The sequence below is a fragment of the Pipistrellus kuhlii genome, unplaced genomic scaffold, assembly GCF_014108245.1.
Source record: "Pipistrellus kuhlii isolate mPipKuh1 unplaced genomic scaffold, mPipKuh1.p scaffold_m20_p_3, whole genome shotgun sequence".
Lineage (NCBI taxonomy): Eukaryota > Metazoa > Chordata > Mammalia > Chiroptera > Vespertilionidae > Pipistrellus > Pipistrellus kuhlii.
In genome coordinates, this window is record NW_023425529.1 from 101,903,901 (window position 1) to 102,152,344 (window position 248,444).

Sequence of the window (248,444 nt, forward strand, 5' to 3'; positions counted from 1 at the left end):
GGAGAAGGGGTTTAGAGAGCAACCAAAGACTTGTATGCATGCATATTAGCATATCCAATGGACACAGGCACTGAGGAGGTGGGAGCTTGCCTGGGGTGTTAATGTCTGGGGGGCGGGTCACTTGGGGAAAAAGAAGACAAATGTAATTTAAAAAGTAAAATAAAATAAAAAAAAAAAACACAGAAAAAAATGTTAGCAATAAAATTCATAATGTCTTTATGAAAGATGAAAAGCCCATTTTTATGAAGAAAACAATAAAACTATATTGAAGGGAAAATCTTTTAAAAGATCTATCTTAGTGGGCCTAATCAGTATTATAGAGAAAACAAGAACAGTAAAAAAAAAACAAAAAAACAAGACATTGTTAAAATTAAAACTTAGAGGACATTTTCCAATCAAGTATAAAAACATAATATAGGTTTAACAATTATGTTAGATGTTGGTATATGCATAGACAAATAAATCAATAAAATGAATCCAAAAACAGATCCAGATATATAAAGACATTTAATTCATGATACCTGTGCCATTTTAAACCAATGGAGATAAAGGAAACTATACAAAAAAAAACAACAACAAAAAAACAGTATTAAGAATAGTATACACTTAAGGAAAAATTAAGTTAGAGAACAATTTTATACACAAAATATAAAATTAGTCTCCAGATGAATTGATTTAATGTAAAATAAAAAAGTGTAAGTATTAGAAGAATAAACAGGACAATACTTTGAAAGTCTTATAAAAGACAAAACCCAGAAGTCATAATGGAAAATACTGATAGATCTGAGCTCACAAAGAGAAAAAAATTCTGAATATGATAGAAAATTAAAAAAAAAATTTTAATCCTCACCAGAATTTTAATCCCATTGATTTTCAGAGTGAAAAGGAGCGGGGGAGGGAGTGAAAAGGAGTAATGTGAAGGACACATTGATTGGCCGCCTCTGCACATGCCCTGACCTGGTTCGGGGATCGAATCTACAACCTGGGTCTGTGCCCTTGATTAGAATGGAGCTGGCGACCCTTCAGTGCACAGGTCAGTGTCCTAACCACTGAGAAACACCAGCCAGGGCAAATATACCATTTTTTAAAAATCACTACAAGATATCTTCCACATATTTAACAAGAGAATACTGTGAGAATACTTGGAAGAGCTCAAAAAAATACACTTTTAGCATAGTATATGCCTGCCCAAAACTGCAGTACCTTCTTATAAGAAATAAAATGTATAGTGTGTCTAAAGTATAACTAATTCCTTTGTACCCAGATATAAACAATAAAAAGATTAACAACTAAAGAGAAAAATGGGCAAAGAATATTAATAATTCATAGATTAGAAACAGCAAATCAAAACGGAAACAGACAACAATGCTGTTTCATTTGTAATTGAAGAAATGCAAATGAAAACGAAGTAATTTTGTATTCAATGGGTTGGTAGAAATAAAAAACAGCATTAATTGGTGAAGAGAGCTAGAAACATCGATGAGAGAGAGTCATCGATCAGCTGCCTCTTGCACACCCCCCACTGGGGATATGCCCGCAACCAAGGTACATGCCCTTGACCGGAATCGAACCCGGGACCCTTCAGTCCCCAAGCCTACGCTCTATCCATTGAGTCAAACTGGTTTCGGCTAATTGGTGGACTTTTTAGAAAGCAATTTAGCACCCAAGTATAGGATCCCCAGGGGCTTAATGCAGAAGACTATATAGTGTTAAAGGAACTCCACAATTCTCTGAATAAGAATATGTTTCTGACAGGAAATCTAGCACTCTGGCATGAAGACATATACAAGAGATGATCATTTACCACATTGTTTGTAAAAGTGTAAAATGCAAATAACCCATCCACAGAACAGTGACTAATCAAATAATGGCATATCTATATAATGGATATTATGCAACTGTTAAAAAGGGCAAGATAAACTGATGTGCTGATAGCTCTGTAGGAACATTAAGTAGAGGAAAAACTATGGAAAGGTACAGGATGATCTTTACATAAAAACAAAAGATATATAGGATGTTGCCTATATATATATATATATATATATATATATATATATATATATATGCCCTTTGAATAATTATAACGGCAGTGTTTATTAATATATATTTTTTAAATTGAGCTATCAGCTGTTAAAGTGTATATACTTTTTTTTTTTTTTTTTTACATCCTGTATATATAAGTGAGAAAGTGACAGACTAAAATTCTAATCTACTGCACTGAGGAGTTATTTTCATATTTTGCTCTGAATGTCTGTGTTGTTTCTATCTCCTCCTTTTTAATTTATTCTTTAAAAACCACCATGTTAAAAGTTTTCTTATCTTCTGCAAAAGCTGTTGTCAATAGCACCCTTAGATAGCTAGCTTTGAAATTCAAAGACCTACACAATGTTCTCCTAAACTACTTTTGTAAGGAAATCTCTCCACAATTCAAAAGGTTATCCACTTCAGCCAAATTGTTATCAATTACCAAATGAACCTAATCTGGTATGCACCCAACACCCATTCACATACCATCTAAAAAGTGCTAACAGTATTTCCTCCTGCCACAATTTTATACATGGTAAATATAGGCCCAAGTGGCTCAATGCAGAAGACTATATAGTAAACCCAGTTAAATTTATTAACTCAAGAATTTATATTATGGGGGGGGCAAAAAAATCATTAAAATATGTAAAAAAATTAATTAATTAATTAAAAAAAAGAATTTATATTATGTAACATATTTACATTTTTCCCATCACTTTCTAAGACCTCAGTCTGACACATTTTATGTGCTTTCAATAAATAGAAAGCAGTTTTGATTTAACTAAGTTATTTGAATTCTAGTCCAAATCAATGGTGTATTAAGACCATCAATTCTAATTGGTTCTAATTTGTGACCTTTGGGCAAATCTAGGTTTATTTGTAAAATGTTCTTAATATGTGTTCCTTACAATGGGAAATAATGTAGGGGAACAGGTAGCAGACTATTCAATTAAATGTGCCTAATATTATGTTCACCCTCTTGACTAAAAAATCCCAACACAATATCAGAATTGTTATCACTACTTCTTTAAAAAGTATTAACATTTATTCATTCAATGTTGAATTGTTGATTAGTATTTGAGGTGCATTCAGAAAGAGTATGGCTCTGGAATAAAACATTTGATCAAAATCTCAGCTACCATTTTAGCAATGAGGAACCTTGAATAAACCACAATCTCTGTTCTTTGGGCATGCCATCAATTACCACACAGAGCTATAATACCACATGAGATAGTTATAAACTAATTATCAGTTTCCTTCATAAGGTCTGTTATTTATCTACATTTTAATAACATAATTCATTTGTTTTATCAACATTTTTGAGTACTAGTGTTGAGTACTAGAAATAGACTAGTAAACAAAAACAAATATCTTCTCTGTCTTCATGTAGTTGACCATACTGGAAGCAGTGAGATTGTGCTAAGTGCTTATGGGAGAGGTAAGCTAAGAGGGCACTTAATAGTATGTGTGTATATGTGGGGATGTTCCGTTCATGGACAATCAAGAAAGGCATCCTTAGGGAAAATGAGTAGGAAATAACTAGATGTAGCAGAGGAAGAGTGCTCTAAGCATAGCTTATAGAATATGCTTTATCTTTCTGGTATCTATATACCTTTATATGCACTCTAATACCTCTGGCAACTAGGTATAAGGGACTGAAATAGTGTAGCTGGCACAGGTGAAGAAGAGACTGGCTAGACAGAAGTGACCAAAGATGCAGAGCTTTGTAGAGCACATTATCCTAAATGCTATGGTAAACTGTTACAGGGTTGTGGGGGTTATACTGTTTTTGTTGCTATGCTGTGGAAGAATACATGAGATCAGTATTTCACAATTGTGTAGGTTCACGATGAACTTGAATTTGAGGTCATGCAAGAGTAAATGTCAGCAGATCAGTATAGAGACTGTTGTGGGGTCGAACCCTGGGTTCAGAATAAGTCCACCGGAGGCTGATGATTAATTAAAAAAAGCAGGCAAAGAATTTATTGAAATATCTGGCCAGGACAGACACGAGAGCACCACATGCAGGTGGTCTCCACAGGACTGCCCTGTTTCAGGGGTAGGAAGTCCCTTTTAAAGGTTCAAACCACAGGAATTTTCCTTTGTTCTAAATTCTAAATCCTAAAGACTACATTCTAAAGACTGGGGTCAGCCCAGCAGGGTCATTGCTAGTCACTTCCTGCTGGACATTGGAATGTGGCCCTATCTTGTGATAGCCAATAAGGAGAGCTCAGAGGTTATCTACAGTTTCTATCTCTGAAGGTTACTGAGTTAGTGGGAATTACTCTCCTGTGCTCCTGGTCCCAGGCAAGGGAAAATTGCCTTAGCCTCCAACTCTCCACCTGAAAGCTAAGGTAAATAGCTCCCCCCCCCCTTCTCCCCCCCCCCCCCCCGCCGTGTTTAATCAGGTGCAAGAGCCAATCTAGAAGGGTTAAAATTCAAACAGCAGTTTTTACCAAAGTATGGATGCCACTGTATTTCATTCCCCACTGGTTTTATGTGTATGAGTCAAATCATTGACTCATCCTACTTCCTTTAAGGGCATTTTTTTATTCTGTTCTTTCTCTCCAGTCCTATAGCACATTTAATCTTACTTAGCTCTGGACTTTCTCACTGGCTAGTAAAAAAAAAACAAAAACATTCTTACAGTTACCAAAACCTTTAGTACCACAGTTCCTATTAGTACTGTCCTCACTGAAGTCCAATTCCCTTCCTGCAGGCATCAAGTCTCCTCCTGGCCTGTGTGGAGCCCAGGCTGGGGATCTCACGGTGAGGCCGCTGGCTGCCAGGATCCAGGCCGTTTTCTGTGCAGGAGCTGGGAGTGGTGTAGCTAGGTCTGGGTGCCGTCTACTTCAACAGCCATGGGCGTGCTCAGGGTAACAGTGTAGCGTCCCTTTTAGGTTGGGTGAGTCCTTGGGCAGTGAACTTCTTTACCCACACTGAGTCTCCAGGCTAGAAGGGGTGTCCATGGTCCACGGTGGGCACTGGCAGTGCATCTGGAACAAGCTTATGGGTGGCTCTCTGGGTAAACTGCAGAGGCTGTAAGGACTTGAGCAAGGGAATGGTTATGAATTCCAGCTTTCAGTTTCTCCCTGACCCTGGGAAGGATGGAGAAAGGTCTACCATACATGATCTCAAAAGGGGGGAACCTATCCCAGTAGGGGGTACACTTGGCCCATAAGAGGGCGAAGGGCAGGAGGTTGGTTCACTTTTCACCAGTTTCTAGGATAAATTTAATTAAACTTTTTAGAGTACTGCTCATACCTGTCCTAAGGCTTGAGTTATACTTTGAGATACCTTGCTACAAAGGTGGGGCTGTTATCTGATTCTATGACTACTGGCAGCTCAAATCTAGGTATAATCTCTTGGAGTAATTTCTTGACTACTATAGAGGCAGTTTCTGTCTTATGCTTCAACCTAATCTGAGAAGGTGTCTATAAAAACTATGCATGTACAGTATTTTCCGGTGTATAAGACAACCTTTGAAATGAAAAAAAGTCAACCGAAAATTGGCCAGAGTCAGAGAGGCGGTCTATTAAAAAAAGAACTGGTGTTGCCTCGGAAGTGGGGGGTAGTCTTATACAGCGAATATAGGCCTAAACCTATGTTTTAACTGTAAAATTAGGGGGCCGTCTTATACGCCGGAAAATACGGTACTTGTACCTCAATGCTGGTGGCTTACTCTCTGTGAAATCTACCTCCCAATGCTCTCCTGGGGAATTTCTCTGGGGCCCAAATTCCCAGGGGGACCCTCCTACCTTAGCATTTACTGTATCTGCCTCACAGAAGTTTGAAGTCTTGGTGACACTTAAGAGGGTAACCTGGTATAACTGGGCAACTAACGTCCGACCTAGAGCCGCTGGGACCAGCAGTCTGGTAGGGGCCACCAACCATCTGGTCCTTTGATGGCTTGCTTCTGTTCAATTTCTCCTCTTGTTTGGTGTAGGTAGAGGTCCAGCAGGGTTACTAAGACTTGTAAAGGCCCCACTGGTTTTTGGGCATCTTCCTTAGCAGTTTGGTCTATTTCCTCTGGCTTAAATTGTCTCCCCTTTCTGATGTCCTTTGCAGTATACTATTGCAACTGCCTTTGGGAGTCAGATGGCTTCAAATAAGCTAAGATCTTTTCCTTACTTTTAATGTTCTTTCTGGCTGAAGTTGGTAATCCTCTTTCCTGGGGGATGGCATTGTGTCCCCATTGAAGGGCTGGGATTAAGGACAAAAGTTCAAGAACTGTGCCCAAATGGTGTGGTCGAGGGTGACTACTGCTGTCCCTAAATATCAGATCCCATCCTGAACATAACTGCTCCCATCAGTGTACAATACCTCATCTGGTGATGATGGCAGGACATCTGTCAGTACTGCGTCTGTTACCTCTATGCAGTCATGAATGGGTTCCTCTGGATCATCTGGAAGCAGGCTGGCAGGGTTGATGGCCAGTGTCTTATGGAACTGGATGCAGGGCTGGTCCAGGAGAAGAGCTTGGCACTGGGTGATTTTGGTGTTTGACATCCATTTTTCTGGAGCACTTGAAAGAGGGCCTCAACGGCATGGGGTGTTGTTAGGGCTAGCTCCTGGCCCAGAGTCTGCTTATCTGCCTCCTTCACCAGCAATGCAGTGGTGGCCACTGCCCAGAGGCACACTGGCCACCCTGCTGCCACAGGATCTAGCCTCTTAGAGAGATAGGCAACAGGTCTCTTCCAGGGACCTAGAGTCTGAGTGAGAACCCCTTTGGCAATGCCCCTTACCTCACTCACTTCGTGACATCTGGCAAGGCTAGGGCAGGTGCTGAGACGAGAGCCTTCTTTAGCTCCTCAAAGGCCCATTGTTCCACTTTGGTCCAGTTCAGTGGCTGTGTTCCCCCAGTACGTGTTCCTTCGTAGGTCTACAGTCCTTCTTGATGTCCAAGGAAAATAGGCAGTTTGTCTGGTGGCTCCCTGAACTGATATCTTCTTAAAGGTCCTATCGGCTCTGTCAAGACTGAATAGACTGCCTCAGTGTCCACCAAAAAACTAATAGGTTTGCCTCTCATTTGTAAGGTTACCTGTGGGGGCTTAATGGAAAGGAGCTCCAGTCCTGTCAGTCTTCTTCCTCTAAGTTAAAAAACCCTTGGAGTCTAAGTCTCCCTTTCTTTCAGACCATCTCTGTCTCTTCCAGCCTCACCTTCTGTCTCTCTCCCTCTCTAATCTCTGTCCCTTCCCGTCTCTCTCCCTCCCTTTCTCACATACACACTCACACTTATACAGCCATATCACTTTCTCTCCCAATCTTTGTTTCTGTTTCTGTCTAAATCCTTTCCTCTAGAACTCCCAGAAATCTGTCTCGTTCTTTCCCTCCCTCCCTCCCTTTCTCTCTAGACCTCTACTTCTGCTGTTTCCTTCTCTCCCTGCTTCTCCTTCTCATCACATGTACAACCTTCACAAAAACTTTCACTATTTTACATTAAGCTTTAAACTTTCTTTCTATGCCCTTCAAAAATGTATAACCATGCCTCAAACCTCCCATTATTTTAAAATATTTAGAAAAGGCAGAGGGAGGAGGGAGCAGGTCCACCACTCTGTTTCCAGGCCTCTAGCAGCTTGAAATTTAAACTGCCACATTCTTCCTACAGATAAAGATCTCAGATTCTGATAAGCCTGGAAAAGGGAATAGGAGAATTTCTATTAAAGGGAATAGTGCGCCTTTAAGCCCCCTAACAGAACACTATGAAAAGTGTCCAAGCAGTCATCGGGGTGCAGGGGGTCACAAAGGAATTTCTCTCCTCGCTGCAGCCGCCTCCAACTACTCAAAACAACCTCTTGTGGTGGGCCGAGGCAGGGAGCGCGCGGGTCCCAGGTGGCAAAGGAGGTGGCTTCCACCAGGGCGTTTCCATCTGGCGGTCTGCTGCTTGCCTCTTGCTAGCAAAGGTGCCGGGGAACCTGTGACCCCCTACACTGCAATCAGACTCCCTGAGCTTTCTGAAAAGCTTCTCGGTGTGTGTTTCCATTAATATTACTGATTTTAAAACTTTAACTTAAGAGTTGACATACACACACAAGGACCAAGTTGCCCTCAAAATATTTTCCTTTTCTTTTAAAGATTTTACAATGTACTGTAATCATTAATCACATCAAACTTAAATGGCCAATTGAGACAAATAGTTTTGAGACCTTTCCTCCACCACTGACCAAGACTGAGTGACGGCAGAAATATGATTCATTTAGTTTTTGAGTTTGCTGGGCAGACTTGGTGACTTTGTCAGCTCAAGCTTCCTTCTTGTAAATAGTTAATTTAGAATTTGGTCTCTGCTTTTAACCTTTTGTACCACAATTGTTACAACTTCATACCTTCAAATCAATAAACATAGACATAAATATTGTTAGGTGGGCCGATTCCCCTCTGACAGAAAGCAAAGCACCCCTGGGAAAAAGGAATCCCAGTGGCCACTCGGGGCTGTTTGCTAGCCGTCAGAGCACCCAGCTTTTAACGAATTAAAGGTTTCTTTCTTTCTCTTTTTTTTTTCTTTTTCACAGATTTTCACACTTACATGAACAAATAATTATACCTAAGCAGATAAACAAAATATCAAACAAACATTTGTACTTATACCTTTTCAGTAAACAAGTAACATTACAGTGTTTCAGCAAAACAGAAATGGCACTCATGTTGGACAAAGGAAATAAGACTAATACTCTAGGAACTGTGAGGGGATATAGACCGGCGTTGACCTGGGAAAAAGAGTGGTTAAATCAAAAGCATTAACATCAGAGCCATATTTGTCCGCCTGTTTCTTGAAGTCCTGGAAATTTTTAAAAAACACTGAGAGGGGAACACGGAGACACAGACAAACGTTGACCCATTTTGACGGAGACCAAAACACAAAACACATCACAAATGGCCTGACACAAACATGAAAAAACACAAGACAACCTGTCCGGAAACCTGGGGCAGAGGACACACACCATAGTGTCCTCCTGAGCTGAGGCCACCGTCTTGTCCTCTGGCCAGAGCCTGGAGGTTAAGCTGCATCCAGCTTTCCAAGAACTCTTACCCTTTTGAGATCTCAACTATAACCTGGGCGCCTTACCTCCTGAGACTGGTCTCCCCAATTTCAATAAATCCTTGTGGCTTCTGTCTCAAGCTAAGATCCCTGAAAGGAGGAAGAGCCTCCTGCCCCTCCTGGTGGGTCCCTCTCACCTCCTGTGGGAGGGAGGGCCTCCTGCCCCTACTGGGGGGTACCTCTCTCCTCTCTCTCGGGTATCTCGCTGGGGGCCTCCAAATGTTGTGGGGTCGAACCCTGGGTTCAGAATAAGACCACCGGAGGCTGATGATTAATTAAAAAAAGCAGGCAAAGAATTTATTGAAATATCTGGCCAGGACAGACGCGAGAGCACCACATACAGGTGGTCTCCACACGACTGCACTGTTTCAGAGGTAGGCAATCCCTTTTAAAGGTTCAAACCACAGGAATTTTCCTTTGTTCTAAATTCTAAATCCTAAAGACTACATTCTAAAGACTGGGGTCAGCCCAGCAGGGTCATTGCTAGTCACATCCTGCTGGACATTGGAATGTGGTCCTATCTTGGAATAGCCTATAACATAGAAGCAGAGCTCAGAGGTTATCTGCAGTTTCTATCTCTGAAGGTTACTGAGTTAGTGGGAATTACTCTCCTGTGCTCCTGGTCCCAGGCAAGGGAAAATTGCCTTAGCCTCCAACTCTCCACCTGAAAGCTAAGGTAAATAGCTTTCTCTCCCCCCCCCCTTCCACCCCCCCCATGTTTAATCAGGTGCAAGAGCCAAACTAGAAGGGTTAAAATTCAAACAGCAGTTTTTACCAAAGTATGGTTGCCACTATATTTCAGAGGCAAAGAAATGATGAGAACATAAAGGTGATTACACTAGTGAGAAAAAGTAGAAACTTTCACATCTTCTGTGGTACATATATACTATGAAATATTAGCCATAAGAAAATGTAAAATACTGCTATTTGTGACTACATGGACCTTGAGAATATTATGCTAAGCCAAATAAGTTAGTCAGAAAAAGGTAAGAACCATATGATTTCACTCATATGTGGGATATAAAACTGAAATTCACAGACAGCAATACTGTGGCTATCAGAGGAAAGGTAGGTGGAAAGTAGTAAAGGGAGTCAAATATACAGTGAGGGCACACTATGTACTATTCAGATCATGTATCAGAGAAATATACACTTGAAACCTGTATGACTTTATTTAACCAATGCCATCCCAATCAACTGAATTTTAAGAAAAGTAGAAAAGTTTCAGGAATAACCAGGGGGTAAATTCAATATGACTTGATATGAGGATGAGGAATCAAAGCAACTTCTAAATTTCTCATGTGCATTATTAGTTCTATTTTAAGATATATGAAGATGATCAGATCTGGAAAAGTTATACCTTCAGTTTTGAATATGTTGAATCCAGTATCTTTAAAACTTAAAAAAAAAAAAGTCAGATCTTGCCACTCTTCTACTCAAAACGTTACAATGGATTCCCATCGAACTTTAAGCAAAACTCCCAAGAGGCATATAGGTATATTTTGGCTCTCTGTTTTCTTTTCTTTCCTATCTCTTTATCCCTTGGTCACTTTTACTTGAAACTTTATCCTTTCTAAAAACCCTGATGTACTCAAAAGTTTATTCTTTCTTAAAGACTTTTGTACATGCTCGTCCTTCTGCCTGTGATACTTTCCCCTCAGGTATGCATATGTCTTGATCCTCACTTAAAAGTCCTATGTGGATGTTCTCTTTTCAAAGACCTTTTTTGGCCCTAGCCAGTTTGGCTCAGTGGATAAAGCACCAGCCTGCAGACCAGAGTCCCAGGTTCGATTCCAGTCAGGAGCAAGCACCTCGGTTGCAGGCTCCTCCATGATTGCAGTTCGTGCTGTAGGCTGCCAGTTGATGCCTTTTTCTCATACAGGTATTTCTCTTTCCCTCTCTCTAAAAATCAATGAAAAAAATATCATTGGGTGAGGAATAAAAAAAAAAAATTACAAAAAACTTTTGGCTATTCTATATAAAATAGCTTTCCTACCGAGAGGCAAGGCTGGAATCTCCTGCAGCCTTGCATATTAAAAGTCTGTCTATAATATAACACAAGTCTTACCCTAAAGACTTTTGCAATATGTGGACTAAGTCTAACTAAAACTGAAACCCAAACCTAGTGCCATAGATTGAAGTGATGAATCTCTATAAGGCCTAACAGAAAATAAGACAAATCCCCTTCTGGGAAGTTGGGTGCATTATATTAACTTCATATCTTCGGTTCTTTTGTACACACAGTCCTGCATAAAAGAAAAAAAATTACAAGGAAGAAATAAGTATGACTGGACAAATGTGACTGATAATCAAAAATATAAAAGAATCAGACCACAGGATCAGATCCAGAGATGATTCAGATGTTGGCATTACATAATTCAAATCTTTGTCAACAAATTCTTGTTATAAAAATAAAAGAATCAGAATAAAAAAATGGAGATTTCAATAGAGAAATAAAATCTATACAATATTCTAAAACTAAAAATACAATATTTGAAGTTAACTAACTGTATAGGTTAAATGGAAAACTGGACACAGCAGAAGGTAAAATTGGAAAATCTGAAGATGTATTAATGGAAATATCAAAATGAAGCACAAAGGGGAAGACTGGAAAGAATAGAGAAAATAAAAAGCATATGGGACACAAAGTATAATATATTTATAATGAATTGTAAAAAAGAGAGAAACAATAGAAGTCATGTGAAAAGATAATGGCCCAAAATTTTTCAAAACTAATATGATACATCAATCACAGATTCGAGAGCTCAGTAAACCCTAAGCAAGATAAATAAAATGTTAAGAACCGTAAGTAGATTCATCATGGTCAAACTCTTTATCAAAGATAAAGAGAAAATCTTAAAAGTAGCCAGAAGAAAAAGACACATTATCTATAAATAGTAAAAAGGTTTTTGGTTCACTTTGCAACAGAAAATATGAAAACCAGAAGAACAGAATTATAACTTTTAAATATATTTTATTGATTTTTTACAGAGAGGAAGGGAGAGAGATAGAGAGCTAGAAATGTCGATGAGAGAGAAACATCGACCAGCTGCCTCTTGTACACCCCCCACTGGGGATGCGCCCGCAACCAAGGTACATGCCCTTGACCGGAATCGCACCTGGGACCGACGTTCTACCACTGAGCCAAACCAGCTTCGGCAGAATTATAACTTTTAAATGCCCAATAAATAAAATTACTAATCTAGTAATTGTAGCCAATAAACCAGCAGTCAGACATCCCTTTTGCAATTCAGGACCACTGGCTCCTAACTGCTCACCTGCCTACCTGCCCAATTGTCCTTAATCCCTTTTGCCTGCCAGCCTGATCGCCCCTACCTTGCCCCCTGCCAGCCTGATTGTCCCTACCTTGCCCACCTGCCGGCCAATGGTAAACTTTGTTATTGGAACAAAGTTTTGTAGCCAATAAAAATATCCTTTAAAAATGAAGGTGTGAGTAAGACTTTCAAACAAAATCAGAATAAGTTAATTGCCACCAGACCTGCATTATATGTAATACTAAAAAAAGTTCTTCATGCTGAAGGAAAATTAAGAGGGGAGTAAAAAACTATAATTAAACACACAACACACAAAGAATACTAATTAAATATATAAGTATAGCACAAATGAAATGAACTGTTTTAAAATTATTGGATTGTTCAGGAGGTAATAAAAGCATTACTATAATAGACTATAAGTCAAACATAATAAATCTGTAACCACTAAAAAAGATAGAGTCAGGCATAAATAAAAAGCTAATAGAAGAGATAAAATAGTAAGAAGCAATTTACTGAGCCCAAGGAAAGAAAATTTATGAATAAAAAAAAAGATTGGAAAAAGAAAATAGAAGATGGTAGATAGGCTTAAAACAAATATCAATCTATACTAATAAAAGGGTAATATGCTAATTACACCAGGTCGACTGGACATCTTCCTTCTAGACAGTTAGGGGGCAACCAGGCCAGCAGGGGACCAGTTAGGTGGCAACAAGGGCGACAGGGGACCAGTTAGGGACAATCAGAGGCAGTTAGGGACAATCAGGTAGGCAGACTAGTGGTTAGGGGCACTTAGGCCAGAAGGCAGGGGAGCAGTTAGGGGTGATCAAACAGGCAGGTAGAGTGGTTAGGAGTGATCAGGTAGGCACGCAGGTGAGTGGTTAGGAACCGGCAGTCCCTGATTGTGAGGCAGATGTACGACTTCTGGTTTAGGCCTGAAATTCATGTGTGTGTGTGGGTTCCCCTCAGACCAATCTGCACCCTCTCCAATCTGGGACCCCCTGAGGGATTGGGTCTAAAATAGTAGTCGGGACATCCCTCTTGCAATCCAGGACCACTGGCTCCTAACCGCTCACCTGCCTGCCTGATTACCCTAACCCTACTCTGTCTGCCAGTCTAATCGCCTCTACCTTGCCCCCCTGCCAGCCTGATCACACCTACCTTGCCCCCCTGCTGGCCTGATCACCCTTAGATCAGGGGAAGGCACTGCCCTATTACCCCGCTGCTGCTGCCACTGCGGACCTGAGCCTCAGCCCTTTACAGCGGCTCATGGCTGCCTGAGCCTCAGCCTTCACAGCTGCTGCAGCTTTGAGGAGAAGGATGTCCAGAAGATGTCCACTCTCATTAGCATATTACCCTTTTATTAGTATAGAAGATTTGGGTACCATTACAACCAAGCAGAATTTGAGAAAACACACGATCTTCACTTTGGGCTTTGTTATTTTACAGTATCCTTTGTGCAGTATTTTAACTTCCCTCAACTTTCCTTTACCCACCTTTAAAATGCAATATATTTGGGGGAAGATGATCAGGAAAGTGATTCTAGTGGGTAAAAGTTTTTTGGAAGGGATAGGGTCATGAAAATATTTAAAAATTGAGCATGGTGATGGTTGTACCACTCGGAAAATTTTAAAAAAGCAGTTGGGGGGGGGGGGGCGCAATGGTATATGTACAAAGATAATGTTTTTAATACAGATATTAAAGATAATTTTTAAAAAGTTCATTGCACACTTTAGTTGCTACGTACAGTCTATATCTCAACAAAGCTGTTCTATTTCTTTTTAAATAAAAACCAGTCTTATAATCAATTGCAGATATTTTCAGAGGGGCCCCAGGATTTGCTTACCGTATCCCAAACCAATTCTGGTGAATCTGGATGGTGTGGTTTGCAAAGGAGAAGGTACAAGAGGCTTGTGGAATTTCTGCAGCCCCATTCCTGCAGTCTCCTCTTAGGGCACCAGGGCCATTTCTACTATGCCAGCTCTCTGCTTCCTTTAACCTGTTGAGCAAAAGAATCCTGCATGCTCTTGCCAGAAAGTACATTCTCTCTTAGATGGTCTGAATCTTTTTAAGGTCGTTTTATGGATTCAAAAGAATAAACAGATATGGGGAAACCTTTGGCAAATTCCTTTTACATGGTTCTTCCAGTCTATGGGAAGTGAGATGTGGCTCTGGATTCATCCCAAAGGGTGTCTTTGGGCAAAAGCACCCAGAACAGCACAATCCTGCAGGATGCCCCACACACTTCGCTGTCAGGACTCAGGGGGGCTTGAGGGTGAGCGAGGCAGCATTGCCAGCACAGAACTCAGGAGAAAGTATTACTTTCTATACTGCACAGGCCCCTGTGGACTGCAGCTGCACTCGCCTAGGTGGGCAGGGTGTTCCAGCTGTTTTGTTTTGATCTGGCCTCCACCCCATCTACCACTGACCGGTGCCTGCACCGAGTCTGTGAACGGTTTGATGGTCACACTTTTCAGTGGGTGGTGGACGCACTCCAACCTCCCAGAGACTGGCCAGTTAGACACTGGCGCCTTCCGAGTCACTCATGGGGAAAGCGCGACCCTAGGTCCAGAACAGACTCCAGCGTCCCAGGCTAGGAGGCCTCTCTGGGCTAGGGGCCACCCATGGTCTGAAGGCCAGCCACGCCCCCTCAGCTCCCTACCCTGGTGTTGGCTGAGCCTTCAATTGTTTTGGATGTTACAGACCCTGGATTTTTATATATTAGGAAAATTATTGTTTCCTTTTTTCTCCCACTATCCCTATAGAAAATGTAAGCTCACCAAGGGCAGGGGCTTAATCTATCTTGATCAAACTTTATCCTCCACTACTAGCCCAGCACATAGTAGACACTCAATAATTATTTGCTGAGTAAATAAATAAAACTGTCCTTAATAATTTTTCTTAGTTCTTACTTTTAAAGTTTATATTATACATTTATTTTCTTCAGTTATGCAATCCTTTCACTTAAAGAGTATCTAGTAAATCTGTCAGCCAAGATAATGCATGAGAAGTTTAAATAAAAAGTTTGAAAAAATGTTAGTGGGAAATATTATTTTCTCTTATAAAACAAAGGCTCCAAAATTAAAAATCATAGAAATTTGCCTTTCTCCATTAAGTAAACATATATGTAGGTACATAGGTTGATATAAATAAAATAATACAACTAAATAGTAGCTTTCATGTTTATTCAACTTCACAGAAAATCCAATAATGTGTCTGAAAGTTGGTTATCTAGATACCAATTGTTCATTATGGTGACATAATACTATATGGTAAGGGAGATATACCTAAGTTAAACAAATTCTTAAATTGCTGACATTTTTCAAGTGGGCAAAAAGGAAATCTTAAAAATTATACTTATAAGTTGTAAGATGATACAGAATGTAATTTAACCTATAATACCTGGAACAAGTTTTATAGCCACATTTGTAATTTACATATACAGTGGAGATCACTGAAAAAGCTTCTTGTTGCACTGCAGCAAAAAATTTTATTATAATGTAGATTAAATGGATTTGCCATAGAGAGCAGCAAGATAATCTTACTGAAAAATCACAAGATTTTAATAATGGAACATGTTACAGTGAGTTAAATGTTTTCCCAGTTTCTTACAGTACATATTTCAAAATGAACATTATCACTGAAGAGTTTGCTAACCACTGTTAGCATTTAGTATTTTATACTTTTTACTTTACTTATGGTATGTGGCTCTCCAAATGTTAGTACATGAAATGTTAAGTTTAAACATAATAAGATAATCCCTTAAGATGAAGACACAGGACAAAATTTTGATAATTATTGAACCTATTTTTCTACAGAAAAATGGAAAATATACATCATAATTTTCCCAAAAGGGAATAGATGTGTAAGAAAATCATAGAGTCATTGGCATTAAACAGAATCTACAATGAACACTTTTGTGATCTAATGTACAGAATTAATATACAATGAAATCTGCTTAACTATGATCATGCAAATAAAATTCCTCCACAATTATTTTTTGTTGTTGTTTTATAAAATGGTCTTAAAGATATACTTCCATAAACATTCCTGGTGCAATTTAGTCAATGACAAAAATACAAAGCTATCCCTTATTCTTATTTTATAGATTTATAGCCATGCCTTTGTACTGCTGGAATAGAAACAGCGTGTTTGGGAGAACTGAGCTAAAGAAATGTTAAAAAACCAATGTATCTTGGTCCAACATTAGCTGCTTTGATATATAGCAGCCACCCATAATCACTGGTGTCAGTAATATTGTAAATAAAGAATAGCTAAATATTGAGAGAAAAAGACACAAATAAAAACATTTTTTAAATAAAAGGCAGTTTCATTAACATGAAGAAATCGCTAAAAAAATAATAATCACATTAATTGTGATATGCATTGGAAAATAGTAAAACGTCATTTTCCAAAATAGTTTCTTTATTATATCCCTCGTCTATAATCACCAATCTTGGAAACATATCATAAACATAATAGTGTGTTACATGAAAATGCTCCATTATTCAATGTGATAAATTTAACAAGTTAGAATATGATTTTCTTTCTGATGTTAACCATGAAAAAAGAAAAGGACAGCACCTGAAATACTAAATGAATTTGGCTACACATAATGAAACAACCTCTAAGTTTGGTTCAAAATACAGTTTACAAAACTGTAAAAGTATACTGCCTTATGTAATTTGTTTTTATAATTTTGCAACTTACAATAAAGAAAAGATCATCTCTAAATCCAAGTAAATTTCCACTTTTCCCTATCAGGACAAAGTGGAATTGCATTTAAAAAGTTCGTAAGACTGTAATACCTACTACAGTAGCTCATGTAGTTCGATATATCAATCCCACTTTGTCCTTCCTCCCAAAACAATGTTTTTGGCTCCAAAATAAAAAATAATAAACTCTTAATGAAACTATGTTATGGGGCAATCTATCATATACTATGACTAACTATGAATTTACAGAAAAGAGCACATTCCATTTTTAGCATTTTTTCATAAACATGCAACTCACTATAAAATACAAAACACTTGTTTTCAAGAACAGCCTTATAAAGACACATTGCATCAATAATTTTTTTTTTTCTTTCTGATTACCTTTACATTGTTATGAACTGGAACTTTCCTAATTTGTATATATCAGACTTTATATTATAGTGTATTAATTTGCATTTTCCGAACATGTTCAAGAGGAAATATCTATACACAATAACATTCTAGACTATTAAAAACTAATTCAAATTACAGAATTTTATTGATACAGTAGATTATATGAACTGAAAAGAAATGATAAAATGGGATAAAGATTTCAGTACATTATTTTATAACACATTCTTTAAAATTAAAATATTTTAAATTTCCTTTTCTTAAAATTTTCATTGCCATAGGAGGCTAGAAAATTCTGGGACCAATACTGAGGTGTAAAATAATAAACTTCAGGAGTATTTCACAATTTGTGTGGTTTCCTCCCATCAGAGGCATCGTTCAGGTATAATAGCAGGTGATTTAGCACCTCTGAAGGTTAAGGGTGCCAAGGGGTAAACACTAGGTAAGATACACAAGGGAAAGAGACCATTTATCTCTCCAACCAATAGTGACATCAAGAAAATGACACCATTTGTTGAAAAATAAATTTTTCACAGTAAAACTGCAGATTATACAAACACTGACAGATGACTGCTTAAGATCTATACTAACAAACTCTTTTCAAAGCAATAGATCCAATAAACAGTTAGGTACTGTCAGTTTAAAGCCACAGATAAAAGCTATACAAGCACACTAGAAGTCAGAAACATAAAAAAAAAAAAAAAAAAAAAAAGGAAAAATATATTTACAAGTTTCTTCTTTAGTTTATTTCTACATAGCCATAGCAAATTACACTTTCACAAGTCAATGTTATCACCATGCGTATGGCTAAAGTGTGACCATAAATATATGAGGTCATCAAAGGGAGGTCCAACTGTCCACTCTTCAGCAGTCCCATTTTGTGCATCAAAGGTTTTATTCAGCCTCAAGCTTGATGAAAAATGATTTTTTGAGTGTTCACATAGAAATTATTAATTACATTTGTTCATCGCCTTTCTCTTTTAGAACTTCTCCGCCGTACCTTAAAAGAAAAATAATCAGATGCTTAATTAAAATGGGTACACATTTATTAGACATGGCAATAATAATAATTTTTAACCAATCATTATTCTTACTTGGTCCTGATTTTCTTTGCTTTTCTCTCATTGAAACGTTTCTCCTATTTTAAATTGCTGCCTTGGCATCACTTATTTAGACTTATATAAATTTGAATGTTCATAAATAGCATTACCCAGAATAGCAAGAGAAAAATCATTCCTTTTCTATTTCATAATTTTAAAAACAAATGATCAGAAGTCAATATAGACAGCAAGAAAATCAATTACAAATGTCATCTTTTTACTTATATTTCTGTGATAAGACAAAATTTGATACTTATGAACTTACGCTTACAGCTGTTGTTTGGGGAAAATAGTTACTGAGTTTAGATCCTAACAACTATCAAATACATATAAGTAAGCTAAAATTCAGACATATTCCCATTAACTGGCAATAGGTACTGAAAGCATAAAACTTTAGTTCAAACAAGAGGAATATAAAAAGGATAGTATTTTAATTTAATTCACAGCATAGTTTTTCTTTGATGAAAAATAATTCACACCTTATTTTTACATCTCCCCAAAACTGTTAAGAACCAAGCTCAACTAGCTTGAGACCACAATTCAGAATATTTTTCTGCAGTATTAATTCATTCACATAAATAAATTCTGCTGCAGACTGGAGAGCTAATTATATTTTAAATAGGTTACAGAAGTGGGGATCAACTCTGGGACTTGATCACAGTACACTGATTTTTCAAATAAGAAGGCTGGCTGAGCTGATTCAAAGATTCAGCATTAGCATTATTAAGAGAACAGCTCTTACTTAAATGTTTATTTTTCTTCCACAGTAAAATATCTGAGATGAGTTAACTGGCAAAACAATTCATTATTTAAAAAAATAAAAAAAGTACCTCAGAAGTTCCACATTTCTACTTTTGTAAAAAAAAAAAAAAAAAAGTGTCGATTACCAACGTTATGAATTCCAAAGGCTGATTTTAGTAAAAACTATGATTTTATTCTATATGATTGACTAATTTCTAGTTTTTACTTTGAAATTTAAACAAAAAGTAATGAAACATAAATAACAGTATATTTATCAGATATCTAAAATCAAGGTATAAAATGCCTGAAGTGTATCATACTGGTACTTGTTTTTTCCACGTCAGTTTAAACTTGACATTTGCACTTGCACTAAGCTACATTCATTATTCTCACTTAGTTTTAGATTTCCATAAAAGATTGTCTTCTGCATTATACAAGCTGGTAGATGAAAGAATGCTATGAAGTAATAAAGAAAAAATATATATTTAGAATTATAAGAAACATCAAATGCTAAAAAGATGTGACCAAATATTTACCAATCCTATTTCTATATTCCATACTACTGAGAAGGCTAACTTGAAACACAGGCAGATAGGGCAGGGATATAGTGGAAAACAATGGTAGGTGGACCATAGGCAGGGGTAGACATGGTAGTATGAGCCAGCCTAATCACAGAAACTATCAAAGCAGAAATAATAAAATGTTTCTGGACTCAAAGCCAGAGAGGCATGGGAAAATAAGTGAGGGCCTGCAGCAACAAGGTGTATGAACACATAGAAACAGAAAATTAAGCATAGGAACAGAGAAAGTTCAGCATGGAGACAGAGAAAGAACATATAGAAACAGGGAAAGTTCAGGTCCGTCATTGCTGGGCAAGAACAACTGAGGAAATCAATCAGGTGAAGACACAGGTAGATATGGAGCAGACTTGTAGCAAATATATACTCCTGGACCACAAGGCTTTACAGGGGCAGCCCATTATTAGAGTCCCCCTCTCCATGAGGGGAGTCTGAATCTGCTTGTAATAAAATTTCCACACTTTTGCTTAAATCTGCTGGTCCACACAGCTCAATCTTCAGCATCACGAGACATAGCCCCAGGAAAAATCCTTGGCTCACCTTTCCTGTTATCACTATTACACATGGCATTTTAATAAAAACATACATTTACTGTAGAAACTTCTTCTTCTTCTGTTTCTTCCTGTGGAATATCATCATTGACAGGAGAGCAACCCTGAAACACATCTATTTCTTCACTTGAATCATTTTCTTTAGTGGCTGCTTGTTTGGAGCGTCCTGTGCGTCTAGAGTAAAATACATGTAAGATACAATGAACATATGCTGATCTTTTAAGTAGAATTACATCTCAGTAGAGGGAATGCTTTAAATATTTCATGAATTCTCAGATTTTCATTTTTATCCTCAATATCCTTATAAGAAGAAAAAAAATTTTTTTTAAATTATTTTTTCTGACTTTTAGAGAGAAACATTGATGTGAGAGGGAAACACTGATCAGGCTGCCTACTGCACACCTACTGGGGATTGAGCCACAACCTGGATATGTGCCCTACCAGGAATCAAACTGGCAACTTTTTGGTGCACTGGACAATGTCCAAATAACTGGCCAGGGTGGAAATATTTTTCTTATATCATGAACCCTAAAATAGTGTTTAATCTAGCATTTTCCATACAAACATCTACCAAGTAACAAAAAATAAGTGTGACTGAGGACAACACCATAAAGGAATGAAAAAATATAATGCAGACTCTGTTTTTAAAATCTTTCCTAAATAGTAAAAGGCATTTATATCTACTTAGCTGCTCAAAGCAGAAAATCCAGTCTTCCTTAATAGTACACAACTCTTTATCTGGCCCTGAAGATTTGATTTATAAGAAAATCTCAAATCCATTCACTAATCCATCCACCTCTAATGCTATTGCATTATTTCTAAAACTTTCTCGTCTCTTGGTTCTTAACAAAGTAATCTTTTTTTTTTTTTTTTTTTTCTTTTTTTTTTTATGGTGATGCACTAAAATGAGATTTATTCTTTTAACTTTACCTATCCTTGGGTATGATCCGAAAATGGCTATAATTGGATTTCTGCTATCTATTGTATCTTCCAGTAGGGAGATTTAAGCTATTTACCCTCTGGTTGGAGAAAAGTATAAAGCATTTAGCCTTTTTTGTTGTTAATTCTCACTCAAAGGATATTTTTTTCTATTGATTTTTAGAGAGTGCAAGGGAAGGAGGGAGGGGAGAGAGAGAGGGGGGGAAAGAGAGAAACATCAATGTGATCGGTTGCCTCCGGTTGTGCTGGGAATTGAACCTGCAACCTAGGTATGTGCCCTTGACCGAGAATTGAAACAGACTCTTGGGTGCTGAAGTCTAAACTCTAACTTAAACAACACTGGCCAGGGCTAAACCATTTATTCTTAGGTGTTCGAGGTTTAGAGAAGATAGACAGAATATATTAGATGGTGCAAATTGCTGTGTAACTATTTTTCTCAGTTTCCCTAGTCCTGGCTTACTAGCCTGTCTCAGTAGAAGTCCCTGATTCCAATAACAAATCGCCGACTAGTATGGAATTTTAACCAACAAAGTAATCTTTTTAAAAAAATATACGTTTTATTGATTTTTTACAGAGAGGAAGGGAGAGGGATAGAGTTAGAAACATCGATGAGAGAGAAACATCGACCAGCTGCCTCCTGCACCCCCCCCCCCACCGGGGATGTGCCCACAACCAATGCACATGCCCCTGACCGGAATCGAACCTGGGACCCGACCCTTTAGTCCACAGATTGCTCTATCCACTGAGCCAAACCGGCCTCGGCACCAACAAAGTAATCTTTAAAAAAGGTAAACACAGAACATGTCAACCCCTCCCACCATCGCTCCCATAGCTACCTCTTACCACAGTACTAAGGTCTTGCAGACAATCCTTGCCTAGCTCTCTTCTTTCGAATCTCCTTCCACTCCCCAATTCCCCACAACTACAACCCAGCAAACTCTTGCCATCTTTCAATTCTGAAAATATTTCCCTCACTTCATAAACTTGAAATACAGTGATCCTGCTATCTAAAATGTTCTTTTCCCTGAACTACATCAGTCTAATTACTACTATTCTCAAGGAACCAACTTTATACTTTCTCAAGAGAAAACACCTGATTTCCCAGCTCTCCCATTACATTCTTATAGCAGCCTAAGTTTTTCATGCAGGGCACATATAAAAAATTAGAATTGATATTTAAATGTGACTATTTTACAACTATATGCCCATTTACATGGTTAAGTTGCAGGAGGACAAGAATCAGGTGTTTTGTGCTACTAGAATGCCTAGCAATTAGTATTCTCTAAAACATACAAAGCAATAAATATGTGATCCCATCATTTAATAAAATGTATCCCTATTGACAAATATTTATTTTTTAAAAGGATATTGTTACCACTTCTATAAGCAATCCAAAAGACATATTGTTCAGGCCTGGTTGGGTAGCTCAGTTGGTTAGAGAATCCTCCCAAAACACCAAGGTTATGGGTTCCATCCCAGACAGGGCACATATAATAATCAACCAATGAATGCGTAAGTAAGTGGAACAACAAATCAACGTTTCCCTCTTTCCTTCCTCTCTCTCCCCCTCTCCCTTTCTCTCTCTCTAAAATCAATAAATTAAAAACAAACAAACAAAAACCACCAAAAGACATATTGTTCAATCCATGGTAAAACCAAGCATTTTAAAATATTTTATTTATTTTTAAAAATTTTCCATTCCAGGAACTCCCATTTGACCCACTAATCCCACTCCTAGGAATATATCCCAAGAAACTAGAAACACCAATCAGAAAGGATATATGCACCCCTATGTTCATAGCAGCACAATCTACAATAGCCAGAATTTGGAAACAGCCTAGGTGCCCGTCAGCAGATGACTGGATCCAAAAACTATGGTACATCTACACAATGGAATACTATGCTGCCATAAAAAAGAAGGAATTCTCATCATTTGCAGCAACCTGGATGGAATTGGAGAACATCATGCTGAGTGAAATAAGCCAATCAATGAAAGAGAAACACCACATGACCTCACTCATTTTGTGGATGATAAAGAACATTATAAACTGATGAACCAAAAGATAGATATAGAGACAGTATATCAACAAGTAGACTGTCAAATTACAGCGGGGAGGGGAGGAAGATCTGGGAGAGATAATAGATCAACCGAAGGACTTTTATACGTGCATATAAGTACAACCAATGGACACAAAACTCTGGGGAGGGAGGGATGTGTGGGAGGGAAGAAGGGGGGCAAAAAAAAAAAAAATCAATAAAATATATTTAAAAAAAAAATTTCCATTCCAGTTTAACTTCAGTATTTTATGTTGGTTTCAGGTGTACAGCATAGTGATTAGACAACCCTATACTTTACAAAATTTTCCCCCTAATACATTATTGACTACATTCCCTATGCTATTCTTTACATCTGTGACAGTTCTGAAACTACCAATTTGTACGTCTTAATCTCTTCAACCTTTCCACATCTCCCACTCCCCGACCCCGAAAACCTGTGTCTATGAATCTGTTTCACCTTTTTTCATTTGCTCTTTGGTTTCCACATATAAGTGAAATCATAATAGTATTTCTCTGAATTATACCTTTTAGGTCCATTCATGCTTTCACAAATGGTAAGATTTTGTTCTTTTTCACAACAGAGTAATGTTCCATTGTGTATTTGTATCACACGTTCTTTACCCACTCATCTTTTCACAGACATTTCGGTTGCTTCCATATCCTACATAATGCTACAATGAACTTATGGGTGCATACATTCTTTTGAATTGGTGCTTTGGGTTTCTTTGAACAAAACCCCAGAAGTGGAATTCCTGGGACAGTTTCATATTTAATTTCTGAGTACACTCCATACTGTTTTCAATAGTGGCTGCACAAATCTGCTTTCCCACCAGCAGTGCATGAAGATTTCCTTTTCTCCACATCCTTGCCGACACTTGTTTGTTGACTTACTGATGACAGCCATTCAGACAGGTGTGAGGTGATATTTCTCTAATGATTAGTGACATTGTTCGTATTTTCACATGTCCACTGGCCACCTGTATGTTTACTTTAGAGAACTGTCTATTCAGGTATTTTGACCATTTTTTTAATTGGATTGATTTTTTTGATGTTAACTTTTATAACTTCTTTATTACATTTTGGATATTAACCCCTTAACAGATGTCTTATTGGCAAAAATGACTCTCACTTTGTAGGTTGTCTTTTCATTTTGTTGATGGTTCCTTTGCTATGCAAAACCTTTTTTTTTAGTTTTATGCAGTCCCATTTGTTTCCCTTGCCAATGAGCTATATCAGAAAAAAATTATCCCATCTAATAAAAGAGCAATATGCAAATTAACCATCACTCTACAATACCCACAAGCCACACTCCCCAGCCAATCAGGAGCAAGTATGCAAATTAACCCAACCAAGATGGCTGCAGCCACAAAGAGAGCAGGAGGGAGGCTTGAGTTTCCCCAGCAATGGAGGAAGCCAAGCTTTCAGCAAACCCTGGCCGGCTTAGGCCTCTGCAAAGGCTACAAAGTTTCAATTATAGAAGATAAATAAATCGCATCAGAAATGCTGTCTCCACTGAGTGAGCAGAAGATTTGTCTTCCTTCCAGGCTACAAAGTTTCAATTGTAAAAGATAAATAAATCCCAGATACCAGGGCCTCCCTTGGGTTGCTGGGGGGCGTGTCCAGCTTGCAAACCACCACAGGCCCCTGACTCAGGCCGCCCTACACCCCAAGGGAACCCCCAACCTGATCTGGGACACCCTTCAGGGCAAACTAGCTGGCCCCCACCCATGTACGAGGCCTCTATCCTATGTAATAAAAGAGTAATATGCAGATTGACAATCACTCCAACACACAAGCTTGCTGCCCCCAGATGGACACAAGATGGCCACAAGATGGCCAGCAGGGGAGGGCAATTGGGAGGGACCAGGCCTGCAGGGGAGGGCAGTTAGGGGTGACCAGACTGGCAGAGGAGGGAAGTTAGGGGCAAACAGGCCGGCAGGGGAGCAGTTAGGCATCCATCAGGATGGCAGCAGAGTGGTTAGGGGGTGATCAGGCTGGCAGGCAGGCAAGCAGTTGGGATCCAGCAGTCCCGAATTGTGAGAGGTATGTTTGACTGCAGGTTTAGGTCCGATCTCACAGGGAGCTATTGTGAGGGTGTTGACAACATGAAATGGAATTCATCCCAACAGTGTCTAGTTCCCACTGAGATCCTCCTTTGGATGTGCCACAGGTTGGGTCCTGTCTCTGATGTAGTCTGCAGCATACCAGCAGGTGTGTTGGTTCTGAGGCCTCTTGGGAGGGAATCTGGTGCAGGTCAATGTCAGATACGGCCTTAAGATTGGCTGGGCTACCTGTTTGGAACTACAATGTTATGCAGTTTGTGGCTACCTCTTCTAGGCCTGGAAGTACATTGTGGGGGGCACAGTGTGGACCAAGGCCAGCTTAATCATCATCATACATGATGGCAGGGCAGGAAAAGGCCCAAGGCACCCTAAGACCCAACAGTTGCCCACCTGTTAGGCTCAGTAAACAAAAGAACCTCTGGCCATACTCAAGTTGATTGAGATAGATTCTTAATGAGTGACCAGGTAGGAGTGAGTGGTGTTCACCAGACTGATACAGGTTCAAACCTGGAGTCAGTGCTGGGTCTGAGGCCACTCAGCAAATGTCCTAAAGCATACCGAGTCTAGCTATCCCTTGTCCAGTACATACAGACCTTTTGGTGGGCAGGGTTTCAGGGAGTTGTCAGGGTGAGGCCAGCAGAATTCATCAGGACCAAACAGACCAAGATTTTATTGTGTGAAGGAAGTTTCTGCACTGGTTGGGTATGAGAGGGAAAATGTCCCTTGTCATAAAGCCACACAACTCAAGCCTATCCCACATTCTGCCTGGACCTCCTTGAGAACATGCGTGTTGGGAGGGTGGGCTATTAGATCTTCTATGAGGGGAGGGCACTGGTCAAGCTTGAGGGAAGATAAGGGACCGGCTCTCCTCCAAGAGCCAGATAACTCAGTCTCTGACACCAGTGGCCAGGAAGACGATTTCTCTTCTAGGTATGAGCTCGGGGGTGACAGGGAACAGGAGTTTGGGGGACTTGCTTTCCTCCAGACTGATGCCATGTGGAGGTGATTGCTACACCACAGATGCAATCTGTGGGCTATGTGAGAGAGGGACTGAGCACAGTGTATCTCTTTAGCTCTTTCTGTGGAGCCATAAAACTCAGTCTCTCCTCACTCGCCAGTCATCTCTGAGCTGCCTTACTTCTACCACAACCAAGGGTGAGGACTGGCCCTTTAAAAGGGAGCCTGGATTTCTAACAGAATCATCTCTCCCCGGTAGACAGAATACCCACTGATTTTCACAATCACATTTTATGTGGACCCCTCTACTTGGTTCTGTTGCTCTGAGCTGAGGTGCTTGGCATGTGGCTGAGAACCCTCTTTCCTCAGAGGGACTCACTCCTCCCTTCCCCTACCAGCTGAGATATGCTTCTGGAACCTCAGCTGTCAAATAGTAGGAGCAGAGCCAGCCTTGTTTGTGTCTCCGTCCTTCCTACCGTATTGAAGTGGCTTCTTCTCTAAGTCTTTGGTTATGACCTCTCTTCAGCAGGTTATTTAGGATGATTATTCTGTAATTTAATTGTAATTCCAGTTTGGTCCTGGGAAGAGGTAAGTATTACTTTCACCTACCCTGCCTCCACCTTGGATCTCCCCATGTATTTTTTTTTTTAAACTTTAGTTTTTCAGAGTTAACAGAAGAAAATACAGGGATTACACAGAAAATGTTACAATGGTTCTTAATTCCAGAGGTCAGAAGAAAAACAGGCAAATGTAAATGTTATTTTAACAGCTCTAAAAACAAAGCTTCCCAGAGAAAAGAAGATAGGCTGTTAAAACAGGATAGTCTCTGTCTGTACTGACTTTTTTTTTTAATCCTCACCTGAGGATATGGTCCTTGAATTTTAGAGAGAAGGGAAGAGGGAGAGGGAAACAAAGGGAGACAGTGAGAGAAAGAAAAACATCAATGTGAGAGAAACAGATTGATTATCTCTCACATGCACCCTGACCAGGGCTGGGAATTGAACCCACAACCCAGGTACATATCCCGACCAGGAATAGAGCCTGATACCCTCCGATGTATGGAGCAACACTCCAATCAACTTAGATATACCAACCAGGGCTGTATTGATTTTTTTTTTGAAATTGACATTCTTTTTATTTATTTTTAAAATATATCTTTATTGATTTCAGAGAGGAAAGAAGAGGGAGAAAGAGACAGAATCACTGATTGGTTGCCTTCTGCACACCCTACACGGCACTGAGCCCACTGGGCATGTGCTCTGATCAGGAATCCAACCATCATCTCTTGGTTCATAGGTCAATGCTCAACCACTGAGCCATGCCAACCAGGTTGTATTGATTTTTAAAAATAAATACTTGTCTGTTTTAGAACATTCATGTGAGAACTTATGTAGTTTTATGAGAGAACACGATAATAATTTAAGTCCAAATATAAATAAAGTTATGAGCCACATTTCCTTGTTATAAAATTAATCATGGGAATTTAACATTATTTAAGAATTCTTTGTTAATACCAATGATTTTCCATGGTTGAATCAAAACATAATGAAGCTGCCAAGAACATGTACTTACCTTTACTTTTTACCTGAGGAAAAATTAAATGGAAGAAGTCATAAAGTACTGGCTAGACACTCAGAAAACTTTTCCTCTTTCTGTGGAATACACAGGAATAGGAAAAACTTCTAAGATAACTATTTAACCAAAGTTTAGTGGCAACTCTGAAAAATCAAGCCACTGATGTAGTTATATAATAGAATTACTCCAAAAAAAACTGAGGATTTATTCACTAAAAGAAGACATGCCATTCTATTTCCACTTAAATAACTGAGAAGAAAAAAGTACAAGATTTACAAATTACAGCATTAACTACTCTACCACTTGAAAATTTTGAATACAAATCGGTTATTGTAACTCTCAGATAAATATGTGACTGTGTGACCATCCAAAACTATCTGTGGATATAGATGTATTAAGTTGATTAAAACAAACAAAATCAAAACATCAAAAACTTGAGATCTGCATGTGGTAATTTAAGAAAAACAATGCCTGTTACTTTCTTATACAGTTCAAAGAATAAAAGCAAAAGCATAAAAGCTATTTTTTTTAAAAAGCCACTGAGGAAAGATAGGAAGAAAAATTGTAGTGTGGAATTATAAGGCAACCAGGTGAATATGCTATGATTATTTAAAAATATACCAACACCTCATAAGGTACCTTAAAATCTGAACTGGAAACAAACTATTTGCTATTCATAAAGATTTGCCTAAAACCTGTAAAAATATACAAAAGTTACTAGAGGGTTCATTGGAATATCAATCACCTAGGTAAGTACATAAAAATTTTAGCTTACCTAATGTATTGGAGCTAAATATATTAAAAGCAACTCTATGTATATTTAAAAATTTATAAACTTCTGCAAAATAATTTGAAATTGTTTTGAAATTTAACATTATTTACAACTTACACATTTTTTTTTTGTTGTGATGGTGATGGCGTTTTTGATGGTCTTCCTCGTCCTTTCTGTGGTATGGATTGTGTGGATTCAATTGCACTAGTCTCAGGAGATTCTGCTCTGCTTTGGGGAAGACCCAAATGTGGATAGCATCAAATTATGATTTATAATATAGTAACTAAAAATATGCAGTTTAGAGTTACACATACTTACTTCTGTTGTGCTCTCTTTGAAGTTCGGTGCTGTTTGCTTTTTGACTTTTGTTCTGTGTTTCCACTTTGTCTTTCCTCTTCTTCCTCTTCTTCTACTAATGAAGGTCCAGATTTTTTTTTACTTCCTTTTTTAGAAGTTTTCATTGTTGGCTCTTCTTTTGTTGTACCTCCCCCAACAAGAGGTTTTGGTGGTCGGCCTCTTTTACCTTTTTTTGGTGGACTATTCTGTTCATCCTCATTTTCTAACAAATCATCTTTGAGTCTCTTTTCCTCAGGCCATTGCGGCTCATCTGACTCTGAAGTTGTATGGCCTCTCTTCCGTCCACGCTGACTGCCTTTAGGTTTCTGTTCTTGTACCAATTTAGTCAGGTCATCCATACCTAATTTCTCTTCTGAATCAGTGGCTGGTGTTTTTTTCCGGCTTCTAGGTTTGTCCAATTCAGACTAGGAATAAAAATCACAAGTTCAAATATAAAATTGTTAGTAAGCATATTTTGAATGAAACAAACAAAAAAATCTATTACACACTTTTGTCATAAAAATGTACCTAAATAAAGTATAGAGTTCTTGAATATATCAGAACCATAACTTAACTTGCTTTTATTAATTTTATAATTTAAAACACTATCTGGGATAAGAGGGTACTCGTTTATTTTTACTTAAGCTAGAAAGCCTCAAATGGAAACTTCTCAAGACCACTATTTTATTACATTATAAATTTTAATGAAGGGCACATAAAAAGAACATTCTAATTCAATGCTAGAATACTAGAGGACTATATTAAAATATAATGGATCAGTTTTGATATTCAATTTGAGTAATTCTAATTTTACCACACAGTATATAGTAAGACATAAAATATCTATGTTCTATATCATGCTTTACATATCATAAAAGGACTATTTTTGTTTTATAAACAAAAATGGCAAAATATAAAAGTTAAACATTTATTGAGTTTTAAACACATTTCTGAATCAAAGATACTGTTTTATCCCAGAAACAAAAATAATTTTTAAAATCAGTCACTTTCAAATCTCTCTATTTAAAAGCCTAAGTGACCAAATGACTGGTCACTGTGACGTGCACTGACCACCAGGGGGCAGACTCTCAATGCAGGAGCTGCCCCTGGTGGGTCAGTGCACTCCCACAGCCAACCTCCTGTGGCTGGCCAACTTCCCATGGTCCCCTTCCTTTCCCCTCTGATGGCCGACCCTAATTGGCCTTGATTGGCCCCAATCACCGGCCAGGCTAAGGGACCCTACCCATGCATGAATTTGTGCACTGGGCCTCTAGTTTAAAATAAAATCCTAGTTTACATTTGGAGAATTTATGCATTTACCAGCAGATAGAGACTGAGAAAATTCTCTAATGAAACGAATAACAGTATGTATGAACATGTATAATGCTCTCCATATACACACATACAATATAAAACACACAAATATGTTTATATATTTAATTAACTTCCAAAGTTTGTACCAATTTACATTCTTAAAAATCATTGAAAACAAAAATGATCTGACTACTTATAATTTTTAAATATTTAATTATTGTAGTTGTGCATTCCCTATTTGTGAACTGTCTAATTATGTCATTGGTATTATGCCCTTTTCCATTTGTTTCCTGGAGTTTTAGTGTTTTAATCTATATTCTTTTACATTTCTGCATATTTTAAAACTTTAACTATTTGTTATGGATTAAACTGTCTCTCTACCAGTTTGGCTCAGTGGATAGAGCGTCGGCCTGAGGACTGAAGGGTCCTGGGTTTGATTCCAGTCAGGAGCATGTACCTTGGTTTCAGGTACATCCCCAGTAGTGGGTGTACAGGAGGCAGCTAATCAGTATTTCTCTCTCATTGATATTCCTAACTCTTTATCCTTCTCCCTTTCTCTCTGTAAAAAAATCAATAAAAATTAAAAAAAAAAAAATTGTGTCTCTAGAAATTTCACTAGTTGAAGCCAGAATCTCTAAAGTGATGTATTTGGAGAGAGGGCCTTTAAGAAGTACTTTAGTTGAGATGAGGTCTTGTGGGGTGAGGCCCATATGATGGGATTAGTGACTTTATGAGATTACAGGAGGGAGCTCTTTCTCTCTCGGTATGTCTTCATCATGTAAAGACACAAGAAGAAGGTGGCCATCTGCTAACCAGGAAGAAAGCTGTCATCAGGAACAGAATTGGTTAGAACTTTGATCTTAACTTTTCCAATCTTTAAAAATGTGAGAAAATTAATTTCTATTGTTTTATGTTACCCAGTTTATAGTATTTTGTTATAGCAGCCCAGTCAGACATTATTTTATTATTATTTTTTTAATATATATATATATTTTTTTTTTACAGAGAGGAAGGGAGAGAGATAGAGAGCAAGAAACGTCAATGAGAGAGAAACATCGACCAGCTGCCTCTTGCATACCCCCTACCGGGGATGTGCCTGCAACCAACGTACAGGCCTTTGACCAGAATCGAACCTGGGACCTTTCAGTCCGCAGACCGACGCTCTACCGCTGAGCCAAACTGGTTTCGGCCAGACATTATTTTTACCTTGTTTTAGAATAGGATATGAGATGAGGTTCTAAATTGCTTTTTCCTACTTCCATTCCCAAAGAGATATTTAATTCTTTCAAAGTTACTGATTTGTAATGCCTCCTTTATTCTTTTTAAAAAAATACATTTTTATTGATTTTAGAGAGAAAGGAAGAGTGAGAGAGAGCTAGAAACATCAATGATGAGAGAGAATCATTGTCTGCCTCCTGCATACCTCCCTCTGGGGATCGAGCCCGCAACCCTGGCATGTGCCCTTGACTGGAATCGAACCTGGGACCCTTCAGTATGCAGGCTGATGCTATATCCACCAAGCCAAACTGGCTAGGGCTTCCTTTATTCTTTATTGTGTTTTAAAAAGTAATGTTTTGGGACTATTAAAATAGCACAATATTTTAATAATTATAACTATGTATCTGGTTGGGTTGATCTTATGATTTACTCCTCTTTTTGAATACATTTATTCTTTCACATGGACTTAAAATCACACTGGAATTGTAGTTACATATAAAACATATATTTTTATTGATTTCAGAGAGGAAGGGACAGGGAGAAATAGACAGAAACATCAATGATGAGAGTCATTGGTCAGCTGCCTACTGCAAGCCCCCTACTAGGGATCAAGCTCCCAGCGCAGGCATGTGGCCTGACCAGGAATCAAATTATGACCTCCTGGTTCATAGGTTGATGCTCAACCATTGAGTCCCACAGGCTGGGCCAATTATATAAAAATTTATCATCTTTTTTTTTTTTTTTTTTTAAAGGTAGTTTTCTTATTTTTAGAGAGACCAAAAGGGAGATGGAGAAACATTGATGCGAGAAGATAACATTGATTAACTTTTTCCTGCATACCCCCCACCAGGGATTGGGCCAGCAACCTGGGCATGTATGTGCCTTGGCCAGGAATTAAACTGGCAACCCTTTGGTGCACAGGTGAATGCCCAACCAATGGAGCCATATTGGCTGGAGCAAAACTGTCATCTTTTAAATACATTTTTCCTATGAAGGAACATAGCATGCCTTCTCTCTGTTAAGTCATTTATGTTTCTCAGTTTTGATATTTTCTCCACAAAGGTTCTATTTCTTTTTAAGAACACGTTTAGATCTATCTCTCTGTCATCTCTCTATCTAATTTTGTTGTTGTAGTGGTTATTGTGGTGAAGTCAATCCGCTTTCCCCCAAGTGTATACCTAAAGAAAAGTAAAATCAACAGTGAAGTTAGTTATGTACATACATATATACAGATACGTGGCAACCATGCTAACCCCTTAGTTTTTCAATTACTTCTCTAGTTTTTCTAAGATAACAAAAATAAAAATAAATTTATCTTCTTATTCATGTCATACCTTTGACTTTTATTTCATTGTCTTCTTGAAATGAACATACTAGTACAATTTTAAATAATAGTGGCAACAGCAGGTGCTTGTTTTGTTCCTGACTTTTCATAAGAATGTTTCAAGTATTCTGCCATTAAGAATAATAACTTCAACTATATCATTCACTACTAATTTAAATAGACAAAATTTTTAGCTTGTTAAGGATTTATCCTTTTGGTATTAGTTTATTAAAAGTTCATCTGTGAAAATTTATGTCTTCTTTGGCATGATCTATGATTCCCTTTTTAGTGTTTTTCTTATTCTGTTTATTAATATGATATAACATATTAAGGTTTTTTTTGCATTATAGTATCCTTACATTCCAAGGAAAAAAAAGACCTACAAATGATTGGTTTTAATTTGTTAGCATATATTTACTTTTAATTTTATTTTTTTCCATCACCATCTATCCCCTCTATGCCCTCATTCTCCTCTAACCCCACAATCACCACACTATTGTCTATGTCCCATGAGTTCTCTTTTTTTCTTTTATATAATTAAAAATTAACTGTTGTCACTCAGAGATGGGAAGATAAAATATGCATTAAAACTACATTTACGGGCCCAGAGCAGCTGGATCGGGTGCGGCCAGGCCCGGAGCAGCAGCAGCCAGACTGGGTGCGGCAAGGCCCGGAGCGGCAGGGCCCAGAGCAGCCGGGTCGGGAGCGGCCAGGCCCGGAGCAGCAGCAGCCAGACCGGGTGCGGCAAGGCCCGGAGCAGCAGCAGCCAGACTGGGTGCGGCAAGGCCCGGAGCGGCAGGGCCCAGAGCAGCCGGGTCGGGAGCGGCCAGGCCCGGAGCAGCAGCAGCCAGGCCAGGAGCGGCAGTGGCCAGACCGGGAGCAGCTGGTTGTGGAACGGACCAGAGCAACAGAGGCCAGGCCCAGAACAGCTCGCTCCTTGCCTGCCCCCGCCCGAAGGCTGCCTCTCAGACATGGCTGGAAACTTTTGGGGGAACTTGAGGGTCTGCTGAATCAAGTGATGAAGGCTTAGATCTGGATGTGTTGAGTTAGTACAGCGCTGGGGTGTTGATCTGTGAGTGCCTTGTGTGGGGCCTGGATGAGGTTGGTTGATCTATTTGGAAATGTCTTTTGTGTGAAGTGTATCCTTGGGCAAGTGGAGGTATTATTGATTTGAGAAAATGCTAAGTAACTGATTTACTATCTGAAAAATTTAAAGTTCTGAAAGTTTAAGGTCTCTTGCCAAAAAGAGGTTTTAAAGCTAACACCTTAATTTTAATGGAGAAAGGGGAAGACAAGCCCTTCCCACCCAGAACAGGTAATCCAATTCCAACCAGCAGCTATCTTTAAACAATGTGTCCATTTACACTTAAATGGCTACACCTTTTGATAGCCTAAGGGCAAGTTTACATGTAAACAAGTTTGCTTCTCAATTCCCAGGGCAGAAAAAAAACAAGGTTTAAAATTATTAGGTTTTAAAATTTATTCTTAGAAGTGTAAAAGTTTATTAATTAAAACAACAACAACAACAACAACAACAACAAAGGAGATTGAAAAACCTGATGAACAATAATAGCTGTTCATTTTAGTAGAGTCAGCGATATGGGAGGGGAGTGGACTGACTGTTCTTGGGGAAAGGGGGAGTGGTGGAGAGGGGAAGAGACTGAACATAAACTGTGCACCTATGGATGAGGACAATGGGGGGTGGGGAGGGGGCAGAGAGTGGGGTGGGAACCTGGTGGAGGGGGTAAGAAATGAGGAACCTTTGTAATAATATGAACAATAAAGATTGATTAAAAAAAAAAAGATTCCAAATATAAGTGAAATCATAAAAACAAACAAACAAACAAACAAACAAACAAAAAAACACAACTAAATTTAAAGTGTCATCTCCAATTTTAAATGCTATAATTCATTTCGATGTCCAAAGATCTGAAAGGATGACTTAATTCCTTTACACTCTGAAAAAGGTTGGTAGTAAAAATGAAACCAATGCCTGCTTTCTTGAGAATACCATAAAATTAATCTAGTTTGCTAAGGCACTATATTCTCTAATTTCTTTTTTCATTTTGCACTATATTGTTTTAAGAGCAAAGGGAGTATAAAACTAAGGCAAGGAGCAGAAAAATGTTACTTGCAAAACTATAATTTTGAATATAAATATATAGAGAATTCCTTTTCAATTTATTATCAATATAAAGCTAGGAATAGCAAGGGAGACAGTACTCTTTCACTATGATTTATTGATATTAAAATTAAACTTCTATCTCATAATTCTCACCTCTCTGAGGATATTTTAGTTGAAACTAGATTAATAAGTTTCTAAAACTTTTGAAAATGAATGCAATGTTGCACAAAAGACAGCCAAAGGTCTTCATTATAACTATACAAATAAATTCCAAAAGGACAGAAATTCAAAACTGTTCAATGAAAAATAGAGACTGTATTTCGCATTGCTCCCTAAGGTAAAATTAGATATGGAATTTACAGAATAAAAAAATTTTAAGAATTAATCAAAATCATTTCTCAAATGTGAGGGGATGAGGAGGAGTAGCATGTGGATAAGGACGGCCTACCTGATGTTTCCAATAAATGAGAGATATTATAAGCTTTCTTCTACTAAGGCATTTCCGAGCACATGATGACCACCTCTTATAAATGATAATGAAGGAATTTTTGCACTAAATGAGAAGTAGCATTAGAAGATAAATACCTTTTCCAATTCAAGAGTTTTCTTCTATAAATCCAGGTAACAGCATTCCTTTCTGACTAAGCAATCAACTTTAATTCTGGTTGGCTGAAATTTTTAAACAGCCAATAAAAATCAGAATTTACATATAGATAATAATGATTTAATAAGAATTTTAGAATTCTAACTTTTCAAGCGGAAAGAGAAACAATTTGGCAAAGTAAATTACTAGAGAAACTTGAAAAGAATTGAGAATAAAAGTTCTTGGCTATGTAATGTTGAGACAGTAAAAGACAATTAGGGCAGTACTGCAAGGATGGGCAAAAGTAGGTTTACAGTTATGAGTACACAAAAGAGTGTATTCCTGTATTATTATTTATTTATATATTATTTTGTCTTCTTTTATAAACCTATTTTTGCCCACCTCTATATTTCAAAAAAAGCAAAAGTAATTATTTTACCAATAACCTTCCACTCTATTAACTGAGTAGATTGAAACACATTAACTTTTATGGTAATCATTAATAAAAATATTAATCTTTATAACAACAATTCATTTGGGCTAACTGATTTATTCTGATACACCTTACCAGCTAAGTATCCACGTTACAGATAAAGAAAAGGATTCAGAGAGTTTGTTATTTTAAAAAGTTTAGAGCTAACCTAGAAAATAAAAATGTGCCCAATTATTAAGGCCATCAGTTTGTGTTGAAATATATAACTACTACCTTCTGTATCTGCACCAAAACCACCAACTTTGTCTTCAAATGACATTTATAAATTGTATCTATCATATCAACTATCATTACTATTAAGATTTTAAAACTAGCCGGGACTGGTTTGGCTCAATGGATAGAGCGTCGGCTTGGGGACTGAGAGGTCCCGAGTTCCATTCCGGTCAAGGGCATGTACCTTGGTTGCAGGCATATCCCTGGTGGGGGGTGTGCAAGAGGCAGCTGATCGATGACTCTCTCTCACCGATGTTTCTAGCTCTCTATCTCTCTCCCTTCCTCTCTGTACAAAATCAATAAAAACATATTAAAAAAAAAAGATTTTAAAACTAAACAAGGACTATATGAGAACTGTAGCAATTCCTACCTTTATTAGAAGCTTATCTATAATAATAATAATAGCATAATATGCTAATTAGACCGGAGAGCCAGATGACCTTCTGGACAAAGCCAGTGGCAAGGGCTGAGTCCCTTGCACGAATTTTGTGCATTGGGCCTCTAGTTTAGTAATTAAAGGTTCAAGAAATCAATTAAAATGAGGGAGTCTTTAAATTCCCTCATTCTATTTCTTTTCTCTAAGGCTAATTCTAAACTTATGTTTTTAAAAAGCAAACAAAGAACCCAGCAGTCTTAAGTATAAAACTGGACTAGCATGTTCAAGTCCAAAGACCTAAAGAAAAAGATTACTTAGTAGAATGACAAAAGGCACAAGAAATTCAATATACTTAAGTTACATGGTAGAGGATCATCATAAACTCAAATTTATAATTAAAATCTTTAAAAAAAATCATGCCACCCTGACCAGTGTTGCTCAGTGGTAGAGCCTCAGCTTGTGCACCAAAGGGTCTCAGATTCCATCCTGGCACATACCTGAGGTTGTAGGTTCAATCCCCATCCTGGTCAGGGTGAGTGTGAGAGCCTCACATAGATGACTTTCTCTTTCTCTCTCTCATAAATGTCTCTCTCTCTCCTCACCCTACTGCTTTTTTCTCTCCTCTTTCATTCTCTCTAAAAATCAATGGAAAAAATATCCTCGGGTAAGGATTAATGAACAAACAAAAGAAAATCATGTCAAATTTGAGAGTAATGTTAAGTGGTTTCAGTGTAAAAATTATTTCAGTAAAATGAAAATAATAATAATTATAAATCAGACCAAATAGCTCACCCTTACAAGATCAGAGTCGTCTCTCTTGTCACTTTTTTTCGCCGACAAAGGTGAAGACATTGTGTAATCCTCATTTTCACTGTGGTCCATTTCAGAACTATCAAGCCTTTTAATACAATTTATAATTGTTATTACAATCAAATAACCTTAAAAGCTTTTTCTGTTCTCTAATGCAGCTTTATAAAATAAAGGTTCATTCCATTCAAAAAGTATTGGTTTTATTCTATCATACTTAGCACTAAATCAATAAGCAAAGATGCAAGTTTAATAAAAAAGGAAAATAAAAACATCACAAATTTATTTTTTTCCTAATTTCTTTTAAAACCTAAATTCTATTTGGAATAGGAACATAAAATAAATTGAGATATTTATTAGCAAGTTGGATTGGCCTATATTACAATCTGCCCTGTCCCCTGCCTCTCCCCTTTCCCTAATTCTTTTTCTTCTTACATTATCACCTTGTAATACACTAAAAGCTACTAGGTTTATTATCTACCTGACTACCTTTTCCTGCTAGAATGTAAATGTGGATCTTTTGTCAATTTTACTTACCAACACATACTAATTAATGCATGTGGATCAGTGCTTGGCACAGAGTAGGCACCCGATAAATACTTGTTAAATAAATTAAGAGCACATTTTTTTCATGCATTGGTATAAAGGCTCAGTCTTCTATGCTGGGTGATTTCACCCTTATCTGGATGAAAAAAACCCACTGAAACATTATGAAATCCTGGATTTCAATATCTAGCTAAGATGCTACACTGAGTTCTAGACTCACATATCCAGCTGCCCACTCACTTGAATTTATAATAGGAATCTGAACCTCACCACAGCCAAAATAGCTATTTGGACACCCGCTGCTCCCCACTTCGCCAAAACTCACACACACACACACACACACACACAGCCTATTTCTCCTCAAGGATTCTACAGCTCAGTAAATGGTTTCTCTTTTTCCCAACTCCTCAAAATAAACAAACACACAGGCACAGCCTGTTCCTTCTCAAGGGCTCTGCAGCTCAGTAAAGGGCATCATTATCTCCAGAGGTGATACAAAAATCCAGGATACATCCTTAAATCCCTCTTCTTTCTAACTGTTCACAACTAATCCATAAAGCAAGACCACTTTGATCTTACATCAAAATAAATCCTAAATTTCACTATTTACCATATTTTCCCCTTCCCTAGAAGATTATTAGCTGACTCCACACTGGTTTTTCTATCTCAATCCTAGCTTCTCTATTTTTAATCACAGCACTATTTTAAAGAGCAAACGAGATCACTACACTCCATAACAGTATTTCCCAATTGTACTTAAAAATCAAAACCAAATTTCTTACATTCACAAAGTCCAAACATTATCTGGCTACCTCTCAACTTCATCTCTGACCATTATTATCATTCCTACTCTCCAATCAAACTGTCTCAAACACACTTAGCTTATTCTCATAGAAAGAGTTCTAGCGAAGGGATGGGATTGGATGAAAAAAGGACAAAATAAGGATAATCAAAGAGTGAAAGAAAATTTAACCAAAGTATATTGAAAAAGTATAGCAGGAAACCAGGAGTCACTTGTTTTGAATAACAATGGGAGATGAGGACAGACTAACATATAAATTATCTTAAAAACAAATAAGGGGAGCCAATTAAGATTTCTGAACAATGGAATAACCTTAAACCAGCAGCATTTAAAAAAAGAGAATCTAGCAATGATATGATCTAGATAGCTAGAGGAGTAAGAAAGGGAAATAGCCAAGTATAATAATTAAAGAGAATGAATAAAATAACAGAAAAGAGAAGTATAAAACACTGTAGGGAAAAATAACTGGTTAAACTTAACAAGGGGGAGAGTCAAAGATAGTTTTGATGTTCTTAGTCCAAGTGACTAGGCAGAGTTAGATCATCTATGATTATAACCAGAAATTCAAGGAAAACCCCCCAATAATTTAGAATTAGTTGCTGGTAAAGTTTTGGTCATTTTAAGTTATGAGGATATTCACTAGAAAATATTCAAATGATATGTGTAAAGAGTCACTTAAGTATAAGCCACTAAATACATTAAAATAGAAATCTTGAACAAACAAGAGTTATAGATATTAATTCTGTCCTATTTCTATTATACTATACAGTGGAATCTCCGTTCTCGAACTTAATTTGTTCTGGAAGGCTGTTCAAGAAGTGCTTTGTTCAAGAACAGAACCATTATCCCCCATTAGAAATAATGTAAGTTGAATTATTCTGTTCCAGACCACCAAATGAATTCGTTTTAAACTTTCCTATATCCAGTACATGTCTAATGTACTGTTTAATTTATAAACATATACTTCCTTTTCTTAATTTATAGAACCACCCCTTACTAGCCTTAAATGAATCATTTTCAGCACTCATTCCAGGGGTGTCTTTCAGGTCAGTATGCAGCATCTTTGCTTGCCTCAGAAATGCTGTCACCTGCTAACTACTTTTTTTTTTTTTTTAATCTAAATCAACATCAATTCTGCCTTTACAATTGCCTGTGATCATTGCTTCTTTTACACCCTTAACACATAGCCTCTATGTTTTAAAAATTGTGCTAATTGTTGATTTCCCCAGCAACAAAAGCATTCTTTCCTTTGTTACCTGAGAGACACTTTTCCTCTCATTGAGGTATCAACATGAAAGGGCTGTCAGGTTAAAAATGGAAGTTTGGTTGGACAAGCAAGACATTCTTTTCTGTGAACAACTTGGTCCAGAACCAAATAGTTAAAATGGGAAATGTTCCAGAACTGAGGTTTGACTGTATAACATTTAAGCACTCATTGTAAGGGAGCTGGTAAGATACTTCAGTATGTTTCCTCCTTCCTTTACTAACTGATTGTGAACAATACAAAAGACAGCATTAAGTCTTCAATAATAACAGCAAAATCAATAAACAGTGGCAAGTTAGCCCTGTATAAGGCTCTGCTACTAACAAAGAATGTACTAAGCACTTATGGCTAAAACTAGAGAAAGTGTAAAATATGTTTCCTTTTTGTTTTCTTCAAACAAAATGTTTATACAAGCACATATTAAAAATAAGTTTAAATCTGCCGAAACCGGTTTGGCTCAGTGGATAGAGCGTCGGCCTGTGGACTGAAAGGTCCCAGGTTCGATTCCGGTCAAGGGCATGTACTTTGGTTGCGGGCACATCCCCAGTAGTGGATGTGCAAGAGGCAGCTGATCGACGACTCTCTCTCATCAATGTTTCTAACTCTCTATCGCCCCCTCTTCCTCTCTGTAAAAAATCAATAAAATATATTTTTTTTAAAAAATAAATAAATAAAATAAAAATAAGTTTAAATCATACCAAAGAATGTAAGATGTTCTTCCCGTTTACAATAGATTACATCAACACTATTAAGATGTGATTTATGCCGAAGCCGGTTTGGCTCAGTGGTAGAGCATCGGTCTGTGGACTGAAAGGTCCCAGGATCGATTCCGGTCAAGGGCATGTACATTGGTTGCGGGCACATCCCTGGTAGGGGGTGTGCAAGAGGCAGCTGGTCGATGTTTCTCTCTCATCGACGTTTCTAGCTCTCTATCTCTCTCCCTTCCTCTCTGTAAAAACTCAATAAAATACATTAAAAATAAAAAAGATGTGATTTATTCTTTTAAAAACTTTTCAAGCAAATTTAAATGCAAAACCTTTTTAAAACTCAAAAACACGTAACACTGTTCTTATTCTTTCTCCTTTCATTCAATAATGTATTGTTGAAACTCTTGATATTATCTACTTCATAATTTTTAATGACTGTGTATTTTACTGAATGGGTATACTTTTAACAGTTTTACAATTGCTAGACAATTGGATTACCCCAAAAGCTAGAATATGAAAGGCTAAGATGGAGAACTTGACTTCCAATGTTAAACGGTATGCAGTGATTTCCACTCATTGATATTAAATGTTTTGGGTTACATTATTTTAGTTCTTATAGTTTTGTTGGAATCCTTAAATATAAAGTAGGTATTTCTTATGTACTTACCTCCCTTTTATCCTTCCAGGAGAGCTTGGGTTTGAGCTGCTGCTTGAATTGCTCACAGTTTCCATTCGTGAAGATTTTGTCTGAGATTGTTTGCCTGCTGATGAAAGCGGCTTATTAACAGCTCCTAGAACATTGGTCGCTTTAGGCTGTAATGAAAAATGCATATCTCTATTTGAATAAAGCCAAAAGAAATTTAAAAGACCATAAATAACATCTCTGTCAAAGTATTTATATACAAACTAGAGGCATGGTGCATGAAATTTGTGCATGGGGAGGGGGGGTCCCCTCAGCCCAGCCTGAACCCTCTCGAATCCAGGATCCCTCTCACAATACTGGGCAGCTGGTTCCTCCCATCCAAGTACTAACCAGGCCCGACCCTGCTTAGCTTCCGAGATCAGATGAGATCGGGCGCATTCAGGGTGGTATGGCCGTAGACGGGCAGCTGGTTCCTAATCACACACCTGCCTGCCTGCCTCGTCGCCCCTAACTGCCCCTCCCCCCACCTCTGCTGGCCTGATCACCCTTAACTGCCCCACCTGCTGACCTGGTCACCCGTAACAGCCCCCCACTGCCAGCCAGGTCACCACCAACTGCCTCCTTCCTGCCAGCCTGGTCAGTCCTAACTGCCCCCAACCCCCCCAACCAGCCTGATCACCCCTGTCTTCCCGCTGGCTTGGTCGCCCCCAACTAACCCCCTCTGCTGGTCTGGTCACCCCTGTCTCCATGCTGGCCTGGTTGCCCCCAACTGTCCCCCTGCCAGCTTAATGGCCCCCAAGTGTGCCCCATTGATGGCCTGGTTGCCCCCAAATGCAACCCCCCGCCAGCCTGGTCACCCCCAACAGCCACTCCTGCTGAACTGGTCATCCCCAACTGCCCCCCCCAGCTGGCCTGGTCGCCCCCAAGTGCCCACCCTGCCAGCCTGGTTGCCCCTTATGGAATCTCCACTGACCTGGTCACCCCACACAGCCTGCTGTTCAGTTGTTTGGTTGTCCCACATTAACCCCCCTGCCAGCATGGTTGCCCCACACAGCCTGATTTTTCAGTTGTTTGGTAGTCCCTGGGCAGCTGGAGAGTTGAGGGGACTGGGGAATTCTGGGGGCAGGCAGGGCTGAGGGGACTGGGCGTCACTATCTTGTGGCTGTGGGTGCCACCATCTTTGAGGGTAGGACAGTTAATTAGCATATTCCTAATTATTGGCTGTGGGTGTTGCCATCTTTGAGGGCGGGGCAGTAAATTAGCATATTTCTGCCTTATTGGCCATGGGTGCCACAATATCTGTGATGGCGTGAGGGACAATTAGCATATTCCCTCTTTATTAGATAGGATCATGAAAAAATGTGCCTATTAAGTAAGAATAAATTGGATATCACTTGAACAAATAAAAAACTATACAGGTAGCAGAATAGTCAAGTTTCTTAGTTATTTCAAAGCTTACACAGAAGTGAGAACAAATCAAATGTATAACAATGAGAATAGATTAGACTCTGGCTATGAAAGGACAGATCCTTTTTGACTTTAAAATTTTATCTTGATACTAGAGGCCTGATGCACCAAGATTCATGCAAGAATGTGCCTTCCTTCTCCTGACTGCTGGCACTGCCTTCACTCTGGCTGGAATCGCTTTTCATTTTGCCCTGTAGCTCCCTTTCCGTCTTCCCACACTGCCCAGAGGCCCAGAGTAGCTGGGGCAGGGTGGAATGTCTGCATCGTCACCATGGCAACGATGCAAGCGCTTTGTCCCGCCCCCAGCTGCTCGGCGCCTGTGTATGCAGATTAACCCTCCATCCTTGTTTGGTTAATCTGCATACTCACTCCTGACTGGCATCACCAAGATATGGTCAATTTGCATTTACTCTTTTATTAGTAAAGATTATAGAATAGATATTTAAAGATCAAAGTCTCCAAGAGCTTTATTATAAAGCTAAAAAGTAAGGTCATGTATCTCAGCTTACATCTATGTAATTAATATAACGATTTCTTACTAGCAAATGGAAGATACCTAATAATTAAATTTTCTTATTTAAAAATATACCAATTTTTAAAGAAATACAAAAGACAGCAAAGTTATTTAAATACAAAAATAACATAATTTTACCACTAATGAAACTAAAATAAACTGCCACATAACAATTGAAACGATTCTCAAAACATACTTTTCCAGGAGTGAAAAACGATTTCATTTCAGGAGGCAGATAATTTTTGGTGTTACTGAAGTTCTACAAACAAGAAAAAAAGTTGTAGTTAGTGAACACTAAAACACTGTATCTGTGAGGGTCAAAAAGCTAAGAAAAGCCAATATCAGCTTTTGTTTTGAAAGACATAAAAAGTTTGTACTTATTAAAACTAATCAGTTAAAACACAAAATTTCAGTTATTGTTTTTAAATAATATACTTGCACTAATCTTGTACCACATAAGTCTCTTCATATCTTAATCACACCAAAAGTGAATGCTTCAAAGCGGACAATAATCACTTTTAGCTTCTGGATGAACCTACAAGGCCGTTCTAAATTTCTATACACTATATTAAGACTTTAATTGGTATTTTGATTAAGAAAAAAAAAAAGACATTGGTGCTTTCTATACTCTCAGTTACTCAAGAGTCAAAGATAGCATCTTGAAAACACCTTTTATACTTCATACAATACTTGAGTTTAATGACAGTGGGAACATTCTTGTAGCATTCCAAGGATCTTGGGTCTATTCCAGTATCTGTTCTCCACTAGACTCCTCATACTAAAGTAAACTCTCGCACGAACTCCGAATTTAACTGACAAAACTTCCAGTCCGTATGTCCTTTGTGAAAATTAACATCCTGTTCATTTCAATATGTTTTTAATCAAGACTTGCTTATAATTAACAGGTTATTTTTGTTATTAATTAATTGCTATTTTTAACAAATCTTAGCATTGAAAAAATACTATAATCTCGTAGATATAAATAAGTATTATGTATCTACAACTATAGTCTACAGATTTAAATCCAAGAGTCATCGGTGGCAAACAATATTCGGGAATGATTAGCATGTGATCACACCACATGGCGCACTGTTGTTGAGTGGCGTGAATTTCTGCAGCAGTTTTAACACAGGCCAGCCAACATTCTAATGTGGGATGAACCACCCCCAGCCATTTACTCACGGTGGCTGGTGAATTCACACATTTATTAGACCTATACAGTATAAATTTAAAATTAGAGTAATACATATAGAAAACTTTTCTATAAAATTAAACTTTTCATATGTAATTTTAATAACACAAACCTGTTTACATAAGTAAAAACAGGTAAACTAATTTGTAGATTTTTAACATATGTATTCAGAAAACCTACTTTATTATATAACAGATTTTTGGGTTTAATGGTCATCCTCTTGTCCAAATTAGTCTGTTATATCAAGGTTTTACTATAGTTGTAGATCTCAGTCAAGACTGTATCTCTATCACCATTTAATGGCCATTTACTCATAGATCTACATGCTTTAATCACATTTTGTTGTGCTCTCAAAGTGGCATAAAATTTTGAACACAAACTCTGGATCCTATTAACTAATTTCTGAACTTTATTTGTGCCTCCCGTTAGGCCCATATTCTGGTCTTAAACTACATTATTAAGATCTTTCCATAACATTAGTAGTAGGTCAGCTCTTGATTCTGCTCCTTCTTGATCTCCCTACAACCAAGTACTGATTTTACTCCAACTTACACAAAAAAATTCTAAAATGACTACCTTGTCAGGTTGAGTAAAAAAACGAGCTGGTAGTACTGGGTCTTTAGGAGATTCCAAACTGTACGTGGTGCTCTTTGACATGATGATATTCATGGCGACATCACATACAGTATACAGTTTCTGCAATGGTATTAAAAAAATTAGGTACTTAGGTATCCTAAAAGTCTAAATTGGAAGTAATTCTAGAATATGTACTTAATATTCAGTTTTTAATGCAATAGTTTAAATTTAACATACACTGTTGTTTTCATTAGTTTACTAGTAACAATATTACTACTAATTTTATATTAGTAACTATATTAGTAAGTCTAATTACTATTAATCAAAATACTACTGATTATTTATTACTAATAGAAAAGACTGACATTGTATACAAAATACTACAGGAGGTTCCATACTCTACACTTAAGTGCTTAAATAGATAAGGAATAATTATCTACAAAGAATTACATACTTCATTCATTTTTGCATCATCTGGTCCTTGGGCATCTTTTGTTTGTTTAATATTTTCTACCATCTTTCTGATAAATGCATGACTGTTATTTTCATTTTTAGCCATTAATATTTCTAAAACAAACCAAAGACATCTAGAAAAATAAAAAAATAGAAAAGAATAATTTATTGTTAAATACAGATATAATAATTCTAAATATAATGAATGCCAGCAGTAAAAAAAATTTTTAAAAAAAGAGCTCTAAGCCAAAAAAATTATCTCACACATACATATCACAACGTATCAGTAGTTTAAGTGTGAGTTCATAAGAACCCTTCTCAAAGTCTCACTGATTTTCCCAGGGCAGCAGGTTAAAAAGAAATAAATAATGAAGTGATTTTAGCTATGACAAGAAAGGAAGACTACCTAAGGGAATAACTGGGCCATGAATAAAGTGATGCCTCAAATATTAAATACTGACTGTAGTTCCAATTGGAAGTCTTCAAGAAAATACAACTACCTTAATTTAATAATTGAGAATCTTCATCAGTAAATTAGAGAGAAAAAAGTCATAGGTAACAACTGCACATACTTACTATCTTTGCTTAAACATGAAAAATTAAAAGAAAATTTCAATTTTAAAGTTAGCTCAGTTTAAAGTTAATTACAAAAAAAATTATATTTAAGAAAAAACACACAAAGGGTTTTGTCTGTATATTACTCTGCCAGCATGTGACAGTTTTAGCACAGAGGAGGAAAGCAATGGGAGAAGAGAGAAATGTGAAGCAAGATAACATTCTACAAGAAAAAAAAAAAAAATAACCTTTAAGATCCAGGTACAGAATAAGCTCTTTTGAAGTGGCTTTCTCAAAGACTAGAGATGACAGCATGGCTGTATTGGGGCAATTTAGAGATATAGCCAAAAAAATATAGTAAATTCCAAAGAATATTTTATCTATTTAAAAAACTAATTTTCTCTGAAAAAGAGAAAATGCTAGAAGTTTTAATTAGTTATAATTACTCTAACAGGACTAATTTTGGGAGAACTAACCGCATATTTTCAAAAAACTGAAACTATAGTAAAAGGGTAATAGCTTTTTCCCTTGCCAAGTGATCAGTCATTTGACATTATACTTGTCTTATAAGGACTTCTCTAAACTCCATATTTCTCTATTCCACACATAGATATATTTACTCTTTTGGCCTCTCAATAGTAATCTTTGAAAAAATTACAATTGTAATTAACTTTATTTAGAAATGTCACCAATGAATTAAATGGGAGTGTTGCCTGGTTATCAACTTAGTCTGTTATTAAATTAGATCATTCTTTCTTCCTTATAAAGAAAAATAGTGTCTGGAAAACAAAAGTGCTTACCATGTGAATAAAGGAGAGTACTACTGTATTACTTCACCCCACATGAAAATCTATACAGAATTTCAAAAGAAAGTAGAAAACGATAAGAACTGTAATGGAAACTTTTAAAAAATATATATATTTTATTGAGTTTTTACAGAGAGGAAGAGAGAAGGATGAGAATTAGAAACATCGATGATGAGAATCATCTATCAGCTGCCTCTTACACACCCCCTACTGCGGATGTGCCGGAAACCAAGGCACATGCCCTTGATCGGAATCGAACCGAAAGCCGACGCTCTATCCACTGAGCCAAACCATTTTCAGCTGTAATGAAAACTTTTAATGGATTGCTTCAATAAAAAAAAAATGCTAGATTGGTAAAAAACAAAACAAAACAAAAACAGAGCAGTATACAGTAATTATGCTAAATTAAATATTGGAAAATTATCTCTCTATATATAAAATAGAGAAATATGCTAATTAACTGGGATGCTGTAACGGGTTCACTGGACAGGAGGTTGCACGCACAGCATGGGGGGCGGGGTGGCAGGAGCCTCCGCAAGCCTGCACTGGGGGAGGGCCGGATCAGCAGCAGCTGGGGCTGCTTCAAGGCTCAGAGAGGGAGGCAGGTTTGGACCAGCAGCGGCCATGGCTGCTATGGAGTCCTGTGACTTGAGAGTGGCCGCTGGGCTCCTATTATAAGAAATAAAATATAAAGAGATGGTATGAAAAAAAGAAAAAAAAAAGAGGCCTGCCTGGTGTGGCTCAGTGGTTGAACATCACCCTTAGAACCAGAAGGTCACAGTTTGATTCCCAGTCAGGGCACATGCCTGGGTTATGGGCTTGATCCTCAGCGGGTGAGTGTATAGGAGGGAGCCAATCAATGATTCTCTCTCATCATTGGTGTTTGTATCTCTTTCTCTCTCTTCTTTCCTCTCTGAAATAAATAAAAATGTGTTTTGAAAAAAAAAAAAATGAAAGAATAAAGAAAGAAACCTTAAGTTCCTAAAAAATAAAATAAATCTAATAAACTAATTGTAATTAAGGTTCTAGTATCAACAGGAAAGGGAAAAAACTTTCAGAAAATATGAAAATGGAATGAAAAAAGTCTTACTCTTTAACATCTTTAAGTTGTTCAATATCCTGTACTTTGACATAATCTGGATCATGTGCTAAAAGGTGAATTGTATATGGAACAACATATTCTGGTAGAAGAGATAATAATTTTTCTGAAAAACAAACACACACACACAAAACAAAACATCCAGGTTAGAAAACCAAATCTTATAAACCTTTCTTTTTCTTTACTCTGATTCAGTATTTCCTATATCGCAACAGTACCACATTATAGCTAAAATAAAAACATATGAAATAGCCAGTACTAAGATGTATTATAAATTAAACAATTTATTCATTCATCATATACAATAGTGAAATGCCTATTAAATGCACTATATGCTGTGGTTACAAAGACTACTATTTCACTTTTCAAATGCATATGGGGAAAAGTGACTCAAACAAACTCTTAGACTAAGAAACATAAGATCTCTTTTTCTTATTACGAGCAACACTATGCTCAACAGTGCCTTCTTTATAAGCCTATGAGCAAATTAAAAAGTAGTAAATATTTCAGAGTTAGTGTAACACAAAAGTAGAAAGTAAATTTTCTAGGATATTTTAAATATCAAAGAAACATTTCTTTTAGTTTAAATTAAAATATCTTTATACAGGGTGGGACAAAAGAAGGTTTACATATGTGAGTATATGAAACAGTTTTGTGGTGTTTTTTTTTAGATCTTCACATGAGGATATGTTTTTATTGATTTTTCTGTTCCTAGGGGGCGGAGGGTTAGGGAGAAATAGAGAAGAGGAAGAGGAGAAGGAGAGTGGGGGAGAGGGGAAAAAAAGGAGAGGGAGAGGAGATAGAGAGATTTTGATGAGAGAGATAAAAATTGATCAGTTGTCTCCCATATGTGCCCCAGGAATTGAACCCATAACCTTTTGGTATACAGGACAATGCTTCAATCAACTGATTCACCTGGCCAAACCCAGAGTTTATTCTTGCATTATTATTTTTTAAATTATTGTATTATTTTCCAATATGAACAACTGTAAACCTACTTTTGCCCCACCCTTATTTTAACTTTGATCAGCTATTACATTAGAGGTCAGAATTGTAATCCTAACTAGTTTAATAAGGTTATGATGCAAAAAAACAGGATTCATACTTTATACCATCTTTTCATATTTCCTACTTTTAAAACAAGTTTAAATTATATGTTCAACCTAGAGTATAGTAATATACGTGTCAATAAGGCACCAAGTTCTATTTCTAATCCTGAACTCAAAGAGAACAATTTGTGTGTAATATCTTTCATTTTAAGGAGGAAAAAAGTATCAAAGTTCAAAATTAAGTGACATTCAAATTAAATTTTTATAAAATATTTATTGAGTGCCTATAATTTTTCAGGCTTATTATTTTAAATATAAAGATTATTAAGACTAGACAAAGCCCTCATACTAAGGCATAGAGACAGAAGCTATCCTTCAATGTGGTAGGAGCCCTAAGACAAGAATAGCTAACCACTTCTTTTTTTTTAATCCTCACACAAGGATATCTTTCCCATTGATTTTTAGGGAGAGTGGAAGAAAGAAGGAAAGAAAGGGAGAGAGCCTGCAACCAAGGTACGTGCTCTTGACTAGAACTAAACCCGGGACCCTTTGATCTGTAGGCCAACCCTTTATCCATTGAGCCAAACTGGCTAGGGCCTGACTACTTTAGAGCATGCAGTATGGCAAGTGTTCTATATAGGTTAACTTTTTTTTTTATTTTATTAATCCTCATTTTTCATTGATTTTTAGAAAAAGGGAGGGAGGGAGAGAGGGAAGAGGAAGAGGGAGAGAAAGAAACACTGATGTGAGAGAGAGACATGGACTGGATGTCTCCTGCACAGGAATCACACCTGCAACCCAGGCACATGCCCTTGACCAGAAATCAAACCTTTGACCTTTCAGTTGCAAAGATCAACACTCTAACCACTGAGCATCCCCAGCCAAGGCTATTTACATTTTTTAATATTCATAACAACCATAAGAAATGAGTATAATTAAACCATTTAATTTTTTTTTTTTTTTTTTTTTTTTTTTACAAATAAAGAAATTAAGGCTCAGATTGTTAAAGTAACACACCCAAACACAACCAGTAAATGGCAGAGGTGTGATTTGACTCCAGAGAACTCATTTTTCCCAAGGAGAGGAAGAGAAAAAAATAATTCCAATGATGGTGTAACTCTCAAACTACATTTTAAAGGACGCAAAAGATGCAAACCATGCACCTTGGTTTTGTCTGTCTGGAAGGGGAGGCAACTTACAGGCACTGTTGCAAACAGAGAAAAAGATGGCTACACAAATTTCAAACAATCCAGAGTATAAGAAGCATAGGACTTATAGTAGAGGATGGTTAGAGAAAAGTCTAAAACTCAGTTGAGAGTAAAACTCTAAAGAGCCATGTTAATGAGTTTAAATTTGATTATATCAACAATAAAAAAATCAACACAGATTTCAAACATGATAGTGATATGATCCAATGTGTTTTAGAAAAATAATTTTGATAGCAGTGTGGCACACCTAGAGGTGGATTAGAGGCAGGAGAATTTATAAGAAGGAGGCAGACATGTACACACATGGATTATGTACACACTAATCCAAGAGAAATATAGCAAACAGCTGAGAAGATATGTTCAAGATATCCAGAGTAAGAATTAAGGATTTGGGGAAAGAAGATATGAAGAATGTCTCTGATTTTTAACTTGGATAATTGGATAGATTTTAATTAAATTAAAGTCAGAGAGTCACGAAAGCTAATAACGTGGATGGGGTAAAGTGAGCAGTTTAAAAAGGCACACAGCCCTGGCCAGTGTGGCTCAGTTGGTTGAGCACTGTCCCATTCACTCTGCAATGTTGCCGGTTTGAACCCAGGATGCTGGTCCTGAACATCTAGCTGTGATGAGAATAATCAATAAAGACCAGAGACTGGTACATTTTTAAACTAAAAGATCATACTCTGACATATACATTTTACTGTTCTATTAAAAGTACCTCCATCCAATGTCACTACTTATTTCCCTTGGCCAGCTTATTTTGTCAGTTGCATAGAGATATGAGTTGATATTTAGATACCCACGCACTTCTATTTTAAAAATAAACTTTTTATTATGCAGCCATAAAAAAGAAAAAATTCTCATCGTTTGCAGCAACCTGGATGGAATTGGAGAACATCATGCTGAGTGAAACAAGCCAGTCAATGAAAGAGACATCACATGACCTCACTTATTGATTGATGATAAAGAACATTATAAACTGAAGAACCAAAAGATAGATATAGAGACAGTAAAGCAACAAGCAGACTGTCAAATTACAGCGGGGAGGCTGGGGAGACGTGGGGGAGATAAGAGATCAACTGAAGGACTTGTATACATGCATATAAGTACAACTTATGGACACAAAACTCTAGGGAGGGAGGGTATGTACGGGGGTGGGGTGGGGTGGTGGCATTGGTATATGTACAAAAAATAACAATAAAAATAAATAAATAAATAAATAAAGATGAAGCTATTATTGAAAAACAATAATACTTATTTAATGAGGGCTAATTAGAATATAATAAATAACAGTTACATTACTTGGTGCTCTGAAAAGAAAATTGGCAAGCTGGAAAAACATACTTTTCATTTTCATATGGGCTTACCACTAACAGCTGCATGCTGCTTCAGATACTCGCGTCTCACATTTATATTTTTTACCAGACACTGCCTGGCGTGAGCTCTTCGCTCTTTTACAGGATCTTTTGCACAAAGAGCACAGATTGCCATATACTCAAGTGGAAGTCGTAATCGGGAAAGGCCTTTGTGAAGTTTCTGAGCAAATACTTGTCTTACTTGATAGCATTCATCCTGTGAAGACATCATTATTCTACATATTATCACATGGCAGCAAAGAGTAACAAATTCAGATATAAAATGTACTCTATCAAGTAACCAGACCAGTAAACAGCAGCAAGTTTATCCACAATCATTGTCCAGCTCACAGGACTGATATGTTGTGACAAGTTCATTTCAAGGCAGAAGTATTTACCTGGACTCTAATCACTACCAGTTTAGAGGTGTCAGAAAATATTGAATGTACTCTTAAAACAGATAAAACTCATGAATAGCAATCCATCTCAAGTTAAATAAGGTAGGGGGAAAAATAAAGTTTAAATACTCTCTCATATATAGCTTTTTCATTTACTGAGCAAGATAAAATTTTAATCTATACATTTTATCATTTCAAAATGATTTCAATTAAAATGTACAACTCTGAAGGCAAGAATTTTCAGAAACATCTAATTACTTTTTGTTCTATAAATGAATCAATATGTTCATTATCACAGCTCTGTCCTCCAGAAATCACTGTGATTTTTATCCTGCATCCACCTGTGCTCTCTTAAGCACTCTGGACATCTCCAGCATAGAAGTCAGTGTCTATATATATATATAACAGCCTAAGTGATCAACACAACCAAAACAATTGAATTGACGACCAAACAGGCTGTTTGGGGTGACCAGCAGGGCGTCTAGTGAGGGATGACCAAACAACTGAGCAGCAGGCTGTGTGAGGCAACCAGGCTGGCAAGGGTGGGGGGCAGTGAGGGTGACCAAATGACCGAACAGCAGGTTGCATGGGGCAACCAGGCCAGTGGGGGGGGGGGGGGGAGAGAGTGAGGGGTGTCCAGGCCAGCAGAAGGGGGGCAGTGAGAAGCAACCAGGCTGGTGAGGGGGGACAGTTGGTGGTGACCAGGCCAGCAGGGGAATAGTTAGGGGTTATCAGGCAGGTAGGCAGGTGAGCAGTAGGAGCAAGTGGTCCCAAATTGTGACAGGGATGTCCGACTGCCGGGATTGGGCCTACACTGGCAGTCGGACATCCCTTGAGGGGTCCCGGATTGGAGAGGGTGCAGGCTGGGCTGAGGAGACCCCCCTCCCCCCTGCATGAATTCTGTGCACCAGGCCTCTAGTATAGTATTAAAATGACTGGTTTATATGCCAGTCCTTACTATGTTCCTCATTCCTTGAAGACATCTTTGTGCTTCTAAATCTAGCACAGTATCCAGTACATAGATTATCAGAATTTTTTTTCTAAACTAGAGAAAAGCCCCACATGACTTGTTTGCTTATTTAAAAAATTTTTAAAGTATTAATATTAAAGTATTACAAATGTCCCCTTTTTCGACATTGACCTCTTCGAGCCCGCTTCTGCCCACCACCCAATTGTCTGTGTCCATGGATTATGCATATAAGCATACAAGTTCTTGGATTGATCTTTTCCTACTCATCCACCCTCCCCTGCCTTCCTTCTGAGGTTCGACAGTCTGTTCCAAGTTTCTATGTCTCTGGACCTATTTTGTTCATTAGATTCCATATGTGAGTGAGATCATGTAATACTCATCTTTCTCTGATTTATTTCACTTAGCATAATACTAAGGTCCATCCATGCTGTTGCAAATGGTGGGACTTGTTTCTTTTTTACAGCTGCATAATATCCCATTATGTAAATGCTCCAAGGCTTTTTATTCATTCATCTGCTGATGGGCACTTGGGCTGTTTCCAAATCTTAGCTATTGTACATTGCTCTGCTATGAACATAGGGATGCACATATTTTTTTCTGATCGGTGTTTCTGATTACTTGGGATATATTCCTAGAAGTAGGATCACTGGGTCAAATGGGAGTTCCATTTTTAATTTTTTGAGGAAAATTCCATGCTGTTTTCCACAGTGGCTGCATCAGTCTGCATTTCCACCAGCAGTATACTAGGGTTTTCTTTTCTGCACATCCTTGCCAAAACTTGTTTGTTGATGATAGCCAATCTAACAGGTGTGAGGTGATTCATCATTGTTGTTTTGATTTCTAGCTCATGGATGATTAGTGACTTCGAGTATTTTTTCCATCTCTTGGCCTTCTGTATGACCACTTTGGAGAAGTGTTTATGTAGATTCTTTAGCCATTTTTAAATTGGATTGACTTCCTTTCATTAAGTTGTATGTATGAATTTCTTGTAAATTTTAGAAATTAACCCCTTATCGATGTATCATTGGCAAATATGTTCTCCCATGGAGTGGGCTCTCTTCATTTTGTTGATGGTTTCCTTTGCTGTGCAGAAGTTTTTTATTTTGAGGTAATTCATTTGTTTATTTTCTCCTTAGTTTCCTTTGCCCTAGATGTATTGGTAAACATACTGCTACATGAGTTGTCTGAGATTTTGTTGCCTTTGGTTCCTTCTAAGATTTTTATGGTTTCATGACTTAAGTCTTTTATCCATTTTGAATTTATTCTTGTGTATGGTGTAAGTTGGTGGTTCACTTTCATTTTTTTGCATGTACCTGTCCAATTTTTTCAACACCACTTATTTAAGAGTCTGTCTTTACTCCATTGTATGCTCTTGCCTTCTTGTCAAATACTAATTGAGCATAATGGCTTGGGTCCTTTTCTCAGTTCTTTGTTATGTTCTATTGTTCTAAATCAGTGGTTCTCAACCTTTCTAATGCCGCAATCCTTCAATAAAGTGCCTCATTTTGTGGTGACCTCCAACCGTATTTCATAACTGTAATTTTGCTACTGTTATGAATTGTAATGTAAATATCTGTGCTTTCCGATGGTCTTAGGCTCTACAGCAGCGGTCTCACAGGTTGCAAACAGCTAGCAGGGTCGCCTAACCATCAGAAAACACAGACATTTACATTATAATTCATAACAGTAGCAAAATTAGTTATGAAGTAGCAACAAAAATAATTTTATGGGTGGGGGTTCCACAACATGAGGAACTGTATTAAAGGGTTGTGGCATTAGAAAGGTTGAGAACCACTTCTCTATATGTTTGCTCTTGTGCCAGAACCAGGGACAAAACAGGGTTGCCCACTTTTACTACTCTTATTCAACATAGTACTGGAAGTCCTAGCCATAGTGATCAGACAAGAAGTAGAAATAAAAGGCATCCAGCTGGAAATGAGGAAGTAAAACTCATATTTGCAGATGATATGACACTGTACATAGGAAACCCTAAAAACCTCATAGAAATAGATTTAATAAAGGAATTCAGCAATGTAGCAGAATACAAAATTAACACCCAGAAATCTATGGCATTTTAATACACTAATAATGAATGTTCAGAAAACTAAACTAAATAAATAAGTAAATAAATCCCACTTACCATTGCAACAACAACAAAAATTAAGATACTTAGAAATAAACTTAACCAAGAGGTCAAAGACCTCTTTCAATATTTAAGGACATTGAAAACACAAGACATTGAAAAATGATGGAGGAAAATATAAATAAGTGGAAAAATATACCGTGTTCATAAATTGGTAGAATCAGTATCATTAAGCCGGGACCGACCGGTTTGGCTCAATGGATAGAGCGTCGGCTTGGGGACTGAAGGGTCCTGGATTCGATTCCTGTCAAGGGCATGTACCTTGGTTGAGGGCATATCCACAGTAGGGGGTGTGCAAGAGGCAGCTGATCGATGACTCTCTCTCATCGATGTTTCTAACTCTCTATCTCTCTCTCTTCCTCTCTGTACAAAAGCAATAAAAATATATTTAAAAAAAAATCAGTATCATTAAAATGTCCATACTATCCAAAGCAATCTATAGATTTGACATGATTTTTGTCATATGTGAGATAGAGAGTTTCTTTTTTTTTTTTTTTTAATATATTTTATTGATTTTGTACAGAGAGGAAGGAAGAGAGATAGAGAGTCAGAAACATCGGTGAGAGAGAGTCATCGATCAGCTGCCTCTTGCACACCCACAACTGGGGATGTGCCCGCAACCAAGGTACATGCCCTTGACCGGAATCGAACCCGGGACCCTTTAGTCCCCAAGCCAACGCTCTATCCATTGAGCCAAACCGGTCTCGGCCGAGATAGAGAGTTTCATAATCACACCTCATTCTCCACCAATAACACAAGGGGTGAAGTGTTTCATATTTCTGCAACTTTATATTATTTCTTCTATCTTAGAATAATCATTTGGTTCTTCTTTAAAACCTATGTCACAATCTTGCCTTTATGTTTAAATCCTTATTTTGTGCATCTTATTTCATTTAATTTAAACTTCAGTTTCTTATGCCAAATGCCTACTTTAACAAAAAAAGTCTAACTTCCACAGAAATATTGTGTCTTATCTATTATCTACCATTACATTCAACGAAACAAAGTTAACTCATTCCTTCCTCAGTATCACTACCATAAGGAAGAGGAGTCTTCATTATCAATTATATACTTATGAAGGAATTACATCCTATATAAATCCACCTATCAAAATATATTCACAAGTAAACAGATCACTCATTTAAAAATTAATCTCTAAATATTTCTCCCTTCACCCTCTACTAAGATGCATTTCCTAGCTAGACCTTGTTTTTTGTCACTCTCTCATTCATCATTCAGGATACAATGCAAATGAATAACAAAGTCAAATTGTGAATCCCATGGCAAAGTTTAGGATTCAAAAAAATCATTAAAGTGATGTTAGAGAAGAAATGTCAAATCATATGAAAGGAAACGGACAGAGTTAATGAGAAAAGATGATAAATTTGACATGTCATAAAAAGTAAATCAAAGTAGAATCATCTGAATGAAAATTTAAAAGGAGTGTTCCTAACAACTGAGGTTTTAAATGTTTGTTTTGTTATTTTTTGTTTTTTTTTGCAAAAATAATTATTCTTGTGACTATATTATAAAAGTTAAAGGACAGAAAAATACAATTTTTATGCAGAAAAACACTAAAAAACAAAAGCACCTGATATTTTCATAGTTTTGGTTTTAACAGATTATTAGTTCAATATTTTAAAATAAAGAAGATGGTACCACAAAATATATTCCCCCAAAATAAAATTTGATACAAACTTTTACTCACTATTAAAGTCTTAAGTATTAAGTAGTCTGCATCTTAAGTAAATTCACATTTAGTGACGTTTTCTAGTACAAATTATTTTCATGAATGTAGTACCTAGTATCTTGTAAACAGTTCAATTACTTTGTATATTGCATTGTGTTATTACCATTTATTTTTATTTTCTGTTTTCCTAAGAGGTTATGTTCTTGAGGGTGGCAGCCATGACTTATCTCATTTTTGGATTTACAGAATCTAGAACAATGTACAGCACACAGCAGTACATACATATTTTTCATGAACTGCATTCAAATTCTAAAATAGCTAAATTATTAAAAATGTTAAGATCCACATTATTGAATTTCTCTTCCTTTCTATTCAAATATCATTAACAATGGACTCTGAGGCAAAATACGCCTTTAAAGAGCTCACTGCAAGTAAGAGAAATAAATCACAAGTACGTAAATAACTAATGCACAGGCACGTATATATCAGAGGACTACAGATAAAACCACCAGGGAATCAGAAGGAGACCAGCTACGAAAATGAGGAAGAGTTTTGAGAAGATTGTGTCTTAGTCTTGATTTTTAGGAGTTGATAGTGGATATGTAGAAATGAAGGATGAAAAGAAAATTGGAGGCAGCATCTGACAAACATATAAAAGAAAAAATATGTTAACTTTCACTGAAATGAGGGTAGGTAAAAGGTAATGTGTGCTAAACAAGATTTTTAAGTGTATATTTGGGTCCAAATATTAAAATGTGGTTTTTTTTTTCTTTTTTATGAGTATAAGGCCCTAAATATTTTTTTAAATAGGGAATAACATGATCAGAATCATGACAGGAAATTTAATTAATAACAAAGTCTCACAATACTACCTGAGAGCTAATGATGACTATAAAAGTAAGAATGATTAAGAAGTACATATATTAAGAATGATTAATAGATACAATAGATATGATAGGACAGAATTATCTGTACTTTGCTATGAGGTGCACGGACAAGCAGTCAAATATAAATCATGCTTGTGGATTTGAGAAATGCCATTCAGATTTACTTAAGGCCTACCAAAGCTCTACATGTCATAAATAAATAGATTTAGGAAAATATGAATTTAGTCTGACATTCACAGAACATGAAAGTTTGAAAAATATGTTTAGCAATGGAAGTGGGACCAGAAACTTTAAAAAAAAAAAAAAAAAAAAAGTTAATGCTGGTAGTACAGGAATCATTTACATAGAAAATGAGATGTCTAAAGAAGAATATCCTATATAATAAAAGGTTAATATGCAAATCAATCGAATGTCAGAATGACCGGTTGCTATGATGTACACTGACCACCAGGGGACAGATACTCAATGCAGGAGCTGCCCCCTGGTGGTCAGTGCATTCCCATAGGGGGAGTGCCGCTCAGCCAGAAGTTGGGCTCATAACTGGCAAGTGTAGAGGTGGTGGCGGGATCCTCTCCCCTCTCCGCAGCAGCGCCAAGGATGTCCCACTGATGGCTTAGGCCCCCTAAACCATCAGTCCGACATTCTCAGAGGGCTCACAACTGTATGAGGGCACAGGCCAGGCTGAGGGACGCCCCACCCCCAAGTGCACAAATTCAAGTACCAGGCCTCTACTACAGTATAAGTGGAAAAGTTAGTCATGGACAGATCCTCATTTAAAGAAAAAGAGAATGGCCAGAAAATGTAGTCAGAGAAATACAACAACAACAAAAAAAATCAGGAGATGGAAGTCAAAGAGAGTTTCAAGAATAAAGACACAATAACTTGTGTCAAAAGATGCAGAAAGGAGATATACAATGAGGACCAATATTATTGGATTTGGAACTTCAATAGAGCATTTTTGGAAAACAATGAAGCCAAATGATTAATGAGGAGTGAGAGGATAACAGTGTAAGATAGACAAACATATAGATTACTCTTTCTTGAGGATTAGAGGTTTAAAAAGAAGAGATGTAGCTTAAAGAATTAGGGAAAAGTTTGGTTTAGAAGAAAATAAGGTAACCAACCATAAGTTAATAATTAAATTGAACCATTAACATGTTCTACAGTCTACAAAATTCCAGAGCAATCTTACAACTTTCACCTTAATATATAACAAATATTATGCTAGAAAAGAAAGTCTCTAGAAGTTAATAAGCATGAACAATTCTAATACATAATGGACATTTAACAAATGGTTTGCACTCAGTAAGTTTCAAAGTCCTTCTGTCTACATATTTCCCTATTTTCTTGGTTTTTAAAAATTTTTCTACTTCAATACCGATAGCAACATTACCCTAAGAAATATTAGACCATGCCGAAACCGGTTTGGCTAAGTGGATAGAGCGTAGGACTGTGAACTGAAAGGTCCCAGGTTCGATTCTGATCAAGGGTATGTACCTTGGCTGCGGGCACATCCCCAAAGGGGGTGTGCAGGAGGCAGCTGATTGATGTTTCTCTAATCGATGTGTCTAACTCTCTATCCCTCTCTCTTCTTCTCTGTAAAAAATCAATAAAATATATATTTTTTTTTAAAAGAAAAAAGAAATAACAGACCAACAACCTGATAAATCAACAAAATACAAGTATTGTGAGTTTAAAAAAAAGTTATATAAGTTGTTTTCTCTTAGGAAATTTTACATATACTGTTTAAACAATTTTCACTTTCTTGCAAAACAAGATGATCTCCAAAATTAGGAGAAAACTAAATCAGAAAATTATGGGCTCATCAAAATCTCATTTCTCAAATGGTTTAGTCTAATCTGAACTCCAACACCAAAAGTAAAACAAAATATGTAGGATCTGGAATAACTTTTAAAGACTGAAGTACCAGAAATTGACAACATCATTATAATAATTAAAAAAAAAATGATTGTTTATAAACTGCAATTTAAAAATAAGTAGTTAAAGAGGGGAAGTGGAAAAAAATTACAATAATCCCTGAAGTAATGGCCAAAAAAGAACATATATAACCAAATTAGGAATAAAAAACTCATACTGAAATATCTTTAATATTATGAAAGTCCATTTTCTTTAATTTTCTCAAATGATTCTAAAAATTTCTAAAGTGCCCTGGCCAGTGTGGCTCATTTGGTTGAGTGTCTTACCATGCACCAAAAGGTTGCTGGTTTCATTCCTAGTCAGGGCACATACCCAGATTTCTGGTTTGATTCCCAGTCAGGGTATATCCAGGTGACAACCTATCATTGTTTCTTTCTCATATCACTGCCTGTCTCTCACTCTCTCTAAAAAATCAAAAAAACTTATTAAGAAAAAAACCTCTAAAATGATGTAATTCAAATGTAATGAAGTAATGTATTATGTTATTCTAATTTTTGGAAATTTTTACTCAATGCTGTGAGGGCCAAGCTCCTTGCATGAATTTCGTGCATTGGGCCTCTAGTCTATAACAATAAAAGTATAATATGGTAATTAGACCAGATGACCTTCTGGACAAAGCTGGGGCTGTGAGGTAAGCCCAGGTCCCAGGTGCCAGAGGGAAGCTTATGCCTGAAGCCAGGGAAAAGAAGACCTACTCTTGCAAAAATCCTGTGCATTGGGCTTCTAGTGAAACAATAAATTTCTATACTTTTTTCTTCCTTTAAAAAACTAAATACATTCAAGCCTCATTATTCACACATTCTACATTTGTGAATTTACCAACTCACTAAAATTTAATTGCAACCTCAAAATCAATATTTCCAATGCTTTCGTGGTCATTCCCAAGTTAATGCACTGAGCAGCAAAATATGAGAATTGCCTGACACATGTTCAACTGAGGTTGAACAAGGCAATGCTCCACTTTGTTGTTTCAGCTCTCATATTACAAACAAGTGTTCTTTTGGTGGTCTATAGAGTGCCTCAATTCTCACATTTTTGTTAATGACCTTGTTGTTAAATTAGCTTCTAAGCATAGTGCTGAAATGCACTGATTCTAAGAGCAAGAAGGTTGGGATGTACATTATGGAGAAAATATGTTTGTTAAATAGGCTTCATTCAGGCATGAGTTATAATGCTGTTGGCCATGAGTTTAATAATAAAACAACTAAATATTAAGGTCCCTTTAAATATAAATACATATAAAATAAGGTTAAGGATGATTGACTGATAAAAATGTTGTGATTTGAGATATGCAGGAACTACCCCTGTATTTCCCTTATGAGCAATGGTTCAGTATTTGTTAATTCAGTGCTTGAAGTGACTTTGCAGAACTACTGCAAATAATAAGAGTCAATTGTACTATGTTAGCAACCCCAAATTCAAGTGCTAGTTTTAAAACTCTAAAATGTTTCTCATATAAATTTTTCAAAAAGAGACATAAATGTTCAATATTTTTATCTCTATATCATGGTGGACTTCTTAGGTCAAAGATCATATAAAGTCATGTTCTATGTAGCCTTTTTCCTTACATTGATAGCTAATGCACAGAGCTGATACTGTTCTAATGTGATGATTTCATGGTAACAGGGTTCTTGTGCCAGCTTCACAATAGCACTCCCAGCAGCAAGTCTCAGACGTGACATATCTGGTTTACTGAAAAATAAGCAAGAAAGAATGTAAATTAGATTTCTAACCATGTGCACAAAAACATACCTGCTTTGTATAGCTATTTTACAAAATCCTCTCGCCGGAAAAAAAAAAAAAGTCATAAAACAGTTTAGTGATGCTGAAAACATACTATATTTATTTAACTTTGGATATGATGTCTAATCCTGCAAAATTCTTCTCCTGAACATAAGTGTACTAAAGTCATGTAATTCTCTCCTACAAAACAGCTTGTAGCCAAGCCTATTTTAAAAAAAAAATTTTTAATTAAAAAAACATATATATTTTACTGATTTTTTAGAGAGGAAGAGAGAGGGATAGAGAGTTAGAAACATCGATGAGATAGAATCATCTATCAGCTGCCTCCTGCATACCCCCAACTGGGGATGTGCCCACAACCAAGGTACATGCCCTTGACCGGAACTGAACCCAGGACTTTTCGGTCCACAGGCCGATGTTCTATCCACTTAGCCAAACTGGTCTCGGCTAGCAAAGCCTATTATTCATATGTTTAGTTGTTAGGTCTTAAGTCTTCCATTATGGATTATTTTTAGACCAGAGGCGTGGTTTGTGCACCAGTGGGGTCCCTCTGTCTGCCCTGTGCCCTCTCCCAGTCTGGGACCCCTCAGGGGATGTTGGCCAGCCTGTTTTGGCCCAATCTTGGCAGGACCAATCCAGACAGGAAGGAGCTTGATCCTGCGTGTTGAGTGTCTGTCCCCTGGTGGTCAGTGTGCATCATAGCAACCGATGGACCGGTTGTTCTGTCGCTTAGGCTTTTATATATATAGTAATGTGTTTGTTTACAAATTAGGCATAAAAATGTCCTATCATGCTTATTAGTCAACTAAAACTACTATGTTAAATATAAAAGAAGTAGAATGAAAGCAGGTATAGTGAATAAAACATTACTATTGTCAGCTAGAATCCAACTTTTCAAGTATTACCAAGAAGCTCCTTTTATGTTTAAGAAAACTTATGCTAAATGGGACACATCTCAAAGAATAGTAAATTCTCGACTAGTAAATACATCTAAATAACCCTTCATAATACAGTGATGTACTAGATCAGTGGTTCTCAACCTTACTAATGCCGCGGACCCTTTAATACAGTTCCTCATGTTGTGGTGACCCCCAACTATAAAATTATTTTCGTTGCTACTTAACTATAAATTTGCTACTGTTATTAATCTTAATGTAAATATCTGTGTTTTCCGATCGTCTTAGGCTCTACAGCAGCGGTTCTAAACCTGTGGGTCGTTGAGAACCACTTAAAGGATCGCCTTAGAGCCTAAGACAATTGGAAAAACACAGGTATTTACATTAAGATTCATAACAAGCAAATTTACAGTTAAGAAATAGCAACGAAAATAATTTTATGGTTGGGGGTCAACATGAGGAACAGTATTAAAGGGTCACAGCATTAGAAAGGTTGAGAACCACTGATATAAAAGAAGCAGCAATGTTGGGACCGGTAGGAAGGGCCGAAATCCAGAACAAGTTGGTCCCTCGCCCACCTTTGGCAACTGAAAATTGGGAGAAGTAATTTTGACTGTGGAGGTTCCCACTTAGAAGTCCCAGTTCTATACCAGGCTCCCCAGCTCAGGGTTTCAGTGTGGGGTGACAGTGAGAAGTCCCCATTATATCTGCTTGTGAAAACCAGTGGGGATTATGGCTGAGACAGAAAGCTACTGGAGTCCCACGCCTTCCTCTTAAAGGCTTGAATATATTCAAACTCATTTGCTCTGAGCTCTAGCACTGTGGCAGCACTGGTAAAGTTCTAGGAAAAACAGAAAGGAACTGAATTGTCTGGCACAAGGGGGAGGTCTAGAGGGACAACATTTTCCCAGACAAAAATGCAGGCAGAGGTCTTTGTTCCTTTGCTGAGCCCTCCTAAAAGAGCCCACAAGCAGGGTTGTATCTCAGTGTCCACCAACCTGGCTAACACTGTTTGCTAGCCCTGGTAATCCTGAGTCCCCACCTCACCCAACTTGTGGGCCTACCCAGGTCATTTTCAGTGGCTTTCCCATACAAACGGGCTGTCTTGGCTACTGCTGCAGATTTTCTTAAAATCTCTCAAACAAGCAGCAGCTGGCCTTGGCGTGCCCTCTGCCCCTTCCTAAGTGGCCTGAGGCCTGTCACTATCTGAGTATCACTTTGTAGCTCATGGTTTGGGATAGGGCACAGGCAGTAGATGACCTTGGCTTACAGGCCTCAGAGCCAACAAACCCAGTGGATAACTTTAGACCAGCGATGTTGCCTGGTGTGCCGTAGGTGCAGACAAGACAAGAATTTTATAATTTTTCACTATTTTGTTTACTTAATATTTCATAATAAAGTAATTATAAAATACTTTCTTTGTGTTTATTTGATTCCTATTCAAGAGAATTACTTTATATATAGTCAATATAGGCACAGAGTTAAATTTTTTAACATTTTCTAATGGTGGTGTGCCTCGTGATTTTTTTCATGAAACAAGTGTGCCTTTGCCCAAAAAAGGTTGAAAAACACTGCTTTAGACCATGGCAAACACCACCCATCCCCTAACCACCTAAAATATATACTTTCTTGTTTTAAGCATAACAAGAAAGTATGTATTTTAAATAATTTACATAAAATAACTTTCTTTTCATTTGTATATATTTTTACTTCTGGAATGGATTCAATAAGCTGTCTTCTACCCAGTCTGCTTTTTTTCCTTTAGACATTAATTAACAAGAACATAAAATATCAGGTACTTATTGGTATACTAACATTTTCACATTAGTTTTTTAAAATTTTGAAAAGCCTAATATGAAGATGTTTTGTTTGAAATAATTAGTGTATATAGTAGTAACATGCACAAATAATTACTGTACAAAAGCATATTACAATAAAAATATAGGCATACATACATAGCAATAATTATTTTTTAAAAGAAACTGAACCAAGCAATGATTATAGCAGATTTGAAATACTATGCAATCCAAATAACTTAAAACAATAATTTATACCTAATTTTCCCCTGTTCTGTCAAGTCTCCATCACTATGCAATATTGTTGTTAGTAATCTTAAAGTAGAAGTTCCTGATTTACTGTGATTATTCTTCATTCCAAGTAGCCATCGAACCATCATTTTAATCGCCTGTATCTATTTAAAAGACAAATTGACAAGTAAAACATTGCTACATTTTAAAGAAATTCTGTATCAAGCTTAATTAAAAAAAAAAAAAGCTTTTCACTGATGCCTTTTTGTGGAGAAAAAAGGAAAAGAAAAAGGAATTATTCTTTTCTATATCTATGAAGATAACTCTGAATGTTTAAAATTAAACATGCCTCACCTCCTAGATAATTGACAAATAAATGATTTAACAAAAGACTTGTGTGTGTGTGTGTGTTTGATTTTCCCTAACATACACTCTATACTTTATAACCCTCAATAAAATCATACTAACTATGCTAAGCAAAAAAGTTAAGCTCCAAATTATATTCAATCTTTTGTGTCTAAGAGATGATACCACCTAACATTTGTACTGTTTTTATAATTATGAAGTATCTAGGTTATTTGCAACAACCCTTTTTGAAGGATGCATATTACTTTTTCTTTTCTTCACACATTACCTTAGCTTTTTATAGTTCTAAGGCACAGAGACTGAGTGGATCTTGTCTTCTGCAGTGGCATGGACCAAACACTCTTAAAATGTCTCTCCTGTTCCATTTGGTAATTATGAACTTAAGTGCAGGTGGCCTGCCTTCCAGTCCATTGCTGCTCAACCACACAAAACTGCTGCTTGAGACCAATGCTAAGAAAACAGATTTATACTGGAACTTGAAAGAATCAAGCACCATCTACACTAATAAAAGAGAAACATGCAAATTGACAGTCTCTCCACTACGCCCAGAAGCCAATCAGGAGAAAGTATGCAAATTAACCCAATAAAGATGGCGGCTAATTTGCATACACAGGCTCAGAATGAAGACTGAAGACAGTGTAGAAGGAAGCCTAGCGTTGCAGAAGGGGTCAAAGCAGCGGAGAAGGGAGGGAGGCTGCAGAAAAGGGAAGGAGGCAGCAGAAATGGGTGGGAGCGAGGCAGTGGAGAAGGCAGCAAAGCCCCCTTCTTTCAGGAACAGGTCAAAGGAAGCCCTATTCTTACAGGAATATTCCTGCAACGGGCCTCTAGTTCAATGATAAAGGAAGGAATGCTCTAAAGGTCTATCAGAATCTGAAGCTGGAATAATGTGATAAAGTACTTAATAACATGAAACATAAATCTTCCGAGAAGATTTTTCATCGTCTTCACATCTTGAGCAGTGCATTGAGGTGAGGTTTACAAAAAAATCAAAATAAAAAGTTTTATCAAATCCTTTGGGAAAGATAAACAGTCTTCAAATCCAAATAACCATTTTTACTGAAGAGCAGAAGGTACATAAGAAAACCAGCATTGTCTTTTGCCATTTGATGGCTGATATCTAAAAAGCAGCAATATGGAGGTAGTTTACAAACTCTTTTTTTTTTCTCAAATTAGATTACATGCAACTGCCCTCAAGGACTTGGGTTTCTCATCACTGCCTTATACTCTCACAATATATGGGTTAATGTCATACTATAAATATAAAAACTAGAATGGTTTTAATAGCCAATGTGGTAACAGGAATAGAAATGTTAACACCTATATTAAAAATATATTTTAAATAAAGAAATCTATATATATTACTCACTTTGACCATTGTCTCAGGAGAAACTTCTTCATCTGGAACCCAAAGCTTAGTTGTCTTTTTTCCTGGAAGCTAAACAAAAATTAAGGACTTTACAATGTGAACATGAATTCTCATGTTTAATTAATAGTGAATGAATGAAACCTTTATCTTCTGGTGTTACAGTTATTATATGTAGGGGCGAAAAAACACACCTTTCTAACCCTATTACTCAAAAAGGCTGAAAGGCATAATTCACTAGCACCCACATTCAGCACTTATACATCCTCATCAGTTGGGTCTCTCTGGGTGGAGGTGGATTGACTTTAACATCCTACATACACTCTCATAAAAACCTGTTTGAGACTGAGTCAATTAAGGCAGCTTGGCAAGGTCTAGGATAAAATCAACGAAACCATAAAGTATAGTTCTTAAATAAGAAGAAAGATATAGACAAAGAACCTTGAGCAGGGGAAAAATTGAAAAGGTTTGCAGTTGAAGATAACAGAAAAAAAGCATTAATATTTTCATAGCTAAGTCCCACCAAAATGGCCACACACATACAATTACAAAGAGCTAAAAAATAAGAGGTCCAAAAGGAGACCATATAGAAAAATTTTGAAAAACACAGAATATATAGTAAAAAAATCAACAGGGCTAGGTTAGTCTCCCTACAAGCACAGGAAAGAAACACCCCCTTTCCTACCCCCCAACTCCCCCGCCCAGGCAGCACAATCACAGAATAATCTTGAAATGATAAACTACAGCTAGTGAAAGATGTGAATTTACAGTGGCAGCCAGGAAATCAAGTTAAGGTGACAGAAATGCTGAACCCAACGTTGGAAACCTGCAGATCCCATTTTTACTCCCAGCTGGTGTGTTATTTCCAGAGGCAGCCTAGGAAACAGAAATCAAACCCTTTGACAACAGGATCCAGGAGGTAAGCTCTGCAAACAACATCCACTTTAAAGGTTAGGGTGTTTAACAAAAGTTCTACTCTTTATTGGGCTCATAGTTGTAATTTTTTTCTTCCTTTCAGCTTGATAACAGTGATTAAAGTATTTATTCACCTCTCAGACTTTCATCTTCAACGTCAGCTATCATGTGTATAAGCTATTACATGTGTAAGCAAAACCATCAGAGCACCAACCTCAAATCTCTTTATTTCTCATCTCTTTAGAAACTTTGTCCTGCCAAATCTCATTGCTTTGGTATATTGGTATATCTCTGTTGCCTTCAAACTGATTTTTAAAAATAGTTTCCCATTCTTTTTATTTGTTCCAGTGGGAATATAGGCTAATACTACTTGTATGTGGCTATTGAGCGCTTGAGATATGTGAATATATTTGTAATTATATTTAGTTTATTTAAAATTTAAATGGCTATATGTGAATAGTAGCTAGCATAGAGAATGGGGCAACAGTAGTTCTATAGTTGTTTGCATGGAAAGTACTATCTAATAAAAAAGGAATAAGCTAATTGATCCTCATGCCATCACAAAGATGGCAGTGCTGACAGCCCATAAGGAGGGAATATGCTAACTGACTGTCCTGCCCTCATAGATGGTGGCGCTCCACAGCCAATGAGGAAAGAATATGCTAATTGACTGCCACACCCATTCTGTGCACCTGCCTCCCGAGTCCCCCAGTCCTCTCAGTCCCCAGCCACCCAGGGTCAGACCAAAGTGCAGTTATCAGGGCCGGCCGAGGCTTGTGCTGCTGGCAGTGGCAGCAGCAGAGGTGTGATGGGATGTCGCCTTCTCCTGATAGCTGGGTTGCCTCTCACTCCTGAGGGCTCCTGGACTGTGAGAAGGGGTAGGCTGGGCTGAATGAACCCCCTCTAGTGGATGAATTTTTATGCACTGGGCCTCTTATAATTTAATAGTTATTAATTAATAGATAATATAAACTGTGTTTCAAATACTCAAAACTGTAAACTGTAAACATACTTTTGTCCCATACTAAATTTCTGTTTCTTTCTTTCCTGAACATAATACCCATGATAAAGTTTAATTTATACATCAGGCACTGAAAGATATCAACAACTAATAAAAAGAACAACTGTAACAATATACTGTGACAGAAGATATGTGAATTTGGTTACTTTCTCAACCTCCCAAAATATCTTATTGTTCTGTATGTACCATGTGGAGATGCTGGACAAAAGAATGATTCACATTCTGGGCAGGTCAGAAGACAGCAAGATATTTCATCAGGCTACTCAGAATGATGCAAGATTTAAAACTTATGAATTGTTTATTTCTAGAATTTTCCATTTAATATTTTTAGAATGCAAATGAGTGTGGGTAACTGAAATGGCAAAAAAAAATGCAATTGCAGATGAGGGGGGACAACTGTACTCACAAAAGGAAGAGAGATAAAATCATTTCTCTCCTAATATTTCTTCTCAGACCTCTCTTAATTAATTCACTATTGTATATAGGGAAAGGAACAACTACTGTCATGACAACCACACTGTGAACAAGTTTGTCACTCTTCACATTTTAAAAAAGAGATGTCATAAAAAATTAAACCCCTGTAAAGTTGAAAATAGATAGTATAAGATAAGAAAACCTAAAATAAGGCAGTAAATGGAAATGTTATGTCATTTCACTTCTCTCTTTGCTATGTAAAATTTTAGAAGATAACATGAAGCTCACGACTCTAAAAGATATGACTTACCCGATCATTCATGAGAAGATCTTTCACAATGAAAGTAGCTACCAAAGACTTCAAAGGAGCAGCAAATTGATCAGGTGCAAGGAGAGCAATATGACCAATAGTAACCAATGGGGTTATAAGATGTTCCAGATTGCTTGGATCTAGGCTCTTATGCAGAGGCTGAGAAAATGAGGAAAGGAAAATATATCCAACTCTGTAAATCCTATATAGTAAAAGCCTAATATGCTAACTGTCAGATCGTCTGTTCAACCACTCGCTATGATGTGCACTGACCACCAGGAGGCAGATGCTCCGACCAGTAGGTTAGCTTGCTGCTGGGATCTGTCAGATTGGCATTGAGTGAGACTGGCTAGACATGCCCTGGAGCCCTCCTGCAGTCCCTCTCAGACTGGCCAACCTCCCACATCCCTTCCCAGCCCCAATCGTGCACCAGTGGGGTCCCTTGGCCTGGCCTGTGCCCTCTAGCAAACTGGTCAGAGCATAGATTAATAGTAACCTTATAAAGATCATGTATTTCTACGAAACTTTTTTTCAGAAAGCTAGCCAACCTTGTATGTGATAGGAGGATTATATTATTAATAAAGGTTTCCTAATACTACATGTATTGGTATAAATACAATGTATAAGGTATAAATATTATAATGAATAAATATGTGTCAAAAATATTATACAATTGTTTGATATCTAAATTTTAGTTGGCACAAAGAATTCATTAATAGCTATTATACTGATGCAATTCTAAAAATACACCAGGTCCTCGAATAATGTCATTTTTCTTGAGATGCCATAGGAACTTCACTTTTGTTTATATCAATCAGCCAAAAGTAAAACTGTTTTTGTTATATACCATTTCACTTCACTTAGCAGAATCTATCAATAAAGTTGAAGACTTACTGTATACTATAAAATGATGTAACTCCAAATGCGAACATTCTAAATTCTGCAAAATCATTAGTATCTGTTTTTTAACTATAACGTATGAAACAAAAATTCTTTTTCTCTTTACCTCAAATATCTGTGCAAACTGGGTCTCTTTACTAGAAAATATTGCATGGATACAATGAATAGCATATTTGGCTTGACGAGGAGGTCCTTTTTTAGATTTGTGATGTAAAACAGGAAGCAAAGCTCTAGAAGAAAAAAGAAAAGAAAAATAAAAATCAGAAAAATCAGCATGACTTCCACTAGGCACTGTGATGTTTATATTTTTAAAGTAACATTTTGTAAGGACAAAAAAGTCACAATAGCTACTCAGACTCACTTTCAATCATCTATACTTTTGCTTTATTAATACCTATATTAAAAATATAACCCAGAGGATCCAAGATGGCTGCGCCCAGGTGAACACCTAGCCGCAGCAGCACACAACAATTTCAATAAAATACAACTAAAATATAAAACGGACATTGCCCAGAACTACAGGAAGGTTGACTGACTGGAAATTCTACAGCGAGAAGCAAGGAGAAAACCAGAAGGAGGCGCGGAGGAGCTGGAAAAGCCAAGGTACAGAGACGTGGCACGCGGAGAGGACGGAGCCGGAGAGGAGGGAGGCCGAGTGCCTGGCGGGCATTCCCGAGCGGAAAGGAGAGAAAAGCTCCGACTGTGCTGGGCCCCCGACTGCTCTGAACCCCAGTTCTAGGCCAGACCCCGGGGACTCAGGCTCAGCCATAGGGAGCCGGGCTGTAAGGTGGAACCCCGGGGAGCGGCAAAAGGAGGTCCTGGCAGCGCGCACACTGCGCACAGAGAAGGGACGGTCGGCTATGCCGCGGGATTGCCATGACAGGAAGGAGACTGGGGCTCCAGACTGCTCTGAACGCCACCTCCAACTCCACTTCCAACTGAACTGAACCCCAATACCGGGCTCATTGTGGGAGAGCATAGTCTGTTTGGCAGCAGGCGAAAATCGAGGGCACCTTTCTCTCAGAGGCGCCAGCAGCGAGCACTGAAGGACCCGCATAGGGCGGGGCTGATGGAAGCCAAAGCTGCAGGCTCCACCCTGAAACCCTGTCCCATCTGTAACTGCGAAATGCGACAACAAAATAGATCACAAACGAAAGTAATGGAGGACAAAAAGCGTCTGGATATAGAGTTCAAATCTACGCTTATAAGGTTTTTCAAGAATTTCCTAGAAAAGATGGATAAGACCTATGAGGATATGAAAAGAGATCAACTAGAATTAATAAGGAGTCATCAAGAAATGATAAGGGATCAACAAGAAATAAAGAACACATTGTCTGAAATAAAAAATATTTTACAGAGTCCTAAAAACAGAAGGGAAGATCGCAAGAATCAAGTCAAAGATTTGGAACATAAAGAGCCAGAAGACACTCCTCCACAGAAGCTAGAAGGCAAGAGAATCCAGAAAATTGAAGATAATGTAAGAAACCTCTGGGACAACTTCAAGCGAACCAACATCAGAATTATGGGGGTCCCAGAAGATGAAAGAGAGCAAGATATCGAAAACATACTGAAAGAAATAGTGACAGAAAACTTCCCCCACCTGGTGAAAGAATTAAACTTACAAGTCCAGGAAGCACACAGAACTCCAAACAAAAGGAATCCAAAGAGGACCACACCAAGACACATTATAATTAAAATTCCAAGAGCAAAAGACAAAGAGAGAGTATTAAAAGCAGCAAGAGCAAAGCAGGTAGTTACCTATAAAGGAGCACCTATACGATTGTCAGCTGACTTCTCAACAGAAACCATGCAGGCCAGAAGAGAATGGCAAGAAATATTCAAGGTGATGAATAGTAAGAACCTACAGCCACAGATAATCTATCCAGCAAAGCTATCACTCAGAATCGAAGGCCAGATAAAGAGCTTCACTAATAAAAAAAAGCTAAAGGAGTTCACCACCACCAAACCAGAATTATATGAATTGCTGAAGGGGGTTCTTTCAGAAGAGAAAGTAAACAAAGATAAAAATTATGAACAACAAATACATAACTATCAACAAGTGAATCTAAAAACCAAGGAAATTAAAAAAAAAAATCTGATGAACAATAGTAACTGTTGAATATAATAGAATCAGAGGTATGGAAGGGGAGTGAACTGACGATTCTTGGGGAAAAGGGGAGAGGGGGGAGTGGGAAGAGACTGAACATAAACTGTGCACCTATGGATGAGGACAATGGGGAGTGGGGAAAGGGCAGAGGGCGGGGTGGGAACCTGGTGGAGGAGAGCAATGGTGGGGGGAAAAAAAGGAACATTTGTAATAATATGAACAATAAAAACTTATTTTAAAAAATATATATATAACCCAAATACAAATATTTTCCTTTATATTTAACCATTACAAATAAGAATAATGACTCATTTCTTCTGTTTAATGTGAGTCCCAATATTCTTTTCTCTTTTATCCTCACTGCTTGCTCACTCCAGCTAACCTGCTACCTTACACATAAGAGCAATGTAAAGGGACCTAATTGTTGGACTTAATTGTTCCTTCTTTCTGAAGTTTCTCTTTCTCTTCAGTTCATCTTTCAATTGGTCCCAGAACAATCTATGTAAAGGGAAATTTTATTATTTAACCAATACAAATTGAGTGCCTACTATGTGCCAAGCAGTATTAAAAGTCCAAAATCCTTGCCTTCATGGTACCAGCATATTGGGAACAACACAAATGATAACATATAATTAGCAAAATATGTGTCATGTCAAATTGTGATAACTGCTGTAGAAGAAAATAAAGAAACAGGATAGACATATGGAAGAGTGTTAACATTTCAAATAGGGTGATTACAGAAGACCTTTCTGATAAAGTTAATTGAACAGAGTTCTGAGGGAGTAAGGGAGGGAGTCATGTAGCTACCGGAAAAACATTCATACATTCATATATCATATCATTATAGTACACAAAAACTTAATATAGACCCTGAATAAATCAGAACTTCTTAGCTCAACCATTTTTCAAATAATCACAGTGAGATAAACTTTTGAATCCTCTTCCTTGCCTAATGCCAACCCAATTCTCCAGTATTAAGAAATCAGAGATACAATAATTCATCACAATCATAATAAAAGTCTCAGAAAAGATATCAACAGCAAAGTATGTTAAAAAGACATATAATAAAATGAGGAGAAATTTTGCATTTTATATTAAAGGGATTAATATCCTTAACATGTAAAGTCCTTCCACAAATAGAGAATGAAAAGACCAACAGTATCATGGAAAAATGGGTTGGATATAAAGAGTAGAAAGCTCTTCAAAAAAAGGTAGACAAACTGCCCAATGATATGTGACAGGATGTTTACCTTCACTTATTTTAAAAAAATACAAATTAAACTATTCTGAGAAGACTTCTGCTTTAGATTATGAAAATATATCTGAGACTGAATTTACTCTATCTTAAAAAGTAGAAAACAAGATAAAATATGTTAAAGGTTTCAGACACTGGGCAGGAGGCAGCACTGTACTATAAGCCCTAAAAGATGTGAAACTAGAAGAACCCTAAATCTGTACCCACATATTGCATAGAGGTAGTTTCCAGACTGTAGTGAAAAAACAGAAGTAACCAGAATAGAGCTTAGTGGTCACATGGCCTTGAGGAGAATAGAGACAGAAGGTTCAGGGAGGCCATGGGAGCTATACTTTCCATGGCAGAATACCACAGAGCAGGGAGCTACAAAAAGAGAAAGGAAGCTTGAGTTCTGAGCATCCCCAGAGGGATAGCACCAAGTCTCTGGCTAAATAATGAGCAATGCCATGCATGAGTACCAGGAAAAGAACGTTGAAAACAAGTAGGCAAAACAAACAAAAAAACCTCTTACACATACAGGGCTGGTAATAATTCATGTTTCCACCAGCCACAGTAGAACAACCTTGTCATTTATACCTAGGAGAAAATTAATCAATGGAAACAGGTCCAGAAATGGCATAGGTGATGGAATTAGCTAAGACATCAACAACCCAACTATTATAAATATGCTCCATATACTCAAGAAGGTAAGAAGAAAATATAAACATAGTGAACACAGAAGTGAAATACATAAAAAGACCCAAATGTAATATACAGAGTGAGCAAATGTAGGTTTACAGTTGTTTGTATGGAAAAATGTATAATACAAAAATTGAGACCCAAGATGGCAGCGATAGGAAGCAGTGAGGAAGAGAGCGTGGATGCGTGGGCGTGTGTGTGTGTGTGTGTGTGTGTGTGTGTGTGTGTGTGAATGAGGGACAGCTATTCCGCAGGATCCCCTAGCCGGGCAGCCTGTCCTACGGCTGAAATCTCTCCCAGGGAACCCAGCCTCATCTCCACCCGGGGAGACCTCGGACACCACCTGGGACCCTACAGCCACACCAGCCAGAGACCAGCTGCTTCAGCTGCAAACCCACGAACATTAAGACTCCAGGCTGTGGGGGGAGACAAAAATGGCAGGCAAAAAGGCAGAGCCTTTTCATGAAGCAGACAGAAGAAACAGCTGAACTGAAAAACACACCCGAAATTGGCGAATGAAACAGCTGATAAGACAATCCATGGATGGGAAGGTTAGAGGTTGCCTGGAGCATTGGGGATCTGGGCTGGAGGGAGAAATGCGTGCAGACAGGACTAGAGTGTCAGTGGGAAATGGCACTGCAGCAACTCCAAGTCCCTTGAGGACACGTGTAGCACTCCACAGGGCTGCTGGCAGTGGGGGACTCTGGTTCTAAGCTCACAGCCATGGGAGGCTGTGCCCAGAAAGGCAGCCCGATGTTCTGCAGCGGCCACACAGGGCCGGAGGTGAGAAGATGTATAGCAGCTCGGTTGCTCTGTCTTTATATTTTCCTTGCTAAACCCAATGCACAGGATTTTTCAATTACACTCACTCACCTAGGCTGCAGAATAGGGGAAGGTGGTTTTATAGCAGATGGGGAGCAAAATAGGGGTGGCGATCAGGAAGCCAGCTCAGGGACAGCCTGATCCCCCTAACCCTGAACAGACATTTTTCTCCTAAAGACCAGGGCCCTCCTAGCAATGCAGCCACACTCAACCTTGAGCTCGACAGGGACACAAAGATTCGAAATAAACTCTGTGAGCCCATGGGGACTGGGGTGAGGGGCAATTTGGTTCCAGAAACGAATACAGAAACAACGCCACCTAGAGGCCATGTCAGAAATAGATCCTTGTGTAAATATTGAAAGAAGACAAAAAAACAAAGCTGGCAGATTGATTCTGCCTGTCTAAAACCAAGGCTGTGGCATCTGACACAGAGAAGCACAGGATCACTGGGAACTAAACACAGTGCTGATTACCTAACAGGAAACTGAGATGTGACAGACAGAACAGTAGAGAAGGGTCTTAAGCCAGCCCACATGGGTCATTAAAACTCAGCTGAAGTGAACAAAATTCATTTCACTTTAAAAGAAAAAAAGAAAAAGAAAAAAAATATATATATTACTGATTTTTTACAGAGAGGAAGAGAGAGGGATAGAAAGCTAGAAACATCGATGAGAGAGAATCATCAATCAGCTGCCTCTTGCACCCCCCCCACTGGGGATGTGCCCACAACCAAGGTCCATGCCCTTGACCGGAATCGAACATGGGACCTTTCAGTCTGCAAGCCGACGCTCTATCCACTGAGCCAAACCAATTTCGACACAACTTCACTTTTTAATATATTTTATTGAATTTTTACAGAGAGGAAGAGAGAGGAATAGAGAGTGAGAAACATCGATGAGAGAAAATCATCGATCAGCTGCCTCTTGCACACCCCCTACTGGGGATGTGCCTGCAACCAAGGTACATGCCCTTGACTGGAATCGGACCCGGGACCCTTCAGTCCGCAGGCTGACGCTCTATCCACTGAGCCATACCGGTTTCAGCCAACTTCACTTTTTTAAAAATAGATTTTTATTGATTTCAGAGACGATAGAGATATCGTCTCTGAAGACAGAAATAGAAACATCAATGATGAGAGAGAATCACTGATTGGTTTCCTCCTGCATTCACTCTTCTGGAGATTTAGCCCATAACCCAAGAATGTGTCCTTGAAAAGAATCAAACCTTGGACCCTTTAGTCTGCAGGCCAATGCTCTATCCACTGACCCAAATGGGCTACTGGCACTATACTTTTCTTTTTATCTTTTACTTAAGAAACCAAACTTTTTTCCTTTTATTTTACTTTTTAAAATTACTTTTATTTATTATTATTACTAGAGGCCCAATGTACAAAATTCGTGCATGGGGCGGGGGGGGGAATAGAGGATGGTGGTGTCCCTCAGCTCAGCCTGCACCCTCTCCAATCTGGGACTCCTCGAGAGATGTCCGATTGCCCATTTAGGCCCATTCAGTTGGACATTCCTCTCACATTCCAGGACTGCTGGCTCCCAACTGCTCGGGTGCCTGTCTTCCTGATTCCCCCTAACCACTTCTGCCTGCCAGCCTGATCACCCCCTAGCCACTCCTAAGCCAGCCTGATTGATGTCTAACTGTTCCCCTGTAAGCCTGTTTGCCACCAACTTCCCTCCTCTGCCAGCCTGGTCACGCCTAACTGCTCTCCCCTACAGGGTTGATCACCCCCAACTGCCCTCCCTTGCAGGCCTGGTGCCTCCCAACTGCCCTCCCCTTATGGCCATCCTGTGGTGGCCATCTTGTGTCCACATGGGGGCAGGATCTTTGACCACATGGGGGCAGCAAGCTTGTGTGTTGGAGTGATGGTCAATCTGCATATTACTCTTTTATTAGATAGGATAGAGGCCTGGTGCATGGGTGGGGGCCAGTTGGTTTGCCCTGAAAAGTGTCCAGATCAGGGTGGGGGTTCCCCCGGGGCATAGGGCGGCCTGGGTGAAGGGCCTGTATTAGTTTGCAGACCGGCCACGACCCCCAGCAACCCAAGTGGAGGCCCTGGTATCTGGATTTATTTACCTTCTACAATTGGAAACTTTGTAGCCTGGAGCAGAGCCAAGCCTCCTGCTAGCTCTGTGGCTGCCGCCATTTCTATTTGAATTTGTTTACCTTCTATAATTGAAACTTTGTAGCCTTGAATGGAGGCTTAGGCAGGATAGGGCAGGCAGAAAGCTTGGCTTCCTCCATTGCCAGGGAAACTCAAGCCTCCCTCCTGCTCTCTGTAGCTGTAGCCATTTTGGTTTATTTGCATTCTCACTCTAATTGGCTTGTGGGTGTGGCTTGTGGAGGGGAGTGATGGTTAATTTGCATATTACTCTTTTATTATATAGGATATTACTCTTTTATTAGATAGGATAATAATCAACATAAACTGATATACAAAAAATAAATCTAGAGATAAGGTAGTACTGAGCAGACTGTCCAACCTCAGAGAGAACGCAGGGGAGTGGGGAGAATTAGAGATCAGTCAAAGAATTTGTATGCATGCATATTACCATAACCAATGGACACAGCCAATGGGGCAGTGGGGCTTGCCCTCATTGGTGGGAGTGATGGGGATAGGGTGTCAATCAGAAATAAAGGATTCATATTTAATACTCTAAGCAATAAAAAAAAGAGAAAAATACAAAAATAAACCGTATTTTTACAGAATCACAACTGTAAGCCTACTTTTGCCCACCCCCGTATATTACAGAAGAAAAAGATCACGGAACTTGAGAACAAGGCGATAGAAACTATAAAACTAAACAAGAGAGGGAAAAAAATAAGAAATTAATAACATAACTGTCCTGTAAAACAGTATAAGCAGTCAAAAACACATGTAATCAGTCTCAGAAAACAGGAAGTGAAGAGAGGAAAACAATATATGAAGAAATTTCCAAAAATTTCCCAGAGGATTTGTCATGTAATTAAGAAATAAAATTAAAATTTTGAAAGAGTACCCACTTAAAAAGTAAAATGAAAAAAACAAGCGTGTACCCATTTGGTTGCATAACTGCATTAAGAAGAATCATTCCAAGTAACTTAAAAACAAAGGATCTGACTATATATCCCTAATGTGATGTAGCCTAGGACGAAAGAGAATTAACTAAACAAACAAACAAACAACTGTATTTAGGAATAACATCAGTGGTGCTGCTATTCTGAGACTGTTATGTATTTATTATGGGATAATTCAAATGAATTATTATGTAATTATCATAGTTACCCTCAGCATAGTGAATCAAATGAAAAATTGAAGAGGTTCAATAAAAACCTTGAAGACCTAAATGTGAACTGAAATAATTAATATAAACACTCGAGGCACTTTATCTTCCAAAAAACTAGCTGTGCCCACTTAATAATCCTAGAAAAATGATCCACACATTAATTAGCTATTATTACCTTACAGGACTCATTCTATTAATACTATTCCCATATTCCAGGTCTCAAGCAGGAGATACACAAGATGGGCCTGGAATATCTTGTCATAAAAGATTGCAAAGAAATTACAAAGATTAGTGGACTGTTCAAAAGGATTCAGGGTTCAACCTAAATAGGCTCTCAGATATAGATGGGATAATATGAGTATCAATAAAAAGTAACCAATGCAAATGACTGAAACATAAGTACATGTAAATTCATGGGTTTATAATGATATTTTCAAAAGACAACAATTAGTTGGTCACATTTGGAGTATGCTAGTCAAGTGCCTCTTTGTTTTGAACATCCTATCTAATAAAAGAGTAATAGGCAAACTGACCATCACTCCAACACAAGATGGTTGTGCCCATGTGGACACAAGATGGCCAGCAGGGGAGGGCAGCTAGGGGGGAACCAGGACTTCAGGGGAGGGCAGTTAGGGATGACCAGGCCTGCAGGGGAGGGCAGTAGGACGGGGCCAGGCCTTCAGGGGAAGGCATCAAACCAGTAGGGGAGAGCAATTAGAGGCAATGCGACTGGCAGGATAGGACAATTAGGGGTGACCAGGTTGGCAGGGGAGGGCAGTAGGGGGGCACCAGGCCTGCAGGGGAGGCCAGTTGGGGGGTGGGGGGGGAGAAACCAGGCTGGTATGGGAAGGCAGTTAGGGGTGACCAGGCTGTCAGGGGAGGGAAGTTAGGGGCAATAAGGATAGCATGGGAGCATTTAGGCATCAATCATGCTGGCAGGGTTGTGGTTAGGGGATGATCAGGCAGGCAGACAGAAGTGATTGGGGCAATCAGAAAGGCAGGCAGGCGAGCAGTTGGGAGCCAGCAGTCAAACTGCCTGGTAGGATCAGTTTGGGCAGTCAAACATTCCTTGAGGGGTCCCAGACTGGAGAGGTTGCAGGCTGGGCAGAGGGGCACACACCTCTATGCACGAATTTTGTGCACTGGACCTCTAGTTGTTTAATACATAAAAGAATCAAGCACATACTACCGTGTTTCCCCCAAAATAAGACATCTTCCGAAAATAAGACCTGGCGCATGGAAAGATAAGACATCCCCTGAAAATAAGACCTAGCACAACTTTGGGAGAAAAAATTAATATAAGACCCTGTCTTATTTTCAGGGAAACAGGGTAGTTCTGCCTTTTCTAAATAAATATAACACTGGGGAACCAAAGAACACATGCAAGTTCTCCTTATAAAAGTATTCAGCTAATAAGTGATAAAGGAATGGCTGAATTACCACTGATTACTAAGGATCATCTAACATCATAAAAAGATCATCTAATATCATAAAAAAGAGCAATATTATGTGTCTCCTGGCCGAAGATCATACTAATAACTATAAAGCAGTTCTGCAACAAAAAAAGTGGAAGTGGATTCCAATTAGGCAACCAGATTCAACTATAAATTTACAGAAAATATATAGAACCCTTAAAGTATGCTCAAGACATACAATTTGCAAAATCAGTCTGTGTGAAATAACATAGTTTATTTCTCAAACATAAGGACAGAAAGAGAACTTGAGGAGAAACCTACAAGAGACAAGGCACTTAGGAGTCATTTATACCAATAACAATGTGAACATGTTACTTGGATCTTTCTCAAATAAACCATTTTTAAAAATACTACATTTTTTAGAAAATTGATTCAATATTATTAACATTAAGCAACTACTATTAACTGAATTTGTAATAAATATAGTGTGATTATTATTTTTCTTTCTATATTAAGATATTACATGCATGCCCTTATCCCTCCATTGCCCTCCCCATCCTCCTGCTCATGCCCTCACCCCCCTGGTGTCTGTGTATTATGATTATTTTTTAAGAGTTATCTTTAGCTGGCCCAAGTGACTTAGTTGGTTGAGTGTCCTCCTCTGTACCCAAAGGTTGCCAGCTCAATTCCAGCATGGGCACATACCTGGGTTTTATCCCTGGTTGGGCCAGGGTCAGAGGACAACTATCAATGTTTTTCCTCCTTCCCTCCTTCCCTTCCATGTTTCCTTCCTTCCTTCCTTCCTTCCTTCCTTCCTTCCTTCCTTCCTTCCTTCCTTCCTTCCTTCCTTCCTCCCTTCCTCCCTCCCTCCCTCCCTCCCTCCCTCCCTCCCTTCCCTCCCTTTCCTCCCTTCATCCCTCCCTTCCTCCCTTCCTTCCTTCCTGTCTTCCTGTCTTCCTTCCTGTCTTCCTTGTCTTCCTTCCTTTCTTATATATCTCCCTTCCTCTCTCCCTCCCTTTCTTCCTAATCTCCCTCCCTCCCTTCTTTGTTTACCTTCCTTCCTTCCTTGTATATCTCCCTTCCTCTCTCCCTCCCTTCCTTCCTAGTCTACTTCCCTCCCTCCCTCCCTCCCTCTCTTCCCCCTCCCCCCTCTCTTTCTCTCTCTTTTTAAGTATGTCCTCTGGTGTGAATTAAAAAAAAAAAAAAAAAAAAAAAAAAAAAAGATTCTCTTTTAGAGAGACCCCAATGAATAGATGAAATAACAAGTCCGGGACTGGCTTTCAAATATAAAGGGAACAAAGGGAGTGAGTAGAATTGTAAATTCAACAAAAGTGTATAATATATTATTAATATATAAAACTGGTGAATACATAATAATCCATTATAATGTTCTACCTACTTCAATAATAAAGTATAGAAAACAGAGTCTCAACAAATTGCTATCCTTTTGGACTTATGATTTGTGGCTTGTTTGTGAAATGAAAAATTATTACTGTCTGGTTACTTTGGTAACTAAACTCCCCATATAAGAACTATCTTCTCATAAATCAGATGTTAAAGATGCACACCCATGATCTCTTTTCATAGTAATCAAGAGAAAAACTTCAGGTTACACACAAGGAAGAAGCAACTCTGGCTGGGATTTTTTTTTTTCTTTCATTTTTTTTTTATTAAGGTATTATATGTGTATATATCTTACCATTGCCCGCTCTGGCTGGGATTTTTAAAGATAGTATAAAATAAGGAATTCATATAATTCATTAGCAAAAATAAACAATCTTATAAAAAAAAATGGGCAGAGGACATGAATAGACACATCTCCAAAGATGACATACAGATAGCCATCAGACATATGAAAAGGTGCTCAACATCACTAGTCATCAGGGAAATACGAATCTAAACTACAAGATACCACCTCAAACCAATCAGAATGGCTATTATTGAAAAATTCAACAAATAACAAGTGTTGGTAAGGATATGGAGAAAAGGGAACATTTAGGCACTATTGGTGGAACTGCAAATTAGTGCAGCTGATATGGAAAATAGTAGGGAGTTTCTTTTAAAAAACTAAAAAACAGATCTACCATATGACTCAGCAATTCTATTCTGGGTACCAATCCAAAGAAAACAAGAACACAATTTTCAAACAGACATATGCACCTCTATGTTCAACTAGAGGCCCAGAGCGCAAAATTCATGCATGAGGGGCGGGAGATGTCCCTCTGCTCAGCCTACACAATCCAGAACCCATCAAGGGTTGTCTGACTACCGGTTTAGTCAGACATCCCCCTCACAATCCAGGACCGCTGACTCCTAACCACTCACCTGCTTGCCAGCCTAATGCCCCCAACTACTCTCCCCTGCCAGCCTGTTCACCCCCAACTGCCCTCCTTTGTCGGCCTGGTCGCCACCAACGGCTCTCCCATGATGGCCTGGTAGCCCCCAACTGCCCTCCCCTGCCGACCTGGTCGCCCCTAACTGCCTCTGCCTCAGCCCCCACCACCATGGCTTTGTCTGAAAGTCGGACATTTGGAAGATGGCTGGTCAATCTGTTCTAATTAGCATATTACTCTTTTATTAGCACAGAGATTATATAGGATAGGATTGCTTAAATTTGGGGGGAGGAGCCTTTTTCAGCAGGAGGAGATGCTCTTGGTAGACAAAAATACATAATCCCTATATCTGGAATGATAGCCATATGCACTATACTGCCCAAACTAGTCACTGAAAAATTAAACCACTTTCTTATATCTTATACCAAACAGCTGTTGCCCTCAAAACCCCTCCTCAGCCCCCACCTTAGGTTCTGCCTTCGCAGTTCACCCTGATTTGGCTCTGACTTGTTGGTTTCTGTGCCAGTCAGCGTCAAAAGCTCCGCCTCCTAGGCAGCCATTGGCTCCTGGCAGTTCACCCAAAACTGGTTGACTTGTCAGTTTCTATGCCTGTGAGTATCAAAAGCTCCACCTCCTTGGTAGCCACTGGATCCTCTGGAAAATCCAGAACGGCCCTGCCTTCACATCGGCTCCAGCCCTTCAGTCATGCCTCATTACTTTTTCATATATGACCCTTTCCTCCCTTCCCTTGATGTTTGTGAAGTCACTTCTATAATTCCTATAAGTTTCTTCAACTCTATCCAGATATTTTCCTAGAATGTAAGCTTTCCTTCATCTACAGATTAATTTTTTTTCATTCATTTTAAACCAGTTTACTTTCTGTGTGTGAATATTTCACACTTCCCATTATTCTGCTTTCTTCTCCATGGAAACCAATTCTAGCTTTTCACTATCTGCTATTCATTCTCTTTAACTGCCTTCATTTTTTTGCCTACTATCTCCACATTCTATGCGATTTCTTCATGGTCAATCTATAGCTTACTGGTGACATTTTCTATATTGTTTACCACTTGCTGCTTGCAATAAATTATATTCTTTCTTTTTTCTTTATTAAGATATTGAATGTGTACATATCTTACCATTGCCCCCAACCTACCCCACACCCATACATGCCCTCACCCCCCATGTTTTACGACCACTGGTTATGCTTATATGTATGTATACAATGCCTCTGGTTGATCTCTTATCTCTCCCACATCTCCCTAACCTTCCCACTGTAATTGAAAAGTCTGTCTGATGCTTTATTATCTCTGTATCTATCTTTTTGTTCATCAGTTTATAATGTTATTTATTATCCATAAATGAGGTAATGTGGTATTTTTCTTTCCTGACTGGTTTATTTCACTTAACACGATGTTCTCCAATTCCATCCAGGTTGCTGCAAAAGGTAATAATTTCTTCTTTTTTTATGGCAGCATAGTATTTCATTGTGTAGACGTACAATAGTTTTCTGATCCAGTCATCTGCTGACGGGCACATAGGCTATTTCCAAATCTTACTTATTGTAAATTGTGCTGCTATGAAACATTCTGGCATGTTTCAATGGTCATTTATTTAATGCCTTTGTCTTATTTGCCAATAGTTTCTAAAATTAAGTTCACATAAACAGAAAGAAATTTTTAAAAAATTTACCTGAGACAGTTCACAGTCTCTTTCTGAAGAAAAGGGTTTATGCAATTATTCAACATGAAGAAGCATGCTACCCCAACCACAACTAATTAGACAGTGACTAAGCCAGAAGTAATGAGGTAAATACAAAACCAACCATCAATGACTATGACGATATTAGGACCAACTATCAGATATGATATACTCTCGAGAACAGTGAGGAGAGAGACATATGAAGTAGGCAAGTATCCATATAAAATAAGCAGGGGTCCATAAAGAATACAGACTTACTCTTTTGAGCTATTATAGAACCACTGTTAGAGATCCATAGAGTAACAGTGCAATTTACAATCCTTAGAAATACAGACATAAACATACTGCTGTGAAGATGATTAGTCCATGCTTCCCTAATTCCCTATTTCAAATACAGCATTGCTTCTGAAAATTTCGATCCAATACTCTAAACCACAAAAGAAAGTGGAAAATACGATGGAAAGTCCTACTGAAATTCCTTTGGAATTTCCCACCAGACTTTAAATTCAAGTAATATGTTTATTCTACGCCAAACTATAATAAGGGCCTGCTTCACAATAAAATTATTGTCAATAAAAGTTTTAAGCAAAATTAATGCTTCAGAAAGAAATTACAGGTTTGGGCACATTTTCGTGAATCTTCTAAAATACCAATATGGTCCTAGCAGGTTTGGTTCAGTTGATAGAGCGTCAGCCTGCAGACCGAAGAGTTCTGGGTTCAATTCCAATCAAGGGCATGTACCTCGGATGCAGGATCCTGGCCATGGTCTAGGACATGAGGGAGGCACCCAATCAATGTGTCTCTCTCACATCGGTGTTTTTCCTGGTCTCTCTCTCTCTCCCTTCCACTCTCTCTGAAAATTAATAGAAAAAATACCCTTGGGTGAGGATTAAAATAAAGATATAAATAAAAAAGTAAAATACCAATGAATTCTCTCAAAAAATGAGAATCTAAACAAAACAAGACTTAAAATAATCTAAAAATTATTTCCTAAAAGTATAAATATTACATAATCCAAGGAACAGTAAATTATTTTCCTAATTTCCAGAATATTTATCAGAATAAACTCAACTTACGATCTAATGTGTGGGAAATCCTCTTCAATTTTGCTGCCTGTGTTTTTGAAAATTTGGAGTGCAGCTTCTGCTACTTTTTCATCATCCATTTTCAGACAAGCCAGGAGAGATTCAAATGTTTCAGCAGAATGAAAGGAGATGGGATGTGTAAATGAGAGTACCTAAACAACGAGTCATAAAAATGATTTGTAAACACTTTTCATCTCCACAATATAAATCCAAAATATCACATATTAAAAATACTGATCAAATATAAGACTAATTACACTAACAAGTAAATGAGAGCACTGTAAACAAAATTTGAAACATGATCAAATATATAACAGAAATGTTCCCATGTAAAAAAAAGTTGAATGATCTAAAAAACTCATTTCTTTCCAAATTAAATTATATGCTAATATAATTCTACTTAAAGTAATTTGAGTTTCAGTTCATGTTTGTTTAATTTAATTTGATTTTTAAAGGGAAATAAAGGTAGAAGAAAAGGGCACAAAAATAGAATTTAACAAAATATTTCTATTTTCCTAAATAAAAGTTATTAAAAGAGACTACCTAATAACATTTTTGAGAAATACAGTAACCTAGGGAAGTAAAACACCAGGTAATAAAAGCGTACAATAATCAGTCAACATGGTATTAACAATAGAAGAAATAAAAAAAGGAAAGCAATAAATAGACCCTAGCATATGTAAGAATTTAGATTATATATTGTAGAATGTAATACATTATAGAAAAGGCAACAAAACATAAATGAGAAAGGATGGAATTTTTAAATAAGTAGTCCTGGTAATACTGGAAGAAAACCAAATTAGACCATCCTCCAAAATATACAGCTTCAAAATAAATTTCAGATAGGTTATATTTCAGATTTAAACAACAAAAACAAATAAAATTCTCTTAAAATCATGATTTTTTTTTAAGCTTACTTGGAATCAAATGTGGACTAAAAAAACAAAATAGTAGAAAAATATACATAATGCCATATTTATTTATAAGATTTAGAAACAAACAACATTATTTAGAGATATTTAGGGATAGTAAAACTATATTAAAAAAGAGAATAATAAACCCAAAATTGAGGATAATTATACCTAGGACATATAAGGGGAAAACACACTCACAAAATTTCAATAGTATTATTGATACTGTTTAAATTAGCATTCCATTTACTTTTTACTGGCATTCATTTTACTAATATATTTTATAACTTACTTTATACTTAAATTGAATACATTAAATAGAATATATGTATATTCTATAGACATCAAATATATCTTATGAAACAGCAAAAGAAATAAAAAAGCTCACTTAAATCAGCTAAAAGGAAAAAAAGCCAAAAATCAAAAGATTATAAAATGTCAATAGAAAATGAACAGAGGATAAAAATAATGAATTCACAATAGGGAAAAATACCAATGATTGACATATAAAAGGTGTACTTCACTAGTAATCGTTATGCAAATTAAGGTTATCTTTTTCTTATCAGATTTTTTCTTATCACAATTTAGGAAAATTCTTAATAATTTTTACTATTCCATGTTTGTGAAGACAGGAGATAAACACTTTCATACACTGTTATTGTGTATGAAGAAATTGGGCATGATTTCTCTGTAAAGAAATTTGACCACCTATGTACCTACCCACCTATCAAACTATGAATTTTGAAAATGGTCATTCTCTTTGAACTAGTAATGCCCTTCTAGCATTAAAATCAATCAATCAATCAATCAATCAAACAAAAAAAGCAACATATAAGAGATATTAGATATATTTTAGTAGTGATAATAGGAATAAAATAAAAAATATCTAAATATCTAGCACAGTGGTCCTCAAACTTTTTAAAGTGGGGGCCAGATCACGGTCCCTCAGAGAGCTGGAGGGCCGGACTATATGAACTACTAATTCCTACTGTAACACCTCGGCTGCGCTCACTGCCCAAAAAACCTGGTGGGCCGGATCAGACTCCTCTGCGGGCCGCATGTGGCCCGAGGGCCGTAGTTTGAAGACGCCTGATGGGGAAATAGTTGGAAGCACTATTATATTCCAAAAGTGGAACAATCACCATTTCAAAAAATGTTTATTTACTTATTTATTTTTTAATATATATTTTATTTTATTTTATTCAGAGAGGAAGAGAGAGGGATAGAGCTAGAAACATCAATGAGAGAGAGAGAGTCATTGATCAGCTGCCTCTTGCACACCCCCTATGGGGATGTGCCCACAACCAAGGTACATGCCCTTGACTGGAATCGAACCTGGAACCTTTCAGTCTGCAGGCTGACGTTCTATCCACTGAGCCAAACCGGTTTTGGCTATTGTTTTTACTATGAAGCAGATGTTGCACTAAACAATTTAGATAGATGACTTAATTTAGTTCTCTGTAAGATAAATACTATTATTTTAATCAAGCATTACAGATGAGGAAACCGGGCAAATTTTAACTTCTCCTAAGTGTAATCTACTAAATGAGAGCCAAAAATCAGATGTTCTTTGACACTCTTAAATAAAACAGTCTTGCCCTAGCTGGTTTGGCTCAGTGGACAGAGCATCAGCCTGGGGCCTCATTCCTATCAAGGGCATATTCGGAGTTTCTGGTTGGAGCCCCAGTAGGGGGGCTGGCAGGAGGCAGCCAATCAATGACTCTATTTCATCATTGATATTTCTATCACTCTTTCTCTTCCTTTCTCTCTGAAATCAATAAAAATATATTAATAAACAAAGTAAAAACAAAAGTCTTAAAAATTGCTAATTTAATAAAAGAAAACCAAAATATAAAATTGTATATTGTCAATCTCAACTATATAAAAATCTACATTTTCAAATATTAAAAGGAATAAAAAAAAAACCTTGTTTGATAAGCTTATGAATGTTTTTGTTCTTTATAATTTTGTATTTTCTAAGTTGTCAACACCATTATTTCTGTAATTTTGCTAACAAAATAAAAGATAAAATGGAGATTTAGGGAAAATTGTCTCCTTCTCGGATAGAGATAGTACCTGCTTTGCTCACTAATGAAACCTTTAAATTAGTCTACCAATTCTAGGCTACCATATACAATTGAAAACAAAAAATATGTAGCTCATATAATAGAATACACAATTTATAAATTACCTAGTGATTGATAAAATTTTACTTTAGATTCTATAAATGTAAGAAGACTCAAGAATAAAAATTATAATTATATGTTTAACAGTTAAGTAATTTAAATACTTAAGCAATTTACCTTAAGCAGTTCAAGACCTGCCCTGATGGCTTGATCAGTTGGAACACCCTCATCTTCATCATCTGCTGTCCCATCTATTGATTTGTTCACTTGCTTAATAAGAGCACTAAAGTATGACCAAAATAAACAAGCAAATAAATAAATAAATAAAATTATTAACTGTACTTTATTAGCAATGTCTAAGGAAAATAATCCTAAAATATTTTTTACATAGCCTACATTCCAACCACATACAAATTTGTTTCTCAAATATTACTGCAAAACAAAAACTATAATATTTTGAGATGCTTGTTTTCAAACAGTATTTGCTTTTGTCCATTCAGATGAGGTAAATATATTATTTGATTTGCTATTTATTAAGGCTATCTATATTTTTGTTCTTATATTTTCCATGGAAGGCCTATGCCCAAACACATAAATGATAACTCTCTTCTAATTATCTAAAATTCACTATTGCTCCAGTAAATAGAACAATCTATACTGAGATAATGTACAAATGACAACATTAAACACTTTCAAACCATTTATTAAGTATTACTGTATGTTAGATACTGCTGTAAGAGACAGACATACACAAACCTGCTATTGAAAGGTGTAAAAATACATAGGTAACAGATATACAATAAAGCCTCACTAGAACATTAGAATAGATCAAAAAGGAAACAGTTTTAAAATTTTCTTCTAAAAACAAGTTTAAGTTATTGTTAACATACTCATTTCATAAATGCATATCAATTATGTAAAACAATTAGTCACACTGATAGGTATTAACATAAAATAAACATCAGATTAGAGATATACTATTATCAAAATACAAAAAAATTAGATTATTCAATGTTTGCTAATATGTTTACTAGATCATGGTTTCTTCAAAAATATTAGGTACTAAAAATTTAAGGACAAGCTAGAAGTGAAATTTATTTGTGTCTGTTATGGAATCCTTTTAAATTTACCATCCCTTTAATAATTGGTATCTTTGAGGATGTTTTCTCTCCTTTTCTGACCATTTTCTCTGATCAATCGTCATATCTCCAATTATTCCTAATAAAAATCTTCAGGCTAAATCATGTTCCCACATTTTCAGTAGCCCCAAGGATTTTTACCTAGGTGTACCACAGGAATGAAAAATATCACAGATACAAATTTAAATTAATTATTTTCTTCCATGAATTCTTGCATGCTCTCAGTTTAGTGAGAGGACAAAAATAAACAAATACATAAAATCATAATCAAGAAACAATAAGGAACTAGAAAAAAAGGTCAAGCCAGGACCGGTTTGGCTCAATGGATAGAGCGTCAGCTTGGAGACTAAAGCAGCGTTTTTCAACCGCTGTTCCGCGGCACACTAGTGTGCCGCGAGATGTTGCCTGGTGTGCCATAGGTGCAGACAAGACAAGAATTTTATAATTTTTCACTATTTTGTTTACTTAATATTTCATAATAAAGTAATTATAAAATACTTTCTTTGTGTTTATTTGATTCCTATTCAAGAGAATTACTTTATATATAGTCAATATAGGCACAGAGTTAAATTTTTTAACATTTTCTAATGGTGGTGTGCCTCATGATTTTTTTCATGAAACAAGTGTGCCTTTGCCCAAAAAAGGTTGAAAAACACTGGACTAAAGGGCCCCAGGTTCGATTCCGGTCAAGGGCATGTACCTTGGTTGCAGGCATATCCCCAGTAGGGGGTGTGCAAGAGGCAGCTGATCGATCACTCTCTCTCATTGATGTTTCTAACTCTGTTATCTCTCTCCCTTCCTCTCCGTACAAAAATCAATAAAATATATTAAAAAAAAAAAAAAAAAAAAAAGTCAAGACCAAAAGTGAAGTTATTTCACCAAAAGGTATTTCTGAAGAGGTATAATTGAGCTAACCCGAAGAACAAGAGCTAGACATATAAAAAAATCTGAATAAAACTATAGACCTGGAAAACAAGAGAATTAACTAAAAGATTGAAAAAAATACTAAAAGTCAGTGAGATGACACCAACAAAGCATTCCCTAATCAACAGTGTTTTCTATATTAGTCAAAGTCACCTAAAAAGATATAGAAAAAAAAATCTATTCACAATGGCAAGTCAAATACATAAAACTAGAGGCCCAGAGCACAAATTCGTGCTCTCGTGGGGTCCCTGGGCTTGGCTGGCAATCAGAGCCAATGGGGGCCATGGGAGGCTGGCAGGCCAGCGGGGTGAGGGGCCATGGGAGGTTGGCTGTGGGAGTTCATCGATTACCAGGGGACAGCTCCTGCATTAAGTGTCTTGCCCCTGGTGGTCAGTGCACATCATAGCAACTGGTTGACTCATTCGGTTGCTAAGGCATATATATATATATATATATATATATATATATATATATATATATATATATATTTAGTAGACCTGCACACAATTAAATCTCGCGGGTTCCCTAGGCCTAGCTGCAACCGTGGCCACGTCTGCTACCCAGCATCACTCCTCCATCTCCGTGGTCCCTGCCTTGTGAACCTACATGCTAACAGCCCCCGCCACACTAGGCTCCTCAGCCTCTGCTTCCCATGCCCTGCAACGCTCCTCAGCCTCCGCTACCTCATGATGCACCATGCTAACAGCCCCTGTCGAAGCTCCACACTCGCCACCACAACCCGCGACACTCCTTTACCTTAGTACCCTCTCAAAGCTCCACGTTAATAGCCCCACCCCGTTCCTCTCTCTTGCCTCTGCCACCCCCATCCTGCCCTGCTCCTCCACCGCCCTGCCCATCTGCCTTCACCACCCCATGACTCTCCTCTGCCTCACCGTGAGGTTCCTCAGCCTCCGCAGCCCCAACCATGAGAGCCGAACCGGTCCTTTGGTTGTTTGGGCCCATAGCTCCCACCTTTCAGCCGCTGCCATGGGCGGCTAGAGGCCCACAACTCCAGCTCCCTCAGCTGGTGTTGGGTCGAAACTCCGGTCATTATGGACCCAGGGTTTTTATATATTAGGACTAGTGGCCCGGTGCATGAAATTTGAGCACAGAGGGGAGGTTCCCTCAGTCCAGCCTGCACCCTCTCCAATTGAGGACCCTTTGGGGGATGTCCAACTCGCAATATGGGACCGCTGGATCCTAACTGCTCACCTGCCTGCCTGCCTGATTGCCCCTAACTTCCCTTGCCTGCTGGCCTGATCTCGCCCCCAATAGCCCTCCCCTGCCGGCCTGATGCCCCTAACTGTCTCTGCCTGCCTGATCTCATCCCCTATAGGCCAATTTGGCATCAAAAGCTCTGATTCCTAGGCAGCCGTTGTTTCTATGCCAGTCAGCATGTCTGGGCCTATCTCAGGGGTTAGATTAGAGAGGTGGGACTGAAGAGAAGCTCCAGTGGAGGCCTGGAGAGAAACAGAGGCTTGGCTGATGGCAAAGCCTGGAAAGAGGGAGGCAAGGCTGATCAACAGCTGCCCTGGAGGCTGCAGATAAGACCCTGCCTCTCAATGGGCCTGATCCATAGCCCCATCGGTAGTTAGTGCTGGGTTGGCAGTCAGTGCTGGGTCATCATGGTAACCCAGCACTGACTGCAGGACTGACTTCTCGTGTTTGATCAAGCCTTCAGTCAGTCGTTACGGACTCTGGGTTTTTATATATTAGGATGAGTAGGAATAAAATGGTTTAAATGCATAGAATCTGTATATAAACTCTAAAATTATATTTAAAAAAATAGCATACAGATTCAAATACAGAAACTTAATTTCTGAAGATTGTTCCAGAAACGATTTTTTCTAAATCAGAAATAATGTAAATTGAATTAATCCTTTCAAGACCCCCCACAACGATTCCTTAGTTTTAACTTTCTTATTGACAATACATGTCTAATGTACTGTTTAATCTATAAGGAAACACTTATTTCCTTAAATTTACCAAACCACCCCCAACTAGGCTTAAAGAAATCACTTTTATACTTTTTCCAGGTCAGCCTACAGCATCTTTGCTTATTCATGTCACTGCCTCCAAAGTGCTGTCATGGGCTAACTGCTTTTTGTTTATCCAAATCAACAACAGTTTTTCTACCTCTTCAATAGTCTGTGATCAGGCCGAAGCCGGTTTGGCTCAGTGGTAGAGCGTCAGTCTGCGGACTGAAAGGTCTCAGGTTTGATTCCGGTCAAGGGCATGTACATTGGTTGCGGGCATATCCCCAGTAGGGGGTGTGCAAGAGGCATCTGGTCGATGTTTCTCTCTCATTGACATTTCTAGCTCTCTATCTCTCTCCCTTCCTCTCTGTAAAAACTCAATAAAATAAAAGAAAAAGAAAAAAAAGAATAGTCTGTGATCATTGCTTCTTTCCTTTAGTAACATTAGCACTCTTGATGGCCAGTTTGTTTTTAAATTGTGCTAACAGTTGATTTCCCCCGAAACAAAAGTATTCTCTCCTTTGTTGTTTAAGAGACACATTTTGTCATGCTGAGGTATCAGCTTGAAAGGGTTGTTAGATTGAAAACTCAAGTTTGGTTAGACAACAGACATTTTTTTCAGTGAACTTGTTGAAGAACAAAATTGTTGGAGAAGGGAGACATTCCAGAAAGAAGTTTGACTGTAAATGAAAGCAATTATTTTCCTAAGATGGAAACACAATATTATACAAGTGACATTTTTCACTAAATCCATAAATATCTCAGGGGAACATAATCTGACGTGGGATAAGATTCAACAAACCCATTTTATGGCTCATCTGAAAAAAATTATTATTTAGGAATAGCCAATAAATTTTAAGGGGGAGGAATGAAAGAACTGAGTCAATGAGATAAATATGCATCATAAAAGCCTCAAAACACAAAGACACTGAAGTGAAATGTAGAAGAGTCCAATCATATAGCAATTTATGCTATAATGAAACATTTACAATCAAATGGGGAGGAATACATTTTTTTAATAAATGGAGTTGATACAAGTAGTTATATATTTAAGAGGATGACTCTCTACTTCCACCCTATATTAAAATAAATTATAGAGCAATTAAAGATTTATTGTCAAAAAACATAATCACTTAATATAATACCAAAGGCAGAAAGAAATATAAAGACAATTGATAGATTTAATTATATAATTTAATGTTATTAATGTCAAATTTTAATGTCAATCAAACTGAGTTAATAGCCTTATTTTATAAAGCATTCTTATAATTAATAAGAAAAAAAGACAATTCTAAGTTCCTCATAGAAAAATAAAAAGTGCAAATGTAAAGCAGAGATGTACAACTTTATTAGTAATATATTTTATTATAAAAGAGCACTTACATAATACTTATAAAATGGCAGACTGAAAGGTTAAAAGCCACCATTTGGAAGAGTTAGGTGATCTGGCCACTCACTGAGTATTGGTGGGGACTAAAGGTGGAAGCTTTTAGGAGCCTATTTGTAATGGATTGGTTAACCAAGAGGGCTCTGGAGCCAGACTTCCTGGATTTAAATGCCATTCACCACTTCCAAGCAATGGGAAAGTTATTCAACATCTGTTTAACTCACTGTTCCTTATCTGAAAAATGAGAATAATAATATTTCTTGTCTTATAAGTTAAGAATTAAATGAGGCAAAACATGTAAGACATTCAGAATGATCCCAGGCACATTACAAGCACTCACTGTTATTTTTATTTATGTTTTAACTATGGGCTATTGATTGCTAAAGCTAAAGATGTATTTTTGTCTTTCTCACTATTTGTGGTATATATTATTTCTGAAAACTTCCTTCATCTTAATTTTCAACATATTGCAATACCCCAGAGATTTTCAACAGGTGTGCCATAATACGCAATACTTGACTAATTAGTCAGGGACACTGACCTCTTTTCCTTTAGACTGTTAAATAAAAAGAAATGACAATAGCCAACACAATAGCCATCCCATGTGAATGAATCAAAATTATACCTATTTTTTTGACTGTTAGATTGACAAAAACTAAATTTTTTGGTGTGTTACAGAATTTTAGTAATTAGTTTATGTGTGCCATTGGATGAAAGGGTTGAAAGTTGTTGCAATAACCTAACTTTCTTACATTTCTCTAATTTTTCTACTGTTATAAAACCACAAGATTCAGTCCATGATCTTTGGATCCTTTTCTTTCTACAAAATTCCTTGCTCAGAGAAGCAATCCAGTCAGTTTCACATTAAACTCAAATTACCTTGTTTTTGCCACGTCCAAATAAGAAGCAAAAACCTTCCTTACACCTCCTTGAAAACCAGCTCCCTTTCATTTTATTTTTAAAGTTATTACTATTCTCTTTATCACTTGGACCTGAATCCTATACCTCTGACTCTTCCTCGTCTTTACTGATGACCCATTTTTTAGATTGTTCTTTTCAAATCTTTCTCAAATATGACTCTTCCTTTCCATCTACTACCACCACTCACAGACAAGTGTAAAACAATGGTTTAGCAGTCTATCTCTTCTCCTGTCCTCCTATCTATCAACAATCCATGGTTCTCAACAGAACATAGAGAAAAGTAAGAGCTTTAAAAGTGGATTTTAAGTGCTTTCCACAGTCTAATTCCAGTGATTTTCGGATCATTAGAAGCACTTTAATAATTCTCTAAACTGTAGTTTACATAGATGGTAATCATTTTCTAAATAGCCTTGTTTTTCCCAATCCAGTTAGCTTGGTTTACATTAATCTCAATGCTTAGAATATTTCATTTCCTATCTCTATAGCAAAAAAATCATAATCATTCTTCCTCTTTGGTCAAATACTATCTCTTTAGAGAAATCCTCTTTTAATTATCTGATGTTATTTGCACTAATTTTATGGATCTATAATATAATCTCCTGATTAAAACTCTTTATTAGTTTAGTAGACAGAGGCCGATAAAAAGCAGATAGTATGCTTTGACAATAGCTAACTGGAATTGTTTTGAATACAAAAGGAACAGAATTATTTAACTAATGCAATTCAGTCTGATTCAGATTGTTTTTCACACTAATAAAGAAGGTTCTAGTATTTTGTTTTCTTTTTCAACCACAGAACCCCATCTTCAAATGAAAATTGATACAATAGAAGTTCAAAATAACTAATGGATAGCCAAAGTAGGACCTCCCTTCTTTCGGGGGGGCGGGGGGGGGGCGGCAGGGGAGAGCATGGGCCAAGTTATACCCTGTTCCCTTCACCCCCAACTAGAAGGTCCCCAAAGGGGACCATTAGTATTATTTCTTTTAGATTCTAATATAGTTCTGAAAGTTTTTACTGATGACTAATAAAGCAGTATGCTAACATATATTATAATTAGCTTATTTTTTTAACTAGTTGAAACATTTTACAATACTTTAGGAACAGTTTTTTGTTTTTTTTTAAAGCTATTCTCATATTTTACAAAAGGGAATTAAAGACATAAAAATAAAAATAAAGTATTTTCCAAGATCACAGTGACATCAAAGCTGAAACTTTATAAGAAGGTTGGTTTAAAATTAACATCTCCAGTTCTCAAATATCTGTGAAAATGTACCATATGTTTTTTATAATATGCTCACCTAGTTTTCTTTTCCTGAAGATATACTTGTATTACCTAATCTATGAGAGCTAACAAAAAATGGGAATTCTTGGTACACTGATAACAGATAAAAAATAGGCTTGGATTAATAATTCATCACATAAATTAAAGCAATTTATTGTATTACCTAATCTAAGCAAGCCAACAAAAAATAGGAATTTCTGGTACACTAGAAACAGATAAAAACTAGGCTTGGATTGGTAATTTCTCACACAAATTAAAGCAATATTTAAAATTAAAATAATTAAAAACTAAATATGCACAAATGACCATGTATATACACATATATGAATAGATATGTTATACAAAGATATATACAGATGACTTTAAAGACATTATGTTTATACATACCTATATAAAATAAGTGCCTCGGTATAGCAGGTAATCATCAGTGACTTACTAAAGCATGAATGAATGTACAGAAATAAAAATGTAATATTTTTATAGTCAAATACCTGATAGATTCAGTATCTATGTGCACAGGTGCTATCCTCTCCAAAAGAAACTTGATCATTTCCAGAAAAGGATTTGTAGGCTGTTTGGGGTTGCCCAACTTCTTAGTTATTTCACGCTGTAATGTAGATTTGTTAAAAATGTTACAAAAGTATGTTTCAATTATTAAATTAAAATGTTAAGCACCTACCATAATTAAAACCATGTATTACTGGTACTAGAGAAATTAAATTTAAAAAAAATGAATACGTCCAATAAAAACTAAATTAAGAATTTAGCATATGAGAACGGTAGCATTTCAAGTAGAAAAAAGAAAGATTATTCAGTATATTATATTGAAATAACTGAACAGACATTTAAATAAAAACAGAGTTAGACCCTTATCTCATACCTTACAGCAAAAATATTCTAATAGGATAAAAACAATGTGAAAGAATAAAAACAGTGTCAGTAGACATACAAACTTTAGCAAACACAATCATCAGGGGAGCTTTTGGAGCTACAGATTCCTGAGCCTCATTGTGGAGATTTCCATTTAGTCAATCTGGGATGGAGCCAAGAATTATTTTTTTTAAAAGCCTCTTGAAAGAAACATGGGCAACAAATTAAAAAAACAAAACAAACTGACAATATATTTTCATTGACTTGTAATAGAATGAGATTTCACAAGCAGTGATCGAAAGGAAAAATTCTTGAGGAGGCTATTGATTCACTCAGCTAGATAAAAAAAATTATAGCTATATACATTAAAATAATGCAAAATAACACAAAATTTAAACTTTAATTGAAAATAAAATTTAAATTAAAAAATAAAGTTATAGTATGTAAGGCACAACATAAAATAAAAGGACAAACTACAACTGACAGAAAATTATTTGTGGCTCAATTTACACAAAATGCCATGAAAAACAAATCAATAAGATATATATTCTAGATAAATAGGCAAAGATTAAAAACACAAAAGAAAAATGTATAAAAGAACTATAAAATAGCTAATACACAGGATAAAAAATAGTCAGATGACTAGCAGTCAAGAATTACAAATCCTATCAAAATAACTGCTTTTAAGTTTTACTTACTTCTAACCACAAAATTGACCAATACAGAATTTATCCTAAGAAAATAATGAGGACTATGTAAAATTATGTAGCCATAAAGATCTGAATTAAATTGTTCTTTAATCAATAACTGGGAGAAAAGTCTACATATGTAATACAGAGGACTGTTCAATAAATTACAGTAAATATTGTATATTCAATGTATGCTCTATTGCTATTAAATATCATACTGTAAAAGACTATTAATGAAAGTAAAACGAATAAAGCATTTATTTTAGAGGGATATACACCATATTATAAACAGCAATAGTCTCTATAAGAAAATTATAGTTTATTTATATTGTTATATTTGTGACATTTTCTATATTTTATATGAAGAATATAAATTTTATAAAAGGAAACCAAAAGAAAGGTTTGAGGGTTTCTTGAAACATTAGCTCTTTTACATTTTTCTTCTTACCACACAACCTTCAGCCTGTTTGCAGGAACATGTTGGACTAACAAGTACTTCCAACTGTTTTCTTATTTTCTCATCATCTTCCAACACCTGCGTGAATTTCTTCATGAAATCCTGAGCCTTACCAGGATCTGGCAAATTTCCTAAAATTCAATTAATATAGAATTTAGAAATTTCTCAAAATTTTGGCTCAAAATTAAATTAGCTTCAGATAGAATCACATCCGAGCAAGTAATACCAAAGCACAGATTCACTTTTAATAGTCAGCTTATGTCATAGATTGAATTGATTCTGATTAATAATCCTAATTTGCATCTATACTGGGAAAGACTGAACTGGCTATCATATATAATAAAAACCTAATATGCAAAAACAAAACAAAACACCCCTAATATGCAAATTGTCGCCTCAACTGGGAGTTCAACCACTAGTCATGATGTGTGCTGACCACGAGGGGGCAGCACAAAACATGGTGGGCATCGGCAACTCAGCGCTGGCAGCAGGCAGCAGTGGAGGCCCTGCCAGCCCTGATGGGCCCCATGAGAGTGGGAAGTGGGACCATAGTGGAATGGTAGAGCAGGGAGCAGGTTGCGCCAGGCCAAGGCGGGTTTGAGCTGGGCCTGATCAGCCCACAGACAGTGACCAGTGTCCATTACAGAGAAAGGGCAAATAGCAAAATTAAAATATTTCTTCTAATTATTTTCCTTTCAATGTGCATGAATCTGAGCACCAGGGCACTAGTTTCTAAATAATTCCTTGTAATATTTAAGGGCATTAAATGGCAATCTGAATAATTCCATTATCTCCTTGAGCTTCCTGCATACATTGTTCTTTTGTAATTCACAGCAAGAGATCAGTAAGTTTATCCTTAAGAAATGATTTCCTGCCGAAACTGGTTTGGCTCAGTGGATAGAGCGTCAGCCTGCGGACTGAAGGGTCCTGGGTTCGATTCCGGTCAAGGGCATGTACCTTCGTTGCGGCACATCCTCAGTGGGGGGTGTGCAGGAGGCAGCTGATCGATGATTCTCTCTCATCGATGTTTCTTACTCTCTATCCCTCTCTCTTCCTCTCTGTGAAAAATCAATAAAATATATTAAAAAAAGAAAAAGAAATGATTTCCTCGTACTCCATTGTTTATTATTAAACCATCCAGATAATCCATATGTACACACATGCTATCTGACACCAACACATAAGCAATATGTTGCAGGTGTTACTGCCAGACATGCCATTATTGTATAAGAAAGAATGAGTTTTTGTAGAACCAATAATTTTTATACTATTCTCCTAATGTGTGCCATGTATCAAAAACACTTATGATAGCTAATAAAATATTGATCCTAGAATCTTTTTTTCTGGCAACTTACAATTGCTACAGAGAACCAGATAGGATACTTGAACAGAAATTATAATATAGAAGTACAAACTTTAATAAAAGTAGAAATTCAACTGAATCTTAAAATGTAAGTAGAGTAAATGTGTCTTCAAGTTCACATACAACTCTGAAATTCCATTTTAATTCTTGGCTAAATCACTGAATGTGTTAAGAAGAAATTTCCCTCCTAAATAATTCAGTGATAACCTTTTTTATGGTTCTCACAAAAGACCTACTTTATTGTTTTCAAATGATTTTAGAAAATGTCCCTTTATAGCTCCTCCACAGTGGATAAGCATCCTATTAAAGGTTACAGAAAGGCCTACCATTTTAACAAACAAAGCAAAAAGAGAGATGGGAGTGTGGAGGCAGGAGAGGAAAGAAGGGAGACAGGAAAGGGTGGGGGGGGAGAGGGGAAAAGACAAAAGGAACAAAAACCCTTTAATTCCGTATTCTACAAATGTACTTGACCAGAGAGTCCCCTTTTCTAACAATACAATTAACTCCTGCAGGATACTAGCATTCCCCAGAACAGAATTATGGAAATACTAAAATTGTTTGAAGAAATGGATGGAGGTAAGGAGAGGAAGAGAGAAAGAATATAGATGATATCCTTTTTAGGGGTAGTGTCACCATACCCAAACTGCAGAGGAGATAGTTATAATAAAACAAACAAACAAACAAAAAAAGCAATAGTACAATTCACTTGCTGTAAGTTATCCAAAAGAACTGAAAATGTATTTATGTATAACTGACTATGATTAAAATATACTTTGGGCTTAAAGCCCTACTTATGGAAAAATTCTTTTCACTTAGTCTAAAATCCAGGAGTTAGGTCTTCAGTGTGTTAACACTACTTCCATACACATCTTGAAATATTTGTTAACATCTCAAAAATCCATCTAACCTCTCGTCATTATTACTCAGTGGAAGCTCAGCATCCAGGTGTTTATTTTCCCTGTCCCTTTGTGATCCATAGTGGTAGAAAGAAAAAAGCAAATGTCCTGCAAAAACAACTGCTATTATCTCTCCCTGCACTGAACCAGGGATATGCTATATAATCCTTTTGTCTTTACTGTTCAGTGCAATTAAGTAACGCTTTATTTTAAATCACTGTAAGTAAAAAGGCTAATTAATAATTGTTTTCAAAGAAACTCTTTTATAATCATTATAAATTTTAGCTCAAAATGAAATTAGCTTCAGATAGATTTGGTGTTACAACAAGCAACAAATTCACTTTTAGAATCAGTTTATGTAATAAATTGAACTAATACTCAAAAATAAATTTATGTAAATTCTTTATCAAGATCTTGCATGTATTAACAAACAAAACATTTCCATCTGGTATGCAAAATAAATAAAAAATCTGAAAAAAAGGGGAAGCTGAGCTGTCAAAAAAAAAATCAAAACCTTTTTAGTTTTTCCTATTTATTATATTCTAAAATGGAACTCCATGAAAAACTTGAAGTTATCAGAAATGTTTCAACTAAAACTTAAATTTTACATATAATATTTAAAATAACTTACTTGTAATGACCATCACTTTTGAAAATATGGCCTTGACACTGGTATCTGTCTGAAAAATCACAGAAAAAATGGAAAATTAAAATTTCCTAATAATAATCTTCATCATATTCTTCAGAACATTAGATGAGCATAATCTACAAATGCTCCAGCCTTACCACAACTCTATGCTCCTTTTTTACCTACGAGAGGCCCAATGCATGATATTCGTGCATAGATGGGGTTTCTAGGCCTGGCCGACGATCAGGGCCGGGCCAATCAGGGCCCAAAGGCCCTGGTGGGGTCGGAAGAGAAGGTGATGGTTGCTGGGACAGGTGAGGAAGGAATGGACGCCAGATGCTGATGCAGCCACCACGCGGTTCCCCATCGCCTCCCTCCCCTACCTCATTTCCTCACCATCAGACTGCCACCACGGTGGGCAGGTGGTGGGGCAAAAGGGAGAGGGCACAAAAGGCTGGCTGCTGGCCACGAGGAGGGAGTCGGCCCCCGGGAAAGTGGCCGCGCCCGCTGCCGCCCAATTTAAAAAGCTGCTATTAGCATGAACGATTCTCCCAAGAGTGCTAGTTACTTGCTCTATCAGAGTATTATTCCAATGCATGAACATGTTCACCACATTGTACTGCATGTGATAATACACTCTGTAAAATCAAATGTATAAAAGAAGTTTCAAAAAATGCTACTTATTGGTTGGATCAGGTGTTTTGTTTTTTTTCAAAATGTCAATGAACAACTCAACTCTAAAATACAGAGCTCAAAAGACATTGGGGTGAAAAAAACAAATCAAATAAACACACTATCCTATTAAAATGGCACTTGCTGAGAGAAACTGAAAAACAAACAAAATCCTATATAACAAAGAGGTAATATGCAAACTGACCATCACTCCAACACATAAGATGTCTGCCACAAGATAGCCAACATGGGAGGGCATTTGGGAGCAACCAGGCCTGCAGGGGAGGACATTTAGGGGCGACCAGGTTAGCAGGTTAGGCAGTTAAGAGTGACCAGGGAAGCAGGGAAGGGCAGTTAGGGGCAATGGGGCAGGCAGGAGAGCATTTAGGTGGCAATCAGGCTGGCAGGGGAGTGGTTAGGGGGTGATCAGGCTGGCAGGGCAGAAGTGGTTAGGAGCAATAAGGCAGGCAGGCAGGTGAGTTGTTGGGAGCTAGCAGTCCTGGATTATAAGAGGGATGTCCCAGACTGGAGAGGGTGCAGGCTGGGCTGAGAGACATTCTCCCCCTCATCCAGTGCACAAATTTCGTGCACCAGGCCCCTAGTAGAGTATGAGAGAGTTAACTCCCAAATATTTGGAATTTAAAATACTTTGAATAAGATTTCTGTTTAATTTGGGAGAAAAGAGATGGTGTGCTGGGCTTTCAAGAAATTGATCCACATGAGCCGGGACCGGTTTGGCTCAGTGGTAGAACGTCGGCCTGCGGACTGAGGGGTCCCAGGTTCGATTCCGGTCAAGGGCATGTACCGTGGTTGCAGGCACATCCCCAGTAGGGGGTGTGCAAGAGGCAGCTAACCGATGATTCTCTCTCATTGATGTTTCTAACTCTCTATCCCTCTCTCCTCCTCTCTGTAAAAAATCAATAAAATATATTTAAAAAAAAAAAAAAAAGAAATTGATCTGCATGAAAAAATGTTATCAACAAACTTATAATCCTGAAAATTACCAAGTCACTTTGAATGACACTAAGCAAATCAATTTAGTTAATAAACCAGAAGGACTCCAATGCTGAGCTAAGTAAGAAAAAAATACTATCTTACCAGGCTAAATAATGAAGAAGACAAAAAACATATATATCGATTATTAAGCATCTAAGAGTCTTCCCAGTATAATAGGAAGAAATATAAACACCCACTAGTTAAATAAAACTTTGTATTTTTTTCTAACTTTATAATGTATATTATAATTCTTGATAGAAGTGAATATTAAGTAATTCCTCATTTATAAGAAAGGGTTACTATAAGCCACTCAAGCAAACAGTGCAAACTCATTAATTTTTATAGCAAATGGACAAATTTACACCTAGGAAAACAGTAAACAACTTTGCTCTATTGATCTCTGTTCTATGAACATTAGGCATACCTTATGAAGGATGGGAGAATTTCTAAACTATGGACTAAAAAAATAAATGTAAAATAACACTATATTGTGTTTCCCAGGTTCAATTTAAAATGGCCAGACACACTGCTTTTCATGATTTATACTTTTTTAGGCTTACAATCACCATTCTAGGAAAAAACACCTAGAATGTTTAAAAAAAAGAAAAGAAAAAAGACCATCCAAAAATCATTCTAAACGTCCAAAAAATAAAATATGATACATCAACTGTATGAATACCCCTATTACCTTATAATCATGAAGAACAAGAACAACATTAATGTTAGCATAATATTAATTGTAAATAAAAATATCAAGATACTTAATTCTATATACTAAAACTTTCTAAAACCACAAGGCTATACAATCACAGAGGGGAAATTTTAGTGTGGCAAGATAAAAGTATATAATTTTACTCTGTTACCTATGCTTTTAATGATGTACAGTTACTCTTTTGGTGTGTATGTTTTTCAAATTTAAAACTACAAAAACAAAACAAAACACACACACACACACACAGAGAAAAAAAATCGAAACCCCTTAATTCTGAGTCCTCAGAAGCATTTTTTTTCCTGTTGGGTATCACCTTTTACAGATATAAGAAATTTCAATTTTCCATACAGTAAGTTTCTTCAAAATTTCATGTCTTAAATTAGAAACCATAGCTTCTAGAGTCAGAACTGTCCCACTCAGAAATATCTATTTAACATACAGCAGTAATGGTTAAAGATAAAAAGTAACATCAAAGGAAAAGTTTTCATTAAATTTAACTTACTTTGGGTTGTTTAATTAAGTCAAGCAAATCCTTTACTTGATGTCTGAGCAGATTTTGACATTTCCACATTTCATTTAATGCTCTGAAAAAGACAGACACATATATTTAAGTAACAAAGAGTAAAAATCCTTCCAGAACATTAACTATACTAAATTTTTTTTGTCAAGTTCAAATCACAAAAGGAAATGACAGAGATGAGATAAAATTAATAAGACTAAACCAAATGATGATGTATAGAGAAAAAGTAAAGCATCAAATAGAACAGACAATAACATTTAAGAAGATACCTGCATCAAAAGAAAGGGATGTGTGGTATCATTAACAAAAATATGTTTGTAGGCTAGGGTGTAGAAATTAGCTACAGAGATTATAAACTTGAGAAATAAAGGAATATAAGGAATACTTGGTGAAGTAAGGTCCTATGGAGGCAGACAGGACCAAAAAAAAAAATAAAATAAAGACACATTCTCTAAGAGAATAGGAATAATTTTTCCTAAAACAGAAATATTGTATTTGTTGCATCATATATGTATACAACACTTTATTTGACATACATGATGTAATATATTATGTATTACATATATTTAAATAATACTCTATATAGTGAATGATTTTTTTACATGGCAAAAATTTTGATTCCTCTTAATACTTTAATTGTTCTCAGGCAAAAATGTAAAAGAAATCATACAGGTGATCAAGAAAATATATGTAAATCACAGAAAAAAGTTAATGTTGTTGAAATTAAGTTATATAAGAGCAGAACCAAACAAAAAGGATAATTTTCATATCCAAATAATACTCTTCATTATTGTTTTCAATTATCTGCACTTTTATTAACCTCCATTATTCCACATATGAAGCACTGCCATAAAACAATATAGAAACATACAAAATTACTTTTTAAAAATAAATAAAACAATTGTAAATTGTTTCATATTTTCATTCTCCTCCTTTAACAGTATGTTTTAAAAATACATTTGGCTCATCTAGCATGGCTCAGTGATTGAGCATTGATCTATGAATCAGGTCACAGTTTGATTCCTGGTCAGGGTACATGCCCGGGTTGTGGAGTCGATCCCTAGTGTAGGGACTGCAGGAGGCAGCTAATCAATGATTCTCTCTCATCATTGATATTTCTCTCTCTCTCTCCATTTCCTTTCCTCTTTGAAATCAATAAAAATATGTTTTAAAAAATAGAGCAAGCAATCATCAGATTTGTATGGAACCACAAAATATCCAAATAGCCAAAGAAATCCTCTCTGAAGTCAATAAAAAGATATCTATATTTTTTAAAAATAGCTTTTTCCCTAACCGGTTTGGCTCAGTGGATAGAGCGTCGGCTTGCTGATTGAAAGGTTCCAGGTTTGATTCCAGTCAAAGGCATGTACCTTGGTTGCGGGCACATCTCCGGTAGGAGGTGTGCAGGAGGCAGCTGATCGATGTTTCTCTCTCATCGATGTTTCTAACTCTCCATCCCTCTCCCTCTCTATAAAAAAAAAATCAATAAAATATATTTTTTAAAAACTTTAAAAAATAGCTTTTGGAATTTTTAAATAAATTAGTATAGATTTGGATATTTAAATTCCTCCTAGTAGTCAGTCACCTTAAAATGGTAAAATGCAGTATTGGAGCATTTTCACCTAATAAGTGAAATTTGAGTTATGTAATTAAAATATTAATTTTCAAAGAAATAATAGTCATCTGTGAAATACTTTTGAGCTTCAAAGTCAGTTATTCTCTTTCTATACACCTTATCATTACTTACATCTTCTGAAAGACATGCATTTTAAAACATGCGTTAAAACAAATCATTGCCTGTTATAGTTATTTATTAATTTAAAGATGAAATCTCATGCAATTCTAAAGCTCATTACAAACTACTAGAGGACTGGTGCACAAAATTCGTGTTCTCGGGGGAGGAGGTATTTCTCAGCCCAGCCTGTGCCCTCTCACAATCTGGGAAACCTCGGGGGATGTCCGACTGACGGCTTAGGATTGCTCTCTAGGAAATTGACCTAAGCAATGAGTCAGACACTGTTAGTGCTACCGCAGAGGCAGGAGAAGCTCCTACCACCACCAATGCACTCAACAGCCAGGAGTCTGGCTTCAGGCACACTGACCACCAGGGGGCAGCTCCTATGTTTAGCATCTGCCCCTTGGTGGTCAGTGCGCATTACAGCGATGGGTCATTCTGCCGTTCGGCCGATTTGCAAAATATCCTTTTATTATATAGGACTAGAGGCCCAGCACAAGAAATCGTGCAAGACCCAGACCACCACACTGCCGCGGGGCAGCGGGACACCAGACACTCGACCTGCCACGCTGCCACGAGACTCTAGACCTGCTGTGCTGTGAGACCATCAATATACCTCCTGGTGACCAGCTGTTTGGTCATTATGGCGTTATGGCCACAGGTCTTTTATAATATGGATTATTGTTATGGCTTAAATAAAAAAGCAATCATCACTGACTCAGATTTTCTATTCCAACGTATTTAGGGAGCCCATCCTCTCAAAAACTTTAAGTTATAATTAAGCAGCCAAGACAATTGTCCTGTGTCTTTGTCTTTCTAAATAGTCTTTTTAAAAACAAACAAAATTATACCCTACAAGCAATACTACTATAACAGGGAGACAAATACCTATTTTTAAAATATGTTTTTATTCATTTCAGAGAGGAAGGGAGAGTAATATCAATGATGAGAGAGATCATTGACTTACTGCCTCCTTGCACACACTCTACTATTTATTTAACGTTAATCTTAATTCCAGTTCTATAATGTAAAAAAACCTATTAAAAATTGTTTATTCTCACATATGCTACCTAACATTTCAAGCAGACAACTAATTCCCTCACTGGGGCTTCTCCTTGTTTGCACCAACATAGTTAATGCTACCTCAAAGAAAAAGGCAGGTACCTTTGGCTGAGGTCAGAAACCTGTGCAAATGATGAAGAAAACCTTTCTCCAACCTTCTACTCTATGTTGGCCCATCAGATTCAACAGTACAAAAACAGTCTGGATAAGAGTCTGGCCAATGAAGATCACAACAAGGACACCTGATACCTGCACTTATTCTTGTCCCTAACAGTTGTTCTGGGAAATTTGGGGAAGGGGGACATACACATCCTGAACTCAAGTCTGCCTCAACTCTCTTTTTCCTAAGTTGAGACTCCCTCTCTGGGGAGATTGCGAGCCCTCTGACTCCTGACCAATCACATCGCACCCGTCTTGGCTGGCCTGGCACAAGTGCATGTCATAGTGTGGTTGTCCGGAAGGTCACCTGCAGGTCGTTCTGTTTGGTTATCCAGCTGTTCAGTCGTTCAGTATATTGTGCTTTTATTATTATAGATAAGATGAACTGAATCTCACAAGGGTAAGTTTACTTCACAGTGTCACAAATATCTTAGTAAGAGACACAGACAGGATTTGAACTCAGTTCTATCTGGTTCCACAGCTCACTCTTTTTTCACTGCATATATTAAAATTTCCTAACCTTCAGTATGATTCAATTAGCAATGTCTCTTCTATGTCCAAAATGCCAATTCTATACAAAGATACCCAAAAATATTTTTTGAATAAAATATGGTTATAAAAACTTGCTTGAGCTAGCCCTCATGCCAAACTATACCACTATGTTGAGGCATGCAGCAAAAAAATATGTACTCTACTGCCCTATACCATAATGCAGATCAGCATCAGATGAAAAAAAAGGTAGTATTTTCATAGTATGGACCTTTCTAATGTCTTAAGAAAAAAAAGGCACCAAAAAGAAGGTACATCAATATTTCTCAAGACTATAATATGAAAAAGGGAACAGAGAAAAATCAAATCCTAAAAAGGGTTCACCCAGCCAGCTCTATTTTTTAATTACCTACAAAAACCCTTGTTAATCTCATGTCAATAGTAGTACTTTATGAGAAAAATAGTTGTGTATTTTACTTCTGAGCATTTAAACAATGTTTAGGTTTTATATTACATAAATTGTTTACATTTAAAAATACCATTGTTATTCGCCCCCCCACCACAACCAAAAATCCAGTATATTATAGAAGATGGAAAGAACAATTTGACTTCTGAAACATACTTCACAGCATTTAAATCCAGTGTGGCATACAAGTAATATAAGCACTTCATCCGTTCTGTAGTTTCCAAATTATGGGGAACCATGTATTGAGCAAAGATCCGTTCAACAAGCAATCTAGGAAAGAACATAAAGAAGGCATTGTCTTAATTTTTTTAAATGTATTAAATTTGTATATAAAATTTCAAAACACATAAGGAACACATATAATAGAAATTTCTCCTAAGTGGAGATGAGAGTTCCAAATAAAAAATTTATGTAGGTGAAAATAGGAATCAATCAAAAATATGTAATGACTAGGGTGATGCCAGGTGGGTATCTGAAATAGCAGAGGACTACTCTGTAAAGTACATGACTATCTAACCACTTTGCTGCACATCTGAAACAAATACAAAATAATGTCAAATGTAAACTATAATTTAATTTAAAAAAAGATACAAGAATAGGTGCCAAAAAAGATTTTAGGTGGATACTACTTTTGCATGAGCCTAGGCAAGTATCAAGAACTCTATCTAAATAATAAAGGATTAGAAAAAACTACATCAAGTTCTTCTAAACATCTCTTAAAGTTATAAAGAAAAATTTTAAAGATTCTTTGAATTTTCTAGTAATCGTGATGAAAAAAGTCCTGATTAAATGTATGGAAAGTGCTATCAAATTGTATTGCAAATCCTTATATACTAATGGCTATGCACTCAGTCCATAAACTTCAATTTATAAAATAATAACTATGGGATTTCTCATATAATGTTAGCCTAAGATACACAGATTCTACTAACTATTCAATTTAAATACATACAAAAATCTGAACTTACAATGGAATAGAAAAATACAAGGATTATATTCAGATGTGTTTTAAATATATACCTATAAACTGTTTTTTATCTCTGAGTAGGAATGTTTTTTTAAATGTCTATAATACAAGGGATTTATTTTCATTTATATTTTATTTGAAAAAAAATAATTGTGATCCCTATAATACAATTACTTAAGAAACAAAATCTGTATCTATAAAAGGCTAAGTGATCAACTTGTACAGATGATCTCTGGCCCAGCAGCTGGTACATATGATGCACACTGGAAATTTAAAAATAAATGTTGACTGGCACATATGTGATACAGATAAAGCTCTCACTGGTACCAATTGCACACATGTGTTCCAATCTGTCATTATCAATCTTGAATTTGGTTGTTTTTGTTGAGATCCAACATGAACCACATCATGATTTATTCATTGACCACCTGACCAATCAACTGGCCAGTACATATGATGTGCATGGCAATTTAAAAATAAACACTGACTCACAAATGAGTGATACATATAAAGCTCTCACTGGCGCCAATCACAAATGTGTTTTAATTTTAAAACACTGTATTATATAAACTATTTTGACATGTAATTTTTTGCAGTAATGTAATTACCGGACGAATTTTTCTTCTAATTGATTTCATTTCAATGTGCACAAATCCATGCACCAGGCCACTAAGTATAAATTACAATTACACACACTGTTACTTTCAAAAATTATTCTGTCCTAAGATAATATACAAATGAACATAAAATTGTATCTATTCCTAAAGTTATACGCATATTACTGCTTCATTTACGGCTTTAAAGGAAGGAAAATAGTTACTCAGTACCTTTAATTTGCAGTTAAAACTGAAGAGGGAGTTTAAAATGATAAAGAAAATAGTTTTGTCCAAAACAACAGATCAACAGTTATATAACCACCAAAAATTTTACTTACCGATCATCAATACTATTTTGATAATATATATGTAACAATTTGTCTTTAATCCATGAAATCTGTTTTGCAGCATCTTTTCCAGCAGCTGACTGTAAAGCATATTTCTTATAAATCTGGGCAAGTCCCATCATGGCTTCTTTTCGCACTCTCCACTTAAAATAAAAACAAAGGTGTTCACTTATAATATAAAAATGTTTTCATTATATTAATTCAAAATTCTAGGTATCTAGTTTCTAGTGTACTTGATACAATTTATTTTCCAAGTTACTGAATATCAATTTATAATAAGTAGATAAAAAAATGCAATGTATCATTTTAATATACCTATTATAGAAATAACAGATATATCAACATGCATAAAAAATTTTAATGCTTTAGTGTCTTAAACCATCATCTATACATAAAAGCAAAAGCTAATCACAATCTATGTAAAGTATGCTTGAAAATATGCTACCAAGATTTAAAAGGCAAAGAAAAAGCTTGATTGGATAAATTATGACTTACTTCTTATAATTTTTTCCAGATTCCTTAAATATAAGTATGCTAGTACATTAAGCATACATATATTAAAGATATGCATATAATATTGGCTTTATCAACTGCTAAATGTAAAGACACATCATAGCTTTATTTTATATATCTGGGAATTATATTCAAGTATAAGAGAACTGTACTCAACTATCTATAATAAAAGTGTAATATGCTAATTAGACCGGACAGGCAGGCAAGAGAGGGGTTAGGGGCAATCAGGCAGGATCAGGCCTAAATCGGCAGTCGGACATCCATGAGGGGTCCCGAATTGCAAGAGGATGCAGGCTGGGCTGAGGAAGTCTGCTGCCACATACATGAATTTCGAGCACTGGGCTTCTAGTTTTTTTTAAATAAATACAATTGGCTATAGCATGTTTAACACTGCTTAATTATTATGGGATGAGTTTATTCTTTAATTTTATGTCAACACGGCACTATAATCAGTGGGATGTTTCTAATAATTAGAACTTCATTAATATGCAGATTATTCATTTATCCTTTGCAGACTCTCATTTATAACAATATTCTTCCTTTTATCTTTAAATTAATTATAGTAGATTAAGAATAGGCCTTATCCATCTACCACATACACATTGAAATAAAAGACTTCAGAAGTCTTATTCATAAAATAAGTTCAATTTGTAAAAATTTTATCACTAATTCCATCTTATCTCTACCTCTAATTCTCCAAACTCCTGCTTGAAGGAGAATTTAAAGATAGAGTATATTCTAAGACTACCAAAAACATAAATATATTCAATTATATTTTGGTATTTAATATTTATATGAATGAACCAAGCAACCCTAAAATGAACAGAAGTATAGATGAGCCGAAGCCGGTTTGGCTCAGTGGTAGAGCGTCGGTCTGTGGACTGAAAGGTCCCGGGTTCGATTCCGGTCAAGGGCATGTACAATACATTGGTTGCGGGCACATCCCCAGTGGGGGGGTGTGCAGGAGGCAGCTGGTCGATGTTTCTCATCGACGTTTCTGGCTATCTCTCTCCCTTCCTCTCTGTAAAAAAATCAATAAAATATATTTTTTTAAAAAAAGTATAGATGAATTATGATCCCAAAATACACACCTCAAATTCCAAGTCACTTAGAAGGCTGTTTTCCTACTATTATGCAAATCTCATTGTTTCATACCCCAGTGAAATAGTCAATGAAAACAAGTCTAAATTAATCAGTTTAAATAAGTTGTTCTTAATAGCCATAGACTTGGAGGGGAAAACCACGCAATTTCTGCCCATCTACCACAACCAGCATTATCAAAGATAATTAAATTATGAGGATAGCATAATCAGCCTTATTAGCAATTATTAAAATATAGTTTACACAAATATAAACAAGGCAAGGGTCTCTTCAGAAGCTACTGATTAATGAGTGGAGCTAGAGGATGCACACTAAAAAAGGAAGGTTTGGACCTAGTTGGTTTGGGTCAGTGGATAGAGCCTGTGGGCTGAAGGGTCCTGGGTTTGATTCTGGTCAAGGGCACATGCCCGGGTTGTAGGCTCAATTCCCTGTAGGGGGCATGCAGGAGACAGGCGGTCAATAATTCTCTCACCATCGACGTTTCAATCTCTATCTCCCTCCTTAAAATTAATAAAAATATTTTTTAAAAGAAAAAAGAAAAAAAAAGGAAGAGAAAGGAAGGTGTGGCCCTGCATAGGTGGCTCAGTTGGCTGGAACATCATCCCATACACTAAAAAAGGTTGCGGGTTTGATTCACACACCCGAACACACACCAGTTATGAAGAATATGACAGGCAATGGATAAATGTTTCTTTCTCAAATACATACATACATACATACATACATACATACATATATACATATATTTCCTTGGGTGAGGATTAAAAAAAAAATGGAGGAAAGTTGGGGTCACAGGACATAGACTAGAAGAAGCATGTCAAGTTTAGTTTTGTCAAACTGAAGACATCTTTTCTTTTTCTATTCCATGGAAAGGAGAAAACAACCAGCAAGAGGAGTAAGAACCAATACTCATATGAAAGGAAAAAAGAAAAGAGAGCCAACTATATGAGAGAAGCTGTCTCAAAGGCCTTTTATATATGTCACTTATTAAAACTAGTATACAAGCTGACTATGTGACTACCACTGAAAGCCACCTCATTTTTAATCAGCTTAACAATAACCCACAACCTTCGGACCAACTGAAAGCCACCTCATTTTTAAAATGAGAACAATCTTAATAAAGAAAAATAAAATTTAATGTAACAAAAAATAAATCCTTTCATAAACACTATTTTAAATATTAAAATGCTTATTCCCCCAAAAGGGCTAATTACATTTAATTCTTTTTTTTAAATATCTTATTAATTTTTTTTTACAGAAAGGAAGGGAGAAGAATAGAGAGTTAGAAACATCATTGAGAGCAAAACATCCACCAGCTGCCTCGTGCACACTCCCTACTAGGTATGTGTCCACAACCAAGGTACATGCCCTCGATCAGAATCAAACCCGGGACCCTTGAGTCCACAGTCCGACGCTCTATCCACTGAGCCAAACCTCTCAGGGCGGGCTAATTACATTTAAATCTCAATATTTTTAAATGAAATACTATGAAACTTCAAGTATTCAAAATGACAAGCTATAATAATTATTACTCCTACTTACCCGTTTGTCTAAAGTTCTCTCTCTGACAAAATTAAGTAAGTGATCATTGACCAGAAGAATATCCTTTTTAGCAGCTGTAACTATAGACACAATAACATCATGTCTAATAGCTTCCTCAGGGTCATGTGACCTCACTTTAAGATACTCTGAAAGATAAAGTTTTAATTGATTGAAATAGAGCTTTAACAATTGAAATGTCTTTAAAACTTGTGTAAGACCTTTGAAAGTAAACCACAACAAAAACAAAACCTAAGTAAAAGGTTCAATGTTTTGAGTAAACTGGGAGCAACAGGGAGGAAGAGAGGAAGGAAAGGAAAAAAAGGTCAGTCCTTGAGTCAAAACAAAGTTTACATACAACTGAGTAGTAAATCCCTTTCCCATTTGCAGGGCAGGGTAGTTTTTCAAAGAGTTCCTAACCTCATTAAACAAAGCAACCATATAAATGAACCGCAAAGTATACCAACATTAAATATTTCACCTTTGCTTTTTATTTAAATTTAAAACATTCATGTCAAGTAGTTCTACTAGGAAAGGAAAGTATGCTCAAGTTTCTATTCCTTAACTAGGGAAACTTTGAGTGAGGTTATTGACAGTATAAAATTTAGATATGATCATCAGGGAACAGGATTTCAGAAAACACCATGGGCAATTCCATTTAACTGAAGGAAGAAAGGCCAAAGGGAAGACAGAAGAAATAAAACATTTAAAAATTATGAGTGCATAGGAGTTCAGATCTTGCACTGAGAATGCTGAAAGAAAAATTAACCATCTTCAGTAATCATATATTAGGCTTAAGGAAAATGTCACACAATTAAATATAAATTTTAAAAAGAAAATATTCAGCTTTTTTTATAAGAGCAGTAAGATAAAATTTTGTTGTTTAGATTTGGAATAATAAATATTGCTAGGCCTATACACAATAAATGGTGCTATGAAGGTGAATTTACTTCTCTCTCTCTCTCTCTCTCTCTCATATATATATAAATATATAAATATATATATAAAATACTAATAATATGCAGTGTCCCCAGGCAAGTTCAACTGGACGTGTGCTGACCACCAGGGAGTGGCGTAGAACAAAGGAAGGCCCTGGCCAGCAAACAGCAGCTGGGGAAAGGAAGCCCCAGCCAGAAGGTGGAAGGCCCAATTGGCCTTGATCACCAACCAGGCCTAGGGACCCTAACCATGCATGAATTTCGTGCACTGGGCCTCTAGTAAAATATAATTTAACAAATACTTATAATGTAAACACTCATAAAAAAAACAATGTTCAGGTCTGAAGCCCATCCACTTTGAGTATTCTCTACTAATAGAAATTATTCAAAAAAAATGAGAAAGACCATATGCTGCTAAAGAAATGGAAAGATTATTTTACCTAACTCAGTAAAGAAAGTTATTTTTAGCATATCTCAAATTCCCCACCAAGATAAATATAGGAGTTTTATCTTTCACTGTACTTGTTTTGAACACAATACATACTATTTTAGGTACCCTCAAAAAAGAAAAATGTAATAACCATCAATTTTGAAATGCATACCAATTTCTCAAAAACAATCCTTCATAAAACAGGTATACTCAAGAGCTATTAATTTATATTTACTGTGCAGTAAAAAGGAAAACAGGAGAAAGAAGAAATTATCAATAGTTACTTAGCATGAGAAAGTATCTAGTACTCTTCACAATATGACTATGTCCCTTAGACGTAACTGAAGACACAAACATGAATCTCACAAAAACACTTTATAATAATAAAGTCAACCAACCACCAACAGAAAATAACTGGGGGAGGTGGAGGACTGCATGTAACATTGTTGATGTGTACTATGTAGTTAGGCTTACACTGGCTGTATCTGTACTGAACATGTACAGGTGTTTTCCCCTGTCATTATTCCCTAAACAATAGCTAACAACAGGGTGATCTGATCATAAATTTCTTAACAGGGCAGGGTCATGGTGGGCAATCATGCTACAGGCCTATAACGCTTTTAATGAAATGTTTTAAGCCAGCCCTGTCTATTATTTTTGTGCACCTAGGTTAACACACATTTGAAATATTAACCATCAGGAAAGCACATACTGGGAGAACAAAGATGGCAGCATAAGTAAACACACCTAATCTGCTGCCATGCCCAACAATTCAAATATACAACTATAAACTCAAGCCTTAAACCCAAGGGAAATCTGGCTGAAAGGAAGCTCTACAACTAGACTGAAAGAGAAAGAGGAGAATTGAGGACACAGTGCTGAAAAACTGAGGTAGGGGGGCGCAGAGGCTATAAGGGCTGGCGGTGGATCCCATATGGCGGAGAGCGTTGCTTTCTTCAACCCGAAGAGATACAAGCTCCGAATCTCTCTGAAATCCAGTTTCTGGGGAGAGGCTAGACTGTCTGCCATCGGTCGGAAAGTGAGGGTAACTGGCTTGCAGAGCTTAGCGCAAGAATATTTGTTTGCTGTGCTGTGGTGTTAGACTTGGGGAGACGGGGGGGGGGGGGGGGGGGGGGGGGGGGACGGGGACGGACGATGACGACACGGGGACACAGATTGGAGAGGCGGCTGATTGGCAGCCATCGCTGTTGGCCACGCCCGAGCCTAGTGACACCCTGAGACTCTGCCTTGAGACTCCGCCCCTCACAACACATCCAAGCTCCAAGCACCGGCTTTTGCATATGAATGGCCCTCTCAGTTGCAGTTTAACCTAGTAAAGGAGGAGAGAACTGTGAGTCAGGCTGTAGCTCCTGCAGGGTGCAGTAGCTGAACCGAGGGCATTGGAGATCCAGAAGCCAGTGTTCCTAGTGCTCAGTTTTAACCCCTCACACCCATGAGTAACACATTCGGGAGGCGGCCTCTGTGAACACCAAAGCCCCACTGAAATAAGGTGTGTATCCAGAGCAGCAGTTCTTCCTTTATAGACACAGCGGGTCCTCACAGCCAATTGGCCTGGAGATCAATTTCTCCCCGTGTACCAACAGCAATCAAAGCTTAATTACACCAAGACTTTGCACTCAGCCCACAAAGGGATATAGCAAAAGCGACCACCTCAGGTGATTGGGGAAGCTGAGCTACTGACCCCTATAGGTCACCTACCACACAAAGCCACTCCATCAACAAAGGGAGGCAGCCAAAATGAGGAGACCCAGAAGCATGTCACGAATGGGTGAGATTGAGGAAAGTAAACTACTGGACGACACAGAGTTCAGAATCACATTTATAAGGTTACTCAAGAATCTTCTAAAAACTGCTGAGAAACTTGATGAGACCTCCAAGAAGCTTGGTGAGACCTTCAAAGACCTTAATGAGAATACCAAAAATATGGAAATGAACCAGCCAGAAATTAACCATACACAGTCTGAAATAAAGAATATACAGAAACTCAACAATAGATCAATGTGCCCCAAGAATCAAACCAAAGATCTGGAATATAAGGAAGCAAAAATCACCCAACCAGAGAGGCAAAAAGAAAGAAGAATCCAAAAGTGTAAGGATAGCATAAGGAGCCTCCGGGATGGCTTAAAGTGTACCAGCATCCAGATTTTTGGGGTGCCAGAAGAAGAGAGCAAGCAGGATATTGAAGGCCTTCTGGAAGAAATAATGACAAAACTTTTCCCTACCTGGTGAAAGAAATAGACCTGCAAGTTCAGGAAGCGCACAGAACCCCAAACAAGAGGAATCCAAAGAGGACCACACCAAGACACATCATAATTAAAATGCCAAGGGCAAAAGACAAAGAGAAAATCTTACAAGCAGCAAGAGAAAAACAGCTAGTTACCTACAAAGGAATACCCATACGACTCTAGGCTGATTTCTCAACAGAAACTATGCAGGCCAGATGGGAATGGCAAGAAATATTAAAAATGATGAACAACGAGAACCTACAACCAAGATTACTCTACCCAGCAAAGCTATCATTTAGAATTGAAGGTCAGATAAAGAGCTTCAGAGAAGAAAAAGGAGTTTATCAACACCAAACCAGGATTAAATGAAATGTTGAAGGGCACTCTTTAAGAAGAGGAAGAAGAAAAAGGTAAAGGTAAAAAATTATGAACAAAAAGACATCAAATGCATACCTACCAACAAGTGAGTCTAAAAATCAAATGAATAAAAAATCTGAAGAACAAAATTGACTGGTAAATACAATAGAATCAGGGACATAGAAAGGGATTGGACTAACAATTCTCAAGGGTAAGGGGGTCTGAGGGGTGCGGGAAGAGATTGGACAAAAATCTTACACCTATGGATGAAGACAGTGGTGAGGGTAAGGGCATGGGGTGGGGTTGGGAACCAGGTGGAGGGGAGCTATTGAGGGGTGGGGGAAGAGGAACAACTAATAATCTGAACAATAAAGACTTATATTAAAAAATATATTTAAATATTTATAAAAGTAAAAAGAAAAAGAAAGCACATACTCTAAACTAGGGGTGTCGAACTCAATCAGAGAAGGGGCCAAAATCTAAAATCCAGGCTAAATCGCGGGCAGAATGGTTTACTGAACAGTCATAAACTGTCATTGTGATGGAAACGCAGCGGAGTGCAGTGATGACAGCGCGGTGCAGGCCACATTGCAAGGCCTGGCGGGACAGATTTGGCCCGCGGGCCTTGTGTTTGACACATGTGCTCTAAACTATCCTGTAATCCAATCCCCAAATTGCTTCCTCACACCTTCATATAATCTTCCTTACTTTTCCTTTTTAATTTTATATGCATAAAAGAAAGTGCAAAACTGTTATTCTCAGGAGCATCTGAGATCTTGCTCCCTGCTTATATTGTCAAATTTGGCTAAAATAATCTCATAAAAATTCTCTATAAATTTGGATGTTTCTTAATTCAACAAAAATCTTCAAAATAACCTAAGGACTAAAATGATTTTTGATGAAATAACTCACAGCTAAAGTATTTAAGTAGCTATTAAAGAAGAAATCACTGTCCAGCCCGTGTGGCTTGAGTATTGATCTACAAACCAGAGATCTCAGTTCTGTTCTGGTCAAGGCACATAGCTAGGTTACAGGCTCAATCACTGGTAGGGGACAAGCAGGAGGCTGCAAATCAATGATCCCTCTCATCACTGATATTTCTCTCTCTTCCATTCTCCTTTGAAATCAATAAAAATATCTTTTAATCAACACATCTACCTATTATTTAGTCAATAATAACCTTTGCTTTGAAGTTCTGATTATGGAAAAAGCTGCTTAATTTTTTTATACTTAAAAAAAATCCAGAATATCTACAGAATTACGACAAATCAACAACAACAAAAATAATAAGTCAATTAAAAAAAAGATAGGTTTAAATTTTAAACATTCACTTCATACAATATGCAGATAAAAATGATGCTCAATCTCATTAGTCAATAGAAAATGGCAAATTAAAACCACAAAAAAACAAGACCTATGAGAATTGCTAAAATTAGAAAAAGACTAATAAAACAAAATGACAGCAAAGATACTTTACAAGTAGAACTCTCAAATATTTCTCTTGTAAGTAGAATATTTGTTATGAAGTTAAATATGTATTTACCCCATGACCAGCAAATTCACTCCTAAGTGGTTCCAAAAAGAAAAACATAAAATCCACAGAAATACTTGTATAAGAATATTCACAGTGATCTCAGTTATAATAACCCCAAACCATAACAAACCAGATATCCATCAAAAGAAAAAAAAAGAATAAATTCATTATGGTGTATTCACAACAATGAAATATTGCTAAAAATAAATAAAAAATATAAAAATACCAAACACTAGCAACTAGAATTTTAAACTCTTGATAGGATACCCTTCTCTGGAGAATCTGACTAGTTCAAGAGGCATTACCAAGACACAACCCTTCAAATTCACACTTGAGTAAAGGTCAGAGTCATATAGTCAGGGCTTTCTAATCAGCTTTTCATTTAGCTCCCACTCTTTAATTATGAGCAAATAGCCATGGATCACATGTGTCAAACACAAGGCCCGCGGGCCAAATCCGTCCCGCCAGGCCTTGCAATGTGGCCCGCACCGCGCTGTCATCACTGCACTCCGCTGCGTTTCCATCACAATGACAGTTTATGACTGTTCAGTAAACCATTCAGCCCGCAATTTAGGCTGGATTTTAGATTTTGGCCCCTTCTCTGATTGAGTTCGACACCCCTACCATGGATGGTCAAGCACTTAAGGAAAACCTGACATGGAAAATAGAGAGAAAAGCAAATGAAAAGTTAGCTGAACAGACATTTTGTAGGAAAAAAAGAAAACCTGCCCAAAACACTGATTAGTTTTCTGAGAATATTGCATAAATAACACAAGAGAACGCCACGGTGAAAGGGACATCGATGTGAAAATAGGAGAAAGGATACAAAAGGAAGATAGATACACAGATGTACTCACAACAGCCTGCAAGCACAAGGAAAGGAAGAATGAGAAGGAGAGGGGACACGAAAAAGAGGGAGGAAGCATGAACTGTCTTATGAGCAATACTATAAAGCAGCTCACAGAGCAAGCAGTTCACATTCACATATGAGTAGGCAGATAGAGGGTTTCAAGGAGGGTATTATTTCTCCCTCCCGCTGATAAAATACCTACTGTTAGAATCTGACTGACAAGTCAACAAAATGTGAAAGCAACAATCGTTAAAAATATTACAAAAAGCTAAACTTCGCCGAAACCGGTTTGGCTCAGTGGATAGAGCGTCAGCCTTTGGACTGAGGGGTCCCAGGTTCGATTCCAGTCAAGGGAATGTACCTTGGTCAAGGGCATGTACCTTGGTTGCAGGCACATTCCCAGTAGGGGGTGTGCAAGACGCAGCTGATCGATGATTCTCTCTCATCAATGTTTCTAACTCTCTGTCCCTCTCTCTTTTCTGTAAAAAAAATCAATAAAATATATATTTTTTTAAATTTAAAAAAAGCTAAACTTCGTAATTTTACCAGAAGGAAGTACTAAGAATTAAGACGAAACTGTGAGCAAACCTATAATAAAAGCATACTATGTTTAGTAGACCGTATGTCCTTCCAGACAACCTTCCAGAGGAAGCCAGGGTTGCAAGGAAAGCCGTGTCCCAGGTGCCAGAGGAAAGCCAGTGCCGGCAGAAAGGGAAAGGAAGGCCTACTCTAGCACGAATTTCGTGCATTGAGCCTCTAGTACTGTATAAAAAGGGCAGTTACAAATGTAGTAAACGTTGATATAAAGTAAAAAAAAAAAAAAAAAAAGATGAAATAACAAGCAATAGTGTGACAAATGAGAAGAGTGTTCAGAATTTTAGCTTTCAGAGGTCATTGACTGATCAGAAAGATACTGGAGAATTTTGATTAACTTTATAGATTTCATTAATCTATTATTCATTGAAAGAACAAAAGTGAATGTTAACCTCCAAGCACATGGAGAAAAAAATTGAACAAAAGAGAAGAAATCAGAACAAAAGTAAAGAAAAGGCATAGAAAATAGAACACAAAATAAGAAAGCAGAAATAAGTTCAACTACATCAAAGTCAAAGGATTAAATAAAAACATTAAAGCACATGACAATAATATATATAATTTATGGAAAGATATAGGTGTAACCTAAATAGAAAACCATGAACAGGATGCACAGCAAATTTAGTAGAGTGGTTTCTGTAGAAGTAAGAAGGGAGTATAGTTTGTAAGGGGCATTTTAACTAAATGTAAAATTTATTTTCTTTTATTAAATATCTTAATCCAATGCAGTAAAATGCTAAACATTTCTAGGAAAACATAAAAGCTATTTTATTTATTTATATTTTTAGAACTATTCCCTAACTTTGAAATAGTTAACAGAACAATAATAGTCAAAGCAATGATTTCTCATTATTACATAAATATAAAGTCCTGAACTGCCTTATAATTATACAGATTTCAAAAACCTTACTTGCATTTTATAATGGTTAAATTAGCTTACAAAATAATGACTCTATCCTAAGTTCCCCAAATATTGGAAAATGTTAAAGTCTATATTATAATTTAGTCACAGTCAAGACCTGTTCAAATCCAAATGCCTAAAATATCTTTAGAAATATCCTTAAACTACAAAATTAATATTGTCTCTGATAAAACCAACATTTTATAAGTGCTTCTAGCCTAAGTAGGCACTGGGAAGTAAAAATTCTAGATTCAGAAAGTAACTCTGATGATGACGAATTGAAATAAGACTTCACCTATAACAGAAACAAACAAACAAAAAGGTTGTTTATCCCCCAAATATTTAAAATGGATTTTTTCACCAAAGAGAACTAGGAATATTTGTTATTATGATATACAGTACCTGTTAAGTCCTTTGCTAAATCAGGATGATTCATGAGACAGTGGCTAGCAAATTTTACACATTCCAGGCGTATTGGTACATGAATATCATTAAACCTGATGAAATACAAAGGCACAGTGATCTTTAAAATTAGAGAAACATGTGCTTAATCTGCAATCAATTTATATTAATTTCTCTAATTAAAATAACATATAGGATAATTCAAAGTGGACTCAGAGATTTTATCAAAGTTTTTGATATGCCATTCTATATAATCTTATCTAATAAAAGAGTAATATGCAAATTGATCATACCTTCATTACACCCACAAGCCATGCCCACCAGACAATAAGGAGAAAATATGCAGATAAACCCAACCAAGATGGCTGTGGCTACAGAGAGCAGGAGGAAGGCGTGGGTTTCCCAGACAATGGAGGAAGCCAAGCTTTCCACCTGCACTTGCGGGCCTAGGCCTCCACTCAATGCTACATTTTTAAATTATAAAAGATAAGTAAATTCCAACAGAAATGGCTACAGCCTTGGAGGAAGCTTGGCTCCACTCCAGGATACAAAGTTTCAATTGTAGAAGATACATAAATCCCAGATACCAGGGCCTCCACTTGGGTCACCAGGGGGTGTGGCCAATCTGCAAACCACCACAGGCCCCTCGCCCAAAGACTCCACACCCCAAGGGAACCCCTACCCTGACCTGGGACATCCTTCAGGGCAAACCAACTGGCCCCCACTGTGCACCAGCCCTCTATCCTATCTAATAAAAGAGTAATATGCAGACTGACCATCACTCCAACACACAATATGGCTGCCCCTGTGGACACAAGATGGCCATCAAAAGATGGCCAGCAGGGGAGAGCAGTTGGGAGGGACCAGGCCTGCAAGGGAGGGCAGTTGTGGGCAGTCAGGCCAGCTGGGGAGGGTAGGTGGGAGTAACCAGGTCCCCAGGGGAGGGCAGTTAGGGGTGACCCAGGCTTGGAGATGAGGGAAGTTGGGAATGACTGGGCCTGCAGGGGAGGGCAGTTAGGGACAACCAGGCCTGCAGGGGAGGGCAGTTAGGGGCAAACAGGCTGACAGGGGGGCAGTTAGACATCAATCAGGCTAGCATGAGAATGGCTAGGGGGTGATCAGGTTGGCAGGCAGAAGTGGTTAGGGGCAATCAGGAAGGCAGGCAGATAAGCAATTGGGAGCCAGCAGTCCTGGATTGTGAGAGGAATGTCCCAGATTGGAGAGGGTGCAGGCTGGGCTGAGGGACAATCCGCTCCACCCTGTGCACAAATTTCGTGCACTGGGCCTCTAGTAAAAGTGTAATATGCTAAGTGTCTGACCAATCGGTTGACTCTTTGATCAGTTGCTATGACATACATGAACCACCAGGGGGCATACACTCCAACCAGTAGTTTAGCTTGCTGCTGGGGTCTGGTCGATGGGGACAGGGCCAGTGGGTCAGACACACACTGGAGCCCTCTGATGTTCCCTCTCCAGCCAGCCAGCCACCATCAGCCCCAATCTGCCTCAATCTGCCCCAATCCCAGGCCAAGGGACCTCACCTGTGGATAAGTTCATGGACTGGGCATTATTATGTGTATAAATGTTTTGAAACCTTATTAAACTAGGACAATCTCCTGTGATAACTATGTACTTTAAAGGGGCATGTTTAAATACATATTTGATTCAAATACAAGAATTTAAAATGACAATTTTTTTCTATAAATACTATACTTTAAAATGTTTATGAAAGTATAATGTATGTACATAGTTCATACCGTGTTTCCCTGAAAATAAGACATTCTCCAAAAATAAGACCTAGCGCATGGAAAGATAAGACATGCCCTGAAAATAAGACCTAGTGCAACTTTGGGAGAAAAAATTAACATAAGACACTCTTATTTTCGGGGAAACAGGGTAGATACATTATATAAATCTTATACTAGGTTTAAAAAGAAAACTATTCCTCAAAGTATTATTTTTACACAGTATTCACAAATGTGTGGTAATCTGGCACTCAAGTGTATTATTTTACACTAGAGGTCCAGTGCATGAAATTTATGCACGAGGATGGGGAGGGAGGACACCCCTCAGTCCAGCCTGCACCCTTTCCAATATGAGACTCCTGGGTAATGGTCAACTGCAGGTTTGTGCCTGGGCTTTTAATAGTTGACAGCTCCATTGTTGTTTCTTTCTTTTCATGCTTAAACCCATTAGGATTAGTAGGTATTCAAAGTGTGCATACATTTTGGGGGGACACCCTGTATATCTCTAGTCAGCAGTGAAAGGAACCAACGGCAGATTTGGAACCGCCAAACATGTGTCCCCACTCCACTTTCTATAACTCACTCCCTGCATGTGTCCCCACTCCACTTTCCACCTTCGAGGGCAGTGGGAGAATCAATGTTATTTCTCATTAACTTGGAAAAGCACATCCTGTCACCTGCTATCCAGCAGGATCGTGATAGTCTCCAAGAGAGCAAGGCTCAGTCCGGGCAGCCTTCACTCATGGGTGCTGGCACCCAAAGTGCACATTCCTCCTCTGCAGTTGCCCCAATTTTCCCTCCATTCCTTGCCTCCTCTGGGTTCCTGATCTTGAATACTGACCGAAGGCACCTCAGCAAGGGCAGCCTGCAACCACAAGGTATGTCTGTCCCTACCTGCTCCCACCTCAGCACCTGCATTAGCCCATAGAGTTAATCTCATCACTGCACTGGCCTCCTCGGGAATATGACATCACCACTCCATCCTCTCAGTCATCTCACAGGCACCCACCCTCAGCACTCAGAACATTCAGACATTCTCTAAAGGACGAGAGCATGCTGGAGGGAACATGCGCACATCCTGTGGGGGGTGTAGGCATGCTGGGGTTGATGGAAGTGTGGCGGAGAGGTGAGGGGAACTTGCACACACCATGGTCCAGGACTGTGACAGCGTGCTGGGGGACGTGGTGAGGGACATTCGCACACCATGGGGGAAGAAGAGGATGTGACCCACCACGGTGACTATCTCTGCACCTTCTGGGCCAGGAGGCGGGACTTGCACAGCCACTCCTCAGCACTGATGGCCAGCAGGCAATACTTCAGCTCCACCCGTAGGCTCTGCTCGGTGCCCACGGCTGCCACCACCGCCATGTGGGGAGTACAGGCCGCCCTCTGCCAGCCTGCCTCCCAGGCCCAGAGGCTCTCATACTGCCCACGGCTTGGAGTGTGTTGCCCAAAGCGACAAAGGCGAGCGTCATGCCCTGCCCTGCCCACTGGCCTCTCCATGCCTGCGCGCGCTCCCTATTGGCCTAGAGCAAGGTGCCTGGCTTCATCACCTTGAGCAGGGCTCCAGATAGGTGGGCAGACGCCCCGCCCAACCCCTGGCTGCTCAGAACTTGCGAGCTGCCCATAGGCCTGCCATCTTTGTCGGGTTAATTTGAATACTTCTGATTGGCTGTGTGTGTTGCAGAGATATGGTCAATTTATTATGTTTGTCTATTATTAATATAGATGACTATATTATAATTGTACCCAAATTAGTTCTATCCAGTTAACCATCACAATTATTACATACCCATTAACATCAAAGTCAATTTTTATATGGAAATATAATACATTAGCATCTCTTAAAAAATTTGGATGGTATGTCATTTAAGTATCTTTTAATTTTATATTTTCCCTTCATTTCCTTTTTTTTCCATTATAATTTAGTGAAGCAACTGCTTTTTGTTTGTGTATATTGTTTTCAAGTTCAAATTTTGCTAATTTTATCATTCTGATGGCAATTAACAGGCTCCCTTTTCTCCTAAGTTTATATGGCTAGGATCATATAAAAGTGATCATATTAGGTTCATTTTTTTTAGGAAGACTACTTTATAAATGGCATTATGTTCCTCTATCAGGAAGGATATGATATCTAATTGTCTCTAAACATTGACATTCAAAAATAAACAATAAAAATATTAAAGTGAAGTGAGAATTTTCTACTTGCTATTTTCAGTCTTAATTCTGTAAGATCAAAGGTTTCCAAATCTTATATTGCCTATTACTATAACACACAAAATTTAGCATTTTATAAAGAAAATAAGGCTTCAAAGAACCACATTACTCATAAAAGCTTATTACTAGGAAAAAAAAAACTTGTTTTATAAAAAAAAGAAATTATAAATTCTAGCCTATGATCTCATAAAATTTCTTGAGTGTTTTGAATCCAGATACAGTTTACCATTTCTCAATGTACCATAATAAATAAAATAAATTATTTTTAAGAAATATTCTAGCTCCTTGAATTTGGTAATAATGTAAAAGGTTTTTGTCATTACAAGTAAAAGAAAAAAAATTACAAAGTAATAGAAAGTTGACATACATTTAAATTAGGATTTTTCTTACATAAAACCTATGAAGTCTGGGTAGCCCAAGTCCTGATTTAAAGTTATATTTTAAATGTCTATATGTAAAAATTGTATTTTTGTTTTAACACATTAAACAAATGGATTTTAAATTTAATCTTATCATCTAATTACACTTGTAAAATATTTTGCTTTACCACTCAAGAAGTTTCCACTGTATTAAAAAAAAAATCTAAAATAAAACTCAAAATGACAATAGGCTAATATTTGTTAGTTTAATATAACTTGTTAAATGTTATTATCTATAGGAGATAATCAGATTAAGGATTTAGCCCTTAGCCAGTACTTATAAAGGCTTATGTAGTTATTAAAAAAGAAAAAACTATTATTAAAAAACAAAACAAAAACTAAAGATAAAAATTTATCATAATTCAGTGACAATTCTGGGGTTCAGATAGAAATAAAAGTGGTAACAAAAATAAAAATATTGTCTTGGCTAGTCTGACTCAGGGTTTAGGGTGTTGGCCACAGAACGAAGAGTCTCAGGTTTAATTCCCAGTCAAGGGCATGTACCTTGGTTTTAGGTTCGAAGCATCCAATCGATGTGTCTCTCTCACATCAATATTTCTCTCTCTCCCCTTCTCCCTCTCTCTTTCTCTCAGTCCTTCTTTCCTCCCTCCCTTCCATTCTGCCTGACAATCAATGGAAAATACATCCTCAGGTGAGGATTAAATTAAAATATTCTAATACAAAAGAAATATAGTAAGTCCTTAAATCCCATTTGTCTATTAATGACTTAATTACAGTGGTGCCTCGCATAAAGAACGCCTCGCACAGCGAACGCTACACACAATGAACTTCCTTTCATGATTCATACAACGAACTTCGTTTCACACAACGAAGTCGCCCGAGCTTCCACGACTTTTATGTCATCTTAGCATATTTTACGCTACAGAATGAATTATTTTTTTTAACATGTATTGTTATGGGAAAACGCGTTTCACATAACGAACTTTTCGCATAACAAACTTTCTCCTGGAACGAGTTAAGTTCGTTGTGTGGGGCATTTGCTATGAGAGTAATTTGGGGACCGAGGAGGGAATCCTTTATCCTTGGGGTCAATGTAGGTTTCAGCCGGGGCACTTGAAGTGGCTTTAATATATTCAAGGTCAAGGATACCTTTAGAAACATAAAGAAATGAACTCTTCTCACAGAAAAGAGAAATAAGCAAACACACTCAAAATTTGGCAACCAATTTCAGGAGGTTTGTGGGTCATTAAAAGTGTATGAGGAACATAGGTTATCATTTCTTTAAAAGAGGAAGAAAGCTAGGAGGAGGAACATACGTAATCATTCATTTACTCATTTTGTGACTGTCCTTACAATATGTATCTCCAAGTAATCGAACCAAATATAATTATTTTGTGAAGGGGTTATCTTTCAAATTAATGTATTTTTAGTTAAAATTAATTACTGCTACATAATATACATTTTAATTCCATGATTGTAATACTTTGTGAGGGATCTTTAAATGTATCATTTTTTAAAAATTATTGAGGACAAGATAAGATGAAAAACAAAAGGAAAATTGTAAATGTGACTAATCGTGATCAGCATTCAAAAAATCCAAAACATAAAAACATTTTTTATGATTTCAGAGAATAAACTTAAATGTGGATGGTGTTTTAAAGAGATATAAGTAGATATAAACATACATAGCTTTTAAACAGGACACCAAAATCATATACCTGCCCAAGTAACACTGCCAAAGTGGTTTGTTTTGAGAAGCCAATTCTGAATCCTTTGCCCCAAACATTTTTGCTAGTAGTTTAACAACTTGCAGGCGTTCATCATTATCATTGCTCTAAAACAAAACACAACCATAGCTTTAAAAACATGAATTAGATATATCCAGAGTAATTTTCTCATTATTTCTCTTATCTTCCAATTGTACAGAAAACCTTCCATAAACTCTAGATGAAATATTATATATAAAAATGGTCAATATACTTTTCACAAAATTAAATCTTCAATGCTCTAATCATCTCAAATTACATCAAAGCAGTACTTCCTACATGGAAATACATCTGAAAGTTTGAGTGAATGTTAGAGGTTTCCACTTTACAATTATTTTTATTCAAAGTCAAATTCAAAAACTAACTTGCATCAAACTCTTTAAAAAACTATTTGTGGTTTTTAAGAACAAACACTGACAAAGGACAAGCCTTCCAGTAAACAGAGAATTCCATATGATTGTCCAAGTTAAGCTCTTTGTAGGAATAAATAAATGCTGAGGTCTCTCAGTAGGAGAGTTCATGCTCATATACCAGATTCATAATGGAGTTCAATAATATGATGAAGTCTTAGACATGCAAAAATTAAAATTTGTTTTCTACACTATATTGTGGATTCTCTAGGGATAAGAACTCAATTTTACTATTACTGATTTTGTAACTGCAACAGATGACAGTGGTTAAATGGATAAGCAAATTCTAGAATTGAATATATGACAATTGAGAATACTAAAAAAATACACATTGATATTCAAGGTGTGAACAGCATTATATGATATTTAAAAAATTTTAAACCAATGCTTCAGCCTCGCATTGAGAGCTCCCATAATATGACCTAATTCATTTCTACTATCTAATTATTCTTCCACACAAGTTATTTTCATCCCCGACTGCACATCAGAATGACCTCTAAAGCTATAAAAGAGCAAAACACACACAAACACACAGAAAAATAAAAAAAATAACAGATGCCTGAACCCTATGACAGAAATTCTGATCAACTGGTTTGGTTTAATGCCTGGATATGAGCTTGTTTATAATAGCTCCACAGCTGAAGATTCTAATATGCAGCCAGGAATGATTTAAATATACTTTATTACTGTCATTCCTCTATATTTTCCTGTGTTCTACAAATTCACCCAGCACCTTCCTACCTCTAGATGCTTCTGCATGATGTTTCCTTTGCTTCAATTGTATGCTGTTTGTAACTTTTGTGACACTTACAATATCTGGCCCTTTATTAGATCTGGATTAAATTTTCTTCTTCCTTTCAGACTAGATGTTAGATTTGCTGAAAGTAGGAATGATAATTCCTTATTTTTACATTTCTTAGAGTATTCAATATTTTTATTAGAGAAAATAAGACCAATATATAATTAAAGGTATGCCTACCTATGCCGCATCAAACTGCTAACTACATGAAAAAAGGGGAGCAGGGAGGCAGTTAAATCAAATAACTCACCTAAGAAATATCATATACCAAAAATGCACCCAAGAATAAAACAACAATTATTTTTCACACTTCCAAAATAAACTGTTTATTTTGTTGTTTTTGAAAGACAAATAAAAAATTTTAGAAACAAAAGATATAACAGAAATAAGAACTTTTCTGTGTGATACACTGCATCCATAAAGATTATTAATTATAAACAGCTTTAATTTTCCTGTAATAACTTTGAAGAAAAAAAGATTATCCCCCAAATCTGCAAATGAAAATAATAATGTCAAGTCAATGGTAATATGTTTTTAAGAGATTAAAAGCAAAGGTGCTTTTAACATAGGAATGTATAAGATATTATGCACACAAAAAAATATTTCACATGATATGGATAACAGACCCTAAACTATTTTTATAGCCCAATCAAGGGGTTTTGAGAATTACTATAAACTTGAAAACATTAGCATAGTGTATAGTTATGACCTTAAAACTGAGTCACAACCTAGAATTTATCTTGACAATATTTTGAGAAAAATACTATCCTTCCAATAATTAATTGAGCAGCTACTATTTGCTAGGAATCATGACAGGCTTTCAAGATATACAAATAGTCAAGGCACAAATATGTAATTTAAATAATAAATACATACCATTACTTCTGTAATCCTCAGATAAAAGCATTATAAGAATTAACAAGCCATAAATAATAATCTTTGTTAGTTTATAGAATATTATTTTTAGAATAGTTACCTTTAGTTTGAATTCAAGCTGGGGTAAAACTGAGAGCAGCAAATGACTATCAATATTATAGAGTTCCAAAATTAAGTCAAAGACATGTTCTGACAAATCACTGATAGATGTTTTCCCAAGCATCAGAACCTGGTTGAAAAACTTTTTTTGGGGGAAAAAAGTATCATTAATAGAAACATCATAGATAAAATAAACTTTCTAAAATCTTAAGTATTATTCAACTAAATTATAATTTCATAAAAAGTCAAAGTAGGCATATGAAAACATTTTCTAACAGTAAGCAGGAAACCATTTCAGCAAGCATGTCAAACTTGCAGTCCAGGGGCTGCTTGCAACCCTCAAGGAAAATTTTTGCTTTCCAGCTAATATAACAGTATGTACGAAATGTTGTAATAACAATTTTGTGACCTAATTTTTACAATATCCTGTTGTATATAATCCTATCTTATAAAAGAGTAATATGCAAATTAACCATCACTCCGCCCAAGCCATGCGCACCAGACAATCAGAGCAAGTACGTAAATTAACCCCAGCCAAGATGACTGCAGCTAAAGAGAGCAGTTGAGAGAGGCTTGGATTTCCTCAGCAACAGAAGCCATGCTTTCCACAACCCCTGGTCGGCTTAGGCCTTCACTCAAGGCTACAAAGTTTCAATTATAGAAGATACATGAACCTCAACAAAAATGGCTGCAGCCGAATGAGCAGGGCCTTGGCTCCGCTCCAGGCTACAAAGTTTCAATTGTAAAAGGTAAATAACCCCCAGATACCAGGGACTCCACTTGGGTCACCAGGGGGCATGGCGGACCTCCAAACCAACACAGGCCCCTCGCCCAGGCCACCCCACGCCCCAAGGGAACCCCCACCCTGATCTGAGACACCCTTCAGGGTAAACCAGCTAGTCCCCACCCATGCATCAGGCCTCTATCCTATCTAATAAAAGAGTAATATGCAGATTGACCATCACTCCAACACAAGATGGCTGCCCCCATGTGATCAAAGATCCTGCCCCCATGTGGACACAGATGGCCAGCAGGGGAAGGTAGTTTGGAGGGACCAGGCCTGCAAGGGAGGGCAGTTGGAGGTGATCAACCTATCAGGGGAGGGCAGTTAGGGGTGACCAGGCCAGCAGATGAGGGAAGTCGGGGGCAAACAGGCTAGCAGGGGAGCAATTAAGACATCAATCAGGCTGGCATGGGAGTGGTTAGGGGGTGATCAGGCTGGCAGGCAGAAGCGATTAGGTGCAATCAGGAAGTCAGGCAGGCAAGCAGTTGGGAGCCAGCAGTTCTGGATTGTGAGAAGGATGTCTGACTGATCGGGCCTAAATGGGCAGTCAAACATCCCTTCGAGAGGTCCCAGATGGGAGAGGGTGCAGGCTGGGCTGAGGGACACCCTCTATCCTCCCTACCCCCCAGTGCATGAATTTCATGCACCAGGCCTCTAGTTATTAATAATGAACTACAAAGTTCTCTAATGACTGATCTATAATCATGCTGCATTCTTTTCTCCCTTACACACGGGAGCACCATTTCCCTCCACTAATTCTAGCAGCAAATATTTTAGCAGCCAACTGCCATGTCATTAGTCTTGTACTAACTTGTTTGGTATGTGTAACAGGAAATATTTTGCCTTCGAAGAACAAGAAAAATAGGTTTATTTGCGTTACACTTATTAATTTGTGCAGTTCTTCAGTGTCTGGTGAGTTAATGTTCAAGAAAAAATATTGATTTTTATTAAAACGTTTCTATTATTTTGTGTTAATAACTAGAGGCCTGATGCACAGAAATTCATGCAAGATTAGGCCTTCCTTACCCCAGCTGCCCCCACTGGCTTTCTTCTTGGCACCTGGGACCCAAGCTTCTCTCCCCCTGGCCAGCCACAGGCAACCAGGACCCTGGGTGGCTTCACCCAGGCCAGCCACGGGCACTTAAGATTTTGGGCAGCTTCACCCCTGCCCTGGCTTTGTCAGGAAGAACATCGGGAAGGACATCTGGAAGACGTCCAGTCTAATTAGCATTAATCTTTTATTAGTATAGATTACTCATTTATTTTAGCCCTTTGTATTTAGCATGTCTATATCGAAATAAATCTATGTTTCTATGAAAATTGAAAGCTTTGGTTTTTTTTTGTGGCCCACATAAACTTAAACCTTGTTTATTTGGCCAATGTTAGGCTCTGAGTTTGACATGCTTGCACTACAAGTTATATGAAAAGATAAAACAAGAAATTCACGTTATACACAATTTAAAATAGCATTATCAATAAACACTCTACTACCAAACACATTATTCCTCGTTACAGTCTTTCTATCTTTTATCCTGAATTAGTTGTCTTAATTCTTCTACTAGATAATTCCTTAAGGATAAGGATGACTTCTTGCTCACCTTAACATGTATAGAAGACAATAGCATAGAAGACAAAGCCTTACACCTTCACAGTAAGAACTAATTTCATTTTTAAGATATGTAATTATACATTTACTAGAGGCCTGGTGCACAAAAATTCATGCACTCTGGGGTGGGGAGGGTCCTTCAGCCCAGCCTGAACCCTCTCACAGACTGGGAACCATCACTCCTTACCGCCTGCCTGCTTGCTGCTCCTTAAGGCTCAGCTTGCTGCTCCTTAGCACTGCCTTGGAAACGAGAGACTCCCACCACAGACACTGTGCTCGCCAGTCCTGAACCTGACCTCTGGCTGAGAGGCACCCCCTTGTGGGAGCACACTGACCACCTGGGAACAGCTCCTGGTTTGAGTGTCTGCCCCCTGGTGGTCGGTGCATGTCATAGCGACCAGACATTCCAATGTTCAGTTGACTTGAACATTAGGCTTTTATTATATAGGATAATGCAAAACTTCTGATCCTTTTTGTTATTTATACTCTCATAAATAATAAAATAAACAATGCACAAGGTTTATAGCAAAAATTCAAATCCAATTAAAAGCACATATAAACACAAGGAAAATAAAAATTGGAACCTTTTTTTTTTCTATAAGCAGCCAACTCACACATTCAGATCATCCCACTACTGAAACTGGTAATGATGCATGTCATAATGATCAAGTTCTTAAGTATTTAAACTCTTTCAAATATGTAAAAATTAACCCAGGGAATATATAACATATTCTCAACATAGCTTGTCTTCTGGAAGAACAAGTTAAGGATTCTTTACACCACACAAGCTGCCCTAATCTTTTCTCTTTGTGACAGTTTAACACACAACTTGGTTAAAAGGCTTTCTATATGGAAAGTATAAAGTAAAAGACTTCATATTTCTATGTCTCTTCTGCTTTATTTTAGTTCTTGGATCATTCTTAAACAAAGTTTCTTAGGCCTATAAACCTGTATAAACTATTTATGCATGCAGGGGAGGGGGGAAAAAGAACAAGTTCTGTTTTACTATTCATTCTTTTTTTTATTTATTTAATATGTTTTATCGATTTTTTTACAGAGAGGAAGAGAGAGGGACAGAGAGTTAGAAACATCGATGAGAAAGAAGCATGGATCAGCTGCCTCCTGCAGACCCCCACTGGGGATGTGCCCTCAACCAAGGTACATGCCCTTGACCGGAATCGAACCTGGGACCTTTCAGTCCACAGGCCAACGCTCTTTCTTTATTGGTTTTAAAAACCATTTGTTTTCCCTCCTTTTTGATCAATTTTCTGGGAAAAGAACTTCATGACATCAAACATTAAATTCTCATTTAGGTTGAAAATACAGAAACTTTGCTGCTTCAACTCACAAATTTTCAACCGTTTAAAAACAGTAAATCTAGTTTTCCTTAACAATAATAATAACAACAACAACAAAACAATAATCCCTCCCAATATGGCCACCTTGGTGATGAAAACATCCTCTTCTATCAGTCTGGGAAAAGCTCATAAAAAAAAAAAAAAAAATGATTTCTTAGTTTATTTCTTACAAATTCCATCAAAAACATTTAACATTTATATAATCTCCATAAAGCTTAAGGACCAAGTCAGTCTTCTTCACGCCCTACATGAGGGCTTACAAATTAGGAGGAAGCAAATAAGGATTTGATTAATTATTGCCTTTCAAAAAAAAATTTTCAATTACAAGCCGGTAGCAAATATTCATACTAGAAATTAAATTATTTTAGAAGAATTGCTTCTTAATGAAATGAGTATGTGTAAGGTCAGTAATAAATTCTACCTGAGACTTACACATTTAAATTTAATTACAAAAGTGTTTTCACTGTTTAACAGTCTCTACCATATGAAGTCAAGCATTATTAACCCCAACTTACAAATGCAAAAACTGAAACTAAAGAAGACTAAGCAATTTTTTTTAAGACTAAGCAATTTAATAAAATTTTACCTATATCAAAATGGACTTGATATATTTTTTCCAGTAAAAGAAAATAATTTTGTGCTATCACCTAAAACTTCTGACTAAAATGATCTGGTAGCCCTGACTGGTTCAGCTCAGTTGATGGAGTTGTCAGCCTGCAGACTCAAGGGTCCCAGGTTTGACTCTGGTAAAGGGCATGTACTTTGATTGTGGGCACATACCCAGTAGGGAGTGTGCAGGAGGCAGCTGATTGATGTTTCTCTCTCATTGATGTTTCTAACCTATATACCTCTCCCTTCATCTCTGTAAAAAACCAATAAAATATATCTAAAATAAAATAAAATGATTTGGTGAAAAATAATTTACCAAGTAGTGATCCATATAGAAAAGTTTTGAATTTTCATTATGTACTTTTAAAATTTTTAAATATACATATATTTTTTTAGCTTTCTGAGTCAAGTTATAATTTTTATTTATTTTTAAAAATAATCTACAACATGCATAAATCACTAAATATAAAGACCAACGTGAATGTGTCTATACATAAAAATGAAAAAGGCAAAAACAAAAAACAGAAGTGGGTTTTATTGTTAATAATAATAATTTTTATTATCTTAGTATCTTACCTCTATTTTTGCTAATTTTCACGTAGGAAGGTAAATAAATATTGGCCATTACAAATGCAAGTTCAAAAGCTTAAGAATAACTTAATAATACTCTTAAAACTATACTCATTTTATCCTGTATCAAGACAATTAAGTTTACTAGAATTCTAGTCATTTTACATGTATGGGTGTGAGGCAAAAAAAAATAAGTCTTACCAGAAACAAAACAAAACAAAACACAACACAACACCACCAATTCTTAACTTCACAGCTAACCCTCAAAACAAGGGATAAGAAAATAGGAGAAAGAAGAGATAACAAAGTACTGGGAACATATATGTAACTGAAAGTGTTCCTAGACCATTCTATTAATTCTGTTCCTCTGCTTCTGATAAAGATATAACACGAAAGTATGGATGGGGGGATTATATTTTTGCAAACAAGAACTAAAAGCAGAAATATAACATAGGGTATAAGTAATTAAGAAAATGTTTTTATACTGATTATCTGGGATGGCTAAAAGTCCTATCTTAGTCCTTTTATTTACCTTTTAAATTTTATTATAATACTAGAGGCCTGGTGAATGAAATTTTATACAGTGGAGGGGGTCTGTCAGCCTGGCCTGCCCCCTGTCACAGTGCGGGAGCCCTCAGGAGCTGGAGGTAACCTGGCAATCAGGGGAAGGTGACACCCCATCACACCTCTGCTGCCGCCACTGCTGGCAACACAAGCCTTGGCCAGCCTGGTTACCTGAGCCTCATCTGAGGGTTGCCTGCACCTTGGGCACTGGCTGGAAAGCTGCCATCAGAGGCTTACCTGTGCCTCAAGCCCACCCTTGGGGACTGGGCTCTGCCATCTTTGAAGGCGTGGCAGTCAATTAGCATATTCCCTCCTTATTGACTGTGGGTGCCAACATCTTTGAGAGTGGGGCAGTCAATTAGCATATTCCCTATTGGCTGTGGGTGCTGCCATCTTTGTAATGGCATAGGGCCAATTACCAAATTCCCTCTTTATTAAATAGGATTTTCAAGCATGCACAAATGTTTGGAACCTAGTAACCTAACTCCAACAAATACTACTATTCTATCTTGAACCTTTTTTCTTTGATTATCCAACTCTAGAAAAGATATTAACATGGTATGGTGTTATTTTCTTCTTTTTATGCCAGAAAAAGGTATCAAAGAAAGTTGTGTTTCCCTAAAAAGCATCCAAGCTTGGCAATATTAATTTAAATAATCACCAGGAGAAGCTCACCTAGTGTGTCTAAAGGACATGGCGCAAGAATACCTGTGTCTGGTCTACACACTTCAACTACTATTAACTCAATAAAGAAGAAAATTCAATCCACCCAATTTAACCAATATACTCCCAAGACTTACAAAAACTTAAATCAATATTTAGAGTTCCTTGACAATCTTAGAGCTATTAAAACAAGTTACATAATTTGATTATCCAGCTTCTGAAAGTTCACCCTCCAAAACAATTTATAAATCAAGTATATTTTTCCTAATCATGTGCTTAGAATCACTTAAGGCCATAATCAGAAACAAAAATTGGGATTTGTTAAGGTACTGTTGTCTAAAGTATGTTACTTTTCAAAGCACATCTTTTCATGATGTAGCTTATATACTGAATTAATTTTTGTGTAGTACAAGAAAAAATCGCCAATAATTTCAGAAAAATTAAGTACCTAAGTAATTATAAAAAGTTTTCTTTCTCACTTTTTTCAAAAAGAAAGATTTACATCATTTACATATTTGAAGGTAAGTGAAAGCACGAAGTAGATGGAGAGAAAAAACTGTTACACAATGTTCTAGATTTGTTCCAAAAGGAACCATTCACAAGAAAATACAATGAATAGTGCAATCTAGATTTGTGCAACTCACAGAACTGTGGAGAGAAAAAACTTACAATAAATTTCTATCAGTGAACCCATGTGTTGGAATACATTTATTCTGAAAAAAAATACAAGATTGTCAATCTAGTCCTAAATAAGCAGATTTGAGGTGATTTTGAAAGGGCTCATTTCATTGGAATTCTTCCCTTTTCTCAGAGAAGATAGCTTTGTATGGAATTTTCCCCAGGCAAAATAAGATAGCCAACTTTCACCAAGTCAATAACATCCATACTTGCCGTCAATTTTCAGGTCTTCATATTTGTTCATATCTTCCTTTGGTACAAATCAATTTAATCTCCAAAAAGCAGTAAACAATTTCTCTTAATAATAAAAAGTTCCATATATTTTATCTAATTACATTTAACTTTTTCCCTAACACTAGAAAACAGTATATCTTGCTAACTAAATAAAGCTGTTTTGGTTCCGAGGCAATTTGAAAGAAGCACCGAATGATTAAACAAGATGAGTGTTAACTTTCTAGAAAATGTTAACCAAAAATAATTTTATATAACGAGAAAGAAAATACATTACTTAATAATTAAAACAATACAAAATTTAAAAGCATGTACTACTTGTCAAAAACTGCTTCTAATAGTCTTTAAAAGTTTGGCTAATTCTTTGGACAACTAATTACAAGACTTACATTGGTAATATATGGTTCAATAGCTTGAGCTGTCCTCTTCAGTAAAGCCTTTGCCAAATCATATGCTTGTTTGTTCAAATTCTGAAAAACATAATAATATCTATATTATATTTCTCTAACTATGAAAAGCAAAATAGTACCTGTATGCAAAAACAAAACAAAACAAATCACTCAAATAAATGAATGAAAAAAATGTCTAAAATTCAGAACAAAAGAGAAGGCAGAGACATGTTTTTCTCTTAGAACTAACTGATCCACTAAATCATAACATCCCTTGCAAGCAAAGGTAAATACATTTTCTTCATAACAATGTAAACCATATAGAAAACGTCAATAAATATTTAGTAGATTCAAGAGGAGACAGTCATTCTAAATCTATATATTTATACACAGCTGAATATAAATAAATACAGGCTGTTTCACTTCAAAAACTCAAATGAAAGGGTTAAAGTGAATAAAATGGGGCGAAGGAAACCTATTGTGCTTAGCAGATATATTACCAAAAGCTTGCAGTCTTGAGCTCCGCATAGCCTAGATAACTAAAAAACAGACCCATCAGTCAAGCTCGGTGCATCAACAGAAACTGCCTGTACCAACAGAAGCTGATAAAAACCTTGACTCTCCCTCCAGTTGCCAATTACTCATTTTTCCGACTCAGCTCGTCTGCACCCAGATGCTTGAAATAAAATTTCTTTTGATACATACAGCCTCATGTCATAGCTGCGTGAACCTGACCCACAGGAAACCTTTCACAAAACATCCTAAGAGAATAAACTGGGTTCTAGTGTGGGGAGGAAAGGGGGAGGGAGGTGCGCAGGGCTGGCAGGTGTGTCCACAAAAGGGGAAATACAACATTTGGGGCAGCTATGGGAAAGGAGATTTACTCAACACATCTCAGAGCACAAGTAAATTCAAGTATACAACAAGAAACATAAAGAGTAAATTATGAAAAGAAAAAAGGCACAGGAAAAAGTATCTTAAGAAAATGTACTTCTGAATAGATTTTGACGATGACAGAAGGAATCATGACAAAATATCTATTGTAAAATGAAATCAAGATACATTCTAGTTTAAACATTACAGAGACCAGGGATGAATATCCTATAGAATCCTATATAATAAAGAGGTCAATATGCAAATTGACCACCACTCCAACACACAAGATGGCCGCCACAAGATGGTCAGCAGTGGAGGACAGTTGTGGACAATCAGGCCAGCAAGGGAGGACAGTTAGGAGTGACCAGGTCAGCAAGGGAGGGAAGTTGGGAGAGACCAGGACAGCAGGGGAGGGTAGTTGGGGGCAATCAGGCCGGAAGGGGAGAGCAGTTAGGTGTGATCAGGCTAGCAGGTGAGGGCAGATAGGGGCAATTGGGCCAGCAGGGGAACAGATAGGTGTTGATCAGATTGGCAGTGGTTAGGGGGTGGGGTGATCAGGCTGATAGGCAGAAGCGGCTAAGGGCAATCAGGTAGGCAGGCAGGTGAGCAGCTGGGAGCCAGCAGTCCTGGATTGTGAGAGGAATCCCAGATTGGAGAGGGTGCAGGCTGGTCTGAGGGACACACTGCCTTGCCCCCCTGCTCCCCCCCACCCCGTGCATGAATTTCATGCACCAGACCCCTAGTATGTATATATGCTGAAACTTACATTGAGCATACTTTTAGATTTGTATTATTTGTGTTGTATTACTTCATTCATTTCTCACAGCTACTTAGTATTTTACTATATATGCTAGTTTACTCATTCTTTTATTCATAAACATTAAATTACATGTCTTATACATGCTCCTTGTACATATAGTACTTTTCTGTAAATACTATCTTCCATTTTGTTATTTATTTATAGAAATTTTCTATAAATTTGACACACAAAACCTTTGTCAATTATATGTGTAACATGCCGTAACCTACACTTGTCTTTCCAAGAAAGTTTTTGGTGTTTTAGAGCATATAGAACTAAAAAAATTAAATGTGATCAAACGTATCAATCTTTTACTTGCCTTGTGTTTTATATCTTAAGAAATTATTTTCAACTTTGTGGTTAAGATATTGTTTTATGTTTACAAATAAAATTTTAAAGACTTGTTTCTCAGATTTAAATCTTTATTCTACCTATAATTTATTTTTAGATATGGTGTAAAATAAGAATTTACTATTGTCCTGGCTGATGTTTCTCAATGGTTAGAGCAATGACCTATACACTGAAGGCTTCAAGTTTAAGTCTCAGTCAAGGGCACTTAACTTTGGTTGCAGGTTCAATCCCCAGCCCTGGTAGGGGCAAATTCAGGAGGCAACTATCAATGTCTCTCTCTCACAGTAATCTCTCTCTCCGGCTCACTCTCCCTCTCCCATTTCCTCTCCCTATTTCTCTCTCCCTCACTTTCACTTTCTCTAAAAACCAAAAAGAAAAATATCCTCTGGTGACAATTAACAAAAATAAATAAATAAATAAATAAATAATAAAAGCTAATTATTATTGTCCATATAAATAATCAATTGTCCTAAAAAACCATTCATTAAGTAGTCTGTTTTCCCTCCATCAACCTGTAATACCCACATACTCAAGTTTCCATATAACCAGGCAGCCATTTAAAAATTCTCCATTACTTCCTTATATCTTTTTGTCTACTACTGCCTGCAGGAACCAGAAGGAAACAATGTCTTAACAGTGTGTAAGGTCAGTTCCTACTTTCTTATTCTTATTAAAAATTGTTTGGCTAGTATTGGTCATTTGCTCATCATGTAAATTTTAAAATCAGTTTGTCAAACTAAAGAAAGATGCACATACACACAAACACCTTTAGCTTCTATTCTGACTGAATTACGTATTCATATGCAGAGCTGTCATCAGTATGATGCTGGGTTTCCAGTCCCATAAAACAATAACAAATCATGCACATTTACACCTTCTATTTTTTCAGTCAACCAATGATTCTCAACATAAAGATCATGTACATTTTTGTTAAACTTCTAAGTAGTACAGTCTTTGTTTAAAGCTACAAATGATTATTTTTATATTATTCCAGCAGATCTTTATATATTGATCTTATATCTAACAACTTTGCAAAATTTTCTCATATTGGAAACTATACTTTCTTCTGTACAGGCTGTCATATCTCTGCAAATAATTTCAGCTTTGTGTCATCTTTATAATACTTTTTAAAAATATATATTTTATTGATTTTTTACAGAGAGGAAGAGAGAGGGATAGAAAGTTAGAAACATCGATATGAGAGAATCATTGAGTAGCTGACTCTTGCACACCCCCTTCTGGGGATGTGCCCGCAAACAAGGTACATGCCCTTGACTGGAATCGAACCTGGGACCTTTCAGTCCTCAGGCTGACGCTCTATCCACTGAACCAAACCAGTTTCGGCAATCTTTATAATACTTTTATCTTTTATTTGTCTGTCTTGTTTTAGTCTACTAACTTAAGACCTCTAGTTTGTGTTGTATAGAAATAGCATTTCCCGCCCCCCCTGAGTGGAAGGAACATCTTTATAATATCCCTAACTTTAAAAAGGTTTAAACATTTCACCATTAAGAACATATATATTCTTATCATACATATCCTTATCAGTTTAAGGAGGTTCCTTTCTACTTCAAATCTGCTAAGAACTTTTATCATAAATTATACTGAATTTTATCAAATGATCTTTTCTGCATGCACTGATATTATTTCTCTTTGATCTGTTATTTTACACAAATATCTTAATTTACTGCTAACATTTACCAATGTAAATTCATTCTACAAAAGCCAATTTTGCTTCGTATCAATAGTACTTTATAACATTATGGATACTACTATTATTTTATATTGAATTTATGTTATATTTCAAATTAAATTAGCCTATGGTTCTCCTTTGTTGTTTGGTTTAGTCTACCCCCCTATGGAAATTATACACTCACTAGAGACCCAGTGCACAGATTTGTGCAAGGGTGGAATCCCTGAGCAGAGCCTTTGGGGATCAAGAGAAACCAGCAATCCAATGTCACCTGCTGCTCCTGCCTAGCCCAGTGGTCACAAGCCACATGTGGCTCTTTGGCTCCTTGAGTGTGGCTCTTCCACAAAATACCAGGTGTGGGCACGCACATACAGTGCAATTGAAACTTTGTGGCCCATGCGCAGAAGTCGGTTTTCGGCTCTCAAAAGATATTTCAATTGTTGTACTGCTGATATTTGGCTTTGTTGACTAATGCGTTTGCCAACCACTGGCCTAGCCCAATGACCACCAGAGAGCGGCTCCTGTGTTGAGCATCTGTCCCCTGGTGGTCAGTGTGAGTTATAGTGACCAGGTAACCAGTCATTGGGTTGCTTAAGCTTTTATATCTATAACTAGGTACCCAGTACACAAATTTATGCATGGGAGGGGTCTGGCTGGGTAGGAGATGTTTGGCTGGGTGTAGTGCATATGATAGCGACTGGTTGTCTCAGTCACTTGGTTTTTAAATATATCCTCCTGTATAATAAAGAACTAATATGCAAATAGTCATCATACCCTCATGCCATTACGCCATAACAGCTCAGACACTCAACACTGGGGAGTGGGGAATGGGGACCAGTCAGGCACAAATGAGCTTGCACGAGATGAATAAGGATCAGCCAGGCTACAGCCCAGGAGAGGGACAAGCCACCGCCCCGTGGTCCCAGGTACCAGCAGCTAGGGCTGCAGCGAGGGAGAGGACAAACTGCCCGCCCCACAGTCCTGGGTACCAGCGGCTACGCCTGTGCCTGCAGCCTGGGTCCTAGATGCCTATAACTGGCCATAGGGAGGGAAACCCAGACTAAGGTGACTGTGACCAGCCTGAAAAGGAAATCCTAGGTCCCAGGGGTGGGGAAGGGCAGAGGCAGTTAGGGACAATCAGGACAGCAGAGTAGTAGTTATGGACCATCAGGCCGATAGGGGATCAGTTAGGGGCAATCAGGCAGGCAGACAGGAGAGCGGTTAGGAGCCAGCAATCCCGGATTGCAAGAGGCAGTCGAACATCCCCCTGCAATGCACTAACTTCGTGCACCGGGCCTCTGGTTCTATACAATAAAGAGGTAATGTGCAAATTGACCCTCACGCCATCACAAGATGGGCAACCCCACATCATCACAAGATGGGTGCCACAAGATAGCGGCATCCAAGTTGTTACAAGATGGCCAGCAGGGATGGGCAATTGGAGAAACCAGGCCTTCAGGGGAGGGCTGTTGGGGGTATGCAGGGGACCAGTTAGGTGCCAATCAGGCTGGCAAGGGGAGTTTTAAGGGGTAATCAGGCTGTCAGGCAGAACCAGTTAGGAGCAATCAGGCAGGCGAGTGGTTAGGAGTTAGCAGTCCCAGATTGTGAGAGGGATGTCCCAGATTAGAGAGGATGCTGGCAGGGCTGAGGGATAACTCCCGCCCCCATGCACAAATTTCATGCAATGGGTCTTTAGCATGATTAGACTGAACATTCCTCTGGATGACCTTCTAGAGACAAAGCCAGGGCTGTGAGGGCTGAGGTGGCCACTTCAGTGGGCAGGGGCCAAACTCCTTGCATGAATTTTGTGCATTGGCCCTCTAGTATATAATGTGAAACATTCCTTTCTTTCTATAATCTGCAAAGCTTACTGAATATAAAGTTATATGCCACTTAGATGGTTAATAGAAATCTGATAATAAATTTAAGTTCTTTTGTGGTCAGTTTGAGTTCTGCAGCTGATGGCCTGAGCTCACACCCCCAGTCTCGCAGCTCTGCCAGCACCCTGCACTGGCCTGGTGCAACCCTCTCTCCAGCTCCACCATCCTGCTTATGGGCAATTGGTCAGGGCACGGCAACCCAACCGGCTCCCCTAGCACCTGGGAGCCGGGGGGCAGCCCCACCCCCTGCCAACTCTGCTGGTCATTGTCTATAGCCAATCAGTTAGGGCCAGGCCCCTGCTTAGCCCCCTCAGTGCCTGGGAGCCAGATGGAAGCCCTGCCCCTAGCTGCCACTGCTGATTATCATCTGTGGGTCAATCAGGCCCCCAACTGCATCCGCCCTGGCCTGGCACCACCCACTCACCTTTTCGACCATCACACCACAATCCCACTCTATTCACACCTTTTTTTAAAATCTTCATGCAAAGATGTTTATTAATTTCAGAAAGAAGAAGGGGAAGAGAGAAACAGCAATATGAGACAGAAACATTAATCGGTTGCCTCCTGTGTGTGTCCAGACCAAGGACCATACCAACAACCTAGGTACGTGCCTTAATCAGGAATCAAACCCACAACCTTTTGGTGCAGGGGTTAACACTCCAACTTACTGAGCAAACCCGGCCATGGCCCTATTCAATCTTATATGCTATTTGTATCCAATGTTTTAAGATCATCTACACTAATAAAAGAGAAACATGCAAATTAACTATACGTCCGCTACACCAAAAAGCCATACCCAACAGCCAATCAGGAATGTGTATGCAAATTAACCCACCCAAGATGACTGTGGCCATGGAGTGAGCAGGAGGCTTGGGTGTCCCTGGCAATGGAGGAAGCCAAGCTTCACGCCTGCTTCGGTCAGCCCTGGCCTCCGCTCAAGGCTACAAAGTTTTAATTATAGAAGATAAATAAATCATAACAAAAATGGCAGCAGTCGCAGGAGGCTTGGGTTGCACACAGTGATAGAGGAAGCCAAGCTTACTGGCCGGCCCTGGCCTCTGCTCAAGGCTACAAAATTTCAATTATAGAAAATAAATAAATCCCTGATACCAGAGCCTCCACTCGCCGGGGAGCGGGCCTGATCTGCAAACCACCACAGCCCAGGCCACCCATGCCCCAAGGTAACTGCCACCTTGATCCGGGACACTCTTCAGGACAAACCGGCCTGCCCCCATCCATACACCAGGCCTTTATCCTATCTAATAAAAGCGTAATATGCATATTGACCATCACTCAAACATACAAGATGGCCACCAGAAGATGGCCAGCAGTGGAGGGCAGTTGGGAGGGACCAGGCCTGCAAGGGAGGGCAGTTGTGAGCAATCAGGCCAGTAGGGTAGGGCAGTTAGGGTTTACTAGGCCAGCACAGGAGGGAAGTTGGGGCGAATGGGCCTGCGGGGAAGGGCAGTTGGGGGTAGGGAGGGTGGTGGGAACCCAGCCCTGTAGCGGAGAGCAGTTGAGGGGGACCAAGCCTGAAGGGGAGGGCAGTTAGGGGTGACTAGACCTGCAGGGGAGGGCAGTTAGGGGCAATAAGGCTGGCAGGGGAGCAGTTAGGCATCAATCAGGCTGGCAGGGGAATGGTTAAAGAGTGATCAGTCTGGCAGGCAGAAGAAGCAGATAGGGGCAATTAGGAAGGCAAGCAGGCGAACAGTTGGGAGCCAGCAGTCCTGGATAGTGAGAGGGATGTCCGACTGCCCATTTAGGCCCAATCCTAACCGAGAGGCTGAGCTGAAGGACACAAACCCCTGTGCACGAATTTCGTGCACTGGGCCTCTAGTTTTCTTAATAGTTCTTTAATTAATTATTACAATCATTATTGCTGTTGGTGTCTTATAATATACGGTACTAGAGGCCTGGTGCATAAAATTCATGTGAGCATATGGTCCCTAGATCTCACTTATGATCAAGGCCATCTTTCCCAGCTGCCCAAAGGCGGCCCCACCCCCTGCCACCACTCAGCCCCCATTCCTTGTTCGCCACTGGCTGATCGGTGCCTGATGGCCATGGGAAGGAACCAAGAGGTCAGCTGTTCCTGCCAGCTTGCCAGCTTCACCCCCGCCGTGGGTGGCCATCAGGTGATCAGAACCTGCCGGCCGGGGAAAGAAACCAAGAAGTGGTACGTGCACCTCTTAGTGACTGGTCCAGCTGTCATTCTGCCTTTAGAGTCAATTTGCATATTACCCTTTTATTATATAGGATAGAGGCCTGGTTCACGGGGTTGGGGACCAGCTGGCCTGCCTTGAATGAAGCCCCAGATCAGGGTGGGGGGTGGAGCCAGCTGGGGCAAGGGGTTTGCAGGCCTGCCATGTCCCTGGCTTTGTCAGAAAGGATGTCTGGAATACATATGGTCGATCCAGTCTAATTAGCATATTACCCTTTTATTAGTATAGACTAGTGGCCCAGTGCCATTGAAAGGAAAATTAGAAGAAATATTTTAATATTGCTATTTGCCTTTTCTCTATAATAGAAGTATCAGAGATGAAAGAAAATTAGTAAAATGTGCATCAGTGAGAGCTTTATATGTATTGTGCATGCGCAAGTCAACATTTATGTTTCAATTATCAGTGCACGTCATATGTACCAGCAGGTCAGTCTGTCAGTCAGTCAGGCGAATGTATGGTCAGTTACTTAGCCATATATATATATATATCCTAGCACTGTGGTAATAAAGTTCCATTATCTTCTGTCATTTATCTAAGCTACCAAAAAGTCAGCAGTTTAAACTTTATTCCATTGTTAATGATTATGATTTATAGGTTATTCACGTTTTGGCATTCAATTTCTCCAGTATTTGCTGGAACTGTAATTGACTTTTATTTATTCTGCTCATGACACTTAATTCCTCTAACACAAAAATTAATTATTTCATCAATTCTGGAACACTTTAAGCAAATTTCTATTTCAAAATCTATAAAACACTCTCTACTTGGTGCTCTGAAATCACTATTAAACATATTAGACCTTTCATCTATATTTCATGTCTTAGCATCTTTTATGTTTTATCTCTTTGATTATAAAATTTCCTCAGATTGATCTCCCAAGTTTCTATATTGTTTATAACTCAATAAATATTTTAATGATAATGACCATTTTTTCATTTCTATTTTTTCCCTAACTTCTTTCTCCTCCTTTCATATACACTAGGTGACAGATTATTATGATCTCTGAACACATAAAAATCTGGCCACTCAGTGTATTTTTTTTGAGTACCTCATTTATATTTGTCAGAGGAATGGCAGTGTGAGAGAGTACCTTGACCTCTCCTCCTGATTTTCAACAAGTTAACCAACTATAATTCAACAAAGAAATCCCTGCTCAACAAAGACACAAGTCTGACAGACCCATGCATTGAAAGACCTAAAGGTGGGCAACCAAGAATAAAGGGGAAGACAAGATGTGAGGAAAGTGCAAAAGGCCACAAATAGGCAGCTGTGCAACAGTGAAGTTCCTGGCTTAGCCAGAAGAGGGGAGAAAGATGGCCTAGCAGGCACTTCCTTTGGCTGGAATGGTGAGGGAGTGAACTGTGATTCAGCAGACGCCCGACAGAACACGGGGTTTTTTCATGGGGCTCTCCACTGGCAGATGGGCAGTGGTGTTTCTGACAAAGAAACTAAACCATAGAGCCCTGCTACCACTTGGACTCCCAAAACTAGCCTCCCTGGTGCTCTCAGAGTTGTATCTAGGAGCATATATTTAAACTAAGAGCTAATGTAGTAGAAGCACTGTTTCTTCTGTGATTCATCCTTGGCAGGTGCTTAGGGTGGAGTCACTATATGGTGGGTAACCAAAACCCACCAACAAGAAGCTTGGCTATACTATCTTATGGAAGTTCAAGACTAGGAGATAATGGAGCTGAAAGAAAATATTGCAATTCAGCACCATCTACTGAAAACAGAAAGACCACTTCAGGAAAAGCTCCTATTGGCCATAGTTACAGGGAAATAAATGCCTAGGCAAGTGAGATAAGCAAATACCATGAATAACCACGGTAACAAGAATGACCAGAAAGAAAATGGGAAATCCTTAGCAAGCAAGCTGGTGGACACAAGGAAATATGTGATACAAATGACAGAGATTTCAAATTGTGGTTCTAAAAATATTCGAGATGTGAGAAAATGCACTCAGAAAACAAATCAATGAACAAAATGAGTACTTTACCAAACAGATTGAAACTTTAAAAAAGAATCAGTCAGAAATCCGAGAAAAGAAGTATGCAATTAAGGAGATTAAGAGTGAACTAATGAAATAAGTAAATAAATAAAATTAAATTAAAAAAAAAAAAGTGAACTAATGAGCACAGAAAACAGAGCCAACCAGATGGAGGAAAGAATTAGTGATATCAAAGATAGGAATTTAGAAATAACATAGAGGGAAGAAGAGAGAACTGAGCATAAAGAAAAAAAGAGAACTATCTGACTAAAGCAGGAAATAAAAATATTAGAATTATAGGTATTCCTGAGGAGTGAAAGAAAAATTACCGTATTTTTCGGACCATAAGATGCACCGGACCATAAGACGCACCAGTTTTTAGAGAAAGGAAATGAAGAAAAAAAGATTCTGAAACAAAAAGTTCAGTGTTACCACTACAATGTGTAAACCCATAAATCATGCAGAGACTTTCTATGCTTTCTTTGCATAGTTTATGGGTATCTACACATTGTAGTGGTGAGAGAAGAGGCTGGAGAGTGTTTTACATTATGGTAAATGTTGTTGGTTTGGTATCACAGAAAGTCTCTGCATACAATATACCGGTATGAAGTTTGTTGCAGTACAAACATTTTGACAGTTACCGGTATAATAGTATGAAGAGAAATTCTGACATAGCGGCGTTATCAATCAGGGCATCCAGCGGAGGGCGGAGTTTACTGGTGGGCGGAGATCTACAGTACGCCTACCCAGTAGTCAAGCACGGCAACAGAGGGCGGAGAGGAATGATTGGGGGAATAGACGCGGCATTCTTCCGGGCACGGAGTACGGGCCAGCAAGGGGTACAGGCGATGATTACGGTTTGGATTACGCAGTTACCGTACACCGCACCTGGGCTGACATGGAGATATGGCTGCAGAGAGGGCATGGAGGCTGACTACCATACATGGGAACTCCTCTACCACTTGGGGTTTACAGAGCGGGGCAGACACTCTGGGCACGGAGGAATGGACAGTGGCTGCAGCAAGCACACAGAGACGGGCAAGCACACAGAGACCACACAGAGCCGGGCAAGTAAAAAAACTTTTTTTTTAAAGTATATGTGTAGGCTATATTTGGACCATAAGACGCAAGGACTTTCCCCCCCCACTTCTGGGGGAAAAAAAGTGAGTCTTATGGTCCGAAAAATACGGTAATTTATTTCATCAATTCTGGAACACTTTAAGCAAATATCTATTTCAAAATCTATAAAACGAGGGAACAAAGAACAGAAACTTTATTCAAACAAATAGTGGCTGAAAACTTCCCAAACCTATGGAAAGAACTATCGGGTCTAGTAATAATTAATGTCGTTTTTAAACATTCGTTTAAAATCTTGCTTGGCGTTGACTTGTATTGACAGAACCTTCAAACACGTGGTATCTACAGAACGTGTGAAGTGCAATTAACAAGTTTTGCTTGAAAAAGTTTGTGTTTGGTTTGGTTTTTGTTGCAAAACTAGGGCTAAGAAGATGGCGGATGAAGAGCATATTCGGCACTGCATGCTTTACGAGTTCCAATTAGGAAGAAAAGCAAGTGAGGCTGCAAAAAACATCTGTAGTGCTCTTGGTCAAGATGCAGTTAGCGCCAGAAAATGCCAGCGTTGGTTTGAGAAATTTCGCGAGGGAAATTTTTCGTTAGATGACAAGAGTGGTCGAGGCCGTGTGTCCAATTTTGATCAAGAAGCTCTTCAAGCTCTTTTGGTGCAAAATCCTCAAATTACCCAACAAGAGCTTGCGACAACTTTAAATTGTTCACAAAAAAACAATTTCCAATCAATTGCGTGCACTTGGCAAAGTCCAAAAGTTTGGAAAATGGGTTCCTCATGAGTTGACCGACAACAACCGTAATCAAAGTCACAATTTGCAGTTCGCTCCTCTCTCGTCAAAACCGTTTGCCGTTTTTAGTGCAAATTGTTACCGGAGATGAAGAATGGGTGCTGTATGTTAATTTGAAAAGGCGGCCTCAATGGTTGGACAAAAATGAGGCTCCGCAGCCCACGCCAAAACCTGACTTGCATGCGAAAAAAGTGATGATGTGTGTTTGGTGGAATTTTAAAGGAATTCTTCATTATGAACTTTTACCATCTACCCAAACCATTACAAGTGCAGTGTATAGTGCCCAATTGGAAAGGTTAGCCCAAGCTTTAAGAGAAAAAGAACCCGCGCTGATTAATCGGAAGGGTGTAATTCTTCACCACGATAACGCACGACCGCATACTGCAAGAATCACTGCTGAAAAACTGCGCCAGTTGGAATGGGAAGTTCTCCCTCAACCTGCATATTCTCCTGATATTGCCCCTTCCGATTACCATTTGTTTCGTTCTTTGCAAAACTTTCTTCTTGGAAAAAAATTTAATAATGAAGAATGCCTCAAAAATGCACTGACCGAATTTTTTGCATCAAAATCACAAGAATTTTACAACAGAGGGATTAAAATGCTTCCTGAGCGTTGGGCACAAGTAGTAGAAAACAACGGCAACTATATTGTTGATTAAATGTTGTTGTATTGTTTAAATAAATTCGATTTAAAAAAGTATTAGAAAACGACATTAATTATTACTAGACCTAATAGATCCTTGAATCCAAGAAGCACACAGAACACCTGGCTACCTCAATCCAAAGAGGTCCTCTCCAAGGCACTAGGTATTGAAGCTGTCAAAAATTAATGACAAAGAAAATATTCTCAAAATAACCAGAGAAAAGAAAGAAGTGACCTACCCAGGAAAAACCATCAGAATTTCATCCAACTTCTCGGCAGAAACTCTAAAGCCAAAAGAAAGTGAAACCAAATATTTAAACATTTGAGAGAGAAATTTCCAACCACAAATAATATATCCAGCAATATTATCCTTTAAATGTGAAGGAGAAATAAAGACGATCCCAGACATATAGATGTTGAGGGATTTTATCACCAGAAAACCTCCACTGCAGGAAATACTCAAGAGAGATATTACACTTGAAACAAAGAACATAAAGTCACAACACTAATAATAACATCACCAAAAAACTTATAAACGAAGAAGGGTTAAAAGTATGAATTGGAAAAGAAGGATGAAGAGCAGATGCCTTCAAAAGAAAAAACTAGAAAAACTATAGTGTATATACAGGTTTATTTTTCATATACCTAATAGCAACCTCACACAAAAATCCCTAAATCAAAACATATAGCTTAAAAAAAGAAGAAACACAGAAGTATGAAATACCACCAAACAAAAATGACAGAAAAATAACAGAAAAGAACCCATGGAGTCACAGAGATACCAGAAAACTGAAGATAAAATGGCTATAGTAAGTCCCGAGACATTAATAATTACCCTAAATGTAAATGGCCTAAATTCACCAATAAAAAGGCACAAAGTAACAGAGTGAAAACAAAACCCAACCTGCAAGAGACCCATCTAAGCTGCAAAGACAAATGGGTAGGAAATAATTATCCAAGGAATAACATCCACAGAAAAGCAGGTGCAGCCATACTTGTATCTGACAAGATAGTTTTAAAAGAAAAAAAGATAATATGTGATAAAGATAGACACATCTATAATAGTCCTATCTACTAAAAGAGTGCTATGCAGATTGACCATTATTCTCACACACAAGATGGCTGCCTCCATGTGGTCAAAGATCCTGCCCCCATGTGGACACAAGTTGGCCACCACAAGATTGTCAGCAGGAGAGGGCAGTTTGTTGGGAGGAAGCAAGCCTGCAAGAGAGGGCAGTTGTGGGCAATCAGGCCAGCAGGGGAGGGCAGTTGGGGCGATCAAGCCTACAAGGGAGGGCATTTAGGGGTGACCAGACTGGCAAAGGAGGGAAATTGGGAGTGACCAAGCCTGCAGGGGAAGGTTATTGAGGAGACCCAGGCTTCCAGGGGAGAGAAGTTGGGGGGGAACCAGGCCTACAGGGAAGGGCAGTTAGGGGTGACCAGGCCTGCAAGGGAGGGCAGTTAGGGGCAAAGAAGCTGACAGGGGAGCAGTTAGGCATCAATCAGGCTGGCATGGGAGTGGTTAGGGAGTAATCAGTCTGGCAGACAGAAGTGGTTAGGGGCAATCAGGAAGGCAGGCAGGCGAGCACTTGGGAGCCAGCAGTCCTGGATTGTAAGAGGGATCCCAGATTGGAGAGGGTGCAGGTTGGGCTGAGAAACACACACCCCCATGCACGAATTTCGTGTACAGGGCCCCTAGTCTATAATAATAAAGTCATAATATGCTGATTAGACCAGACATCCTTCCAGATGTCCTTCTGGGATGAAACCGGGACTGTGGCTGTGGGATCGAGGTAGCTGTGGCAATGAAAGTCTACACCTGCACGAATTTTGTGCATTGGGCTACTGGTTATAATGATAAAGCAGACACGACATCAGTAACATTTCCTAATATATATGCACCCAACCAAGAAGCACCGAAATACATAAAACAACTACTCACAGAATTAAGGGGAGAAACAAGTCAAAAGACAACCATAGTTGAGTCTTTTAATACTAAATTGATAGCTCTAGAGACAGATCAGCCAAAGAGAAAATCAATAAAGAAATATCAGCCTAAAAATAAAACACAAGACCAAATAGACATAATTAAAATTTACAGAACCTTTTATCTCAGAACATCAGATTATACATTCTTCTCCAGGGCACATGGAATATTCTCAAGGATAGACCACATGTTTATTAGGCCACAAAACTACCATCCACAAATTCAAGAACGTTGAAATCATACCAAGTTCATTCTCCAATCACTATGCCTTGAAATTAGAAATCAAATGTAAAAAGGGAGTAAAGAAACCCACAAATACATGAAAACTAAAGAATATGTTACCAAAAAGAGACTAGGTCAAAGGAGAAATAAAAGATGAGATCAAAACATATATAGAGACAAATGAAAATGACAATGCAATATAATAGATTAAAACTTCTGGAATGCTTTGAAAGCAATAAGAGGAAGTTTATCTCATTACAGCCCTATCTCAAGGGGGGGGAAAAAAGAGAGAGAGAAATCCCATGTAAAAAAAACTCACATCACATCTTAAAAAACTAGAAGAGGAAGAACAAAGCAGCCCAAAGTCAGCAGAAGAAAGGAAATATAAATTACAGCAGAATTGAAGGAAATGTAGAGAACAAAAAGGATTACGCACAAAAATTAATAAAACAAAGAATATTAGGAAAGACTATATGCCACCAAATTCAAGAACCAAGAAGAAATGGATAAGTTCCTAGAAATATGTAACCTTTTCTAGACTTAACTCATGAAGAATTGGAAAATTTAAGTAGACCAATCAACAGTGAAGACATGAAATTAACCATCAAAAACCTTACAAAAAAAAGTCCAGCCGAAACCGGTTTGGCTCAGTGGATAGAGCCTGTGAACTTAAAAGTCCCAGGTTCGATTCTGGTCAAGGGCATGTACCTTGGTTGCGGGCACATTCCCAGTAGGGGGTGTGCAAGAGGCAACTGATCGATGTCTCTCTCTTATCAATATTTCTAACTCTATCTTTCTCTCTTCCTCTTTGTAAAAAAATCAATAAAATATATTTTAAAAAAATAAAAAAAAGTCCAGGTGCATTGTCTTTACCAATGAATTCTACCAAATGATCAAGGAAGACATAAACCTATCCTTCTCAAATTCTTCCAAAAAACTGAAGATGGAATACTTCTTAACATCTTCTATGAGGCCAATATAACCCCAATACAAAACATAGCAAAGATAAGAAAAAAAGAAAACTACAGACCAATATCTCTGAAAAATACAGATGCAAAAATTCTAAAGAAACTATCATATCAAAATCAACAGTTCATCCAAAAAATAATACATGATCAAGTGGTGTTCTTTCCAGGGGCACAAGGATGGTTCAACATACTCAAATCAATCAATGTAATATACCATATTAACAAATTTAGGATAAAAATTATGATCTTGGTCAATAGATCCAGAAAAACACTGGATAAGTTACAAGATCCATGTATGAGGAACCCTCAGCTAATATCATACTCAATGGTAAAAAATTGAAACGTTTTTCTGTTAAGATCAGGAACAAGACAAGGATGTCCAATCTCCTGACACTGATTCAACACAGTGCTGGAAGTCCAAGCCAGACCAATAAGGAAAGAGAAAGAAATACAAGGCATCCAAATAGGGAAAGAAGAAGTCAAACTCTCACTTTTTACAGACATGATTTTGTATATAGAAAACCCTACAGATTCCACCATAAAACTATTAGAAACAATAAATAAATACAGTCAAGATTCAGGATACAAAAATTAATGTGCAAAAATCCATTGCCTTCAAAACAAATAAAACTTCAGAAAAAGAAATGGAGGAAAAAATTCCTGTTGCATTTGCAACCTAAAGAATAAAATACATAGGAATAAACATAACAAAGACTATGAAAGATCTATATACTGGAAATCATAACGTATAATTAAAAGAGATTGAAAAGGACACAACAAAGTGGAAAAATATTCCATGCTCATGGATTGGAAGAATCAACACAGTTAAAATAGCCATATTACCCAAGCCACTATACAGATTTGATGCAATCCCCATTAAAGAAATAGAAGAAGAAATCATTAGATTTTTATGGAACTACAAAAGACCTCAAATAGTCAAAGCAATCCTGGGGGGGGGGGGGGGGGGGGGGGGGAAACAAAGCTGGAAGTATCATGCTGACTTCAAATTATACCACAGAGCTTTGATAATGAAAACAGCATGGTATTAGCAGAGGAAAAGACACAAGATCAATGCAACAGAATAAAGCCCTGCTATAAAACCACACGTATATGGACAGATATTTTGACAAAGGAGCCAGAAACACACAGTGGTGTAAAGACATTTTCCTCAATAAATGGTGCTGGGAAAACTGAAAAGCCACATGCAAACAAATGAAATTGGATTATAGTTTGTCTCCATGTGCAAAAATTAATTCAAAATGGATCAAAGACCTAATATAAGACCCAAAGCAATAATTAACATAAAAAACAGGTTCCAAATTTATGGATCTTGGTTGTAGAGAACCTTTTATGAAATTTATCCCAAAGGCAAAGGAAATAAAGGCAAAAATAAATGAATGGGACTATATCAAACTAAAAAGCTTCTGCACCTAAAAAAAAAAACTGACTGTAAATAAAAAGGCAGCTTATCAGATAGGAGATGATATTTGCAAACAGTAGCTCCAACACAGGTTTAATTTCCAAAGAACTCATAAAACTCTCCAAACAACCCAGTCAAAAAGGAGGAAGAGGATCTGAAAATAAGACATAGGAACAAGAAGACATAGGAACAGCCAATAGATATTGATATATGAGAAGACATTCAACCTGACTGGCAATTAGGGAAATGCAAATCAAAACTACAATGAGATACCACCTCTCACCTGTTAAGAGTGGCCCGTATCAACAAAACAACCAATTACCAAGTGTTGCAGAGGTTGTAGAAAAATGGAAACCCTCATTCATTGTTGGTAGGAATGTAGATTGGTACAACCACTATGGAAAGCAGTCCAGCAATTCCTTAGAAAATTAATAATAGAGCTACCAGAGGACTCAGTAATCCCTCTCCTGGGTATATACCCGAAAATCTCAAAATCATGTGTTCACGAAGATATATGAGCCCCTATTTTCATTGCAACATTACAGTGACCAAGATATGAAAACCACCAAAGTATCCTGAGATAGCAGACTGGATAAAGAAAATGCGGTACATATACATAATGGAATACTATTCAGCCATAACAAAGGCTGAAATAGTGCCATTTACAACATGGATGGACCTTCAGAACATTATGATAAGAGAAATAAGTCAGAAAAAGCTAAGACCCATATACCGTATTTTTCGGACCATAAGACGCTCCGGACCCTAAGACGCACCAGTTTTTAGAGAAGGGAAATGAAGAAAAAAAGATTCTGAAACAAATAGTGTCCTAAAATATTTTATGTGCATTAAAACCCAACATCACAGTCATAAACACATGTAATCAACCCTGTAAAGTAAACAGCAGCATTTAGAACCATTTTAGAGCCGGGCAAGCACACAGAGACCACACAGAGCCGGGCAAGTAAAAAAACTTTTTTTTTAAAGTACATGTGTAGGCTATATTTGGACCATAAGACGCAGGGACTTTTCCCCCCCACTTCTGGGGGGAAAAAAGTGCGTCTTATGGTCCGAAAAATACGGTAAGTTCACTCATTTGTGGGATATAAAACTGAAACTCATGAACACAAATCATGAACGCAGTTTATTGATTACCAGAGGGAAGAAGATCCTATCTTATCTAATAAAAGAATAATATGCAAATTGGCCATACCTCCGTTACACCCACCAGACACGCCCACCAGCCAATCAGAGTGAATATGCAAATTAATCCCAACCACGATGGTTGCGGTCACAGAGAGTAGGAGGGAGGCTTGGGTTTCTCTGGCAATGGAAGAAGCCAAGCTTTCCGCCTGCCCTAGCCAGTCGAGGCCTCCACTCAAGGCTACAAAGTTTCAATTATAGAAGGTAAACAAATCCAAACAAAAATGGGTGCAGGAGGCTTGGCTCCACTCCAGGCTACAAAATTTCAATTGTAGAAGGAAAATAAATTCCAGATACCAGGGCCTCCTCTTGGTTCGCCAGGGGATGTGGCTGGCCTGTAAAGCACCACAGGCTTCACCCAAATCACCCCATGCCCCAAGGGAACCCCCACCCTGATCTGGGACACCCTTCAGGGCAAACCAGGTGGCCCCTACTGTGCACCAGGCCTCTATCCTATCTAATAAAAGAGTAATATGCAGATTGACCATCACTCCAACACACAAGATGGCTGCTCCCTTATGGTCAAAGATCCTGCCCCCATGTGGACACAAGATAGCCACCATAAGATGACCAGCAAGGGAGGGCAGTTGGGGGTGACCAGGCCAACAGAAGAGGGAAGTTGGGGGTGACCAGGCCAACAGAAGAGGGAAGTTGGGGGCAAACAGGCTAGCACGGGAGCAGTTAGGCATTAATCAGGCTGGCATGGGAGTGGTTAGGGGGTTATAAGGCTGGCAGGCAGAAGCAGTTAGGGGCAATCAGAAAGGCAGTAGGCCAGCAGTTGGGAGCCAGCAGTCCTGGATTGTGAGAGAGATGTCCGACTGCCCGTTTAGGCCCGATCCCAAAGGGATGCACCGGGCCTCTAGTTATATGATAATAGATGACTTTGAGTGGTGTGTACACAGTATTTATAGATCTTATAACAGAAACTCACATCTAAAACCTCTATGTTCATGTTGACCAATGCCACCCCAATAAATTGAGAAATTTAAAAAGTTAATTTCTTTACATTAAAAAAGCAAACAACCAAGCAACAAAAAATATCTAATACTGCTACGTGCAGTGTCTGGGTTTCAGCACTTAAGAACTAATTTTAAGCATTTGGAAATTTTGCATTATGCGGTCATTTTTATTCACTGAAGCATTAATTTGTGTGAATACTGTATAGCTATAAACTTAGATTACATCTTGCTAGAAAGGGTTTAAGTTTATATGGATCTTTATACTGATGATTCTTGTGGCCTTCTCTTTAAACTTGATCCCTGTGAATCATAGAATCATATTTCCAACTGCTTACTGGAAAGTTAGTTATTTTCATGATCATGGTATCTCCCCTGACAAGTACAATAATTAAGAAAATGAGTTATTTTCAAAGAAAAACACACATATTCCTTTTGATTAACATCACTGAGGCAAGAAATACTGTCAGCAATATATTCTCTATCTTCAAATTAGTAGAGGCTTCCCTTTTAATTTCACCCCTCCTGTTAATTTACACTAGGGCCTATTTGCTTGCAGCATCTCCCAATACAAAGTTATATAATAGTATTTCAGTAGCTATTAAACTCAGTTCTTGAAACACGTCTCATCCAAAATGAGATATTACAAAGTTATTACAGATATTTTATCACACGAACTAAATTATTTCCTTTCATTACATTTGTGACTAATAAGTGTATCACTTTTATTAAACACAATTAATATTTATTAATACCAATCAATGAAACAGATTCTCCAAAACTAAAGTAAAAGAAGGATAAGTTGTATTTAACAGAAGTACAAATTCTAGACCTTAATATTAATAGGCTTTAGCCGAAACTGGTTTGGCTCAGTGGTAGAGCGTTGGTCTGCGGACTGAAAGGTCCCAGGTTTGATTCCGGTCAAGGGCATGTGCCTGAGTTGCAGGCACATCCATGGTGGGGGGTTGTGCATGAGGCGGCTGGTCGATGGTCGATGTTTCTCTCTCATTGACCGTTTCTAGCTCTCTATCTCTCTCCTTACCTCTCTCTAAAAAAATCAATAAAATATATTTTAAAATAATATATTAATAGGCTTTAAATATGTTTCAGTATATATTGCACTTACCTTATGGGCAGGGACCAGATTTACCAAAACTGTATCCAAAAGCTCCTGAGATACTGTATCACCTTCACAAATAATGGAACTCATGAGGTCTACCATGTGCATATGAACTTTCTGATTGTGGCCATTGCTGAAATTCAAAATAGATATTTAGGGTGTAACTAAAATATTCATTATTTAATCATAACATGGTATTAACAAACATTACACTTTATTAAAAAGATACTAAAATATTAATTATATCAAATTCTATATATTCATTTAAAGTTTCCCTAGCTCCCAAATCTTCTAATAGTATCCAAAATCTTTTTTTAAACTACATTTCCTGGATTACTTTCCCCTAATTTTAACAAGTCTCAAAATCAAAAGTAATTAACTCAAATACAACATTATATTTAACTTCAGAAAATCAAATTGCTTTGCTGAAGTTCATTATAGTAATTTTAAAGAACACACAAATAATTCAACTATTCATATGAATTAGTCAGTAATACATGTTAATAAAAAGATAAAAACATAACCCTAGAAATATTTTTACATTGGGTATAGATTGTCTTAATGCTACGCTTGTATTATTTTCTATATCACAAACTTGATTATTTGTTTTTAAATCATCTATAAAAATGTTAATAAATTTTTAAGTTACAACTCTTAGCCTTCCAATATTTATAACAAACACAGTTTACGCAGATTCGTCTGCAAGTTAAAAACTCTTCATATTTTAAAAAGTTGCATAAACTTACTTTATAACTGAAAATAATGTTCTGTATAATTGTGTAAAAATTTCATTGCTATCTTCCAACTCAAAGCATATGTTATATGACTTGACCCAAGCAATGTTCTAAAAAAGGTAAAAAAGATGAAAGATAAACACTTTAATTAGTACAAATGTACCAGCACACAAAAAAAATTTTTTTTAAATGCCATTTCAAGATATGATATATTGCTTACCTCAAGTAAATAAAAATACCTATTGAATTGTGGGCTCTTTGTATCCTCTAACCCCTTCAACTGCCTTGTTATAAACATAAATATATCCTAAAAAAACAACAACAAAGTATTGTTTATATTATAGAATGCTAAATTAAAATATCCAATGCTAAAGCTAATTCAGCACTAGTATCTATCCTAATAAATCATAAACAATCAAGAAAAAATTGCATTTGGCTGAAAATTTTCAAAAGGACATCATATGAAAATACCAATTAAATTACTACCCCTGAAATTTTTTAAATGGACATCATATGAAAATACCAATTAACTTACTACCCTTCATAGGAAATTAGAAAATCGTTTACTCTGATCTTAGAGAAAAATTTCATCTTAAGGCAAGTTAAAATAAAATAGACCTAAAAAGTGAGTGAACAAAAATTTATGCTAACTTTATCAGAATAAAAGAGGCAGCACTGACTGGGAATTGATCAGCTTTGCTAGAACAGCACCTATGGATGGCAATTATATAGCAAGAAAACAGTTTAGGAGCCTTAAAATTCCAAAATAAAATCTCCAAGTAAAAAGACAATAGTTCGCAGAAGGTTAGAAATTTTAAGACCTTTAAGAAGTTAACTTTTAAGCTTCCTATCTAATTGTTATAATTATTTGTCTCTCCCTACCAGTTTTCAATCTATCTCTATCCCTTGCTTTCTATTTTTGGGTTTGCTCCCCACCTCCCATTGAAGGGGGGGGCAGGTAGGAGGAAATGAGTTCATGTGTCTCTCTCATGGGGATCTCTCTCTCTCTCTCTCTCTCTCTCTCTCTCTCTCTCTCTCTCTCTCTCTCTCTCTCTCTCTCTCTCCCTCCCTCCCTCCCTCTCTCTCTCTTTCTCTCTCTCTCTTTCTCTTCTTCCCTCCCTCCCTGTGCCTCTACCCCCTGTTAGTTCCTTTCCAATCTTTCTAAAAAGCAATGGAAAAAATATCCTCTGGTAAGGATTAACATACAACAACAACAAAAAAGTAGAAAAATGTTTCCCTTAGAAGTAAAATGATAAACAAGCATATTTTTTAAAGAAAAGAAATGTAATATGCAGATAACTAAGTATATTTTCAAGAAAAACACTGTCAAAAGTACATTCTTCAAAAATGATTACTATGACAGTACTGTGAAAAATATGTCCTCCATGAATAAACCCTTCTGGTTTGACTATGGAAACTGTCATGTTGACTACCTGAAGATGGAAAGGCAACAGTCATTTATAATCTCTCCAACAATCATTGACCTAAATGTGAAGTTAGGTGTAAAGGGTTTTCCTATGACAACAATAAACTGACATTGTAAAGGTGAGAATCAAAGTGTCACAATTTGCCAAAACCAGTTTGGCTCAGTGGATAGAGCGTTGGCCTGGGGACTCAAGGGTCCCAGGTTTGATTCCGGTCAAGGGCATGGCATGTACCTTGGTTGCGGGCACATCCCCAGTAGGGGGTGTGCAAGAGGCAGCTGATCGATGATTCTCTCTCATCAATGTTTCTAACTCTCTATCTCTCTCTCTTTATTAAAAAAACAAAAACAAAACCAAGTGTCACAATTGTCTATTATTACTACTATAGACTAAGAAAATTGTAACTTTGATGCAGAGTGAAGACTATTCCATAAATACTTAAAAACACCCTCAAAATGAATACTTTATAAGTACTACCCCAATAAAATGAAAAAAGTATTTATAATTAAGATCCCCAAAACAGATCAGAAAAAATAAGATACTCTTAATTTTTCAGCTATGAAGTAATCCAAAGACTCTAATCTTAACTCTTCAATGTTCTTCTCATAAATTGTCCTGAGAAATACACAATAGAGGTAGAAGAAATCATGTAGCAGCACTAAGTTACACTTCCCTCTTCATGAGAATACCAAGAAGACACCAGGTGAGGAAGAGCCACAGTCAATCAAATACAATCACTCCTTAAACCAATTAAGTACTTCCAAATGAGACATTCAAATTAGAAGTCAAGATATACACTTGGGTGTACGACTACACAAATCAGCTCCCATTAGTTACTAAAGTCTCTATCATTCTCAACTCTTTCAATGTAATTCTACTTTTAAGTAACAAATACTAGCTCCTACCACCACCATCCTGAGATTGTTTTACCAATCAAAAATGTAAAGCAAGTATATCCATCAAGTCTAGGCATTCCATAGTCTAATTTGGCAGACATTATCAAATAAGTAGGTTCCTCACTCCTATATCAAGAAGCAATTGCATAAATTAAAGAATCAAGTCTTATTTTTCACCAGAGAAACCTAGCTCCTGACACATAATTAAGATCAATATTTATTAAATAAATCTAAATTGACTGCCATTTTTTCACACTGGGTATTAATTATCTTCCCATGGACTCATTCTCTAATCAATTTGTCACAATTCTCTTTTACTGTGTCTTTTGTTGTCAGTTTTTCTAATTTTCTGCCTAACTTACCTTATTAATTTTTCTTATTGTATGTTTTTTCTACAGCTAGATTAATAGCGCTATTCCACTTTTTTCGTATTTTAAAGATTTACCACGCATAAGGCTTTATTTACACATACTATAATTAGGTCTTTTTCTTTTTCATTAAAATTTTGTTCATATTATTTTCTTCAACACAATTCAGATCAAACCTTCTATTAAATGAATTAGGATATATATAAATGGATTATATATATTCAGGTTTATAATGGATACTGTCTTATAAATAACAAACATGGTCTTTAACACAGTTTTTCAAAAGGAAAAACAATTGTCCCCCAAGTAATATGGAAATAAAACTAATGACGACATAAAAAGTATAGAATAAACACCAGAAACTGTTTTCTAAAAGCAAGTACTTAATGGGAATAAGCGTTATGGGGAGGAAGTAAATTCTAAAGAAAACAAGAAGTTTCACAAAAGATTTCTCAGCTAATGTTTAATGTCTAAGAAGCCAAAGAAATTACCTAAACACTTTAACTCCCATTTTAGTTAGGAAGATAAATAGAAGTATCAGTCAATCTTGGCAGTTCTTTAAATCAGTACTTGCCTTTAGTTTATCTGGAGATGTGTACGGAGCTTCAGGAGCATAAATCCTGAAAATATCAGCCAGGCAGCAGGCTACCAGTAGGCGAACATCTTTATCAGGATGCTTGAGAAAAAAGTCTGAAGCTAGATGTAAAGCTAGGTTTAAATAAAGCTCCTTTTCTTCTTCAGAGTCCTGGTCCATATCCATGAAAGTTTTCACAACCATCTATACAAAAACACAATAATCAAATAATGAAATCCTTCATGTAAAAATAAAGTTATTTGAAATAAAAGCCATATTAATTGCAAAGGTTAAACTTTCAATAAATATACTTTTATTTTTCCCCTGGAAGTGTCTACCTGAGAGAACAAGATTCTTATAAAACTCTAGGGTAAATAACTTTTCTTCAAAAGATAGAAGTAAAATACCTTTAATTTATGCATACCAGCTAACCAGATTTAAAAAATTTAAAGCTACCTTTACATAGTGCTTCTGACATCATTGATACAACTGGAATAAAAGGAGTATGTCCCTTCTTAAAAACACATCCTCTTAATATATCTAATCCTTTTATTACGAGAAAAGTATACGTCTAAAGAAAAACCTAGAATGACAATTTACTTTTCCATCTGAGCCATAAACCACTCCAGATACATGGATTAATATATTCAGCTAAAAAAAAGAATATGTAAATAGATTAAACAAAGGATGGCAAAGATGCATCCCTAAATGTGGGAAAGCTATCCTGAGAGACTACCATAGCATCCAACAAAGTATTTCTTGTGCCGAAGTAAAATATAATATGAAATGGATAGTTCATTAGTAGGACTCAATAACATGTATAGAATGAACCTACTAGAAAGGTTCCTTTTCCAAAAACATTTACATTAAAGAAGTGGGATAAACATAAGAATGGGGAGAAACAGTACAGTTTAAATTCTGTGAAGATCTCCCTCTAATTTCAGTACTAGTAGTCTCTCGTCTATACTATTACCACTTCAAATAAGACAACAAAATTGCCTAACTTCACAAAGGCACAGGAAAGTTGACCATCTGGCATCCACTAGGTGGTGCTGCAAATACTAATCAACAACCAGGGCTAGCCACCAAGTTATCAATGTCTAGGAAATGGTCCTGGAGACATGCTGCAAGGATTTCCACTCTAGAAAAGAGTAAAGAGCTAGACATAGAGCTAGACGTCTGAGTAATAAATGTCCAATGTCTTACTGAATTCTCAGAACAGCCGTGAGAAACTGTCCAGGCGTCTTCAAACTACGGCCCGCGGGCCACATGCAGCCCGCAGAGGAGTCTGATCCGGCCCCCCAGGTTTTTTGGGCAGTGAGCGCAGCCGAGGTGTTACAGTAGGAATTAGTAGTTCATATAGCTCTCTGAGGGACCGTGATCTGGCCCCCACTTTAAAAAGTTTGAGGACGCCTGGAATAGACCCTCAGTTCTATTATGTCAGATGCCAGAATCAAAAGTACACTAAACCTTCCAGGGTATAATGTCCAGATTACTCTCTTAACTTTTTAATTTTATTACTTTCAAGATATATGCTTTGATGACCTATTGTATTGTGAAAAGAGACAAAGAAAAAAATACCTATATGCAGAGAGCTATTTCTTTCTCTACAGTGAATCTTACATATTAACAAATTGTTATAATTTATACTAGTAAAACTAGCAGTTGTACTTGGACATGTTAAAAATTATCATCATCCCACACCAAATCCTGTTTATATTTATATAAGAAGTTTGCTAAAATAGTGGTAAGTGTAAATTAGGAAAATTAAAGAAGATAAATTATATTAATCAAAATACAGTTGGGCATAAATATCTCAAATATAATGAAAGCATTTATAATAATAAAAGCCTAAGCAACCATTGCAACTGAACATATGATTGAACAGGCTGCATGGGATGAATAGGCCAGCAGGGGGGTTAGTGAGGGACGACCAAATGACCAAACAACAAGCTGGGTGAGGCGACCAGTCCGGCGGTGGTAGAGGGGTGGGAGTGTGGGGGAGGCAGTGAGGGGCAACCAAACAAGAGGGGCAGTTGGGGGCGACCAGGCCAACAGGAGGTGGGGACAGTGAAGGCCAACAGAGGAGGTAGTAAGGGGCAACCAGGCAAGCAGGGGGAGGGGGAGCAGTTAGGGGTAATCAGGCAGGCAGATGAGCAGTTAGGAGCCAGTGGTCCCGAATTGTTAGAGGGATGTCTGACTGTCAGTTTAGGCCCCATCCCCAGAATTGAGCCTAAACCTGCAATTGGACATCCCCCAAGGGGTCCCAGATTGGCTGAGGGGACACCCCCTCCTCCTCCCATTGCACAAATTTCATGCACCGGGCCTCTAGTACTACAAATACTAAATGTAAGCACTATACAAAATATTCTAAGACTAACAAATAAGTTTACTCAAAGGCTAGATAAGGGGGAATTCCTCACTACTGTCTACAACTTAAATGGTGGTATAAACTCATCAGTAACTCATGAGTCCTCTGAATTAAAAAAGATGCCAGAGAAAATAACATCTCTAAAAGTCGTTGTACACGAATCAACTTCTAAGTTTAGTCTCTGTGTTTAATATAAGTTTCTTAGCAAATAATAGGGTTGTTTACCTACCACAGCTAAAATATAAATAAATATCAGGAAATAAATGTATTTGTTTCCCTAAAAAGTCTATAGGTCAAGAGATGAATATACACAGAAGAAAAAAAACACAACACCCTATACAGAAAGGGTTTGTAGCTTGACTATTTTTATTAAGATATATACTGATTTCTAACTAGATAAAATATCCACATACTGTTAAATTGAACCTGCTCAAAGATATATTTGTGTTTTAATAACAAGCATGTGATATTTGACATCCTAATACTTTAAGCATAAAACTATAACACTATAAGACTTCACCATGAAATTAGAGTAGTGGTTTATCTTCTAATAAAAATAAAGCATGTAGCAATAGCTATAAAACAGTAGTTTGCTTTAAAGTTCCTGGGCCTTCATTGATTAATTATGGCAAGTTTCTTATCTTGAAATATAAGTAAATAATGATAGATCAAGTAAAATAAATGACTCAGTTGATTCAACCAAGAGGGGGGAAAAATACTCAAAAATTTTAAAAATACAACTGGTAAATCAATTTAATATTCTCCTTGGCCACTCTCTTCCTTTAGCCATTTTAACAATCAAAGAAGTTCACTGCTATGAAGGAAAAGGAGACATATTATTCTAATACATAGGAAGAGGCTCTTGCCATAGAATGACCGCCTCATTTATAAAAGTTCACCATCAATGTTGATTCATTCATGTATGTCAAAACAGAGAGAAAAGATACAGTAAAGCTCTTTAACCTACTCTTTTTTTTTTAATATATATTTTATTGATTTTCCACAGAGAGGAGGGGAGAGGAATAGAGAGCTAGAAACGTCCATGAGAGAGAAACATCGACCAGCTGCCTACTGCACACCCCCTACAGGGGATGTGCCCGCAAGCAATATACATGCCCTTGCCCGGAATCAAACCTGGGACCCTTCAGTCCGCAGACCGACGCTCTATCCACTGAGTAAACCAGTTTCGGCTTTAACCTACTCTTAAATAACTTATGAAAAAGCAAAATATAGCCTGAGTGTTCAGTACAAAATTTTAAAACTTCCTTTTTCATAGGAGACAACTTTCTATAGGCAAAAATGAATATGAATATTATGGATTTTTTTCTTTATACTAAACAATAGTAGACCATAGAAAATATAAGCCTCACCTTTCTAATTGCTCTCCTATTAACAATAGCTAAGAAACCATACAATTCTTTTTTTTTAAAATATTTTATTGATTTTTCACAGAGAGGAAGAGAGAGGGATAGAGAGTTAGAAACATCGATGAGAGAGAATCATTGATCAGTTGCCTCTTGCACACCCCCTACTGGGGATGCGCCCGCAACCAAGGTACATGCCCTTGACCGGAATCGAACCCGGGACCTTTCAGTCCGCAAGCCGACGCTCTATCCACTGAGCCAAACTGGTCCCGGCACCATACAATTCTTTATTGATCCTTTCCCTTCCATTCCCTGCTTTGATTTGCTTTTTAAAGTTACCCTAACAAGATACAGCACTAATAGAGCCCCACACCCTTAAAGGGATTGGGGGGGGGGGGGGCAAACAAAACCCAATTTTACTCACCTTTAACCGTCTCACCATCTCCTCTTTCGATATTTTATCTGAGATTTCCTTGACGCCAGGAGGATAAGTAATTTTTCCATCATTGGTCCTTGTCTTTGAATGAGCCATGATGGAAATATTTTTACCCCTAAAAACAAGAAAGTGATTAATTGCAAATCAAAAAATTAAAAAACATTCATAATAAACATGAAAAGTAACATTCCTAATTCACAGTAATTCACTTACCTAATTAATGAAAAACATTTTATTGAACATTTCCCAATTTATTTTCATTTTTATTAGTGGCAAGCTAGTTTATTTACATTAACCTTCCAACTACAAAAACTAAAATTGACAAAAAATGTGCAAATTAAGTATATTTTTAAAGTGCCACAAATTTCTCTCTTAAAATCTAAGAGAATACAGAAACCCAGGGAAGTAAATAGAGCACTGGAGCATTATACTATATCCATTTATGCCCACTGGATACTTGTCAACACTGAGAAGTCATCTAGAGTTCAGTTTTGGTGTTCTTATAGGGCAAGGAGAGTGGGAAAATCTAAATCTGTTGAGGTAGAATGCCAAATAATAGACCTCCTGACATTAATGTGGAATACTACGCCATCCCCCAAAAGATAACACCTGCGGGGGGGGGGGGGGGGTGGTGGAGAATAAGCCAAGGGTCAAATGTGCCCTTGCCCCCATCACCACACACAGGGGACAGCAGAGAAGGCTGCCTTGGTATTAAGTAAAAAACTAATACAAGGGGGCAAGAGCTCAGTAGTGTTGACCATGGGTCTACACATTTACTAAGGTTCACATAATTAAGTAGTTCAAAGAACCTCAACAAATGAACTCAGTGACCCCCTTACTGGTTATATCCTCAGCACCTAATATCAATAATTCCAAGGCCTGGCCAGCATTGCTCAGTAGCTCAGTAGTTATGCACTGACCTATGAACCAAAAGGTTATGGTTAAAATACTGGTCAGGGCACATGCCCAGGGTGCTGGCTCAATCCCCAGTGTGGGGCAAGCAGGATGCAGCTAATCAATGATTCTCTCTCATTACTGATATTTCTGTCTCTCCCTTTCCCTTCTTCTCTGAAACTAATGAAAGTGTATTCAAAATAATTCCAAGTCCTGCCTAGGAGAGCATGTTCATTCTATGCCTTAATGACATTTCTAGGACAGCGAACATTATCAAGTAAAAAATAACTAAGTGCCTGAGGAAACAAGAACCACTATGAGGAGGAACCAGCCGAAATATCAGACGTCAAGAACAGATCCACAAGCACTTAAAATATTATAATTATCAGATTACTTTATAATTTTATAATTATAATTTTAAAGAAATTATAATTTCTTTATAATTTTAAAGAAATAAAAGACAATTCTGAATAAAAATTATAAAAAGTAAATTAACATATTTGAATGAAAAAACATAACTTCTAAAAATAGAAAAATAAAGAACTGAAATTTAAAACTCAATTGATAAGGTTATTAGCAGATTAGAAAAAGCTATTAAAATTAGTGAACTGGAAGAGAAGTAAGAAGAAATTATCCAAAAATATAGAAAAGGGAAACATAAAAATAGAAAAAGGTTAGAAAGGTTTAACTTATGATTCATGGAAGTATAGAAGAAACTAGACCGAGGTCCCTATCTGAGAATATCATAACACACCAATCCACAAATTAAAGAAGCAAAGTATTAGTAATAATAAAACAAAGAAAATCTTAAAGCAGACATATTACCTTGACATGAAAAGTATTTAATTTAAACTAAGAGGTTCCTTCTCAACTGCAATAACATAATATAAGCCAAAAGACAGCAAAAATGTCATTTTCAATATGGGGAAAAATTTTGATTGCAGTGCTCAAGTTTACATTAACATATATAGCACAGAGAACATTGCTTAGCACAGAGATTTTAAAATTTAAATATAGAAAGCTTACAGAAAAACAATTCTACCTAATAAAAGAGTAATATGCAAATTAACTATCACTGTTCCACCAGCCACACCCACCAGCCAATCAGAGCATGTATGCAAATTAACCACAACCAAGGTGGCTGCAGCCACAGAGGCTTGGGTTTCTCTGGCAACGGAAGCAAAGCTTTCCACCTGCCCTAGCAGGACTAAGCCTCCACTCCAGACTACAAAGTTTTAATTACAGAAGGTAAAAAAAATCCAAACAGAAACGGCTGCTGCCATGGAGCCAACAGGAGGCTTGGCTCCACTCCAGGCTACAAAGTTTCAATTGTAGAAAATAAATATATCCCAGATACCAGGGCCTCCGCTTGGGTCACTGGGGGGCGTGGCTGGCCTGCAAACCACTACAGGCCCCTCTCTTAGGCCACCACATGCCCCAAGGGAACCCCCACCCTGATCTGAGACACCCTTTAGGACAAACCAGCTGGACCCCACTGTGCACCAGGCATCTATCCTATCTAATAAAAGAGTAATATGCAGATTGACCATCACTACAACACTCAAGATGGCTGCCCCCATGTGGTCAAAGATCCTGCCCCTATGTTGACACAAGATGGCCACCACAAGATAGCCAGCAGAGGAAGGCAGTTGGGAGACACCAGGTCTGCAAAGGGAGGGCAGTTGAGAAGGACCAGGTCTGCAAAGGGAGGGCAGTTGGAGGTGATCAACCTTGCAGGGGAGGGCAGTTAGGGGTGACCAGGCCAGCAAAGGAGGTAAGTTGGTGGCAAACAGGCTGACAGGGGAGCAGTTAGACATCAATCAGGCTGGCATGAGAGTGGTTAGGGAGTGATTAGGCTGGCAGGCAAGCAGTTGGGAGCCAGCAGTCCTGGATTGTGAGAGGGATGTCCGAATGCCCTAAATGGGAAGTGAGACATCCTTCGAGGGGTCCCAATTTGGAGAGGGTGCATGCTAGGCTAAGAGACACCTCCCCCTTCCACTCTGTGCATAAATTTCTTGCACCAGGCCTCTAATAAAAATATAAGTACAAAACATTGAAAGTAAAAAAATAAAAATAAAAATACCACCATGCAGTGACTAAGGAGAGTAACTTAAATAGAAATCTTAAAATAAAAATTTAAAAGGTAAGCTCCAGGACTCATTCCTTGGTATTAACTCAACAGAAATACATACAATTGTTCACCACAAGACAGGCATAAAAATGTTCATAGCAATATCACTTACAATAGTCAAAACAGAAAGCACAAATGCCTATCAACAGCAGGATAATAGGTAAATTGGAATATAACATAACAGTTATAGAGTAAATAAACTACTGCTTCAAATATAGATTAACATTACAAAGAAAGTTATATAAAAGAAGCCAGGCATAAAACATGGTACAGCGTTAAACAATGCTACATGAATTCAAAACAAGGGAACCTAATCTTAAGTCAGGACAGTAGAAACCTTTGGATAGATACATAACTAAAAGATGACTAAGAAGGGATTTCTTAAATATAGGTAACGTTGTTCCTTATCTGGATGCTTGTTACACTATTATTTTCACTTGTATAAAGTTATACTTATAATTTTTACATCTAAACTATATTTCAACAACAAAAAAGAAAATCTCAAAACATTCCAAAATTTTAAAGTACTTCCTATAAAGCAAACAGGCACAGAATCATCACAGTCAAAAATCACAGGCAAATCTTACAAATTTTTTATATAAATTTGAAAATTGAGTAAATTGGAGAAAAACTTCACCTTACCAAAAATAATCAAGGAAAAAAATACTTTTAAGAAACTAAATAGTCAATAAATCAACACAATAAAATAACCAAATCTAGATGGCTTTACTAGTGAGTTCTACCAAATAATTGAGGAAGAAATACAACATTGCCTTTATCTATGGTTTCACTTTCCAATTTGTTGCCTGCAATTAATAGTGGTCAGAAAGTTTCATAAACTATATAGACGTACTGCACAGTTCTGAGCAGCATGATGAAATCTCACACAGTCCCACTCTGTCTTGCCCAGGATATAAATCGTTCCTTGCTCAATGTATACACTCTGTAAACACTACTCACAGTTAGTCACTTAGCCATCTGGATTAACAGATTGATTGTTGTAGTATCCCAGTGTTAGTGTTCATAATTATTTTACTTAGTAAGGGCCCCAAAATGTAAGAGTTGTGATGCTGGCATTTCGGATATGCCAAAGAGCAGCATAAAATTACTTCCTTTAAGTAAAAAGGTAGGTATGTGTAGGAAAAATATAGCATATACAAGGGATGGCAAAAGGTTTGTTCATATGGAAAAAAAAATTAATAAACAAGAATAAACTTTGTTGCCGGCACCGGTTTGGCTCAGTGGATAGAGCGTCAGCCTGCGGACTGAAAGGTCCCGGGTTTGATTCCGGTCAAGGGCATGTACCTTGGTTGCAGGCACATCCCCAGTAGGGGGTGTGCAAGAGGCAGCTGGTCGATGATTCTCTCTCATCGACATTTCTAACTCTCTATCCCTCTCTCTTCCTCTCTGTGAAAAATCAATAAAATATATTAAAAAAATAAAAAATAAAAAAATAAACTTTGTTGTGTACTAACAATTGTAAACTCACTTTTGCCCATCCCTGCATAGGGTTAAGTACTTTTCATAGTTTCAGCCATCCACTGGAGATCTCGCAACATATTATCTGAGGATAAGGGGAACCATCTGGAATTTTGTTACATGAATAATTCCAAGGACTAGAAAACAAGGGAATCCTTTCTATCTAATTTTATGCAACTAACTCCCTAAACATTATACCAAGACCCAAAGTAAAAAATAAGAAAAAGGGGGAAAATTTTTCACAGAATAATCTTGTTCATAAACATAGATGCAAAATTCCTAAACAAAATATTAGGAAACCAAATAAACACACACACACAGAGGAGCCAGATTATTATGATCTTGGAATGCATAATAATCTGGCCACTCAATGTATATCCTAGACTATAAAAGGCTAATATGCAAAGTGTCCCCTCGACAAGGAGTTCAACCAGCAGGCAGGCTGGCCAACCGCCCATGTTCCCTTCCCCTGGCCAGGCTGGCCGGACCCCACCCATGCACAAATTCATGCACCGGGCCTCTAATACACACACACACACACACACACACACACACACACACACACACACTCTAGAGGTCTGGTAACGAAACTGGGGGAGGGTCCTGCTTGCACCCTCTCACAATCTGAGATGCTTGCCTGCCAGCCTACCTGATGGCCCCTAACCACTCTGCCTGCCTGATTGCCCCAACTGCTCGCCTACCTGCCTGATTGCTCCTAACTGCTTTTGCCTGAACCCCACAGCTTTGTCTGGAAGGACGTCTGGAATGATGTCTGGAAGATCACTTGGCTATCCGGTCTAATTACCATATTACACTTTTATTATTATAGATTGTTGCCTTGGTCCAAGCTGTAAGGACCTGCTTGCCATAGAGATAGAAAAGTTTTAATTTTTACTCTTCATTATGGCAATTAACTAACACAGATGGCCACCAAAGAGGAGACTTACCAAAGTGTGTATAGCAAATGGTGCTGTTAAGTTCTCTTCTGTGAAAATATGCATGTCGTGCATTGTATCTGCGTGAGTACATGAAAGAGTGAAGTTTCTGTCTTGGCAATCATCTGAGTGAATTATCTGAGACCCCAGTTTAGTCTGGTTTGCTGCTCACAGAATAATAGAGGTCTTTTGTTTTTGTTTTTTCCTTTGTTCCATGTAAAGACTTCCTAGAATTTGCAGGATTTCTTCCTTTTAATTTTTACTAGACACTCTTGACTTTACTTATGTCTCTCACCTTTGCTTTAACGCCTTCCCCTATCCACAGCAGTAACTTGCTCCAGGCTCACTTTGCTCTAGGAGTGTCTGGGAGATTGCATAATGTGTCTGCCACAAGAATTATGATTACCAGCATTTCTGGTGCTCCCTGCACTCTGGGCTTCAGCTTCTGGTCCCAGAGCTATTCCCAGAACTACAATTCCCAGAATATCTGGTGCTCCTAGCACTCTGCGCTTCCCCTTCTGGTCCAGGAACTGGCCCCAGAACTACAATTCCCAGAATTCCTGGTGCTCCCCAAACTCTAGACTTCCACTTCCAATCCAGGGGCTGCCACCAGAACTACCATTTCCTAAATTCCTGGTGCTCCATGCACCCTTGGTTTCCACTTCTGGCCCAGGGGCTGTAGAAACCAAAAGGACTGGGAACTCCAGCCACCCCCTTGACTGGGCTGACAGGACCAGATACTCCAGCAGAGAGGCTGAGCAGACTGGGCCCTGCCATCTTTGTGATGAAGTGGTTAATTTGCATATTACCCTTTTATTACATAGGATATATATGTGTGTGTGTATACCCACACTAATAAAAGAGAAACATGCAAATTGACTATACCTCTGCTATGCCCACAAGCCACGCCCACCAGGCAATCAGGAGCAAGCAGAAGGTTTGAGTTTCCTGGTAATGAAGCCAAGCTTCCCATCTGCTCTGGCCACCCCATGCCTCTGCTCAAGGCTACAAATTTTCAATTACAGGAGATAAATAAATCCTAACAAAAATGGCCACGGAGCTGGAGAGAGCAGGAGGCTTGGGTTTCCCCTGGCAATGGAGGAAACCAAGCTTCCTGGCTGGCCTTGGCTTCTGCTGAAGGCTATAAAGTTTCAATTATAGAAGATAAATAAATCCATACCAGGGCCTCCACTTGGGTCACCAGGGGGTATGGCCAGCTTGCAAACCACCACAGGCCCCTCACTCAGGCCACCCCACACCCCAAGGTAACCCCCACCCTGATCCGGGACATTCTTCAGGGCAAACCCGCTGGACCCCACCTGTGCACCAGGCCCCCATCCTATCTAATAAAAGAGTAATATGCAGATTCACCATCACTCCAACACACAAGATGGCTGCCCCCATGTGGTCAAAGATCCTGCCCTTATGTGGACACAAGACGGCCACCACAAGCTGGCCAGTAGGGGAAGGCAGTTGGGAGGAAACAGGCCTGCAAGGGAGGACAGTTGGGGGTGATCAAGCCTGCAGGGGAGGGCAATTAGGAGTGACTAGGCTGGCAGAGAAGGGAAGTTGGGGGCAACCAGGACTTGTAGGGAAGAGCAGCTGGGAGGGACTCAGGCCTGCAGGGGAGAGCAGTTGGGGGAAACAGGCCTGCAGGGGAGGGCAGTTAGGGGCAATCAGGCTGGCAGGGGAGGGCAGTTAGGGGCAATCAGGCTGGCAGGGGAGTGGTTAGGGGGTGATCAGGCTGGCAGGCAGAAGCAGTTAGGGGCAATCAGGCAGGTGAGCAGTTGGGAGCCAGCAGTCCTAGACTGTGAGAAGTATTCTAGATTGGAGAGGGTGCAGAGTGGGCTGAGGAACACCTCCCCCTACCCCTTGCACAAAATTTGGGCCTCTAGTGTGTGTGCGTGAGTTCTATTAGATTAAGGTTGGAGATGAGAGAATGATGAGGACTTTTATACTGATGTCAATGTTTCAGATGCTTATTATGTTCACTAAGGAGTTAGTCAGGCATTGCATCAAAGTAATACACACACACATATATATAAAATAGGTTAATCCCAAAGTTTACAAGACTAAATTTACCATATAAACAAATTAAAAAGGAAAATCATATGATTATCTCAATGCATAAACAAAAAAATGTTTGATGCATTTTGACATCAATGCATGACTGAAATAAAAAGAAAACATTCTCAACAAACAAAGAATTAAATGAAATTTTATTTTATCTGAAAAAGACAAGGTGCTATAAGCCACATACAACATAAGATGCCTATTGATAATCCACTGAAAGCTTTTTACTTGTGATCTAGACCTCCACACAAGCATACCTTCTATCATCTATTTAACACTGTAATGGAGATGTTAGTCAACAAAGAAAAAGTAGAATGTAAAGGTAAAAATGAACAACACAGTCATTATTTGAGATTACATAATAACTAGTGGCTCAGTGCACAGATTCATGTTCATTGAAAGGAAATTAATTAGAAGAAAATACTGTAATATCGCCACTCATCCTTTCTCTATAATAGAAGTGTCAACAAAATTCATGAACGACAATGACAGATCGAAACACACATGTGTGACTGGCACCAGCAAGAGCTTTATATGTATCACGCATGTGCAAGTCAACTTAGCCTTTTATATATAGAGAATAAACTTGCTTAATTAGACCTGCTTTTTGATTTAGCTAAACTTTTCCAGCCCTGTGAAGCACTGTCTGCAACACAGCAGTAAATATCAACAGGAAATAGATTATTATTTAGATCATGCAGGGAGAACAAAGGATAAAATATTAACTGCAGCAGTGTTTGACAATATTCTGCACCGTGAGAAAACCTGAAGTCATTTTCAAGTTCCACCATTTCTTACTTCTCTTCAATTGCGTCAAGTTTCTAAACTCAAAATCTCCATTTTCCGGCTAATGAAAAGAAAATAGGATTCTACCAAGTATCCCATCTACCTACTTCAGAACTTCTTTGAGAATCAAATGAGATGAGGCATGGGAAAACACTTCACGGACATTTGGCTAAAGTGTAAAATGTTTGCACCTGGCTATAAAGCGAGTCGTGTTCCTGGGTTGAAGAAACTGCAAGGAGGCTAGCTGCTAAGGGGAGAAAGCCGGGCATTGCTATGTGATGTCATTACCCAGCGCCCACAACCACCATTTCGGGGCTGGGCCAGGCTGTGGGCCGCATTTTGCTCCATGGGGTCTTGGCAGCATTGCCTGCGATTTGGTGGGTTGCTTCTCTGGGGTGAGGGTGGGGTCTGTATCCCACTTCAGGGAAGCTGAGTGTTGCTTTGTTGGCACCAGGTCCACAGTGCTGTTTCTTTTTAAATAGCCTGTGTCATCCCCCTGGTGGTCAGTGTGCATCACAGTGACCGGTTGGATGGTCAGAGGAACACTGAGCATATAAGTATTTTATGTATATATAGATAGATGTACGTAGAAGCACCAAAGGGGTTTACAAGTAACATGTTAGAACTCATAAGACTGAATTTAACAAGTTTGTAGTATAGAAAAGTCAATATGCAAATATCAATTACCTACAGCTAATTATTGATGAAAAACTGAATTCCTCTCTGAATTCCTCTCAAGATCAAAAATAAAATACAAGGATATCTGCTCTCACCACTCTTATTCAAAAATAATACAGGAGGCCCTAGCCAGGGCAATAAGATAAAAAAATAAATAGCACACAAATTCCAAAGGAAGAAATAAAACTACTTCCATATGACAAGATGGCCTACATAAAAGTTTTAAGGGAATCTATTAAAAGGAAAAAAAAAAAACACAAACGAGTTCAACAAGTTTGCAGGTTGTAAAGGTTAACACACAAAATCAATTGCATTTCCATATATAGCAAGGTACAAATGGAAACATAAGTTAAAAGCACAACACTATTCTCAGTCACCTCCATATCCCCATTTAATGAAATACTTCAGTATAAATCTAACAAAACATACAAAGGATTGGTATGCTAAAGATTACAAAATACTAATAAAAGAAACAACAGAATATCTAAATAAATGGAGCCATATACCATGTTCATGAATTAGAAGGCTGACCTTATGAAAAGATGTCAATTCTCCCCCAAAGTGATCTACAGGTTTAGGGATTCTACCGGTAATAACATCACAGCAAGGCTTTTCTTATTGACAAAGACAAGCTTTTTCTAAAATTTATACAGAAAGATAAAGAAACTAGAATGAAATTATTTTTCAAAAGAATTGATGTGGGAGGAAATCTTTCTACACAACTTTTAAACTTTCTATATAGGCTCAATAAATAAGACAATATATTAGAGAGAAACAGACACATAGACCAAGGGCATAGAATAAACAACCCTGAAAGAGATCCACAAGTATGTCGAACTGATTTTTTACAAAAGTGCAGAAGCAAATAAATGGAGTAATAACAGTTTTTCTATATATAGTGCTGCTGGAGCAACTGGATATATATATACACACAGACACACAAAAAAACTTAACCTAAATATCTCATACTTTATATAAAAATTAATTTAAAATAGCACTGGCCAGTGGCTTGATTGGTTGGAGCGTAATCCAGTATAGCAAAAGGTTGTGGGTTTAAATTTGGGTAATAGCACACACCATGGTTGTGGTTTGATCTCCTGTCAGGGCACTCTGAGAGATAACTGATAGATATTTCTCACATCAATGTCTCTCTCTCTCTTGCTATTACTCTGTTCCCTCCTTTCTCTCAATATATCCTTGAGTGAGGATAGTAAAAATTAAATAAAAATAGACGATATATTTAAATATAAAAAATAAAAATGAAAACCTGATAAATTGACTTAAAAATGTTAAAACTGATTGTTATGAAAAAAACAACCAAACCTGTTATAATAATCTAAAGATAAGCTACAGATTTGTCTTTTTGAGAATGTTAAATAAATGGAACCAGATTTGGAGAAAATATCTGTAAATATATATTTGACAAAAGACTTTCACCTAGCACATATAAAGAACTCTCAAAATGACACTTTAAGAAAAAATCCAATTACAAATTGGGCAAAACACATGAACAGACAACACTTAAGGTGGATACACAGATAGCTAGTAATCAGATAAAAAGATGTTCATGTGATTAAAGAGTTAAGAAAATATTAATTTAAACCACAATGAGATATCATTATATACTATTAGCATGGCTAAAGTAAAAAATAGTGATAGCATCAAATGTAGATAAGAATGCAAAGAAACTGGATCCATCAGACACAATGCTGGTAGAAATGTAATGTAGTACATATAGCCATAGGTGAAAATAGTGTTGCCGTTTCTCGCAAAATAAACATGCATTTCCAAACAAGCCAGAAATTGCACTCTTGGACATTTATCACAAAAAAATAAAAGCTTGTGTTGATAAAAATATGTACAAAAATGTTTATAGCAGCTTTATTCATATAACCCTCAAACTGGAAGCAATCCAAATGCCCTTAAATCTTATATAATGAGCTAATATGCAAATGGTTGTCACGCCATCATGCCCTCATGCCATAATGGCTCAGACACTCAACATTGGGGAGAGAGGAATGGGGACCAGCCAGGTTGTGGGAGAGGGACAAGCTGCATGTCCTGTGGTCCCGGTGCCAGCAGCTGCACCTGCAACTGCGCCTGCACCTGCGGCCCAGTCCTGGAGGACAAGCCGCACGCCCCACAGTCCCAGGTGCCAGCCGCTGGGGCTGCAGTCCGGGAGAGGGAAAAGCCACCTGCACTGTGGTCCCTGCAGTCCTGGGCGCCAGTGGCTGCACCTGTGGCCTAGGAGAGGAACAAGCTGTCCGCACCGCAGTCCTGGGCACCAGTGGCTGTGCCTGTGCCTGCAGCCCAGTTGAGGGATAAGCCACCCACCCCGTGGTCCCAGGCACCTGAGCTGCAGCCTGGGCAAAGCCTGCCCAGGTCCTGGGTGCTTGTAGGCAGCCAGAGAGAGGGAAGCCGGAGTCTCAGGTGCCTGCGAACAGCTGAAGGAGGGAATCCTGGGTCCTGGGCATGGGGCAAGGCAGAGGCGGTTAGAGGCAATCAGGCTAGCAGAGGATCAGATAGGGGAGATCAGGCAGGCAGGCAGGCAGGCAGGCAGGCGAGCCATTAGGAGCCAGCAGTCCCTGATTGCAAAAAGCAATAAGACATTCCTCGAGGGGTCTGGGATTGGAGAGGGTGCAGGCATGGCTGAGGAACCCCCTCCCCATCCCGATGCATGAATTTTGTGCAACAGGCCTCTAGTATGTAAATAATTAAAGAAATGCATATCCATACAAAAAATATTACTTAGTAACTGACTTACTGATATAAGTAAAACTTACGGACATACCTACTGGAAGAGCCAACCTCAAAAGGTTAAATATTATATGGATCCATTTATTTAACATTCTTAAAAAAACAAAACTGTAGACATGGAGAACAGATCAGTGGTTGCCCAAGGGCTTGGGTAAAAGTAAGAAGGAGCATAAGAGAGCTCCTTTATAATTCTGCATCTTGATTTTGGTGGTGATGGTGACATGAATCTATACACAGGACACATACACACCACTCACACACAGAGGAATTTTCATACAAAAACAAGAAAACTGAATCAGGTCTATAACTTAATTGACAATATCATTCCAGTGTCAATTTTCTGACTTAATATTGTACTACAGTTACAGAAGATGTCATCATTGATAGAAGATAGTGAAGAATTCACAGGACTCTATGTACTATAAAAGTTATAAATCTCCCTCTCTGAAATCAATGTGTGTGTGTGTGTGTGTGTGTGGTGTATGTGTGTATACATTTATAAAAGAAAAAGAAAAGGACAATTAAGTCTATAATCACTTCCCAAAAGACTTTAAAAAGCAAATCAATTATATTCACACTAGAGGCCTGCTGCATGAAATTTGTGCACTTAGAGAGGGTGAGGAGTTCCTCAGCCTGGCCTGTGCCCTCTCCTAGTGGGAGAGCTGTTATGGGATGTCCTACTGATGGCTTAGGCCTGCACCCTGGCTTCCTTAGCACTGCCACAGATGCAGGAGAGGCTCCTGCCACCATCGCTGTGCTCCCTATCTGTGAACCTGGCTTCTGGCTGAGTGGGCATTCCCCCTGTGAAAGCACACTTTTTTTTTTTTTTTTAATATATTTTATTGATTTTGTACAGAGAGGAAGGGGGAGAGATAGAGAGTTAGAAACATCGATGAGAGAGAGTCATCGATCAGCTGCCTCTTGCACACCCCCTACTGGGGATGTGCCTGCAACCAAGGTACATGCCCTTGACCGGAATCGAACCCGGGACCTTTCAGTCCCCAAGCCAACGCTCTATCCATTGAGCCAAACCGGTCCCGGCTGTGAAAGCTCACTTACCCCCAGGGGGCAGCTCCTGCGTTGAACAGGACTGGGCCAAAACTGGCTCTCTGACATCCTTAGGGATCCCAGAGTGTGAGAGGATGCAGGCCAGGCCGAGGGACCCCACTGGTGCACGATCAGAGCCAGGGAGAGACACAGGAGGTTGGCCACCTGGGGAGCGACTGCAAGAGGGCTCCAAGGCATGGCCTGCCCATCTCACTCAGTCCCGATCAGCCAGACCCCAGCAGCAAGCTAACCTGGTTGGAACATATGCCCCCTGGTGGTCAGTGCAAGTAATAACAAGTGGTTGAGCCTTAGCATATCATTAGCATAATACACTTTAACTGGTTGAACAAATGACCAGACAACTGAACACTTAACATATTAGTCTTTTATTATATAAGATGAATAGTAAGCAAAAGTATTAAAACAGTTTACATTGAAAAGCATAAATTACGCAGAAATTAATCTAACAAAAGATGTACTTTTACAGAGAAAATTATAGTTTTAATAGAGTCCTGGTGCACGAAATTTGTGCACAGGAGGGGGGTCCCTTAGCCCAGCCAGCACCTTCTCCAATCTGGGGCCCCTCGAGGGATGTCCAAATGCCTGTTTAGGCCCGATCCATGCCAAAATGGGGAGTCGGACATCCCTCTCACAATCTAGAACTGCTGGCTCCCAAATGCTCATCTGCCTGCCTTCCTGATTACCCCTAACTGCTTCTGCCTGCCAGTCTGATCACTCCCTAACCACTCCCCTGCCAGCTTGACTGATGCCTAACTGCTCCCCTGCCAGCCTGATTGCCCCTAACTGCTCTCCCCTGCAGGCCTGAGTCCCTCCCAACTGCCCTTCCCTACAAGTCCTGGTCGGCCGCCAACTTCCCTCCTCTGCCGACCTAGTCACACCTAACTGTCCTCCCTTACAGGCCTGGTCCCTCCCAACTGCCCTCCCCTGCTGGCCTGAACATTCACAACAGCCCTCCCTGCAGGCCTAGTCCCGCCCCCCCCCCCCCAACTGCCCTCTCCTGCTGGCCTGAACATTCACAACAGCCCTCCCTGCAGGCCTAGTCCCCCCCCCCCCCCCAACTGCCCTCTCCTGCTGGCCACCTTGTGGCGTCGAGGGAGAGGAAGTGGCCACAGTGTCGAGAACGACTTCCTGGAGGCCGGTGGCGCTGTTGGGATTGTACTAGCAGCACCAGTCCATCAGTGCCTGGCCTGTTCTCTGGAGACTGAACGAAGGAGTCAAGGGCTGCTGCAATGCTGTTGGGCTGCTGGGATGGGTCAGTCAGCTGAACGGCACTCCCGCTGTGAGAGTGCACTGTGAGAGTGCATCAGGGGGCAGCTACTGCATTGAGTATTTGACTGGTCATTCGGTCACTTAGGCTTTTAAAGTTTAGGTCCTAAAAACAAATCCACAAAATGTGGAAGTTAATATATAAAGACAGTGACAGGACATATCACTAAGAACAGACCAGGGAGAACAAAATAAAAGTTATAAATATCATTATATATGCCTCTTTCCCAGGAAGATCCTGCATATTCCTTCCTTTTATTGAACACCCTATTTATTGAGGTTCATTTAAAATCAATGATTTTTATCACTGTTGTTTCTCTCTATCCCTCTCTGAAATCAGTGTGTGTGTGTGTGTGTGTGTGTGTGCGCGCGCGCGCACACGCACACGCGCGCACGCAAATTTATAAAAGAAAAAGAAATGGTCAGAGGAAAAAGAGCTTGCAGAGGAATCTGAAAATAACTGAAGAGGTAAGTAGAGGACCCTGGAAAAAGCTGTGTCAGAAAGTAAGGCATACAAAAAGTTTCAAGACAGGGAATGGCCAACAGTACAGGATGCTACAGAGATCTGAAGATGAAAAACTAAAAAGAATTCATTAAGGATTAGCTGTAATTGGCATGAGGGTTGAAGAAAATGTTCTAAAATTTGATTGTGGTGATAGTTGCACATTTCAGGAAATCCACTAAAAATCATTAAGTTTTACCCTTGAAATGAGTGACTTTTATTATAAATTTTCTGATATGTAAATTAAACCAATAAAATTGCTTAAACTTTTTTCATTTAAAAAAACTCATAAATTCTGAGACACTTCTATACCTACATCAGCAAAAATGACACTAGGCATATCTCATATCATAAACAAAATGAATTGCAGGTACATTAATGACCTAAATATAGAAGCAAAATGTAAAAGCTTTTTGATTATGATAAAGGAGAACATTTCATGATCTCAGTTTAGAAAAAGCATGAATTGTCTAGGAAGAACCAACCTCATAGCTGTGTTTCTTTAACCAAAGAAGATAGGAGCAACAGCCGAGACAAACTATCCCAGGAGAAGGAATATCAATATGGCAGGATTCCCAGTTTTCCACAGAACCTGGAGTGGAATGAAAGAAAGTCTCTCTGCCTTGCCTCAACAAAAGCAAAAGCTGCTCATCACTCATAAGAACAGATACACAACTGTGACCAAAGACTACAGCTAATTAATGTAGACAATGTGCCTTTGTAGAAGCTACCTATATACTCAAAATTTATCAAATGTCTATTATACTTTCAAAACTCTTCTTTAACAGTAACTTTAGGACAAAATGAGTAAGATGAATCTCAAAATGTAAAGAAAACAGATATCCCCTTAAATAATTAAATCATAATAAATTCTAAAATTATCTTTACAGAACTAGCCATACGCTTAGAAAAATAAGACTGAAAGAAAGCTCACTTCTATAAATGAATGGGGTGAAAGGGTAGAAAGGACAGAGAAAACAATGTGAATAAATCTTAAGAGAAGAAAGTTGATAATGTTTCTGATATGAAATATGCCCAAAGGAAAAGGTGGAAGGAAGTACAAAGGAGCTAAAAAGGAAAAGATAGGAGCCAATAAAGGAACAGATCATTCAGTTTGCACTTCAGTTTTAAAAGCACTGATACTATAAACAGCGTTTTGAAACACCTCTAGTAAATATATACAGGCTGTTTCCTCACACACAGTAAGACATACTTACTTGCCCTTGTCTACTAAGCAAATTCTATGTACCTTAATACTTTAAAGTTTCAAGTCTATGTTTTAACTTCCCCTAATTTCTCCAGACAGAGTTAGGCAAACTTTGAAAATATAATTAGCCTTCATCATGTCATACTTAACAAGCTTTTTATTTCTATATCTCTTCCTGCTACTGCACTATAAGCTCCTTAAGATAAGGACAGTATATCATTTTACACTAGCATCTATTACAAGCCCTAGCACAAAGTAGGTGCACAAGAAATACTGAATGCATGAATGACCAAAACTACCGTATTTTTCGGACCATAAGACGCACTTTTTTCCCCCCAGAAGTGGGGGGGGAAAGTCCCTGCGTCTTATGGTCCAAATATAGCCTACACATATACTTTAAAAAAAAAGTTTTTTTACTTGCCCGGCTCTGTGTGGTCTCTGTGTGCTTGCCCGGCTCTAAAATGGTTCTAAATGCTGCTGTTTACTTTACAGGGTTGATTACATGTGTTTATGACTGTGATGTTGGGTTTTAATGCACATAAAATATTTTAGGACACTATTTGTTTCAGAATCTTTTTTTCTTCATTTCCCTTCTCTAAAAACTGGTGCGTCTTATGGTCTGGAGCGTCTTACGGTCCGAAAAATACGGTATACTAAGAAATGGTGGCTACAGACTACACAGAGGAGATGTCAAATATGTACAGTAAAACCAGTTAGGAAATTGCTACCAAATTCCAGGTAAGAAATAATGAGTAACTGACTGCAAGCAATGACTGAAAAACAAGAAAAGTGATTCAACTATTTATGATTATAAAAGAGAAGTAAATGACAAGATTCAAAGCTCTTGTTCCTAGAAAGTCAATTATTTAAATACTTATTGAGATTTTACTTGGTTCAATATACTATGCTCGGCATTAGACATATTAGGTCTAGTAATAATTAATGTCATTTTCTAATACTTTTTTAAATCAAATTTATTTAAACAATACAACAACATTTAATCAACAATATAGTTGCCGTTGTTTTCTACTACTTGTGCCCAACGCTCAGGAAGCATTTTAATCCCTCTGTTGTAAAATTCTTGTGATTTTGATGCAAAAAATTCGGTCAATGCATTTTTGAGGCATTCTTCATTATTAAATTTTTTTCCAAGAAGAAAGTTTTGCAAAGAACGAAACAAATGGTAATCGGAAGGGGCAATATCAGGAGAATATGCAGGTTGAGGGAGAACTTCCCATTCCAACTGGCGCAGTTTTTCAGCAGTGATTCTTGCAGTATGCGGTCGTGCGTTATCGTGGTGAAGAATTACACCCTTCCGATTAATCAGCGCGGGTTCTTTTTCTCTTAAAGCTTGGGCTAACCTTTCCAATTGGGCACTATACACTGCACTTGTAATGGTTTGGGTAGATGGTAAAAGTTCATAATGAAGAATTCCTTTAAAATTCCACCAAACACACAACATCACTTTTTTCGCATGCAAGTCAGGTTTTGGCGTGGGCTGCGGAGCCTCATTTTTGTCCAACCATTGAGGCCGCCTTTTCAAATTAACATACAGCACCCATTCTTCATCTCCGGTAACAATTTGCACTAAAAACGGCAAACGGTTTTGACGAGAGAGGAGCGAACTGCAAATTGTGACTTTGATTACGGTTGTTGTCGGTCAACTCATGAGGAACCCATTTTCCAAACTTTTGGACTTTGCCAAGTGCACGCAATTGATTGGAAATTGTTTTTTTGTGAACAATTTAAAGTTGTCGCAAGCTCTTGTTGGGTAATTTGAGGATTTTGCACCAAAAGAGCTTGAAGAGCTTCTTGATCAAAATTGGACACACGGCCTCGACCACTCTTGTCATCTAACGAAAAATTTCCCTCGCGAAATTTCTCAAACCAACGCTGGCATTTTCTGGCGCTAACTGAATCTTGACCAAGAGCACTACAGATGTTTTTTGCAGCCTCACTTGCTTTTCTTCCTAATTGGAACTCGTAAAGCATGCAGTGCCGAATATGCTCTTCATCCGCCATCTTCTTAGCCCTAGTTTTGCAACAAAAACCAAACCAAACACAAACTTTTTCAAGCAAAACTTGTTAATTGCACTTCACACGTGTTTGAAGGTTATGTCAATACAAGTCAACACCAAGCAAGATTTTAAACGAATGTTTAAAAACGACATTAATTATTACTAGACCCGATACAATAAGCAAAACAAAACTTCTGCCCTCATTATAATAGAAATAGGGAAAAGTTAGAGAGAGACATTAAATCTTGGAAAAGAAATATGTTTGATCTCGAAGGTAACTGGAGATGCAGTTCTAAAAAAAAGTCAAGTTTGTGGTTTAACAAAATCAAGAAAGAAAATGTGTAGAATGAAACTTGAGAAAATATCTATATTGATATGGGAGTGGGAGAAATCAGAAAGGAAAACAGAAGAGTCAAGAAAGGTAGCAAAATTAAAATGAAGTGTTTAAAAAAAAAAAAAGTCTGAAGATGGAGAGATAGTACACAGTGCTAATTACTTCAGAAATACATGTTACTAAAACATACAATATGACCTCAGCAAATACTCGTTAAGAGTTTGGGAAAGGTAATCTTTAAGAAAAAAGTGTATGGAAAAGACTGAACACAAAATTACAAGGTAAGAGGAAATAAATGGAAAGGAGGAGAGAAGAAACAGAACAATGCCAGTAGGAAAGGAGGCACGGAAGAAATAAATTGGGCTTTCAACTGTTATTTTTTAAAAATCAGTGAAAGAAAGATACTGGAATAAAAACAATTTTTTAAAAATCTATATAAAACTGACCTGTGTCAGAATTCATATCATATACTGTATATACTATATAACAGCATGGCAATTAATTTCTTTCTCCATTTTTTAAAATGTTATTTACCAACAATTTATAGTAAAACCAGAATAATCTAAAGTTTCCCTGCTTTTTTTTAAAGTTTCCCTGCTTTTAAAAGGTAATTTAAAAACAAATAATTCCAGAAAGCAGTTAATTTTAAGGATTATTGTATGCAAATTGTTATAAATATTTATAATTTTATGTCCACATGAACAGTAAATAAAACACAAGGAAACATTCTAATACTAAAGAGCTTATATAGCCCAACTGGGTGTAGCTCAGTGGTTAAGCATTGACCCAGGAACCAAGAGGTCACTGGTTAAGATTCAAGGTCAGGGCAAATGCCCAAGTTATGAGCTCGATCCCCAGTGGGGGGCATGCAGCAGAGAGCCAATCAATGATTCTCTCTCATCAATGATGTTTCTCTCTCTCTCTCTCTCTCTCTCTCTCTCTCTCTCTCTCTCTCTCTCTCTCTCTCTCTCCCCCCCCCCTCCTCCCTTCCTCTCTGAAATCAGTGTGTGTGTGTGTGTGTGTGTGTGTGTAAAGAGCTTATACAACCTTTGAGTAAGTTCAAATAAAATGATCACTAAAGGGTACATATTGATTTTTTTTAAATCATACTAATACCCCTGAAAAAGAAAAAAAAAAAAAATCAAGCTATCATTAGATACTAAACAAGAAACAGCAATAAAACTACTTAAGATCCTTTCAATAACAGAAAAGAACAAAGCACTGACTGGATTAAAGAACAAGGGCAATAGCAGTAACAATAATCATATTTTTTAATTGATCTGGGAAGAAATATAGATGGGATCTGTAATTTTAATTTTGAGTTTTCTTAAAAATCTAGTATGTGTCAAGAAGTTCAGAGTCACAGAAACCAAATCAAACCACTACTAGAATCCCAATTTGACCATGTTTATTAAAAGCGGTTTTCCCTCCTGGAACTATACTCCAGGTTTGAGGTTTAATTAAAAGGAAAACAAGGTTTTACGAAGTCTGGTTAACTGCAAAAGGCAGTCTTCCCACAACCAGTACCTCTTATAACCAGCAGATGGTGCCCTCCATAAGGAGAACCCTTCCACTGCACAGTCATTACACAGAATAGGAAGTTAGGTAGGTATTCTTGGCCAGGAACAGCTAAAAAGCTAATAGGAGTATTTCCTAAGGAAAAAAGAAAAAGACAAAATAAATTATGCTATTCTCTTAAGGCCACTTTACATATTTCCCAACTATTCAAACAAAAAGCTACTCTTTTTCTACATACAATGTCACCACTAACCCACCATTCAGCTTGAATTAATCTTTATTAATTAAAATTAAGTGTATACTGTATAAGTTACCCCAGTTATTCTTATGTGTTCTGATAAAACAAAGTAATTTAAATGATTAAGGAAATCTTTTAGAAAGGTTACCCATTCTGTTCAGATTGTTGATAATATTTACTTATAAAAGATTAAACATAGTTTTACTCTCTTATTTACATTCTTTTGAAGGACAATCAATGTTTTAGAAGGGAGTAGAGTTAAAATATTAAAAAGAAAAAGAACCCTAGACCCTGGAACATCTCAACTAACACCACTTTCTAACTAAGAAAACAGAAAATGTTTTGTTAAATCTCTTTATGGTAATACTTTTCAAATTAATTATAATAATATCTCTTATTTATGGAATTATTTCCCTAGTAAATAGCTCAATGTACCATTCTGTAGTGGGGGGAAATGATGTACTTCATTATTCACATAAGACCTCAAGCACACATTCTTGCACAACCCACCATTCTCAGAATGCCTCTACTACATTGAGAAAACAGAAGCTGTTAAACAGGAACTTTCCCAGAATACCATCATGAATCTACTACTGCCCACCTGCTATGTTTGAAACCATTCCTGCTTCTTTCCTATTAAGAGAAAGGAAGAGCAGGAGAAGACAGTGAGGACAATGCTGGTCCAGATCTGTGGGAGAACTAAAAAGCTAATGGGAGTATTTTCTCAGAGAAAAAGAAGACAAAAAGAGTTATTCTCTCACTCCATCAAAACCTATCCCATCACAGGTACATAAAATCCCATCTTCTACTACACGTTCATTTCATCTCCTGTTTCCCCAGTTTCTACTACCATGTTTCCCCGAAAATAAGACAACCTCCGAAAATAAGACCTACTTACAGGTTCCCTTCTGAGTGAAATATAAGGCATCCCCCGAAAATAAGCTCCCCCCCTTCCACCCTGGCTAAACATGAGAGATTTGGTCCACTGATTCTGAAAGAAATGGAGTCACAAGAAATTCACCAGGAAATTCAGGAATTGGATTGTTATGACGTTCCAGAAGATGATGACATGATTGTCATTGAATAAATCAGTAAATTCTTGATACTGTAGGATTCACAGTTTGTCTGATTTGTTGACAACTACCGTACTACTGTACCATATACAGGTAATAAATTTCCTTTATTTTCATTTAACAATAAATGTGTACCGTATTCTTCTTCATGGAAACAATACATCCCCTGAAAATAAGACCTAGCGCATCTTTGGGAGCAAAAATTAATCTAAGACACTGTCTTATTTTCGGGGAAACAGGGTAGATCCTTTCTCTCAATATTCAATAATACTCTCTTCTTGAGTAGAAGAAAGGCATTCAAGCAGTAAGGGAAAGAAAATACAATACACCTGCTTAGACTACAAACATCCCTCAGCTACTGTCTTCTCTCTCAAATTACCTTTACAGCCAACCTTCTCAAAACATAATCTACTTTTTACCTTCACAACTATAGTTCTCACTTTTCATACTGATCTAACCTTGTTTCTAACATCCCCAGCCCATCACTGGTAATAATGCTTTTTCCATAATCATCATAGTAGACTTCAAAAATGATAACAGATTTTCCTTTCTCTGTATTTACACCCTTACAATTTGATTTTGTTGCTCGTCCCATGAGTATGTTTCCAACCCTTGAACTTGACATGCTCTTACAGTGGGCTTTTGCCAACAGGCTATTGACAAACTTAATAAGTACTTGTGCCTTTGGGCTTACTGACTTGTTGCTCTTGTAACTTTGTTCCTTGCATGTGCACAAATCTGGAAGTTATCTACTAGAAAGCGAGAGATAATATGGAGAAAGGTCTCAGTAATCCCAGCCATAAGCAAACCACCAGGTAACTATTTGTTTACCTAAAGATGCAAGAATGAGATCAGCTGACGGTGACCTAAATCAACAGAACTGCCCATCTAATCCAAACTCAAATTGCTTATCTTCAGAATTGGGAGCTAAATAATGTGTGTGTTTTTAAGCCATTAAGTTTTGGGGCTTATGTAGTAAAATATAACCTTTAAAAGTAGTTCACTTCCATGTTGCCCAATCAAATAAACACTTTCCTAATCCTTATTTCAGTGACCTAAGCAGTATGACACAGTTGACTGCAACGTCCTCTTTGAAACACCCTCTTTCTATCTACTATACTTTACCTTAACCTCCTTCCCTACTGATCATGCTTGTGTCCTTGTTGCTTCCTTCTCCTGCACAAGTTCATTTCTGGTCTCTTTATTCACTTTTTAATCTGTGTTTTTCTTCCAATGCTTTTGCCCTAAGCTTTCTTAAAGCTACTCCAGAGAGTTGAAAATAATAAATACATATCCCACCAAGAGCCCTTTTTTGAACTGCAGTCCACACATACAACTGTCTACTTAACATTTTCACTTGGGTATTCTCAAAGGCATCTTGAATATAAAATACTCAAAACTAAACAAGCATACTTTCTCCCTATTAAAACAACAACAAAAACTTCTTTTTCAATCTTCTGTCTGTAAATGGTATCTTAGTATATTCCAATTTGTTCCTCCCAGAAAACTGGGAGTGACCCTTGACAATTCTCTTTCAACATTTAAAAGCCCCAGAGTCCTGTAAATGTAACCTGCAAAACATAAATAAAGTCCACCCTCATTTGGCCATCATTTCACCACAACCTAATCTAAGCCACCTTCTAATTCATTCTTCATACAGCAACCAGATTAATCTTAATATGCTAATTTCTTCAATCACTGCCTTACTTAAAAATTTTAAATAGGTTTCCACTGCCCTTAGAATAAGTTCTAAATATACTAATCTGACCACCTTCTCATTACATTTCTGTCACCTCTCGCTATTCCTTTATGGCACCATGCCAAGATCCTTCAGTCTCAGTATGTATTCTTTATTTCAAAACCTTTTTCTTCTTTGTCACTCTTTTCATGCCTATAACACTGACTTTTCAAGACTCCTATATCAATTTCTCAGGAACATGTTCCCAAATCACCCAAACTAAATTAAATCCCTACTACATGCTATCACACCACCCCTATAGTTTTCCTTCAGAGAACTTATAATTGTAAATATTTATCACTTAATATCTATTTCCCTTTCTAAAGTGTAAACTGTATAAGAATAAGAATCCTATTTAGTTCATCTCATGCTTAATACAACCACGGGCAAAAAGCAAGAATTCAACAAATATTCCTTAAAAAAAACAACAACAACAACAACAAAAAAAAAACATTTTAGAGAGAGGAACAGAGGTGGAGGGGGAGAGGGGGGGAAAAAAAAAAAAAAAAAAAAAAACATCAATTGGTTGCCTCCCATATAAATCCCAACTGGGGACTGAACCAGTAATCTGGGTGTGTGCCCCTTCTGTGAATCAAACCACTGCATCTATGGATCATTTACAGGACATATTTTCTTTCATGGCACAATAAATCTAAGCATTTTTTATCAAACATCTAGATCCAACAGAACTTCAAACATAACATATGATCCCACATTTTAAGTTTTATTTTTTAAGTTTTGAGGTATAATTGACACATATTAGTTTCAGGTGTATGAAATGATTCAATTATGTATATAGTGGATAACATTCATCACCATACATACTTACAAACTTTTTTGTACAGAGATACTTTTAAGAGTTACTGTCTTAGCAACTTTTAAATAAATAATACAGTATTACACCATAATGCACAGACTATACACTAAATTCCATGACATATTTTGTAACTGAAAATTTGCACCTTTTGACCTCTTTCACCCACTCCCTCAAATCTGGCAACCACCAATCTGTTCCTAGTATCTATGAGTTCAAACTTTTGAGTTTTTGTTTTAAGATTCCACATATATAAGTGAGATCTGTCCTTCTCTAACTTACCTTATTTAGCATAAATGCCCTCAAAATGTCCATCCTTATTGTCACAAATGGTAGGGTTGCCACCTTTTTTTATGGTTGGAAACCACATACCATGTTTTCTTTAATCCACTGATGCACACTTAGCTAGTTTTTGTGTATTGGATATTTTGAATAATGCTGGGTTGAACATGGGGGTGCAGATATCTCTTTAACTTAGTTTTCATTTCCTTCATATAAATACCCAGAAGTGGAATTGCTGGATCATTCTATTTCTAATTTTTTTACATTAAAAAATGTCCTCAAAGCCATACTTTTTCCCATAGAGGCTACACCAATTTACAATCCCATCAACCATGCACAAGGGTTCCCTTTCTCCATATCATTGTCAACTCTTACTATTTCTTGTCTTTTATATAATAGCCATTCTAACAGGTGTGATATGACATTTCATTATGGTTTTGATTTGCATTTAATTGTTTCAGCTGTTTTCTCAATATCTTTATACACTGTTAAAATGTTATCTTTGGAAGAAAGATAGCCTTTGAAAGCTTCAAAATATTAATGTGCTGGAAAAAGGACATTTATGGCCAATAATACTTCTACATTAGTATTATTTCTCCACCTAACAATTGTAAGAGCTAATTTATGATACAGAAACTTGTACTGTAACAGAATGATATTAACAGAATGTTTTAACTAGAATATGCATGTGAGTACACATATTTGTAAAAACGATATTAAAAGAAATTGAGACCTGTTAATCTAAGGTTCCATATCTCTGATAAGGAGTTTGGTTTTTCTGATAGTAGGACAGTTATACTCTGTTTTTTGTTGTTGTTGTTGTTCTATAAGAAACATAAAGAGCAATCATATTTGTATTTTAGAATTTCCTAAAACAAAGTCATACTTACTGAAACATAGCAGGAATATACCTGGGACTAAAGGGGCTCAAAGAAACAATAACAAGAAGCTCTGAACTACTGCAAAAGGACACACTATACAATTCACTGTTTAAAACATGCAATTCACTCATTTTTTAAATTGTAATTAGTGGCCTGGTGCACAAAATTCGTGCACATTAAATGGGGATTAGAGGAAATATTTTAATATTGCTATTTTCCCTTTTTCTATAATACAAGTGTCAGAAATGAAGAAAAAAAATGTATATGAAAATATTCCTTCTATCAGAGTCTGGGGTGCACCACAGGACCCAGAGTCAAGTCCCCACCTACCCATGGGTGCCCCAAAATCGCTCAAGACCCAGACCTGGCTGGCCCCCCAATTGGACTAGATCCAGATCCGGCCAGTCCCACCCTTGTCAAGCCCCTCTGGGCAAGGGGCACAGCCTCAGGTCCCCTGGCCAAGCGCTAGGGAGGGAGGGGGGGCCACAGCCTGAGGTCTCCCAGCCCAGGCTGGGGCAGAAGGCATGCCTTGAGGTCCCACAGCAAGCCCTGCCAGGAGGGATGTGGCCTGACATCCCCCATCAAGCCCCAACTGGGTGGAGGGCACAGACTCAGGTCCCCCAGTCCAGCGCCGGAAAGGGGACACAGCCTCAGGTCCGCTATTAAGCCCCGCTGGGTGGGGGTGGGGTGTGGCCTGAGGTCCCCTGGCTCGGGGTGAGGGGAGCAGCCTAAGGTCCCCCAGCCCAGCACGGGGGTGGGCGCACTGAGGTCCTCCATCAAACCCCGCAGGGCAAGGGGCGCAGCCTGAGGAGCCCAGCCTAGCACTGGAGTAGGGGGCACAGCCTAAGGTCCCCTGGCCCAGCACAGGGGTAAGGGGTGCAGCCTCAAGTCCCCTGGCCCGGTGCCGGGGCAGGGGGTGCAGCATGAGGTCCCCCTGCCAGGCTTCAGGGTCAGGGTTGTGGCCTGAGGTCCCCTGGCAAGCCCCACAGGGCTAGGGGTGCAGCTTGAGGTCCCCCAGCCTGGGGCCAGAGCTAGGGGTGTGGCCTCAGGTCCTCCTTCAAGCCCTGCCAGGTGGGTGCGCGAGGCCTGAGGTCCCCCAGCCTGGCGCCAGGGTGGGGGGCAGGCCTGAGGTCCCCTGGCAAGCCCCACAGGGGCGGGAGAGTGGGGCACAGCCTCAGGTCCCTTCTTCTTAAGGCTTGTTACGGTGCATCCTCCACCGGGGCGCATCCATCTTGTGTTATGGAAAATGCCCCCTGCCTCTGCTGTGGGTGCCACCATCTTTGTGGCAGAATGAGTCAATTTGCATATTCCCTCTTATTATATAAGATGTTTAATAGAAAATATGTGTAACAAAATTTGCCATTTTAGCCATCTTTATAAATGTATAATTCAGTGGCATTAATTAAGTGTTGTGCAACCATCATCACTATATTTCCAAAACATTTTTATCACCACAAACAGAAACTTTGCAACATTAAGCAATAACCCATTCATTTTCTCCTTTTCCTAGCCCTTGACAATCTCTAATCTACTTTCTATCTCTGAATTTGCCTATTCAAAGTACAGCAGATCCTTTAATAATGCTGCTTCATGCAATGCTGTTTCAGTATAATGTTGATGAGATGCCATAGAAACTACTGGGGGGGTTTTTTATGTTTTTTTGTCATAGTTCCAAGAACCTAAAGATGATGTTAAGTGATGACTTAACTGTATTTCATATACAGTATTTCTCTCTTTGTATCTGGCTTATTTCACTTAGCATAATGTTTTTAAGATCCATCCATTTTCTGTCACATATCAGAGCTTCATTTTTCTTCTTTTTTGGCTTATAAACAACAAGCAATTATTTCTCATAGTTCTGGAGCCTGGGAGCCCATGCCCAAGATCATGGTGCCAGCAGATTCAGTATCTGGTGATAGCCTATTTTCTTTTTTTGTTTGTTTTTTATAATTACAGTTAATATTCAATACTAGAGGCCTGGTGCATGAATTTGTGCATAGGTGGAGTCCCTAAGCCTGGCTGGTAATTTAGGCCAATCAGGGGACCAACCTGCCTGGGATAGGGAATGCAGGAGGTTGGCTGACTGCCCACCCCCTCCTCCAATCAGGGCCAGTCAAGGGGGGCAGACCAGAGAGAGGGACCGCAGGAGGCTGGACTCAGCAGCAAGCTAACCAGTGGCAGATTCCACAAGGAATCAATCGGGCTCCCTCCTATCTGAGTCTGGGTCTGGGTTGTGGAGGAAGCAGATTCGAGGTTCCCCAGCAGCAAGATCTGGGTCAGTGTGTGTCATAGCTACTGGCTGGTCATCCAGTCATTCGGTCATAAAGGTCACTTAGGCTTTTGTTTATATAGATTAGTTTAAGGTGTACAGCGTATTGGTTAGACAGGTATATAACTTATGAAGTAATCCCAAAGATAAGTCTAGTACCCACCCGACACCATACATAATTATTACAATACTAGAGGCCCAATGCATGAAGATTCATGCAAGAATAGGCCTTCCTTCCCCTCGCTGCTGGTTTCCCTCCAGCACCCAGGACCTGGGTTACTTTGCTCTGGCTGCTGCCAGGCACCTGGTACCCACCCAGGCTGCTGTGCTCCAGCCACCACCAGGCATCTGGGACCAGGGCTGCATTGCTCCAGCCACTGTCGCCACCCACTGAGGGTATGCATCGAGCCAAGCAGCCACTCAGAGCACACCCCCAGCCCTGGTGTGTGTGCGTGTCTGCTGGAGCTGGGACCAGCACACAGTCCCCTTATGCACATCTACTCATGCAGCTCCTCCTGAGTAGTTGTGATGCATATTCCTAGAGCCGGTCATCAAGACCAGCTAATTTGCATATTACGTGTGTGTGTGTGTGTGTGTGTGTGTGTGTGTGTGTGTGTGTGTACATGTACGTTGCAGGAAGATTCCTACAAGAACAAGAACAGGGCTTCCGGTGGACTTCCCTCCCACCACCGCCCCCTCTCCCACCTCCTAGCCCTTTCCCTGCCACCTCTGCCCCCCAACCCCAGCCCTTCATCTGCTTCCGTGCCCCCCCCCCCCCGCCCACGCTTTCCCTCCCACGGCCACCACTCCCCTGCACTTTCCCTCCCACTGCCACTGTTTCCCTGCACTTTCCATCTCGTCGCTGAGCGGTGCTTTCCCGTCCCTTCTGCCATCTCTGCCCCCCACCCCACGCATTCCCTCCCATGCCGCCTTGCTTTCTACTTTCCCTCCCTCTTCCTTCTATGCAGTCTTCAGTCTTCACAACTCACTCCCTCAGCATATGCAAATTAACTGTCATCTTTGTTGGATTAATTTGCATACTCACTCTGATTGACTGTGGGCATAGTGACGGTACAATTAGCATTTTTCTCTTTTATTAGTGTAAACATTACTAGTGAACTGGTGCACAAAATCTGTGCACATTAAAAAGGAATTAATTAGAGGAAATAATTTACCGTATTTTTCGGACCATAAGATGCACTTTTTTTCCCCCAGAAGTGGGGGGGAAAAGTCCCTGCGTCTTATGGTCCAAATATAGCCTACACATATACTTTAAAAAAAAAGTTTTTTTACTTGCCCGACTGTGTGGTCTCTGTGTGCTTGCCCGGCTCTAAAATGGTTCTAAATGCTGCTGTTTACTTTACAGCACACATGTCAAACACAAGGCCCGCGGGCCAAATCCAGCCCGCCAGGCCTTGCAATGTGGCCCGCACCGCGATGTCATCACTGCACTCCGCTGCGTTCCATCACAATGACAGTTTATGACTGTTCAGTAAACTAATTGGGCCCGCGATTTAGGCTGGATTTTAGATTTTGGCCCCTTCTCTGATTGAGTTCGACACCCCTACTTTACAGGGTTGATTACATGTGTTTATGACTGTGATGTTGGGTTTTAATGCACATAAAATATTTTAGGACACTATTTGTTTCAGAATCTTTTCTTCTTCATTTCCCTTCTCTAAAAACTGGTGCGTCTTATGGTCCGGAGCATCTTATGGTCCGAAAAATACGGTAATATTGCTTTTTGCCTTTTCTCTATAATAGAAGTGTCAGAGATGAAAGAAAATTAGTAAAATATATATGAAAAACTTCCTCCTGTCAGAGTCTGGGCTCACCACGGGACCGAGAGTCAAGTCCCCGCTCACCCACATGCACCTCAAAATCACGTGAGACCTAGCCCAGCCAACCCTCCCCCCCATTGGGCTAGATGCAGACCCAGTCAGTCCCATCCTTGTCAAGCACTGCTGGGCAGGGGGCACAGCCTCAGGTCCTCTGGCCCGGTGCCAGGATGGGAGGCATGGCCTTGAGTACCCCAGCCCAGACTGGGGTGGCGGGCATGGCTTGAGGTCCTGGGACATGGCCTGGGATCCCCTGTCAAGCCCTGCTGGGTGGGAGGCATGGCCTGAGGGTCCCCTGTCAAGTCCTGCCAAGTGGGGGGGCAGCCTCAGGTCCCCCATCAAGCCCCACTGGGTAGGGGTGTGGTCCGAGTTTCCCCAATCCAGCACTAGGGGTGCACCTTGAGGTCCCCTGTCAAGCCCCGCTGAGTGGGGCGGTGCAATCTGAGGTTCCCCGTCCTAGTGCTGGGGTGGGGGACGTGGCCTGAGGTCTCCCAGCCTGGTGCTGGGGCAAGGGGAGCAACCTGAGGTCCCCTAGCCCAGCACCAGGACGGGAAGCACACCTTGAGGTCCCTGTCAAGCACTGTCGGGTAGAGGGTATGGCCTGAGATCCCCTGTCAAGCCCTTCTGGGTGGCGGACACGGCCTGAGGTCCCCTGTCAAGCACCACGGGGGCCGGGGAGGGTGTAGCCCCGGGTCCCTGTTGATTGGTTGTTAAGACACCTTAAGGCATCTTTGTGATGGAGTGATGGTCAATTAGCATATTCCCTCTTTATTAGATAGGAAATAGATAATTGACTATATTCCCTATGCTGTACTTTACATCTCAGTAACTGCCAATTTGTACTTCTTAATCACTTAATATTTTTCACCTAATCCCCAACCTCCCTCCCAGTTTGTTCTCTGTATCTATGTTTATTTCTGTTTCATTTAGAATTTCATTCTTTTTTAATGACTAAGTAATATTCTGTTGTACATATCGTATTTTCTGGCGTATAAGACGACCTCCTAATTTTAGTTAAAACATAGGTTTAGGCCTATATTCGCTGTATAAGACTACCCCCCACTTCAAAGAAAAGACTTACTTTGCTGTCAAGATCTGCAGATAATTTTTGTGCAATTTTGGTCTTTTGCCCCCGATTTTTGGTTGACTTTTTTTTCATTTCAAAGGTCATCTTATACACCGGAAAATACGGGTATACACCGCATTTTGTTTATTCATTCATCTGTTGATGGACTGTTTCCACTTATAAATAATACTGTTATTGTAACTGGAATCAATGTTCAGTGGCTTGCCTCCACAAAAGCCAAACTCATGAGACAACTGTTGATGAAAAAGTAAAGTGGTTTAGTCAAGTGCCAGGGACTTGAGAAGATGGGAGGAATCTTGTTGCAAAGCTCATCTTCACATCTCAATGCGGCAGAGGAAAAACAGAACAAAGAAATCAAGGGGAGAGGGTTAAAAAGTTCTCTATGTGCAAGCCAGCACAGTCCATTCCGATAAGGATCTTGAAAGTGATTGATAGTCTGGTGTGCATCATCTTTGTCTTCATCATCTTGGCTTTAAAGTTGATGGCCAGCAAATGCCCCAGAACTGGGGTGACTGAAGGTTAGAGTCTGCATCTTCTGAAGTTAGATAAACATGCTCTTTATCTACAAGCTACATATTAAGAGTCAGCATTTACAGAAACAATGTCAAAGGCATGGTGGGTTATAATTACCCACTATTACACTATGATCATGAGTGTACAAATAGCTCTTTGAAACCCTGCTTCCAATTACTTACACTGGGTTTAATGGATTCTTTGGAGAAATGTCTATTCAAGCCTTTTGACCATTTTTTGATTAGGCCGTCCTTTTGTTGCTGAGTTGTAAAAGTTCTTTACATTCCGGATATTAACTCCTTATCATATATATGATCTGCAAATATTTTCTCCCATTCTATAGGTTGTCTTTTTACTTTCTAATAATGTCCTTTGATGCAAAAAATATTTAGTTTTTAAAGAAACCAAATTTATGCTTTTTCTTCTTTTATTGCTCATGCTACAGGTATCACTGCTAAAAACCTATTGCCAAATCCAAGGTCATGAAATGCTACCCCCATGTTTTCTTCTAAGAACTTATGGTTTTAGCTCTTTAAGATTCACTTTGAGCTAATTTTTATAATGGTTTGAAATAGGGATCCAACTTCATTATTTTGCATGTGGAATTCCAGTTGTCCCCATATCATCCTCTCTCTCTCACTCTCTCTTACCCTCTCCTCCTTCTACTTTGCTTTTTTTTTTTTTTCCTCAAGAAACCTATTAAAAGGTTATAAAACCAGTTACTGAATTTGTTAAAATATTTTTGGAGGACCAAAACCAGCTTGGCTCAGTGGCTAGAGCATCGGCCTGCGGACTGAAAGGTCCTGGGTTCGATTCCGGACAAGGGCATGTAACTTGGTTGCGGGCACATCCCCAATAGGGGGTGTGCAGGAGGCAGCTGATCGATGTTTCTCTCTCATCGATGTTTCTGACTCTCTGTCCTTCTCTCTTCCTCTCTGTAAAAAAAATCAATAAAATTAAAAAAAAAATTTTATATATATATATATTTTTGGAGAGAAATTGTCAACTCTCATTTTATTACCATTCCTATAGTGTGACTGCTCAAAATATACACTGAGTAGTCAGATTATTATAATCTCGGTATGCATAATAATCTGGCCACTCAGTGTATATCCTATACTATAAAAGGCTAATATGCAAAGTGTCCCCTCGACAAGGAGTTCAACCAGCAGGCAGGCCAGCCAACCGCCCACGTCCCCTCCCCAAGGCCAGTCTGGCCGGACCCCACCCATGCACAAATTCATGCACCAGGCCATGTGTGTGTGTAGGTATCTATATATGTGTACACATAGATACATACACACACACACACACACACACACATACACATACACACACACACACACACACACACTGGCCACATTATTATGTGTTCAGAGATCATAATAATCTGGCCACTAAGAACATTTATGCACACTTTGAATAATTATCAATTCCAATGGATTAAATGTGAAAAGAAAGAAATATCAATTGAGCTACCATCTGTATACATTTTGGGGGACACCCAAATCAAGAAATTGAGATCAAGAGAAGTTTGGTAACTTTCCCAGAATCAGAAATTTTCTGAATGACAGAATTTGAACTACACCACAATTGCTTACATGGGTTATATTAATGTAAACACTTCCAGGAGCATATCTAATTTCTTGGTTTTATTTATTTCAAAAGCAAAATATAGAGTACTATAATTATAATACATAACTAATAAATCACTAACAAACTATCTCCAAAGAGCCTAAGATAAATAAACAAAACAGAAATATCAACTATAAGGTTAACTTTGTCCAACAATTATAAGAGTTCCTCAAGGAAAGTAAACCTTTTTCTGATACCCGAGTCCTCAATGAACTCTGGTTTGATCTAGAAGAAAAATCTAAGCAAACAAAGTAATGATTCTTCAAACTTATTTTAATCATGAAATTCATTCTTCTAACCAAAATCTTTTAATGTCTAACATATTTAATAGAACAAAAACAGAGCTGTTCTGGCTGAAATGGGTGGTGGGTACCCCAATGCCCCCAATTTCTCTTGTTAAGAAAGACCCCAGGAAACAATTTTGAAAACTGATAAGTCACATAGTTAGAAATGTGAGCAGCTTTTCTAAAATGTATTAATACCTATTAAATGTTAATGACACAGTCCCTTCAACCTATCAATCCCTCTCTTCCTACTATCTCATATTGTAGTAATAAAATCAATATAAACATGCAAAAATATTTATTTCAGCATAGTTTATAGTGGAGAAAAAACATGAAAAATACCTGATATATCAACAAGGATACAGCTAACTAAAGTATGGTATATCTTTACCATGGATTATTATACAGTTATCACGAAGAACAAATTGTATCAGATGATCTACAACAGTAATTTTCAAACTATCTCATGGCACACAGAAACTAATAAAATTCTGCAGGATATCAACAAAATACATTTTTTGCCGATCTGACAATCTAAGGGAAAAGATGTCAGTGCTCTTGACTAAATAGTCAGTCAGGTATTGCATGTTTTAAAAATTCTTGCAGCACACCAGTTGAAATTGATGATCTATACTGAGAAGTGAGAAAAGCATTAGTATTCTCAAGTGTGTATAATACGTATGTACACATGGTAGGTGTTGATAACACTTTTGTAAGACAAACACTACCACAACTATACTGAAAATAAAAGTACCTCTGAGGAGATAGGGAAAAATAAAAAATAAAAAATATGTACAGAACTAAATGGCAAATACAGATTTTAAAATCATTTCTACTGTAAGTATGAAAAGACAGACTTAAACATGCCTTGACTTTGAGAAATGCTATTTCACAAGTATTTGTAATAAAATGTTTTTAAAAAACAATCCTTAAAGAAAAACAATTAATCTACAAATATTGTGTATTGACTATCCTTCAAGTTTTCTTCATTAAAATTGAACTTTTAAATGAAGACTAAGCAACAGATACTCAAGGTTCTATACTGTGGCAAGAGCCAAGAGTGTAAGTATTCTGAACTGTCAAAGGCACCAATGCCGTTAAAAAAAAATAAAATCACAATATATCTCCATTCCTTTTATTCTTTTTCCTTCCTTCCTCTCTTCTTTCTTCCACCTCCCACCACAAAATTCTAAAAGGTACAGATAAATTAAATTAGATGTCTCAATCCTCATCCCACCTAATCACTTTATAAGTCTAAAACTCTATAATCTTATTGTGTTATATACTTTCAGTTGTTTGCAATTCTTACTATTCAGTTCTCTTAAAATATCAGTTAAAATGATCTGTTCTTCACACATACATTAATAAATGCAATTACTTAATTACTCAAGTGAAAAGTAATTTTGGATCTCCCCCCTCTCCACACACACACACACACACACTTTCCCAGGAAAACAGCAGAAACAACATCAATATTAATGGTTCTGCATTCACTTGGAAAGATATTTCTTTTCAGTCCCCTGACAAACAAATTTTCTTCCACTGAAAGGGTAAAAACTCAAAAAATGTGAACTACATTGCAAAAATACCAATCAGAAATAAACTTGAAATTACATACTGTTTTCTGATATGCAAATACAGTTCAGAGATCAATTTTGTACAATATCTGTAATTTTATCCTACAAAGATGGCTCCTTTTTTCTATAAAATGTAGATAGTAATTATTTTCTTAATCACTGAATAAACTGTGAAGCACTATACCTGAAGTTATTAAATTGTGAACCAAGACACATCTCGATATATATACCCCAGTCACCATGGCAAGCTCATAGGCATTGTGGGATATTTTTAATTATGAAGAAAAACACAGCAAATCCTCATATCTATCAGACATCAGTATCTCAAGGTACTTCCATATGAAGATTCTTTATTCCTTCTGAAGGTACTGCATCTTTGAGAAACTGGGTTTGAGGAGTTGTGACAAAAAAAAAAAAAAAAAAAAAAAACTGTATGAACATCAACATGAAATAAAAAATAAGGGTGGCAGTGTCAATTCTGATTCTAAGACTTGAGATCTTGTACATGCCCAACAGATAACCATATCCCATCACTAAGTACTCTTCTCTCCCTCCCTCCATCTTTCTCTCTCTTCCCCCTCCCCCCCTCTTTCTTTCTTTTCCCTTCCTTCCCTCCCTTTTGTGAAATTGGTATTTTAGAGAAAGGAAGTGGGGAGAAAGAGAAAGAGGAGGGGTGGCATTGATCCGTTGCCTCCAGCACACAACTCGATTGGGGATAGAACCCATAAATAACCCAAATATGTGCCCTGACTAGTAATCAAACCCGCCACCCTTTGGTGCACAGGAGAGTGCTTCATGAGCCACACCAGCCAGGGATGTAATTGTTGTTATTTGAAAGATAAAAAAGGAAACATTTTTTTCTTTCAATATATGTGCAATTCTTAGACCATAAATATTTATTAAGCTTTTTGTACCTAACTAAAAAACAAAACTATTAGGCATTATTTCTTGGCTCAACAAAGAAAAAAAGATAAAACATTAAGGGTACTATGAACACAGAACTTTTAAGAACCTCACTGTTATGTTTACAAGAGATTCTTGCAGACATAATGTAAGTGGCACTATGATACATCTTTACCCTATCTTCAGTGGAGACAGGGCAAAGAAAATAAAAAAAGTTGAGAAAATTGAAAGAAACCATACCAAAAAAAATGAGGCTGCTCTCCATCAGATATCCTTCTAGAAAAGCAGCAGATGAAACTAAAGGTTAAATACAATAATTAAGAAAATATCCAAATGTTGCTTATATTATGTTGATTTATTTAAAGACAAGGCTAATTCGTCTCAAAGCTTTGGTTATCTCAATGGTTTGAAATACTCTTTAAAAGCTGAGCTCTAGTTTAAAACAAAATTTGCCACCAACTTCTAACATTATAAAATATCTAGAAAGCAGAGGTCTCTGTTTTTAGCTCAGGGGCAGCATAGGACCACAGTCTGGCTTTCCTCCTCCTTACCTGTAGTAGTGTTCACTGGAACCTGTGGGCTTCAACAAAATAGCTTAACGTTGTTGTAGAGCTTCAATTAGAGCTCAGCTTTATACATCTCATTTTGAATAATTATTTCCTTGGAAAAGCACATTAGAAGCTGTAGTCTAAAGCTATAACAATGACTTTCAAACTTTTCTAAATTTCAATACAACCCAGTATATACCGTATTTTTCGGACCATAAGACGCTCCGGACCATAAGACGCACCAATTTTTAGAGAAGGGAAATGAAGAAAAAAAGATTCTGAAACAAATAGTGTCCTAAAATATTTTATGTGCATTAAAACCCAACATCACAGTCATAAACACATGTAATCAACCCTGTAAAGTAAACAGCAGCATTTAGAACCATTTTAGAGCCGGGCAAGCACACAGAGACCACACAGAGCCGGGCAAGTAAAAAAACTTTTTTTTTTAAAGTATATGTGTAGGCTATATTTGGACCATAAGACGCAGGGACTTTTTCCCCCCACTTCTGGGGGGGGAAAAGTGCGTCTTATGGTCCGAAAAATACGGTAAGTACACTTCAAGAAACAAACAAACAAAAAAGACCAAAAAAAACCCCACAACCCTGATTACATAACATTCTTCTTTTGTGTAATTCATTCTGAGATTTTCTATTCTAATTGAAAACCGTTTACAAAAGTCTGGCCAGAAAAGTGCCTCAATGACTTCTTAACCTAGGAAGAAACATTACAGTGCGTGGGGAGGGAAAAAGGTTAAGAACAAATATGAACAAACAAAAACATAGTATTTCCACCTCATTGTGCATACCAAAAAACAAATTTAAACAACAAAAGGGGTGAATAGAAAGGAGAGAATATGCATAAAAATCTTATCTCTGGTTAAGAAAAACTTTTCAACCTGAAAACAAGAGATAAACCTTCATATCTTTTTCAATGAAACTCCTGATTTTATGGTGGGCAACTAGATTGTAACATTTATCTCTCCTCTTCCCCAAATCCATTAAAATGGCCAAAGAAATATAAAATGAAATATAAAATAAAAAAATGTAAGTGGTGTTAGAAATCAGATCACTTACTATGTTTATAAAATATCTAAAAAGCAGAGGTCTCTTTTTAGAGAACTGGCAGAACTCAGTAAAACAACTCAGAAATCACTGGAAAGAGGGTGATGCTGGAATGAAGACAAGAGGGTCAAAGTTCCCTGCCTTAGTCCCACCATAATTAACAAACAAGCAAACAGAATCTTCTAGGAACATACTCCTACCTCTACAGCAACTCCTTTCCAATTCATGTTAATAATCTCAGTTCAGAGAACAAAGCAAACAAGATTTTGAAAGCCCACCAGAAACCAAAATAGAAATAAGATAGGTTTTGCACCTGAACTTTCTTGACTTGGCATAGTCTCTACAAGATAAATCAAGTTGGGATTTTGTGACCCAATGCTCTATCAGGAATCTGTCTTGACACAAACTTTGCCAATAAGCTCCCCAGCCCACATACCCTAACAATATTGCAACTTTTTTTTAAGCTTCTCTCAGTTAGTTCACTTACCATACCAGAGATAACCCACAAAAGAAAAAAACAAACAAAACAAAACAAAACAAAACGGGCCAAAAAAATTAAAACATTAATACAGAAACACAAAATCATTTAAATTTTAATTAGTATTTTCAATGAAATATGGAAAGATTTGTATACATAGACTACCATGAAGAGTAGCTATAATAGAACAAAAGAATTCTGGGGATTTGAAAGCATAATACTCCAAATTGGAAGGGTTGTGGGGAGAGAAAGGTAACGAAATGTTAACAGAAGCAGGGAAGTCAGACTCATCCTATAAATGAGAATCCCAGAAAGTTCCCAGTACCTAGAAAATCTAATTCTTAGTAAATTAAAAAGCAAAACCTCTGTGGAGTTAAAATAGAACAAAAACTTCTCAATTTAGGCTCCCAAATTTTAAGCACAATTATGAGTCCTACTCAAGGATCAGCGAACATGTAAGAAACAAACCACGATCCATGAAGATGCATGCCCTATTGAATTCAGGGTTCAAGGTTCTAAACAATTAATGTGTATTCATTTATTTTATCCTCACTAACAACCCTGTGAGGTAAGCAATCTCTTTTCCTAGAGAGCAAGGCATAAACAGATTAAGCAACTTGCCCAAAGCTGACTAGCTATTAGCTTTTAAGGGCTGGGGTAAGGACTCAAACACAATCAAGTCAGTTCCAGAGCCCACATTTTTACCACAGTACTGACTCTCAAAGGTAAATATTAGATTTTCATAGCAAAAACAAAAAGCTTGGTACAAATGTTGGGTCTATCACCAATCTTGGCATCTTGTTAACTCAAGCAACTTAAGTCTGTCTCCTCAACTATAAGTATCACAGGATTATTGTGAGTATTTAGTCATGAATATAAACACCTGAGTGATTATTATAAGTAACAATAATTAACACTTACTGTACCCTGTTTCTCCGAAAATAAGACAGTGTCTTATATTAATTTTTGCTCCCAAAGATGCACTAGGTCTTATTTTCAGGGGATGTCTTATGTTTCCATGAAGAATTCAGTACACATTTATTGTTAAATGGAAATAAAGGAAATTTATTACCTATATATGGTACAGTAGTACGGTAGTTGTCAACACAAACCAGTCAAACTGTGAATCCTACAGTATCAAGAATTTACTCATTTATTCAATGACAATCATGTCATCATCTTCTGGAACATCATCATAACAATCCAATTCCTGAATTTCCTGGTGAATTTTTGTGACTCCATTTCTTTCAGAATCAGTGGACCAAATCTCTCATGTTTAGCCTGGGGGGGGCCTTATTTTCAGGGGATGCCTTATATTTCACTCAGAAGGAAACCTGTAAGTAGGTCTTTATTTTCAGAGGAATATCTTACTTTCGGGAAAACACGGTACATACTGGCATATATGAAGACAATACCTACCCTAAGCACTTCACAAAGGTTATTTTATTTTATTTTTAAAATTTAATTATATATTTTATTTTTCATTTTTTTCATTTTATAGTTCAGATTATTACATTGTTCCTTTTTCCTCCCAAAGCTCCCCTCTAACCAGTTCCCACTTTCTCCCCCCGCTCTTATCCTCCCATTGACCTCATCCATAGGTGTAGATTTTTGTCCAGTCTCTTCCCACACCCCGACACCACTTTCCCCGCAAGAATTGTCAGTCCACTCCCTTTCTATGCCCCTGATCCTATTATATTCACCTATTTATTCTGTTCATCAGATTTTTTATTCACTTGGTTTTTAGATTTACTTGTTGATAGAAGGTTATTTTATTTAATCCTCAAAATAATCTCAGAAAGTATCATTACTCTCACCATTTTTACAGGTGAGAAAACAGATTCAGAGAAATGAAGAGACTTGTGCAAGATCAGAATGATCATAAAATGACCCCAATTCTCTATCCCTCCTAGTATACATACTCGTGTAATGTGACACTGCAACTCATTTCCATTAAGAGGCAGAGTTCATTTCCCCACACCTTGAATCCTGCCTGGCCTCCTGACTTGCCTTGGCCAACAGAACATGGCAGAAGTGACATTGCATCAATTCCAAGTGTAGCCCTCAAGAGACCTTGCATGCTTCCACTACCTCTCTTTGAATACTGCCACTACCATGTGAACAAGCAAAAACTTGCCTGATGAATGAGTCATCCTTAACCATCTGGCAGAGAGCCAGCCAACCACCAGAAATAGAAGTCACCCTACACCAGCCAACCCCCAGACAAGCTGCCAAGTGACCACACAGATATGAGTGACACTAGATGAAATTAATTTGGTTAAAATGAGTCCAATCTAGCCCAGATGATTAGAAACATTCATCTGATCCACATATTCATGAGGAATAATAATATACACTGAATTGTGAGTGGAGGGAGGTTATAGAATAATAGCCAACTAAAATTCATGTTAAGTATGAGAGCTGACTCCAAACTCACTCTCTAGTCACTACACTATATAACTTCCAGTTTCAGAGTAGACATAACATGCAATGCTACTACTAAAATACTTTCTTTTGTGGGGGGAAAAAAAAAATCATTTATACTCACTATTTTACATTATGTTAAAATAATTTATAAAACAATTCAAAATGATAAATATAATTCTTGTTTTCTTTAGGAAACAAAACAAAACAAAACAAAAAACAACAAAAACGAATAACAGACCTAAAATTAGATCACAATTACTAACAACCATCTGTCCATTAATTATTAAGTATTATATAATAAAGAAAAACTACATGTACTTTTCTGGATGTATTTACAATTCACTCAATATAAATAAATACCTGTGAATAGGGTATCCTGATTAACTCCCCAAGTATTATAAAATGTATATATTAATTTGTATTAATTCAATCTCACTCTTAAATAATTTACTTTGCTTCCCAATATACAGCACCAGGTATCTACCCACCTATATGCATCTATGCCCACACAGTTCCTTGGTGGATCTTAGCTTTCACTAAGGGATGCAGCAAGGTTCCATTAAACTGGAAGTTGAGACTGCCACCCAGCCACTTTGGCCTTTTCATGCCAATGAATCAGCAAAGAGGATTAAAGAACTAACCAAGATGAGTGACCTTACCAAGAGGGGAAGCTAGGTTGCTAGTAAGTAAGAGGCTAAAGAAAAGTATGCAGGGGTTCCTCTAGGATGCCATTTAGCATTTCAATGTATTATACTGTGATTAAAGTCAGTGGAAACAATACAAGCAGGACTGCTAATGATCCAAACCTTTAAGGAATAAAGGTTTGGGTCACTCCACCAAGCAAAAACCACAACCAGCTAAGGTAGTACTTGCCAAGAACAGAGGGAATGTGAAATGACAGAAGGATTAGACAATTATAGATAACAGCTACAACCACATCATTAGCTGTAAAAATGAAAATTCAAATGAGTATATCTTCTGTATATTGATGTAAAAAATTTACACATATATTAACCAACTTATTTATCTCCCTTTCTATAGTCATCTCATAGTAGCTAATCTCATATCATATTTCAGTATTTTTTTTTTTTTACTTATTTTGAGAGTATGTTTATTAAAGCTGGTAGTGAAACAAGGAATGGCTTAGGGCAGAAGCAATAGGAGAGAGCCTAGACTGGGCTTATCTGTAAATTAAATGAGATTAAAAGGCGTGTGTATAGGTACCATGGTGACAAGATAAACTGTGATGGCTTTTTATTGTCATCTTAGGTAGGCTGAAAGTACATTTCTCCAAATTCTGTCCCCTGCATGGTGTGGGTTAGGGTTAGCCTATAAAGAAATTCTCATGAGTTTAAGAAGACAAAGGTGAAGTAGCAGAAATGTTCAAGATGTCAACAATTTTCACATATTTTCATGGCTATCTGGGCTCACTTTCATTGACCTGGGGCAGCAACTTGGCCCACAGTTCCTCCAGTTCTGGTCAGCTCTCCTTTGCTTTCCCAAATAATACGGGGGCTGGTTTATGTGCAAATCTATTATGAGGTGCGCCACACTTACTACAAGTTACCTGTATCAAAGTTGCAAGTCTGGAAGCAGTGAGATAGTGATAAAGTTTCAAGTGTGTGATCACAGGTTCCAGCTTATTTCCTTAAATTTCAGATCTTTAGAGGTTCCAATTTAACCTTACTCTCCCACACTTCACATCTATCGTCCCTTCTCAAGAGCCAGCCCTAATGACTGATTTCAAGCCTAGCATCAGACTCAGAAGTGAATAACCAGTTCTTAAAATTGGTAAAAATCAATCAAGAGAATAATTTTACTTCTCTTTAAACCCTAATTGATAGAGATGGAAATTTTATTTAGGGCTAAACTATAACAGAAAGAGCTAAATGTGTCCACATGTCTCTTAACTAAAGAGAAAAAGTCCAATACCATCATTGGGGTTTCATCATGTAACTCACTTTCTTTTGTCAGCAAAAATATTTAAGGATTTACTTGAAGAACATTAAGGATTTATCTCAGATGAAATAGGCCTCTGTGATCCATCTTCAACACAGTCAACTTTTAATGGAAACAGTTACTGGATTTTCACAGGGCAAACAGAATATAGGGAGGAGGGGAAAGGGTAAAAGAATGAAGAACTGTGTACATGAGCTAGCATCACAGTGGAAAGCCCAAGGTGCCTGTGGAGACAACTAGAAAAGGCCTCAGCCCACTTTTTTTTTAAATGGCCTAATGGGCCAAGACCGGTTTGGCTCAATGGATAGAGCATCAGCTTGGGACTGAAAGGTCCCAGGTTCAATTCCAGTCAAGGGCATGTACCTTGGTTGCGGGCATATACCCAGTGGGGGTGTGCAAGAGGCAGCTGATCGATGTCTCTCTCTCATAGATGTTTCTAACTCTCTCTCTCTCCCTTCCTCTTTGTACAAAATCAATAATTTTTTTTTTTTAAGTTATAAATGGCCTAATGGGAGACAATGAGAACTGAACTATCTAGAGTAGGGATGTCGAACTCAATCAGAGAAGGGGCCAAAATCTAAAATCCAGCCTAAATCGCGGGCCGAATGGTTTACTGAACAGTCATAAACTGTCATTGTGATGGAAACGCAGCGGAGTGCAGTGCGGGCCACATTGCAAGGCCTGGCGGGCTGGATTTGGCCCGAGGGCCTTGTGTTTGACACATGTGATCTAGAGGGAAAACTGTTAACCCCATAGTACTCAGCCAGTGAAGAACTGGAGGGACTCTCGAACCCCACAGCCTGTGCTTTGTAATCACTACTTTGTGTGTGCCTGTTCAATCTGGCACCCACTCTTGCAAGACCATATTAAAAGTCTCATTTTTGACATCTTCCGTATCCAAATCCATTACTTGAATTTGGACAGGCGTGCATTTCTCACAACCTGAAGAACATAAAGTTTTGAATACATTTACTTTCTAAAGTAGCAAGTTCAAATTTTAAAATATATCTTCTCACAAAATTATATTTACACTAGAGGCCTGTTACAGGAAGATTCCTGCAAGAATAGAGCTTTCTGCGGCCTTCTCCGACCCCTGCCTGCTTCCCTCCCTTCTCCACAGCCCCGCCTGCTTCCTCGCAGCCCCGCTTGCTTCTCAGCAGATTTGCTCCCTTCTGCAGTGCTTGGCTTCCTTCTATGCTGTCTTCAGGCTTCGCTCTGCACCTGGATATGCAAATTAGTAGCCACCTAGTAATTTGTTTGGATTAATTTGCATACTCACTCCTGATTGGCTGGTAGGCGTGGCTTGTGGGTGTAGCAGAGGTACAGTCAATTTGCAGGTTTCTCTTTAATTAGATAGAATTAGATAGGATTATAAGAGAATAGGCACTGTACAAATTCAAGAGAAAAATTAAAAATCCACACATCTTAAATTTATTTAGACTACCTTAATGTTAACCTTATACTTACGCTACAAGCATTAAATTAGCAGATGCATGCACCATCTCTACAACCAACTCAACCAGTTCCCTCATATACATACTTTTAAAAACTATCTGTTTAGCTGAAGTCAGAAGTATAAAGTCAAACATTTGTAGAATAATGCTAAAGGGTCCTCTGGACCTGAGCTATCCAGCTAACCATTTAAAGTTAAATAAATGTCCCACAGTCCGTTCATGAACATGAATTTTGAGACAGGAACAGTTGAACATTCACATTTTAGTACTTTTTCCACAGAGTAGAAATACCAAGAGAAGTAAAGGTCAAAGGCAGTTGAAAAATGACATTTTTCTTCCAATATTATCTAGAACCAAGTGTCCCACTGCTGTCTATTAGAGATTGATGCTATTAAAGGGGAAAAGAAACAGCAACAGAAATATGGCTCTTGCCCTAACCGGTTTGGCTCAGTGGATAGAATATCGATTTGCAGACTCAAGGATCCCAGGTTCCGTTCTGGTCAAGGGCATGTACCTTGGTTGCAGGCACATCCCCAGTAGGGAGTGTGCAGGAGGCAGCTGATCGATGTTTCTCTCTCACTGATGTTTCTAACTCTCTATCCCTCTCCCTTCCTCTCTGAAAAAAAATCAACACAATATATTTTTAAAAATATATGGCTGTCCCTTTCACCAGTCTTTATAAACATTCTTTAGCTCCTGGCTTTTCACTATGTATTGTAACTGAAACAACAGTAAATTTCTATCTTGTTCTAAAAATGTGCAACCATAAAAAAAAGGTAAGTGAGCAACTATGCTTAATGTTTGAAATGAAAATGAATCTGTGAAGATTTCTAGTAATGGTGGAGTAAGCTTATGCCAATTCACTAATCTTCCACAGAATAACAATTATAAACTCTAGATAAAGTACTTTTTAAAATCATCTAGATAAAGTACTTTTTAAAATTATCCACTGAACGTAAAAGAAAATAAGAGCTTATTTTGGAAATTGGAGATTTGACCAGTGAAAGAAGGTAGGTAGGTACCAGTAGAGATTCAAATTTATACAGCTTTTCCCCTAAGACACTCAGTCTACAATAGCACAAGGTCACTAGAATTCAAGCAGAAAACTACAGTTTTATTAAAGTTCATGGCCACAGAGTGTCTGTTAATTCAAAGGACAAATCCAGGAAATGAGTGAACCACAGCAGGGGAAGGCTCAAAAACTAATATAAACTCCTTCAAAATTTTCACTGTCCTACAGCATATGCTCAAGGAAGATATCAAAAAGCCCAGCAGAAACAACTGGAAAGTTGAAAAACTTGCAGCAATTTCAGCTTCTGCCTACTGCAAAGGAGACATGAGCCTGAAGTTTAACCGAGTTACAAGGACTTAGAAAACACCTCACTCTTTTTACAGATCCATCTTAAAGTATAAGATCAAGCCTTCACAAACCTATAGTATAATTTTAAGCAGAATTACAAAGATCTCAGAAAGAGAAGAGATTACTTAAACGCCACAAATTTGGTGGAAAACATCAACTTACAAATCAGTAAGCTCAGCAAATTAAGCAGAATACAAAAAAGAAATTAAAGAAAAATACACATCAAATTGTTAACAAACAAAAAAAGTTAAAGACACACTGGTGACCAGAAGACAGTAAAAATACATTTGACCCTTGGGATGTGGGGGTTTAGGAGAGTCAACTGCTGCCTGGTCTAAGATTGAAATAAAACTTAAGTTGGCCCTCCTCATACTTAAGATTCCCAACCACAGATAGAAAATAGCGCCTTCTAATATGCATATAAGTGAACCACGCAGTTCAAATACATACTGCTCAAGAATCAGCTGTACATCTTTAAAATGATTGAAAAAGAAGACTGTCAAGAAATATTCTTGAAAAATAAAGAGTAAAACATATGAATATTCAACTAAATGAAAGTTATCATTACATCTGTACAAAATGTAATGTTAAAGCAAGTTTTTCAAGCTGAAGGGAAAAAACATCAGAGGAAACTTAGATGTACACAAAGAAATAAAGAGAGCCTGAAAATAATAATGTAGGTATATATAAAATCTCTTATTCTTTTCTCTTAGATTCTTTGAAAGGTAACTAGTTAAAGCAAAAAATAGCACTGTTGAAGCAGAGACAGGAGCAATCAGGCAGGCAGGCAGAGAAGTTAGGAGTGATCAGGCAGGCAGAGAAGTTAGGGTGATCAGGCAGGCAGGCAGGTGAGTGGTTAGGAGCCAGCAGTCCCAGATTATGAGAGAGATGTCAGATCGCCAGTTTAGGCCCTATCCCACAGGGGTCCCCAATTGGAGTGGGTGCAGGCTGGACTGAGGGAACCGCCTCCCCCCACCCCCATGAATTTCGTGCACCAGGCATCTAGTAAATAATAAAAAACATAAAGCACATATGCACATACATCGAAATGATGGAACTTTTTATTTTTTAAATAAATAGGAGATGGCAATGTAATGACGAAAAGACATACATCAAGTCCGACATAACCCAAGAACTGTCTGTACACAAACACACACATATACATACAGGGATAAGCAAAAGTAGGTTTACAGTTATGAGTATGTGAAACACAAGAGTTCATTCTTGTATGTGTTTCAAAACACAAACCCCTGTCAGAAGTGATATATCATTACTTTTAGCATATTCTCTTGGTATATATAGTCCAAATACAATATTCAAGATGACTATAAAAGGGTGCAAAGGCCAGGAGAGACAGTGGTCAATGGAAGCCATGTTAGAGGCTGACTACAAATACTATTAGAAGTTAGTTTTCCCTAAATATATCTACAGAACAACACAATCCCAATCAAAATTCCAAAAGATTTTTTTAGAAGAGAAATTGACAAAACGATTTTAAGATTTACATGTAAACACTAAGAAATTAGACTGGGGATTCACACAATTTTAGCAGATTCACACTATTTGATTCCAAGACTTGTGGTAACATAGACAGTATGATATTGGCATAGAAGAAACAAATAGGTCAATGAAACACACTGCATCCAGAAACAAATCTGTACATATAAATTCAAATTCTGGAAAAACAAAAACAAAAACCCGAAGTCATTTCAGTACAGGAAGGTTTTCTCAAGCCATAGTATTAGAATTGGATAAATGTCATTTTAAAAACGAACCCTAACCCTTACTTCACACCATGCACAATAATTAAGATGGATCACAGCCCTATATGTAAAAGTTAAGACTATGAAGCTTCTAAAAGAAAGCACCGGAAATTTATTTTCATGATTTCGGGGTAGACAAAGGATTCTTAGAATCCAAAAAGTATATTCTGTTAAAGAAATAAGTAACCGAACTTCATCAAAAGTAAAAGCTTCAGTTCATCAACATATACTGTTAAGAAAAAACAAACTACAAACTGGGAGAAAATACTATCAATACTTGATCTGTCAATGAACGTGTATTGTGTATTGAGATATAGTCAAACCTCCAAACCCATGGGTTCCTCTTTCCCAGACTGAACCAAAATTGATTGAAAATATTGGGGGAAGGGGATGAAGGGCACAGGGGGAAGAAATGTTACATTATTGCTGACATGTACTATATAGTTAGGCCTACAATGGTTGCATCGCACTGTGCATACACTTTTTTCTTTTCAACATTCCCTAAACAATGCAGTATATAACTATTTACATAGCACTTACGTTGTAGTCAGGTATTATAAGTAATCTAGAGATGATTTAAAGTACACACAAAGGTGTATGTAGGTTATATGGAAGTATTGAGCCATTTTATACAAAGGTCTTGAGCATTTGCATGTTTTGGTATCCATTGGGGTCCTGGAACCAAACCCCCATGGATAATGAAGGCAACTATATATTAAGAATTCTTACACAACATATGTAATAAAAGCCTAAAAGTCAGAACGACCAGACCAGTGGAACAACTGGCAGAATGACTGCTCACTATGATGCACACTAACCACCAGGGGACAAATGCTCAACGCAGGAGCAGGCCCTAGGCCAGCCAAGGTGGGTGCCAGTAGGGCCCCCTCACTCCTCAATCGCCCCGCTGGTAACCCCAAAGATGGGCCCTGATCGCTGGCCAGGCCTAGGGACCCTACCTGTGCGCAAATTTTATGTGCCAGGCCCTCTAGTCAATACCAATCTAAAATCACCATTTTTTTTTTAAATGTACAGAAAATTTACATAGGTAATCTACAAACAAAAAATACTAATTATCAAAAACAATAGAGAAAGGTATTAAACATCACTAGCCATGGAAATAAAAAACAACTACAAACATATTTCACACCCATTAAATGGCTAAAATTAAAAAGACTAATTAGCCAAATGATGGCAAGGATATAGAGCAACTAGGGCTCTCATATATTCATGGTAGGAGTATAAAATGGAAAACCACTTTTAAAACCTAAAGTGGAAGGTTTATATACAATTTAAACACATCTGCCTATGAACCAACAATTCCAATTCTAGGTATTTACTCGAGAGAAATGAAAACACGTTCGCAAAAAGATTCAAAGAGACCTTATTCTTAACCGTAAAAAACTGGAAACAACCCATCAACAGGCGAAAATATAAACTTTAGTATATTCCTCTAATGAAATACTACTCAGCAATAAAATAAAAATAAAAGCCTTGATATATCCAACATCATGGATGAACCTGGAAATATTTGTTAAGCAAAAGACACTAGATGCCAAAAAGCACAATCTCTGTTGTTAGAAATCATAGTGCTGGGATGGACGGCAGAGAACTAAATAGAAAAGGCAACCAGAAAATTTTGGGGGATGATAAAAACGCTATAATTATCTTTTGGGCAACAGTAACATGGGTATAACTGTCATATCTCATCAAAGTGAAAACCAACAGTCTGTACATTTTATCTTAATTACTTTACATCTCAATATCAGTAAAATAAAAATAAATTTTAAAAATGAGTTTGTAAGCTCTTTATGTTACTTCTCCTTAGTCTTGGGTTGTCCAAAAGTATACTTAGTATACTTAAACTTACATTTATATGCATTCAGTAAATACTTACCACCCACTATATGCCAAACACTATGCTGAAGTTCTAAAATAACTAAGTCCATGCCCTCAAGAATCTAACAAGGAAACACAGTTAAGTAACAATACACAATGAGAGGTTTCCATTACAGAGACACACACAGTCTTGTGAGGAAAAAAGAGTGCCCATCATACATTGCCTGACAGAAGAATTAGGTTTCAGAAAGCCTTTCCATTAGGTGAAGGATGAAAAGACACTGCAGAGAACCAAGATGGCGGCATACATAAACTCCTGTACTTGCTGCCTCCCACAACCACATCAAAATTACAACTAAAATACAGATCAACTATCATCCAGAACCACAGGAAATCTGGCTAAGTAGAAGTACTACATCTACAGAGGTAAAAAAGAAAGTGCATTATATAAGTACAACCAATGGACATAAAACTATGGGGAGGGAGGGGATATGGGGGAGGGAGGGAGGGGGGCAAAAAAAATCATTAAAATATGTAAAAATAAATAAATAAATAAATTAAAAAAAATATTTTAAGAAAACAAAACAAAACAAAAAATAAATAAATAAATAAATAAATAAAAAAAAAAAAGAAATGCAGCCACTGCCTACTATGGGGAAGGAGCCAGGGGGATAAATACCCTGACTTCTCTCTCTGTCCTCTGACCTCCGATGGTGTTGATCATTGACTGAATCCAGAAGGAAGCCAGAGGGCAGAGGAGGCTTGCTCCATAAAGACCTCCAAGAACATAGAATAGGGTGAATGGTAGAGAATATCCAGCACAGCTTTTTCAAGGTTAACCAAGAACTTAAAGTATAAGCCAAGTATTTTCAGGAAAAAAATCTTTAGTTTACTTTAACAAGACAGCTATTCGTAATCATCAAACATGTAGTGATTTGAATAAAAATGTTAAAATTTAAAAAAAAAAAAAAAAAAGAAAGTGCATTGAGACTGGTAGAAGGTGCAGAGGCGCATAACAGGCTGGAATGGAACCTAAGTGTGCCGCTTTTTTAATTGGAAGGGAGATTGCCTCTGTGGAGACCGCCTGGAGGAACAAGGGATCCTAGCCCCTGGGAAAGAAGTCTCTACTGGCCAGAACTATGACTATAAAAATCAGTGCGGATTGGGGCTGAGTGATACACAGGCTGCTGGAGACCCAGCTGCTCCTCTTAAAAGGTCAGCACAACATACTGAATTTACAAGCTCTCACTTCCTCTGAGCCCCATTGCCAGGCAAGGCTCCGGGGAACCAGACACATATGGGGAGAAACTGGACTGTCTGGCATCTGGGGGTGGCTTTCTTCCACATGAAGGTGCTCACAGCAATCATTGTTCCCATGCTGGGACCTTCCTAGTGCAAGGCTGACTGGTAGCCATTCCTGTTTGCTTCACCCTAGTGATTCCTGAGACCCCGCTCTGCCCTACCCAATTTACAACCCCACCTAAGCTGTATGCAGCACCTTTTGCAGTTAAATGGTCTGTCCTTTCTCAGGCTAAAACTCTGCTGAACAAGCTGCAGCTGGGTCAGGGAGCCCCACACCTATCAATCAAAGACCCAAAATCCAGCACCAGCCTGCTTTGCTTAACAGCTGGGCCTCATCTGGGCACTTTGAACCTGATTAAAGAAAAGGACTCTGCAGAGCTCTCTCTAGCTCCTGCTGGATAGCCCCAGACAGTGGCTAACTTTTCACCTCCATGGAGGCCCAAAAGCCAGTGTACCCAGTGGTCAATGTGAGACCATACCAAATTACAACTCTTCACATCTATAAGTGACACTCAAGGGACAGACTCAGTGAGCACCAAAGCCCCACTGAAGCAAGTCCTACTGCATAAGGGTGTCTCCTGCACAGCAGGTCTCCCACTGTAGTCCCAACTGGTCCCCATAGCCAATTGGCCTGGAGGTCAATTCCTCCAAATGATGCCAACAGCAGTCAAGGCTCAACTACCCTGTTTCCCCGAAAATAAGACAGTGTCATATATTAATTTTTTCTCCCAAAGTTGCGCTAAGTCTTATTTTCAGGGGATGTCTTATCTTTCCATGTGCTACGTCTTATTTTCGGAGGATGTCTTATTTTCGGGGAAACACGGTACAAGACTGTCCACATAGCCCACAAAGGGGTGCACAAAGAGTGTCCAGCTCAGGTGATTGGGGAGGCTGAGCCACTGGGCCCTGTGGGACACCTACTACACAAGGCTACTCCATCAATTCAAGACTTAACAGCTACCCAATACTAGGAACAAACACAAGGAAGCAGCCAAAATGAAGAGACAAAGAAGCATGCCACAAATGAAAAAAATGGAAGAAAGAAAATTAATGATATAGAGTTCAAAACCACAGTTATAAGGTTTCTCAAGAATATTCTAGAAACTTCCAAAGAATTTAGTGAGACTTTCAAGGATCTTAGTGGGAATGCAAAAAAAAAAAAAAAAAAAAAAAAAAAAAAAAAAGGAAAAAGACTAGTCAGAAATTAAGCATATGCTGATTGAAATAAAGAATAATATATGGGGATTCAACAGTAAATTAGAGGATCCTGAGAATCAAATCAATGATTTGAAGTATGAGAAAGCAAAAATTATCCAACAAGAAAAGCAAAAAGGAAAAGGAATCCAAAAATATAAAGATAGTGTAAGAAGCCTCTGGGACAACTTCAAGCATACCAATATCTGAATTATGGGGGTGCCAGAAGGAGAGAGAGTGCAAGATACTGAAAACCTATTTGAAAAAATGACAAAAAACTTCCCCCACTTGGTGAAAGAAATAGACTTACAAGTCCAGAAGCGCACAGAACCCCAAACAAGAGGAATCCAAAAAGGACCACACAAAGACACATCATAATTAAAATGCTAAGGGCAAAACACAAAGAGAGAATCTTAAAAGCAGCAAGAGAAAAACAATTAGTTACCTATAAGGGAGTACCCATAAAACTGTCAGATGATTTCTCAACAGAAACTATGCAGGCCAGAAGGGAGTGGCAAGAAATATTCAAAGTGATGAATAACAAGAACCTATAACCAAAAATATTCTACCCAGCAAAGCTATCATTTAGAATTGAAGATCAAATAAAGAGCTTCACAGACAAGAAAAAGCTAAAGGAGTTCATCACCACCAAACCAGCATTATATTATATAAAATGCTGAAGGGAAGAAGAGAAAGATAAAAATAAAAAATATGAACATCAAAGTGACAACAAATACATACTTATCAACAAGTGAATCTAAAAATCAAATGAATAAAAAATCTGATGAGCAGAATAAACAAGTGAATGGAATAGAATCAGGACATGGAAATGGAACAGAATGACGAGTCTCAGAGAGAAAGTGGTGTGTGGGGGGGGGAGGGGCGTGTAGAGGAAGAGATCACACAAAGATTTTATATACATATATACATTACCTATGGACACAGACAATAGAGTATATAAGACAAAGATCTTATATACATATATACATTACCTATGGACACAGACAATAGAGTGAGGAGTAGGGTAGGAACTGGTGGAGGGGAGCTATGGGAAGCAAAAAGAGGGACATCTGTAATAATCTCAACAATAAAGATTAATTTTTAAAAAGTAGAAGAAAAGCAAGACACTGGACATGTGAACAAGCAGGATTTCTATCTAATAAAAGGCTAATATGCAAATTGGCCCCTCGACTGGGAGTTCGACCAGGAACGGGGCTGGCCAGCCAACCATCTATGGCCCCTTTCCCCAGCTGGCCCAGCCTGATCACCCTCACCCTGATCAGGGCAGGCCAGCCAGAACCCTGTGCACAAATTGGTTCACCAGGCCTCTAGTAGACCATTATAAACAGAGAAATAACATGTGCAAAGACAAAGGATCTAACACAGCAGGGAGCTTGAAGCAGTTCAGTGTTTTTTGTGGAGTGTAGAGAATGCTTGAGGAAATAAAAAATGCTGGCATGACAGGTAGGTACGATGCTAATGACAACGTATTTACTGTATTTGGATTACAGAAGCAGGAAAGAACCACTGAGTAGTTGTGTAAGTCAGGAAATGACACATTCAAATTTGTAATTAGAAATATCACTGTTAACAATTATGAGAACCTAAAAGGTAATGCAATTGGAAGCAGAGACCTGTCAGAAGACAATTGCAGGACAAGCAGATCATGATTACTATTAGTAACAATGGCACATAGATAGAAGAAAAAATTTAAGAATCCCCCAGACAGGAAAATGGGAAAAAATTAAGGTCAGAGAGTTCACAGGAAAAATAAAAAAAGGCTCCTAAACATATGAAAAGATGCTCAGTTTCACTCATAAGAGAAATGCAAATTAAAACTACACTGACTGAGATAACATTTTTCACCTATTATATTGACAAAAATCTAAAAAAAGTATCTAAAAAAAAGTATGTTGGCAAGGCTATAGGAGAAACAAATATCTCTATAATAAAGAGCCAGGCTGTAACATTGTTACGATCAAAGCTCAACCAGACCGGAAGTCAGTGTTGGGTTCCCCTGGCAAGCCAGCACTGACTACTTCTGCTATAGGCATGGTGCCCCAGCACTGACTGCTGAGGGGGCTGCGAATAAGGGGGAGAGAGAGAAGCAGGGACTGACCCATTGCTTCTGTGGCAGCTTTTGACCAGCACTCTCTCTTTCTCTCCCAGTCTGGCCAATAGCCACGCCTCCATTTCTCTTCAGGACTCCACCAAGGCTGCTGATCAGCCCTGCCTTTCTGATCAGACCCTGTTGATAGGCCCAAACACGCTGATTGGCATAGAAACTGACCAATCAGAACCAAATCTGGGGGGCTTAGAGGTGTTTCGGTCCAGGGAGAGCAACTGATCCTGAGGCTGGCTCCAGCAATGGCCTCCGCAAATCTACAGAAAATGCTCATTAGTGACAGCCTGGACCCTTGCTGCTATAAGATCCTGCAAGACAGAGGGCTGCAGGTGGTGGAGAAGCAGAATCTGAACAAAGGAGCTGATAGCTGAGTTGCAAGACTGCAAAGGCCTTATCTTCCGCTCTGTCACCAAGGTGACCTCGGATGTCATTAACACAGCAGAGAAGCTCCAGGTATTAGGCAGGGCCGGCACCTGCTTGGACAATGTGGATCTGGAGGCCGCCATGAGGAAAGGCATCCTGGTCATGAACACTCCCAATGGGAACAGTCTCAGTGCTGCGGAGCTCACCTGTGGGATGATGATGTGTCTGGCCAGGCAGATTCCCCAGGCGACGGCTTCGATGGAGGATTGCAAATGGAATCGAAAGAAGTTCATGGGAACTGAGTTGAATGGAAAGACCCTGGGAATGCTTGGCCTGGGGAGGATCAGGTAGCTGTTTGGATGCAGTCCTTCGGGATGAAGACTGTAGGGCAGGTGTCAGCAACCTGCGGCTCCAGAGCCGCATGCAACTCTTTTTGTTAAGTGAAAAAATCCTTTTTCTGCACGATCCGGTATATATCAAGGTAAAAAACAATATATGCAGTGTTATATTTGTTTTAAATGTCGCAATGGTTTTGTGGTTCCCAGGTTTTTTTTTCCTTCAAAAACAGGTCCAAGTGGCTCTTTGTGTCTTAAAGTAGGGGTGTCGAACTCAATCAGAGAAGGGGCCAAAATCTAAAATCCAGCCTAAATCGCGGGCCGAATGGTTTACTGAACAGTCATAAACTGTCATTGTGATGGAAATGCAGCGGAGTGCAGTGATGACAGCGCGGTGCGGGCCACATTGCAAGGCCTGGCGGGACGGATTTGGCCCGAGGGCCTTGTGTTTGACACATGTGTCTTAAAGGTTGCCGACCCCTGCTAGGGTATGACCCCATCATCTCACCAGAGGTCTCGGCCTCCTTCTGTGTTCAGCAGCTGCCCCTGGAGGAGATCTGGCCCCTCTGTGACTTCATCACTGTGCACACCCCTCTCCTTCTCTCCATGACAGGCTTGCTAAATGACAGCACCTTCGCCCTGTGAAGAAGGGCATGCGCACAGTGAACTGCGCCCGCAGAGGAATTGTGGACGAGGACGCCCTGCTCCTGGCCCTGCAGTCAGGGCAGTGCGTGGACACAGCGCTAGACATGTTCACGGAGGAGCTGCCTTGGGACCATGCCTCGGTGGACGACGAGAATGCCAGCAGCTGCCCCCACCTGGGCACAAGCAGCAAGAGGCCCAGATCCGCTGCGGGAAGGAAATCGGGGAAGAGATTGCTGTCCAGTTTGTGGACATGGTGAAGAGGAGAGCCCTCGCAGGGGTCATGAATGCCCAGGCCTTTACCAGCGCCTTCTCTCCACACACCAGACCTTGGATCAGTCTGGCAGCTCTGGGGACTGATGCAAGCCTGGGCAGGGTCCCCCAAAGGGACCATCCGGGCCCGTAACACAGGACTTATCCCTGAAGAATGCTGGGAACTGCCTAAACCCTGCAGTCATTGTCGGCCTCCTCAAAGACCTTCTAATCATGTAGATGTGAACCTGGTGAAGGCCAAGCTACAGGTAAAGGAGGCAAGCCTGAATGTAACCACCTCCCATAACCCCCCTGTGCAGGAGAGCAAGGATGCAGGAAAGGCCTCCTGAGTGTGGCCGTGCCAGGTGCCCCTTACCAGGCTGTGGGCTTTGTCCAGGGAACCACATCTGTGCTGCAGGCACTCAACAGAGCTGCCTTCAGACCAGAAGTGCCTCTCTGCAGGAGTCTGCCCCTGCTCCTGTTCTGGGCTCAGCCCTCCAACCTGCCATGCTGCCTACCATGAGTGGGATTCCTGGCAGAGGCAGGCGTGTAGCTGCTGTCCTTCCAGACCTCGGTGGTGTCCGATGGGGAGACCTGGCATGTGATGGGCATCTCCTCCCTGCTGTCCATCTTGGAAGCCTCGAAGTAGCATGTGACCGAAGCCTCTCAGTTTCATTTCTGACCTTGGGGCTCACCAGGACCAGCTTTGGGGGCTTTGTGATCAACATTGACAGGTCACATTCCCGGGGCTGACACCACTTATGTGGTCTGACCCCTGTAATAACCACTTACTAAGCAGCCCACCACCCCTCCCCACCCCAAAAAAAAGAACCAAATCTGGGTCAACTGTAAGGAGCCAATGGCTGCCTAGGAGGCAGAGCTTTTGACGCTGACATAGAAACCAACCAATCAGAAACAAATTGGCCAGCTGAGGAGGGCAGTTGGGGGCAAGATCAGGCAGGCAGAGGCAGTTGGGGGCCATCAGGCAGGTGAGTAGTTAGGAGCCAGCGGTCCCAGACTGTGAGGGATGTTCCCCAAGGGGTCCCCAATTGCAGAGGGTGCAGGCTACCCCCCTCCATGTATGAATTTCATGCACCAGGCCACTAGTTCTCTTGTATTACAAATGCAACCTTTATGAAGGGCAATTTAACAGAATCTTACAGTATCTACCAAAATTCTATCCGTTATTCCTTGACTCACCAATTCCACTTTCAGGAATTTATCCTATAGTCACACCTCTGTATGTACAAAATGATACTGTTTCCCCAAAAATAAGATAGTGTCTTATATTAATTTTTTCTCCCAAAGTTGCACTAGGTCTTATTTTCAGGGGATGTCTTATCTTTCCATTTTCAGAGGATGTCTTATTTTCAGGGAAACATGGTATATGTACAAGGTCACTAATAAAGCATTTTTATAAAGGTAAAAACTAGAAACAACCTATCAGTCAATGAACTTGTTAAATTATGGTACATAAATAAAAATGAACACTGCAGCTGTTGAGATACATACTACCACTTTATACATCAATATGAAAAAAATCTCAAATACATTGTTAAGTGAAAAAAATAAAGGACAAAATGGTTCAAGTTTTCAGAATTAGTGTAAAACGTGTGTGTGCAGGGATAGAGGGAAGCAAGATAGACTGAACACATTTGTGTATGGTTGTATTTTTTAAATCCCCAGGAAAGAAATCAATAACATCAGTAAATTACTGCGAACTAAGTAGATGTAGACTTTTTATTGTATTTCTTGTTTTAGCTTTTTTGCTTTTGAAGTACTGTACATAGAGTATAAAAGAATAAAACTTTGGAAATGCTGTAATATTCAACAGAATTTGGTAAATTATGTGACGTGAGAAGTACAAGAGATGAAGAGGTCCAGGTGACTTCTAGGTTTCTGACTTGGTAACAAATCTAGTCATCCTCTACAACTAAAAAGAAAAGAACATAAAAAATATGTGTTATTAACCAAAGCATGATGTTAAACAGTAGAGGAAGACAGTTCAGTTTTTAGACATGTTGTACTGGAGGTATTGTGTCCAACAATATATTAGAAAAAGAAAATTTGGAGAGAGGTGAGATATCCAGTTGTTAGTAGAAGCCTAGAAGAGGAAAACACTTATCTGAGCCTCATTTATCTAGGAATCATTTATTCTATGAACCCAATTATCCCAGAGAATAAACTAAAAAGGCAACTAACTCAAAATGACAGCATGAGGCCACATATTCATATCCTTTTCTCACAGATATCAGGCTCTCACTGAAAGCTTATTTAATACATTTAAATAATTCCCCAAATTCACAACAAATTAGAAATATCAAAAAAGGGTGTGGGTACAAGCTATCGAGGCAATCATTTGATAGCAGCACGAAGCAGTAAAAACATGATGATGATATTACCAATACCTCAAACAGCATACTTCAGAGAAGCTAAAGTCTCATATTTTATTTTCTAACATTTGGTCAAAATGATCCCTCATTCAATAAGTTTTTCATGATTCTTGCACTCTTAGCCCAACATCATCATTCAGTATCCTTTTATCAAATTTTTTATTTCAAGTATTGGTTTACACCTTCCTGAAAGCACTATATTCTGCCGTGTTTTATACTTATAACTGGTATTTTATAATACATTAGTGTCTTTCCTCCTACTTGAATTACATCTCTTAATTGAAGAAATATCATCTCTGTATCTCTGAGCACAATTTTCTTGCATAGTATATAGCATGCAAATATCCATCCACCCTTGCCTCTCTAATGAGATATGAATGAACTGCCATAAAGTCTCCCTGCCCCAAATTATAGTCGTTTATTACAAACTTGCACATTTGGCATCACGGTAAGCATTTGGCTTGGCTTATCTAATGAGATAAGGGGTGATAGGAAGTGACAGTTAATGGGCTTAGAGTTTCTTTTATGAAAGACAAAAATGTTCTACAATCAGTTTGAGGTGATAGTTGTACAAACCTATGAATGTACTAGAAAACAATATAGTATGTGATATTTATCTCAATAAATCTGTTTGTAAAAATGGGATATCTGCTATTATCCCTACTTTACAGATTAAGAAACTGAGGCTTGGCAATTAGGTAATTTACCCATGGTGACACAGCTAGCTCATAATGGGGACAGGATAAAAACCCCCACAGACTCAATTCTTAAAATAACCTATATGCTTAATGTTCTTCTGCCTTCCTTAGAATAAGACTTCACTCATCAAGCCTAAATATGCTCTACTTTATTCAAGGCTTAAATGCTAGTGACCTTCTAAATTCCAAGTGGGACTACAAAGCCTTGACTTAATTATGTTATACCATAAAGGCAGGAAAGAAGTAAAAAGCTGAAAAGAAAGGTAACAAAGAGACAGCAGAGAAGAGAAAAAAGTACTCAAGAGCTAAATTTCAACACTTGCCATTTTAAGCATAAGATTACTATTGTATGACTGCTATCATAAAGTTGGTGGACTGGCCTAATTAAGCTTAGACCAGGATTTATCAACCTTTGCACTATTAACATTTTGGGCCACATAATTTTTTGTTTTGGAGTGCTTTCCTAAACAATGTAAGATGTTTAGCAACATCCCTGGCCTCAATTCATTAGAAGCCAGTACCATCAATCCTTTCCCCACCAATTTCCTCTCATTCCCCACCCCACCCCAACTCTGACAACCAGAATGTCTCTAGCCATTGCTAAATGAACAAATAAGAACCTCTTTTTCTTTTTAATCCTCCCCCAAGGATATGTTTATTGATTTTTAAAGAGGAGAGAAGGGGAGGGAGAAAACGATTGACTGACTGGTTGCTTCCCCTGGGCTCCCTAACCTCACAAACCTGACCTCCCCAACAGATTAAACCCACAGCCTTTTGGTATATGGAACAATGCTGACTGACCCACTGGGCAAGGGCCAAGAATCTTTTTCTTAAATAACCTTAAGATAGCTTTGAAATATAAAAAATGTATATATTTGAAGTATACAACTTGATATTTTGATATATGTATACATTGTAAAAAGATCACCACAATCAAGCTAATTAATAGCATCTCTACAGTTACTCTGGGGGCAGTGACAGATAAGAGCCTTTAAACCAATCACCTCTGAAGACTACTAAGAAAAAAACTCATTTCATTTAAAAATGGAAATTAAGGAGAAAATAAACAAATGGGACTACATCAAAATAAAAACCTTCTGCACAGAAAAAAAACCACCAACAAAACAACAAGAAAGCCTACTGCATGGGAGAACATACTTGCCAATGTTACATCCGATAAGGGCCTAATCTCCAAAATTTATAGGAAACTTATACATCTTAACAAAAAGAAGATAACCCAATCAAAAATGGGCAAAGGACTTAAATAGACACCTTTCAAAAGTTGACATACAGAAGGCCAAGAGACATATATACACGTTCTAAGTCGCTCATCATTCAAGACAAGCAAATCAAAACGGCAATGAGGTACCATCTCATACCTGTCAGAATGGCTATCATGGATAAGTGCTGGCAAGGATGTGGGAAAAAAGGAACCCTCCTGCACTGCTGGTGGGAATGCAGACTGGTGTAGCCACTGTGGAAAATAGAGTTTCCTCAAAAATTTAAAAATGAAACTCCCATTTGACCCAGTAATTCCACTTCTAAGAATATATCCCAAGAAACCAGAAACACCAATCAGAAAGGACATATGCTCCCCTATGTTCATAGTAGCACAATTTTAAATAGCTAAGATTTGGAAACAACCTAAGTGCCCATCAGCTGATGAATGGATTAAAAGCTGTGGTACATCTACACAATGGAATACTATGCTGCTGTAAAGAAAAGAAAGAACTCTTACCATTTGCAACAGCATGGATAGACCTGGAGAGCATAATGCTAAGCGAAATATGCCAGTCAGAGAAAGGTAAATATCACATGATCTCACTCATTCATGGAATATATGATCATAAACTGATTAACAAAAATATATACAGAGACAAAGAAGCATCAAACAGACAGTCAAACTTCAGTGGGAAGACAAGGTAGAGGGGTAGAATGGGGTCGGGAGACAAGGGGAGGGACTAAGAGATCAACCAAAGGACTTGTATGCATGCATATAAGCATAACCAATGTAACCAATGGACACAGACACCAGGGAGGTGAGGATATGTGTCAGCGTAGCCAGGGTAGGTCAATGGGGGGGGGGGGGGGGGGGAGGAGATATATGTAATACTATATGTAATGCTTTAAACAGTAAATAAATTTTAAAAAATAAAAAGTGAAGCTGGGTGTGGGGCAGTATATAGGAATTATATAGAGACAAATCCCACATAGTGATGCTAACATCCCCAGATTTCTGTACAATTCAGTATGTACAGCCTCTGAACTCTAGCAGAGTATCAACTGATAAAGATCAGAAACTAGATGTAAAGACTGCTAGAAATAAGAACTACTCCCCCTTTGACTAGTATGAAGAAAAATAAGTTTCCCTGATAAGAAAGACTGAAATACCAAGGTCAAGACTGTCACCCTGCCAGGGAAGAGGAGCAGCAAACCAAATAACAGTATATATAAAAATGAAATAACAATTGAGGGTGGGAGAGGAGAGTGGTAAGACAGGACAAGCAGAAGACAGAGCTGATTCTATACAAAATTTGCTCTATCAAATTTACCCTTCCTGCCTTTATATATCTTCTGTTAACACCAAGCTAGGGGCTTTCAAAAACCTCATGTTGACCTTTGGGTGTTCAGAGCATTGCTCCTCCTCAAGGTGCCAAGGGCTCCAAATTCTTACTCCTCTCTAAAAGTTCCACATCATCCAGATCATTTTAGATAAGAAGAGTGGGTGTGGGAATACAAGTAAATTAAGCTACTCAACCTAAGTCTGTGCTGCAAGGACCCTCTACCCAATAAGCATAATTTTTTAAAATACATTTTATTGATTTTTTACAGAGAAGAAGAGAGAGGGATAGAGAGTTAGAAACATTGATGAGAGAGAATCATCAATCAGCTGCCTCTTGCACACCCCCTACTGGGGATGTGCCCACAACCAAGGTTACATGCCCTTGACCAGAATCGAACCCGGGACCCTTCAGTCCGCAGGCCGACGCTCTATCCACTGAGCAAAACCGGTTTCAGCCCAATAAGCATAATTTAAAAAATATGTTTAATCTCACTCATAATCAAAGAAATGCAAACCCAAAACAAGATGTAAATTTCACATATCAAACTGGCAAATAATTAATAATAAAGTCCAATACCAGCATGCATGTAAACAAGTATACTCATGAACTGCTGGTTAGTATAAAATGTTACAACCTCATTATCACTTAAAAGAAGTCAGTACAAACAAATTATGATACATCCTTATAATAAATTATTCTACTCATTTTTTAAAATTATATCAATATGAAAAGAACTCTGTGATGTTAACTAGGGAAAAACAGTAAATTGCAGTTAAAAAAGTAACCAGCAGTACGATATAATACAATTTGTATAAAATTTTTTGAAAAGTAGGCTTTCTAGAAACAGATAATAGTTACCTTTTTGTTTTTTAAATTGACTTTTTTAGTGAGAGTGAGAGGGAAACATCAATCAGCTGCCTCCTACTAGGGAGCCTGCAACCCGGCATATGCCCTGACAGGGAATCTGATGGGTGACCTACTGGTGCACTCAACACTCAACCACTGAGCCACATCAACCAGGGCTGTAGTGAGTGCCCTGAAAAGGTAAAAAGTAACTTTTATTTTTACTTTTCTGTATCATTAGAATTTATCATATACATGTATAACTTTTAACTTAAAATATATAATTATTTAATGTTCTCTATTTCCCCAACCTTAACCATCTCTTCAACCCCTACCCCTGTATCTGAAGGCTAAAATTCCTTGACAGAATTTTAAATATATATCTGAGGCTTTTCTTTAAAATCTGAACACTCACTTCTCTTAAACCTCCTCTGACATAATAGAAGAGAAAAAGAATCCCTATAATAACCACAAACTCAGTTTCTTTCAAGCCCTAACCATTTCCCCACAAAGAGATATAATGACGATAATTACAATATCCCCTCTTCTATCAGTTATACATCTAATTTTGGCCAATTTCACTCTCCCACATTAAAAAAATAATAAATAAATAAATAAAAAGCAACCCTTATAGAATTACTTAACAGCAGGTTTTTCTCATCACCTTGGTGTCAGGTGGTCAACCACTACTCTAAACTTCTTTAAGGCAGAGTCCTATTTACTGCATTAGCCCTGTACTGTACATATATGGAAACTAAATATTTGTTCATTGTAACTAAATCCGTCAGAACATTCCCTGTCAAAGGGAGAGGCAGGTGAGTGGAGTACTTAGAGGTCATGGAACTTTAAAAAGATGCCTCAAAAACATGTTCCTGCTTCAATCTTTCCCCTTGGCTGAACCAAGTATTTTAATTATTGCTTAAATTAATGTCTAATTACTAGAGCACAATAACTATTATGGATATTTTTAAATATCTCAGATTAATGGCTTTAAGATTTACTTTAAACAACTAAGTTTTACACAACTGAGTTTCCTCTTCATGATTGTCTCACTGTACATGATCACCCCTGCCAACTAAAACAATTACAGACTCAAAGCAGCATACTTATCCTTAATTTTGAACTATTTAGTGAGAAAGTGTTTTAAAACCTTTTTTTAAGTATGGAGGGAAATAGCTATAATCAGATGGTTTGTAAATGTATAGTGTGAGGAAAGACTTCTAAGATCTAAAAAGTCAGAATTGTGAACTATTAAGTTTCTTAACTAGGCTTAAATAGTAAATACATTCTCAGAGAAATTACAGGATTTATTTTTAGAAGTTTTAATATTCCAATCAGGAATACTAAACCAAAAACTTACTGAATTCGAAGTGATAAATGATTGTGTAACAAATTGTGTTTAAAAAGCTAACACACACTCATACACCACATGCATCTTGTAACAAAATAAAGTTCAATACTATCTTTTCCAAATTACTCTGGCTCATAAGTTTTACGAAAAATAAATGCCATGTCAAGTAATTTTACCCAATGAAAAAGCAAGCAGCTCCAGTAGACAGAGACATGCAAGAGGTTATCTTCTGAAAAACCTAGAGAGGAACTGAATACTGAACAGGAATCACTAAAACCAGCCTTTGAAAACAATAACCTTGAAACATTATTTCTTGATTGAATGAATGAAAAGAAAATGGGAGAAGGGAATGAAGAATAACATGCTATTTGGCAATAATTTTAAATATTACTTAAATCCTAAATAAAACAATGCAGACTATGGAGAAGCATCCAAGCTTCCAGGAAAAATAAGGGCTGCCCTGATTGCCACCACATGAATATGAGTGTGACTTGGAAAACCAATTAAATTACAATCTGAACCTAATTTCTCATGTATATGATGAGCTAGAGATCATGTTAAATTTACCTTATAGCTATCTAACACTAACAAAGGAAAACACAAATTTATTCTTTTCTAATTAAATACAGTACTTGTCATCCAAGCCAAATCACAGTGAGCACTCCTATTAGTTCTAGGAACACATGATCAATACTGCCCAGTTGGCATGGCTCAGTTTTTGAGCAACAACCTATGAACAGGAGATGACAGTTCCATTTCTGGTCTGGGCACATGCCCTGGTTGCAGTTCTATCCACAGTGTGGGGTGTGCAGGAGGCAGCCCATCAATGATTTTTTTCTCATCATTGACCCCTTTCTCTCTCCCTCCCTCTTCCTCTCCTCCTCCTCCTCCCCTCCCTCTCTTACACACACACACACATACACACACACACACACACATATTTTTAAAGTAGTACTGAGGATGCTAAAGGACAATCCTAAATTTCCAAAAGAGAGAAACAGAAAGAATACAACCTCCTAAAATATTCCCCTCTTCACAAAGTTTTAGGTGTATTCTGCCATTTCACTCTTCTGCAGCGCAAGGCCTAATATAGGCTATCACTTTATTTTAGGCTTAACAAATTATGTATTGATAAACCTAGTACTAAAATGTTACTCTTCGTGACTGTTAAAGTTACAGAGCAATTTTAAATAAACTTTAAAAATTAAAACAATTTTATCCAATAGCCAACTTAGAACTACATGTTAAAATAAGTTTAGTACAAACTGTCTCGTGACAAAAATCAGTGTAATCTCCACATTATCTCCTCTAATTCTAGGGGAAAGTCAGAGAAAAGACTTAGAAATAAAAGCTACAGGAAAAAACAAAAGCTGCTGTAAAAAAACACAAAGTTAATATAAGAAGAATCAACTTCAACAAAATAGTGAGAAAATAAAAAGAGGGGCACAAAAGTGCTTAAAAAAAAAAAGTCAGTACAACCACTGCCTTATCATTAAGTACACCCTTCAAGTAAAAAGAGGATAATTATTAAACCATAAAAAAGGCTCTCCCAAAAAATTTACTACTTCAGTAATCAGAGACTCTGACATGAATCTTACAGTGTATATTTGTAAATGTATTTCGAAGGAATAATGTTCTGACTTAAGATGTGTTTTTGAGAATAAATCAGTTTTAACATTAGAAGTCCCATGCTGAAACTCTCACCTATATACTCACCATTACACATTTTAATCAAGTTTTCTGCTAACACCAGGCGCTAAAAGGTTAACAGTTCCACAAACTGACCTGCACACTCCTCAGGAATGCTCATTTTAGTGTCTCCAAAAATGCTAACATCCCTGACATTAAGTACTGCATCTTTTCTGGCCCTTATTTTAATACCAGTTTTGTGTGTTTAACTATTTTATTTTACTTGAGTTAATCTAGAAAATGCTCTACGTTGGGACTACATCTACATGTACTAATTGAGAACAATATTACCCTTCAAGTTTTAAATAATTATGACTTATCTACAGTCAATATTACCCTTCAAGTTTTAAATAATTATAACTTATCTACAGTTTGCCTCATTTACAAACACACGGGTTTTTAGAGGTTATTGGACAGTAGAAAAGACGCCCAACTCACTCAAGACAGCCGACCACTCCTGGAAATTAAGGGCTATATCCAAAGTTTCTTAAACTATTTAATGACCAGGGTAGGTTGGTTCAGAACAGCTCTGACCATTCATCATTTTACTGTAAAAATACGAGCAAAGCGCTCACAGTAGGTTCTTCAAAACAAAACTGAGGCGTCCCCTCCCCGGCTGGCGGGGCCGGGGTCCCGCACCGCACACGACGGAGGACGCCGCGCACCGGGCGGAGCAGAAGGCGCTCATTTCCGAGCTCAGACTCAGCCATCGATCCGCCGCCGCTGCCCAGCGTGGCTTTCGGGTTTGTGCCAGAAGTCAGTAGCAGAAACAACAAACAAGGTTTTTCTCCTGAGTAACAACTTTTCAAGTGCCACCAAGATCAAAAAGTGCGAAACTGTTAACTATTTCCAATTGCACGCCATTCCCCGTGCCGCTCCAAGCCGGGGGCTTCCTGAGGAAACCTCGGACCCCGGTGTCGCCCGGGACAGACGCTGCACCAGGACCGGCTCCCCGACCACCGACCACCGGCGCCGAGACACGCGGCGAGCGGGCTCCTCGCCGCCGACCGGCCAGAAACCGCGCAAAAATGTCACCGCCGCAGCCCCTCCGCGCCCGCGGCAGATGCGGGGCGGCGGGCGGGGCGCGCCGGGCCGGGCGGCGGGCGGAGGGCGCCCGGCCCGCACGCCGCGCGGCCCGCGCTCCCGCCCCGCGGTCGGAAGGGGGAACCGCCGGCGGCACCGTCCGCCGCCCGGGAAGCGGGGCGGCCGGAGCGGGGGAGGGGCGGCCGGCCGGACCCCCGCCCGCCCGCGCGCAAGGTCACCGCCCGCGCCTTCGCCGCCGCGGGCGCCCGGCCGGGCCACGGCGGCAAGTTTAATTTCCCTCGGCGGCGGCGGCGGCGGCGGCGGCGGCGCCCGCGGCGTGGAGCGCGCCCTCGGCGGCCTCCCCACCCCCACCGCGCAGCCGGCCCACGCCCCCGGGCCGCGACCCGCCGCCGGAGCGGCAGCCCCCGAACACGGAGGCTCGCCGGACTGGGGGGCGGGCGGCGCTGAGCCCTGCCACACACAGCCGCGGTGGCGGGCGCTGAAAAACGGAGCACGGCGACCAGAAAGGAGAGACGTTTTCTTTCCGTTAACTGAATTGTTTCCTACCTCCGGATGCCCGACTGGCTGCTCCTCTCACTCCGCCGCTCTCCGGGACCCGCCGCCGCATCCAGTCGTCTCCTCCCCCCCTCCCCTTCCGCAGCCAGCCCGGCCGTTCCTCCTCCTCTCCGCTTCAAAATGGCGCCAAGCGCTCTTCGGCGGCTGCTCCAATCGAACTGCCGCGGACAGCACCCGGGGGCAGGCAGAGCGCGGAGTGGGTGCGCAGCGCCCCCTAGCGACAGGCTGGCCTGAGCACGCGCGCGCCTTCCGCCTCACCCGTGTTCGCGCGCGCGCTACTGCACTTGGCTCCGCCCCGGCGCACGCGCACGCGCACGCAGCCGCACGGTCGCGCTGCCCCTGTGGCCGGTCCCAGAACCGCCTCTGTCACCGTGTTCTCTGCCTCTGCGGCTTTCTTGCCTTTTACCAAAAACCACTTAAGTTGTTATTTATCTCTAACTTTTTGGTTAAAAGTTGTGCATTTTTAAAAAACACATTCAGTGATGATGTCTTAAGTAAGTAAGTTTGGTATTAACTGCTTAGCTCCTTCCTCACTGTTCTCAGAAGGCCGTTCGCCTGTTACGCCGTGGCGGTGACGTCACCCATTCTGAGAGCTGTGCAGGCGGGAGGGGGAGGACGGACCGCAGCCTGTAAAAACACATTCCATCCATGCGTTTTGTCATCACAATTGCACTTGTGTTAGAGGGAGAACCAATGTGAAAACCTCAAGGACGCCTTCCAGGAGGGTGGGTTCCTAATCCCCTCACCTAGGAGTGTGGCTCCCCCGCCAGCTTTTGGGGAGTATAATAAGGGTTGTTGGGGGTGGGGGGCAGAGAGCGGGAGAGACAGATAAAGTTAATCTGGCAATTACTGTTGGGACAAAGAAATAAATGTTCAAGGCCTTGCCCTGGCCAGTGCTTTCAACGGTTAGAGCATCCGCCTGATCAGTTGGAAGGGTTTCAGTTGGATTCCTGTTCAAGGACAGTTATTTGGGCTGCGGAGGAGGCAACCAACCTATGTGTCTTTCTCACGTGTTTCTCTCATGGTCCCCCCACCCCCACACTTTATTTTTTTTATTTTTTTAAATATTGCCGAAGCCGGTTTGGCTCAGTGGATAGAGCATCCGCCTGCGGACTGAAGGGTCCCAGGTTCGATTCCTGTCTTCAGTAGGGGGCATGTACCTTGGTTGGGGGCACATCCCCGGTAGGGGGTGTACAAGAGGCAGCGGGTGTACAAGAGGCAGCTGATCGATGATTCTCTCTCATGGATGTTTCTAACTCTCTGTCCCTCTCTCTTCCTCTCTGTAAAAAAATCAATAAAATATATATAATTTAAAAAAATATTCAATGAAACTTAGTGTTTTTTTTTAATATATTTTATTGATTTTTCACAGAGAGGAAGGGAGAGAGATAGAGAGCTAGAAACGTCTATGAGAGAGAAACATCGACCTACCAGGGATGTGCCCACAACCAACTTACATGCCCTGACCAGAATCGAACCTGGGACCTTCCAGTCCGCAGACCGACGCTCTACCACTGAGCCAAACCGGTTTCAGCTGAAACTTAGTTTCTAACAAAAGAAAATTTGCCGTGTGTTTCATACAACAGCAACTGGATTTACAAAACTTAATAATAAAAATCTTAATTTATAGCAACATTGTTTAGTCCAGTGTTTTTCAACCTTTTTTGGGCAAAGGCACACTTGTTTCATGAAAAAAATCACGAGGCACACCACCATTAGAAAATGTTAAAAAATTTAACTCTGTGCCTATATTGACTATATATAAAGTAATTCTCTTGAATAGGAATCAAATAAACACAAAGAAAGTATTTTATAATTACTTTATTATGAAATATTAAGTAAACAAAATAGTGAAAAATTATAAAATTCTTGTCTTGTCTGCACCTATGGCACACCAGGCAACATCTCGCGGCACACTAGTGTGTCGCGGAACAGCGGTTGAAAAACGCTGCTTTAGTCAGCCAGGTGTGGCTCAGCAGTTGAGCTTCCAGGAGTCAGGTTTGGATTCTGGTCAGAGCACAGCTGAGTTTCAAGCTCCATCCCCAGAAGGGGGAGTGCAGGAGACAGCCAATGTATTATTTTCTCTCATTGATGTTTTCTCTCTCCTCCCTTCCTCTCAATGAACTCAATTTTTAAAAAAATTTAAAAATAAAACAACACTGTTTAGGAAAACTGGAATGTGAAATTGGTATTAAAACAAAAATAAATGTCGATATGTTTAGGGCTTTTAAAATAACCAAGTATAGAGGCCAGCATGTATATGGGAAATGTCTGTACATTCCTCTCAATTTTGCTATGAACTTATAACTGATCTAATTTTTTAAAAAATCCAAAAAATAACCATACCCAAATTCATCAGTAGTAATAAAATTATATGTGGCATAATTAAAAAAAATAAGTCATTCAAAAATCAGTTGTGACTGCTGCCTACCCTGACAAAGAGAAATCATGCATAAATGATATTTTAAAATGCTTATTTTATACTAAGTTGGTCAGGAGAAGTATCTTTGATTATAAAGAACCACAAATCCAATCACCACCTGTTTCTTGTTTTCTATTGCTGCTGTAACAAATAATAACATTTGTAGCTTAGCCCCTCCAGGCCTCTGGGCAGCCAGGGCAGGCAGAAAGGTGGCTCAGGCTGGAGCGAAGGTGGTGCTGGCAGCCAGGGAAAGGAAGGCCCATTCTTGCTTGAATCTTTGTGCAGTGGGCCTCTAGTTCCATATAATTTAAGTCAATGAAACTGAAAATATGACCCCTGCCAGTCTACAACATTGCTAAGATTGCCACAAACTAATTATTTGGGTTAAGGTACTGAATCTCCATAAAACATGTTGAAATGTGGTTTTGTTACTTGAAAAACATAATCCACTAGCCATTGGTATTTATGAGCAGAGATTAAACTGAGTAGAAATTAATTTTTTGATACTTATGCATTAGGGCAGCAAATAATGGATTGTAGCAGTTTTGTCCAACCCCTGAAATCAGACTCTATTCATAATTCAGTCATCACTGAAAGAGGACAGGGGCTTTCCTCCACCTTCATCCCAAACTCAGTTCCCAGAATTCCTCCTAGTTCTGTACTCATCCTGTGACTATTTAAAATACAAATATTCCTGGAAGAATGCCACATTCACCTAAAGTCTGGGGCAATGATTCTACCCTGGGTTGTGTGGAAGAAAACCCAAATTACCTGGAAATTTTTTTTTTTTAAAGCCGTATAGTATTCTTTTATTTTTTTCTTCTTTTTTTTTAATTTATTTATTTTTTACATATTTTAATGATTTTTTTGCCCCCCTCCCTCCCTCCCCCATATCCCCTCCCTCCCCATAGTTTTATGTCCATTGGTTGTAGTTATATGCATGTATACAAGTCCTTCGGTTGATCTATTATCTCCCCCAGATCCTCCTCCCCTCCCCACTGTAATTTGACAATCTGCTTGTTGCTTTACTGTCTCTATATCTTTTGGTTCATCAGTTTATAATGATCTTTATTATCCACAAATGAGTGAGGTCATGTGGTGTTTCTCTTTCATTGATTGGCTTATTTCACTCAGCATGATGTTCTCCAATTCCATCCAGGTTGCTGAAAATGATGAGAATTCCTTCTTCTTTATGGCAGCATAGTATTCCATTGTGTAGATGTACCATAGTTTTTGGATCCAATCATCTGCTGATGGGCACCTAGGCTGTTTCCAAATTCTGGCTATTGTAGATTGTGCTGCTATGAACATAGGGGTGCATATATCCTTTCTGATTGGTGTTTCTATAATAGTTTCTTGGGATATATTCCTAGGAGTGGGATTACTGGGTCAAATGGGAGTTCCATTTTCAGTTTTTTGAGGAAACTCCACACTGTTCTCCACAGTGGTTGCACCAGTCTGCATTCCCACCAGCAGTGCACGAGGGTTCCTTTTTCTCCGCAACCTCGCCAACACTTGTCGTTTGTCGATTTGTTGATGTTGGCCATTCTGACAGGTGTGAGATGGTACCGCATTGTTGTTTTGATTTGCATCTCTCGGATAATTAGTGACTTTGAGCATGTTTTCATGTGCCTTTTGGCCTTCCTTCTGTCTTCTTTTGAAAATATTCTATTTAGGTCCCTTGCCCATTTCTTAATTGGATCATTCATCTTCCTTTTATTTAGTTGTATCAGCTGTCTGTAGATGTTAGAGATTAAACCTTTATCAGTGGTGTTATTTGCAAATATGTTCTCCCACACCGTGGGCTTTCTTATTGTTTTGTTGATGGTTTCTTTTGCTGTAAAAAAGCTTTTTATTTTGAAGTAGTCCCATTTGTTTATTTTCTCTTTAGCTTCCATTGCCCTAGGGGCAGTATCAGTGAAGAAGTTCTTTTGGCATATGTCTGAGATTTTGCTGCCTGTGGATGCTTCTAGTATTTTTATGGTTTCCCGTCTGATGTTTAAGTCCTGTATCCATTTTGAGTTTATTTTTGTGTATGGTGTAAGTTGGTGATCTACTTTCATTCTTTTGCATGTGTCTACCCAATTTTCCCAACACCATTTATTGAAGAAACTGTCTTGACTCCATTGTATATTCGTGCCTCCTTTGTCAAATATTAATTGAGCATATTGATTTGGGTTGATATCTGGGTTCTCGATTCGATTCCATTGATCTATATGTCTGTTCTTGTGCCAGTACCAGGCTGTTTTGAGAACAGTGGCTTTGTAATACAGTTTGAAGTCTGGTATTGAGATCCCTCCTACTTTACCCTTCTTTCTCAGGATTGCTGTGGCTATTCGGGGTCTTTTATTGTTCCAAATGAACTTTTGGAGAGTTCTTTCTAGGTCAGTGAAATATGCCCTTGGTATTTTAATGGGGAGTGCATTGAACCTATAGATTGCTTTAGGAAGTATGGACATTTTGATGATGTTGATTCTACCAATCCATGAACATGGTATGTTCTTCCATCTCCTTACATCATCCTCTATCTCTTTTTTCAATGTCGTGTAATTTTCTGCATATAGATCCTTTACTTCCTTAGTTAAATTTATTCCTAGGTATCTTAATTTTTTTGGAGCGATGGTAAATGGAATTGCTTTTTTAGTCTCTGTTTCTGTAGTTTCACTATTGGTGTATAGAAATGCCATGGATTTCTTGGCGTTAATTTTGTATCCTGCTACATTGCCAAATTCATTTATTAAGTCAATTAGTTTCTTAATGGAGTCTTTTGGGTTCTTTATGTACAATATCATGTCATCTGCAAATAAGGATAACTTTACTTCTTCTTTTCCAATTTGGATGCCTTTTATTTCCTCCTCTTGTCTAATTGCAATGGCTAGTACTTCCAGTACTATGTCAAACAGGAGTGGCGAAAGTGGGCATCCCTGTCTTGTTCCTGTTCTTAGAGGGAATGGTTTTAGTTTTTGCCCATTGAGTATAATGTTGGCTGTGGGTTTATCATATATAGCTTTTATTATGTTGAGGTATGATCCTTGTACTCCCACCTTGTTAAGAGTTTTTATCAGGAAAGGGTGTTGGATTTTATCAAATGCTTTTTCTGCATCAATTGATATGACTATATGATTTTTATCTTTCAATTTGTTTATGTGATGTATCACGTTTATTGATTTGCGGATATTGTACCAACCTTGCATTCCTGGAATAAATCCTACTTGGTCATGGTGTATGATCTTTGTGATGCTCTGCTGGAGCCGATTTGCTAGGATTTTGTTGAGGATTTTGGCATCTATGTTCATGAGGGATATTGGCCTGTAATTCTCTTTCATTGAGTTGTCTTTATCTGGTTTTGGTATTAGGGTGATGCTGGCTTCATAGAAGGAGTTTGGAAGTGTTCCTTTCTCTTGAATTTTTTGGAAAAGTCTGAGGAGGATAGGTTTTAGTTCTTCCTTGAATGTTTGGTAAAACTCTCCTGTGAAGCCATCTGGCCCTGGGCTTTTGTTTGCTGGAAGCTTTCTGATGACTGTTTCAATTTCTTCCCAAGTCACTGGTCTATTGAGATTTTTAGATTCTTCCTGATTGAGTTTTGGAAGTTTGTATTTTTCTAGGAATATGTCCATTTCCTCCAGGTTGTTCAGTTTGTTGGAATAGAGTTGTTCGTAGTATTTTGTAACAATCCGTTGTATTTCGGTGGGGTCTGTTGTTATTTCACCTCTTTCATTTCTGATTTTGTTTATTTGGGTCCTCTCTCTTTGTTTCTTAGTTAGCCTGGTTAGAGGTTCATCTATCTTGTTTATTCTTTCAAAGAACCAGCTCTTGGTTTTGTTGATCTTATGTATTGTTTTTTTGGTCTCTATGTCGTTTATCTGTGCTCTGATTTTTGTTATTTCCTTCCTTCTGCTTACACTGGGCTTTTCTTGTTGCTCCTTTTCTAACTCTTTGAGTTGTAGAGTTAGATCATCTGTTACCCTTTTTTCTAGTTTTTTGCAATAGGCTTGTAAGGATATGAACTTCCCTCTCAAGACTGCTTTTGCTGTGTCCCATAGATTTTGGATTGTTGTGTTTTCATTGTCATTTGTTTCCAGGATGTTTTTAATTTCTTCCTTGATTTCTCTGGTAACCCAGTCCTTGTTTAATAGCATGCTGTTTAGTCTCCATGTGTTTGATTTCTTTGGATTATTTTTATTGTAGTTAATTTCCAGTTTTATGCCATTATGGTCTGAGAAGATACTTGATATGATTTCTATCTTCTTGAATTTGAAGAGACTTTGCCTATGACCCAAAATGTGGTCTATCTTTGAGAATGGCCCATGTGCACTTGAGAAGAATGTATATTCTGTGGCTTTGGGGTGGAGTGTTCTGAAGATGTCAATTAATTCCATCTGGTCTAGTGAGTCACTTAGGATTGATATTTCTTTGCTGTTTTTTTGTTTAGATGATTTGTCAAAGGGTGACAGTGGGGTATTAAAATCTCCTATTATGATTGTATTGCTATTAATCTCTCTCTTAATGTCCTCCAGCAGTTTTTTTTTTATGTATTTGGTTGCTCCTGTATTGGGTGCATATATATTTACCAGGGTTATTTCTTCTTGTTGGATTGTTCCCTTTAGTATTATGAAGTGGCCTTCATTATCTCTTATTATGTCCTTCACTCTGAGATCTAATTTGTCAGATATAACTATTGCTACCCCAGGTTTTTTTTCATTTCCATTTGCCTGGAAAACTTTTTTCCATCCCTTCACCCTCAGTCTGTGTGCATCATTTTTTCTGAGGTGGGTTTCTTGTAGACAACAGATGTATGGGTCTTGTTTTCTTATCCAATCTGTTACCCTATGTCTTTTGATTGGAGCATTTAATCCATTTACATTTAAGGTTATTATTGATAGGTACACATTTGACGCCATTTTTATTCTATACCCGTGTTCCTTCTTCACTTCCTATTTCTTTATTTTTACAGTAGACCCTTTAGCATTTCTTGCATTGCTGGTTTGGTGGAGATAAATTCCTTCAGTCTTTTTTTGTCTGTGAAGCTCCTGATTTCCCCTTCAATTTTGATTGATAGCCTTGCTGGGTACAGTATTCTTGGATTCAGACCCTTCCTTTGCATGACTTTGTATATTTCATCCCATTCCCTTCTGGCCTGATAAGTTTCTGTTGAGAAATCAGTTGCTAGTCTGATGGGGGTTCCTTTGTATGTAACTTTCTGTCTCTCTCTGGCTGCTTTTAAGATTCTTACTTTGTCGTTGTTGTTTGCCAATTTAATTATAATGTGCCTTGGAGTCTGTCTTCTGGCATTCATTTTGCTTGGGACTCTGTGAGCATCTTGGATTTGTGTGGGGTTTTTTCTTCTCTATTTCAGGAAAGTTTTCTGTCATTATTTCTTGAAATACTTTTTCCATGTCTACCTCAGTTTCCTTTCCTTCTGGAACCCCTATTATTCGAATATTATTTTGTTTTGTATTGTCCCAAAGCTCCCGTAGGCTCTCCTCCTGCTTTTTAATCTTTTTTTCTAGAAGCTGCTCTACTTGGGTATTTTTTTCCATCTTATCTTCTAGCTCACTGAGGCGGTCCTCTGCTTCATCTAGTCTACTCTTGATGCTTTCTATTGAGTTCTTCATGGTAGCGATGTCATTTTTCATTTCTTCTTGGTTCTTCTTCAATTCCTCATGGTTCTTCTTCAATTCCTCATGGTTCTTCCTCATTTCTTCTTGGTTATTGTCAAATTTCTCTTCCATTCTTTTTAGCCATCCTATGATCATTATTCTGAATTCTTGCTCTGGTAGGCTGCTTACCTCGGGCTCGTTTACTTCCTTTTCTGGTGATGCCTGCTTTTACTTCATGTGCGGACCATGTTTTTGTCTCCCCATGGCCTCTCTTCTCAGGATGTCTGGTTATGTGGTGTTCCTTCTCCTTTTCCACGGAGCAGGGGCCGGCCGGTGCCCGGAGGCTCGCTGCCCTGCCTGCCGAGCCGGGGAGGATGCTGCCGGAATGAAGCACGCTGAGGATTATGCATTCCTGCCTCTGCGACCAGACCTTTCAGCGGCTCCGACTCAAATTACCTGGAAATTTTCTGTAAACTGCACATACCTATCAGCCCACACTGCTTCTGGCTTTACATCGGCAGGAGTTGTTTTTCTTTCAGTGGAGAGACAGATAAGAGAGGCACTGGGATTTCCAGCCAGGTAGAAGAGCAAGAAGGGGAAGGATGCCACAAAGGAAAGTAAAGAGAAGGGGTTCAGAGATCACCTTTGCCTTCTTCATAATACAGCTTCATACCAGAGCTAGCAAACTTAAGCCAAAGCGGTTTCCTTATGATTTTCTTTCTTTTTAAAACATCATCTTAGAGGTCTCATCTTGATATTCTGGACCATATTTTTACCTACCAAATAACCAATAGTACTTCTAATCTATGTAGGTTCTTTTTTTTGGTTTGTTATTTTTCTTTATATTTTATTTCCCCCCCCCCCCATTAACATTTACCCCACCTATTTCATCTTCCACTATTACCACCTACCCATAATCACTTCACCGTTGTCCATGACCATGAGTTCTTTCTCTTCTTTTTTGCTCAATCTCTCCACTTCCTCCCCTTGTACCCTCATACCTTCCCACCAGAGCTGTCTGCCTACTCTGTCTATGAGTTTATCTCTATATTGCTTGTTCAGTTAGTTCATGAAATTCCACATATGAGTAAAATCATATGGTGCTTTCTCTGACTGGCTTATTTCATTTGGCGTAAAGTTCTCCAGTTCTATCTATGCTGTTGCAAAGAGTAAAATTTTCTTCCTTTTTATAGCTGAGTAGTTTTATCCACTAATGAACACTTGGGCTGCTTCCAGATCTTCGCTATTGTAAATAATGCTGCAATGAATACAGGATCACATATATTTATATGCTTTTGAATTAATGTTTTGGGTTTCTTAAAATAAATTCCCAGAGATGGAATCATTGCATCCTAAGGAAGTTCCATTTTTAATTTTATAAGGTGACTCTATAATACTTACCACATTGGCTGCTCCAATCTGCAGTCCCATCAACATTGCACCAGGGTTCCCTTTTCTCCAAAATACTTACCAACATTTGTTGTTTGTTGATTTATTGATTTATTCTGAAGGGCCTGAGGTGATATCTCATTGTGGTTTTAATTTGCATTTCTCTGATGATCAATGACTTTTAGCATCTTTTTATATAACTACTAGAGGCCCAGTATATGAAAATTCATGCACTGAGTGGGGGGGTCCCTCAGCCTGGCCTGTCCCCTCTCACAGTCTGGGAGCCCTCAGGGGTGAGAGGCAACCCGGTGATCGGGGAAGGCAATGCCCCCAATACACTTCTGCTGTTGCCACTGGCAGCAGCACAAGCCTTGGCCAGCTCTGGTTACATGAGCCTCAAGGCAGCCCTGGGCAAGCTGGGCAGCCAACAACCGAGACTTGCCTGCGCCTCGGACCAGCCCAGGAAGCTGGAGGGCTGAGGGGACTGGGGGACTCTGGAGACAGCTGCACACACCTACCGTCCCAGCAGGGCTGAGGGTACTGGGCGCCACCATCTTTTGGCTGTTTTTAAGGGCAGGGAAGCAATTAGCATATTCCCTCCTTATTGGCTGTGGGTGCTGCCATCTTTGCAACAGTGTGAGGGTCAATTAGCATATTCCCTTTTTATTAGATAGGGTTGGTCCTCTTTATTTATTTTTTAAATATATTTTATTATTTTTTACAGAGAAAGGGAGAGTGATAGAGAGCTAGAAACATCATGAGAGAGAAACATCGATAAGCCGCCTCCTGCACACCCCCCACAGAGGGTGTGCCCGGAACCAAGGTATTGTACATGCCCTTGACTAGAATCAAACCTAGGACCCTTCAATCCACAGGCCAACGCTCTATCCACTGAGCCAAACCAGTTTTGGCTGTATGTCCTCTTTAGAGAAGTGTCTATTCAGGTACCTTACCCATTTTTAAACTCTATTTGTTTTCTGTTTTCTTGATGTAAAGTTTTATAAATTCTTTATCATTTTTGTATATTAACCCCTTATCATATGCATCAGTGAATATGTTCTCCCATTCAATGGGTTGTGTTTTCATTTTGTTGATAGTTTCCTTCACTATGCAAAATCCTTTTAATTTTATGTAGTCCCATCTGTGTATTTTTTCTTTTGTTTCCATTGCTTGTGAAGATATATCAGAAAAAATATTGGAATAAGAAATGTCTAAGATTTTACTGCCTATGTTTTCTTCCACTATTTTTATGTTTTTAGTCTAACATTTAAGTCTTTCATCTATTTTGAGTTTATTCTTGTGTGTGGTATAAGATGGTTGTCTAGTTTCATTTTTTTGCATCTATCTTTCCAATTTTCCCAATACCATATATTGAATAAACTATCGTTAGCTCATTTTATGATTTTTTCCCCTTTATTTGATTTATTAAATTATTATCTGTGTGATTTTTTTCTCCCATTGTCAAATAGTAATTAAAGGCCTGGTTTGTTTCTGGGATCTCTATATTGTTCCATTGATCTGTATATTTGTTTTTATACTGGTCCCATGATGTTTTGATTACTGTGGCCTTGTGGTACAGTTTGATATCAAGTAGCATGATCCCTCCAACTTTATTCTTCTTTCTCAAGATCACTGTTGCTATTTGGGATCTTATGTGATTCCATATACATTTTTGAAATATTTATTCTAGTTCTGCGAAATCGGCCATTAGTGTCTTGATAGGAATTACGTTGAATCCGTAGATTACTAATCTCCTGTGCAGATTCTTATCTTTTTGTTTGTTTCCTGAAGTATTCCCTGGGCTCTGTGTATATGTATTATAAAAGTATCTTAAGTTTTTTGTTGCAATAGTAAATGGGATTATTTGTTTAGTTTCTCTTTCTGAGAATTCATTATTGGTGCATTAAAAAAAAGGCATCAATTTTTGGATGTTGATTTTGTATTCTGCTACATTGCCAAATACATTTATTAAATCTAATAGTTTTTTTGTGGAGTCTTTAGGGTTTTCTATGTACAATATAATTTCATCTGTGAACAATGAGAGCTTTACTTCCTTCTTTCCAATTTGTTTTTATTTCTTATTCTTCTCTGATTGCTGTGGCAGTACTTCCAATACTATCTATAATAATAAAAGCATAATATGCTAATTAGACTGGATGTCCTACTGGACAAAGCTAGGTTCCCAGGCACCAGAGGGAAGCTGGTGCTGGCAGCCAGAGGAAGAAAGGCTTACTAATACTCTTGTACAGATTTCGTGAATTGGGTCTCTGGTATTGAATAAGCTTGGTAAAAGCTGCCACCCCTGTCTTGTTCCCATTCTTAGGAGAAATGGTTTTAGTTTTTGTCCATTGAAATTTTTTTATATATATATAATTTTATTTTTTTCATACTCCTCTATTGGGTGCATATTTGTCTTAATGTGTCATTCCCTTTAGTATTATGAAGTGGCCTTCTTTATCTCTTTTTATGGCCTTCATTTTGAAGTAAATTTTGTCAGATATGAGTATTGCTACCCTTGGTTTTCATTGCATTGTATACTTCATGCCACTCCCTTCTGACCTAAAGTGTTTCTACTAAGAAATCAGCTGATAGTATAATGGCAGCTCCATTGTAGGTAACTTTCTAGCTTCTCTTGGAGCCTTTAAAATTCCTTTGTCTTTAATGTTTGCAATTTTAATTATGATGTAGTTAGGAGTGGGTTTTGGGGCCTTCACCTTAATTTGAACTCTGTATTTCCTGAACTTGTGTGACTCTTTTACCATGTTACGGAAATTATTTCTTAAAACAGGTTCTCTATCCCTTGCTTTGATTCCTCTACTTCTGGCACCCCTATGATGTAAATGGTGTTACATTTCAGGTTGTCCCAAAGCTCCCTTAAATTATTTCCCTGATTTTTATTTTTCCCCCAATTGCTGCTATGAATAGTGCTTTTTTTCTACCTTGTTTTATAAGTCACTAATCCATTCCTCAGCTTCTTCTAGTCTACTATTGAATCTTTCCATGATGTTCTTTATTTTACTTATGTCACACCTCATTTCCAAATTATTCTTAATTATTGTCTCAACCTCTTTTCATGTTGATGTAGCTCTCATTAAATCCCTATCCTTCTCATTAAGTTTCTTATAATTCTCACTGAGTTGTTTGAGCACAGTTATTATCATTCATTTGAATTCTTCATCCAACAAATTGCTTGCCTACATTTATTTTAGTTCATTTACTGGTGATTCCTCCTGATCTTTTATTTAAGGTTTTTTTCTTTGTCTCCCCATTTTTGCTGTTCCTTTGTATTTGTTTCTATCTATTATACTGCTATGCCTCCCAGACTTTGTGGGGTTGTCTTTTGTAGTAGGAGTTTTGTGGGACCCAGTGGTGCAGTCTCTTAGATGTCCTTAGCTAGGTGCTCTAGGAAAGCACCCTCCTTGAAGTATTTTGGTATTCTTGTTATAATTGGGTCATGAATATTATTGTCTCATTTGTGGATTGAATCTCCTTGTAGGCTGGCTGACTATGTGGCTTACCCACAACCATGTTGCATGAGCTGTTGCAAAGGTGGTGACAGAAAACAAAATACAACACAACAAAACAAAAAACAAAAACATATGCAAGACTCTGCTGCTTTTCACAGCTGGATGTTATGTGAGCCTCGGGTTTCAGCTCTGGTGATTTGGATTGTGGAACCCAGCCTACACTCTGGGCCTCAATCTTCTGAGGAAACAGACCTTCCCATAGTCCAAAGCTCCCTATTCATTCTCAGCCTGCCAGAGCTGGAAGCTGGGTCAGCCCCTATCACAACCTGGCCCTTCTTATAGGTCTCCAGGTGTTTTCATTCCTTCCTTGATATAAGTCTCCTCAGCTGAACCTCAGTTGGTAACTCTGGTGTGTATTTTCCACTTTAGTTTTATTTCCATTCTGGCCCTGGGAGGAGGTGAAAGAAAGTTCTGCCTATTCAGCCACCATATTTTCTTTCACCTTTCTTTTCTGAAATACAGTTTCACTGGGTATAAAATGCTAAGTTAATCTTTTTTTCATTACTTTATAAATCTTTCTCCAATACACTACATCTTTAGATTCTATTTTTATGTTAAATTTTCTTTCTTCCTGACTATATGGTAAAACCTTTGCATAAAATATCATCTAATCACATGACTTGAAAAGAGAAAGCCTTTAAAAATGTTTGCTGATTTACCTCAATCACTGTTTCACATAAACCAGTGCTATCTTCCATCCATCACTTCAAACCCTAACTCTTCTTTGAAATTTAATATTTCTTGTGACTCCCTAAATTCTTTCCCCCTTTTCCTATGAACTTCCTTGATAAATGATGAAACAATGTCTGTTTTTTATTCACTCAACAATAACCTATTGAGTACCTATAATTTTCCAGAGAATATCCCAACTGTTGGGGATACAGGATAGAACAGACATTTTACTCATGGGGCCTACCTTTGATTGAGAAGAGACAGATAATGAGTAAGTAAACAAATAAATTAATTATACAGCATAATGTGTACAATGAGAAAATTAAAGGACATGCTACAATAAAGAATAAAAAAGGAACACTGTGAATAGGAAGGTTAAGAAAGGTCTTTAAAAAGAAGCAATAATGTATCAGAAACTTGAAGATTAATACTGAAGAATAAGTTATATATTTGATTGAAATACTACTCAGCCATAAGAAAGAATGAAAGCTTACCTTTTGTGACGGCATAGATGGATCTAGAATGTATTATGCTAAGTGAAATAAGTAAGACAGAAAAAAGACAAATAACATGATTTCATTTAGTTGGGTAATCTAGAAAAATAAAAAACCATATAGAAATAGACTCACAAATACAGAATACAGACTGATGCTTGACAGAGGAGAGGAAGGTTGGGAGGTGCTGGGTGAAAAGGGTTAGGATAGTAAGAAGTACAAATTGGTAGTTATAGAATAGAATGTAAATTGTTGCATAGGGAATATAGTCAATAATATTTTAATAAGTATTTATGGGGCCAGTTGGGTATTTCAAATATTGGGGGAATACTCTATAAAGTACATGACTATCCAACCATTATGCTATATGTCTTAAAGTAATACAGAATAATATTAAATGTATAAAAATACAATTAATTAAAATGGTAAAAATATTTAGTCAAAACCAGTTTGGCTCAGTGGATAGAGCATCGGTCTGTGGACTGAAGGGTCCTGGGTTCAATTCCGGTCAAGGGCATGTACATTGGTTGTGGACATATCCCCAGTGGGGGCTGTGCAGGAGGTGGCTGGTCGATGTTTCTCTCATCATCGATGTTTCTAGCTCTCTATCCCTCTCCCTTCCTTTCTGTAAAAAATCAATAAAATATATTTTAAAAAATAATAAATAAATAAATAAATAAATAAATAAATAAATAAAATGGTAAAAATATTTATTTGGTGATGTGGGAAATGTAAGAAGAATCTGGAAGATCTGGCTCCAATTTGGGTCTAGGTTTTTGGAATTTGGTCAGGACTGACTACATAATTTTCAGGCCCATGTGCAAAGTAAAAATGGAAGGCCCTTTATTCAAAACACAACAAAATGGTTCCATCTAAGATACAAAGATATAAAACTTTCTTGTCTGCTGGTTTGTATTTGCCACTTAATGTAATGCTCCTTGGACATGGAGAGATACAGGGCAAGTGTAGACCCTCACAGCTATCAGGTCCACTGCCTTTTGACTTGATGTGTGTATGAGGAAGCTCTTTACCCTAGCTGGGGAGGGGGGACAGTTAATCTTCCTGTGATAAGGGCTTATTGCCCTATTCCATGGTAGATTGATAACTTTCAAGAGATTCCATTCTGTGAGCTGGTTCACCCTCAAGACCTGGTTCAGGGATGGCTAAAGGGCTCTCCCCTCGTGAGTCGCCTGCCAAACATGCTGGGTTGCTGCTAGCCCAGCCCATTCTCTATATTTCTATGCCCAGAATTCCTCTACAGTCAGAGGGGATCAGTGAAATGTGAGCCTTCTTCCTTCAAAGTGACCTGATGGCTATTCCAGATAAATAACAGCAGTGGCTAATAGAGGGCTATAAGGTCAAGAGAACCCTGGGGGCAAAAGTAATCATCCAAGAACTCATCCTATAGAGCAGTGTTTCCCAAACTTCTCTCATTGTAAACAAAACAGCCTAGTACTAGCACAAGAATAGGCATATAGACCAATGGATCAGAACAGAAATCCCAGAAATTGACCCACACCATTATAGTCAATTAATATTTGACAAAGAAGGCAAGAACACGCAGTGGAGTCAAGACAACCTCTTTAACAAATGGTGCTGGGAAAACTGGGCAGACACATGCCAAAAAATGAAACTAGACCACCAACTTACAGTATACAGAAGAAAAAACTCAAAATGGATAAAATACTTAAATGTAAGGCATGAAACCATAAAAATCTTAGAGGAGAATATAGGCAGTAAAATCTCAGCCATCTCATGTAGCAATATGTTTATGGATACATCTCTATGGGCAAAAGAAACTAAAGAGAACATAAACAAATGTGACTACAAAAAATAAAAAGGTCTTCACAGCAAAAGAAACACCATCAAATTTAAAAGGGAATACACTTAATGGGACAACATGTTTGCCAATAATACATCTGATAAAGGGTTAATATCCAAAATATATAAAGTACTCATACCACTCAATAAAAAGAAGAGAAACAATTCAGTTAAAAAATGAGCAGAAGACCGAATAGATTCTAAAAAGTACATGCAAATGGCCAAGAGACATGAAAAAATGCTTAAAGTCACTAATCATCAGAGAAATGCAAATTAAAACCACAATGCAATATCTCCTCACACCTGTCAAAATGGTTATCATAAAAAAATCAACAAACATGTTCTGGCAAGGATGTGGAGAAAGGGAATATTATTTCACTGCTGGTGGGAATGCAAATTGGTGCAGCCACTGTGAAAAAATACCCTGTTTCCCAAAAATAAGACAGTGTCTTATATTATTTTTTTCTCCCAAAGTTGCGCTAGGTCTTATTTTCAGGGAATGTCTTATCTTTCCATGCGCTAGGTCTTATTTTTGGAGGATGTCTTATTTTCGGGGAAACACAGTAGTATGGAATTTTTCTCAAAAATAAAAATGGAACTTCCATTTGAGACTGTGACTCCACTTCTGGAAATATATCCTAAATAACTCAAAAACTCCAATGAGAAAGAACATATGCACCCCTATATCTCATATTTGGAAATAGCCCATGTGCCCATTGTAGATGAGGGGATAAAAAAGCTTGGGACATTTGAGGAGAAACCAAGATGGTGGCCTAGGTAAGCACCTAAGCTGCTGCCTTGCACAACAATTTCAAAACAACAACTAAAAGACAGAACGGACATCATCCAAAACTACAGAAAAGCTGGTGGAGTGGGAAATCTACAACTAGAGAGAAGGAGAGAAGCTCACAGATCAGGAGAGCCGCAAAGTGCTTAGGTAGGGAGACGCTTGTGTGCAGAGAGGAAGGGTGGCAGAGTGCCTGGCTGGCAGGAGGGGAAAGGAAGCCCCCGCTGCACTGAACCCCAGTTCTGACTGCACTAAACCCCAACCCTGGTCGAAACCACGTGGACCCAGGCTCATACGGGTGGAATCTGGACCGTAGAGAAAAGTACCTGGAGATTCAGAGACTTGGAGACTTGGGGGAGCAGGGAGCCACAGCGTGTGAGTGAGTGTGCCCAGAGAGGTCTGACCTCGGATTGCTGCAGCTGCTTCATAGCAGAAGGAGTCAGAAGCTCCAGACTACAGAGACCCAACCCCATTCTGGGCGAGCCCCTGGGGCACCCATGCTCTTACAAGGGGATTCTGGACTGTCAGGTGGAAAGTCTCCCAGGGGAGCCACGGAAGGCAGAGGTCTGAGGCTTGCACACAAGAGTAGGGCTGACAGGAAGCCAAGACTGTCAGCTCAGCCCTGAGACTCCACCCCATCCAAGCTGAGCACAGAGGCTTTTGCAATTTTGCAAGTATGATCCTATAAGACTGTCTCCAATACATAAGGTATCCCAGAGTAGACACAGTTGATACTCACATCCAATGGGTCTGGAAGTCAATTCCTCCCAGTGATACCAATAACAATCAAGACTTAACTACAACAAGGTGATATACGCAGTCCACAAAGGGGAGCATCAAGAGTGTCTACCTCAGGTAACTGGGGAGGCTGACCTATTGGGACATAAAGGACACCAAACACACAAAGCCATCCTACCAACTCTGGGAAGCAACAAAAATGCTGAGACAAGGAAATAGATCTCAAACGAAAGAGATGGAGGAGAACAAAAGACTGGATATAGAGTTCAAAACCACAGTTATAAGGTTTTTCAAGAATTTCCTAGAAAAGGCCAATGAATTTAATGAGATCCAACTAGAAATTAAATAAACACTGATGAAAATAAAAAAAATATTATACAGAGATCCAACAGCAGACTGGAGGAACACAAGAATCAAGTCAAAGATTTCGAATACAAAGAGCCAACAGACACTCCTCTGGAGAACAAGAAGAAAAGATAATCCAGAAAGTTGAAGATAGTGTAAGGAGCCTCTGGGACAACTTCAAGCGTACCAACATCAGAATTATGTGGGTGCCAGAAGAAGAGAGAGTGCAAGATACTGAAAACATATTTGAAGAAATAATATCAGAAAACTTCCCCTACCTGATGAAAGAAATAAACTTATAAGTCCAGGAAGTGCACAGAACCCCAAACAAAAGGAATTCAAAGAGGACCACACAAAGACAGATAATAATTAAAATGCCAAGGGCAAAAGACAAAGAGAGAATCTTACAAGCAGCAAGAGAAAAACAGTTAGTTATCCATAAGGGAGCACCCATATGATTATCAGCTGGTTTCTCAACAGAAACTATGCAGGCCAGAAGGGAATGGCAAGAAATATTCAAAGTGATGAATAGCAAGAACCTACAACCAAGATTACTCTACCCAGCAAAGTTATCATTCAGAATTGAAGGGCAGATAAAGAACTTCACAGATAAGAAAAAGCTAAAGGAGTTCATCATCACCAAACCAGTATTATATGAAATACTGAAAGGTATTCTTTAAGAAGAGGAAGAAGAAGAAAAAAGATAAAAATTATGATCAACAAATACATATTTATCAAGAAGTGAATCTAAAAATCAAATGAATTAAAAATCTGAGAAACAAAACAAACTGGTGAATATAATAGAATCAGGGGCAAAGAAAGGAAGTGGATTGATAATTATCAGAGCGAAAAGGATGTGGGGGGTGCAGGAAGAGACTGGATTAAAATTGTACACCTATGGATGAGGACGATGGTGGGGGGGGCGGGGGGGGAGGGGAACTAGGTGGAAGGGAGCTATGGGGGGAAAAAGGAGAAACAATTGTAATAATCTGAGCAATAAAGATTTTTTTTTTTAAAAAAAAAAGAATTGATGGCTGTGCTATAATTTGTCTACTTGAATTGCCATGATAGTAATGTACAGCGAATTCATGAAATATTTTAATATTATATAAATATATGTCTGATTGTTGAAACTGTACCAGTTTTCAAGGCCTGGAGATATTGTGTAAGAAACATTAAATTTCAAAATCAGTCTGAAGAAATAAAACAAGAGAAAAGGTCGCCTGAGAATAAAATAAAATAAAAATTAAGCATATGGAATATCATTACATTGTTTCTCATATTCAAGGTTAAAGTTAAGATTATTTAAAAATTCAGTAAATTATATTCTTCAAGAACACTTTATAAAAATTGAATAATTTGCTTTTATTTTT

At 38.2% G+C, this 248,444-nt stretch overlaps 1 protein-coding gene and 1 pseudogene across 10 annotated transcripts; one reads left to right on the forward strand and one right to left on the reverse strand.

The window, feature by feature from the left end:
* Nucleotides 1–15,501: 15,501 nt before the first annotated feature.
* On the reverse strand, nucleotides 15,502–229,374 carry PDS5B (PDS5 cohesin associated factor B). Of its 10 annotated transcripts, none has more exons than XM_036456226.2 (35): nucleotides 229,268–229,374; nucleotides 164,245–164,371; nucleotides 160,086–160,289; nucleotides 157,044–157,130; nucleotides 156,836–156,933; nucleotides 156,096–156,222; nucleotides 135,889–135,969; nucleotides 128,438–128,578; nucleotides 126,205–126,320; nucleotides 120,145–120,239; nucleotides 111,896–112,041; nucleotides 108,731–108,882; nucleotides 106,986–107,099; nucleotides 102,901–102,982; nucleotides 100,022–100,070; nucleotides 97,123–97,262; nucleotides 95,607–95,722; nucleotides 87,664–87,769; nucleotides 84,441–84,601; nucleotides 69,885–70,008; nucleotides 68,879–69,037; nucleotides 66,222–66,290; nucleotides 64,517–64,653; nucleotides 61,392–61,515; nucleotides 51,810–52,014; nucleotides 48,177–48,291; nucleotides 45,727–45,859; nucleotides 45,273–45,392; nucleotides 43,701–43,763; nucleotides 41,548–41,693; nucleotides 37,553–37,652; nucleotides 29,091–29,533; nucleotides 28,890–28,997; nucleotides 20,444–20,582; nucleotides 15,502–18,438 (listed from the first exon to the last, which is right to left on the reverse strand). In XM_036456226.2, exons 2-35 carry the CDS (start codon nucleotides 164,350–164,352, stop codon nucleotides 18,403–18,405), a joined length of 4,344 nt encoding a protein of 1,447 aa, XP_036312119.1. In that variant the 5' UTR covers nucleotides 164,353–164,371; nucleotides 229,268–229,374; the 3' UTR covers nucleotides 15,502–18,402. The 10 variants fall into 10 exon arrangements, 9 of the variants coding, with proteins under 9 accessions (XP_036312119.1, XP_036312118.1, XP_036312117.1 ...); XM_036456225.2 differs by having other exon boundaries at nucleotides 28,890–29,000; XM_036456224.2 differs by having other exon boundaries at nucleotides 37,547–37,652.
* LOC118729009 lies at nucleotides 216,748–218,967 on the forward strand (annotated as a pseudogene).
* Nucleotides 229,375–248,444: the final 19,070 nt, after the last annotated feature.

Excerpts from the sequence above, each read along its gene's own strand:
- PDS5B (XM_036456228.2), bottom strand. The coding sequence starts at position 164,352 with ATGGCTCATTCAAAGACAAGGACCAATGATGGAAAAATTACTTATCCT. Across the intron at positions 64,654-66,221 it reads CTCCTGAGACAATGGTCAAA|ATACAGGCGATTAAAATGAT; the intron begins GTGAGTAATATA and ends TCTTTTAAATAG. Across the intron at positions 61,516-64,516 it reads ACAGAACAGGGGAAAATTAG|TAAACCAGATATGTCACGTC; the intron begins GTATAAATTATT and ends CTTATTTTTCAG.